At 38.7% G+C, this 286,932-nt stretch overlaps 1 protein-coding gene across 1 annotated transcript; it reads right to left on the reverse strand.

Annotated features, from left to right (window-relative positions):
• Nucleotides 1-116,325: 116,325 nt before the first annotated feature.
• LOC310940082 (protein unc-13 homolog B-like) lies at nucleotides 116,326-242,779 on the reverse strand (the record flags this gene model as incomplete). The annotated part of the gene is made up of 29 exons (XM_083905004.1): nucleotides 116,326-116,608; nucleotides 116,698-116,857; nucleotides 120,277-120,360; nucleotides 120,799-120,855; nucleotides 120,981-121,128; nucleotides 121,395-121,466; nucleotides 122,472-122,516; nucleotides 123,168-123,291; nucleotides 135,543-135,680; nucleotides 135,776-135,864; nucleotides 138,527-138,553; nucleotides 180,720-180,797; nucleotides 182,511-182,588; nucleotides 185,042-185,185; nucleotides 188,162-188,258; nucleotides 192,003-192,129; nucleotides 193,472-193,557; nucleotides 193,908-194,119; nucleotides 196,218-196,358; nucleotides 197,731-197,820; nucleotides 198,481-198,549; nucleotides 209,100-209,250; nucleotides 212,925-213,088; nucleotides 213,382-213,497; nucleotides 213,693-213,862; nucleotides 214,044-214,185; nucleotides 233,033-233,260; nucleotides 234,191-234,410; nucleotides 242,708-242,779. The coding sequence occupies 29 exons, from the start codon at nucleotides 242,777-242,779 to the stop codon at nucleotides 116,326-116,328; spliced, it is 3,612 nt and encodes a 1,203-aa protein (XP_083761130.1).
• Nucleotides 242,780-286,932: the final 44,153 nt, after the last annotated feature.

Below are 286,932 nucleotides of genomic sequence, written 5' to 3' on the forward strand. Positions count from 1 at the left end.
TAAAGATGTTACGTTCACTTTTTAAGGTTTATATCATGTGGCAGGAGAAAAAATAAAAAATCTCCAAATGAGCTTAACTCACTCTAATGTACACATAAACATAGAAAAACAGAAAACAAGTCCAAACAATGAAATAATTGCAACATTTAACACTGAGTGTCCAGAAGTAACATTGTAAAGATGTTATGTTCACTTTTTAAGGTTTATATCATGTGGCAGGAGAAAAAAATGGAAAATCTCCAAATGAGCTTAACTCACTGTAATGTACACATAAACATAGAAAAATGGAAAACAAGTCCAAACAAGGAAATAATTGCAATATTTTACACTGAGTGTCCAGAAGTAACATTGTAAAGATGTTATGTTCACTTTTTAAGGTTTATATCATGTGGCAGGAGAAAAAAATGGAAAATCTCCAAATGAGCTTAACTCACTCTAATGTACACATAAACATAGAAAAACAGAAAACAAGTCCAAACAAGGAAATAATTGCAACATTTTACACTGAGTGTCCAGAAGTAACATTGTAAAGATGTTTTGTTCACTTTTTAAGGTTTATATCATGTGGCAGGAGAAAAAATAAAAAATCTCCAAATGAGCTTAACTCACTCCAATGCGCAAGTAAACATAGAAAAACAGAAAACAAGTCCAAACAATGACATAATTGCAACATTTTAACTGAGTGTCCAGAAGTAACACTGTAAAGATGTTATGTTCACTTTTTAAAGTTTATATCATGTGGCAGGAGAAAAAAATGGAAAATCTCCAAATGAGCTTAACTCACTCTAAAGCGCAAGTAAACATAGAACAACAGAAAACAAGTCCAAACAATGACATAATTGCAACATTTTAACTGAGTGTCCAGAAGTAACACTGTAAAGATGTTATGTTCACTTTTTAAAGTTTATATCATGTGGCAGGAGAAAAAAATGGAAAATCTCCAAATGAGCTTAACTCACTCTAATGCGCAAGTAAACATAGAAAAACAGAAAACAAGTCCAAACAATGAAATAATTGCAACATTTTACACTGAATGTCCAGAAGTAACATTGTAAAGATGTTACGTTGACTTTTTAAGGTTTATATCATGTGGCAGGAGAAAAAATAAAAAATCTCCAAATGAGCTTAACTCACTCCAATGCGCAAGTAAACATAGAAAAACAGAAAACAAGTCCAAACAAGGAAATAATTGCAACATTTTAACTTAGTGTCCAGAAGTAACACTGTAAAGATGTTATGTTCACTTTATAAGGTTTATATCATGTGGCAGGAGAAAAAAATGGAAAATCTCCAAATGAGCTTAACTCACTCTAATGTACACATAAACATAGAAAAATAGAAAACAAGTCCAAACAAGGAAATAATTGCAACATTTTACACTGAGTGTCCAGAAGTAACATTGTAAAGATGTTACGTTCACTTTTTAAGGTTTATATCATGTGGCAGGAGAAAAAATAAAAATCTCCAAATGAGCTTAACTCACTCTAATGTACACATAAACATAGAAAAACAGAAAACAAGTCCAAACAATGAAATAATTGCAACATTTAACACTGAGTGTCCAGAAGTAACATTGTAAAGATGTTATGTTCACTTTTTAAGGTTCATATCATGTGGCAGGAGAAAAAAATGGAAAATCTCCAAATGAGCTTAACTCACTGTAATGTACACATAAACATAGAAAAATGGAAAACAAGTCCAAACAATGAAATAATTGCAATATTTTACACTGAGTGTCCAGAAGTAACATTGTAAAGATGTTATGCTCACTTTTTAAGGTTTATATCATGTGGCAGGAGAAAAAAATGGAAAATCTCCAAATGAGCTTAACTCACTCTAATGTACACATAAACATAGAAAAACAGAAAACAAGTCCAAACAAGGAAATAATTGCAACATTTTACACTGAGTGTCCAGAAGTAACATTGTAAAGATGTTATGTTCACTTTTTAAGGTTTATATCATGTGGCAGGAGAAAAAAATGGAAAATCTCCAAATGAGCTTAACTCACTCTAATTTACACATAAACATAGAAAAACAGAAAACAAGTCCAAACAAGGAAATAATTGCAACATTTAACACTGAGTGTCCAGAAGTAACATTGTAAAGATGTTATGTTCACTTTTTAAGGTTTATATCATGTGGCAGGAGAAAAAAATGGAAAATCTCCAAATGAGCTTAACTCACTGTAATGTACACAGAAACATAGAAAAATGGAAAACAAGTCCAAACAGGGAAATAATTGCAATATTTTACACTGAGTGTCCAGAAGTAACATTGTAAAGATGTTATGCTCACTTTTTAAGGTTTATATCATGTGGCAGGAGAAAAAAATGGAAAATCTCCAAATGAGCTTAACTCACTCTAATGTACACATAAACATAGAAAAACAGAAAACAAGTCCAAACAAGGAAATAATTGCAACATTTTACACTGAGTGTCCAGAAGTAACATTGTAAAGATGTTACGTTCACTTTTTAAGGTTTATATCATGTGGCAGGAGAAAAAAATGGAAAATCTCCAAATGAGCTTAACTCACTGTAATGTACACATAAACATAGAAAAATGGAAAACAAGTCCAAACAAGGAAATAATTGCAATATTTTACACTGAGTGTCCAGAAGTAACATTGTAAAGATATTATGTTCACTTTTTAAGGTTTATATCATGTGGCAGGAGAAAAAAATGGAAAATCTCCAAATGAGCTTAACTCACTCTAATTTATACATAAACATAGAAAAATAGAAAACAAGTCCAAACAAGGAAATAATTGCAATATTTTACACTGAGTGTCCAGAAGTAACATTGTAAAGATGTTATGTTCACTTTTTAAGGTTTATATCATGTGGCAGGAGAAAAAATAAAAAATCTCCAAATGAGCTTAACTCACTCTAATGTACACATAAACATAGAAAAACAGAAAACAAGTCCAAACAATGAAATAATTGCAACATTTTAACTGAGTGTCCAGATGTAACACTGTAAAGATGTTATGTTCACTTTTTAAGGTTTATATCATGTGGCAGGAGAAAAAAATGGAAAATCTCCAAATGAGCTTAACTCACTCTAATGTACACATAAACATAGAAAAACAGAAAACAAGTCCAAACAATGAAATAATTGCAACATTTAACACTGAGTGTTCAGAAGTAACATTGTAAAGATGTTATGTTCACTTTTTAAGGTTTATATCATGTGGCAGGAGAAAAAAATGGAAAATCTCCAAATGAGCTTAACTCACTGTAATGTACACATAAACATAGAAAAATGGAAAACAAGTCCAAACAAGGAAATAATTGCAATATTTTACACTGAGTGTCCAGAAGTAACATTGTAAAGATGTTATGCTCACTTTTTAAGGTTTATATCATGTGGCAGGAGAAAAAAATGGAAAATCTCCAAATGAGCTTAACTCACTCTAATGTACACATAAACATAGAAAAACAGAAAACAAGTCCAAACAAGGAAATAATTGCAACATTTTACACTGAGTGTCCAGAAGTAACATTGTAAAGATGTTATGTTCACTTTTTAAGGTTTATATCATGTGGCAGGAGAAAAAAATGGAAAATCTCCAAATGAGCTTAACTCACTCTAAAGCGCAAGTAAACATAGAACAACAGAAAACAAGTCCAAACAATGACATAATTGCAACATTTTAACTGAGTGTCCAGAAGTAACACTGTAAAGATGTTATGTTCACTTTTTAAGGTTTATATCATGTGGCAGGAGAAAAAAATGGAAAATCTCCAAATGAGCTTAACTCACTCTAATGCGCAAGTAAACATAGAAAAACAGAAAACAAGTCCAAACAATGAAATAATTGCAACATTTTACACTGAGTGTCCAGAAGTAACATTGTAAAGATGTTACGTTCACTTTTTAAGGTTTATATCATGTGGCAGGAGAAAAAATAAAAAATCTCCAAATGAGCTTAACTCACTCTAATGCGCAAGTAAACATAGAAAAACAGAAAACAAGTCCAAACAAGGAAATAATTGCAACATTTTAACTGAGTGTCCAGAAGTAACACTGTAAAGATGTTATGTTCACTTTTTAAGGTTTATATCATGTGGCAGGAGAAAAAAATGGAAAATCTCCAAATGAGCTTAACTCACTGTAATGTACAAATAAACATAGAAAAATGGAAAACAAGTCCAAACAAGGAAATAATTGCAATATTTTACACTGAGTGTCCAGAAGTAACATTGTAAAGATGTTATGCTCACTTTTTAAGGTTTATATCATGTGGCAGGAGAAAAAAATGGAAAATCTCCAAATGAGCTTAACTCACTGTAATGTACACATAAACATAGAAAAACAGAAAACAAGTCCAAACAAGGAAATAATTGCAACATTTTACACTGAGTGTCCAGAAGTAACATTGTAAAGATGTTATGTTCACTTTTTAAGGTTTATATCATGTGGCAGGAGAAAAAAATGGAAAATCTCCAAATGAGCTTAACTCACTCTAATGCGCAAGTAAACATAGAACAACAGAAAACAAGTCCAAACAATGACATAATTGCAAAATTTTACACTGAGTGTCCAGAAGTAACATTGTAAAGATGTTACGTTCACTTTTTTAAGGTTTATATCATGTGGCAGGAGAAAAAAATGGAAAATCTCCAAATGAGCTTAACTCACTCTAATGTACACATAAACATAGAAAAATGGAAAACAAGTCCAAACAAGGAAATAATTGCAATATTTTACACTGAGTGTCCAGAAGTAACATTGTAAAGATGTTATGCTCACTTTTTAAGGTTTATATCATGTGGCAGGAGAAAAAAATGGAAAATCTCAAAATGAGCTTAACTCACTCTAATGTACACATAAACATAGAAAAACAGAAAACAAGTCCAAACAAGGAAATAATTGCAACATTTTACACTGAGTGTCCAGAAGTAACATTGTAAAGATGTTATGTTCACTTTTTAAGGTTTATATCATGTTGCAGGAGAAAAAATAAAAAATCTCCAAATGAGCTTAACTCACTCTAATGTACACATAAACATAGAAAAACAGAAAACAAGTCCAAACAATGAAATAATTGCAACATTTAACACTGAGTGTCCAGAAGTAACATTGTAAAGATGTTATGTTCACTTTTTAAGGTTTATATCATGTGGCAGGAGAAAAAAATGGAAAATCTCCAAATGATCTTAACTCACTCTAATGTACACATAAACATAGAAAAATGGAAAACAAGTCCAAACAAGGAAATAATTGCAATATTTTACACTGAGTGTCCAGAAGTAACATTGTAAAGATGTTATGCTCACTTTTTAAGGTTTATATCATGTGGCAGGAGAAAAAAATGGAAAATCTCCAAATGAGACTCACTCTAATGTACACATAAACATAGAAAAACAGAAAACAAGTCCAAACAAGGAAATAATTGCAACATTTTACACTGAGTGTCCAGAAGTAACATTGTAAAGATGTTATGTTCACTTTTTAAGGTTTATATCATGTGGCAGGAGAAAAAAATGGAAAATCTCCAAATGAGCTTAACTCACTCTAATGCGCAAGTAAACATAGAACAACAGAAAACAAGTCCAAACAAGGAAATAATTGCAAAATTTTACACTGAGTGTCCAGAAGTAACATTGTAAAGATGTTACGTTCACTTTTTAAGGTCTATATCATGTGGCAGGAGAAAAAATAAAAAATCTCCAAATGAGCTTAACTCACTCTAATGTACACATAAACATAGAAAAACAGAAAACAAGTCCAAACAATGAAATAATTGCAACATTTAACACTGAGTGTCCAGAAGTAACATTGTAAAGATGTTATGTTCACTTTTTAAGGTTTATATCATGTGGCAGGAGAAAAAAATGGAAAATCTCCAAATGAGCTTAACTCACTGTAATGTACACATAAACATAGAAAAATGGAAAACAAGTCCAAACAAGGAAATAATTGCAATATTTTACACTGAGTGTCCAGAAGTAACATTGTAAAGATGTTATGCTCACTTTTTAAGGTTTATATCATGTGGCAGGAGAAAAAAATGGAAAATCTCCAAATGAGCTTAACTCACTGTAATGTACACATAAACATAGAAAAATGGAAAACAAGTCCAAACAAGGAAATAATTGCAATATTTTACACTGAGTGTCCAGAAGTAACATTGTAAAGATGTTATGCTCACTTTTTAAGGTTTATATCATGTGGCAGGAGAAAAAAATGGAAAATCTCCAAATGAGCTTAACTCACTCTAATGTACACATAAACATAGAAAAACAGAAAACAAGTCCAAACAATGAAATAATTGCAACATTTTACACTGAGTGTCCAGAAGTAACATTGTAAAGATGTTACGTTCACTTTTTAAGGTTTATATCATGTGGCAGGAGAAAAAATTAAAAATCTCCAAATGAGCTTAACTCACTCTAATGCGCAAGTAAACATAGAAAAACAGAAAACAAGTCCAAACAAGGAAATAATTGCAACATTTTAACTGAGTGTCCAGAAGTAACACTGTAAAGATGTTATGTTCACTTTTTAAGGTTTATATCATGTGGCAGGAGAAAAAAATGGAAAATCTCCAAATGAGCTTAACTCACTGTAATGTACACATAAACATAGAAAAATGGAAAACAAGTCCAAACAAGGAAATAATTGCAATATTTTACACTGAGTGTCCAGAAGAAACATTGTAAAGATGTTATGCTCACTTTTTAAGGTTTATATCATGTGGCAGGAGAAAAAAATGGAAAATCTCCAAATGAGCTTAACTCACTGTAATGTACACATAAACATAGAAAAACAGAAAACAAGTCCAAACAAGGAAATAATTGCAACATTTTACACTGAGTGTCCAGAAGTAACATTGTAAAGATGTTATGTTCACTTTTTAAGGTTTATATCATGTGGCAGGAGAAAAAAATGGAAAATCTCCAAATGAGCTTAACTCACTCTAATGCGCAAGTAAACATAGAACAACAGAAAACAAGTCCAAACAATGACATAATTGCAAAATTTTACACTGAGTGTCCAGAAGTAACATTGTAAAGATGTTACGTTCACTTTTTTAAGGTTTATATCATGTGGCAGGAGAAAAAAATGGAAAATCTCCAAATGAGCTTAACTCACTCTAATGTACACATAAACATAGAAAAATGGAAAACAAGTCCAAACAAGGAAATAATTGCAATATTTTACACTGAGTGTCCAGAAGTAACATTGTAAAGATGTTATGCTCACTTTTTAAGGTTTATATCATGTGGCAGGAGAAAAAAATGGAAAATCTCCAAATGAGCTTAACTCACTCTAATGTACACATAAACATAGAAAAACAGAAAACAAGTCCAAACAAGGAAATAATTGCAACATTTTACACTGAGTGTCCAGAAGTAACATTGTAAAGATGTTATGTTCACTTTTTAAGGTTTATATCATGTTGCAGGAGAAAAAATAAAAAATCTCCAAATGAGCTTAACTCACTCTAATGTACACATAAACATAGAAAAACAGAAAACAAGTCCAAACAATGAAATAATTGCAACATTTAACACTGAGTGTCCAGAAGTAACATTGTAAAGATGTTATGTTCACTTTTTAAGGTTTATATCATGTGGCAGGAGAAAAAAATGGAAAATCTCCAAATGAGCTTAACTCACTCTAATGTACACATAAACATAGAAAAATGGAAAACAAGTCCAAACAAGGAAATAATTGCAATATTTTACACTGAGTGTCCAGAAGTAACATTGTAAAGATGTTATGCTCACTTTTTAAGGTTTATATCATGTGGCAGGAGAAAAAAATGGAAAATCTCCAAATGAGACTCACTCTAATGTACACATAAACATAGAAAAACAGAAAACAAGTCCAAACAAGGAAATAATTGCAACATTTTACACTGAGTGTCCAGAAGTAACATTGTAAAGATGTTATGTTCACTTTTTAAGGTTTATATCATGTGGCAGGAGAAAAAAATGGAAAATCTCCAATGAGCTTAACTCACTCTAATGCGCAAGTAAACATAGAACAACAGAAAACAAGTCCAAACAAGGAAATAATTGCAAAATTTTACACTGAGTGTCCAGAAGTAACATTGTAAAGATGTTACGTTCACTTTTTAAGGTTTATATCATGTGGCAGGAGAAAAAATAAAAAATCTCCAAATGAGCTTAACTCACTCTAATGCGCAAGTAAACATAGAAAAACAGAAAACAAGTCCAAACAAGGAAATAATTGCAACATTTTAACTGAGTGTCCAGAAGTAACACTGTAAAGATGTTATGTTCACTTTTTAAGGTTTATATCATGTGGCAGGAGAAAAAAATGGAAAATCTCCAAATGAGCTTAACTCACTGTAATGTACACATAAACATAGAAAAATGGAAAACAAGTCCAAACAAGGAAATAATTGCAATATTTTACACTGAGTGTCCAGAAGTAACATTGTAAAGATGTTATGCTCACTTTTTAAGGTTTATATCATGTGGCAGGAGAAAAAAATGGAAAATCTCCAAATGAGCTTAACTCACTCTAATGTACACATAAACATAGAAAAACAGAAAACAAGTCCAAACAAGGAAATAATTGCAACATTTTACACTGAGTGTCCAGAAGTAACATTGTAAAGATGTTATGTTCACTTTTTAAGGTTTATATCATGTGGCAGGAGAAAAAAATGGAAAATCTCCAAATGAGCTTAACTCACTCTAATGCGCAAGTAAACATAGAACAACAGAAAACAAGTCCAAACAATGACATAATTGCAAAATTTTACACTGAGTGTCCAGAAGTAACATTGTAAAGATGTTACGTTCACTTTTTTAAGGTTTATATCATGTGGCAGGAGAAAAAAATGGAAAATCTCCAAATGAGCTTAACTCACTCTAATGTACACATAAACATAGAAAAATGGAAAACAAGTCCAAACAAGGAAATAATTGCAATATTTTACACTGAGTGTCCAGAAGTAACATTGTAAAGATGTTATGCTCACTTTTTAAGGTTTATATCATGTGGCAGGAGAAAAAAATGGAAAATCTCCAAATGAGCTTAACTCACTCTAATGTACACATAAACATAGAAAAACAGAAAACAAGTCCAAACAAGGAAATAATTGCAACATTTTACACTGAGTGTCCAGAAGTAACATTGTAAAGATGTTATGTTCACTTTTTAAGGTTTATATCATGTTGCAGGAGAAAAAATAAAAAATCTCCAAATGAGCTTAACTCACTCTAATGTACACATAAACATAGAAAAACAGAAAACAAGTCCAAACAATGAAATAATTGCAACATTTAACACTGAGTGTCCAGAAGTAACATTGTAAAGATGTTATGTTCACTTTTTAAGGTTTATATCATGTGGCAGGAGAAAAAAATGGAAAATCTCCAAATGAGCTTAACTCACTCTAATTTACACATAAACATAGAAAAACAGAAAACAAGTCCAAACAAGGAAATAATTGCAACATTTAACACTGAGTGTCCAGAAGTAACATTGTAAAGATGTTATGTTCACTTTTTAAGGTTTATATCATGTGGCAGGAGAAAAAAATGGAAAATCTCCAAATGAGCTTAACTCACTGTAATGTACACAGAAACATAGAAAAATGGAAAACAAGTCCAAACAGGGAAATAATTGCAATATTTTACACTGAGTGTCCAGAAGTAACATTGTAAAGATGTTATGCTCACTTTTTAAGGTTTATATCATGTGGCAGGAGAAAAAAATGGAAAATCTCCAAATGAGCTTAACTCACTCTAATGTACACATAAACATAGAAAAACAGAAAACAAGTCCAAACAAGGAAATAATTGCAACATTTTACACTGAGTGTCCAGAAGTAACATTGTAAAGATGTTACGTTCACTTTTTAAGGTTTATATCATGTGGCAGGAGAAAAAAATGGAAAATCTCCAAATGAGCTTAACTCACTGTAATGTACACATAAACATAGAAAAATGGAAAACAAGTCCAAACAAGGAAATAATTGCAATATTTTACACTGAGTGTCCAGAAGTAACATTGTAAAGATATTATGTTCACTTTTTAAGGTTTATATCATGTGGCAGGAGAAAAAAATGGAAAATCTCCAAATGAGCTTAACTCACTCTAATTTACACATAAACATAGAAAAATAGAAAACAAGTCCAAACAAGGAAATAATTGCAATATTTTACACTGAGTGTCCAGAAGTAACATTGTAAAGATGTTATGTTCACTTTTTAAGGTTTATATCATGTGGCAGGAGAAAAAATAAAAAATCTCCAAATGAGCTTAACTCACTCTAATGTACACATAAACATAGAAAAACAGAAAACAAGTCCAAACAATGAAATAATTGCAACATTTAACACTGAGTGTCCAGAAGTAACATTGTAAAGATGTTATGTTCACTTTTTAAAGTTTATATAATGTGGCAGGAGAAAAAAATGGAAAATCTCCAAATGAGCTTAACTCACTGTAATGTACACATAAACATAGAAAAATGGAAAACAAGTCCAAACAAGGAAATAATTGCAATATTTTACACTGAGTGTCCAGAAGTAACATTGTAAAGATGTTATGCTCACTTTTTAAGGTTTATATCATGTGGCAGGAGAAAAAAATGGAAAATCTCCAAATGAGCTTAACTCACTCTAATGTACACATAAACATAGAAAAACAGAAAACAAGTCCAAACAAGGAAATAATTGCAACATTTTACACTGAGTGTCCAGAAGTAACATTGTAAAGATGTTATGTTCACTTTTTAAGGTTTATATCATGTGGCAGGAGAAAAAAATGGAAAATCTCCAAATGAGCTTAACTCACTCTAATGTACACATAAACATAGAAAAATAGAAAACAAGTCCAAACAAGGAAATAATTGCAACATTTTACACTGAGTGTCCAGAAGTAACATTGTAAAGATGTTACGTTCACTTTTTAAGGTTTATATCATGTGGCAGGAGAAAAAAATGGAAAATCTCCAAATGAGCTTAACTCACTCTAATGTACACATAAACATAGAAAAATAGAAAACAAGTCCAAACAAGTAAATAATTGCAATATTTTACACTGAGTGTCCAGAAGTAACATTGTAAAGATGTTACGTTCACTTTTTAAGGTTTATATCATGTGGCAGGAGAAAAAAATGGAAAATCTCCAAATGAGCTTAACTCACTCTAATGCGCAAGTAAACATAGAAAAACAGAAAACAAGTCCAAACAAGGAAATAATTGCAACATTTTAACTGAGTGTCCAGAAGTAACACTGTAAAGATGTTATGTTCACTTTTTAAGGTTTATATCATGTGGCAGGAGAAAAAAATGGAAAATCTCCAAATGAGCTTAACTCACTCTAATGTACACATAAACATAGAAAAATAGAAAACAAGTCCAAACAAGGAAATAATTGCAACATTTTACACTGAGTGTCCAGAAGTAACATTGTAAAGATGTTACGTTCACTTTTTAAGGTTTATATCATGTGGCAGGAGAAAAAATAAAAAATCTCCAAATGAGCTTAACTCACTCTAATGTACACATAAACATAGAAAAACAGAAAACAAGTCCAAACAATGAAATAATTGCAACATTTAACACTGAGTGTTCAGAAGTAACATTGTAAAGATGTTATGTTCACTTTTTAAGGTTTATATCATGTGGCAGGAGAAAAAAATGGAAAATCTCCAAATGAGCTTAACTCACTGTAATGTACACATAAACATAGAAAAATGGAAAACAAGTCCAAACAAGGAAATAATTGCAATATTTTACACTGAGTGTCCAGAAGTAACATTGTAAAGATGTTATGCTCACTTTTTAAGGTTTATATCATGTGGCAGGAGAAAAAAATGGAAAATCTCCAAATGAGCTTAACTCACTCTAATGTACACATAAACATAGAAAAACAGAAAACAAGTCCAAACAAGGAAATAATTGCAACATTTTACACTGAGTGTCCAGAAGTAACATTGTAAAGATGTTATGTTCACTTTTTAAGGTTTATATCATGTGGCAGGAGAAAAAAATGGAAAATCTCCAAATGAGCTTAACTCACTCTAAAGCGCAAGTAAACATAGAACAACAGAAAACAAGTCCAAACAATGACATAATTGCAACATTTTAACTGAGTGTCCAGAAGTAACACTGTAAAGATGTTATGTTCACTTTTTAAGGTTTATATCATGTGGCAGGAGAAAAAAATGGAAAATCTCCAAATGAGCTTAACTCACTCTAATGCGCAAGTAAACATAGAAAAACAGAAAACAAGTCCAAACAATGAAATAATTGCAACATTTTACACTGAGTGTCCAGAAGTAACATTGTAAAGATGTTACGTTTACTTTTTAAGGTTTATATCATGTGGCAGGAGAAAAAATAAAAAATCTCCAAATGAGCTTAACTCACTCTAATGCGCAAGTAAACATAGAAAAACAGAAAACAAGTCCAAACAAGGAAATAATTGCAACATTTTAACTGAGTGTCCAGAAGTAACACTGTAAAGATGTTATGTTCACTTTTTAAGGTTTATATCATGTGGCAGGAGAAAAAAATGGAAAATCTCCAAATGAGCTTAACTCACTGTAATGTACACATAAACATAGAAAAATGGAAAACAAGTCCAAACAAGGAAATAATTGCAATATTTTACACTGAGTGTCCAGAAGTAACATTGTAAAGATGTTATGCTCACTTTTTAAGGTTTATATCATGTGGCAGGAGAAAAAAATGGAAAATCTCCAAATGAGCTTAACTCACTGTAATGTACACATAAACATAGAAAAACAGAAAACAAGTCCAAACAAGGAAATAATTGCAACATTTTACACTGAGTGTCCAGAAGTAACATTGTAAAGATGTTATGTTCACTTTTTAAGGTTTATATCATGTGGCAGGAGAAAAAAATGGAAAATCTCCAAATGAGCTTAACTCACTCTAATGCGCAAGTAAACATAGAACAACAGAAAACAAGTCCAAACAATGACATAATTGCAAAATTTTACACTGAGTGTCCAGAAGTAACATTGTAAAGATGTTACGTTCACTTTTTTAAGGTTTATATCATGTGGCAGGAGAAAAAAATGGAAAATCTCCAAATGAGCTTAACTCACTCTAATGTACACATAAACATAGAAAAATGGAAAACAAGTCCAAACAAGGAAATAATTGCAATATTTTACACTGAGTGTCCAGAAGTAACATTGTAAAGATGTTATGCTCACTTTTTAAGGTTTATATCATGTGGCAGGAGAAAAAAATGGAAAATCTCAAAATGAGCTTAACTCACTCTAATGTACACATAAACATAGAAAAACAGAAAACAAGTCCAAACAAGGAAATAATTGCAACATTTTACACTGAGTGTCCAGAAGTAACATTGTAAAGATGTTATGTTCACTTTTTAAGGTTTATATCATGTTGCAGGAGAAAAAATAAAAAATCTCCAAATGAGCTTAACTCACTCTAATGTACACATAAACATAGAAAAATGGAAAACAAGTCCAAACAAGGAAATAATTGCAATATTTTACACTGAGTGTCCAGAAGTAACATTGTAAAGATGTTACGTTCACTTTTTTAAGGTTTATATCATGTGGCAGGAGAAAAAAATGGAAAATCTCCAAATGAGCTTAACTCACTCTAATGTACACATAAACATAGAAAAATGGAAAACAAGTCCAAACAAGGAAATAATTGCAATATTTTACACTGAGTGTCCAGAAGTAACATTGTAAAGATGTTATGCTCACTTTTTAAGGTTTATATCATGTGGCAGGAGAAAAAAATGGAAAATCTCCAAATGAGCTTAACTCACTCTAATGTACACATAAACATAGAAAAACAGAAAACAAGTCCAAACAAGGAAATAATTGCAACATTTTACACTGAGTGTCCAGAAGTAACATTGTAAAGATGTTATGTTCACTTTTTAAGGTTTATATCATGTGGCAGGAGAAAAAAATGGAAAATCTCCAAATGAGCTTAACTCACTCTAATGTACACATAAACATAGAAAAATGGAAAACAAGTCCAAACAAGGAAATAATTGCAATATTTTACACTGAGTGTCCAGAAGTAACATTGTAAAGATGTTATGCTCACTTTTTAAGGTTTATATCATGTGGCAGGAGAAAAAAATGGAAAATCTCCAAATGAGACTCACTCTAATGTACACATAAACATAGAAAAACAGAAAACAAGTCCAAACAAGGAAATAATTGCAACATTTTACACTGAGTGTCCAGAAGTAACATTGTAAAGATGTTATGTTCACTTTTTAAGGTTTATATCATGTGGCAGGAGAAAAAAATGGAAAATCTCCAATGAGCTTAACTCACTCTAATGCGCAAGTAAACATAGAACAACAGAAAACAAGTCCAAACAAGGAAATAATTGCAAAATTTTACACTGAGTGTCCAGAAGTAACATTGTAAAGATGTTACGTTCACTTTTTAAGGTTTATATCATGTGGCAGGAGAAAAAATAAAAAATCTCCAAATGAGCTTAACTCACTCTAATGCGCAAGTAAACATAGAAAAACAGAAAACAAGTCCAAACAAGGAAATAATTGCAACATTTTAACTGAGTGTCCAGAAGTAACACTGTAAAGATGTTATGTTCACTTTTTAAGGTTTATATCATGTGGCAGGAGAAAAAAATGGAAAATCTCCAAATGAGCTTAACTCACTGTAATGTACACATAAACATAGAAAAATGGAAAACAAGTCCAAACAAGGAAATAATTGCAATATTTTACACTGAGTGTCCAGAAGTAACATTGTAAAGATGTTATGCTCACTTTTTAAGGTTTATATCATGTGGCAGGAGAAAAAAATGGAAAATCTCCAAATGAGCTTAACTCACTCTAATGTACACATAAACATAGAAAAACAGAAAACAAGTCCAAACAAGGAAATAATTGCAACATTTTACACTGAGTGTCCAGAAGTAACATTGTAAAGATGTTATGTTCACTTTTTAAGGTTTATATCATGTGGCAGGAGAAAAAAATGGAAAATCTCCAAATGAGCTTAACTCACTCTAATGCGCAAGTAAACATAGAACAACAGAAAACAAGTCCAAACAATGACATAATTGCAAAATTTTACACTGAGTGTCCAGAAGTAACATTGTAAAGATGTTACGTTCACTTTTTTAAGGTTTATATCATGTGGCAGGAGAAAAAAATGGAAAATCTCCAAATGAGCTTAACTCACTCTAATGTACACATAAACATAGAAAAACAGAAAACAAGTCCAAACAAGGAAATAATTGCAACATTTTACACTGAGTGTCCAGAAGTAACATTGTAAAGATGTTATGTTCACTTTTTAAGGTTTATATCATGTTGCAGGAGAAAAAATAAAAAATCTCCAAATGAGCTTAACTCACTCTAATGTACACATAAACATAGAAAAACAGAAAACAAGTCCAAACAATGAAATAATTGCAACATTTAACACTGAGTGTCCAGAAGTAACATTGTAAAGATGTTATGTTCACTTTTTAAGGTTTATATCATGTGGCAGGAGAAAAAAATGGAAAATCTCCAAATGAGCTTAACTCACTCTAATGTACACATAAACATAGAAAAATGGAAAACAAGTCCAAACAAGGAAATAATTGCAATATTTTACACTGAGTGTCCAGAAGTAACATTGTAAAGATGTTATGCTCACTTTTTAAGGTTTATATCATGTGGCAGGAGAAAAAAATGGAAAATCTCCAAATGAGACTCACTCTAATGTACACATAAACATAGAAAAACAGAAAACAAGTCCAAACAAGGAAATAATTGCAACATTTTACACTGAGTGTCCAGAAGTAACATTGTAAAGATGTTATGTTCACTTTTTAAGGTTTATATCATGTGGCAGGAGAAAAAAATGGAAAATCTCCAAATGAGCTTAACTCACTCTAATGCGCAAGTAAACATAGAACAACAGAAAACAAGTCCAAACAAGGAAATAATTGCAAAATTTTACACTGAGTGTCCAGAAGTAACATTGTAAAGATGTTACGTTCACTTTTTAAGGTTTATATCATGTGGCAGGAGAAAAAATAAAAAATCTCCAAATGAGCTTAACTCACTCTAATGTACACATAAACATAGAAAAACAGAAAACAAGTCCAAACAATGAAATAATTGCAACATTTAACACTGAGTGTCCAGAAGTAACATTGTAAAGATGTTATGCTCACTTTTTAAGGTTTATATCATGTGGCAGGAGAAAAAAATGGAAAATCTCCAAATGAGCTTAACTCACTCTAATGTACACATAAACATAGAAAAACAGAAAACAAGTCCAAACAAGGAAATAATTGCAACATTTTACACTGAGTGTCCAGAAGTAACATTGTAAAGATGTTATGCTCACTTTTTAAGGTTTATATCATGTGGCAGGAGAAAAAAATGGAAAATCTCCAAATGAGACTCACTCTAATGTACACATAAACATAGAAAAACAGAAAACAAGTCCAAACAAGGAAATAATTGCAACATTTTACACTGAGTGTCCAGAAGTAACATTGTAAAGATGTTATGTTCACTTTTTAAGGTTTATATCATGTGGCAGGAGAAAAAAATGGAAAATCTCCAAATGAGCTTAACTCACTCTAATGCGCAAGTAAACATAGAACAACAGAAAACAAGTCCAAACAAGGAAATAATTGCAAAATTTTACACTGAGTGTCCAGAAGTAACATTGTAAAGATGTTACGTTCACTTTTTAAGGTTTATATCATGTGGCAGGAGAAAAAATAAAAAATCTCCAAATGAGCTTAACTCACTCTAATGTACACATAAACATAGAAAAACAGAAAACAAGTCCAAACAATGAAATAATTGCAACATTTAACACTGAGTGTCCAGAAGTAACATTGTAAAGATGTTATGTTCACTTTTTAAGGTTTATATCATGTGGCAGGAGAAAAAAATGGAAAATCTCCAAATGAGCTTAACTCACTGTAATGTACACATAAACATAGAAAAATGGAAAACAAGTCCAAACAAGGAAATAATTGCAATATTTTACACTGAGTGTCCAGAAGTAACATTGTAAAGATGTTATGCTCACTTTTTAAGGTTTATATCATGTGGCAGGAGAAAAAAATGGAAAATCTCCAAATGAGCTTAACTCACTGTAATGTACACATAAACATAGAAAAATGGAAAACAAGTCCAAACAAGGAAATAATTGCAATATTTTACACTGAGTGTCCAGAAGTAACATTGTAAAGATGTTATGCTCACTTTTTAAGGTTTATATCATGTGGCAGGAGAAAAAAATGGAAAATCTCCAAATGAGCTTAACTCACTCTAATGTACACATAAACATAGAAAAACAGAAAACAAGTCCAAACAATGAAATAATTGCAACATTTTACACTGAGTGTCCAGAAGTAACATTGTAAAGATGTTACGTTCACTTTTTAAGGTTTATATCATGTGGCAGGAGAAAAAATAAAAAATCTCCAAATGAGCTTAACTCACTCTAATGCGCAAGTAAACATAGAAAAACAGAAAACAAGTCCAAACAAGGAAATAATTGCAACATTTTAACTGAGTGTCCAGAAGTAACACTGTAAAGATGTTATGTTCACTTTTTAAGGTTTATATCATGTGGCAGGAGAAAAAAATGGAAAATCTCCAAATGAGCTTAACTCACTGTAATGTACACATAAACATAGAAAAATGGAAAACAAGTCCAAACAAGGAAATAATTGCAATATTTTACACTGAGTGTCCAGAAGTAACATTGTAAAGATGTTATGCTCACTTTTTAAGGTTTATATCATGTGGCAGGAGAAAAAAATGGAAAATCTCCAAATGAGCTTAACTCACTCTAATGTACACATAAACATAGAAAAACAGAAAACAAGTCCAAACAAGGAAATAATTGCAACATTTTACACTGAGTGTCCAGAAGTAACATTGTAAAGATGTTATGTTCACTTTTTAAGGTTTATATCATGTGGCAGGAGAAAAAAATGGAAAATCTCCAAATGAGCTTAACTCACTCTAATGCGCAAGTAAACATAGAACAACAGAAAACAAGTCCAAACAATGACATAATTGCAAAATTTTACACTGAGTGTCCAGAAGTAACATTGTAAAGATGTTACGTTCACTTTTTTAAGGTTTATATCATGTGGCAGGAGAAAAAAATGGAAAATCTCCAAATGAGCTTAACTCACTCTAATGTACACATAAACATAGAAAAATGGAAAACAAGTCCAAACAAGGAAATAATTGCAATATTTTACACTGAGTGTCCAGAAGTAACATTGTAAAGATGTTATGCTCACTTTTTAAGGTTTATATCATGTGGCAGGAGAAAAAAATGGAAAATCTCCAAATGAGCTTAACTCCCTCTAATGTACACATAAACATAGAAAAACAGAAAACAAGTCCAAACAAGGAAATAATTGCAACATTTTACACTGAGTGTCCAGAAGTAACATTGTAAAGATGTTATGTTCACTTTTTAAGGTTTATATCATGTTGCAGGAGAAAAAATAAAAAATCTCCAAATGAGCTTAACTCACTCTAATGTACACATAAACATAGAAAAACAGAAAACAAGTCCAAACAATGAAATAATTGCAACATTTAACACTGAGTGTCCAGAAGTAACATTGTAAAGATGTTATGTTCACTTTTTAAGGTTTATATCATGTGGCAGGAGAAAAAAATGGAAAATCTCCAAATGAGCTTAACTCACTCTAATGTACACATAAACATAGAAAAATGGAAAACAAGTCCAAACAAGGAAATAATTGCAATATTTTACACTGAGTGTCCAGAAGTAACATTGTAAAGATGTTATGCTCACTTTTTAAGGTTTATATCATGTGGCAGGAGAAAAAAATGGAAAATCTCCAAATGAGACTCACTCTAATGTACACATAAACATAGAAAAACAGAAAACAAGTCCAAACAAGGAAATAATTGCAACATTTTACACTGAGTGTCCAGAAGTAACATTGTAAAGATGTTATGTTCACTTTTTAAGGTTTATATCATGTGGCAGGAGAAAAAAATGGAAAATCTCCAAATGAGCTTAACTCACTCTAATGCGCAAGTAAACATAGAACAACAGAAAACAAGTCCAAACAAGGAAATAATTGCAAAATTTTACACTGAGTGTCCAGAAGTAACATTGTAAAGATGTTACGTTCACTTTTTAAGGTTTATATCATGTGGCAGGAGAAAAAATAAAAAATCTCCAAATGAGCTTAACTCACTCTAATGTACACATAAACATAGAAAAACAGAAAACAAGTCCAAACAATGAAATAATTGCAACATTTAACACTGAGTGTCCAGAAGTAACATTGTAAAGATGTTATGTTCACTTTTTAAGGTTTATATCATGTGGCAGGAGAAAAAAATGGAAAATCTCCAAATGAGCTTAACTCACTGTAATGTACACATAAACAGAAAAATGGAAAACAAGTCCAAACAAGGAAATAATTGCAATATTTTACACTGAGTGTCCAGAAGTAACATTGTAAAGATGTTATGCTCACTTTTTAAGGTTTATATCATGTGGCAGGAGAAAAAAATGGAAAATCTCCAAATGAGCTTAACTCACTCTAATGTACACATAAACATAGAAAAACAGAAAACAAGTCCAAACAAGGAAATAATTGCAACATTTTACACTGAGTGTCCAGAAGTAACATTGTAAAGATGTTTTGTTCACTTTTTAAGGTTTATATCATGTGGCAGGAGAAAAAATAAAAAATCTCCAAATGAGCTTAACTCACTCCAATGCGCAAGTAAACATAGAACAACAGAAAACAAGTCCAAACAATGACATAATTGCAACATTTTAACTGAGTGTCCAGAAGTAACACTGTAAAGATGTTATGTTCACTTTTTAAAGTTTATATCATGTGGCAGGAGAAAAAAATGGAAAATCTCCAAATGAGCTTAACTCACTCTAATGCGCAAGTAAACATAGAAAAACAGAAAACAAGTCCAAACAATGAAATAATTGCAACATTTTACACTGAGTGTCCAGAAGTAACATTGTAAAGATGTTACGTTCACTTTTTAAGGTTTATATCATGTGGCAGGAGAAAAAATAAAAAATCTCCAAATGAGCTTAACTCACTCCAATGCGCAAGTAAACATAGAAAAACAGAAAACAAGTCCAAACAAGGAAATAATTGCAACATTTTAACTTAGTGTCCAGAAGTAACACTGTAAAGATGTTATGTTCACTTTATAAGGTTTATATCATGTGGCAGGAGAAAAAAATGGAAAATCTCCAAATGAGCTTAACTCACTCTAATGTACACATAAACATAGAAAAATAGAAAACAAGTCCAAACAAGGAAATAATTGCAACATTTTACACTGAGTGTCCAGAAGTAACATTGTAAAGATGTTACGTTCACTTTTTAAGGTTTATATCATGTGGCAGGAGAAAAAATAAAAAATCTCCAAATGAGCTTAACTCACTCTAATGTACACATAAACATAGAAAAACAGAAAACAAGTCCAAACAATGAAATAATTGCAACATTTAACACTGAGTGTCCAGAAGTAACATTGTAAAGATGTTATGTTCACTTTTTAAGGTTCATATCATGTGGCAGGAGAAAAAAATGGAAAATCTCCAAATGAGCTTAACTCACTGTAATGTACACATAAACATAGAAAAATGGAAAACAAGTCCAAACAATGAAATAATTGCAATATTTTACACTGAGTGTCCAGAAGTAACATTGTAAAGATGTTATGCTCACTTTTTAAGGTTTATATCATGTGGCAGGAGAAAAAAATGGAAAATCTCCAAATGAGCTTAACTCACTCTAATGTACACATAAACATAGAAAAACAGAAAACAAGTCCAAACAAGGAAATAATTGCAACATTTTACACTGAGTGTCCAGAAGTAACATTGTAAAGATGTTATGTTCACTTTTTAAGGTTTATATCATGTGGCAGCAGAAAAAAATGGAAAATCTCCAAATGAGCTTAACTCACTCTAATGCGCAAGTAAACATAGAAAAACAGAAAACAAGTCCAAACAAGGAAATAATTGCAACATTTTACACTGAGTGTCCAGAAGTAACATTGTAAAGATGTTACGTTCACTTTTTAAGGTTTATATCATGTGGCAGGAGAAAAAAATGGAAAATCTCCAAATGAGCTTAACTCACTCTAATGCGCAAGTAAACATAGAACAACAGAAAACAAGTCCAAACAAGGAAATAATTGCAACATTTTACACTGAGTGTCCAGAAGTAACATTGTAAAGATGTTACGTTCACTTTTTAAGGTTTATATCATGTGGCAGGAGAAAAAATAAAAAATCTCCAAATGAGCTTAACTCACTCTAATGTACACATAAACATAGAAAAACAGAAAACAAGTCCAAACAATGAAATAATTGCAACATTTAACACTGAGTGTCCAGAAGTAACATTGTAAAGATGTTATGTTCACTTTTTAAGGTTTATATCATGTGGCAGGAGAAAAAAATGGAAAATCTCCAAATGAGCTTAACTCACTGTAATGTACACATAAACATAGAAAAATGGAAAACAAGTCCAAACAAGGAAATAATTGCAATATTTTACACTGAGTGTCCAGAAGTAACATTGTAAAGATGTTATGCTCACTTTTTAAGGTTTATATCATGTGGCAGGAGAAAAAAATGGAAAATCTCCAAATGAGCTTAACTCACTCTAATGTACACATAAACATAGAAAAACAGAAAACAAGTCCAAACAAGGAAATAATTGCAACATTTTACACTGAGTGTCCAGAAGTAACATTGTAAAGATGTTTTGTTCACTTTTTAAGGTTTATATCATGTGGCAGGAGAAAAAATAAAAAATCTCCAAATGAGCTTAACTCACTCCAATGCGCAAGTAAACATAGAAAAACAGAAAACAAGTCCAAACAATGACATAATTGCAACATTTTAACTGAGTGTCCAGAAGTAACACTGTAAAGATGTTATGTTCACTTTTTAAAGTTTATATCATGTGGCAGGAGAAAAAAATGGAAAATCTCCAAATGAGCTTAACTCACTCTAAAGCGCAAGTAAACATAGAACAACAGAAAACAAGTCCAAACAATGACATAATTGCAACATTTTAACTGAGTGTCCAGAAGTAACACTGTAAAGATGTTATGTTCACTTTTTAAAGTTTATATCATGTGGCAGGAGAAAAAAATGGAAAATCTCCAAATGAGCTTAACTCACTCTAATGCGCAAGTAAACATAGAAAAACAGAAAACAAGTCCAAACAAGGAAATAATTGCAACATTTTACACTGAGTGTCCAGAAGTAACATTGTAAAGATGTTACGTTCACTTTTTAAGGTTTATATCATGTGGCAGGAGAAAAAATAAAAAATCTCCAAATGAGCTTAACTCACTCCAATGCGCAAGTAAACATAGAAAAACAGAAAACAAGTCCAAACAAGGAAATAATTGCAACATTTTAACTTAGTGTCCAGAAGTAACACTGTAAAGATGTTATGTTCACTTTATAAGGTTTATATCATGTGGCAGGAGAAAAAAATGGAAAATCTCCAAATGAGCTTAACTCACTCTAATGTACACATAAACATAGAAAAATAGAAAACAAGTCCAAACAAGGAAATAATTGCAACATTTTACACTGAGTGTCCAGAAGTAACATTGTAAAGATGTTACGTTCACTTTTTAAGGTTTATATCATGTGGCAGGAGAAAAAATAAAAAATCTCCAAATGAGCTTAACTCACTCTAATGTACACATAAACATAGAAAAACAGAAAACAAGTCCAAACAAGGAAATAATTGCAACATTTTACACTGAGTGTCCAGAAGTAACACTGTAAAGATGTTATGCTCACTTTTTAAGGTTTATATCATGTGGCAGGAGAAAAAAATGGAAAATCTCCAAATGAGCTTAACTCACTCTAATGTACACATAAACATAGAAAAACAGAAAACAAGTCCAAACAAGGAAATAATTGCAACATTTTACACTGAGTGTCCAGAAGTAACATTGTAAAGATGTTATGTTCACTTTTTAAGGTTTATATCATGTGGCAGGAGAAAAAAATGGAAAATCTCCAAATGAGCTTAACTCACTCTAATTTACACATAAACATAGAAAAACAGAAAACAAGTCCAAACAAGGAAATAATTGCAACATTTAACACTGAGTGTCCAGAAGTAACATTGTAAAGATGTTATGTTCACTTTTTAAGGTTTATATCATGTGGCAGGAGAAAAAAATGGAAAATCTCCAAATGAGCTTAACTCACTCTAAAGCGCAAGTAAACATAGAACAACAGAAAACAAGTCCAAACAATGACATAATTGCAACATTTTAACTGAGTGTCCAGAAGTAACACTGTAAAGATGTTATGTTCACTTTTTAAGGTTTATATCATGTGGCAGGAGAAAAAAATGGAAAATCTCCAAATGAGCTTAACTCACTCTAATGCGCAAGTAAACATAGAAAAACAGAAAACAAGTCCAAACAATGAAATAATTGCAACATTTTACACTGAGTGTCCAGAAGTAACATTGTAAAGATGTTACGTTCACTTTTTAAGGTTTATATCATGTGGCAGGAGAAAAAATTAAAAATCTCCAAATGAGCTTAACTCACTCTAATGCGCAAGTAAACATAGAAAAACAGAAAACAAGTCCAAACAAGGAAATAATTGCAACATTTTAACTGAGTGTCCAGAAGTAACACTGTAAAGATGTTACGTTCACTTTTTAAGGTTTATATCATGTGGCAGGAGAAAAAAATGGAAAATCTCCAAATGAGCTTAACTCACTGTAATGTACACATAAACATAGAAAAATGGAAAACAAGTCCAAACAAGGAAATAATTGCAATATTTTACACTGAGTGTCCAGAAGTAACATTGTAAAGATGTTATGCTCACTTTTTAAGGTTTATATCATGTGGCAGGAGAAAAAAATGGAAAATCTCCAAATGAGCTTAACTCACTCTAATGTACACATAAACATAGAAAAACAGAAAACAAGTCCAAACAAGGAAATAATTGCAACATTTTAACTTAGTGTCCAGAAGTAACACTGTAAAGATGTTATGTTCACTTTATAAGGTTTATATCATGTGGCAGGAGAAAAAAATGGAAAATCTCCAAATGAGCTTAACTCACTCTAATGTACACATAAACATAGAAAAATAGAAAACAAGTCCAAACAAGGAAATAATTGCAACATTTTACACTGAGTGTCCAGAAGTAACATTGTAAAGATGTTACGTTCACTTTTTAAGGTTTATATCATGTGGCAGGAGAAAAAATAAAAAATCTCCAAATGAGCTTAACTCACTCTAATGTACACATAAACATAGAAAAACAGAAAACAAGTCCAAACAATGACATAATTGCAACATTTTACACTGAGTGTCCAGAAGTAACATTGTAAAGATGTTACGTTCACTTTTTAAGGTTTATATCATGTGGCAGGAGAAAAAAATGGAAAATCTCCAAATGAGCTTAACTCACTCTAATGCGCAAGTAAACATAGAACAACAGAAAACAAGTCCAAACAAGGAAATAATTGCAACATTTTACACTGAGTGTCCAGAAGTAACATTGTAAAGATGTTACGTTCACTTTTTAAGGTTTATATCATGTGGCAGGAGAAAAAATAAAAAATCTCCAAATGAGCTTAACTCACTCTAATGTACACATAAACATAGAAAAACAGAAAACAAGTCCAAACAATGAAATAATTGCAACATTTAACACTGAGTGTCCAGAAGTAACATTGTAAAGATGTTATGTTCACTTTTTAAGGTTTATATCATGTGGCAGGAGAAAAAAATGGAAAATCTCCAAATGAGCTTAACTCACTGTAATGTACACATAAACATAGAAAAATGGAAAACAAGTCCAAACAAGGAAATAATTGCAATATTTTACACTGAGTGTCCAGAAGTAACATTGTAAAGATGTTATGCTCACTTTTTAAGGTTTATATCATGTGGCAGGAGAAAAAAATGGAAAATCTCCAAATGAGCTTAACTCACTCTAATGTACACATAAACATAGAAAAACAGAAAACAAGTCCAAACAAGGAAATAATTGCAACATTTTACACTGAGTGTCCAGAAGTAACATTGTAAAGATGTTTTGTTCACTTTTTAAGGTTTATATCATGTGGCAGGAGAAAAAATAAAAAATCTCCAAATGAGCTTAACTCACTCCAATGCGCAAGTAAACATAGAAAAACAGAAAACAAGTCCAAACAATGACATAATTGCAACATTTTAACTGAGTGTCCAGAAGTAACACTGTAAAGATGTTATGTTCACTTTTTAAAGTTTATATCATGTGGCAGGAGAAAAAAATGGAAAATCTCCAAATGAGCTTAACTCACTCTAAAGCGCAAGTAAACATAGAACAACAGAAAACAAGTCCAAACAATGACATAATTGCAACATTTTAACTGAGTGTCCAGAAGTAACACTGTAAAGATGTTATGTTCACTTTTTAAAGTTTATATCATGTGGCAGGAGAAAAAAATGGAAAATCTCCAAATGAGCTTAACTCACTCTAATGCGCAAGTAAACATAGAAAAACAGAAAACAAGTCCAAACAAGGAAATAATTGCAACATTTTACACTGAGTGTCCAGAAGTAACATTGTAAAGATGTTACGTTCACTTTTTAAGGTTTATATCATGTGGCAGGAGAAAAAATAAAAAATCTCCAAATGAGCTTAACTCACTCCAATGCGCAAGTAAACATAGAAAAACAGAAAACAAGTCCAAACAAGGAAATAATTGCAACATTTTAACTTAGTGTCCAGAAGTAACACTGTAAAGATGTTATGTTCACTTTATAAGGTTTATATCATGTGGCAGGAGAAAAAAATGGAAAATCTCCAAATGAGCTTAACTCACTCTAATGTACACATAAACATAGAAAAATAGAAAACAAGTCCAAACAAGGAAATAATTGCAACATTTTACACTGAGTGTCCAGAAGTAACATTGTAAAGATGTTACGTTCACTTTTTAAGGTTTATATCATGTGGCAGGAGAAAAAATAAAAAATCTCCAAATGAGCTTAACTCACTCTAATGTACACATAAACATAGAAAAACAGAAAACAAGTCCAAACAATGAAATAATTGCAACATTTAACACTGAGTGTCCAGAAGTAACATTGTAAAGATGTTATGTTCACTTTTTAAGGTTCATATCATGTGGCAGGAGAAAAAAATGGAAAATCTCCAAATGAGCTTAACTCACTGTAATGTACACATAAACATAGAAAAATGGAAAACAAGTCCAAACAATGAAATAATTGCAATATTTTACACTGAGTGTCCAGAAGTAACATTGTAAAGATGTTATGCTCACTTTTTAAGGTTTATATCATGTGGCAGGAGAAAAAAATGGAAAATCTCCAAATGAGCTTAACTCACTCTAATGTACACATAAACATAGAAAAACAGAAAACAAGTCCAAACAAGGAAATAATTGCAACATTTTACACTGAGTGTCCAGAAGTAACATTGTAAAGATGTTATGTTCACTTTTTAAGGTTTATATCATGTGGCAGGAGAAAAAAATGGAAAATCTCCAAATGAGCTTAACTCACTCTAATTTACACATAAACATAGAAAAACAGAAAACAAGTCCAAACAAGGAAATAATTGCAACATTTAACACTGAGTGTCCAGAAGTAACATTGTAAAGATGTTATGTTCACTTTTTAAGGTTTATATCATGTGGCAGGAGAAAAAAATGGAAAATCTCCAAATGAGCTTAACTCACTCTAAAGCGCAAGTAAACATAGAACAACAGAAAACAAGTCCAAACAATGACATAATTGCAACATTTTAACTGAGTGTCCAGAAGTAACACTGTAAAGATGTTATGTTCACTTTTTAAGGTTTATATCATGTGGCAGGAGAAAAAAATGGAAAATCTCCAAATGAGCTTAACTCACTCTAATGCGCAAGTAAACATAGAAAAACAGAAAACAAGTCCAAACAATGAAATAATTGCAACATTTTACACTGAGTGTCCAGAAGTAACATTGTAAAGATGTTACGTTCACTTTTTAAGGTTTATATCATGTGGCAGGAGAAAAAATTAAAAATCTCCAAATGAGCTTAACTCACTCTAATGCGCAAGTAAACATAGAAAAACAGAAAACAAGTCCAAACAAGGAAATAATTGCAACATTTTAACTGAGTGTCCAGAAGTAACACTGTAAAAATGTTATGTTCACTTTTTAAGGTTTATATCATGTGGCAGGAGAAAAAAATGGAAAATCTCCAAATGAGCTTAACTCACTGTAATGTACACATAAACATAGAAAAATGGAAAACAAGTCCAAACAAGGAAATAATTGCAATATTTTACACTGAGTGTCCAGAAGTAACATTGTAAAGATGTTACGTTCACTTTTTAAGGTTTATATCATGTGGCAGGAGAAAAAATAAAAAATCTCCAAATGAGCTTAACTCACTCCAATGCGCAAGTAAACATAGAAAAACAGAAAACAAGTCCAAACAAGGAAATAATTGCAACATTTTAACTTAGTGTCCAGAAGTAACACTGTAAAGATGTTATGTTCACTTTATAAGGTTTATATCATGTGGCAGGAGAAAAAAATGGAAAATCTCCAAATGAGCTTAACTCACTCTAATGTACACATAAACATAGAAAAATAGAAAACAAGTCCAAACAAGGAAATAATTGCAACATTTTACACTGAGTGTCCAGAAGTAACATTGTAAAGATGTTACGTTCACTTTTTAAGGTTTATATCATGTGGCAGGAGAAAAAATAAAAAATCTCCAAATGAGCTTAACTCACTCTAATGTACACATAAACATAGAAAAACAGAAAACAAGTCCAAACAATGAAATAATTGCAACATTTAACACTGAGTGTCCAGAAGTAACATTGTAAAGATGTTATGTTCACTTTTTAAGGTTCATATCATGTGGCAGGAGAAAAAAATGGAAAATCTCCAAATGAGCTTAACTCACTGTAATGTACACATAAACATAGAAAAATGGAAAACAAGTCCAAACAATGAAATAATTGCAATATTTTACACTGAGTGTCCAGAAGTAACATTGTAAAGATGTTATGCTCACTTTTTAAGGTTTATATCATGTGGCAGGAGAAAAAAATGGAAAATCTCCAAATGAGCTTAACTCACTCTAATGTACACATAAACATAGAAAAACAGAAAACAAGTCCAAACAAGGAAATAATTGCAACATTTTACACTGAGTGTCCAGAAGTAACATTGTAAAGATGTTATGTTCACTTTTTAAGGTTTATATCATGTGGCAGGAGAAAAAAATGGAAAATCTCCAAATGAGCTTAACTCACTCTAATTTACACATAAACATAGAAAAACAGAAAACAAGTCCAAACAAGGAAATAATTGCAACATTTAACACTGAGTGTCCAGAAGTAACATTGTAAAGATGTTATGTTCACTTTTTAAGGTTTATATCATGTGGCAGGAGAAAAAAATGGAAAATCTCCAAATGAGCTTAACTCACTCTAAAGCGCAAGTAAACATAGAACAACAGAAAACAAGTCCAAACAATGACATAATTGCAACATTTTAACTGAGTGTCCAGAAGTAACACTGTAAAGATGTTATGTTCACTTTTTAAGGTTTATATCATGTGGCAGGAGAAAAAAATGGAAAATCTCCAAATGAGCTTAACTCACTCTAATGCGCAAGTAAACATAGAAAAACAGAAAACAAGTCCAAACAATGAAATAATTGCAACATTTTACACTGAGTGTCCAGAAGTAACATTGTAAAGATGTTACGTTCACTTTTTAAGGTTTATATCATGTGGCAGGAGAAAAAATTAAAAATCTCCAAATGAGCTTAACTCACTCTAATGCGCAAGTAAACATAGAAAAACAGAAAACAAGTCCAAACAAGGAAATAATTGCAACATTTTAACTGAGTGTCCAGAAGTAACACTGTAAAGATGTTATGTTCACTTTTTAAGGTTTATATCATGTGGCAGGAGAAAAAAATGGAAAATCTCCAAATGAGCTTAACTCACTGTAATGTACACATAAACATAGAAAAATGGAAAACAAGTCCAAACAAGGAAATAATTGCAATATTTTACACTGAGTGTCCAGAAGTAACATTGTAAAGATGTTACGTTCACTTTTTAAGGTTTATATCATGTGGCAGGAGAAAAAATAAAAAATCTCCAAATGAGCTTAACTCACTCCAATGCGCAAGTAAACATAGAAAAACAGAAAACAAGTCCAAACAAGGAAATAATTGCAACATTTTAACTTAGTGTCCAGAAGTAACACTGTAAAGATGTTATGTTCACTTTATAAGGTTTATATCATGTGGCAGGAGAAAAAAATGGAAAATCTCCAAATGAGCTTAACTCACTCTAATGTACACATAAACATAGAAAAATAGAAAACAAGTCCAAACAAGGAAATAATTGCAACATTTTACACTGAGTGTCCAGAAGTAACATTGTAAAGATGTTACGTTCACTTTTTAAGGTTTATATCATGTGGCAGGAGAAAAAATAAAAAATCTCCAAATGAGCTTAACTCACTCTAATGTACACATAAACATAGAAAAACAGAAAACAAGTCCAAACAATGAAATAATTGCAACATTTAACACTGAGTGTCCAGAAGTAACATTGTAAAGATGTTATGTTCACTTTTTAAGGTTCATATCATGTGGCAGGAGAAAAAAATGGAAAATCTCCAAATGAGCTTAACTCACTGTAATGTACACATAAACATAGAAAAATGGAAAACAAGTCCAAACAATGAAATAATTGCAATATTTTACACTGAGTGTCCAGAAGTAACATTGTAAAGATGTTATGCTCACTTTTTAAGGTTTATATCATGTGGCAGGAGAAAAAAATGGAAAATCTCCAAATGAGCTTAACTCACTCTAATGTACACATAAACATAGAAAAACAGAAAACAAGTCCAAACAAGGAAATAATTGCAACATTTTACACTGAGTGTCCAGAAGTAACATTGTAAAGATGTTATGTTCACTTTTTAAGGTTTATATCATGTGGCAGGAGAAAAAAATGGAAAATCTCCAAATGAGCTTAACTCACTCTAATTTACACATAAACATAGAAAAACAGAAAACAAGTCCAAACAAGGAAATAATTGCAACATTTAACACTGAGTGTCCAGAAGTAACATTGTAAAGATGTTATGTTCACTTTTTAAGGTTTATATCATGTGGCAGGAGAAAAAAATGGAAAATCTCCAAATGAGCTTAACTCACTCTAAAGCGCAAGTAAACATAGAACAACAGAAAACAAGTCCAAACAATGACATAATTGCAACATTTTAACTGAGTGTCCAGAAGTAACACTGTAAAGATGTTATGTTCACTTTTTAAGGTTTATATCATGTGGCAGGAGAAAAAAATGGAAAATCTCCAAATGAGCTTAACTCACTCTAATGCGCAAGTAAACATAGAAAAACAGAAAACAAGTCCAAACAATGAAATAATTGCAACATTTTACACTGAGTGTCCAGAAGTAACATTGTAAAGATGTTACGTTCACTTTTTAAGGTTTATATCATGTGGCAGGAGAAAAAATTAAAAATCTCCAAATGAGCTTAACTCACTCTAATGCGCAAGTAAACATAGAAAAACAGAAAACAAGTCCAAACAAGGAAATAATTGCAACATTTTAACTGAGTGTCCAGAAGTAACACTGTAAAGATGTTATGTTCACTTTTTAAGGTTTATATCATGTGGCAGGAGAAAAAAATGGAAAATCTCCAAATGAGCTTAACTCACTGTAATGTACACATAAACATAGAAAAATGGAAAACAAGTCCAAACAAGGAAATAATTGCAATATTTTACACTGAGTGTCCAGAAGTAACATTGTAAAGATGTTATGCTCACTTTTTAAGGTTTATATCATGTGGCAGGAGAAAAAAATGGAAAATCTCCAAATGAGCTTAACTCACTCTAATGTACACATAAACGTAGAAAAACAGAAAACAAGTCCAAACAAGGAAATAATTGCAACATTTTAACTTAGTGTCCAGAAGTAACACTGTAAAGATGTTATGTTCACTTTATAAGGTTTATATCATGTGGCAGGAGAAAAAAATGGAAAATCTCCAAATGAGCTTAACTCACTCTAATGTACACATAAACATAGAAAAATAGAAAACAAGTCCAAACAAGGAAATAATTGCAACATTTTACACTGAGTGTCCAGAAGTAACATTGTAAAGATGTTACGTTCACTTTTTAAGGTTTATATCATGTGGCAGGAGAAAAAATAAAAAATCTCCAAATGAGCTTAACTCACTCTAATGTACACATAAACATAGAAAAACAGAAAACAAGTCCAAACAATGAAATAATTGCAACATTTAACACTGAGTGTCCAGAAGTAACATTGTAAAGATGTTATGTTCACTTTTTAAGGTTCATATCATGTGGCAGGAGAAAAAAATGGAAAATCTCCAAATGAGCTTAACTCACTGTAATGTACACATAAACATAGAAAAATGGAAAACAAGTCCAAACAATGAAATAATTGCAATATTTTACACTGAGTGTCCAGAAGTAACATTGTAAAGATGTTATGCTCACTTTTTAAGGTTTATATCATGTGGCAGGAGAAAAAAATGGAAAATCTCCAAATGAGCTTAACTCACTCTAATGTACACATAAACATAGAAAAACAGAAAACAAGTCCAAACAAGGAAATAATTGCAACATTTTACACTGAGTGTCCAGAAGTAACATTGTAAAGATGTTATGTTCACTTTTTAAGGTTTATATCATGTGGCAGGAGAAAAAAATGGAAAATCTCCAAATGAGCTTAACTCACTCTAATTTACACATAAACATAGAAAAACAGAAAACAAGTCCAAACAAGGAAATAATTGCAACATTTTACACTGAGTGTCCAGAAGTAACATTGTAAAGATGTTACGTTCACTTTTTAAGGTTTATATCATGTGGCAGGAGAAAAAATTAAAAATCTCCAAATGAGCTTAACTCACTCTAATGCGCAAGTAAACATAGAAAAACAGAAAACAAGTCCAAACAAGGAAATAATTGCAACATTTTAACTGAGTGTCCAGAAGTAACACTGTAAAGATGTTATGTTCACTTTTTAAGGTTTATATCATGTGGCAGGAGAAAAAAATGGAAAATCTCCAAATGAGCTTAACTCACTGTAATGTACACATAAACATAGAAAAATGGAAAACAAGTCCAAACAAGGAAATAATTGCAATATTTTACACTGAGTGTCCAGAAGTAACATTGTAAAGATGTTACGTTCACTTTTTAAGGTTTATATCATGTGGCAGGAGAAAAAATAAAAAATCTCCAAATGAGCTTAACTCACTCCAATGCGCAAGTAAACATAGAAAAACAGAAAACAAGTCCAAACAAGGAAATAATTGCAACATTTTAACTTAGTGTCCAGAAGTAACACTGTAAAGATGTTATGTTCACTTTATAAGGTTTATATCATGTGGCAGGAGAAAAAAATGGAAAATCTCCAAATGAGCTTAACTCACTCTAATGTACACATAAACATAGAAAAATAGAAAACAAGTCCAAACAAGGAAATAATTGCAACATTTTACACTGAGTGTCCAGAAGTAACATTGTAAAGATGTTACGTTCACTTTTTAAGGTTTATATCATGTGGCAGGAGAAAAAATAAAAAATCTCCAAATGAGCTTAACTCACTCTAATGTACACATAAACATAGAAAAACAGAAAACAAGTCCAAACAATGAAATAATTGCAACATTTAACACTGAGTGTCCAGAAGTAACATTGTAAAGATGTTATGTTCACTTTTTAAGGTTCATATCATGTGGCAGGAGAAAAAAATGGAAAATCTCCAAATGAGCTTAACTCACTGTAATGTACACATAAACATAGAAAAATGGAAAACAAGTCCAAACAATGAAATAATTGCAATATTTTACACTGAGTGTCCAGAAGTAACATTGTAAAGATGTTATGCTCACTTTTTAAGGTTTATATCATGTGGCAGGAGAAAAAAATGGAAAATCTCCAAATGAGCTTAACTCACTCTAATGTACACATAAACATAGAAAAACAGAAAACAAGTCCAAACAAGGAAATAATTGCAACATTTTACACTGAGTGTCCAGAAGTAACATTGTAAAGATGTTATGTTCACTTTTTAAGGTTTATATCATGTGGCAGGAGAAAAAAATGGAAAATCTCCAAATGAGCTTAACTCACTCTAATTTACACATAAACATAGAAAAACAGAAAACAAGTCCAAACAAGGAAATAATTGCAACATTTAACACTGAGTGTCCAGAAGTAACATTGTAAAGATGTTATGTTCACTTTTTAAGGTTTATATCATGTGGCAGGAGAAAAAAATGGAAAATCTCCAAATGAGCTTAACTCACTCTAAAGCGCAAGTAAACATAGAACAACAGAAAACAAGTCCAAACAATGACATAATTGCAACATTTTAACTGAGTGTCCAGAAGTAACACTGTAAAGATGTTATGTTCACTTTTTAAGGTTTATATCATGTGGCAGGAGAAAAAAATGGAAAATCTCCAAATGAGCTTAACTCACTCTAATGCGCAAGTAAACATAGAAAAACAGAAAACAAGTCCAAACAATGAAATAATTGCAACATTTTACACTGAGTGTCCAGAAGTAACATTGTAAAGATGTTACGTTCACTTTTTAAGGTTTATATCATGTGGCAGGAGAAAAAATTAAAAATCTCCAAATGAGCTTAACTCACTCTAATGCGCAAGTAAACATAGAAAAACAGAAAACAAGTCCAAACAAGGAAATAATTGCAACATTTTAACTGAGTGTCCAGAAGTAACACTGTAAAGATGTTATGTTCACTTTTTAAGGTTTATATCATGTGGCAGGAGAAAAAAATGGAAAATCTCCAAATGAGCTTAACTCACTGTAATGTACACATAAACATAGAAAAATGGAAAACAAGTCCAAACAAGGAAATAATTGCAATATTTTACACTGAGTGTCCAGAAGTAACATTGTAAAGATGTTATGCTCACTTTTTAAGGTTTATATCATGTGGCAGGAGAAAAAAATGGAAAATCTCCAAATGAGCTTAACTCACTCTAATGTACACATAAACGTAGAAAAACAGAAAACAAGTCCAAACAAGGAAATAATTGCAACATTTTAACTTAGTGTCCAGAAGTAACACTGTAAAGATGTTATGTTCACTTTATAAGGTTTATATCATGTGGCAGGAGAAAAAAATGGAAAATCTCCAAATGAGCTTAACTCACTCTAATGTACACATAAACATAGAAAAACAGAAAACAAGTCCAAACAAGGAAATAATTGCAACATTTTACACTGAGTGTCCAGAAGTAACATTGTAAAGATGTTACGTTCACTTTTTAAGGTTTATATCATGTGGCAGGAGAAAAAAATGGAAAATCTCCAAATGAGCTTAACTCACTCTAATGCGCAAGTAAACATAGAACAACAGAAAACAAGTCCAAACAAGGAAATAATTGCAAAATTTTACACTGAGTGTCCAGAAGTAACATTGTAAAGATGTTACGTTCACTTTTTAAGGTTTATATCATGTGGCAGGAGAAAAAATATAAAATCTCCAAATGAGCTTAACTCACTCTAATGTACACATAAACATAGAAAAACAGAAAACAAGTCCAAACAATGAAATAATTGCAACATTTAACACTGAGTGTCCAGAAGTAACATTGTAAAGATGTTATGTTCACTTTTTAAGGTTTATATCATGTGGCAGGAGAAAAAAATGGAAAATCTCCAAATGAGCTTTACTCACTGTAATGTACACATAAACATAGAAAAATGGAAAACAAGTCCAAACAAGGAAATAATTGCAATATTTTACACTGAGTGTCCAGAAGTAACATTGTAAAGATGTTATGCTCACTTTTTAAGGTTTATATCATGTGGCAGGAGAAAAAAATGGAAAATCTCCAAATGAGCTTAACTCACTCTAATGTACACATAAACATAGAAAAACAGAAAACAAGTCCAAACAAGGAAATAATTGCAACATTTTACACTGAGTGTCCAGAAGTAACATTGTAAAGATGTTACGTTCACTTTTTAAGGTTTATATCATGTGGCAGGAGAAAAAAATGGAAAATCTCCAAATGAGCTTAACTCACTCTAATGCGCAAGTAAACATAGAACAACAGAAAACAAGTCCAAACAAGGAAATAATTGCAAAATTTTACACTGAGTGTCCAGAAGTAACATTGTAAAGATGTTACGTTCACTTTTTAAGGTTTATATCATGTGGCAGGAGAAAAAATATAAAATCTCCAAATGAGCTTAACTCACTCTAATGTACACATAAACATAGAAAAACAGAAAACAAGTCCAAACAATGAAATAATTGCAACATTTAACACTGAGTGTCCAGAAGTAACATTGTAAAGATGTTATGTTCACTTTTTAAGGTTTATATCATGTGGCAGGAGAAAAAAATGGAAAATCTCCAAATGAGCTTTACTCACTGTAATGTACACATAAACATAGAAAAATGGAAAACAAGTCCAAACAAGGAAATAATTGCAATATTTTACACTGAGTGTCCAGAAGTAACATTGTAAAGATGTTATGCTCACTTTTTAAGGTTTATATCATGTGGCAGGAGAAAAAAATGGAAAATCTCCAAATGAGCTTAACTCACTCTAATGTACACATAAACATAGAAAAACAGAAAACAAGTCCAAACAAGGAAATAATTGCAACATTTTACACTGAGTGTCCAGAAGTAACATTGTAAAGATGTTTTGTTCACTTTTTAAGGTTTATATCATGTGGCAGGAGAAAAAATAAAAAATCTCCAAATGAGCTTAACTCACTCCAATGCGCAAGTAAACATAGAAAAACAGAAAACAAGTCCAAACAATGACATAATTGCAACATTTTAACTGAGTGTCCAGAAGTAACACTGTAAAGATGTTATGTTCACTTTTTAAAGTTTATATCATGTGGCAGGAGAAAAAAATGGAAAATCTCCAAATGAGCTTAACTCACTCTAAAGCGCAAGTAAACATAGAACAACAGAAAACAAGTCCAAACAATGACATAATTGCAACATTTTAACTGAGTGTCCAGAAGTAACACTGTAAAGATGTTATGTTCACTTTTTAAAGTTTATATCATGTGGCAGGAGAAAAAAATGGAAAATCTCCAAATGAGCTTAACTCACTCTAATGTACACATAAACATAGAAAAATAGAAAACAAGTCCAAACAAGGAAATAATTGCAACATTTTACACTGAGTGTCCAGAAGTAACATTGTAAAGATGTTACGTTCACTTTTGAAGGTTTATATCATGTGGCAGGAGAAAAAATAAAAAATCTCCAAATGAGCTTAACTCACTCTAATGTACACATAAACATAGAAAAACAGAAAACAAGTCCAAACAATGAAATAATTGCAACATTTAACACTGAGTGTCCAGAAGTAACATTGTAAAGATGTTATGTTCACTTTTTAAGGTTCATATCATGTGGCAGGAGAAAAAAATGGAAAATCTCCAAATGAGCTTAACTCACTGTAATGTACACATAAACATAGAAAAATGGAAAACAAGTCCAAACAATGAAATAATTGCAATATTTTACACTGAGTGTCCAGAAGTAACATTGTAAAGATGTTATGCTCACTTTTTAAGGTTTATATCATGTGGCAGGAGAAAAAAATGGAAAATCTCCAAATGAGCTTAACTCACTCTAATGTACACATAAACATAGAAAAACAGAAAACAAGTCCAAACAAGGAAATAATTGCAACATTTTACACTGAGTGTCCAGAAGTAACATTGTAAAGATGTTATGTTCACTTTTTAAGGTTTATATCATGTGGCAGGAGAAAAAAATGGAAAATCTCCAAATGAGCTTAACTCACTCTAATTTACACATAAACATAGAAAAACAGAAAACAAGTCCAAACAAGGAAATAATTGCAACATTTAACACTGAGTGTCCAGAAGTAACATTGTAAAGATGTTATGTTCACTTTTTAAGGTTTATATCATGTGGCAGGAGAAAAAAATGGAAAATCTCCAAATGAGCTTAACTCACTGTAATGTACACAGAAACATAGAAAAATGGAAAACAAGTCCAAACAGGGAAATAATTGCAATATTTTACACTGAGTGTCCAGAAGTAACATTGTAAAGATGTTATGCTCACTTTTTAAGGTTTATATCATGTGGCAGGAGAAAAAAATGGAAAATCTCCAAATGAGCTTAACTCACTCTAATGTACACATAAACATAGAAAAACAGAAAACAAGTCCAAACAAGGAAATAATTGCAACATTTTACACTGAGTGTCCAGAAGTAACATTGTAAAGATGTTACGTTCACTTTTTAAGGTTTATATCATGTGGCAGGAGAAAAAAATGGAAAATCTCCAAATGAGCTTAACTCACTCTAATGCGCAAGTAAACATAGAACAACAGAAAACAAGTCCAAACAAGGAAATAATTGCAAAATTTTACACTGAGTGTCCAGAAGTAACATTGTAAAGATGTTACGTTCACTTTTTAAGGTTTATATCATGTGGCAGGAGAAAAAATAAAAAATCTCCAAATGAGCTTAACTCACTCTAATGTACACATAAACATAGAAAAACAGAAAACAAGTCCAAACAATGAAATAATTGCAACATTTAACACTGAGTGTCCAGAAGTAACATTGTAAAGATGTTATGTTCACTTTTTAAGGTTTATATCATGTGGCAGGAGAAAAAAATGGAAAATCTCCAAATGAGCTTTACTCACTGTAATGTACACATAAACATAGAAAAATGGAAAACAAGTCCAAACAAGGAAATAATTGCAATATTTTACACTGAGTGTCCAGAAGTAACATTGTAAAGATGTTATGCTCACTTTTTAAGGTTTATATCATGTGGCAGGAGAAAAAAATGGAAAATCTCCAAATGAGCTTAACTCACTCTAATGTACACATAAACATAGAAAAACAGAAAACAAGTCCAAACAAGGAAATAATTGCAACATTTTACACTGAGTGTCCAGAAGTAACATTGTAAAGATGTTTTGTTCACTTTTTAAGGTTTATATCATGTGGCAGGAGAAAAAATAAAAAATCTCCAAATGAGCTTAACTCACTCCAATGCGCAAGTAAACATAGAAAAACAGAAAACAAGTCCAAACAATGACATAATTGCAACATTTTAACTGAGTGTCCAGAAGTAACACTGTAAAGATGTTATGTTCACTTTTTAAAGTTTATATCATGTGGCAGGAGAAAAAAATGGAAAATCTCCAAATGAGCTTAACTCACTCTAAAGCGCAAGTAAACATAGAACAACAGAAAACAAGTCCAAACAATGACATAATTGCAACATTTTAACTGAGTGTCCAGAAGTAACACTGTAAAGATGTTATGTTCACTTTTTAAAGTTTATATCATGTGGCAGGAGAAAAAAATGGAAAATCTCCAAATGAGCTTAACTCACTCTAATGTACACATAAACATAGAAAAATAGAAAACAAGTCCAAACAAGGAAATAATTGCAACATTTTACACTGAGTGTCCAGAAGTAACATTGTAAAGATGTTACGTTCACTTTTGAAGGTTTATATCATGTGGCAGGAGAAAAAATAAAAAATCTCCAAATGAGCTTAACTCACTCTAATGTACACATAAACATAGAAAAACAGAAAACAAGTCCAAACAATGAAATAATTGCAACATTTAACACTGAGTGTCCAGAAGTAACATTGTAAAGATGTTATGTTCACTTTTTAAGGTTCATATCATGTGGCAGGAGAAAAAAATGGAAAATCTCCAAATGAGCTTAACTCACTGTAATGTACACATAAACATAGAAAAATGGAAAACAAGTCCAAACAATGAAATAATTGCAATATTTTACACTGAGTGTCCAGAAGTAACATTGTAAAGATGTTATGCTCACTTTTTAAGGTTTATATCATGTGGCAGGAGAAAAAAATGGAAAATCTCCAAATGAGCTTAACTCACTCTAATGTACACATAAACATAGAAAAACAGAAAACAAGTCCAAACAAGGAAATAATTGCAACATTTTACACTGAGTGTCCAGAAGTAACATTGTAAAGATGTTATGTTCACTTTTTAAGGTTTATATCATGTGGCAGGAGAAAAAAATGGAAAATCTCCAAATGAGCTTAACTCACTCTAATTTACACATAAACATAGAAAAACAGAAAACAAGTCCAAACAAGGAAATAATTGCAACATTTAACACTGAGTGTCCAGAAGTAACATTGTAAAGATGTTATGTTCACTTTTTAAGGTTTATATCATGTGGCAGGAGAAAAAAATGGAAAATCTCCAAATGAGCTTAACTCACTCTAAAGCGCAAGTAAACATAGAACAACAGAAAACAAGTCCAAACAATGACATAATTGCAACATTTTAACTGAGTGTCCAGAAGTAACACTGTAAAGATGTTATGTTCACTTTTTAAGGTTTATATCATGTGGCAGGAGAAAAAAATGGAAAATCTCCAAATGAGCTTAACTCACTCTAATGCGCAAGTAAACATAGAAAAACAGAAAACAAGTCCAAACAATGAAATAATTGCAACATTTTACACTGAGTGTCCAGAAGTAACATTGTAAAGATGTTACGTTCACTTTTTAAGGTTTATATCATGTGGCAGGAGAAAAAATTAAAAATCTCCAAATGAGCTTAACTCACTCTAATGCGCAAGTAAACATAGAAAAACAGAAAACAAGTCCAAACAAGGAAATAATTGCAACATTTTAACTGAGTGTCCAGAAGTAACACTGTAAAGATGTTATGTTCACTTTTTAAGGTTTATATCATGTGGCAGGAGAAAAAAATGGAAAATCTCCAAATGAGCTTAACTCACTGTAATGTACACATAAACATAGAAAAATGGAAAACAAGTCCAAACAAGGAAATAATTGCAATATTTTACACTGAGTGTCCAGAAGTAACATTGTAAAGATGTTATGTTCACTTTTTAAGGTTTATATCATGTGGCAGGAGAAAAAAATGGAAAATCTCCAAATGAGCTTAACTCACTCTAATGTACACATAAACGTAGAAAAACAGAAAACAAGTCCAAACAAGGAAATAATTGCAACATTTTAACTTAGTGTCCAGAAGTAACACTGTAAAGATGTTATGTTCACTTTATAAGGTTTATATCATGTGGCAGGAGAAAAAAATGGAAAATCTCCAAATGAGCTTAACTCACTCTAATGTACACATAAACATAGAAAAATAGAAAACAAGTCCAAACAAGGAAATAATTGCAACATTTTACACTGAGTGTCCAGAAGTAACATTGTAAAGATGTTACGTTCACTTTTTAAGGTTTATATCATGTGGCAGGAGAAAAAATAAAAAATCTCCAAATGAGCTTAACTCACTCTAATGTACACATAAACATAGAAAAACAGAAAACAAGTCCAAACAATGAAATAATTGCAACATTTAACACTGAGTGTCCAGAAGTAACATTGTAAAGATGTTATGTTCACTTTTTAAGGTTCATATCATGTGGCAGGAGAAAAAAATGGAAAATCTCCAAATGAGCTTAACTCACTGTAATGTACACATAAACATAGAAAAATGGAAAACAAGTCCAAACAATGAAATAATTGCAATATTTTACACTGAGTGTCCAGAAGTAACATTGTAAAGATGTTATGCTCACTTTTTAAGGTTTATATCATGTGGCAGGAGAAAAAAATGGAAAATCTCCAAATGAGCTTAACTCACTCTAATGTACACATAAACATAGAAAAACAGAAAACAAGTCCAAACAAGGAAATAATTGCAACATTTTACACTGAGTGTCCAGAAGTAACATTGTAAAGATGTTATGTTCACTTTTTAAGGTTTATATCATGTGGCAGGAGAAAAAAATGGAAAATCTCCAAATGAGCTTAACTCACTCTAATTTACACATAAACATAGAAAAACAGAAAACAAGTCCAAACAAGGAAATAATTGCAACATTTAACACTGAGTGTCCAGAAGTAACATTGTAAAGATGTTATGTTCACTTTTTAAGGTTTATATCATGTGGCAGGAGAAAAAAATGGAAAATCTCCAAATGAGCTTAACTCACTGTAATGTACACAGAAACATAGAAAAATGGAAAACAAGTCCAAACAGGGAAATAATTGCAATATTTTACACTGAGTGTCCAGAAGTAACATTGTAAAGATGTTATGCTCACTTTTTAAGGTTTATATCATGTGGCAGGAGAAAAAAATGGAAAATCTCCAAATGAGCTTAACTCACTCTAATGTACACATAAACATAGAAAAGCAGAAAACAAGTCCAAACAAGGAAATAATTGCAACATTTTACACTGAGTGTCCAGAAGTAACATTGTAAAGATGTTACGTTCACTTTTTAAGGTTTATATCATGTGGCAGGAGAAAAAAATGGAAAATCTCCAAATGAGCTTAACTCACTCTAATGCGCAAGTAAACATAGAACAACAGAAAACAAGTCCAAACAAGGAAATAATTGCAAAATTTTACACTGAGTGTCCAGAAGTAACATTGTAAAGATGTTACGTTCACTTTTTAAGGTTTATATCATGTGGCAGGAGAAAAAATAAAAAATCTCCAAATGAGCTTAACTCACTCTAATGTACACATAAACATAGAAAAACAGAAAACAAGTCCAAACAATGAAATAATTGCAACATTTAACACTGAGTGTCCAGAAGTAACATTGTAAAGATGTTATGTTCACTTTTTAAGGTTTATATCATGTGGCAGGAGAAAAAAATGGAAAATCTCCAAATGAGCTTTACTCACTGTAATGTACACATAAACATAGAAAAATGGAAAACAAGTCCAAACAAGGAAATAATTGCAATATTTTACACTGAGTGTCCAGAAGTAACATTGTAAAGATGTTATGCTCACTTTTTAAGGTTTATATCATGTGGCAGGAGAAAAAAATGGAAAATCTCCAAATGAGCTTAACTCACTCTAATGTACACATAAACATAGAAAAACAGAAAACAAGTCCAAACAAGGAAATAATTGCAACATTTTACACTGAGTGTCCAGAAGTAACATTGTAAAGATGTTTTGTTCACTTTTTAAGGTTTATATCATGTGGCAGGAGAAAAAATAAAAAATCTCCAAATGAGCTTAACTCACTCCAATGCGCAAGTAAACATAGAAAAACAGAAAACAAGTCCAAACAATGACATAATTGCAACATTTTAACTGAGTGTCCAGAAGTAACACTGTAAAGATGTTATGTTCACTTTTTAAAGTTTATATCATGTGGCAGGAGAAAAAAATGGAAAATCTCCAAATGAGCTTAACTCACTCTAAAGCGCAAGTAAACATAGAACAACAGAAAACAAGTCCAAACAATGACATAATTGCAATATTTTAACTGAGTGTCCAGAAGTAACACTGTAAAGATGTTATGTTCACTTTTTAAAGTTTATATCATGTGGCAGGAGAAAAAAATGGAAAATCTCCAAATGAGCTTAACTCACTCTAATGCGCAAGTAAACATAGAAAAACAGAAAACAAGTCCAAACAAGGAAATAATTGCAACATTTTACACTGAGTGTCCAGAAGTAACATTGTAAAGATGTTACGTTCACTTTTTAAGGTTTATATCATGTGGCAGGAGAAAAAATAAAAAATCTCCAAATGAGCTTAACTCACTCCAATGCGCAAGTAAACATAGAAAAACAGAAAACAAGTCCAAACAAGGAAATAATTGCAACATTTTAACTTAGTGTCCAGAAGTAACACTGTAAAGATGTTATGTTCACTTTATAAGGTTTATATCATGTGGCAGGAGAAAAAAATGGAAAATCTCCAAATGAGCTTAACTCACTCTAATGTACACATAAACATAGAAAAATAGAAAACAAGTCCAAACAAGGAAATAATTGCAACATTTTACACTGAGTGTCCAGAAGTAACATTGTAAAGATGTTACGTTCACTTTTTAAGGTTTATATCATGTGGCAGGAGAAAAAATAAAAAATCTCCAAATGAGCTTAACTCACTCTAATGTACACATAAACATAGAAAAACAGAAAACAAGTCCAAACAATGAAATAATTGCAACATTTAACACTGAGTGTCCAGAAGTAACATTGTAAAGATGTTATGTTCACTTTTTAAGGTTCATATCATGTGGCAGGAGAAAAAAATGGAAAATCTCCAAATGAGCTTAACTCACTGTAATGTACACATAAACATAGAAAAATGGAAAACAAGTCCAAACAATGAAATAATTGCAATATTTTACACTGAGTGTCCAGAAGTAACATTGTAAAGATGTTATGCTCACTTTTTAAGGTTTATATCATGTGGCAGGAGAAAAAAATGGAAAATCTCCAAATGAGCTTAACTCACTCTAATGTACACATAAACATAGAAAAACAGAAAACAAGTCCAAACAAGGAAATAATTGCAACATTTTACACTGAGTGTCCAGAAGTAACATTGTAAAGATGTTATGTTCACTTTTTAAGGTTTATATCATGTGGCAGGAGAAAAAAATGGAAAATCTCCAAATGAGCTTAACTCACTCTAATTTACACATAAACATAGAAAAACAGAAAACAAGTCCAAACAAGGAAATAATTGCAACATTTAACACTGAGTGTCCAGAAGTAACATTGTAAAGATGTTATGTTCACTTTTTAAGGTTTATATCATGTGGCAGGAGAAAAAAATGGAAAATCTCCAAATGAGCTTAACTCACTGTAATGTACACAGAAACATAGAAAAATGGAAAACAAGTCCAAACAGGGAAATAATTGCAATATTTTACACTGAGTGTCCAGAAGTAACATTGTAAAGATGTTATGCTCACTTTTTAAGGTTTATATCATGTGGCAGGAGAAAAAAATGGAAAATCTCCAAATGAGCTTAACTCACTCTAATGTACACATAAACATAGAAAAACAGAAAACAAGTCCAAACAAGGAAATAATTGCAACATTTTACACTGAGTGTCCAGAAGTAACATTGTAAAGATGTTACGTTCACTTTTTAAGGTTTATATCATGTGGCAGGAGAAAAAAATGGAAAATCTCCAAATGAGCTTAACTCACTCTAATGCGCAAGTAAACATAGAACAACAGAAAACAAGTCCAAACAAGGAAATAATTGCAAAATTTTACACTGAGTGTCCAGAAGTAACATTGTAAAGATGTTACGTTCACTTTTTAAGGTTTATATCATGTGGCAGGAGAAAAAATAAAAAATCTCCAAATGAGCTTAACTCACTCTAATGTACACATAAACATAGAAAAACAGAAAACAAGTCCAAACAATGAAATAATTGCAACATTTAACACTGAGTGTCCAGAAGTAACATTGTAAAGATGTTATGTTCACTTTTTAAGGTTTATATCATGTGGCAGGAGAAAAAAATGGAAAATCTCCAAATGAGCTTTACTCACTGTAATGTACACATAAACATAGAAAAATGGAAAACAAGTCCAAACAAGGAAATAATTGCAATATTTTACACTGAGTGTCCAGAAGTAACATTGTAAAGATGTTATGCTCACTTTTTAAGGTTTATATCATGTGGCAGGAGAAAAAAATGGAAAATCTCCAAATGAGCTTAACTCACTCTAATGTACACATAAACATAGAAAAACAGAAAACAAGTCCAAACAAGGAAATAATTGCAACATTTTACACTGAGTGTCCAGAAGTAACATTGTAAAGATGTTTTGTTCACTTTTTAAGGTTTATATCATGTGGCAGGAGAAAAAATAAAAAATCTCCAAATGAGCTTAACTCACTCCAATGCGCAAGTAAACATAGAAAAACAGAAAACAAGTCCAAACAATGACATAATTGCAACATTTTAACTGAGTGTCCAGAAGTAACACTGTAAAGATGTTATGTTCACTTTTTAAAGTTTATATCATGTGGCAGGAGAAAAAAATGGAAAATCTCCAAATGAGCTTAACTCACTCTAAAGCGCAAGTAAACATAGAACAACAGAAAACAAGTCCAAACAATGACATAATTGCAACATTTTAACTGAGTGTCCAGAAGTAACACTGTAAAGATGTTATGTTCACTTTTTAAAGTTTATATCATGTGGCAGGAGAAAAAAATGGAAAATCTCCAAATGAGCTTAACTCACTCTAATGCGCAAGTAAACATAGAAAAACAGAAAACAAGTCCAAACAAGGAAATAATTGCAACATTTTACACTGAGTGTCCAGAAGTAACATTGTAAAGATGTTACGTTCACTTTTTAAGGTTTATATCATGTGGCAGGAGAAAAAATAAAAAATCTCCAAATGAGCTTAACTCACTCCAATGCGCAAGTAAACATAGAAAAACAGAAAACAAGTCCAAACAAGGAAATAATTGCAACATTTTAACTTAGTGTCCAGAAGTAACACTGTAAAGATGTTATGTTCACTTTATAAGGTTTATATCATGTGGCAGGAGAAAAAAATGGAAAATCTCCAAATGAGCTTAACTCACTCTAATGTACACATAAACATAGAAAAATAGAAAACAAGTCCAAACAAGGAAATAATTGCAACATTTTACACTGAGTGTCCAGAAGTAACATTGTAAAGATGTTACGTTCACTTTTTAAGGTTTATATCATGTGGCAGGAGAAAAAATAAAAAATCTCCAAATGAGCTTAACTCACTCTAATGTACACATAAACATAGAAAAACAGAAAACAAGTCCAAACAATGAAATAATTGCAACATTTAACACTGAGTGTCCAGAAGTAACATTGTAAAGATGTTATGTTCACTTTTTAAGGTTTATATCATGTGGCAGGAGAAAAAAATGGAAAATCTCCAAATGAGCTTAACTCACTGTAATGTACACATAAACATAGAAAAATGGAAAACAAGTCCAAACAATGAAATAATTGCAATATTTTACACTGAGTGTCCAGAAGTAACATTGTAAAGATGTTATGCTCACTTTTTAAGGTTTATATCATGTGGCAGGAGAAAAAAATGGAAAATCTCCAAATGAGCTTAACTCACTCTAATGTACACATAAACATAGAAAAACAGAAAACAAGTCCAAACAAGGAAATAATTGCAACATTTTACACTGAGTGTCCAGAAGTAACATTGTAAAGATGTTATGTTCACTTTTTAAGGTTTATATCATGTGGCAGGAGAAAAAAATGGAAAATCTCCAAATGAGCTTAACTCACTCTAATTTACACATAAACATAGAAAAACAGAAAACAAGTCCAAACAATGAAATAATTGCAACATTTAACACTGAGTGTCCAGAAGTAACATTGTAAAGATGTTATGTTCACTTTTTAAGGTTTATATCATGTGGCAGGAGAAAAAAATGGAAAATCTCCAAATGAGCTTAACTCACTGTAATGTACACAGAAACATAGAAAAATGGAAAACAAGTCCAAACAGGGAAATAATTGCAATATTTTACACTGAGTGTCCAGAAGTAACATTGTAAAGATGTTATGCTCACTTTTTAAGGTTTATATCATGTGGCAGGAGAAAAAAATGGAAAATCTCCAAATGAGCTTAACTCACTCTAATGCGCAAGTAAACATAGAAAAACAGAAAACAAGTCCAAACAATGAAATAATTGCAACATTTTACACTGAGTGTCCAGAAGTAACATTGTAAAGATGTTACGTTCACTTTTTAAGGTTTATATCATGTGGCAGGAGAAAAAATAAAAAATCTCCAAATGAGCTTAACTCACTCCAATGCGCAAGTAAACATAGAAAAACAGAAAACAAGTCCAAACAAGGAAATAATTGCAACATTTTAACTTAGTGTCCAGAAGTAACATTGTAAAGATGTTATGTTCACTTTTTAAGGTTCATATCATGTGGCAGGAGAAAAAAATGGAAAATCTCCAAATGAGCTTAACTCACTGTAATGTACACATAAACATAGAAAAACAGAAAACAAGTCCAAACAAGGAAATAATTGCAACATTTTACACTGAGTGTCCAGAAGTAACATTGTAAAGATGTTATGTTCACTTTTTAAGGTTTATATCATGTGGCAGGAGAAAAAAATAGAAAATCTCCAAATGAGCTTAACTCACTCTAATGTACACATAAACATAGAAAAACAGAAAACAAGTCCAAACAATGAAATAATTGCAACATTTAACACTGAGTGTCCAGAAGTAACATTGTAAAGATGTTACGTTCACTTTTTAAGGTTCATATCATGTGGCAGGAGAAAAAAATGGAAAATCTCCAAATGAGCTTAACTCACTGTAATGTACACATAAACATAGAAAAATGGAAAACAAGTCCAAACAAGGAAATAATTGCAATATTTTACACTGAGTGTCCAGAAGTAACATTGTAAAGATGTTATGCTCACTTTTTAAGGTTTATATCATGTGGCAGGAGAAAAAAATGGAAAATCTCCAAATGAGCTTAACTCACTCTAATGTACACATAAACATAGAAAAACAGAAAACAAGTCCAAACAAGGAAATAATTGCAACATTTTACACTGAGTGTCCAGAAGTAACATTGTAAAGATGTTATGTTCACTTTTTAAGGTTTATATCATGTGGCAGGAGAAAAAAATGGAAAATCTCCAAATGAGCTTAACTCACTCTAATGCGCAAGTAAACATAGAAAAACAGAAAACAAGTCCAAACAATGAAATAATTGCAACATTTTACACTGAGTGTCCAGAAGTAACACTGTAAAGATGTTATGTTCACTTTATAAGGTTTATATCATGTGGCAGGAGAAAAAAATGGAAAATCTCCAAATGAGCTTAACTCACTCTAATTTACACATAAACATAGAAAAACAGAAAACAAGTCCAAACAATGAAATAATTGCAATATTTAACACTGAGTGTCCAGAAGTAACATTGTAAAGATGTTATGTTCACTTTTTAAGGTTTATATCATGTGGCAGGAGAAAAAAATGGAAAATCTCCAAATGAGCTTAACTCACTGTAATGTACACATAAACATAGAAAAATGGAAAACAAGTCCAAACAATGAAATAATTGCAATATTTTACACTGAGTGTCCAGAAGTAACATTGTAAAGATGTTATGCTCACTTTTTAAGGTTTATATCATGTGGCAGGAGAAAAAAATGGAAAATCTCCAAATGAGCTTAACTCACTCTAATGTACACATAAACATAGAAAAACAGAAAACAAGTCCAAACAAGGAAATAATTGCAACATTTTACACTGAGTGTCCAGAAGTAACATTGTAAAGATGTTATGTTCACTTTTTAAGGTTTATATCATGTGGCAGGAGAAAAAAATGGAAAATCTCCAAATGAGCTTAACTCACTCTAATTTACACATAAACATAGAAAAACAGAAAACAAGTCCAAACAATGAAATAATTGCAACATTTAACACTGAGTGTCCAGAAGTAACATTGTAAAGATGTTATGTTCACTTTTTAAGGTTTATATCATGTGGCAGGAGAAAAAAATGGAAAATCTCCAAATGAGCTTAACTCACTGTAATGTACACAGAAACATAGAAAAATGGAAAACAAGTCCAAACAGGGAAATAATTGCAATATTTTACACTGAGTGTCCAGAAGTAACATTGTAAAGATGTTATGCTCACTTTTTAAGGTTTATATCATGTGGCAGGAGAAAAAAATGGAAAATCTCCAAATGAGCTTAACTCACTCTAATGCGCAAGTAAACATAGAAAAACAGAAAACAAGTCCAAACAATGAAATAATTGCAACATTTTACACTGAGTGTCCAGAAGTAACATTGTAAAGATGTTACGTTCACTTTTTAAGGTTTATATCATGTGGCAGGAGAAAAAATAAAAAATCTCCAAATGAGCTTAACTCACTCCAATGCGCAAGTAAACATAGAAAAACAGAAAACAAGTCCAAACAAGGAAATAATTGCAACATTTTAACTTAGTGTCCAGAAGTAACATTGTAAAGATGTTATGTTCACTTTTTAAGGTTCATATCATGTGGCAGGAGAAAAAAATGGAAAATCTCCAAATGAGCTTAACTCACTGTAATGTACACATAAACATAGAAAAACAGAAAACAAGTCCAAACAAGGAAATAATTGCAACATTTTACACTGAGTGTCCAGAAGTAACATTGTAAAGATGTTATGTTCACTTTTTAAGGTTTATATCATGTGGCAGGAGAAAAAAATAGAAAATCTCCAAATGAGCTTAACTCACTCTAATGTACACATAAACATAGAAAAACAGAAAACAAGTCCAAACAATGAAATAATTGCAACATTTAACACTGAGTGTCCAGAAGTAACATTGTAAAGATGTTACGTTCACTTTTTAAGGTTCATATCATGTGGCAGGAGAAAAAAATGGAAAATCTCCAAATGAGCTTAACTCACTGTAATGTACACATAAACATAGAAAAATGGAAAACAAGTCCAAACAAGGAAATAATTGCAATATTTTACACTGAGTGTCCAGAAGTAACATTGTAAAGATGTTATGCTCACTTTTTAAGGTTTATATCATGTGGCAGGAGAAAAAAATGGAAAATCTCCAAATGAGCTTAACTCACTCTAATGTACACATAAACATAGAAAAACAGAAAACAAGTCCAAACAAGGAAATAATTGCAACATTTTACACTGAGTGTCCAGAAGTAACATTGTAAAGATGTTATGTTCACTTTTTAAGGTTTATATCATGTGGCAGGAGAAAAAAATGGAAAATCTCCAAATGAGCTTAACTCACTCTAATGCGCAAGTAAACATAGAAAAACAGAAAACAAGTCCAAACAATGAAATAATTGCAACATTTTACACTGAGTGTCCAGAAGTAACACTGTAAAGATGTTATGTTCACTTTATAAGGTTTATATCATGTGGCAGGAGAAAAAAATGGAAAATCTCCAAATGAGCTTAACTCACTCTAATTTACACATAAACATAGAAAAACAGAAAACAAGTCCAAACAATGAAATAATTGCAATATTTTACACTGAGTGTCCAGAAGTAACATTGTAAAGATGTTATGCTCACTTTTTAAGGTTTATATCATGTGGCACGAGAAAAAAATGGAAAATCTCCAAATGAGCTTAACTCACTCTAATGTACACATAAACATAGAAAAACAGAAAACAAGTCCAAACAAGGAAATAATTGCAACATTTTACACTGAGTGTCCAGAAGTAACATTGTAAAGATGTTACGTTCACTTTTTAAGGTTTATATCATGTGGCAGGAGAAAAAAATGGAAAATCTCCAAATGAGCTTAACTCACTGTAATGTACACATAAACATAGAAAAATGGAAAACAAGTCCAAACAAGGAAATAATTGCAATATTTTACACTGAGTGTCCAGAAGTAACATTGTAAAGATGTTATGTTCACTTTTTAAGGTTTATATCATGTGGCAGGAGAAAAAAATGGAAAATCTCCAAATGAGCTTAACTCACTCTAATTTACACATAAACATAGAAAAATAGAAAACAAGTCCAAACAAGGAAATAATTGCAATATTTTACACTGAGTGTCCAGAAGTAACATTGTAAAGATGTTATGTTCACTTTTTAAGGTTTATATCATGTGGCAGGAGAAAAAAATGGAAAATCTCCAAATGAGCTTAACTCACTCTAATTTACACATAAACATAGAAAAACAGAAAACAAGTCCAAACAATGAAATAATTGCAACATTTAACACTGAGTGTCCAGAAGTAACATTGTAAAGATGTTATGTTCACTTTTTAAGGTTTATATCATGTGGCAGGAGAAAAAAATGGAAAATCTCCAAATGAGCTTAACTCACTGTAATGTACACAGAAACATAGAAAAATGGAAAACAAGTCCAAACAGGGAAATAATTGCAATATTTTACACTGAGTGTCCAGAAGTAACATTGTAAAGATGTTATGCTCACTTTTTAAGGTTTATATCATGTGGCAGGAGAAAAAAATGGAAAATCTCCAAATGAGCTTAACTCACTCTAATGTACACATAAACATAGAAAAACAGAAAACAAGTCCAAACAAGGAAATAATTGCAACATTTTACACTGAGTGTCCAGAAGTAACATTGTAAAGATGTTACGTTCACTTTTTAAGGTTTATATCATGTGGCAGGAGAAAAAAATGGAAAATCTCCAAATGAGCTTAACTCACTGTAATGTACACATAAACATAGAAAAATGGAAAACAAGTCCAAACAAGGAAATAATTGCAACATTTAACACTGAGTGTCCAGAAGTAACATTGTAAAGATGTTATGTTCACTTTTTAAGGTTTATATCATGTGGCAGGAGAAAAAAATGGAAAATCTCCAAATGAGCTTAACTCACTGTAATGTACACAGAAACATAGAAAAATGGAAAACAAGTCCAAACAAGGAAATAATTGCAATATTTTACACTGAGTGTCCAGAAGTAACATTGTAAAGATGTTATGCTCACTTTTTAAGGTTTATATCATGTGGCAGGAGAAAAAAATGGAAAATCTCCAAATGAGCTTAACTCACTCTAATGTACACATAAACATAGAAAAACAGAAAACAAGTCCAAACAAGGAAATAATTGCAACATTTTACACTGAGTGTCCAGAAGTAACATTGTAAAGATGTTATGTTCACTTTTTAAGGTTTATATCATGTGGCAGGAGAAAAAAATGGAAAATCTCCAAATGAGCTTAACTCACTCTAATGCGCAAGTAAACATAGAAAAACAGAAAACAAGTCCAAACAATGAAATAATTGCAACATTTTACACTGAGTGTCCAGAAGTAACATTGTAAAGATGTTACGTTCACTTTTTAAGGTTTATATCATGTGGCAGGAGAAAAAATAAAAAATCTCCAAATGAGCTTAACTCACTCTAATGCGCAAGTAAACATAGAAAAACAGAAAACAAGTCCAAACAATGAAATAATTGCAACATTTTACACTGAGTGTCCAGAAGTAACATTGTAAAGATGTTATGTTCACTTTTTAAGGTTTATATCATGTGGCAGAAGAAAAAAATGGAAAATCTCCAAATGAGCTTAACTCACTCTAATGTTCAAGTAAACATAGAAAAACAGAAAACAAGTCCAAACAAGGAAATAATTGCAACATTTTACACTGAGTGTCCAGAAGTAACATTGTAAAGATGTTATGTTCACTTTTTAAGGTTTATATCATGTGGCAGGAGAAAAAAATGGAAAATCTCCAAATGAGCTTAACTCACTGTAATGTACACATAAACATAGAAAAATGGAAAACAAGTCCAAACAAGGAAATAATTGCAATATTTTACACTGAGTGTCCAGAAGTAACATTGTAAAGATGTTAAATTCACTTTTTAAGGTTTATATCATGTGGCTGGAGAAAAAATAAAAAATCTCCAAATGAGCTTAACTCACTCTAATGTACACATAAACATAGAAAAACAGAAAACAAGTCCAAACAATGAAATAATTGCAACATTTAACACTGAGTGTCCAGAAGTAACATTGTAAAGATGTTATGTTCACTTTTTAAGGTTTATATCATGTGGCAGGAGAAAAAAATGGAAAATCTCCAAATGAGCTTAACTCACTCTAATGTACACATAAACATAGAAAAACAGAAAACAAGTCCAAACAAGGAAATAATTGCAAAATTGTACACTGAGTGTCCAGAAGTAACATTGTAAAGATGTTACGTTCACTTTTTAAGGTTTATATCATGTGGCAGGAGAAAAAATAAAAAATCTCCAAATGAGCTTAACTCACTCTAATGCGCAAGTAAACATAGAAAAATAGAAAACAAGTCCAAACAAGGAAATAATTGCAACATTTTACACTGAGTGTCCAGAAGTAACATTGTAAAGATGTTACGTTCACTTTTTAAGGTTTATATCATGTGGCAGGAGAAAAAATAAAAAATCTCCAAATGAGCTTAAGTCACTCTAATGTACACATAAACATAGAAAAACAGAAAACAAGTCCAAACAATGAAATAATTGCAACATTTAACACTGAGTGTCCAGAAGTAACATTGTAAAGATGTTATGTTCACTTTTTAAAGTTTATATCATGTGGCAGGAGAAAAAAATGGAAAATCTCCAAATGAGCTTAACTCACTGTAATGTACACATAAACATAGAAATACAGAAAACAAGTCCAAACAAGGAAATAATTGCAAAATTTTAACTGAGTGTCCAGAAGTAACACTGTAAAGATGTTATGTTCACTTTTTAAAGTTTATATCATGTGGCAGGAGAAAAAAATGGAAAATCTCCAAATGAGCTTAACTCACTCTAATGCGCAAGTAAACATAGAAAAACAGAAAACAAGTCCAAACAATGAAATAATTGCAACATTTTACACTAAGTGTCCAGAAGTAACATTGTAAAGATGTTACGTTCACTTTTTAAGGTTTATATCATGTGGCAGGAGAAAAAATAAAAAATCTCCAAATGAGCTTAACTCACTCTAATGCGCAAGTAAACATAGAAAAACAGAAAACAAGTCCAAACAAGGAAATAATTGCAACATTTTAACTTAGTGTCCAGAAGTAACACTGTAAAGATGTTATGTTCACTTTATAAGGTTTATATCATGTGGCAGGAGAAAAAAATGGAAAATCTCCAAATGAGCTTAACTCACTGTAATGTACACATAAACATAGAAAAATGGAAAACAAGTCCAAACAAGTAAATAATTGCAATATTTTACACTGAGTGTCCAGAAGTAACATTGTAAAGATGTTATGCTCACTTTTTAAGGTTTATATCATGTGGCAGGAGAAAAAAATGGAAAATCTCCAAATGAGCTTAACTCACTCTAATGTACACATAAACATAGAAAAACAGAAAACAAGTCCAAACAAGGAAATAATTGCAACATTTTACACTGAGTGTCCAGAAGTAACATTGTAAAGATGTTATGTTCACTTTTTAAGGTTTATATCATGTGGCAGGAGAAGAAAATGGAAAATCTCCAAATGAGCTTAACTCACTCTAATTTACACATAAACATAGAAAAACAGAAAACAAGTCCAAACAATGAAATAATTGCAACATTTAACACTGAGTGTCCAGAAGTAACATTGTAAAGATGTTATGTTCACTTTTTAAGGTTTATATCATGTGGCAGGAGAAAAAAATGGAAAATCTCCAAATGAGCTTAACTCACTCTAATGTACACAGAAACATAGAAAAATGGAAAACAAGTCCAAACAAGGAAATAATTGCAATATTTTACACTGAGTGTCCAGAAGTAACATTGTAAAGATGTTATGCTCACTTTTTAAGGTTTATATCATGTGGCAGGAGAAAAAAATGGAAAATCTCCAAATGAGCTTAACTCACTCTAATGTACACATAAACATAGAAAAACAGAAAACAAGTCCAAACAAGGAAATAATTGCAACATTTAACACTGAGTGTCCAGAAGTAACATTGTAAAGATGTTATGTTCACTTTTTAAGGTTTATATCATGTGGCAGAAGAAAAAAATGGAAAATCTCCAAATGAGCTTAACTCACTGTAATGTACACATAAACATAGAAAAATGGAAAACAAGTCCAAACAAGGAAATAATTGCAATATTTTACACTGAGTGTCCAGAAGTAACATTGTAAAGATGTTATGCTCACTTTTTAAGGTTTATATCATGTGGCAGGAGAAAAAAATGGAAAATCTCCAAATGAGCTTAACTCACTCTAATGTACACATAAACATAGAAAAACAGAAAACAAGTCCAAACAAGGAAATAATTGCAACATTTTACACTGTGTCCAGAAGTAACATTGTAAAGATGTTATGTTCACTTTTTAAGGTTTATATCATGTGGCAGAAGAAAAAAATGGAAAATCTCCAAATGAGCTTAACTCACTGTAATGTACACATAAACATAGAAAAATGGAAAACAAGTCCAAACAAGGAAATAATTGCAATATTTTACACTGAGTGTCCAGAAGTAACATTGTAAAGATGTTATGTTCACTTTTTAAGGTTTATATCATGTGGCAGGAGAAAAAAATGGAAAATCTCCAAATGAGCTTAACTCACTCTAATGCGCAAGTAAACATAGAAAAACAGAAAACAAGTCCAAACAATGAAATAATTGCAACATTTTACACTGAGTGTCCAGAAGTAACATTGTAAAGATGTTACGTTCACTTTTTAAGGTTTATATCATGTGGCAGGAGAAAAAATTAAAAATCTTCAAATGAGCTTAACTCACTCTAATGCGCAAGTAAACATAGAAAAACAGAAAACAAGTCCAAACAAGGAAATAATTGCAACATTTTAACTGAGTGTCCAGAAGTAACACTGTAAAGATGTTATGTTCACTTTTTAAGGTTTATATCATGTGGCAGGAGAAAAAAATGGAAAATCTCCAAATGAGCTTAACTCACTCTAAAGCGCAAGTAAACATAGAACAACAGAAAACAAGTCCAAACAATGACATAATTGCAACCTTTTACACTGAGTGTCCAGAAGTAACACTGTAAAGATGTTATGTTCACTTTTTAAGGTTTATATCATGTGGCAGGAGAAAAAAATGGAAAATCTCCAAATGAGCTTAACTCACTCTAATTTACACATAAACATAGAAAAATAGAAAACAAGTCCAAACAAGGAAATAATTGCAACATTTTACACTGAGTGTCCAGAAGTAACATTGTAAAGATGTTACGTTCACTTTTTAAGGTTTATATCATGTGGCAGGAGAAAAAAATGGAAAATCTCCAAATGAGCTTAACTCACTCTAATGTACACATAAACATAGAAAAACAGAAAACAAGTCCAAACAAGGAAATAATTGCAACATTTTACACTGAGTGTCCAGAAGTAACATTGTAAAGATGTTATGTTCACTTTTTAAGGTTTATATCATGTGGCAGGAGAAGAAAATGGAAAATCTCCAAATGAGCTTAACTCACTCTAATTTACACATAAACATAGAAAAACAGAAAACAAGTCCAAACAATGAAATAATTGCAACATTTAACACTGAGTGTCCAGAAGTAACATTGTAAAGATGTTATGTTCACTTTTTAAGGTTTATATCATGTGGCAGGAGAAAAAAATGGAAAATCTCCAAATGAGCTTAACTCACTCTAATGTACACAGAAACATAGAAAAATGGAAAACAAGTCCAAACAAGGAAATAATTGCAATATTTTACACTGAGTGTCCAGAAGTAACATTGTAAAGATGTTATGCTCACTTTTTAAGGTTTATATCATGTGGCAGGAGAAAAAAATGGAAAATCTCCAAATGAGCTTAACTCACTCTAATGTACACATAAACATAGAAAAACAGAAAACAAGTCCAAACAAGGAAATAATTGCAACATTTAACACTGAGTGTCCAGAAGTAACATTGTAAAGATGTTATGTTCACTTTTTAAGGTTTATATCATGTGGCAGGAGAAAAAAATGGAAAATCTCCAAATGAGCTTAACTCACTGTAATGTACACAGAAACATAGAAAAATGGAAAACAAGTCCAAACAAGGAAATAATTGCAATATTTTACACTGAGTGTCCAGAAGTAACATTGTAAAGATGTTATGCTCACTTTTTAAGGTTTATATCATGTGGCAGGAGAAAAAAATGGAAAATCTCCAAATGAGCTTAACTCACTCTAATGCGCCACTAAACATAGAAAAACAGAAAACAAGTCCAAACAATGAAATAATTGCAACATTTTACACTGAGTGTCCAGAAGTAACATTGTAAAGATGTTATGTTCACTTTTTAAGGTTTATATCATGTGGCAGAAGAAAAAAATGGAAAATCTCCAAATGAGCTTAACTCACTGTATTGTACACATAAACATAGAAAAATGGAAAACAAGTCCAAACAAGGAAATAATTGCAATATTTTACACTGAGTGTCCAGAAGTAACATTGTAAAGATGTTATGTTCACTTTTTAAGGTTTATATCATGTGGCAGGAGAAAAAAATGGAAAATCTCCAAATGAGCTTAACTCACTCTAATGCGCAAGTAAACATAGAAAAACAGAAAACAAGTCCAAACAATGAAATAATTGCAACATTTTACACTGAGTGTCCAGAAGTAACATTGTAAAGATGTTACGTTCACTTTTTAAGGTTTATATCATGTGGCAGGAGAAAAAATTAAAAATCTTCAAATGAGCTTAACTCACTCTAATGCGCAAGTAAACATAGAAAAACAGAAAACAAGTCCAAACAAGGAAATAATTGCAACATTTTAACTGAGTGTCCAGAAGTAACACTGTAAAGATGTTATGTTCACTTTTTAAGGTTTATATCATGTGGCAGGAGAAAAAAATGGAAAATCTCCAAATGAGCTTAACTCACTCTAATGTACACATAAACATAGAAAAATAGAAAACAAGTCCAAACAAGGAAATAATTGCAACATTTTACACTGAGTGTCCAGAAGTAACATTGTAAAGATGTTACGTTCACTTTTTAAGGTTTATATCATGTGGCAGAAGAAAAAATAAAAAATCTCCAAATGAGCTTAACTCACTGTAATGTACACATAAACATAGAACAACAGAAAACAAGTCCAAACAATGACATAATTGCAACATTTTAACTGAGTGTCCAGAAGTAACACTGTAAAGATGTTATGTTCACTTTTTAAGGTTTATATCATGTGGCAGGAGAAAAAAATGGAAAATCTCCAAATGAGCTTAACTCACTCTAATGCGCAAGTAAACATAGAAAAACAGAAAACAAGTCCAAACAATGAAATAATTGCAACATTTTACACTGAGTGTCCAGAAGTAACATTGTAAAGATGTTACGTTCACTTTTTAAGGTTTATATCATGTGGCAGGAGAAAAAATAAAAAATCTCCAAATGAGCTTAACTCACTCTAATGCGCAAGTAAACATAGAAAAACAGAAAACAAGTCCAAACAAGGAAATAATTGCAACATTTTAACTGAGTGTCCGAAGTAACACTGTAAAGATGTTATGTTCACTTTTTAAGGTTTATATCATGTGGCAGGAGAAAAAAATGGAAAATCTCCAAATGAGCTTAACTCACTCTAATGTACACATAAACATAGAAAAATAGAAAACTAGTCCAAACAAGGAAATAATTGAAACATTTTACACTGAGTGTACAGAAGTAACATTGTAAAGATGTTACGTTCACTTTTTAAGGTTTATATCATGTGGCAGGAGAAAAAATAAAAAATCTCCAAATGAGCTTAACTCACTCTAATGTACACATAAACATAGAAAAACAGAAAACAAGTCCAAACAATGAAATATTTGCAACATTTAACACTGAGTGTCCAGAAGTAACATTGTAAAGATGTTATGTTCACTTTTTAAGGTTTATATCATGTGGCAGGAGAAAAAAATTGGAAAATCTCCAAATGAGCTTAACTCACTCTAATGTACACATAAACATAGAAAAATAGAAAACTAGTCCAAACAAGGAAATAATTGAAACATTTTACACTGAGTGTACAGAAGTAACATTGTAAAGATGTTACGTTCACTTTTTAAGGTTTATATCATGTGGCAGGAGAAAAAATAAAAAATCTCCAAATGAGCTTAACTCACTCTAATGTACACATAAACATAGAAAAACAGAAAACAAGTCCAAACAATGAAATAATTGCAACATTTAACACTGAGTGTCCAGAAGTAACATTGTAAAGATGTTATGTTCACTTTTTAAGGTTTATATCATGTGGCAGGAGAAAAAAATGGAAAATCTCCAAATGAGCTTAACTCACTCTAAAGCGCAAGTAAACATAGAACAACAGAAAACAAGTCCAAACAATGACATAATTGCAACCTTTTACACTGAGTGTCCAGAAGTAACACTGTAAAGATGTTATGTTCACTTTTTAAGGTTTATATCATGTGGCAGGAGAAAAAAATGGAAAATCTCCAAATGAGCTTAACTCACTCTAATTTACACATAAACATAGAAAAATAGAAAACAAGTCCAAACAAGGAAATAATTGCAACATTTTACACTGAGTGTCCAGAAGTAACATTGTAAAGATGTTACGTTCACTTTTTAAGGTTTATATCATGTGGCAGGAGAAAAAATAAAAAATCTCCAAATGAGCTTAACTCACTCTAATGTACACATAAACATAGAAAAACAGAAAACAAGTCCAAACAATGAAATAATTGCAACATTTAACACTGAGTGTCCAGAAGTAACATTGTAAAGATGTTATGTTCACTTTTTAAGGTTTATATCATGTGGCAGGAGAAAAAAATTGGAAAATCTCCAAATGAGCTTAACTCACTGTAATGTACACATAAACATAGAAAAATGGAAAACAAGTCCAAACAAGGAAATAATTGCAATATTTTACACTGAGTGTCCAGAAGTAACATTGTAAAGATGTTATGCTCACTTTTTAAGGTTTATATCATGTGGCAGGAGAAAAAAATGGAAAATCTCCAAATGAGCTTAACTCACTCTAATGTACACATAAACATAGAAAAACAGAAAACAAGTCCAAACAAGGAAATAATTGCAACATTTTACACTGTGTCCAGAAGTAACATTGTAAAGATGTTATGTTCACTTTTTAAGGTTTATATCATGTGGCAGGAGAAAAAAATGGAAAATCTCCAAATGAGCTTAACTCACTCTAAAGCGCAAGTAAACATAGAACAACAGAAAACAAGTCCAAACAATGACATAATTGCAACATTTTAACTGAGTGTCCAGAAGTAACACTGTAAAGATGTTATGTTCACTTTTTAAGGTTTATATCATGTGGCAGTAGAAAAAAATGGAAAATCTTCAAATGAGCTTAACTCACTCTAATGCGCAAGTAAACATAGAAAAACAGAAAACAAGTCCAAACAATGAAATAATTGCAACATTTTACACTGAGTGTCCAGAAGTAACATTGTAAAGATGTTACGTTCACTTTTTAAGGTTTATATCATGTGGCAGGAGAAAAAATAAAAAATCTCCAAATGAGCTTAACTCACTCTAATGCGCAAGTAAACATAGAAAAACAGAAAACAAGTCCAAACAAGGAAATAATTGCAACATTTTAACTGAGTGTCCAGAAGTAACACTGTAAAGATGTTATGTTCACTTTTTAAGGTTTATATCATGTGGCAGGAGAAAAAAATGGAAAATCTCCAAATGAGCTTAACTCACTCTAATGTACACATAAACATAGAAAAATAGAAAACAAGTCCAAACAAGGAAATAATTGCAACATTTTACACTGAGTGTCCAGAAGTAACATTGTAAAGATGTTACGTTCACTTTTTAAGGTTTATATCATGTGGCAGGAGAAAAAATAAAAAATCTCCAAATGAGCTTAACTCACTCTAATGTACACATAAACATAGATAAAACAGAAAACAAGTCCAAACAATGAAATAATTGCAACATTTAACACTGAGTGTCCAGAAGTAACATTGTAAAGATGTTATGTTCACTTTTTAAAGTTTATATCATGTGGCAGGAGAAAAAAATGGAAAATCTCCAAATGAGCTTAACTCACTGTAATGTACACATAAACATAGAAAAATGGAAAACAAGTCCAAACAAGGAAATAATTGCAATATTTTACACTGAGTGTCCAGAAGTAACATTGTAAAGATGTTAAATTCACTTTTTAAGGTTTATATCATGTGGCTGGAGAAAAAATAAAAAATCTCCAAATGAGCTTAACTCACTGTAATGTACACATAAACATAGAAAAACAGAAAACAAGTCCAAACAATGAAATAATTGCAACATTTAACACTGAGTGTCCAGAAGTAACATTGTAAAGATGTTATGTTCACTTTTTAAGGTTTATATCATGTGGCAGGAGAAAAAAATGGAAAATCTCCAAATGAGCTTAACTCACTCTAAAGCGCAAGTAAACATAGAACAACAGAAAACAAGTCCAAACAATGACATAATTGCAACCTTTTACACTGAGTGTCCAGAAGTAACACTGTAAAGATGTTATGTTCACTTTTTAAGGTTTATATCATGTGGCAGGAGAAAAAAATGGAAAATCTCCAAATGAGCTTAACTCACTCTAATGCGCAAGTAAACATAGAAAAACAGAAAACAAGTCCAAACAAGGAAATAATTGCAACATTTTAACTGAGTGTCCAGAAGTAACACTGTAAAGATGTTATGTTCACTTTTTAAGGTTTATATCATGTGGCAGGAGAAAAAAATGGAAAATCTCCAAATGAGCTTAACTCACTCTAATTTACACATAAACATAGAAAAATAGAAAACAAGTCCAAACAAGGAAATAATTGCAACATTTTACACTGAGTGTCCAGAAGTAACATTGTAAAGATGTTACGTTCACTTTTTAAGGTTTATATCATGTGGCAGGAGAAAAAATAAAAAATCTCCAAATGAGCTTAACTCACTCTAATGTACACATAAACATAGAAAAACAGAAAACAAGTCCAAACAATGAAATAATTGCAACATTTAACACTGAGTGTCCAGAAGTAACATTGTAAAGATGTTATGTTCACTTTTTAAGGTTTATATCATGTGGCAGGAGAAAAAAATTGGAAAATCTCCAAATGAGCTTAACTCACTGTAATGTACACATAAACATAGAAAAATGGAAAACAAGTCCAAACAAGGAAATAATTGCAATATTTTACACTGAGTGTCCAGAAGTAACATTGTAAAGATGTTATGCTCACTTTTTAAGGTTTATATCATGTGGCAGGAGAAAAAAATGGAAAATCTCCAAATGAGCTTAACTCACTCTAATGTACACATAAACATAGAAAAACAGAAAACAAGTCCAAACAAGGAAATAATTGCAACATTTTACACTGTGTCCAGAAGTAACATTGTAAAGATGTTATGTTCACTTTTTAAGGTTTATATCATGTGGCAGGAGAAAAAAATGGAAAATCTCCAAATGAGCTTAACTCACTCTAAAGCGCAAGTAAACATAGAACAACAGAAAACAAGTCCAAACAATGACATAATTGCAACATTTTAACTGAGTGTCCAGAAGTAACACTGTAAAGATGTTATGTTCACTTTTTAAGGTTTATATCATGTGGCAGGAGAAAAAAATGGAAAATCTCCAAATGAGCTTAACTCACTCTAATGCGCAAGTAAACATAGAAAAACAGAAAACAAGTCCAAACAATGAAATAATTGCAACATTTTACACTGAGTGTCCAGAAGTAACATTGTAAAGATGTTACGTTCACTTTTTAAGGTTTATATCATGTGGCAGGAGAAAAAATAAAAAATCTCCAAATGAGCTTAACTCACTCTAATGCGCAAGTAAACATAGAAAAACAGAAAACAAGTCCAAACAAGGAAATAATTGCAACATTTTAACTGAGTGTCCAGAAGTAACACTGTAAAGATGTTATGTTCACTTTTTAAGGTTTATATCATGTGGCAGGAGAAAAAAATGGAAAATCTCCAAATGAGCTTAACTCACTCTAATGTACACATAAACATAGAAAAATAGAAAACTAGTCCAAACAAGGAAATAATTGAAACATTTTACACAGAGTGTACAGAAGTAACATTGTAAAGATGTTACGTTCACTTTTTAAGGTTTATATCATGTGGCAGGAGAAAAAATAAAAAATCTCCAAATGAGCTTAACTCACTCTAATGTACACATAAACATAGAAAAACAGAAAACAAGTCCAAACAATGAAATAATTGCAACATTTAACACTGAGTGTCCAGAAGTAACATTGTAAAGATGTTATGTTCACTTTTTAAGGTTTATATCATGTGGCAGGAGAAAAAAATGGAAAATCTCCAAATGAGCTTAACTCACTCTAAAGCGCAAGTAAACATAGAACAACAGAAAACAAGTCCAAACAATGACATAATTGCAACCTTTTACACTGAGTGTCCAGAAGTAACACTGTAAAGATGTTATGTTCACTTTTTAAGGTTTATATCATGTGGCAGGAGAAAAAAATGGAAAATCTCCAAATGAGCTTAACTCACTCTAATGCGCAAGTAAACATAGAAAAACAGAAAACAAGTCCAAACAATGAAATAATTGCAACATTTTACACTGAGTGTCCAGACGTAACATTGTAAAGATGTTACGTTCACTTTTTAAGGTTTATATCATGTGGCAGGAGAAAAAATAAAAAATCTCCAAATGAGCTTAACTCACTCTAATGCGCAAGTAAACATAGAAAAACAGAAAACAAGTCCAAACAAGGAAATAATTGCAAAAATTTACACTGAGTGTCCAGAAGTAACATTGTAAAGATGTTATGTTCACTTTTTAAGGTTTATATCATGTGGCAGGAGAAAAAAATGGAAATCTCCAAATGAGCTTAACTCACTCTAATGCGCAAGTAAACATAGAAAAACAGAAAACAAGTCCAAACAAGGAAATAATTGCAACATTTTACACTGAGTGTCCAGAAGTAACAATGTAAAGATGTTATGTTCACTTTTTAAGGTTTATATCATGTGGCAGGAGAAAAAAATGGAAATCTCCAAATACAAGTCCAAACAAGGAAATAATTGCAACATTTTACACTGAGTGTCCAGAAGTAACATTGTAAAGATGTTACGTTCACTTTTTAAGGTTTATATCATGTTGCAGGAGAAAAAATTTAAAATCTCCAAATGAGCTTAACTCACTCCAATGCGCAAGTAAACATAGAAAAACAGAAAACAAGTCCAAACAATAAAATAATTGCAAAAATTTACACTGAGTGTCCAGAAGTAACATTGTTAAGATCTTATGTTCACTTTTTAAGATTTATTTCATGTGGCAGAAGAAAAAAATGGAAAATCTCCAAATGAGCTTAACTCACTCTAATGCGCAAGTAAACATAGAAAAACAGACAACAAGTCCAAACAAGGAAATAATTGCAACATTTTACACTGAGTGTCCAGAAGTAACATTGTTAAGATCTTATGTTCACTTTTTAAGGTTTATATCATGTGGCAGGAGAAAGAAATGGAAAATCTCCAAATGAGCTTAACTCGCTCTAATGTACACATTAACATAGAAAAATAGAAAACAAGTCCAAACAAGGGAATAATTGCAATATTTTACACTGAGTGTCCAGAAGTAACATTGTAAAGATGTTACGTTGACTTTTTAAGGTTTATATCATGTGGCAGGAGAAAAAAAATGGAAAATCTCCAAATGAGCTTAACTCACTCTAATGTACACATAAACATAGAAAAACAGAAAACAAGTCCAAACAAGGAAATAATTGCAACATTTTACACTGAGTATCCAGAAGTAACATTGTAAAAATGTTATGTTCACTTTTTAAGGTTTATATCATGTGGCAGGAGAAAAAAATGGAAAATCTCCAAATGAGCTTAACTCACTCTAATGCGCAAGTAAACATAGAAAAACAGAAAACAAGTCCAAACAATGAAATAATTGCAACATTTTACACTGAGTGTCCAGAAGTAACATTGTTAAGATCTTTTGTTCACTTTTTAAGGTTTATATCATGTGGCAGAAGAAAAAAATGGAAAATCTCCAAATGAGCTTAACTCACTCTAATGTTCAAGTAAACATAGAAAAACAGAAAACAAGTCCAAACAAGGAAATAATTGCAACATTTTACACTGAGTGTCCAGAAGTAACATTGTAAAGATGTTACGTTTACTTTTTAAGGTTTATATCATGTGGCAGGATAAAAAAATGGAAAATCTCCAAATGAGCTTAACTCACTCTAATGTACACATAAACATAGAAAAATAGAAAACAAGTCCAAACAAGGAAATAATTGCTACATTTTACACTGAGTTTCCAGAAGTAACATTGTAAAGATGTTATGTTCACTTTTTAAGGTTTATATCATGTGGCAGGAGAAAAAAATGGAAAATCTCCAAATGAGCTTAACTCACTCTAATGTACACATAAACATAGAAAAACAGAAAACAACTCCAAACAAGGAAATAATTGCAACATTTTACACTGAGTGTCCAGAAGTAACATTGTAAAGATGTTATGTTCACTTTTTAAGGTTTATATCATGTGGCAGGAGAAAAAAATGGAAAATCTCCAAATGAGCTGAACTCACTCTAATGCGCAAGTAAACATAGAACAACAGAAAACAAGTCCAAACAAGGAAATAATTGCAACATTTTACACTGAGTGTCCAGAAGTAACACTGTAAAGATGTTATGTTCACTTTTTAAGGTTTATATCATGTGGCAGGAGAAAAAAATGGAAAATCTCCAAATGAGCTTAACTCACTCTAATGTCCACATAAACATAGAAAAATAGAAAACAAGTCCAAACAAGGAAATAATTGCAACATTTTATACTGAGTGTCCAGAAGTAACATTGTAAAGATGTTACGTTCACTTTTTAAGGTTTATATCATGTGGCAGGAGAAAAAAATTTAAAATCTCCAAATGAGCTTAACTCACTCTAATGTACACATGAACATAGAAAAACAGAAAACAAGTCCAAACAATGAAATAATTGCAACATTTTACACTGAGTGTCCAGAAGTAACATTGTAAAGATGTTATGTTCACTTTTTAAGGTTTATATCATGTGGCAGGAGAAAAAAATGCAAAATCTCCAAATGAGCTTTACTCACTCTAATGCGCAAGAAAACATAGAAAAACAGAAAACAAGTCCAAACAAGGAAATAATTGCAACATTTTACACTGAGTGTCCAGAAGTAACATTGTAAAGATGTTACGTTCACTTTTTAAGGTTTATATCATGTGGCAGGAGAAAAAAATTAAAAATCTCCAAATAAGCTTAACTCACTCTAATGTACACATAAACATAGAAAAACAGAAAACAAGTCCAAACAATGAAAGAATTGCAAAATTTTACACTGAGTGTCCAGAAGTAACATTGTAAAGATGTTATATGTTCACTTTTTAAGGTTTATATCATGTGGCAGGAGAACAAAATGGAAAATCTCCAAATGAGCTTTACTCACTCTAATGTACACATACACATAGAAAAACAGAAAACAAGTCCAAACAAGGAAATAATTGCAACATTTTACACTGAGTGTCCAGAAGTAACATTGTAAAGATGTTATGTTCACTTTTTAAGGTTTATATCATGTGGCAGGAGAAAAAAATGGAAAATCTCCAAATGAGCTTAACTCACTCTAATGTACACATAAACGTAGAGAAACAGAAAACAAGTCCAAACAATGAAATAATTGCAACATTTTACACTGAGTGTCCAGAAGTAACATTGTAAAAATGTTGTTCACTTTTTAAGGTTTATATCATGTGGCAGGAGAAAAAAATGGAAAATCTCCAAATGAGCTTAACTCACTCTAATGTACACATAAACATAGAAAAATAGAAAACAAGTCCAAACAAGGAAATAATTGCAACCTTTTACACTGAGTGTCCAGAAGTACCATTGTAAAGATGTTATGTTCACTTTTTAAGGTTTATATCATGTGGCAGGAGAAAGAAATGGAAAATCTCCAAATGAGCTTAACTCACTCTAATGTACACATGAACATAGAGAAACAGAAAACAAGTCCAAACAATGAAATAATTGCAACATTTTACACTGAGTGTCCAGAAGTAACATTGTAAAGATGTTACGTTCACTTTTCAAGGTTTATATCATGTGGCAGGAGAAAAAAATTAAAAATCTCCAAATAAGCTTAACTCACTCTAATGTACACATAAACATAGAAATACAGAAAACAAGTCCAAACAATGAAATTATTGCAACATTTTACACTGAGTGTCCAGATGTAACATTGTAAAGATGTTATGTTCACTTTTTAAGGTTTATATCATGTGGCAGGAGAAAGAAATGGAAAATCTCCAAATGAGCTTAACTCACTCTAATGTACACATGAACATAGAGAAACAGAAAACAAGTCCAAACAATGAAATAATTGCAACATTTTACACTGAGTGTCCAGAAGTAACATTGTAAAGATGTTACGTTCACTTTTCAAGGTTTATATCATGTGGCAGGAGAAAAAAATTAAAAATCTCCAAATAAGCTTAACTCACTCTAATGTACACATAAACATAGAAATACAGAAAACAAGTCCAAACAATGAAATTATTGCAACATTTTACACTGAGTGTCCAGATGTAACATTGTAAAGATGTTATGTTCACTTTTTAAGGTTTATATCATGTGGCAGGAGAAAGAAATGGAAAATCTCCAAATGAGCTTAACTCACTCTAATGTACACATAAACGTAGAGAAACAGAAAACAAGTCCAAACAATGAAATAATTGCAACATTTTACACTGAGTGTCCAGAAGTAACATTGTAAAAATGTTGTTCACTTTTTAAGGTTTATATCATGTGGCAGGAGAAAGAAATGGAAAATCTCCAAATGAGCTTAACTCACTCTAATGTACACATAAACATAGAAAAATAGAAAACAAGTCCAAACAAGGAAATAATTGCAACATTTTACACTGAGTGTCCAGAAGTAACATTGTAAAGATGTTATGTTTACTTTTTAAGGTTTATATCATGTGGCAGGAGAAAGAAATGGAAAATCTCCAAATGAGCTTAACTCACTCTAATGTACACATAAACATAGAAAAATAGAAAACAAGTCCAAACAAGGAAATAATTGCAACATTTTACACTGAGTGTCCAGAAGTAACATTGTAAAGATGTTATGTTCACTTTTTAAGGTTTATATCATGTGGCAGGAGAAAAAAATGCAAAATCTCCAAATGAGCTTAACTCACTCTAATGTACACATAAACATAGAAAAACAGAAAACAAGTCCAAACAAGGAAATAATTGCAACATTTTACACTGAGTGTCCAGAAGTAACATTGTAAAGATGTTACGTTCACTTTTCAAGGTTTATATCATGTGGCAGGAGAAAAAAATTAAAAATCTCCAAATGAGCTTAACTCACGCCAATGCTCAAGTAAACATAGAAAAACAGAAAACAAGTCCAAACAATGAAAAAATTGCAACATTTTTCACTGAGTGTCCAGAAGTAACATTGTTAAGAACTTATGTTCACTTTTTAAGGTTTATATCATGTGGCAGAAGAAAAAAATGGAAAATCTCCAAATGAGCTTAACTCACTCTAATGCGCAAGTAAACATAGAAAAACAGAAAACAAGTCCAAACAATGAAATAATTGCAACATTTTACACTGAGTGTCCAGAAGTAACACTGTAAAGATGTTATGTTCACTTTTTAAGGTTTATATCATGTGGCAGGAGAAAAAAATGGAAAATCTCCAAATGAGCTTAACTCACTCTAATTTACACATAAACATAGACATACAGAAAACAAGTCCAAACAATGAAATAATTGCAACATTTTACACTGAGTGTCCAGATGTAACACTGTAAAGATGTTATGTTCACTTTTTAAGGTTTATATCATGTGGCAGGAGAAAAAAATGGAAAATCTCCAAATGAGCTTAACTCACTCTAATTTACACATAAACATAGACATACAGAAAACAAGTCCAAACAATGAAATAATTGCAAAATTTTACACTGAGTGTCCAGATGTAACATTGTAAAGATGTTATGTTCACTTTTTAAGGTTTATATCATGTGGCAGGGGAAAAAAATGGAAAATCTCCAAATGAGCTTAACTCACTCCAATGCGCAAGTAAACATAGAAAAAGAGAAAACAAGTCCAAACAATGAAATAATTGCAAAATTTTACACTGAGTGTCCAGAAGTAACATTGTAAAGATGTTATGTTCATTTTTTCAGGTTTATATCATGTGGCAGGAGAAAAAAATAAAAAATCTCCAAATGAGCTTAACTCACTCTAATGCGCAAGTAAACATAGAAAAACAGAAAACAAGTTCAAACAATGAAATAATTGCAACATTTTACACTGAGTGTCCAGAAGTAAAATTGTAAAGATGTTATGTTCACTTTTTAAGGTTTATATCATGTGGCAGGAGAAAGAAATGGAAAATCTCCAAATGAGCTTAACTCACTCTAATGTACACATAAACATAGAAAAACAGAAAACAAGTCCAAACAATGAAATAATTGCAACATTTTACACTGAGTGTCCAGAAGTGACATTGTAAAGATGTTATGTTCACTTTTTAAGGTTTATATCATGTGGCAGGAGAAAGAAATGGAAAATCTCCAAATGAGCTTAACTCACTCTAATGTACACATGAACATAGAGAAACAGAAAACAAGTCCAAACAATGAAATAATTGCAACATTTTACACTGAGTGTCCAGAAGTAACATTGTAAAGATGTTACGTTCACTTTTCAAGGTTTATATCATGTGGCAGGAGAAAAAAATTAAAAATCTCCAAATAAGCTTAACTCACTCTAATGTACACATAAACATAGAAATACAGAAAACAAGTCCAAACAATGAAATTATTGCAACATTTTACACTGAGTGTCCAGATGTAACATTGTAAAGATGTTATGTTCACTTTTTAAGGTTTATATCATGTGGCAGGAGAAAGAAATGGAAAATCTCCAAATGAGCTTAACTCACTCTAATGTACACATAAACGTAGAGAAACAGAAAACAAGTCCAAACAATGAAATAATTGCAACATTTTACACTGAGTGTCCAGAAGTAACATTGTAAAAATGTTGTTCACTTTTTAAGGTTTATATCATGTGGCAGGAGAAAGAAATGGAAAATCTCCAAATGAGCTTAACTCACTCTAATGTACACATAAACATAGAAAAATAGAAAACAAGTCCAAACAAGGAAATAATTGCAACATTTTACACTGAGTGTCCAGAAGTAACATTGTAAAGATGTTATGTTTACTTTTTAAGGTTTATATCATGTGGCAGGAGAAAGAAATGGAAAATCTCCAAATGAGCTTAACTCACTCTAATGTACACATAAACATAGAAAAATAGAAAACAAGTCCAAACAAGGAAATAATTGCAACATTTTACACTGAGTGTCCAGAAGTAACATTGTAAAGATGTTATGTTCACTTTTTAAGGTTTATATCATGTGGCAGGAGAAAAAAATGCAAAATCTCCAAATGAGCTTAACTCACTCTAATGTACACATAAACATAGAAAAACAGAAAACAAGTCCAAACAAGGAAATAATTGCAACATTTTACACTGAGTGTCCAGAAGTAACATTGTAAAGATGTTACGTTCACTTTTCAAGGTTTATATCATGTGGCAGGAGAAAAAAATTAAAAATCTCCAAATGAGCTTAACTCACGCCAATGCTCAAGTAAACATAGAAAAACAGAAAACAAGTCCAAACAATGAAAAAATTGCAACATTTTTCACTGAGTGTCCAGAAGTAACATTGTTAAGAACTTATGTTCACTTTTTAAGGTTTATATCATGTGGCAGAAGAAAAAAATGGAAAATCTCCAAATGAGCTTAACTCACTCTAATGCGCAAGTAAACATAGAAAAACAGAAAACAAGTCCAAACAATGAAATAATTGCAACATTTTACACTGAGTGTCCAGAAGTAACACTGTAAAGATGTTATGTTCACTTTTTAAGGTTTATATCATGTGGCAGGAGAAAAAAATGGAAAATCTCCAAATGAGCTTAACTCACTCTAATTTACACATAAACATAGACATACAGAAAACAAGTCCAAACAATGAAATAATTGCAACATTTTACACTGAGTGTCCAGATGTAACACTGTAAAGATGTTATGTTCACTTTTTAAGGTTTATATCATGTGGCAGGAGAAAAAAATGGAAAATCTCCAAATGAGCTTAACTCACTCTAATTTACACATAAACATAGACATACAGAAAACAAGTCCAAACAATGAAATAATTGCAAAATTTTACACTGAGTGTCCAGATGTAACATTGTAAAGATGTTATGTTCACTTTTTAAGGTTTATATCATGTGGCAGGGGAAAAAAATGGAAAATCTCCAAATGAGCTTAACTCACTCCAATGCGCAAGTAAACATAGAAAAAGAGAAAACAAGTCCAAACAATGAAATAATTGCAAAATTTTACACTGAGTGTCCAGAAGTAACATTGTAAAGATGTTATGTTCATTTTTTCAGGTTTATATCATGTGGCAGGAGAAAAAAATAAAAAATCTCCAAATGAGCTTAACTCACTCTAATGCGCAAGTAAACATAGAAAAACAGAAAACAAGTTCAAACAATGAAATAATTGCAACATTTTACACTGAGTGTCCAGAAGTAAAATTGTAAAGATGTTATGTTCACTTTTTAAGGTTTATATCATGTGGCAGGAGAAAGAAATGGAAAATCTCCAAATGAGCTTAACTCACTCTAATGTACACATAAACATAGAAAAACAGAAAACAAGTCCAAACAATGAAATAATTGCAACATTTTACACTGAGTGTCCAGAAGTGACATTGTAAAGATGTTATGTTCACTTTTTAAGGTTTATATCATGTGGCAGGAGAAAGAAATGGAAAATCTCCAAATGAGCTTAACTCACTCTAATGTACACATGAACATAGAGAAACAGAAAACAAGTCCAAACAATGAAATAATTGCAACATTTTACACTGAGTGTCCAGAAGTAACATTGTAAAGATGTTACGTTCACTTTTCAAGGTTTATATCATGTGGCAGGAGAAAAAAATTAAAAATCTCCAAATAAGCTTAACTCACTCTAATGTACACATAAACATAGAAATACAGAAAACAAGTCCAAACAATGAAATTATTGCAACATTTTACACTGAGTGTCCAGATGTAACATTGTAAAGATGTTATGTTCACTTTTTAAGGTTTATATCATGTGGCAGGAGAAAGAAATGGAAAATCTCCAAATGAGCTTAACTCACTCTAATGTACACATAAACGTAGAGAAACAGAAAACAAGTCCAAACAATGAAATAATTGCAACATTTTACACTGAGTGTCCAGAAGTAACATTGTAAAAATGTTGTTCACTTTTTAAGGTTTATATCATGTGGCAGGAGAAAGAAATGGAAAATCTCCAAATGAGCTTAACTCACTCTAATGTACACATAAACATAGAAAAATAGAAAACAAGTCCAAACAAGGAAATAATTGCAACATTTTACACTGAGTGTCCAGAAGTAACATTGTAAAGATGTTATGTTTACTTTTTAAGGTTTATATCATGTGGCAGGAGAAAGAAATGGAAAATCTCCAAATGAGCTTAACTCACTCTAATGTACACATAAACATAGAAAAATAGAAAACAAGTCCAAACAAGGAAATAATTGCAACATTTTACACTGAGTGTCCAGAAGTAACATTGTAAAGATGTTATGTTCACTTTTTAAGGTTTATATCATGTGGCAGGAGAAAAAAATGCAAAATCTCCAAATGAGCTTAACTCACTCTAATGTACACATAAACATAGAAAAACAGAAAACAAGTCCAAACAAGGAAATAATTGCAACATTTTACACTGAGTGTCCAGAAGTAACATTGTAAAGATGTTACGTTCACTTTTCAAGGTTTATATCATGTGGCAGGAGAAAAAAATTAAAAATCTCCAAATGAGCTTAACTCACGCCAATGCTCAAGTAAACATAGAAAAACAGAAAACAAGTCCAAACAATGAAAAAATTGCAACATTTTTCACTGAGTGTCCAGAAGTAACATTGTTAAGAACTTATGTTCACTTTTTAAGGTTTATATCATGTGGCAGAAGAAAAAAATGGAAAATCTCCAAATGAGCTTAACTCACTCTAATGCGCAAGTAAACATAGAAAAACAGAAAACAAGTCCAAACAATGAAATAATTGCAACATTTTACACTGAGTGTCCAGAAGTAACACTGTAAAGATGTTATGTTCACTTTTTAAGGTTTATATCATGTGGCAGGAGAAAAAAATGGAAAATCTCCAAATGAGCTTAACTCACTCTAATTTACACATAAACATAGACATACAGAAAACAAGTCCAAACAATGAAATAATTGCAACATTTTACACTGAGTGTCCAGATGTAACACTGTAAAGATGTTATGTTCACTTTTTAAGGTTTATATCATGTGGCAGGAGAAAAAAATGGAAAATCTCCAAATGAGCTTAACTCACTCTAATTTACACATAAACATAGACATACAGAAAACAAGTCCAAACAATGAAATAATTGCAAAATTTTACACTGAGTGTCCAGATGTAACATTGTAAAGATGTTATGTTCACTTTTTAAGGTTTATATCATGTGGCAGGGGAAAAAAATGGAAAATCTCCAAATGAGCTTAACTCACTCCAATGCGCAAGTAAACATAGAAAAAGAGAAAACAAGTCCAAACAATGAAATAATTGCAAAATTTTACACTGAGTGTCCAGAAGTAACATTGTAAAGATGTTATGTTCATTTTTTCAGGTTTATATCATGTGGCAGGAGAAAAAAATAAAAAATCTCCAAATGAGCTTAACTCACTCTAATGCGCAAGTAAACATAGAAAAACAGAAAACAAGTTCAAACAATGAAATAATTGCAACATTTTACACTGAGTGTCCAGAAGTAAAATTGTAAAGATGTTATGTTCACTTTTTAAGGTTTATATCATGTGGCAGGAGAAAGAAATGGAAAATCTCCAAATGAGCTTAACTCACTCTAATGTACACATAAACATAGAAAAACAGAAAACAAGTCCAAACAATGAAATAATTGCAACATTTTACACTGAGTGTCCAGAAGTGACATTGTAAAGATGTTATGTTCACTTTTTAAGGTTTATATCATGTGGCAGGAGAAAAAAATAGAAAATCTCCAAATGAGCTTAACTCACTCTAATGCGCAAGTAAACATAGAAAAACAGAAAACAAGTTCAAACAATGAAATAATTGCAACATTTTACACTGAGTGTCCAGAAGTAAGATTGTAAAGATGTAATGGTGACTTTTTTAAGTTTATATCATGTGGCAGGAGAAAAAAATGGAAAATCTCCAAATGAGCTAACCTCCCTCTAATGTACACATAAACATAGAAAAACAGAAAACAAGTCCAAACAAGGAAATAATTGCAACATTTTACAGTGAGTGTCCAGAAGTAAGATTGTTAAGATGTTATGTTCACTTTTTAAGGTTAATATCATGTGGCAGGAGAAAAAAATGGAAAATCTCCAAATGAGCTTAACTCACTCTACTGTACACATAAACATAGAAAAACAGAAAACAAGTTCAAACAATGAAATAATTGCAACATTTTACACTGAGTGTACAGAAGTAACATTGTGAAGATGTTATGTTCACTTTTTAAGGTTTATATCATGTGGCAGGAGAAAAAAAATTAAAATCTCCAAATGAGCTAAACTCACTCTAATGTACACATAAACATGGAAAAACAGAAAAGAAGTTCAAACAATGAAATAATTGCAACATTTTACACTGAGTATACAGAAGTAACTTTGAGAAGATGTTATGTTCACTTTTTAAGGTTTATATCATGTGGCAGGAGAAAAAAATTAAAAATCTCCAAATGAGCTTAACTCACTCCATTGCGCAAGTAAACATAGAAAAACAGAAAACAAGTCCAAACAATGAAATAATTGCAAAATTTAACACTGAGTGTCCAGAAGTAAGATTGTAAAGATGTTATGTTCACTTTTTAAGGTTTATATCATGTGGCAGGAGAAAGAAATGGAAAATCTCCAAACTCACTCTAATGTACACATAAACATAGACAAACAGAAAACAAGTCCAAACAAGGAAATAATAACAACAATTTACACTGAGTGTCCAGAAGTAACATTGTAAAGATGTTATGTTCACTTTTTAAGGTTTATATCATGTGGCAGGAGAAAAAAATGGAAAATCTCCAAATGAGCTTAACTCATTCTAATGTACACATAAACATAGAAAAACAGAAAACAAGTCCAAACAAGGAAATAATTGCAAAATTTTACACTGAGTGTCCAGAAGTAAGATTGTAAAGATGTTATGTTCACTTTTTAAGGTTTAAATCATGTGGCAGGAGAAAAAAATGGAAAATCTCCAAATGAGCTAAACTCACTCTAATGTACACATAAACATAGAAAAACAGAAAACAAGTCCAAACAAGGAAATAATTGCAAAATTTTACACTGAGTGTCCAGAAGTAAGATTGTAAAGATGTTATGTTCACTTTTTAAGGTGTAAATCATGTGGCAGGAGAAAAAAATGGGAAATTTCCAAATGAGCTAAACTCACTCTAATGTACACATAAACATAGACAAACAGAAAACAAGTCCAAACAATGAAATAATTGCAACATTTTACACTGAGTGTTCAGAAGTAACATTGTAAAGATGTTATGTTCACTTTTTTAAGTTTATATCATGTGGCAGGATAAAAAAATGGAAAAATCTCCAAATGAGCTTAACTCACTTTAATGTGCAAGTAAACATAGAAAAAAAGAAAACAAGTCAAAACAATGAAATAATTGCAAAATTTTACACTGAGTGTCCAGAAGTAGGATTGTAAAGATGTAATGGTCACTTTTTTAAGTTTATATCATGTGGCAGGAGAAAAAAATGGAAAATCTCCAAATGAGCTTAACTCACTTTAATGTGCAAGTAAACATAGAAAAACAGAAAACAAGTCCAAACAAGGAAATAATTGCAAAATTTTACACTGAGTGTCCAGAAGTAAGATTGTAAAGATGTTATGTTCACTTTTTAAGGTTTAAATCATGTGGCAGGAGAAAAAAATGGGAAATTTCCAAATGAGCTAAACTCACTCTAATGTACACATAAACATAGACAAACAGAAAACAAGTCCAAACAATGAAATAATTGCAACATTTTACACTGAGTGTTCAGAAGTAACATTGTAAAGATGTTATGTTCACTTTTTTAAGTTTATATCATGTGGCAGGATAAAAAAATGGAAAAATCTCCAAATGAGCTTAACTCACTTTAATGTGCAAGTAAACATTGAAAAAAAGAAAACAAGTCAAAACAATGAAATAATTGCAAAATTTTACACTGAGTGTCCAGAAGTAGGATTGTAAAGATGTAATGGTCACTTTTTTAAGTTTATATCATGTGGCAGGAGAAAAAATGGAAAATCTCCAAATGAGCTAAACTCACTTTAATGTAAACATAAACATAGAAAAACAGAAAACAAGTCCAAACAAGGAAATAATTGCAAAATGTTACACTGAGTGTCCATAAGTAACATTGTAAAGATGTTGCGTTCACTTTTTAAGGTTTATATCATGTGGCAGGAGAAAGAAAATGGAAAATCTCCAAATGAGCTAAACTCACTCTAATGTACACATAAACATAGAAATACAGAAAACAAGTCCAAACAAGGAAATAATTGCAAAATGTTACACTGAGTGTCCAGAAGTAAGATTGTAAAGATGTTATGTTCACTTTTTAAGGTTTAAATCATGTGGCAGGAGAAAAAAATGGAAAATTTCCAAATGAGCTAAACTCACTCTAATGTACACATAAACATAGACAAACAGAAAACAAGTCCAAACAATGAAATAATTGCAAAATTTTACACTGAGTGTCCAGAAGTAACATTGTAAAGATGTTATGTTCACTTTTTGAGGTTTATATCATGTGGCAGGAGAAAAAAAATGAAAAATCTCCAAATGAGCTTGACTCACTCTAATGTACACATAAAAATAGAAAAACAGAAAACAAGTCCAAACAATGAAATAATTGAAAAATTTTACACTGAGTGTCCAGAAGTAAGATTGTAAAGGTGTACTGGTCACTTTTTTAAGTTTATATCATGTGGCAGGAGAAAAAAATGGAAATTCTCCAAATGAGCTAAACTCACTCTAATGTACACATAAACATAGAAATACAGAAAACAAGTCCAAACAAGGAAATAATTACAAAATTTTACACTGAGTGTCCAGAAGTAAGATTGTAAAGATGTTATGTTCACTTTTTAAGGTTTATATCATGTGGCAGGAGAAAAAAACGGAAAATCTCCAATTGAGCTGAACTCACTCCAATGCGCAAGTAAACATAGAAAAACAGAAAACAGGTCCAAACAATGAAATAATTGCAAAATTTTACACTGAGTGTCCAGAAGTAACATTGTAAAGATGTTATGTTCACTTTTTAAGGTTTATATCATGTGGCAGGAAAAAAAATGGAAAATCTCCAAATGAGCTAAACTCACTCTAATGTACACATAAACATAGAAAAACAGAAAACAAGTCCAAACAAGGAAATAATTGCAAAATGTTACACTGAGTGTCCAGAAGTAAGATTGTAAAGATGTTATGTTCACTTTTTAAGGTTTATATCATGTGGCAGGAGAAAAAAATGGAAAATCTCCAAATGAGCTTAACTCACTCCAATGTGCAAGTAAACATAGAAAAACAGAAAACAAGTCCAAACAATGAAATAATTGCAACATTTTACACTGAGTGTTCAGAAGTAACATTGTAAAGATGTTATGTTCACTTTTTTAAGTTTATATCATGTGGCAGGATAAAAAAATGGAAAATCTCCAAATGAGCTTAACTCACTCTAATGTACACATAAACATAGAAAAACAAGTCCAAACAATGAAATAATTGCAAACTTTTACACTGAGTGTCCAGAAGTAACATTGTAAAGATGTTATGTTCACTTTTATATCATGCGGCAGGAGAAAATAATGGAAAATCTCCAAATGAGCTTAACTCACTCTAATGTACACATAAACATAGAAAAACAAGTCAAAACAATGAAATAATTGCAAAATTTTACACTGAGTGTCCAGAAGTAACATTGTAAAGCTGTTATGTTCACTTTTTAAGGTTTATATCATGTGGCAGGAGAAAAAAATGGAAAATATCCAATTGAGCTTAACTCACTCTAATGTACACATGAACATAGAAAAACAGAAAACAAGTCCAAACAATGAAATAATTGCAACAGTTTACACTGAGTGTCCAGAAGCAACATTGTAAAGATGTTATGTTCACTTTTTAAGGTTTATATCATGTGGCAGGAGAAAAAAATGGAAAATCTCCAAATGAGCTCAACTCACTCTAATGTACACATAAACATAGAAAAACAGAAAACAAGTCCAAATAAGGAAATAATTGCAAAATTTTACACTGAGTGTCCAGAAGTAAGATTGTAAAGATGTTATTTTCACTTTTTAAGGTTTATATCATGTGGCAGGAGAAAAAAATGGAAAATCTCCAAATGAGCTTGACTCACTCTAATGTACACATAAACATAGAAAAACAGAAAACAAGTCCAAACAATGAAATAATTGCAAAATTTTACACTGAGTGTTCAGAAGTTACATTGTAAAGATGTTATGTTCACTTTTTTAAGTTTATATCTTGTGGCAGGCGAAAAAAATGGAAAATCTCCAAATGAGCTTAACTCACTCTAATGTACACATAAACATAGAAAAACAAAAAACAAGTCCAAACAATGAAATAATTGCACATTTTTACACTGAGTGTCCAGAAGTAACATTGTAAAGATGTAATTGTCACTTTTTTAAGTTTATATCATGTGGCAGGAGAAAAAAATGGAAAATCTCCAAATGAGCTAAACTCACTCTAATGTACACATAAACATAGACAAACAGAAAACAAGTCCAAACAATGAAATAATTGCAAAATTTTACACTGAGTGTTCAGAAGTAACATTGTAAAGATGTTATGTTCACTTTTTTAAGTTTATATCATGTGGCAGGATAAAAAAATGGAAAATCTCCAAATGAGCTTAACTCACTCTAATGTACACATATACATAGAAAAACAGAAAACAAGTCCAAACAATGAAATAATTCCAACATTTTACACTGAGTGTCCAGAAGTAACATTGTAAAGATGTTATGTTCACTTTTTAAGGTTTATATAATGTGGCAGGAGAAAAAAAAAGGAAAATCTCCAAATGAGCTTAACTCACTCTAATGTACACATAAACATAGACAAACAGAAAACAAGTCCAAACAATGAAATAATTGCAAAATTTTACACTGAGTGTTCAGAAGTAACATTGTAAAGATGTTATGTTCACTTTTTTAAGTTTATATCATGTGGCAGGATAAAAAAATGGAAAATCTCCAAATGAGCTTAACTCACTCTAATGCGCAAGTAAACATAGAAAAACAGAAAACAAGTTCAAACAATGAAATAATTGCAACATTTTACACTGAGTGTCCAGAAGTAACATTGTCAAGATGTTATGTTCACTTTTTAAGGTTTATATCATGTGGCAGAAGAAAAAAATGGAAAATCTCCAAATGAGCTTAACTCACTCCAATGCGCAAGTAAACATGGAAAAACAGTAAACAAGTCCAAACAATGAAGTAATTCCAACATTTTACACTGAGTGTCCAGAAGTAAGATTGTAAATATGTAATGGTCACTTTTTTAAGTTTATATCATGTGGCAGGAGAAAAAAATGGAAAATCTCCAAATGAGCTAAACTCACTCTAATGTACACATAAACATAGAAAAACAGAAAACAAGTCCAAACAAGGAAATAATTGCAAAATGTTACACCGAGTGTCCAGAAGTAAGATTGTAAAGATGTTATGTTCACTTTTTAAGGTTTATATCATGTGGCAGGAGAAAAAAATGGAAAATCTCCAAATGAGCTTAACTCACTCCAATGTGCAAGTAAACATAGAAAAACAGAAAACAAGTCCAAACAATGAAATAAATGCAACATTTTACACTGAGTGTTCAGAAGTAACATTGTAAAGATGTTATGTTCACTTTTATATCATGCGGCAGGAGAAAATAATGGAAAATCTCCAAATGAGCTTAACTCACTCTAATGTACACATAAACATAGAAAAACAAGTCAAAACAATGAAATATTTGCAAAATTTTACACTGAGTGTCCAGAAGTAACATTGTAAAGCTGTTATGTTCACTTTTTAAGGTTTATATCATGTGGCAGGAGAAAAAAATGGAAAATATCCAATTGAGCTTAACTCACTCTAATGTACACATGAACATAGAAAAACAGAAAACAAGTCCAAACAATGAAATAATTGCAACAGTTTACACTGAGTGTCCAGAAGCAACATTGTAAAGATGTTATGTTCACTTTTTAAGGTTTATATCATGTGGCAGGAGAAAAAAATGGAAAATCTCCAAATGAGCTCAACTCACTCTAATGTACACATAAACATAGAAAAACAGAAAACAAGTCCAAATAAGGAAATAATTGCAAAATTTTACACTGAGTGTCCAGAAGTAAGATTGTAAAGATGTTATTTTCACTTTTTAAGGTTTATATCATGTGGCAGGAGAAAAAAATGGAAAATCTCCAAATGAGCTTAACTCACTCTAATGTACACATAAACATAGAAAAACAGAAAACAAGTCCAAACAATGAAATAATTGCAAAATTTTACACTGAGTGTTCAGAAGTTACATTGTAAAGATGTTATGTTCACTTTTTTAAGTTTATATCTTGTGGCAGGCGAAAAAAATGGAAAATCTCCAAATGAGCTTAACTCACTCTAATGTACACATAAACATAGAAAAACAAAAAACAAGTCCAAACAATGAAATAATTGCACATTTTTACACTGAGTGTCCAGAAGTAACATTGTAAAGATGTAATTGTCACTTTTTTAAGTTTATATCATGTGGCAGGAGAAAAAAATGGAAAATCTCCAAATGAGCTAAACTCACTCTAATGTACACATAAACATAGACAAACAGAAAACAAGTCCAAACAATGAAATAATTGCAAAATTTTACACTGAGTGTTCAGAAGTAACATTGTAAAGATGTTATGTTCACTTTTTAAGGTTTATATAATGTGGCAGGAGAAAAAAAAAGGAAAATCTCCAAATGAGCTTAACTCACTCTAATGTACACATAAACATAGACAAACAGAAAACAAGTCCAAACAATGAAATAATTGCAAAATTTTACACTGAGTGTTCAGAAGTAACATTGTAAAGATGTTATGTTCACTTTTTTAAGTTTATATCATGTGGCAGGATAAAAAAATGGAAAATCTCCAAATGAGCTTAACTCACTCTAATGCGCAAGTAAACATAGAAAAACAGAAAACAAGTTCAAACAATGAAATAATTGCAACATTTTACACTGAGTGTCCAGAAGTAACATTGTCAAGATGTTATGTTCACTTTTTAAGGTTTATATCATGTGGCAGAAGAAAAAAATGGAAAATCTCCAAATGAGCTTAACTCACTCCAATGCGCAAGTAAACATGGAAAAACAGTAAACAAGTCCAAACAATGAAGTAATTCCAACATTTTACACTGAGTGTCCAGAAGTAAGATTGTAAATATGTAATGGTCACTTTTTTAAGTTTATATCATGTGGCAGGAGAAAAAAATGGAAAATCTCCAAATGAGCTAAACTCACTCTAATGTACACATAAACATAGAAAAACAGAAAACAAGTCCAAACAAGGAAATAATTGCAAAATTTTACACTGAGTGTCCAGAAGTAACATTGTAAAGATGTTATGTTCACTTTTTGAGGTTTATATCATGTGGCAGGAGAAAAAAAATAAAAAATCTCCAAATGAGCTTGACTAACTCTAATGTACACATAAACATAGAAAAACAGAAAACAAGTCCAAACAATGAAATAATTGAAAAATGTTACACTGAGTGTCCAGAAGTAAGATTGTAAAGGTGTACTGGTCACTTTTTTAAGTTTATATCATGTGGCAGGAGAAAAAAATGGAAATTCTCCAAATGAGCTAAACTCACTCTAATATACACATAAACATAGAAATACAGAAAACAAGTCCAAACAAGGAAATAATTGCAAAATTTTACACTGAGTGTCCAGAAGTAAGATTGTAAAGATGTTATGTTCACTTTTTAAGGTTTATATCATGTGGCAGGAGAAAAAAACGGAAAATCTCCAATTGAGCTTAACTCACTCCAATGCGCAAGTAAACATAGAAAAACAGAAAACAGGTCCAAACAATGAAATAATTGCAAAATTTTACACTGAGTGTCCAGAAGTAACATTGTAAAGATGTTATGTTCACTTTTTAAGGTTTATATCATGTGGCAGGAAAAAAAATGGAAAATCTCCAAATGAGCTAAACTCACTCTAATGTACACATAAACATAGAAAAACAGAAAACAAGTCCAAACAAGGAAATAATTGCAAAATGTTACACTGAGTGTCCAGAAGTAAGATTGTAAAGATGTTATGTTCACTTTTTAAGGTTTATATCATGTGGCAGGAGAAAAAAATTGAAAATCTCCAAATGAGCTTAACTCACTCCAATGTGCAAGTAAACATAGAACAACAGAAAACAAGTCCAAACAATGAAATAATTGCAACATTTTACACTGAGTGTTCAGAAGTAACATTGTAAAGATGTTATGTTCACTTTTTTAAGTTTATATCATGTGGCAGGATAAAAAAATGGAAAATCTCCAAATGAGCTTAACTCACTCTAATGTACACATAAACATAGAAAAACAAGTCCAAACAATGAAATAATTGCAAAATTTTACACTGAGTGTCCAGAAGTAACATTGTAAAGATGTTATGTTCACTTTTATATCATGCGGCAGGAGAAAATAATGGAAAATCTCCAAATGAGCTTAACTCACTCTAATGTACACATAAACATAGAAAAACAAGTCAAAACAATGAAATAATTGCAAAATTTTACACTGAGTGTCCAGAAGTAACATTGTAAAGCTGTTATGTTCACTTTTTAAGGTTTATATCATGTGGCAGGAGAAAAAAATGGAAAATTTCCAAATGAGCTAAACTCACTCTAATGTACACATAAACATAGACAAACAGAAAACAAGTCCAAACAATGAAATAATTGCAACATTTTACACTGAGTGTCCAGAAGTAACATTGTAAAGATGTTATGTTCACTTTTTGAGGTTTATATCATGTGGCAGGAGAAAAAAAATGAAAAATCTCCAAATGAGCTTAACTAACTCTAATGTACACATAAACATAGAAAAACAGAAAACAAGTCCAAACAATGAAATAATTGAAAAATTTTACACTGAGTGTCCAGAAGTAACATTGTAAAGATGTTATGTTCACTTTTTAAGGTTTATATCATGTGGCAGGAAAAAAAATGGAAAATCTCCAAATGAGCTAAACTCACTCTAATGTACACATAAACATAGAAAAACAGAAAACAAGTCCAAACAAGGAAATAATTGCAACATTTTACACTGAGTGTTCAGAAGTAACATTGTAAAGATGTTATGTTCACTTTTTTAAGTTTATATCATGTGGCAGGATAAAAAAATGGAAAATCTCCAAATGAGCTTAACTCACTCTAATGTACACATAAACATAGAAAAACAAGTCCAAACAATGAAATAATTGCAAAATTTTACACTGAGTGTCCAGAAGTAACATTGTAAAGATGTTATGTTCACTTTTATATCATGCGGCAGGAGAAAATAATGGAAAATCTCCAAATGAGCTTAACTCACTCTAATGTACACATAAACATAGAAAAACAAGTCAAAACAATGAAATAATTGCAAAATTTTACACTGAGTGTCCAGAAGTAACATTGTAAAGCTGTTATGTTCACTTTTTAAGGTTTATATCATGTGGCAGGAGAAAAAAATGGAAAATCTCCAAATGAGCTTAACTCACTCCAATGTGCACGTTAACATAGAAAAACAGAAAACAAGTCCAAACAATGAAATAATTGCAACATTTTACACTGAGTGTCCAGAAGTAACATTGTAAAGATGTTATGTTCCCTTTTTGAGGTTTATATCATGTGGCAGGAGAAAAAAAGTGAAAATCCGAAAAATAATGCTTAACTCACTGTAATGCACACATAAACATAAAAAAACTGAAAACAGATCCAAACAATGAAATCATTTGAAAATTTTACACTGAGTAGCCAGAAGTAAGTTGAAATAGATATTATGTTCACTTTTTAAGGTTTATATCATGTGGCAGGAGAAAAAAATGGAAAATCTAAAAAATGAGCTTAACTCACTCTAATGTACACATAAACATAGAAATACAGCAAACAGATCGAAACAATGAAATCATTTGAAAATCTTACACTGAGTAGCCAGAAGTAAGTTGAAATAGATATTATGTTCACTTTTTTAAGTTTATATCATGTGGCAGGAGAAAAAAATGGAAAATCTCCAAATGAGCTTATCTCACTCCAATGCGCACGTAAACATGGAAAAACAGAAAACAAGTCCAAACAATGAAATAATTGCAAAATGTTACACTGAGTGTCCAGAAGTAATATTGTAAAGATGTTATGTTCACTTTTAAAGGTTTATATCATGTGGCAGGAGAAAAAAATTGAAAATCTCAAAAACGAGCTTAACTCACTCTAATGTACACATAAACATAGAAATACAGCAAATAGATCTAAACAATGAAATCATTTGAAAATCTTACACTGAGTGGCCAGAAGTAAGTTTAAATAGATATTATGTTTATTGTTAAGGTTTATATCATGTGGAAGGAGAAAAAAAGTGAAAATCCAAAAATAAGCTTAACTCACTCTAATGCACACATAAACATAGAAAAACAGAAAGCAGATCCAAACAATGAAATAATTGCCACATTTTACACTGGGTGTCCATAAGTAACATTGTAAAGATGTTATGTTCACTTTTTAAGGTTCATATCATGTGGCAGGAGAAAAAAATGGAAAATCTCCAAATCAGCTTAACTCACTGTTATGTACCCATAAACATAGAAAAACAGATAACAGATCCAAATAATGAAATAATTACAAAATTTTACACTGAGTGGTCAGAATTAAGTTTAAATAGATATTATGTTCATTTTTGAGGTTTATATCATGTGGCAGGAGAAAAAAAGTAAAAATCCGAAAATAAGCTTAACTCACTCTAATGCACACATAAACATGGAAGAACAGAAAACAGGTCCAAACAATGAAATAATTACATTTTACACTGAGTGTCCAGAAGTAACATTGTACAGATGCTATGTTCATTTTTGAGGTTTATATCATGGGGCAGGAGAAAAAAAGTGAAAATCCAAAAATAAGCTTAACTCTCTGTAATGTACCCATAAACATAGAAAAACAGATAACAGATCCAAATAATGAAATATTTCCAACATTTTACACTGAGTGGTCAGAAGTAAGTTCAAATAGATATTATGTTCATTGTCAAGGTTTATATCATGTGGAAGGAGAAAAAAAGTGAAAATCCAAAAATAAGCTTAACTCACTCTAATGCACACATAAAACATAGAAAAACAGAAAACATATCCAAACAATGAAATAATCACACAATTTTACACTGAGTGGTCAGAAGTAAGTTTAAATAGATATTATGTTCATTGTTAAGGTTTATATCATGTGGCAGGAGAAAAAAAGTGATAATCCAAAAATAAGCTTAACTCACTCTAATGCACACATAAAACATAGAAAAACAGAAAACATATCCAAACAATGAAATAATTACAAAGTTTTACAGAGTGGCCAGAAGTAAGTTTAAATAGATATTATGTTCATTTTTGAAGTTTGCCGTGATGGACAGTAGCAATGCCCCCCAGTCCCCCCCGGCCGAGCGTAGGCGATCCGGTCCCCCCACATCCAGCGACACCCCCAAGCCGCCGTAGCCGTCCCCCACCCAAACAGCCAGCCCCCAACTCGACCGAGGAGTGAGCAGGGGTCAGGTAACCGGGAGAGAACTCATGCCCAACCCCCAGCCCCCGTCCACCAGGGATGGCTTGGTGGTGAGTGTGTGTGTGCATGTGTGTGTGATATGGGGTATGGAATATGAGGTATGTTGTAAACTAGTGTGAAATTAAAATAGAGGGGGAAGGCATGGCACGGACGCCCCACTGCTGGCGGACAGTGGACATCAACGTGCTCCCTCCCCCACCAGGCCCTGTTGTCTATGGTGCGATAAAATTAGGGGGGAGAGCGGCCGATCGTCAGGGGCCGTGGAGAGTGGTCCCACCATGTGGTGGTTCCAACTCCCCTCTGCCCCGCCATTCCTCCTCCCAGTGCCCTAAATGTATGTGGGGAGGTGTATGCATCCTGGAGGGATATTGAGGTGTGCCAGAGCAACCCTCCCGCAGGATGCCATCCACCCCCACCCGACCAGGGGGTTGGCTACCGATGGGCACAGCCCCCCCAGATGAGGCGGGGCCCCCATCCAGACCACCACGATGCCGCCCATGACTGCGCCCCCCAGCCCCCTGACCCCACCCATCGCCCAGGGACAGCCCAGTCCAGGCCCACACCCCACGCCGTCCCCGCCTCTGAGGACCCCAAAGCAAGCCGGTCCCCAGTCCCCCAAGGGACAGAGGACGCACAAGCCCGCCCCCAGGTGCAGCGGGGGTATCGCAGGGCCACAGCGTGCAGTGACCCAGAGCCCCTTACCCCCACCCGCGGTGCGAAGACAGTCCGGGCCCAAGCCCACAGCCCACCACCCCCCAGCCCCCAAGGGCCCCCCTCGCCAAGGCAGCAACCACCACACTACTCCCCCCCGCTCCCTACAGGACAGACCCACAGCCACCAGGGGACAGCAGACTCAGGGCCACCAAACCCCACAGACCACCAGACGGCCCAAAGCACCTCCGGCTACCGACTCACAGCATAGCAGACGGACCGTCCAAGGCACCGTCACCCACCTGCTCTAAGAGATATAGTCAATTAGTGGGGCCCAGGTTAAGTCAAAGTCAGCCGATTGGTTTTTTATAGAGGCAGACATTCTCTCCATGGAGATGTGATCTGATGTTAGATTTCTGAATTGGTCTAAGCTTAAATGTTTCTTATTTATCCAATTCAGGAGGATATTTTTTTTGGCGATGCTTAGGCTAGTGACTAGTATGTGTGGTTTATTCGTGTCTATATGTATCTGATTTAAATCACCCAATATGCATAGTGTTGGGGAAGGTGGTATGGTGCAACCAAAACATGCTGAGAGGTCCTCACATACCCTACACCAGAAGTTATAAACAGGTGTGCATAGTCATATAGCATGCATGTAGCTGTCTACTGTGTTCTCATTCTGAACATCCTTTGTCCTGTGTAGTATTTTGTTATTAGTTGTAGGCCTGGATTTTTTATCATTTTGAATGTATTAGAGGATATTTGTAGCCAGAAATGTTCATCTGGGCTGATTTATAGGTCTGCCTCCCATTTAGTGGTTGGTAGAGAAATTGTGCTATCGTTTTCTGTTAATAGTGTATATATTTTAGACATAATTTTTGGATATATATGTTTTAAGAATTGTTTGATCATTGGCGGTAATTCTAGGTCTAATTTACTAGTTTTAAACCTTGTCTGAATTACAGATTTAATTTGTATATATTCAAAAGACGTGTTGCTGTTGATGCCATATTGATCCACTAAATTCTGAAACGGTAAGAATTTGTTATCTTGGATAATTTGTTCTAGGTGTCTTATTCCCTTTTCTTGCCATGATTTTAGTTTTAATGTTGTTTTATTCCGCAGGATGTCTGGATTATTCCAGATTGGGGTAAATTTACATGGGACATGTGAGGACCCAGTGAGTTTAATAAATTCCCACCAGGCTGACAGGGAAGTATTTATATTTATGCTATTAAAGCACTGCTGCCATTTGATGGTTGTGCCTATAAATGGCAGATCAGAGATTTTAATTTCTTTGCAGAGTGTTTCTTCTATGTCGAGCCACAGGCTGTCTAGTGGGTTGGGTTTAATCCATTTTTGGACATACTGAAGCTTATTAGCTAGAAAGTAATTGTGGAAGTTTGGAAGTTCCAGACCCCCATAGGCTTTGGCTTTCTGGAGGGTTTTTAAGCTAATGCGTGCTGGTTTGTTTTTCCAGAGGAATTTAGTTGTGGCAGAGTCTAGTGATTTAAACCAACTTGGTGAAGGTTGGGTGGGGATCATTGAGAAGACGTAATTGATTTTTGGTAAAATCTTCATTTTTATAGTGGCAACTCTCCCCATAAGTGATATAGGTAGAGAATTCCATCGTAGGAGGTCATCCTCTATTGATTTAAGTAGTGGAGTATAGTTTAATTGTGTTAGATCTGGCAGCCTGGAGGAAAAATGAATACCCAGATATCTGATGTTTCCTGACTTCAGAGGGCTGGATGGTGATGGTTTGAAGCTATAATTGATAGGAAGAATAATTGATTTTGTCCAGTTAATTGAGTAATCTGATATGGCTGAAAATGTATTAATAAGTGAAATGGTTTCGGAGAGAGAGCTTTGTGAGTTTTGAAGGAAAAGCAATACATCATCAGCATAGAGGCTTATTTTGTGATGTATTTTTGTTGTTTGAATACCTTTAATGTTTTTGTTTACACGAATTGCTGCTGCGAGTGGTTCTATAAAAATGGCAAACAGTGACGGAGAGAGTGGGCAACCTTGTCTGGTGCCCCTCTGGAGGGTGAAACAGTGTGTCCAGAAGTAACATTGTATAGATGTTATGTTCATTTTTGAGGTTTATATCATGTGGCAGGAGAAAAAAAGTGAAAATCCGAAAATAAGCTTAACTCACTGTAATGCACCCATAAACATAGAAAAACAGATAACAGATCCAAACAATGAAATAATTACAACATTTTACACTGAGTGTCCAGAAGTAAGATTGTATAGATGTTATGTTCATTTCTGAGGTTTATATCATGTGGCAGGAAAAAAAGTTAAAATCCGAAAATAAGTTTAACTCACTGTAATGCACCCATAAACATTAAAACAGAAAACAGATCCCAACAATGAAATAATTACAAATATTTATACTGAGTGTCCAGAAGTAACATTGTATAGATGTTATGTTCATTTTTCAGGTTTATATCATGTGGCAGGAGAAGAAAAGTGGAAATCCGAAAATAAGCTTATCTCACTTTAATGCACACACAAACATAGAAATACAGAAAACAGATCCAAACAATGAAATAATTGCAAAATCTAATACTGAGTGGTCAGAAGTTAGTTTAAATAGATGTTATGTTCATTTTTGAGGTTTACATCATGTCACCATAACAGGTAACATTTGCGCCAAGATCTTGACTTGCCACAAACACTTGTGGGCCATCGCTTCTCTGCCTTTTGGCTAAGATCAAGTGTAGTATCGGTTCTTATCAGTTCAATATCTGATATATCCTCTATATTGGGGTTAACTATTAAATGTGTTTTTGGGAAGTGGGAGGTGAAAACTGGAGCTTGCTCTCTTCACTCCTTGCATTGACTTGGTATTGCAGCACCGTCAGGAATGGTGAGCAATTCTCTTTTTCTGTGGGAAAAAAAAGCAAAGTTGAAATTAGAAGGACATTAAACCCTCAGCTGATGGTTGAGCAGAGCTGAGCACCGATCCACCAATGGTTGAGCAGAGCTGAGCGCTAAACAGACCAATCTTTGAGCGAGGAATGGACACGTCATCTAATATATTCATATAGTCACAATCTCTACTCGCCTGCGTAAAATGTTATTCTCTTCATCCTTTGCTAGTCACTTAGACATTTGTATGGCATGTATTAAGCTGTATCAATTTGGTAGAAAGATAAAAGATTGTTGTTAGTGTGTAATGATATCGTATCGACAGTGGCTAACGGGACTGTTGACAGAGAGTTGAAAACGAACGAACATCCCATTAAAAGTTGTACTCTTAGAACGTTTTCTTAGGATTAATCCATAATTCGTTGCATTTGTTATTAGTCCCCCCCCCCCAGTATAGATATATACTGCACTATATCAAATCAAATAAATATATATCTATACTGTAGTAAATATTATTGTAAATGTAAATTAACTGCTTTTAGTTTTACTCATATTTATTCATGTTTTAATATACAAGATGAAACATGGACAAGCCCAGGCATCAATGCAACATCTGTGACAAGACTTTCACAGAAAAGTCCAACCTGACGAGGCATCTCAAGATTCATGCCTTCGCCAGGGATACCTTTACCTGTGATGTCTGCGGGAAGAGCTTGTCCACTAAACCATTGCTGGACAGCCATAAGCAGCAGCACCTGTACCCCAACATCATCTTGTACCGGTCAGGAGAGGCCACTCTGAAGTGTAGCGACTACATGTCATCTTTGTTCACTCAGATTCACAATTGCCCAGTGAGACAAAGAAGTCACAATCTTCTAGGTAAGATTTGAGCCAATTTAGCACTGTACCAGAAATGCCGACCCACTTCTCCAGTAAATCCAACATGTACCACACCTACACAAAATGTTATTATATCACTTTCAGTGACAGCAGTTCGTCCTTCTTAGAGAACCTGTTTGGTGACTGGGTGACGCAGGGTACCGTCATCAGGCTGGACATCCGCCACTAGCTGCACTGCTGGGACACCATCATCATTGAGCAGAGCCACGCCAAGTACGGGGCATTCATGAGTGCCATGGCAGGTGCTGTGCTTCTACAACAAGACAGACATGATTCTGCTGGTCCAGGCGGTCAGGTTGGGTAACCCAGAGCTCTACGACAAGTACACTGATGAGGAGATGATGACTTTCCTCAAGCCTCGTCAGGTCAGGTCGTATGTCAGGCGTATTACCCGTGGGGTTGCGTTAAGTGTGGTTTTGATATTCATACAAGGATTCATATCTAGCTTTGAAAATAAATGTATGTGTGAATGTAATGTAATTAAACACTTGACGCTGACAATATATCATATATCTTACAGGAGACTGCTATGGTGATGGAGTCCATCCTTGCCGAGTTCCGGGGACCAGCCAGCCTTGACATTGATGGTATCCACCTCTTCAAGTCGCCCGAGGCAGTCGTCGCACACTGGGCAGTTGCGAGCAAGCACCTCAGTTGCATGCAGGTAGGTAGTGTCTCTGCAGTCATCGCCCACCTGTTCAACGCCATCCCTTCACATCGATGTGGGACCTCCCTGGTGCGGAGGACTGGGGCCTCAGGACCTGCCTGGGCATGTGGTGGGTTGGTCTATGCCCGTGGTGTTGTCGCCTCTGGGCGGGGGCGGGCTCCGACCCTGCGGCTCCCTGCCATAGTCTCGTGCGGGGTGGACTTGCAGCTGGCCCTGGGTCTGGCGGCTGCGGGTCTCTCTTGGCCCGGGTGGCTGGTGGACGCTCCACGTGCTTGGGTTACTGGAGGTCTTCTCCCAGGGGGCCAAAGGGTGGCGACACGGTTTTCACCACGGATTCCCGACGACGCCAAGTGACAAAGTGACCAAGTGACAACATCCGCACATACATAACTATACATCAACTAAATCAAATAAAATAGTTTAATTTGACTATTAAATAGTTGACAGTTGACAAACTGGAGATTTAATACATCATTACTAGAGGATCCAAATGAGAGTGGTCAATATTTCTAGACACCAATGACATACCAGGAACACCACCAGGTTTCCTCTGGGAGGCTGCTAAAGCAGTAAGACGGTGTTGAATAATCTCCTACTCCTCATTTAAAAAGAAGAAAGAAAAATGACAGGAATCAGAACTAGAACATAACATAAAAGCACTAGAGACTGCTTATGCTACATCCAAAGATGAGCACCTTCTGAACAATATAAGAAAATTAAAACTTGAATTAAACAAAATAACAGAGAGAAAAACACAGTTCCAACTGGAGAGATTACGCTTGGAAAATTTTGAACATAGCAATAAATCCAGTAGATACCTAGCAAACCAACTTAAACTAAATAAAGAAAAAACAACTATTCATTCCATTAAAGACATAACCCATGCACCAGAAGAAATAAATAGCTTTTTTAGAGATTTCTATAAAAACTTATATTCATCAAACAATAACTCATCTAGTACAGACATAAACACATTTTAAACTCCATAGAGCTACCAAAACTTAATAATGAACAGGTCATGTCGATGGAATCCCATATCACAATAGCTGAATTAAGTGAAGCCCTACATCATATGCCAAACAGGAAAGCCCCAGGACCAGATGGATTCCCAGTGGAATTCTACAAAACATTTTGGCCTACACTAGCACCAACATTCTATAAAATGGTCAAATTAAGGAAAGTGACAGTCTTCCCCCACACATAAACACAGCACATATCTGTCTCCACCTCAAACCAGAGAAAGACCCCTCACTCCCATCCAACTATCGTCCAATCTCACTTATAAACGCAGATCTTAAAATCATCTGCAAAGCCCTAGCAAGGACATTGGAAAAAATCACCCCCTTCATAATCCACCCAGACCAGACAGGATTCATTAAGGATAGACATTCAACTACTAATACACGCAGACTAGTAAATATTATAGAATACTGCACAATCAATAAACTTCAAGCAACAGTGGTCTCACTAGATGCAGAAAAAACATTTGACAAAGTAAACTGGGAATTCCTTCTTGTTACAATGCAAAAATTTGGATTCAGAGAAAACTTTATCTCCTGGATCAAAATTCTGTACAGCTCACCCAGCGCCTCTGTCCGGACAAATGATCAAACTTCTCCAAGTTTCACCCTCCAGAGGGGCACCAGACAAGGTTGCCCACTCTCTCCGTCACTGTTTGCCATTTTTATAGAACCACTCGCAGCAGCAATTTGTGTAAACAAAAACATTAAAGGTATTCAAACAACAAAAATACATCACAAAATAAGCCTCTATGCTGATGATGTATTGCTTTTCCTTCAAAACTCACAAAGCTCTCTCTCCGAAACCATTTCACTTATTAATACTTTTTCAGCCATATCAGATTACTCAATAAACTGGACAAAATCAATTATTCTTCCTATCAATTATAGCTTCAAACCATCACCATCCAGCCCTCTGAAGTCAGGAAACATCAGATATCTGGGTATTCATTTTTCCTCCAGGCTGCCAGATCTAACACAATTAAACTATACTCCACTACTTAAATCAATAGAGGATGACCTCCTACGATGGAATTCTCTACCTATATCACTTATGGGGAGAGTTGCCACTATAAAAATGAAGATTTTACCAAAAATCAATTACGTCTTCTCAATGATCCCCACCCAACCTTCACCAAGTTGGTTTAAATCACTAGACTCTGCCACAACGAAATTCCTCTGGAAAAACAAACCAGCACGCATTAGCTTAAAAACCCTCCAAAAAGCCAAAGCTTATGGGGGTCTGGAACTTCCAAACTTCCACAATTACTTTCTAGCTAATAAGCTTCAGTATGTCCAAAAATGGATTAAACCCAACCCACTAGACAGCCTGTGGCTCGACATAGAAGAAACACTCTCCAAAGAAATTAAAATCTCTGATCTGCCATTTATAGGCACAACCATCAAATGGCAGCAGTGCTTTAATAGCATAAATATAAATACTTCCCTGTCAGCCTGGTGGGAATTTATTAAACTCACTGGGTCCTCACATGTCCCATGTAAATTTACCCCAATCTGGAATAATCCAGACATCCTGCGGAATAAAACAGCATTAAAACTAAAATCATGGCAAGAAAAGGGAATAAGACACCTAGAACAAATTATCCAAGATAACAAATTCTTACCGTTTCAGAATTTAGTGGATCAATATGGCATCAACAGCAACACGTCTTTTGAATATATACAAATTAAATCTGTAATTCAGACAAGGTTTAAAACTAGTAAATTAGACCTAGAATTACCGCCAATGATCAAACAATTCTTAAAACATATATATCCAAAAATTATGTCTAAAATATATACACTATTAACAGAAAACGATAGCACAATTTCTCTACCAACCACTAAATGGGAGGCAGACCTATCTATCAGCCCAGATGAAAATTTCTGGCTACAAATATCCTCTAATACATTCAAAATGATAAAAAATCCAGGCCTACAACTAATAACAAAATACTACACAGGACAAAGGATGTTCAGAATGGGGTTCTCACAATCAAATACCTGTACAAACTGCAATGAGAACACAGTAGACAGCTACATGCATGCTATATGGCTATGCACACCTGTGTATAACTTCTGGTGTAGGGTATGTGAGGACCTCTCAGCATGTTTTGGTTGCACCATACCACCTTCCCCAGCACTATGCATATTGGGTGATTTAAATCAGATACATATAGACACGAATAAACCACACATACTAGTCACTAGCCTAAGCATCGCCAAAAAAAATATCCTCCTGAATTGGATAAATAAGAAACATTTAAGCTTAGACCAATTCAGAAATCTAACATCAGATCACATCTCCATGGAGAGAATGTCTGCCTCTATAAAAAAAACAATCGGCTGACTTTGACTTAACCTGGGCCCCACTAATTGACTATATCTCTTAGAGCAGGTGGGTGACGGTGCCTTGGACGGTCCGTCTGCTATGCTGTGAGTCGGTAGCCGGAGGTGCTTTGGGCCGTCTGGTGGCCTGTGGGGTTTGGTGGCCCTGTGTCTGCTGTCCCCTGGTGGCTGTGGGTCTGTCCTGTTGGGATCGGGGGGGAGTTGTGTGGTGGTCGCCGCATTGGCGAGGGGGGCCCTTGGGGGCTGGGGGGTGGTGGGCTGTGGGCTTGGGCCCGGACTGTCTTCGCACCGCGGGTGGGGGTAAGGGGCTCTGGGTCACTGCACGCTGTGGCCCTGCGATACCCCCGCTGCACCTGGGGGCGGGCTTGTGCGTCCTCTGTCCCTTGGGGGACTGGGGACCAGCTTGCTTTGGGGTCCTCGGAGGCGGGGACGGCGTGGGGTGTGGGCCTGGACTGGGCTGTCCCTGGGCGATGGGTGGGGTCAGGGGGCTGGGGGGCGCAGTCATGGGCGGCATCGTGGTGGTCTGGGTGGGGGCCCCGCCTCATCTGGGGGGGCTGTGCCCATCGGTAGCCAACCCCCTGGTCGGGTGGGGGTGGATGGCATCCTGCGGGAGGGTTGCTCTGGCACACCTCAATATCCCTGCGTACACCTCCCCACATACATTTAGGGCACTGGGAGGAGGAATGGCGGGGCAGAGGGGAGTTGGAACCACCACATGGTGGGACCACTCTCCACGGCCCCTGACGATCGGCCGCTCTCCCCCCTAATTTTATCGCACCATAGACAACAGGGCCTGGTGGGGGAGGGAGCACGTTGATGTCCACTGTCTGCCAGCAGTGGGGCGTCCGTGCCATGCCTTCCCCCTCCATTTTAATTTCACACTAGTTTACAACATACCTCATATTCCATACCCCATATCACACACACATGCACACACACACTCACCACCAAGCCATCCCTGGTGGACGGGGGCTGGGGGTTGGGCATGAGTACTCTCCCGGTTACCTGACCCCTGCTCACTCCTCGGTCGAGTTGGGGGCTGGCTGTTTGGGTGGGGGACGGCTACGGCGGCTTGGGGGTGTCGCTGGATGTGGGGGGACCGGGTCGCCTACGCTCGGCCGGGGGGGACTGGGGGGCATTGCTACTGTCCATCACGGCTCACCTCCCGGAAGGTGCGGTGGTGGGCGGCAGACTGCTTACCCGGCGGGGGCTGGCGGCACTCTTGGATGTTTGGTGGGGACCCTGGCTGGGGCGCCGCGGGGTCGGACATGGCGGCTCCCCGGACCTCTTCCCCCGCCTATGCTTGGGAGCTCTGCCCTGGACTGGCTTGGGGGCCTTCCCGTCTTCCGTCTTTGGGGATCCCCTGGCTTGGGGCCCTTTGTGGGCCTCTACCTGCCCCTCCTGGGGATGGGGGACGTGCGGTCGGTCTCTGGTGGGTGGTGGGGGTGGTTGTGGCGGGCTCTGAGTGGGGGACTGAGCCAGGCCGCCCACAGGCTCTTTCCCGATGGGCGGCCTGGGGGGGGACATCAGATTTAGTTGATGTAAATACAACCATAGGTAAGAAAACATGGATTTTTTTCCCTTTATTTTTAATTGACATAGGAATAAACTAGATAAATGTGAATAATAATATAGATTAAACTCTTTTATATGACTTAGTTTATGCAAAAACATCCAAAGGAAAGAAAACATGGACTTTTTCCCATTTTTTCCTTCTTTTTTCCCTTCTTCCTCTCTCCCCCTCCTTCCCCCTTCCTTTCCCCTCTTTCCCCACCTCAGACAGTCCATTATGCCCCTCGCCGATGCCACACAATTATTCTATGACCTGCAATGGCAACGTTTCTCATATCAGTTGAACGCTCTATTTCAATTGATTGAGGTAATCTGTATTGTTGTGACTGTAATTATTGATCTGACGTCATCTATATGTCTGTTGTCTTGATGTGTGGTCCATCCATCCATTATCTACCGCTTTTTCCTCCACTGGAGGGTCACGGGGGGTGCTGTGCCTATCTCAGCTGACATAGGGGATAGGCGGGGTACACCCTGGACAGTTCACCAGTCCATCACAGGGCCAAATATAGAGACAAACAACCGTTCACTCACACTCTCACACCGATGGCCAAGTCACCTAATCCCCAAATCTGCATGTTTTTGAACATGTTTTTGAAAGTTATACAACTTTCTGTGCAGAATCAAGTGTTTCAGAGCTTTTGTATGACTTCATTCGTCAAAATATCCACTGTCCAACTGTGTTTGATTCAGATACCAGTGTTTCACATATCTACCTGGAAATAGGTAACAACTCCTTAGTGACGTAATCAGCAATAGTTTAGTTTATTGTTGATTTTGTAGAAAGCTTTGTTGAGTGATTTTGTAGTTGTACCTCATGGGAGTGTAAATACAGAACAAGTAGACTTTTATAGTTCTAATACTTTTTCTGTCAAACAGACTAATAAGACATTCAAAAAGTGGCCTATTAAACACACCTTTTTATAACCTACAGTTTGCTGTGATCATGAAAGTTTGCAAAAATAAATAAAATTACTCACAAACGTTACATTGTACAGAAGCTGTCACAGTGGAAATGTTTTTTGGGGATCAGTATCACGTTATAATGTGATACTGTAATTTATAAACGTGATCATTATATTTTATAAATGTTATAATTATATTTCATGAACGTAATACTTTATTTTGTAAACGTGATCATTATATCATAAACGTGATAATTATGTGTATTTGTATAATCTGCATTTATATATTTTAGCAGTTTGGCTATATTATTTAATAGTTTACAAAGTGGCTTTAATTATTCATAAATTGCATACAAAGTACACTTCTGTGTTCATAAATGTCAACGAGTATTTTATCCGTCTTTATTATTGTCGCACACCGTGGTAAAAAGTTTCTGTCAATGAGTTTGCATGAGATTTGCGTGTATAAATAAAGTTTCAACAAAAGTAAATGTCATCACGTCAGACGTGATCTCTCACCCAATCAGTGTTTGAGGAGGCGTGTCTGTAATGGGAGTGTCTGTAATAGGATAATAATCTATCTATCTGTCTCTCTGTCTGTCTGTCTGTCTGTTGACATTGCACTGAAGGCAAAGAGGTAGTACTTTTATTTTGAAGAGTACAGCGCAAACATATCCAATCAGAAGCAAGTGGGCACAGAAGACCCACTGTTGTGATTCAACTTGTAATTGGTCAGAAAATATTAATACAAAGGATTAATTATTTTTAATAATTAATTTTGTTATTAATTTTCTTTAAAACCCTTGCACGGGGCACCATTATGTTGTTGTTCAACAATAGTGGCAATCATTTGATTGATAAAAATAAAAGTAATAAACATTAATTAATTTGTTTAATAATGAATTAACTTTAGATCGGGGCACCACCCTGAAATCAGGGAAAAGACAATCAATCTATGCCTTTCAAAATCAGTCTAAATAATCACTGTAATTGACTATATCAAAGATATCCCAATTGAACAGTAGTGAAGGTATGAATCCGAGCACTGACCCTCGCAACCACCGTTTGTCACAACATTCATGTACAAAAGACACAGAGCGTTCCTTTAAGTGAACAAAAGTAACAATTTATTAAATCAAATAACAAGAATCAATCAAACAATTCGATTCACCAACATTAAATATCCGAGGTTAATGGAATGATCTAAGTCAATGAACATTAAAGCATAAATGATAATTTGGTACTTTGAATCAATAAATCCTACTTGCTAAAGCTAAAATCACACAAACTATGTACAACATAAACACCAGTATGTGTGTGTGTGTGTGTGTGTGTGTGTGTGTGTGTGCGTGTGTGTGTGAACAAGAAGAGATAAGATCAGAGAAGGGAGCGACGCGTTGATAGTCACTCCCCTTTTGACACCAACATAGTGGAACATGCGCAGTAGCTGTGACTGTAACGCACGCCTCCACCGAAGATGGCGCCAAAAACACATTAACATCAGGCTGCTGATCTTAGACCGAACATGCGACAGCATGGCTGTAGGAGCGCATGTTCGACTCAAGATGGCGCCTGTGAGACCTTTCATTCATGAATGAAAGAGAGTTAGTGAATGAGTGAGAGAGAAAGCGGGAGTACACGATTGATCTTGCGTGCAGACACAGAGGGTGGTTCGAGCCCAGCGTGTTCTGTGACTGAAAACAGCATCGCGTGTAAGTCAATGGCAGTAAAACACACATACAGACTTGACGTAGGCAACGCCAGGCCAGTCTGTGATTCGTAATGTTTAAACAGCCATCATCTCACCACGTGATCTCTCTGCTCGTTCACAGCAGGGGAGGATACCTGCGGAGCGCAGCGTTGCAGCGTATGCTCCGCATTCAACAGTAAAATCACAATAACAAACACCAAACGTGAACAAAGAAACATGTTCACGACTGCGAGCGTGTGGATGCGCAGTCCAACATGTTCAACACAAAGAAAAATTAACAAACATAGAAATATAACCTAACTCTGCCCAGAACACATTTGCCTCTTACTGTAAGCGGATCTCAGGTTTTGTGGTCAGTCCATGGATTCGGTTCAGTTTGTTGGAACCGTGGAGTGTGGACGGGCCGTTATTTGGCTCACAGCGGACAGCTGTTGATCCTTGTTGTCTCTGAGTGGAAGCAGAGCGGGCGTCAGGTATGGAGCGCTGTGCTGGCGGAGATGCTGGCGGCTTCTTCAAAAGGCGCATAGTTCGTGCTGCATGGGAGTGTGGCAGTCGGAGGGCACGGCCGGAGCCGCGTGGCCCAAGGGCCAGGAGCCCCCGAGCAGGAACCAGTGCAGCAGGCAAGAGCGAAGGAACAAGAGGAAGGAGAAAGAGAGGAGGAAGAAGGTTCTGTCTTCCAATTTATATGTGTTATCAGTCGGGGGATCATAAAACAGAGACGGCCAATGAGACAATGCTTTACATTCTGCCCCCCCCCCCCCCGGGGGGCTCGCCGGTCATAAACCCCATGTGGTGTTACAAAATGGAGCCTGCAGGCTTTGTTAACTCACAGTCAGGCTTCTATTGTTCTCTGACTAAGCAGAGAACAATAGATTTCAGCCATACTGTTAGGGCCCAACACCCACCCACCAAACAAAAGGAAATATTGGATGGTATATCTGTTTGTCAGTAAGACCAGAGAAACGAAAAAACAAACTGGATTTCCGTTTTTGTGTTTTTGTTTAAAATCTACCATATACAATTACTGCTAGGTAATTATTGGGTAAATGCCTGGTCGTAGTCAGGAAAATATCTAGTAAATACTGGGTAATTACCTGTAATTACCTGGTAATTACAATGTAATTGTTACGTTTCCCTTTAAAGGGAAACGGTGAGAATGTAAGAGGAGGACCCGGATGCAGACAGGACAAGGTAGGTATGTAAAAAGATGTTTTATTAACTACCAGGATACAAGCGCTAGCAGAAAAAGAGCGTATGACAATAAATGAAAGTGAACGGACAGCAGCTGAACCAGGATCCACAGCGACTTCTCCGTGGCAACACAGTTGTATTCGCGTTTCCGAAGGAATGAACTCACTCAGGGTGTAGTCGAGGAGTGTAGGTGTATCCAGAGAGTCTAGTGGTGAAGCGGCTGCTACGATGGTATGGAGAGAACGAGGAGCTGGAGAACGACAGGAGGAAGCGATCCCGGAAGTATGGAAATCCGCAGGAGACTCCTTGTCTTTCTCTTTAGCAGTAGACGTGGTTACCTGAGAGGAAATTCAGGTAAGTGTTTGTCTTGAGTCAAAGTTTCTAGGAGCGAGGTAAGTGAAGACTTTACCAGCTGAGCGAAACCAAGGAACTGACGTCGGTGAGGAGCGCAACTCCGCCTTAAGAGTCCTCGTGATCGCTGATCAGGAGCAGCTGGGGACGAGTTGCGCAGGTGGAAGCAATCACCGACGTCATCATGGAAAGTGGGTCAACCACGCCCCTTGCTGGGAGAGAGAGAAGAGAACACGGAGCAGCAGAGAAAAATAACAACATAGGAAGACAGAAATGTGGAATGTAGATCATGACAGTACCTCCCCCTCAACGGGCGCCACCTGGCGCCAAGACAGGAGCATCGGGATGGTCACGGCGAAAGTCCTGGATCAGGGTCTGGTACAGGATGACGCGGCGGGGAATCCATGACCTTTATTCCGGGCCGTATCCCTCCCAATCCACCAGGTATTGGTATCCATGGCCCCGGCAGCGATTGTTCAGAATACGGCTGACCGTATAGGCTGGTCCGCCCTCGATGATCCTGGGAGGAGGAGGGGGATCGGCGGGAGGGACCAGATCAGATTCGACCACAGGCTTGATGAGGGAGACATGGAAGGTGGGATGGATTTTGAGGGATAGAGGTAGCTTGAGGCGTACTGAGGTGGTATTGAGGATTTTGTCTATGGGGAATGGTCCGATGAATCTTGGAGCCAGCTTGCGAGATTCGACTTGGAGAGGGAGGTCCTTAGTTGAGAGTCAAACCTTTTGGCCAGGTAGGTACTCAGGGGCGGGAGTTCGATGACGATTGGCTTGTCGCTGAGACTGTAAGGAGGTTTTTGGAGAGCCGTTCGGACCTGTAGCCACACCGCCTGGCAATGTTCTAGATTGGCTTGTACCGACGGGACTGCAATCTCTCTCTCCTGGAAGTTGAATAGCGGGGGTTGGTAGCTCAGGGATGCCATGAATGGGGAGACGCCGGTTGAAGCAGAGGTGAGGGAATTATGGGCATATTCGATCCATGGCAAAAAGGAACTCCATTCCTCTGGATGGTGGGCGGAGATGTATCGGAGAGCCACCTCCATGTTCTAATTGGCCGTTAGATTGGGGGTGATAGCCGGAAGACAGGCTGGCAGAGGCCCCCAAAGCTGAGCAGAATGCTTTCCATACCTGTGAGGCGAATTGTGGTCCACGGTCTGACACAATGTCTGTAGGAAAGCCGTGGATGCGAAAAACGTGCTGGACCAAAAGTTCGGCTGTCTCCATGGCAGAGGGAAGTCCAGGCAGGGGAATGTAATGGACGGACTTGGAAAAACGATCAATCACAGTTAGGACAGTTGGATTATTATTGGAGGGGGGAAGTCCAGTGACGAAGTCCACTGCGATGTGCGACCAGGGACGGTGGGGGATGGGTAGGGGGTGTAGGAGACCAGAAGGAGGACAATTGGAGGTCTTGCCTCTGGAGCAGGTGGGACAGACAGAGACGAAGGTCGCTGTGTCTTGGGACATGGTGGGCCACCAGAAACGCTGTTTGAGGAACTGGAGAGTACGAGCGGTCCCAGGGTGACATGCCAACTTGGAGGAGTGGCCCCATTGGAGAACCTCGGAGCCTACAGCCGCAGGGACGAACAGGCGGTCGGGTGATCCCCCTCCAGGGTCTGGGTCGGTTAATTGGCCATGTAGCTTTGCCAAGGATGCAGGAAGACGGCAGGATGGTTCCGGGTTCCGGCTCTGGGGGGTCGGGAGAGTAGAATCGGGAGAGGGCATCAGGCTTCACGTTCCGAGTCGAAACGTCAGGGTGAATTTAAAACGTCCCAGGAAGAGAGCCACCGCGCCTGCCTTGAGTTGAGCGGCTGGGCGGTCCCCTCTAGCCAGTGTCTCCATTCCTGGAGGGCCAAGTCGACAGCCAGGAGCTCCTTATTACCGACGTTGTAATTTCTTTCAGCAGGAGAGAGACGACAGCTGAAGAAGGCGCAGGGATGGAGTTTCTGGTCGTCAAGGCTGCGCTGAGAGAGGACCGCCCCCACCCCAGTGTCTGAAGCGTTGTTCTCAACCACAAACTGCAGTTCGGGGATCAGGATGGGACAGGATTGGCGCAGAGGTGAACATCTCTTTGAGTCGAAGGAATGAAGACTCGGCGTCGCTGGACCACAGGAACGTCTGTTTTGGAGAGGTAAGTTTGGTGAGCGGTTCAACAATACGACTATAGTTCTTAATGAATCTGTCAGATTCATTAACACAGACAAGACGAAGGAGATGATAGTGGACATGAGGAAGGAGAAGAGACCTCACCAACCACTGTTTATCCGGGATCTTGAAGTGGAGCGGGTGAGCAGCTTTAAGTACCTCGGGGTCCACATCACTGAGGACTTCACGTGGACCACCAACACAACACAGCTGGTCAAGAAAGCACAGCAACGGCTGTATTTTCTGAGGAGGCTGAGGAAGTTTGGCATGTCGACAAAGATCCTCAGCAACTTCTACAGCTGTGTCGTGGAGAGCAGTCTGACCAACTGCATCACCGCGTGGTACGGCAACACTACGGCCATGGACCGCAAACGCCTGCAGAGAGTGGTAAAGACAGCTGAGAGGATCACCAGGTCTCCACTGCCCTCTCTGCACAGCATCTACCACCGCAGAGTCCACAGGAGAGCTGCCACCATCATAAAGGACAGCACCCACCCACAACATGGACTGTTTACACTCCTGCCCTCAGGACGGAGGTACAGGAGTGCCAAATGCAGGACAACCCGTCTAAAGAACTCTTTTTACCCCACTGCCATCAGAATCCTGAACAGCTGAGCAGGACTACAATTGACACTTTAAACCTGACACATGTCACTTTAAATCTGTTGCACAACATCTTGCACAACCAGTGTGCACTTTATGTACAGTTTTTCTTACTCATGCACATGTTTATACTTATTTCATGCATATATATTATTTTAGTTTTTTTTGGTAATATTTATTTACTATTTTTTCTTATGTATATTATACTTTTTAAAACATTTCTTTCTACTTTATGCTGGTATTTTTGAGTGGACAGCAAAGTAAGAATTTCATTGTACAGGGAAACGTGTTTCTTTACTGTGCATATGACAATAAACACTTTGAATCTTGAATCTTGAGAATCAGAATGAAAAAGTTTGCGAAACCCAAGAAGCGCTGTAGTTGCTTCCGGGTGGTAGGAGTAGGCCCGTCTTTTACAGCGGGAATCTTAGAAGAGTCAGGAGCGAGACTCCCCTGTTCGACAATAAATCCCAGGAAGGGAACAGACTGAGTGTGGAAGGAGCACTTCTCAGCTTTAACAAAAAGTTTGTTCTCTAAAAGTCTTTGTAACACCAGACGGACATGCTGGACATGTTCGTCCTCGGTCTCGGAAAATATGAGAATATCGTATATATAAGTACATGAAGAGGAACCTGTCCAGCATGTCACATAGAACGTCATTCGCCAAGTGCTGGAAGACAGCAGGGGCGTTAGTGAGGCCGAAGGGCATGACCAAGTATTCAAAGTGGCCTATGGGTGTGTTAAACGCCATCTTCCACTCATCCCCCTCCTTTATGCGGACCAGGTGATAGGCGTTACGTAGATCCAGTTTGGAGAAGATCCAAGCCTTGCTGAGGGGATTGAAAGCAGCATCTAGGAGAGGTAAGGCGTACCGGTTCTTCACTGTAATATTGTTAAGACCCCGATAGTCAATACAAGGTCGCAGAGACCCGTCCTTCTTAGCCACAAAGAAGAAGCCGGCTCCGACTGGAGAAGAGGAGGGACGGATGAGGCCAGCCGCCAGAGACTGGGTTATGTAGTCCTCCATAAAAAGTAAAGTCTCCTTGATGGTAGAGTGGCCCCCAGAAGCAGAGCTATACAACGGTCATAGGGGCGATGAGGTGGAAGAGAGAGAGCACGCCCTTTAGAAAAAACCTCTGCGAGGTCGTGGTACACCAAGGGAACGCCAGTGAGGTCCGGAGGTTCGCGGTTGACGTCGGGGGACTACGATGGAGAAGGTCTAGCAGATCTGAGGCAGCGAGAGTGGCAGTGGACACTCCAACTGGAGAGTTGATCCGTGGACCAATTGAAAACCGGGTTGTGACGAGCCAGCCAGGGGAGACCCAGAACGATCAACGCGGAGGAGGCAGGAATGAGGAACAGCTCCACGTGGTTGCCCGACAGGATCATGGTGATGGGGACGGTACGATGAGTAACCTCAGCTAGAAGGTTCCCGTTGAGGTCGGAGATGGTCTTGGTTGGGCCAACGGGGTTGTAGTATCCCTGTCTGTTCAGCCAGATGAGAGTCAATGAAGTTGTCGTCGGCCCCCGAGTCGACGAGACAGGTGAGGGAGATCTTCTCTTGTCCCCATTGAAGTTGGCCTGTGAGCATGACTCTGGTGGGTGCAGGACAGGAAACCGCTCTACTCACCAGCACTCCTGCATGAGCTGGTGAGCTTAGGCTTTTGTACGGTTAGGATATGAAGCGATGGTGTGACCAGCCTGTCCACAATAAATACAGGCCCCAGATTGCAGTCGGCGTCATCTCTCTGTGGGTGAAAGACAGGTATGGCCCAGCTGCATAGGTTCACCACTATTAATGCTACTGATGGGAGGGGTTAACAACGGTCGCGAAGAGACGGAGGGATGAAGAGAGTCGACGGAGCGAGAAGCAGGAAGACGTCGCCTATTGCGTCGTCTCTCCCTGAGTCTACAATCAAGGCGAATAGCGAGTTCTATCAGAGAGTCAAGATTAGGTGTAACGTCTCGAGTGGCTAATTCGTCCCTTAACTCTTCATTCAAACCGCGTAAAAATATGGCACATAGTGCAGTATCGTTCCAACCCACTCTCAGAGGCGTGGATGCGAAAGTCTATTGAAAAATCTGCCGCTGATGAAATCCCTTGTCTTAACGCGAGTAGCTGGTTAGCTATGTTGATGTCTTGAAAAGAATGATCGAAAACCCGGTTTAGCTCTATGGCGAATGCAGCATAGGAAGCAGGGCGAGAGTGGACGTTACAAAAAACGGTGCCATGCCCCCTGCTGGGAGAGAGAGAAGAGAACACGGAGCAGCAGAGAACAATAACAACATAGGAAGACAGAAATGTGTAATGTAGATCGTGACAGTAATTATATTTAATTACACTGTTAATACTTAGTAAATACAGCTTATTACCAGGTAATTATCTGTTAATTACCGGACTGTAAAGGAAGGGTTACCAATGATTTTGTTGGTCATAGACCGTATACATATAATGATTATAATCTCGGTACATTAGCAACATGTTTGCAGAATAAAATTCTTGAAATAAGAACAGTTCTGTCTGAAAAATCACAAAAAAGGCTTTAATCATTGTAATCATTGTTTCCACACTTTTAGGCTAAATTATTACAAGTTGTAGCCTAGGCCTAGATATGATATATGATATGATATGCTACCACCAGTAGTTCAACAAAGTGATCAGTGAGGGGCAGGGCAAAATCTGTGTTGCAATGGCTGAAGGCTGTGATTTTTTTTTTGCACAGTGAACTAGCATATACCTAGACTACATATACCTTCAAATGAAATGGTACCTTTTATTTGTCAATTATGATAATACAATCTGTTCTGTATCTCGTTCAGGTTTGAGTTCCCAATTCTGTTCTCTTTTCTCAACAGATCATCTGTCATCTTACAAACCCTTTCCTGTTTTATTGAAAACAAAACGACCCAAAGGCACTTTTTAGAGCCACGTATTTCTTGTTAACCTGTCCTTGCTGTGTTTTATGTTTCAACCGTTCTCTCCCTCTTTCTCACTCCCTCTAACACTCTCTCTCCATCACTGTCACTGTACTTACATTTGTCTTATTTGTCCAACTTTCTGTTGTCTGTCTGTCTTGTATATCTATTTGTCGTCATCATGAGCGATTCAGAGCTCCAGGATCTGCTCAAGAGTGCAGATAATCTGGTTGAAAATCTTAGCGATGACCTGCAAGGGGTGGGTGACTTGCTATGACTAACTATACAAAACAGCAAGAAACAAAAAAAAAACAAAAAAACAGGACAATTCATTAGTATGTTTAGTGGTGATTAGGGGTGGGAAAAATAATCAATTCTTCAATGCATCGTGATTCTCTCTAGAACGATTCCGAATCGATGCAGATAAGTTAATAATGGGAATTAAAAAAAAATAAATTACTTCGCGTGCTGCAACATTCTGTTCGCTTCGCTCGCTGCAGAGCCAGGGTTTCCCCCTGTGTATTATAAGCCTAGCGGGCCGCCAGGCTTTACTTGCCCCCCCGCCAGGCTTTGCGTTGCTTGTTTATTTATTTAAAATATATTTTTTTTATGCACCTCGGCTTTTTCTATACCGGGGAACAAGAGCGCACGTTCCCCCATGTAATCCGCGCAGCGCACGCTTGTCCAGGTGCCGATAGAAACCCAAGTCACACTATCAAGTGCGTCATTATTACGGTTACATCGTTATTGTCAATAAAGATGTTATATTTAGGGATGCACCGATAATTTGGCGGTCGAAACACAGCTACAACACGGTGGAACATCACCTGTTAAACGCTGGAAAGTCTCTGCGCAAAAGCGAAACTTGGCTGCGTGCGGCACAGATTATAAACTCCCCGCAACATTCAATTCGCACCAGAGAACATTCTCTCTCTTTGAGCAGTTAACTAAAGACATCAGCTCATCTGATGCATCTGTTATTCCCGTAATTGCATCGTTAAAGCGGCTTCTTTCACAAAGATTAAGACCACGGAGTGAAAACGATGAAAAGTTCGCTCTGCTCTTCAGAGTCTGTCACCACGTTTCACTCAGATCACCTGCACTTCATTGTGACTGCATAAAGATCATTATTTTTACGCGCGGATAAAACACGTAGAGAAATGATCCAGTCTGCTTTAGATATGAAATGTGCGCTTGGAGACGCAGAAGTGCAGAGCGACGAACGGCGCAGTCGAGGGAGAAGAGAACAGCGCCGGGGCGGTGCGCAGAAATAAAAGGGCCGTTTGTCACCAGATGAGGCAGATGAGGGGGCACTACCACTTTTATATTTATGTTGCTTTATCTTACTTTTAAATGAGCAGCAAAGTATTAAAGTAAGAAATTGTTGCATCGAGATGCATCGATAATCGGTTTAGAATCGAATCGTTGACCTCTGAATCGTAATGGAATCGTGAGGTGCCAAGAGATTCACACCCCTAGTGGTGATTGCATGTTTGGTTAGTTCTAAGCCACGCTTTAACGTGGCCCTTGAAATTGGCCAGAGTGGGACATTCCCTTATAGTTGATGGTATTGTATTCCATAGTGCACTACCTTTAATAGATAGTACACTATGGCTGAAGGAGGTTTTCCTAAATGATTCCCTAGATGTCTGTACCACTGTGGGAACATGAGCCATGACATCCACAGAGAGATATGCAAGGCTGCCTCTGATGCACCGACTGATCAGCCGGTGACCAGAATTGGCCAATTTTCACGTGATTGGCCATGAACCGTGACCGGCTGCCAGACAGAGATATGGTGTGATCAACAGCGTGCCACAACATCAACACATGTTGAGACATGAGCTGGTGCAGGTGGAGAGGCTAACGGGGTTAGCAGTTAGCAGAGGCTCCAGATAGCAAGTTAGCTCAGAGAAGTTAAAGTCGGTATCGGCAGGTCAAATTCCCTGAATAACTGGAAATTGCAATTGGCCCAAAAAATGGCAATAGGTGCATCCTAGTTAACACTAATGAAGACCTGAGCTTTGCCACTAGTTTAGATGCCACTTTTAGTAAGAGCTGTGGTTCACCCACTGTCATCTAGTCAGTCACCAGACACACTCCACAGCATCTTCTCGGTATGCATTGGCCCCAATATTACCAGAAAGGAATCCTCGCCAAGCTCTGTCTGGGGAAACTTCCACTGAAGTTACTTGGCCAGTATGAGGAGTGGTTGATCAGCTACCATTACTGGTGTCTGATTTGGATTAAGGTAGCTGATTGTTTGGCTGAGGACTTTTATTGCATGCTAAGCAAGGGGCTGAAGTAGCCTCTGTGATGCTGGCATAATATGCAGCCCATGAGATCCATTCTCCAGCTTCTTCAGGTTCTTGAAGGTGTAATGTACAGAAGTAGCTGCACTGCTTAAATACACAATTCATGTTTTTGAAGGAAAAGATAATTAAAAGTCCTACTTGAGGAGCCAGGCCAATAGCTGCTCATTTGCATCACATTTACATGGTCACAACCCCCCACCCGGTCTAGCTGTCAGTGACATCTGATATCTGTTAGCCCACAGGACAGAAACAGTGTAGCAGTTTGAAAAAAAAGGAATGAATGTAGTTCATGTCAATGTAGTGTTATTTGCCTTAAGTACTTCAGTGGACTGATAAGAATCAGAATTTACTTTATTGATCCCCAGAGGGAAATTATTCTGTTACAAAAAGCACTTGAATAAAAATGAGAAACAAGAAAGGGAAAAGCTAAGATACATACTTCAAATATCAAATAAAATATATCTAAGTGTGTGAAGGAGAGTTCAATATTTTCTTGTTCTTGTGGTTACCAACCTCCACTGTTTCCTGAGCAAGAGCGTGAAGCCAGCGACAGAGAACCCATCTGTCCAGGCGTTCATCTGCTGCTGTTGCCGTACCTGGGTGCTGGCCCATTCTGCTCTCCATCGTGCATCCAACCGACACCAGAAAAGTGCCGACCAACATCGGATCCCTGCACCCTGTTACACACCTGGACAGAAGGTGTGGTTGTCCAGGAGGAGAGACATTTGATACAGATCTAACAAGCAACAATATTCTCCATCTACGTGCTGAAAAAAATCTGTGGATTTAAATAAATTATGGGCAAAAAGTTGCACACATGACAGTGATGTTTACATGATATATTCATGTTCTACATATTAAATTATTATGTGTGAAACCAACATGACTTTTATATGCATTTAAAACTTGTATTTGATGTTAAGTGTATTCAATTAATATCTGCTAAACTAACATATTTTTTTTAGGTTGTGTTAATTTCTTTAATGTTCATATTTACTTGTCTTCAGTTTTCCCAACATAACTTTTTTGTAAAGTCAGCATAACTTCCACAGGTAAAGCAAAATATTGGCATACTTCAAATGTCCATATTTAAGTTATTTCAATGAATTTGAGCCTATTTTTTTCCTGCATTTAGCGAAACTGAAAAGCACATGGGCAATAGACAAACAACCTTCACTTACTATTTATAGACAGAGCATTAGAAACATCCATAACTTCTGAAACTACTTACATTACACCACATTATATTGATCTTAGTGGAATTGAGTCAAAACAGTTTGATTAAACGTTTCCATTCAAATGAATGAGCACATAATTTGCATTGCACATAAATCAGGGCTAATCAAAAATTCACATTGAAGAAATTTAGCTGAGCTGGACAAAAAGTAAAATAACTTGATTTGAAATAAAAAGAGGCAGATTTGAGTCACGGCTGCTAAATTGTTTAAACTGCCCTCTCGTGGACAAACATGACATTACGTGTAGAGCAAGGGTGTCCAAACTTTTTTAACACGTGCCAGATTTGATAATGTGAAGATGTCCAGTGGCCAATGGTCACTTCAGACCTTTTTTAAATTATTTTAACAGCTATTTAAACTGCTTTTATGGCCCAGGAGGTATTTTTTGTTGGAGTACCCAAAGTGGCCACCATGACTAAATTGTCTTCAAGACAGAGGTTGGTGCTCTATCCATTTCTTATGAGATTCCATCTTTTCTTCTTCAAGTTTTAATAGTGGTTCACAAACCAGCTTATAGGTTGCATCACTGCCACTGACAGGAGTGGAGTGTGGAACAGTAGCTGGGCAGAAAAACATGTATTGTGTTGTTGCTGTTAAATAACCAATAATATTGATAATCTTATATTATAAGATTGTACTTCCTATGGCTTATTTCTGAGCAGATTCTCCAATGGAATACTGTCATCATGAATCAGTCAATCATGAACTTTATGAAATTCATACAGGTTGTTTTGCAGGTTTTGTTCCTCAGAAAGAAAAAAACTGACACCCTTGGGCAGAAAAATCCAACTGAGGACATTTGTATGTATTATCAAGAACTGGCTGAGCTCCACTGGGCTATAAAAAAAATATTACATGAATCAGTTGATCTAAGGCGGCGTAACAGTAACAAGCCAGCAAGAATGACAAGGCAAAAACGGAAACCTTGAGCAGAGGTATAGAGAAGATAAATACAGTCTGTTATTTTAAGGAAGGGTCAAAGTTGCTCTAACTGTCACCCTGCATAAGCAACACATCCAAAAAAGAGGGGGCCCAACAGCCTTGATTCATAAATATTTTATATACAAAATATTGTTACAAGTATATTCAACATATGTCACATTGGAATATTTATATTATTAATTAGTACTTTACATACATTTGATCAATCTTCATATTTCACAGCACATACATGAAAAAGAACACAATCATAGTTGAAGTTGATTGTATACGATAAATACATGCTCTGTTAATAGGCTTCTGAGTTAGTTTTTTCTTTTACAGACTTACAGTTGTTTCTAACCAAAGTGCGAGAGCTCCGTTGTCACTGCAGCTGGCAATCACTCTGAAATGTCTCCTTTCACGCACTTGTGGACAAACATTTATTCATTATGATATGACAACCAAATATTCTACGTTACTGTCCACCTATCTCATCTAAGCTGCACCGAATTAATTTCTTTGAACTTTTGAACCTTAAGTGCAGCAGAAAGTTAAATAATCTACAGTGGTCGAATGTGTATCTTCAAACAAGACAGAAATCATTAAGAGAGCTATTCAAACAAGGCTTGCTGAACAATTAAGTTTCTTGGCACGTTGTAAACAGTGTGGATCAACACTTATGCAGTGCTGGGGTAGTAACTCAAAAAAAGTAATTAGCTACTAGTTACTTCTGTAAATTGAAATGAGATTACTTTACTAGTTACTGGATTTGAAAAGTAACTTCTCTAATTATTACTTAACTTTACCGTCTCTTAATTTACCGTGTAGATATATGGACAAACATCATTTAGCCTGCCCACAGTGTTTATTGTATAATGTATACATAATGGCATGTAAAACCATATGATCCAAAGCAGACTGGATAATTTCTCCATGCGCAGTTATATCCCCACATCCATATATGACACATACATAATGATTTTTATGACGACGATTGAGTACAGTCGTGATGAAATACAGGGGATCCAAGTAGATCTTAGTAAAACGTGTTGAATAGGTGCTGTTCCACTGTGTACTCACATCTTGTTGGAATCGTTTTATTGGTGTTCCAAACTGATCTTGGACAGATTCTCAAGAGCGCACTTTTCACCCTGTGGTCTCAATCTTTGTGTAATAGACCTTTTGCGCTGTAATCAAGGGAATAACAGATGCATCAGATGAGCTGATCTCTAGTTAACTGCTCAAAGGGGGAGAGAAGAGAGTTCTGGTCGCAGGGAGTTCATAAGCTGCGCTCTTTGCAGCCAAGTTTTTCGCTTTTGCGCAAAGAGACTCACTGAAAGGGAAAAACATTATTTGGCCTACTATAAAGTTATCAGCTCCCATTCCTCAGCACAAGCCTTAACAATTCAGGATGGAGCCTGCTGCAACTGTTGTAATCACAGCAACCTCGGTATAGCACTGGCTCCAGTCTGTTGTCTAGAGAATTCGTCTCTTCATATTTTCGCTGAGCCTGACCGGAATGGGGCAAACGACTGATGACGCTGCTGCACAGTCCTCCCCAAGGTCAGCTTCATGTATCAGCAGAGAAAGCACCTTTAAATATCCTAACTCTGGGACTCACAGGCAGACTGACAGAGGATGCCCAACTGTTAACATACTTGTTTTATGTTCGGCATTGTCTCAGTTCTCCTCAGATCTGAGTTGCTTCCAATAAAGCTTTTAACTTAACTCATCTCTGACTCCAGGAAACTCCATCTTTGGTCGACTCACTAAATAATCAAATCTCCGCAACACTCACATTGTGTTGGAATCATTTATTGGTGTTCCAAACTGATCTTGGACAGACTCTAAGCGGGTATAGACAGGCGCGTGCTGGCTGCAGTTTTTGCATGCATCATCACAACATTGTTTCCGGTGGTTACAGGGGGAAAAAAATAGGGCATCTTTATGAAGTCCTGGCTAAAAGTAGGTTATCTAATTTCTTCTTATTTTCAATACAGGGGGTCCCCAGGACGCCCGGACACCCTAAAAGCCTGTTCTCCGGTATCTCCATATCCATCTCCATTTCCCTCCTTCGCACCAGCAGCTACATCACTCAAATCGAGCTACATGCCAACAGTACCCAGGCAACCACACACACAACAACACGCATGCACACACATCACTTAAACAGATCAGAACTTTACACACAGGCAAACACGGCATGGGTAACGCAGAAAAGCGAGTTACTATAGTCAGGTAAAGTAGTGTAGTTACCGATATTTTTAGTGTAAAGCATTACTTTATTTTGTTACCAAAAAAAGTAATATCGTTACTGTAATCTGTTACTTTGTAACTTGTTACCCCCAACACTGCACTTAAGTCAAAGTGTTCGTAGTGTGCCTGCTGTAAAAACATGTGATGCATGCATTGCAAGTCTGTGATATCTCACTTCATATTATTATTATGTTTTTTTTGTTTTTTTTTAATAAATAAAAACTTCAAAAACTACTCAAGTCCTCCATGAGAGTGTTTGCACTATTTAACCCTGAAAACCAGGTTTACAGCTTTTGGTAGTTTGCACTCAGAACAGGTCTAGTGTCCTCACAGTCACAGTTAAACACTTGGCAATAACATGAGCTCATTTAAAACCTTTGACTTATTATTTCTTATGACAGAGCGGAGAAGCTGCATTTCAATCAACACGCCACAGTCCAGTGGTCTGTCATAAACTTTAAATGACTATACCCACAATTCTTTGCTTTTGAAAAAATAACCTCACAGCCTTTTTTACTTGAAATGTCAATTCACATTTAGGGGCAACTTATACAGACGCAATCATTGTTGAAACAAACACATGAAAGGACATTTCAAGACTCAATAGTGCATTCCAGTGTTGTTCTCAGAGGTCAATATCCCAGTAAGTAGTTACTCATGTCCCAAGTTCACAAGTCAAGATGGCTATTCTCAACATCAGTGAAAAGTTGTAATTGGTTGCTGTATTTTAAAGCACTTTTGTCTTTTTTGTGTCCAATCATAAATCATGTACATCTTTGTACTTGATGCTGCAGTATTTTTTTTAAACAGCATGTATTGTGTTCATCAAAAGACTAGGTTAGCTTGCTAGTTAACAAACCTTGCCAACACGTGCCAGTCATGTTTCAGTGGAAACTGGATTAACTAAACATGGGTATGACGCAGGGGTGGACTGGGACAAAAAATTTGGCCCTGGACTTTTTGGTCCAGACCGGCCCACTACAATCCACGCGCAGATATTGTGCCAATTCGCCCTGTTGTTGTACATACAAACACATAAGCTCTTAATGACACCACCATACTAAACAATATCCCTTTATATTCGAATGCTAAAGTGGAATTAATCAGGATAGTTTATGAATATGGTTATTGTTTTCCAACTAGATTTAGTTGTAACACACCACACCATCCAGAGTTTGCTATTTATTATGTCAAATAAAGTTCATAGACAGTTAAGCAACCGTTCTGAACCATTTATTTTAATGAATGTTTATACACACCATTCTAGAAGGCACATACCTGCTTAACATCGTATCACTGCCTCCTTCACATGGTCAGTGTTCTTTAGCACTTATTTCAACCTCCTGCACCATAATGGCAGTGGTCATGGGAGTCTCACCCTCTTCAGACTCCGTGAAGGACCCCTTGCTGAAGCTGCAGCCTCGGTGCTGCTCGCCCCGGTCAGGCTGGCCCCAGCAGCAAACATCGGTGTACTTTTTGTTTTACTTTTAGCAGCCTGTGCTGCTGGAGACTTTCTTTTACTTTCCCTCAATTTTTCCGCACCGCCTTTGCGTTTTCTACTCTCCGTTTTTGTTTTTCATGTGCTGGTGTGTTCATCATTAAAAGTGATCGGAAAAGGGGCGGTCTAGAACATGCGTGGGTGGGACTTCTGGGCCTCTGTAGCCTCTCATAGGACCATTGGGCCAGGTATTTTTTAGACAGACAAGCCACTGGGCCAATCATCACCTCTGTGCTGTGTCTGCAGCTGAGCACTGTGGGCCGCCGAGCCGATGCATGTCTCTCTCGCCGGGAGAGTTACAGTAGTTACCAAGGCAAGAAAAAGTTAAATAAATACATTTTAAAAAACGGCCGTCACCAGCCCTTAAGTGATCATTTGACCGGAAAAGTCCCGGTACTCCCGATGGCCAATCCACCCCTGGTATGACGTCATTCTCAGTTCTGACTTCCTGAGGCAAAGGGGAATTCACTATAATTATTTAAAGCGGACCTAGACCGGAAGTTCCAATCAACGCTGTTTTTTAGTGTGTATCTGCGTTCTTACCTTGTTTAAGAAGCCCTGAAGGTCTAAACAAACAGTTCAGCCACTGCTGAGAACGCTGTGTTGTATTGTAATCTCTGGATCAGCGAGATCGCTGAAAAAACCCGGTCCGGTTACGTGAACACCAGGTCTCCCGAACAGCAGATCGCCCTGCTCCGGGCACTAGTCGTACGTCATGCATACATTGAACCGCAGAAGAAGAAAAACGTCCGTTGTGTCGGTGTTTCACGAGTGAAACGGTGTTTCAGTGTCTTCTGACTCTGGGTCTGACTCCGAGTCAAAGTCATAAAAGGGACTGCGGTGGGGAGTCGTGAAGAATCTATTTTTAAACATTGTTAAAACAATGTTTTGATAATGAGTAGCAGTGCCACCGTTCCAGAGGGGGGAGCTGCGCTTCTGAGAGCGGGTGTGCTGATCAGGTACTGGCCAATCACAAGACTCTGTCTTCTGGGTGTGAGAGTTGAGTCTGAAATATCGCGGCTGGGCAACAACGTCAGAAAAGAGGATTTCTATCGGCTCGTTAACAGCAACTAGGAGGTTTTGACCATAAAAACAAGTTAATGTATGTAAGTAGACCTCCATAACTAACATATATATGCAACAGGACCACTCTATGTGAGCTTTAAGAACAATGACTTAGCTATATTTGCTAGCTAGCATTTTTAAGGCTGCGTAATTTATATTAACTAACAACACATCCCATGCAGTACATCATGTTGTCTTCCTTTTCTAAAATTTTAGGCACAGATATTCACTGTGGATCATTTTGAGAAAAGATTATCGGCATTTAACGGCGACACACATGCTTCGTCTTCTTGGCTCAGTGCATCATAATCTATCTGTTTTGGTTGCTTTAAAGGACCAGTGTGTAACACTTAGGAGAGTAGAAATAGAATATTTTGTATATATTTGGCTAAGAGTATAATCCTGTTAAAATAAAAATCATAGTTTTCATAGCTAATTACTCAAAAGTAATTAGCTATGAAAACTATGACAAACAACATAATTTCTGATATGCCAAGGCCACTGTAGTTCCCTGGCCCACTTGGGTAATGGAGGGATGAGCAGAGGAACTCTTATACAGTCTCACAATTTGCTGCTGACAATTCTTACACACTGGACCTTTACCCTACTAAGTCAGTGGTTCTCAAACTTTTTCTACCAAGTACCACCAAGAAAATATTGAGCTCTCAAAGTAACGCCCTTATCACCATCATTAAAAACAAAGTCAGCTACGGACTTTTCACAGGAGGCAGATTTATTCCCAATAAGATAATTTGGTCTCATCATCCTCGTCTTCCTCCCATATACTTAGCACACTGGTATAGTGGAATTAGATTAAGATGGAGCGAAAGACAAGATGACTCCAATTATTATTATGTAATTTATGATTATATTTTGTTAATTGTTTCACTTTTTATGCACTCATACCTCAGTTCCACTCTGATCACATACCCTGGTACCACCAGAGGAAGCTCACGTACCACAGTTTGTGAACCGTGGTCCTAATGCATCTGGTGCTAGAAGTGTCACTTGCCTTGGATCAAATAATGGTTTGGCTGATGAATGTTGCATTAATATCACAGTAATATTTTATTGTTTTGTTTGTGTTCCTTGTCTTCAAGTCGGAGACTTGTTGCCTACAATTCTGACAGAAAATATTGGAGAAAATCATCAAGTATCCCACATAACTTTATCTATTCAGGAGCCACCAGTGACGGTCATCTCTGCTTGTGAGGATAGGTTGTTTGTTTGTTAATAATAAAATAGTAAAAAAAAAAATAATAGTAAAGCACATGAATGTATGTATTATCTCATCCAACTCAATCCCATCTCATAACAAAGTTACTCAGTCTCTCAACAGAGAGAACCAATGCCACATTATCTTCATACTGTCTCACTAAGATGCAAATCCATAACAGTCACAGATTTGTTATGATTTATCCAGATTCAACTAGTTATTTTCAGTTTCTCTCAGACAAACCAATGCTTGAGAGTTGATAATTCAAATCCACATTTTCCTTTATAGCTATTCCTTTAGTGCATATTTTCATTGTGTACATCCTTCTCTTTACAATATTGAGAGATAATCTCTGTCTACTGTATATCAACTGCATGTTTCTCCTCCATATTGTTTGATGAAGATGACACTTCTCATTAACAAAGTTGTAAATGAAAATCAGCCATTACTCCATTTTGAAAACTTGATCCATGTCAGTTTTCACTGCTTCCACTAATCAATTCTGATCCTGGGTCAGTACCTGTCCTCATCTTCCCTCCTCTACTGGACGGATTTCAGACTTGAGCTTGACAAACTCCTTAGCCACCTCATCAGTGGGTCTCTGGGACAGGATACGCATCACTGTCATGCCTGTCTCATTGGTGTGAATGCGCTGTCCTAGTGGACACCAGCACACACAGGTCTTGCGGTCAGCAACATCGCGCAGCTGGATCACAGCCATGCCTACGACCCGGTCTGCTCGGCCAAAGCAATAGTCCTTTACGGTCACCTGGAGTTCGTAACAGTCAGTGGATTCCTTACCTAGGATGCTATAGTAGCAGAAAAGAAAGACTCAGCCACTGGTTTACAACATGTAATGTGTTGAAATACATTTTTTTAATCTGGATTTCAAACTCACAACTGGAAAGACTCGTTGAACTTTGCCGTCCAGCTGTTGTTCTTGGACTTTGTGGTGAACTTCCGTTTCTTGTCAGACAGGAAAGGCCCGACCATGGAGACTTCAACAAAAGGTCGGAACATACCTGACGTCTGCCACTTAATGTCGTTCACTGCAATGACTGAAGCGAACAGGAGAGAGGTTTAATGTTGAAGATATGTTTGTGCCTTTATTTTGGTGTTATTTAAAACTATACAGGCAGTATTATACCGTATGTCATCACTGTGGTCTGTTTCATAACACTTTAGTATGTTGTTTAAATGAACTAACAAAGCACTGATATGGTAATATATCACACATTATTTAATCACAGTGAACTTTATTTTATGATGTTTCATTTAAAGTGGACCTAGACCGGAAGTTCTAATTTACGCTGTTTTTTTGTGTGTATCTGCATCATTACCTTGTTTAAGAAGCCCTGAAGGTTCTAAACAAACAGTTCAGCCATTGCTGAGAACGCTGTGTTTTATTATAATCTCGGGCTCAGCGAGATCTCTGAAAAAACCTGGTCCGGTTTACGTAAACACCGGTTCTCCTGAACAGCCGATCGTCCTGCTCTGGGCACTAGTCCGGGCACATCCGGTTGCGTACATTGAACCGCAGAAGAAGAATAACGTCCGTTGTGGAGGTGTTTCACGAACGACAGTGTCTTCTGACTCCGGGTCAAAGTCATAAAAGAGACTGCGGCGAGGAGTCGTGAAGAAGCTATTTTTAAACATGAGTAGCAGTGCAGCCACCGTTCGAGAGGGGGGAGCTGCGCCTCTGAGAGCTGGTGTGCTGAATATGTCACTCTTTGATTGAAATTTTTTTTTGATTGAAGTGATCTTTTTGTGTTTGGGCCACATTACGGGTAGGACATTTGTGTCTTAATTATTCAATCGCAAAAAAAGTTGCTTCAATCAAAAAAAATATTTTCAATCAAAGAAAAAAAATTAAGTGTGGTTGTTTTTTATTGAAAATGGGTTTTTTATCGATTTGAAGTGAAAAAAAGTTTTGAAGTCGTTTTTTTTTTTGATTGAAGTGAAAAAAGTTTTGAAGTCGTTTTTTTTTTTTTGATTGAATCATTTTGACACAAACGTTCCGCAGTGGGCGGGTGCTTCCCCATTGGTCAGACATGTTTGAGTGACAAGTGTTTACACCAACGATGTCTTTCTGACAAGCAAGTCATGGTCGCCAGCAAGTCGGGTCGCAGTGCACCAGTGCAGGCAAAACAGTATTAAAATGATTTGTGTCATGTTATTATTCCACTCTGTTTGATATTTTGGTTAAACATAAAGCTTGGTGTCAGATATCTCACACCGTCATATTGTCAGGCAGGCTAGCACGGTGCACGAACGGCTAGCTGATAACGTTAGCCCATGGCTCTGCACACTAAATGAATTGTTTATTTTACTTAAGTACAGAGGCTTGCTATGTGCTTAGTGCTATGTTATGTTATAATTATGCTGCATTCCAGAGTCCCATCCAAACAAATGGGATGTGGGACATATCCTACCTGAATTGTACTAGCTCCTACTACAAAGTGTTCCAGCAATTGAAGTCGAATGTTAGAAAACATGGACGATCACTGCGCCTGCCACCTTCGCACCGAGCCTTTCCAAGCCGACCTAGAGCGGGTCGCGGCGCACCACCAACGGAGGAAATGTGCAAGGCGGGCGGCCAGCCGACAGCCAGGGGCGAAGAAGCCCTCTCCGCACACTGGACCCTAACCCTACAGGCAAGACAGCGGGCAACAGTTGGCCTGTGGACATCGTTGGTGTAGACACTTGTCACTCAAACATGTCTGACCAATGGGGAAGCACCCGCCCACTGCGGAACGTTTGTGTCAAAAATGATTCAGTAAAAAAAAAACGACTTCAAAACTTTTTTCACTTCAATCAAAAAGTGAAAAAATTGAAGCAGCTGTTTTTGTGATTGAATAATTAAGACACAAATGTCCTACCCATAATGTGGCCCAAACACAAAAAGATCACTTCAATCAAAAAAAAAAATTCAAACAAAGAAAATAAGTGTTCAAATGACATTTTTTGAGTCTCAAATATTTTTTGCATTCAAACACTTTTTTTCTTTGATTGAAAGGGATTTTTTTGATTGAAGTGATTTTTTTTTTATTGAAAATATTTGTTTTTGTTTGAATCAACTTCTTCTTTGATTGAGTTATAAAGACACAAATGTCCTACCCATAATATGGCCCAAACGCAAAACAGCATTACTTCAATCATAAACTTACTTCAAACCAAAAAAAACCTTCACTTTGATCAAAGAAAACATTTTCAATCAAAGAAAGTCTCTTTTTTTGAGTCTCAAATATATTTTTGCATTCAAACAATTTTTTTCTTTGATTGAAAAGGTTTTTTTGATTGAAGTAAAGGTTTTTTTGATTGAAAATATATTTTTTATTGAAGCAAACTTTTTTTTGATTGAATAATAAAGACACAAATCTCCATAGTTTTTTGACCATAAATACAAGTTGTATGTATGTATGTAAGTAGACCTCCATACTTAAAGACGGTGGGCCCACGGTTGGTGTAGTGGTTAGCACTCTCGCCTTTACAGCAAGAAGGCCCGAGTTCTTGGGTTCATACCCCGGTTGGAACAACTTCGAGCCCCAGTTGGAACAAGGGCTTTTCTGCAAGGAGTTTGCATGTTCTCCCCGTGTGTGCGTGGGTTTTTTCCGGGTTCTCCAACTTCCTCCCACAGTTCGAAAAAACATGCAATGAATGTATGTATGAATGATAGTAGTGGTCGGAGGGGCCGTTTGGCGCACATTGGCAGCCACTCTTCCGTCAGTCTGCTCCAGAGCAGCTGTGGCTACACGTAGCTTACCACCACCAGTGAGAATGTGTTAATTGATAATAGCCAATTTGTAAAGCGCTTTGGGTGTCTAGAAAAGCGCTCTAGAAATGTAATGAATAAAAATAATAATAATAATAATAAAGGTACACTGTGTAGTATTTATGGGTTTATATGACCCAAAATCCACAGTGCTCCTGCATTGTCTAGTCGCTGTATAATATTCTTTGTTTAATTTCCGTAGTCTTTCAAAAAGTCATGTAAAATAAGATGGTCGCGGGCCGCTACTGCATTGCCACTATGCCGCTACTGCATTGCCACTACGCCATGTCTCTACGGGAGCCTGTATAGACAAACGCGAGAGAACAAATCAAGCGTCGCTTTACTTGTAGCGGAAGTCCCGCCTCCACTCTCTCCACTTCGTCTGCTACGGCCGCGGTAGCTCGCCCTCTCCCTCGCCTCACGAACCTCATCTGCTTACACGGCGAAAGACGACGAGGACAACATTTGACCGGCTGAGGATACCGTAGCGCTCAGGGAAGGGAGGTGGTGAGCAGAGGAGCAGTTCTTTGTTGTAAATTTCAGCCTCTCCTCTAGATGGCACTATAAACTACTTACTTCACCTTTAACATATATGTGCAACAGGTCCCCTCTATGTGAGCTTTAACATGTGGAAGTTTGCTTTAATGTCATTTATTAAATTGAGGGGTATAATATAAACATTGTAAATATTTGTATTTATCTCACCTCTGATGTTGACCTTGCGTTCTTTCCCAGACATCATGTTGATCTGCAGGACTCCCTCTCCAATTTGCTTCTCTACCCCTGAACCTGTACAACACAGCAACACATTAATAAACACAATTAGCTTCTCAGACAAGCACTAATTATTGGCTCAATTTCACTGTTGCTGCAGTAATTTACTATTATTTACAAGCTTAGAACAAAGTTGTAAAACCTTTCTTCCATTTCAGTTAAAGCTGATAATGATACACTGGGAAACAATAGAACCACCATCATTTATGCTTTCATCTTTAAGAGATAATTTCTAATTTACAGAATTCAAATGCCAAATAAACTTTGCAATGATCTACGCTTAGGTCACTGCAACAAGTAATGTTTCATGTACATTAGTTCCCCATTTTGTGTCTCCCTTTTTGGTGACAGGTGACCAACCAATGAGCTCTCAGAAAGACAGTGTTCCTCCATATTTCGCTTGATGTATACAGTATAGAAGTCACAGTCCTGTCAAATGTCTTATAGACTTACCCCGATCAGGTAGAATCTTTTCATTGCCAGTGATTCTGATGCCGATCCCGTTATGCACTGAGAGGACAGGAACATAGGTTTTGTGAACTTCTTCATCAATTTGAACAACTCAATAGACATGTGACATATACACACACACCCACACACACACACACACAGTGTACTTGTGTATATGTGATCACCTTGGGAGAGTTGTGTGGTGACAAAGGTCTTGATGAGAGCGTCTGTGCTCTGGGAGTAGAGTGAGAGTGCGTAACGCAGTGATGCCAGCTCAGGACTTTTCTCAACAAATGCCTTCTTTAGCCCATTTCCTCCTGCATGGAAATATTGCTGAAAGGAAACAGAACACCAGGGTGAAGGTGAGAAAACTAACAATTTTAATGAGGGCGGTAGATCTTCAATATATAGCATGATGTTATCTGAAACTATTTTGTAATTCAAAATGTTTGATATAGTTCTGAGTCTGAATGTAACTACAAAAGCTGCAACCAAAGTGTTGTCAAGCAATTATGCTCAGCAACTAGGTTCAAATTATTGTCTTCCCTTCTTTAAGGAACTATAACCTTACCTCTGCGAGTACGCAGGTATCCACCTACCTTGATGGTCTCGAGCCCTGCGTCGATAATTATGCACTGTTTGGGTGTCAAGGTTTTGGCTTCACCTCCTCCCTGCAGCAGTTTACAGACATTAGGCAAACTTTAGACAACAGTCAAAGTAAATGAATAAAACAAATTGACATACAGTTGTCCCTCGCTTCACCTTTCATGGATTTTATTTTTTTTAGTGCAATTTTGCATGCTTTTTTTTTGACTGTGAAATACGCATGAGTCACCATTAATTATTTCTTATGTGTTTAACCTTGTAGGTTCATCATTCAAATTAGATTTGTAATTTCTTAAAGCTATCATATTTATTTATAGTAAAATGTTTATATTTTTATTTCTCAAACAAATGTTTGAGCCTGAAAACAGGTTTTGATCTTTGGTTTTTTCTATAATACTGTACTTATGTTTTAAAATCTACAAAGGTTTGAACTTTGAGTGTGTTTAAACGAGAGAAATGTGAGAAAATGTTAATTCCTGTCCGAGAAAACAATATAAAGTGCGTGGTGAGGGGTTTTACAGCCTTAAAACCCTGTAAAATATATAGCTTACTACTTAGCGGATTTCGCCTATTGCGGGTTATTTTTAGAACGTAATCCCCGCAATAAACGAGGGACCACTGTAAGGTCAGGAAACTGGGCCTACAGGGGGTCTTAATATTTATATTATTCACCTCACTTTTTAGAATTACTTATAAGGATAAAATGCACACATTATTGGCTGTTTTTTTAACTGATTGACGAATAAATATGGACACAGATTTCTGGTTTAGCACCTGATGAGCTACCTCATCATTCAATTTATTCAAGTAACAGTCAGCCAATTTGATATTTAAACCACCAACTTTATGCAACATATTGCATGATATGTTGACAAGCAGCATCCTCAAGAAAGACACTGTTAAAGTTTTCACTGACATTTTAAAACGTGTTTAAAAGAGTTTGTTTGTCATTAAGGTCTTTGATATTGAGTGAATGATTGACAGCAGTATCCCAGCTTTTTGTCTCTGCTTTGGCTTTAGTATGTGTTATGTGATGAATGGTTAAGTATCATTAGGCTTTACGGTGTCACCTTGAGATTGGAGAGTCCTTTAGCTGCGGTGAGGAGTTGGGCTCCCTTCAGAGAGAAAAAAGAGGGTGGGGTGATGATTACACTTAGTAATTCTGTCTCACAGACAAAACCCAATCATTCAACTTTAATTTGTAAAACAAGTGTGCATTTATCCAGCATCAACCAGTAGATGGTAGCATTGCTCTGGCACACAAACTTCATATAGAGTACTGAATACACTATAAAATTATAGAACGGCTGCATTCCTTCCATTCAACATCACGTTTAACATGGAGACACTTAAAGTTATATTTTATTTTTATATATAAATGAAGTCATAAAGCGGTTCCAGTGAATCTGTAGAGACTGCTGCAGTCAACAACGGTTATTTTAACTTTGCTAGGAACTCACATAAATGTCAGAAACAAGACATAAAACAGAATTGTGCATTTCCCCTTCTCATTGACCGTCACTTCAGTTTCTCTCTCTATCAGTATGTAAACAAACCTGCAATGTTCATAAACTCATTTGTCAAAATGAAAAAAAATGAAAGAAACAAGGAACATGGATCACACGCTGTTGTTCTTCTAACTTTGTGAGGCCCAGTTTTACACTAAATTACTTGAATTTCATTGATTTAACTCAAACAGTGGTGTCTAGATGAGAGTTAGAGTTATTTGAATAGTTATACTAAAGGTTAACATTTCGGTTGCTCACCAGGCTGTCGTTACTTTGGGGGAGGATGATGGTTTTCTCGAGGCTACTGAGAACAATTTTCCACAAATCCTTCAGGATCCTCTTCAACACTGTCTTCTCACAGATGTCAGCAAAGATACTGAGCCTGAGTCACAAACACAAACACACCACACGTGTTGGTTAAAGTTTCAGTGTCAGTGCAGTCCCATGTCTTTATACGTTTTGAATAAATAGATAAATACATTTGGAATGTGAAATCCATTGTTTATTTTTGGAGATATGTTGCTGACAAACAGACCAACTACCAAAAAAAATTACCTCCTCAGAGAAGCTAATTATAAACAAATAAACCATATTGGTTAGGTCAAGGTAAACTTTATTATCCCCTAGGGGAAATTCAAGTGGTCAGCGTTACACAACTCACAAGACATATAATATTCAAACAAGTAACAAGACAGACAGACACTAAACATACCACATTACATACATCACAAAGACATATCATAAAAGAGCTGTATAATAAATTAAGAATAAATAGAAAGATAAAAGTTAAAGAACTATGCAATACATGGGAAGGAATTGCATGAATGTGCAGAGGGGTGAACTAAAGTGCAACAGATATTTTTGATCTGTTATTGTGCAGTCTAATTGCTGTAGGCACAAAGGACTTCTGGTACCTTGCTGTTCTGATTGCTCTCTGCAGGATTCTGCCATTTGACCTACTACTTCTAACCAACTTTGGGAATAGAGGATGTGTTGGATCAGCTAGGATTTGCTCCATCTTTCCTAAAATGAGCTCATTATACAGCTGGATTGCGGATACCTGTGTCCAGCCATGGCAAAAGCGTTCACAAGTCTACTTCGGGACATTTGGAGTTACTTACAGATTCTGAAAGTGTGATTTCTAAGCTTTCCAACAATGTCAAACACATGTCCATCTGATCATTTTTGAAGAAGATGTGGCAATTTGAATGTAGGCACTCTTCAAACTGCTTTACGGAGAATTTTAGCCTCAAAGATTTACACCTTCTGAGAGCCAAGTGATAGAATCATCACATTTACATAGCACAGCCCCCCCCCCCCCCCCCGGTCTAAGCTGTCAGTGAAACCACACCCTGCTCTGTATGAGAACAGATACTATTGTTGTGAGCTACACTGCTACACAGAACAATATATATACACAATACATGAAACAACCTGACATAATATCCTCTTAAGATTTGAACTGAAATAACCTAAAAAAAATGGGGGGGGGGGGGTTAGCTTATTCTGTTATCATTTGTGTAGTCATACAGTGGTATGCAAAACCCTGCAAATCTTCATGATTTTCCTTTATAAATCATTGGTTGTTTGAAAAAGACATTTCAGTTAAATATCTCATATAGGAAACAAACACAGTGATAATTGAGACGTGAAATAAAGTTTATATGATTTACAGAAAGTGTGCAAGAGTTATTCAAACAAAATGTATGATTTATAAAGGGAAATCATGAACATTTTGTGGGACTCATGGTAATGTGGGCAATATAAGCGGACACCCCCTCATTATTTTGTTGTCATTATTTTGATTGATTTATTTGTTATTTGTTAACTGACATTTGTGCACGAGACCAACTTATATAGGCAGTAGGTTAAAATGTGGATATAATGAGTGAAACTCTCACAGGCACTTTGAGGCAGCTACAGGGTCCTTCAAGTCCAGTGCAAGGTAATAATAAATCATTACAAGGACCCCACAGCCAGACTGCATGTCACGATGTGATTACGCTGATGTGCTTGTGTTTCTTTGTTTTACAGGTGAGCTAAAAGTATGGGAATATGTTGAATATAAAGTTATGACATGAGCATATAGAGTGTGGAATAATGTGACTGTGATGCAAATGTGTTGTATGTAAACGGAGAGGAAGTCCGATGAAAATGCGTGTCACCCGGCAGGAGTTAATCGCGAAATTACAATACCAAAAGAATAACCTACTGAGTTATAAGTTGTGTGAATGTGCTAAATGTCGCCAGTGTGTTAACTAAGTGTGAGAGCACAAGCTCATGTTTTGTTTAGCGTCGTTTGGCAGGAAACGGGACTGGTTAGTTTAATTAATGATAAATCAGTACAAGGACCCCACAGCCAGCCTGCATGTCACTATGTGATTACGCTGATGTGCTTGTGTTTCTGTGTTTTACAGAAGTAAAGGATTTTAAACTTATGCACGCCTGAGAATCTTCCTTTGTGCTCAAGTGTGCAACAATTTACAGCGGTGCCACTACCATACCACCATACAACTGTATATCCATCATCTGTTTTTGTTGTTACATGAAAACTAAATACACTGCAAAATGTGATATCTAAGTAAGATAAAATATCTTAGATCAAGGAAATATATGCTTATTTTTTGTCAGGTAAGATAGTTCTTCTTAGTAAGCAGTTTTTGTGTTAGACTGTTTCACTTGTTTTAAGTGTTTCGGTCCTTAATTATCTTAATAAGATATTACAGCTTGTTACTGAGATTTTATGACCTATTTTGAGTAAATACATGCTTGAAGCTAGAATATCAAGACTTTCAAAGATGTTTCATCGGGACTTACAAGAATAAAACTGCTTTTTCAAAGTAATAATTTCTTATTTCAAGCATAACTAAGAAATCATAAGTTTGACATAATTTTATCTCTTCACATACTTAAAACAAGCAGCCAGATGGCATCAATTGTTTTATTATCAATGAAACAATAGAAGTGTATTGCAGTTTAGTATGTATGTACACTGGTACATTGGCACAGAACTGTAAATTGACACTTGATATTCAAACATTCAAAATGTAACATTTAAAACATTTTCAAACATGAAATGATTAACAACAGAAATAGTTAATCATTATACATTCACTGTATTGTACGTTTTCATCTGCTACAGACTTTCCATAATTTGATCTCCCAAGGTCAAATTACAAGGCTACTTTAATAGCTGGTTATACCATATCTAGGGAACACACCATGACTTATTTTTCACTGTACAATTGTATTACATCCCCAAGATAGTATTTTATCTGTACAAAAGTTTGGCCTTTGCTGCTAGTTGTGTAATAAGGGGTGAAATCCACCAGGTTTTCAGCATTGACTAACTCAGTAGCCTACGCAAGGTCTGGGACCTCAACTTGATATGCCATGACATTTCTATCAAAGTGTATAGTTTCATATGGTTGGTATTCCAAACAATCAAGCCTAGAATCAACAAGATATATGTTTTTGACCAGTCCAAATTCTGGCATATTACCATTTACTACTTTGGCAAGGATCATTGACTTCTGTGTTATGTATTTATTGCCATTTATCATAAGCCACTTGACTGACACAGCGTGGTTGACTTCATCATAACCTAGGAAGTCTCTCAGTTTTCCTTGTAAATACTGTAGGTCTTGAATCTCAGATACAGGTCCCATCTCTCTTTCATTTGAAAAGATTGGGTGAAATGAAGGGTCAACATTTTGGCAGCTTTCATAAATTTGGTTCTGACTGATCAAAGACTTGCAAATATTTTTAAAATTGACCTTTGAAGCCCATTGTTTAAAGACGCAATGTTTAGATTCAAACCGCATACACATATGTCTAACCATTGGACCCAGAGATTTAATTTGTGATGGCAAATGTATCAGATAATGCTGTTTAGGTGTAATATTGCGTTCTGGGAAAAGCTCCTTCCAATGCTTCATATGAATTTCAATCAGTGACCTCAATCTAGAAGCAGTTGTAACGGTAAGAACAGGAGCGAACACTATCTGCACAATCTCTATTAGCTCATTTATTAGATGCACATATGCATTGTCCTCTGAGCTCCCCAAAACAAATGGTAATATCCTTAACAGGACAAGCATTTGGCCAGACGACTGTTTTAATTTACCATCAGTTGACATTTATGTAATCTGTGAAATTGGGGATGGCCTATCTCTCACATCCAGGGGGGAATAAGGGAAACCCAAAATAGCAGAATTCACAGAGTCCAGATCCATCACTCCTGACTGAACAAGATGATGCAACACACACTTGATTTCCAAAGGAGCTGTACCCTCCAGAATTACATGCATAATGTCTTGAGGAGTTTGTTGTATAATGTCAAAGGCAGGGAATTCAACTAATTTGCTCTTTCGATTGATCCCATATGTTGTTCTCAAGTTGTTGCGAAGCAAGTCTGTATCTGCCTTTTCTATTTCATCGGTCTGTCTGATATGCCTCTTCAAAGTTCTTTTAGTAAATGCATCCTCGTTGAAGTGTGACTGCATGTCCTCAAAAGAACACTCACAGTGTCTACATTTACTGTAAGCAAAGCCAACACCCTCCTTGAACCCTGCCAGTTCATGCTGTGCCAGCGTGTCACCACAGACAGAGACCATGGCACCAAAAATCGTTTTCTGTCCATTAATTGTTTGCATTTTAACACCATTGTACAATGCATCCATGTCTTCTTTGATTCTGTTCAATATTACATCTACACCACATTGACGGAGGTCTACGGATCTAGCCATGGCAAGTAACCTAATAGCAGCAAGTTTAGACCTGTATTTTGGATTTATGTTTGCTAGAGTGTAATACACCATCAACAGCTTATTTTTTGATGTAAAGGATCCTAGTGGATTACAAATCTGTATTTCATCTGTGTACAGAATAATTTGCAATGCATTTGGTTTCTCTGAAAAGAAGGGATGTGATTTTAAAAGGACGCCATCAACTATGTCCTGAAAAAAACCCTCTTTGCACCTTTGTGGTCCTTTCTCAATCATAGAGAATATCTTCGGGTGTGATAAGAATTGTTCTAGACTTTTCACCAATGGTATGTAATGAAAGACTTTGTCTTTAATGAAAAAGTATTTTGATGCACCACGTTTCCTCTTGCATATAGTTTGAGAAATTGGAATTTCGTCTGCATCCAAAATGCTTAACTGCTTCCTCATAACACTGTTCTGTCGAAATGTTGTTGTGACACTTGTGAATGGGTCAGCAAAACTGTCAAATACATCCATCACTTCTTTTTGAAGGTGTCCTGATGCGTTTTCCGAATGCTTCTTTAGCACCTGCTCTATCTGGCTCCTGAGGTTGATCACCAGTGATGATTGGTACTGCTGCACTCCAGCAACAATGTCATTCATGCCTCTCTGAAAATGACAAGAGTAACACAACTTCATGATACTTGTAACAAACAGTTTCGCTTATGACATGGACATTATCATAGGCAAATGACTGTAGTGAATTGGAGAACACGGCAGGCAGATTGACCACCAACTATAACAGGACCTTTTCAACAACAAGCTCTACTTTACTAACTGTAAACGAGCAAATATAAACATTTTACCTGTGAGAGACGGTGCTTGGCCCGAGCATTTATCACAAAGGCAGTGGCCTGGGTGGTCAGATCCTAAAAAAGTTTAAATTATATTAAGTATCCTGATGTAATTTGAACTGACATTCATAGTTACATGTCAAGCACAATGTTAATCACAGAATAAATAGTCTGTCCTTTAAATGTTAAATTATCTTTTCTCATTTTAGCTTCAACAGGTGGTCAGGTGGGGTGTCAAATAATATGCTGATACAATACAGACAACAATGTGTGGGATCTCAAACTGATATGCAATGGCTGAGAATTTATTGGACTCAATATAATAATAATAATAATAATAATAATAATAGTACAATTTAATTAGAAGCGCTTTTCCAAAAGCTCAAAGACACTTTACATTTTAAAAAATAAATTCAGTTCAACACAAATAATAAACATATAATATCCATTGTGATTCTTTGATGATCAATTTCAGTAGAGTGTCACCAGAAGAGTAACTTACTGGTTGTACTATGGCAGCTCTGTCTTGGTTAATGTCCATCTGCCCTTCATCCGTGTCAGTTGTACAGAGCAGTTGAGAGGTGGTGATGCTGCAATCCTGTGAAAGTTAATCAGGTTAAATGTTGTGCTGTATCACACATAAAAGAAACAAATGACTTGACATTTTACTTAATTTCACAGGTATATTTCATTCATTTTTATATTTAAATATTTTCACACAAACCAAGCAGAACATTTTCATAAAAGTCAATTATACTCATTTTTTCTTCGTTCATGACGTCCTGTTACCTGTAGGACTCTGACTGATTGACGATGGTAGTTTGTGCCAGCACGTGAAACTAATATTGACAAAGTGATGATCTACAATCCTAAGTTTTTCTGTTGTGTTTTATTTTGAAAATGCTCTGTGCGTTTGACTTCTTGTGCGGTCTGTTTTGCCCAGATCACATGGTCAAGGTCAATCCACATCGCACAATCATCCGGTAAATTTCAAAATAAAACGCAACAGCAAACTTCCTATCGTAAATCATCTCTGTGTCAGCATTAGTTTCACCCACTGGAACAAGCAACAAATGATATGTCAGTCAGACGGTCCTAAAGCTAACAGAACTTCATGGATGAAAAAAAATGGAGCAACAGTAGCAGTTACTCACCGGTTCCTGCAGCGGTTCTTGGATTCCCTCCTGTGGCCGTTCATTTGCGTGGTTGTCATCTCCTGGACTGGTGCTCTGAAGAAGATGTTTGGGGGCTCTTCGACAGGTTCTGCGTAGCACAGAGGACTCTGCGTAGCCTACGCAGTGAGGCTAATTTGAGGCATTGCCTTTTTGGTGTTGTTGTTTCTATTGTACTGCTATTGACTTATGATAAATGCTTGTCTTTTTCAGGATGAAGAGTCAGACCAGCTCCAACCAGGCACCTCCTCTGGGACTTGTGAGCTTGCCAGCTCCCGCTACATCACTACCTCATCCCCGTTGTCCACCCCTTCTTCCTCCCCCACTTCTCTCCCGCCTTCAAACCGAGGGGACCAACATGTTACCAGCAGAACTGTCCAGCTTGTAAACCCGCAATATGTTGTATACACAGACACAGAGCTGGAGCAGGTAAGAACCACCTTTTTTGAAAAACAACGTACTGGACAAGAAGAGGACTATACACTTTCCAAAGAGCTTCGCTGTCGCTTAATAAGAAATACAGTAACAAGCATGATTGCCATCAAGAGAGCTGCAGGGGATGATTTCCAGTATCCATGCAGCCGTGAGCTAACTGTGATGGCTAAGCGTCTCATTGAGTACTACCCAATGCTGCGGGACAGGTCTGCAGTCGATGGAGCTGAGTGGGTAGGAGGATGTGCTTTATTTAGGATCAAGTATAGTTTCATTTCATTTTGATTAATGTGATTTTTACACACTCTGTTTTGTCAGGAATCTGTGAAGAAGCATCTTTTAAAAAGGGTCCAGAATGTGACACCCGCCAAAAAGAAGCAGGGAGCAACTCCTTCGAGGAAGAGGCGACGGGACATTAGCTTTGAGAGCAGCCTGGAGTCATCCGCTGATGACAATGAGTCCAGTGCTTCAACTATAATCTTGGAAAGATCACCACAGTCGACAAACAGTTCCCCAGAGGGTGAACAGGTGGCTGGTAAGAGCACATATTGAGATTGTGTTTTAGTATTTAAACTACTACTAGTATTGACAACGGGGAATGCTTTAGTTTAGTTTTATGTTTAAAAAATATTGAAATGATTGTGAGTTATCATTAATTATTAATTCATTATACTTTGGGTACTTGTTATTTGTTATATTTCTTAAAACTGTAATGGTAATGATAGTAAATTAATTTCAACAGGAGGACCTGAAACTACTGACAGCCCACAGAACCAGGCAAGACACTACAAAGTTCTGCAGGAGCTATACAAATCCAGGCCCAGACCCAACAAGAAGGATGTTGCCCAGCTCTTGGACCTTGAATACCAAGCAAGACGGGCTTACATTGACTCTGATGTGATGAAAGAGCAGGACAGACCTACCAAAATTCTTCAAGCATATCCCTGCTTCAGAGAAGTGGATCATGTAAGCATATTCAATCATTTTAAGCTTATGTTTGATAAGATTGTTGTAGTAGTAGTAGTAGTAAGACATTAGTTTACACACTGATATTTTATTTTTTAACATATTTTTCTACCTGTCTTTCTGTCAGATAATGGATGAACTGCAGAGGATCCTCAATCAAGGAAACTCCCACTTCATACCTGAGCTGAAGAACCGCTGGGGGACCTTTTGTGAGAAGGTCCAGTTTTATGGAGTTTTCAAAAAAGTCATGAGGCCTCCGTTGTCAAATAAAGGTAATTACAGACCTAATTGGTGATCATATTTGTGTAATTTTGTTTTGTTTTCAATAACTGACTGCAGTAGATAAAATTAGACTGTTTTGTTTTTCACAGTAAAGCAAACCATTGCCATGATGAAGGCTTTGCCGGACATGTTTCCATCACCTATTGCTCCACCCAAGAAGTTGGGACATGCAAGTGAGGGTATGCTTCACATCCTTGAGGTAAGCAATTCATGCATGTGTTAGACAGTATACAGTGTTCTTGTGTTCCACTACTTGACCATAGTCTCTCAACAGTTAATTGTTTTGTGATTGTTTTTCTTTTTGTTATTCAGTCTGTGAAAGACCCCAACACCTTCCTCCAGGCAAGACCACTCATCAGCCCTGTCGTCATTGTGTGCGAGACCAACTGCATCCTGGCCATTGGTGCAATGCCTGTGTTCATCTTTCCAAAAGAGGACATCGCTGACAGTGTGATGTACATAATGGCATGCTACTACACTTTTCACCTCACCTACCCAAAATGCATAGCCACACTCCTGTCTATCCTGCAGACAGAGGTACTGATGGACGCCATACACGAAAGAGATATGACATCCTCGTACAAAAAAGCTATCGCTGACTGGAAAAGATTCATCACAGAGTAGTACATGAACAGTACAGTACATAAAGTTGATGCCCTGTTCCATAGTTGTTTGCCCTGGGTGTCTCACAATAAAATGGCACTTTATCAGATGTTTATTGTTATGTATATTATTATACAGTTTACCTTTCAGTTTAGGCTCCACCCACACTCCCACCACCTGCACACACACAGACACACGCTCTGCTGTGCACTAGTTAAAATTTCTGTTTGGTGACTTTAAGCAGGAAATAATTTGTTGCCACTCTGTTGCATTTTGGGGATGTAACTCTGCACCGGGATGGGGAGGAGAAGGGGTTGGGAGGAGGGAAATAGCAGAGGAACTCAGTGTGTGAATGAAAACTTTTGTCCTAACCTGTTCATCTGATATGTAGCTGCATGCACACTACTTTGTGTGTGTATTTTTGATACTAAAAGTATTGTTCTAGCTTTTAACTTTGAATACAATAAAGAAGCATTGCATTTAACTAGTTTGTGTCATTTCCTGTTAATATGATATGAAATGATTCACAGCTTTTGCCTTATTTCAAGAATTTTAAGAAAAATATTCTACATACAGAGGAAAATATTCTTAGCTGTATCTAGAAAAGTACACTAGTTTTCAGTATGACTTTGCTGGTTTCAAGAAATATAATGCCTTGTGCATGCTATTATTTCAAGATAATGCCTCTAGCATTTACTTAATTCAAGAATATTTTTCAACAAATTGAGAAAATAGGTCTCATGTATTTCACTAAAATCAAGAAAAATGCACTTGTTATTAGTTAGAATACACTAATTCTAAGGTATTTGTGGGTTCATTGAGATTAGATAATTTTACTTGTTTTGAAAAGTCTTGACAAGCAAAATTGTCTTGTTCCATTGGCAGATAATTTTGCTAGTTTTAAGCAAAATACACCTAATTTTTGTACTTTTTTTTCTTGTTATTGAAAGCTGGCTTTTTGCAGTGTATACTATATATACTTAAGAGAGAAGGATCAAAGACAGACACATATTTCTAATATCAAATCGGACACTAGTGAAATACATTGAAGTGTCTATGTGGTTTAGTGTGGTCTGTTACTGAATGAGCTGATAATGTCCTAACTCACAACTCAAAGAATTAGCATCACAGTCAATACTTCACACACAAAGCTGTGTCATTCACACATGATTCAAGCACTTCAGCACATGTTTGTGCCGGAGCTAGAGAAACAATAACAAGAAAAAACGTCCCTGTATGTGACTGAACACTAACGTTACGTATATAAAAACTCGGCGTCACCATCTCAGACAACTACTGTGTCTGTCCTGTTCTCTTTCAGCCGCTGAATAATCCATCTGTTTGTTGTTTTTGTGACGATGAAGTCTGCTAACACGTTAGCATAAAGATCGCTAGCTTAAAATGCTAACAGTCCACACACCAGCAGTCTGTGCTTTCTCTGTCCATGTGAAGATGTTCAGCCACAGTTCAGATATTGTCCTGTTCTCCTTGCCTTCCTTTGTTCAACAAAGCTTTGATGATGACTGCTTTGATGATAATCACGCTTTAATTTCGCACTGCACACACACACACACTCACACACACACTGCACACATACAAGCAGCCCAGGCACTCTATCTCTCCCCCTCCCCTCCCTCTCTCTCTCTGTGTGTGCGTGCATATTAATTAGCCATGTGTATTCTCCGTGATCGTCAGCTGATAGGCTGAAAAAGCAACAAAAGCTCTGTAATGTGAGATCGCCACACCCAAACTAGGAGTGATTCACAGCGATAAAACAACCTTAATTCAACACAAAGTTTATGGTTTTAAGACCCACAATACTGTGATTTGAAGCATGTAGTGGCTTCTTCAAAACTTCAACTTGTGTAATTTTGAAAAAAAACGCAAATCCCTAATTTTGAAAAAAAAAACTTTTTCCTGTTTTTTCTCGTTTTGCGCTTTGCCGACTTGTTCCCGATTGGTCCGTGGAGGGTCACATGGTCCACTCCAATGAACATGCTAGCTGATTTGATAATGCGCTGGAATTTCTTCTGATTCTGTACATACATATTTCCAAAAGTGCAAATTAACCCAAAGGACAGGATACTCTGCAAAAGGGATTTATAAAATAGTTGGAGGATGCTGCTATCTAATCTAAAATCTTTTAGTTTCCTGAGAAAGAACATCCTCTGTTTCCTACACTTGGTCTTGGCACAATGGTTAAAACACAGTTTATCATCTATCTCAATTCCCAAATATTGAGATATCTGTTCACCATTAATCTCAGATGGAGAGACAAGTATCGCTTTCTTGCTAAAATCTATCAGCATTTCTTTTGTTTTTACATTGACCTGTAGAAAGTTATCTGTGCACCACTTAATACAACCTTGAACCTCCATTTCAAAGCCTCCAACAGATGGGGTGTCAGGATGTAAGAAGCCCACCAATGCTGTGTCATCAGCGTACTTAAAATAGGTTAGAGCTGAGGAGGATGCTTGGCAATCGTTTGTGTATAGTGTGTCGAGAATGGGTGATAGTACGCATCCCTGCGGTGCTCCAGTATTAATCATCTTAAGGGAGGAAATGTGTGAGTTTAATCTTACTTGCTGCCTACAGTCAGTCAAGAAATCATGAATCCATAGTATTAATCTAGGATTTACTCCAAGATTAAGTAATTTCCTCACCATCAAATGTGGTTGGATTGTGTTAAAAGGAATGCTAAAATCAATAAACACAATTTTAACCAGGCTCCTTGGATGTTCAAGATGCTCATAAACATTATTTATCAAAGTAAGAAGCGCATCTTCGACTCCCCTCTTTGCACGGTAAGCAAATTGGTTAGGGTCTAGTGAGTGTGATACCTCAGAAAGAAGCTGTTTTAAACACAAGTCATTAAGCTCTCTAGGTCTGTTGTTTTTAGGCACTGGAACAATTAATGATTGTTTCCATAGGCTAGGGACCACACCAGTGTCCAAGGACATCTGGAACAGCCTTTGGAAAGGCTGTGCCAGCTCATTGGTACACATTTTAGTGTTCTGTTACTAATACCGTCAGGCTCACTAGCTCTACGTGGATTTGTGCGTCTAAAAACTGATTTGACGTCATCAATGGAAATTTCCATACCTGCACCCCCCATACCTCTCACTTCCATGCTAACCAAGTGCTGCTCTGTTTTAAAATCATGTGTATCAAACCTACAATAAAAATTGTTTAGCTCATTAGCCATATCAAGCTCATTACCCACTGCCATCAGGTGATTCTTAGGCTTGTACCCCTTGCCATGCTCTTCTGGGATTACTGTTGAAAAAACCTTCATATTATCCCCAAAACTTATATTTACAAAAAAGAACAATAATCACTGAACTGAAACAACCACTTGTCTTGAGTGGTTTTCCACCTATAATATGATCGCTGAGCAAAAAAATCTGGCTTCCTGACCCAAACCCTATCAATTTTGACTTTTAGCATGTTGATAATTTGATTTTGAAAGCAGATCTCGTCACCCAGGTCCACGGTCAAACAGCAGAATCATTAATAACAGTCAAAGCATACCATTTCTGAGAGACACACTCGTTGCAGTCATCTGACTGCAGCTTACAACAGGAGCAAAATGTGTGCATCATGTCAGCCTCCACTTACTTTCCATCCAAGAACTCCATGAGAGGTCTCAGCATGACGTCAGCATCTGCTTCTGCAGAGTCATGCTTGGAAAGACCTTTGATTTGGTAGAGGATCTCAGCCACCTGACGCATGCAGCCAATGATATGAGCCTGGAAACTTGAGAGGAGACAGAGGTAAAGTTCATTAAAGACACTGTGCGTGTGCGTGTGTGTGTGTGTGTGTGTGTGTGTGTGTGTGTGTGTGTGTTTTACCTCTTGGCGAAAATGGTGCTGAGGTTGTCCAGGACAGTGTTCAGCTTCACTTGTAGCTCATTGAGGATATTCGCTGCCTCTGTATCCATCTATGACACACACACACACAGAGGGAGAGGGATAAAGACATAGCTGGTTATTTCACAGCTTTATTTTGAAAATTGGTGCCTATGAAAGATTTGTGGGCACAGAGTTGACCACAGCAAAATGAAGTAGATGTTAAATGTTTTTGAAAAGGCGCCTGCATGTAAAATAGAGTCAAGGTGCTGTCAATTTTAGTAACTCATTCTCAGACTTAGCAGATAACACAATATTACTGAAGTGAGTATGACTTATGATGCGTGCGATATTGCTGTGACGTGTGTGACGATCATATGCAGATTTGTACATGTGAATTCAAAAGTAACTGTAAAGATCCTGACGAAACACCTCTTCTTTTGAGTAGGTACTCAGAGATGTCTAAAGGGCGCACTACAAGCTATAAACAGCACATCAGGCAGCTCAGGGACAGTTTCAGTTCACATGAATCCCGGGGGAGGGGGGGAGGGCTTATTCATCTTATACATGAATGTGCTTATTCATCATGGTTTGAAATATGCTATTCCTAGGTGAATGGGGGAGCACCAGGAGTGCACACAACACAACACAAATTACAGTATGTAGCAGTACCTGATACAATCATATTGAAAAAAAAAAACAATCCCTTCAGTTGTGATTGTTGTGTTGACAGGACTGCTAAAGCGATGATATAACAATCCAGTTTTAGGTCGGTATAAAAAGTGGCAGACCTATTTATAGGTGTAAGGCTCCATGAGATCTAATTGGATCACGAGTGCCATATCACCTCTAAAGCTACACTGTGCGATTTTGGGATAAGTCTGAATTTCATCTTAATCGTGCATCGTGTACACATTGAGTAACAAGCACAGATTAACCCCTCACGACCAGCTCCTGACCGGCAATCATGCGGTCAGATGAAAATCAAACCCTAAAGGGTATCGCACTGTTGAAGCAGAACCATGAGCCGACTCACCTGAACCGTGTAGTGTTCAGCTCACATAAATTGTGAGCGTTGGACGATTGAAACAAATTGCTCAGTGTATGTCCAGCTTTACAGCGTGACAAAATCCCGTATAGCCAGACTCAGTTTCACGGCACCATTTGGATCCAGCAAGTATTTGATGACCTGCTTACATGAGCACCTGGCTGGATTGGACATAAACTGGCTAAAACTTTTACATTTTCATCATCCCTAATCTTCTAATCCCTAATCTAATTCCTATCCACTAAGGATAGGAATTTGTGCTTATTCATGGTTTGTTTTTCAATTTTTTTTATTGAGACTCAAGCAAATGCAAAAAGTACAAAGACATGACAACAACACTTTGGGGTCATCAAGGCAAAATAAAGTAAAAATATTGAACTAAAATTGGAAAAGTGCAGCTTTCTTCTTCAAAAGTTTGCAATGAAAACATAAAAGTACTCTGACAGGTAAACACATTCATTTCCCATGATTAGACCTCTCTGCTTGACTGTGTAAGTGTCTGTAGGCAACGTTTGAAACTACACATCTTTCATCTAATGAGATTTTTACGGCGGGTCAACTAAAACATTTATCTTGCTGATGGGCTCTTATGCAATTGCCAACGTACAGTCACACTGCCAAATGCAAACTAAGCATATCTCTATTCAGTCAGAATAATTGAAAAAAATACTTTGGTGGATCAACATAACTGAACTTAGGAAGACTCAATCCACTTTTCAAACGCCAGTTTCCACAAAAAAGCGGAAGCTACAAAGTACAGTTTTCTGTTGCTCATGTGGACTGTTGGATGACCTGATGATTCTGGTAACAGACCTCAAATGAACCCAAGTCCAATGGATAGACGATTGCATGGTAAGACCTGCCAAAGAGTCTGCATAAAGTGTGCCATCGATAATTGAGAAACTAAATTATATACATCGGACGAATGCCATAGAATTTAATTTAATTAAACGGAGGCTTGTGACTTTCAAGTGACAATGTTTTAGTGTCTTGCATTTTAATTGAAAAGTGTTTCATTGAGTAAAGTGAACGGTTGGACTGTCCACCCCGTGTCTTCAGAAGAAGTGCGTTTTTGGTCTGAATCCAAAAATAAAATATGCAGCGGTGTTAGCTGCAAGTGTCAAGCAGTCAGACATATTTATAAGTACTTCAAGGTGACCTTCATAGATGACATGTATCTTCGGAAGAGTAATGAAAGCACATAGCAACAGTTCTTTCCTCCACATATACTGTATATACACACTGGAGTAGTAGGATAATCGAGTGAATTCACTTCTTAATAAATTCTGTGTGTGTGTGTGTGTGTGTGTGTGTGTGTGTGTGTGTGTGTGTGTGTGCGTGTGCGTGCGTGTGTGCATGTGTGTGTGTGATTGACTTCATTAGATAACAGATGTACGGGGTTGCTTTAATCATCTCATCCTACAGTTATGAAAAGTTACAGTATATGTGCTACAGTATTTTTTGGGGCTGTTTCAGATGCAAACATAATACACTATGATTTTTTTTATATACAAACTTCCCCAACACCTTTGCTTCCTTTTGGAACTGTGTGTCTGCCACTTCAATGCAGCTTATTTTATTTGCTTTAAAAGTTTGCTTTTACCACGTACAAAATACCTCTCTTATTCAAAAGGCTGCACATACACATTTGCCTGAAATGAAAAGATAGAGTCAGTTCGACTGTTCTCTCCAACACCCAACTGTACCTGCTTTGTGGCGGCTGTGGCTTCAGTCTTCCCGGAAACACAGAAAGGAAAAAACAAGAAAAGACACAAAAGTAAAAAGTAAAAGAAAAGTCACACAATACTAAAGGGTACAGATGATTAAAACAAACAATAACAATCATCACACAGACACAGGGATGTACTTTAAAGGTACACAGCAGGGAAAATAGTATTTAAGGGTGGGTGATTGTCTGGTGGATTGGGTAATGAAGAGTGGGCGATTTAATCACAGTTTTTTGATTTAGTGCCTCTGGAATGAGATTCTTCAATCAAAGCAGCAGTGGAAGTTAAAGCTGCACTGAATGTCTGGAAAAAGGTCAAATTTGTTGACAGCTAAGTAAATGAATGATCAGACAACCAGCTTAGACATAGATATCCTCTCAAAATTTGACTGTACTGATCAAGCTTAGACAGTACATATTTGGTATGGTCTGAGTACAAATGTAAAAAATTACCTAAAACTAAGGTTAGGAGCATACAAAAACTGGCACTGGCTCAGATTACTCACTTACTTACGCCTCAGACTTAAAAGACAGTATATATAAGTATATATCTGCATCTGGAAGTCAGGAGTGATAGATCAGAGGTAAACGATCTACAGAGGAAAAAGGAAAAACTAACCTTGTTTACCTCTTCCTTACCCCGGATTTCCACTGGACGCAGAACGGACGCGGAACGGCCGCGGAACGGCAGCGGCGCGGTTCTGCTTCGTCCTCTGCCCAGCGGCAATCCCCACCGGGCGCGTTACAGCAGCGGTGCAGAGCCTTGGGAGCCGGCGGTATTCACGGAAGATCGCGCGATAATCTTGAACGGACGCGAGTTCGCGAGATCCAGAGATAGACTGTGTGTATAAAGTAAACAACAACAACACAGCTTCTTTTCATTCTCCGACGTGGAAGAACTGTTGATCTGGTGTCATAAATTATTTTATGTTTCTCCACTTCAACAATCAGTCTCTCGTCGTACATTATGACTCTCCGAGACGCTCTGATTAATTGACTGTTTACCTGTCAATTAAACAGTCAATTACGTCAGCAGCGGTCACGACGTAATGTTGATGTTAAGTTGTGACAGGCTATATGACCTGCGTATTGTGTTTTATTTTGAAAGGGGGGCGGAAATGTTTTACTTTGATTCTGTGTCGGACTTCCTGTCTTGTGCGATCTGCTTCGTTGAAATTTACGAGGTTCAGCAGCGGCAACGGAAAAAATAGAAGCTTCTGGGCCGCTGCTGAGACGCGGCGCAGCGCGGCCGGTGGGAATGCTCACATTGATTAGAATGGAAGCGATTTGCAACGGCGACCGCGCCGCTGCTGTCCGCGGCCGTCCGCGTCCAGTGGAAATCCAGGGTTAGACTGGTGAGAAATAAACAAAAAACACTTTAGACAACTGCTGTCTTCATTGGAGCCCCCAAAGTGACAAGAGAAAGAAACTTTTTTTTTTTTTTGGAAAGTCAAGATCTCGACTTTCCAAAAAAAAAAAAGTTTCTGCGAGGTTCAGCAGCGGCAACGGCAAAAATAGAACTGCTACCTAACGATGGTGCAATTGAAAATGTTTGAGCGGCTGGCAGTCAAAAGAAACTCGAGATCTCGAGTTTCTAAAAATTGTAGATTTAAAAAAAAAATGTTTTTTTTTTTTTTTTTTCAAATGTATTATTATTTTTTTCATAATTTCTTTGGAAACTCAAGATCTCAACTTTGAAACTCGAGATTTCACATTACCTGCAGGGTAAACAGGCGGTGTGGAGGGGATGATGACATCAAGCAATGTGAAGTATCAACTGCTAAATGTCGTATCTGTGGTGGAAGCAACTTGGCTTCCTTTAAAGAATGTGGTCACTTTGTAAAAGCAAAGCTAGTTCGAAAGGTCAGAGATAAACATAAAATCTCTTATGCAGAAGCAGTAGAGAGAGTGGAAGGGCACAAGGATCCAGGCAATGTCGAGAGTACTCCTACGGGCGGGTCCTTAATGTCTTGTCTTCCATCCCCTGATATGCCTAAACAAAGCATATTTAACAAGGAGTCTCTTCTGGCATTCATGTTGATGTGATATATGGAGCTCGTGAGAAGAAATCAAGATCAGACATTATAAAGTCTGTAACTGAATCAGAAGTTAGGTATTTGGGTATTAAGGAATTCTCCCCTTAGTCTCTGCATGAGTTTATGAAGGCAGGCAAGTGTTTTCTAGTCAGGAGTCAAAAAGCCCCTCTGAGTCCCGGGATGAGGAGCGAGAAGAAATGGAGGGATCAGTGATCTGTGAAAATGTTGGTAATGTTTACATTTTTTCTGATGGTTTGCATACTCAAATGCAAGAAGTCTTATTGCTAATGGTCAAGAATTTGCGAAATGTATCCAGGACCAAGAGAATAAATCAGATTTTTTAGGTATCCAGGAAACCTGGCTAAAGCCTTGTCTGGACTTTGTAATCCCAGGGTATACATGCCTGTATACTATATTCTATATTCTACTGGATTAAGGCTTTCCTAAATAATTGAACCATTCAGGTCAGAATTGGGGGAGATGCGTCAGAAACAATTTACTCCTCAAGGTTCAGTCATCAGTCCTGTACTTTTTAATATAATGATCAAAGGCATCTTCCGGGAAATCCCTCTAAGCTTTGGAAAGTCGCTAAGACTGTTCTATGGGCAAATAAGTGGGGCTTTAGGATTTCTATTTCTAAAAGTAAATTTATGTTATTTGGAAAGAAGATGATTATTCCTGCTTTTAGTATCTTTAGTGTTAAATGTGAAAAATTTATCAACATTCTTCGAAGCTTGGCTGGAAGTGACTGGGGGGCTGAAAGAGACACCTTATTAATGATCTATACAGCCATGATAAGATCTGTATTAGACAATGGGTGTGTGATATTTGGTGTAGCAGCTAAATCAGTTCTTTGCAAATTGGATCGGCAAGCGCCTTAAGAGTCTGTTGTCTAGCCTTTAGGTCCACCCCAATTCTTGCTCTACTGGTTGAAATGGGAGAATTTCCCCTAAGAATCAGGAGATATAAAATGGGGCTCCACTACTAGAATAAACTCGGGGGGGGGGGGGGGGGGGGGTTGAGTCTCAACTCCTGGGTTGAGTTTGTAGGTAAAGACAGGAAATCAAACGTCTTATTTCTCACTAAGCAGCTGGCAATAAAAATAGGACTGGACAAAGATTCAATGAGTGAAACTATTTGGTCTCCGATACCCTTCTGGCTTCTTCCTGACCCTGAGGTGTATTTACACCTACTAGAGAGGGGGAAAAAGTCTAAGGATTAACCAGTCTAATGAATATATCCAGATTTTTACAGATGGTTCTAAGGACCCAGAGTCTGGGAAGACTGGGTTAGGAGTATATGTGGAGTCAGAGTGTCCGTACGTCAGCTCACGTCACGTCAGTTTTCTCTGTAGAGTTGCTGGCAATTTTAAGGGCACTATATTGGGTAGCGGAAAACAAGCCCCCCAAAAGTATTATCTGCTCTGACTCAGCTGCAGCTTTGGTGGCTCTAAAGGAGGGGGCATCAAGGGCCTGTCCTGATCTGATCTGGGAATCTTCTCTAGCATAGTTAGAATTGAAAGATCGGGGTACTTTGTGTGTGTTTTGTGTGTACCAGGGCATTCAGGAGTGGAGGGTAATGAAATCGCTGATTCCTTGGCAAAGCAAGCTTTTTCAATGAATCTGTAGAGTTTAATGTCCCCCTGGGGAAAAGTGAATGTAACAGCAGACCTAAAGAAAGTCTGGAACATCAGTGGCAGGAAGAGTGGACTGTGGAGAAGAGGGGCAGGCATTTCTTCGCTATTCAGCCCAGAAACAAAATCTGGGCGGAGAGACAAGGTAACCCTTACCACGATGAGATTAGGTCACTGTTGCCTAGCAGGGTGTAGGTAGTAGGGAAGCAACCAGATGATTTGTGTGAGTGTGGAAGAAAATAGCAGTCAACAAAAAATACGGTGACCCAGCCCCCTCTCTCTCACACACAAACAAAAGGACATGAACAGGTGTACAAATTACGTTAATATATGCCCCGGTGCACGTGACCTACTATTCCCCTACTACGTATGACCACATAAAACAAACAACACCAAAGACCAATACCACCAATACACCTTCACCTTATTACAAATAGAAAAAACACTAAAAATAGATTCCTGTCTCCTACACACCAGCCCCTAATTATTAGGCTATCATATTATTACCCATTAATTACCCACATCATTCATATTAATAGGAGACAAACCATCAAAAGCATTCATATTCATATTCAAAGTCCATAATTCATATGTTGTCTTCTTTCTTCTGAGTCTCAGTCAGTAAAGCCACATGTCGCTGACACCCAGGCAAAGTCAGATTTCAGTCATCATTCAGTAGCAAGTTTGTCAGTCAAAATCTGAGTCAAGTTGGAGGTCAAAGTGTCACAGTGTCAATGTATAACAGCCACTCTTCATCCAACTTCAGCTTCCTGTAGTAGGCAGATCTTTGTTATTGGTCGTTCCAGGCAGCTTCTTTTTGTTTTAATCCGCACCTGACGCACAAATCCTCTTCTGTTCGGAAATGTTTCCAGAACTCTTCCCATGACCCAGGAATTTCAAGGTGCTGTGTTGTCCACAATTAGCACTATATCTCCTGCGATAATGTTCCGCTTTACTCCAGGTCATTTCTGACTCTCCTGCAGTTGAGGCAAGTATTCTTTCACCCATCTTTTCCAGAATGATTCCGACATGTATTGCACCTGCTTCCATCGCCATCGAGTATATACATCGGCCTCCTGGCAGTCTCCTGGTGGTAAAGATGGGACAGTTTTCAACAGCAGCAGGTGGTTCGGCGTTAATGCTTCCAGATCATTAGGATCTGTGGATGCTTTGGGCGGCTGTTGATGATGGATTCCACTTCACAGAGGACTGACTAAAGACCTTATTCATCCAAATTTTGAATATTCAAAGTGGAGTTCAGGACCTTTCCTGGAATTAACCTCTCCCAAGGTCCTCCATGATGTGAGCCAGCTGGGGGGTTGAAGCTCTATTTGATTCCCTTCTGAAGAAGTACATCGTTAATCTGTGACTGATTCCACTGTTCAATGGCTGTTCTTAATTCACGCTCTGCTCCCACAAGTTTGTTCCATTATCAGAGCGCAACTCCAGTACTTGACCACGTCTTGCTATGAAGCGTCTGAGTGCATTTATAAAAGCGTCCGTGTCCAGTGAGGGTGCCACCTCGATGTGAACTGCACGTATAGCCAGGCAGGTAAAAATTACACCATACCGCTTTACTATACTCCTCCTGCTCTTCACTTCAAACGGTCCAAAATAGCTGGGACACTGGCTGAGCATTCAGTCTGACAGATGACGCACTTGGATAGAACTCTCCTTATGGCTGTGCTGGCACCAGTGATCCAATACCTCGCTCTCAGTTTGGATAACGTGGTTACGACCACCATGTCCCACTTCCTGATGAATGTGTCTGAGAAGAATGTCTGAGATATGGAAATCATTTGCCAATATTATGGGATGTTTAGCCTGCGGAGGCATAGATGACCTGCCCAGTCGACCACCAACTCTCAGAACACCATCTTTGATGAGCGGACAGAGTTTATAAATGTGGCTGCAACCTTTCACCAATTTGCTCTTTTGCAGCCTGGAGAGCTCCTCTGGAAACCTCTTCCTTTGGCAAAGCCTGATGATTTCCAGCTCGGCCTTCTCGAACTCCTCCACTGACGGACAATTTGGTGCCGTCTCTCCTTTGAAAGTCTCCATAACCTTCTCAAATTAACATCTTTGCTGTACATCTAGACCAGACTGTGTTAAATCCATCCTTATGTCTCTTCTCTTCTGGCAGCAAGCCAAGAGCCACTTCTTAAATCTCAAGATCCAAGCAACAGCTTTTTCCAAACCAGACCAAGATGATAAGTAATTGATCATGCGAGTCACAGCATCAACCTCCTCTACAGCATGTACAGCATTCACTGCCACAGCCTTCTTGACCTCCGGGTCTAACAGGCCATACACTCTCAGGTTGAATGAGAAACTGTGGACCTGATACCCAAGTCACATTCTTCAGAAATGCATCCACTTTCAACCCCTTGGAGGCCACATCAGCTGGATTCCGTGCAGTATCTACATACCTCCATTGAGAAGATTGTGAAACCTTGAGAATTTCTGAGACTCGGTTGGCAACAAAAACTTTAAACCTGGAGGTCTCATTCCTGATGTATTTGAGTACAGATGCACTGTCTGTCCAAAACACAGAATCCTGAAGGTCCATGAGCAACTCTCTCCTCCACAAGACATCAATACGACTTGCCATGGTGGCAGCGATGAGCTCCATTCAAGGGATTGTAACAGCCACCCTAGCCTTTCCCATGATAAAGGCACTGTGCACTTGTGAGTGTGCATTGTGTGACAGCAGGTAAGTCACCACTCCATAGCCATCTTCGCTTGTATCACAGAAATGGTGCAGCTGTGCCGTGGTTGTTTCTCCAAAGTCTGAGGGTTTCAGACATCTCCTGATTTTAAAGTCCTCCAAATGACACAGCTCCTGCAGCCAACTTATCCACTTTGCAGCCACTGAATCAGGTATGATGTCATCCCAGCTGAGTGCCCTCCTATATAGATCCCTTAATAATTTCTTGGCCGACAACACAACTGGGCTCAGGATTCCAAGAGGATCATAGAAGGAGCTTACAGTTGAGAGTATTGCTCTTCTGGTCAGTGGTCTGTCCCTGATCCCAATCTTAAACTGGAAAGCATCTGACTGAATGCACCATTCCAGACCAAGTACTCTCTCCACAGGTAGCTGACCCTGATCCAACTTTTTTTTTCCGGTATTGCGACCATGACACCACGTCTGTTGCTTATCCATTTAGTAAGCTGGAAACCACCTTTTGCACAGATGTAGACGAGGTCATGATAAAGAGATATTGCTTTCTCCTCTGAAGCCACTGATACCAAGCAATCATCAACGTAGAAGCAATGTAGAACCTTGTTCAACACTTCTTGGCTTAGATCCCCATCCTGTCACCATAGAAACCTCAACAAAACAGTATCTTCAGCTGGAACTCTTACCTGGTGAAACATGGATTCCACATTTGCCATGATCACCACTGATTCTTTTCTGAATCTGGTCACCACTCCAATCAACAAGCTGGTAAGATCAGGTCCTTGTAGAAGCTGAGCATTAAGAGATGTTCCTTGGAAACTTGCTCCACAATCAAAGACAACTCTGATTTTTCTTTTCGTTGGATGGTAAATGCCATGGTGCAGGATATATCAGAGGTTACCATCATAGCGTTCCAACTCTTCTTTCGTCACCTTTTCTGTTGGACGTCATTCGGACCTCAGTAATTGAAGACATCTACATGTCAACTTGACCCCCTCCCTACTGCCTTAGTCACTGCCTGTCTCCCCTCCTTGTTAGCTCTGATAACTGCCATCCTCCCTCATCTCTGGTTCTGTATCTTCCAATATTAAATCTACTGCTGTTACACGTATTCTCAAGAAACCCGGTTTAGACCCCAGTGACTTCAACAACCTACAACCGATCTCCAACCATTCTCTCCAAGATTCTGAAAAAAAGCAATGGCTTTACAGGTACATGCACATCTCCATAACAATAACCTTTAGGAACAGTTCCAGTCTGGATTACGCCCACGTCACAGCACAAAAACAGCCCTCCTCAAAATCACTAATGACCTCCTGTTGGCAGCTGACTCCAGACTATTATCCATCCTCATCCTCCTCAATCCGAGTGCGGCCTTCGACACAATCTCCCATACCACTCTCCTCGACACACAAGCATCAATTGGCATCTCCGACACACCCCTGAAGTGGTTTAAATCGTATCTCTCTGGCCGCACTCAGTTCATCCAGTTGAAAACCTTCACATCCCAACCATCTCCCCTCTCCTCTGGTGTTCCCCAAGGGTCTGTAATTGGCCCCATCCAGTTCATCATCTATCTCCTCCCCCTTGGTCAGATCTTCCGTAAATTCAATATCCACTTCCACTGTTATGCGAACGACACCCAGCTCTACTTTTCCTCCAAACCCACCTCCACTTTCCCGCCCTCCTCCCTCTGTAACTGTTTACAAGAAATCAACACCTGGTTCTCTTCCAATTTCCTGAAACTCAACAGAGACAAAACCGAGGTTCTCCTCATAGGTTCCAAATCCACTTTCACCAACACTCCAAGTTTCACCATCCCCATCTATAACTCCTCTGTTTGCCCCTCCCTACAGGTAAAGAGTCTGGGTGTCGTCCTTGACAGCACTCTCTCATTCCAAACCCACATCAATAACACTACTCCGTCAGCCTATTACTATCTACGCAACATCAACCGTCTCCACCCATCCCTTAATCCCAACTCCACTGCCATCCTGGTCCACACCCTGGTCACATCTTGCCTTGAATATTGTAACTCCCTTCTCATTTGTCTTCCCCACAAGTCCATCTATTAACTCCAATTGGTTCAGAACTCTGCCGCCCGCATCATCACCAGGATCCCATCTATCAATCACATCGCACCTGTTCTGCAACAGCTTCACTGGCTTCCGGTTAAATCGATTTCAAAATTCTGTTTCACACCTTCAAGGCCATCCATTACATCTCTCCCCCATACCTCTCTGACCTCCTTCACATCAACACCCCTTCCGGGACACTCAGATCTGGGTCATCTATCAGCCTCATTGCGCCTCCTGCCCGTCTGACCACCATGGGGGCCAGAGCCTTCCTCTCCCCCCGCTACACAGACCCCTGCCCCCTTCCTGTCGTTGTTAGCAATAACTGATAAGGACAATCATAAATAGGCACATACCAACGTCTGGCCCCGCATAGAGTGCGCATCTGATATGCAGTGCTCTCTGTGTTCTCCATTGTTACATGTTTGTGTTTTGTTTGCTGTTTGTGTCACTTTCAATCACTCTTTCTCATACACACACACACATTCCACTCACTCAGCATAATGACTCTCTCTCCTTTTGATAAAAGTCACTCAACATGTCAGCTATAAAATTTGTGTCTTGGAACATCCGTGGCATTGGTACTCAAAGAAAAAGAAAAAGAATAGGAGTTTGTATTTTAATCAGTAAATCAATATAATTTATACACAATACCACCATCATAGACCTGGAAGGACGTTTTTTTATCATTAACATAACAATCGACAATAGCCCACTGACAATTGGTAATATATATGGCCCAAACACAGATGACCTGTCATGAATTATTTTCATCCATATCCAACTTTTCTGACTCCCCAATAATAGTTGGCGGGGATTTTCAATACAGTATAATACAGTAATAAACCCGTCAATAGACAGATCTAACACATCAAGCAATACACGCATCTGGCAATGCACACAAACAATAATCCAGTTCATGAGTGATTTTGGTCTTGGCGACTGAACTGTCAGAGAATTCTCATTTTTTTCATCAGTTCATCATTCATATTCATGCATCCATCTCTTCCTTACCAGTAATAAAATCATCTCATATATCTCTGATCATCAAATCCACCCCATCATCATTAGTGACCATACCCCAGTATCATTCAAATGGAACCTGCCAAGACCATACAAACCAGACACCAGATGGCGCTTCAACACATACCGTCTGAAAGATAATGAATTTAACGACCTCATCAAAAGAGAGTGGGTATCCTTCCTGAATATAAATGATTAATAAGTTAATAAAATTAAATAGCTAGAAACTGTCAATGCAACTAACCCAACAGAAGAAAATTAGAATAAATTAAGAAAATATAAACTAGAAATAAATAAAATCCTGAACAAGAAAACTAACTTCATGATTAGACTCAGACAGGAAACCTTCCGTCACAATAACAAATCTGGTAAATATCTCGCTAACCAAATAAGAGTTAATAAAAAGGAAATAAAGACAAATCCACAATCTCCACTAATAGGGAAGTCAACAAACTCACTTGATGAAATAAATCAAATATCCGAGCGGAGGACACCCGTCGTTGAAGAACAGCGCCACAACGGAGGAGCCGAGGACAAGAGCTAACAGGGCCGTTAAGGGCCGCAAGAAGTACCGTAGCCGAGAGTAAAGTGGAGCTGTGTGGACTGCTGGTAAAGAGACCAACGGTCATTAGAGAGGCCACTAAAGTCAACGCTGAGCTACTGAAGGGAGACTAGCAGCTAGTTGCTGAGACTCGACATCGTTGGCTAAGGGCGTGTGATGCTGCTGAGACGTGTCGTCGTGGGCTGAGAACTCGACATCGCAAGGTGAGAAAGTATTGCCACCACAACACCACATCACACACTATGTCGCTGACTGTGGACGTGTCATCACCCAACACTACTAGATTTGATCCTTTCAATCAAGCATTCCCTTCCTAGAGTGAATTAGGAATTTAGAGGGAAGTATAATGGCCGACAAATAGCCAGAATTAGAAAACCTGGAGCAAGAATGGTCTAGCGCACATCTCACCCTTATTATGCGCGTACCAGCTTAATGCCATGGCTAGCCTACTAAATGAGAATGATCCCTCAAAAATTAGGGAAATATTGAGCACTGATTGTCCTCCTGGTCTGCTACGCCGCCAAGAAGTACAGGAGCCTGCTCGTGCTCAGCACCGTGCACGCCCCCCCCAAGCAGGGGGGGCCAACAGGAAGACCACCTCCCACTGCGTCGCTTGCCGAGTCGGCCTGTGCAGGGCCTGCTCCGTGCTTCGCTGCCCCGACTGCGACAGGGCTCTTCGACGCGCTCGGCCCGGGGGACCGTGAGGGTTTAAGGGAAAAAACATAGCGTAAAGGCTGGAGTTAGTATTCGCCTCACACACCCTCTAATTTTGTGAACAAAGTGGCCGGGGTTTACGAGCTTAGAGGGGGAAACCATGAGGGTGCGGTCACGTAAGTCAGGTAAATGTGAGTTATGTGCTGTCCTTAGTGGTGAGGCGGAGGTGCAGCATCCTGACGCTGCTGGGGGGGGGGGGCACAGATAGCCCCATGGAAGATTTTCCACTCGCGCAGTCTCGGGATGAGACCCTCCGCCACGCCTTTGACCAAGTGATGGAAAATGATGGTTGTCCGGTTCACCCTAACGCAGCACTGACTCACCCCTACTTTGTGGTCATTAAAGACCGATTATACAGAGTGAGTCGTGACGCTCAAACAGGGGAAGAGCTCTCCCAGTTGTTAGTCCCAAAAAGCCGCCGAGAAACGATTTTCCAGGTGGCTCACCACAACCCCATGGCGGGTCACCTAGGACATATCCTAGCCAAACCACTTCTCGATAAAACACTGAACCGGATCATGGCCCGATTTTACTGGCCGGGCATTCAGGCGGATGTAAGTCGGTGGTGTGCATCCTGCCGCGAATGTCAATTTGTCAACCCTCCGGCCACCCCAAAAGCGCCCTTGCGCCCATTACCATTAAAGGAGGTCCCTTTTGATAGACTTGCCATGGACCTCATCAGGCCATTAGACCGGAGCGCACGAGGATATCGCTTTGTATTAGTTCTAGTGGACTATGCAACGCGCTATCCCGAGGCAGTACCCCTGCGCAGCATCTCGGCGAAGAGTGTTGCACAGGCACTGTTTCAGGTTATCTCCCGAATTGGGATCCCGAAAGAGATTCTGACTGACCAGGGCACATTCATTTATGTCACGTACAATACGCGAGCTATGCAAATTACTGGGTGTCCGCTCAATTTGGACTAGTGTGTACCATCCCCAAACCGACGGCCTGGTGGAGCGGTTTAACAAAACACTAAAGAACATGATTCGTAAATTTGTGCACGAGGATAGCCGTAATAGGGATAAATGGTTGGACCCTCTGTTGTTTGCAGTGCGGGAGGTGCCCCAGGCTCCACAGGTTTTTCGCCCTTTGAACTCCTGTTCAGCAGAAAACCTCGGGGTGTCTTGGACCTGGTTAAGGAAAACTGGGAGGCGGGTCCAAGCACCAGTAAAAACGAGGTACAGCACGTACTGGACCTGCGAGCAAAATTCCATTCACTGGGTCAGTTATCACAGGAGAATTTGCTCCAGGCCCAGGAACGTCAACAGAGGGGCTAAACTTAGACAGTTTTCACCGGGAGATAAAGTGCTTCTATTGCTACTATCGTCTAGCTCCAAATTACTCGCCAAGTGGCAAGGGCCCTTTGTGGTCACACGGCGAGTGGGGGATGTTGACTATGAGGTTGTGCGTTCTGACGGGGTGGAGCAACACAGATTTACCACCTCAACCTCCTCAAAGCCTGGAGGGAGGTGGCGTCTGTTTCTTTGGCCACCACGGTGATTGAGAGACATGAGCTGGGACCGGAGGTGACTCAAACAGGTCGGCGCCGGTCCCCGTTGACGACCATCTCTTGCCGGGCCAGAGAGCAGACGTGGCCTCGTTGCAGCGGCAGTTTGCTGACGTGTTCTCTCCCCTGCCAGGGCGCACAAACCTCATACACCACCACATAGAAACTTCCCCGGGTGTGACCCTACCGGCTGCCAGAACACAAGAGGAAAACTGTTCAGGCAGAACTTCAGGCCATGTTAGAGATGGGGGTAATAAAAGAGTCCAACAGTGACTGGTGTTGCCCCATTGTGCTGGTTCGCAAGTCCGATGGGTCAATACGGTTCTGTGTGGACTACCGTAGAGTCAACGAGGTGTCCAAAATTCGATGCCTATCCAATGCCCCGGGTTGACAAACTCCTGGATCGGCTGGGCACGGCTTGCTTTTTTAAGACACTGGATTTGACCAAGGGCTACTGGCAGATTCCCTTGTCGCCAGAGTCCAGGGAGAAAACGGCCTTCTCCACTCCGTATGGTTTGTACCAATTTGTCACGCTTCCGTTTGGATTGTTTGGGGCCCCAGCTACGTTCCAGCGCCTCATGGACTGGGTGCTGCGACCTCACTCTGCATATGCTGCGGCCTACTTGGATGATGTCATCATTCATAGTGAGACCTGGGAGCAGCATATGCAGCAGGTGGGAGCAGTGCTGGAGTCCCTGAGGAAGGCGGGGCTCACGGCCAATCCAGGGAAGTGTGCAGTTGGACGGAGGGAGGTACGGTATTTGGGGTACCACTTGGGGGGAGGGCAGGTGCGGCCACAGATACAAAAGACCGCAGCGGTTGCAGCCTGCCCAAGACCCAAGACCAAAAAAGAGGTTATGTGGTTTCTGGGGCTGGCCGGTTACTATAGGAGGTTCATTCCTGAAAAGGTGCCTCAGATCCTGTCCAGTGGACGGAGCCGTGTCAGCTGGCGTTTGAGAGGGTAAAGCAAGCCCTCTGTGGGGAGCCACTTATATATACACCTAACTTTTCTCTCCCTTTCATCCTGCAGACCGACGCCTCGAACAGCGGACTGGGGGCCGTTTTGTCCCAGGAGGTGGAGGGGGTCGACCGCCCCGTACTGTACATCAGCCGGAAGCTAGTTCAGCGGGAGGTGAGCTACAGTACGGTGGTGGAGTGTTTCGGTCAAGGATCAAGAGGACATTAATTAACATGTAATCAATATGTATCAGTATGTATGTTGTTTATGGAACAAACCTTTAATTATGCACGTGTGAAATGTGTAGTGCCTCGATATAGGTAGTGTGTTCCTGTTTAAGGACATGACTTTATGTACTTTAGGTAGTTACGTCTGCTTAAATCTTATTATCATCGATAGATTAACTGCAATCATTACAAATGTTTGAATTAGTTGCTGTGGCTTACTTGGGTTCAAGAACCAGGAAGCCAAGGGGGAGGTGTAGACATTTCTAGCAGTTCTTAAGCGTGTGCAGTGCGAAATCAAAGTGCGATTGTCATCAAAGCAGTTGTCATCAAAGCTTTGATGACCAAAGTGCTTCTTGTATATAGCTAATCCTTTATTTGTTTGTCATCATCTGTAACTGATCATCACAACCCGTATGCTTTGCCGGTTTACAACCTATTAAGTAGTGTATTAAGTTGTGTGTAGAATAAAACCTCTTAAAGACACTCGAGTTGTCCACCATACTTGTTCTGACCGCCCTTCCCAGAGGGTAGTTTATTGAGCTGTAAGAAGCAGCTGGTAAAAAATCTGGACACTATCCCTAGATCATGTTTCTACATTCAGTGCTGACAATGCAAATGTCAATTATGGCAGCCACAACTCGGTCTTAAAAAAAATTGAGAGGCCAACAGTGCGATCCTTCGTGGCAACTGCCATGCACATATTGTCCATAACACAGAAAAGGCCCTGGACAAGCTCTGAGTGGATGTGGAAAATATTATCCTCAAGATATACAGTTTCTTTTCCAACTCTGCCAAAAGGAGAGAGTCCCCGAAGGAGTTTTGTGAATACTGTGATGTTGAATTCCATGAAATCCTGCGTCATGTGGTGACACGATGGCTGTCACTCAACCCTGCAATCACCCGCCTGCTGCAGAACTGGTTCCAGTTGAAGTCCTATTTCATCAGCATTGGTGAAGAATGTCCAAAGCGCCTGAAAGATTTACTGAGGTTGACAGAAGATGCTGCTGGAGTTGACGAAGAGGCAGACATTGTCGAAGTGTACATCCTCTTCTGTAATAATGTCCTGTCCCTGTTTGGAGAGGTGGTGAAAAAGCTGGAGAAGAATGTAACCACGTCCGTTGACCTCTTCCCCATCATGGACTCTTTCAGGAGAAGACTAATTCAGAGAAGAGATGATGGGTTCTATGGGTACCTAACCAAACAAAAGCTGCAGCATCTCTAACCATTTGATGCTGATGTTGCCAGGTAGGAATTTACAGCCTTCTTAAACCATGCTATCCATTATATCGAGAAGTGGTTTGGCTTCTCAGAGGAAAACTGGCTCTTCTGGAGCGCCTCACCCAGGAGAAGGAAACCTGGCAGTCCAAAGGAACAGCAGAGAGGTGGATGGAGGTTCTTCAGGCAGCTGACCTTCCCAACATCCAAGCTGCTGTATCCTTTGTCCTCAGCAACCCATCTGCCACTGGGTTTGTGGAGAGGATTTTCTCTTTTATGAAGAACAAATGGACTGATGTGCGGAACAAATGTTCCACTGAATTAATTAAATGTGAGCTCATTGTCAGCCTCAATTATCAACTGTCTTGCTCAGAGTTCTACTCTGTAGCACTCAAAGACAAACAACTCCTCATCGCAGCAAGAGCTCAGAAGAAAAACAAGTGGAAAAAGTAGTTTAAAGTAGACTCTTCTCCACATAATGTGGCATTGAGTTGTTGAGTTCATAAGTTTTTTTTTTTCTGTTTGACCTCAACTGTAGCCTTTGAGGCACAAATATGTTTACAAGTTTGCACTTTTGTTATTGCCCTAAAAATGTGCACTATTGCTGTACAGGATGAAGGTATCTGTTTAAGAAAGGGGCTTAAACAGTTAATTTTGTTATTTTGTATTAACGTGAATTACTGGATGATAATTTGTTTTCCATGTGTTCATGTCACTCAAAAGTATGCATCCAATTTAATGGGGCAGTGTTTAGCTCATATGGTACCTGACCTGCCCCATATGCTGAGGCTATAGTCCTCGCTGCAGGCGACCCTGGTTCGAATCCCGCACCAATCGATCTTTCCTACATGTCATCCCTCACCTCTCTGCCTCCTTTTTCCTGTCTGTCTCCACTATCCTATCCATTAAAGGCAAAAAGGCCCAAAAAATATATATAAAAAAAAAGTATGCATCTAATTCAGGTTCGAGTCAAATAGTTAAAAAATCATAACCCTACGTGGTTATCATTCATCACTTTTCTACAATCATATTCTTCCACAAACCAGTCACAACATCATCCACCTCAGTTCTTTGATGCCTCCATTTTTTTTTAATACAACCATCATTATTACTACAACTATTATGATTAATATTATTGTCATTACAATTTTTTATTCTTATGTATACTAATTTATTTATTTATGACTTATTATTTATTACTATTTACCATTCGGGTCCCTGCTGGGTCACGCTTGTTGGGCCATGACCTGTGATTTCCTTTAGTATTGTGTTGGTCATGAGCGATTCGTTCGAAAGAACAAATAATTTGAGTGAACGAACTGACTGGTATCAATTCATGAACTGACTCGTTCCTTTCTTAGTTAAGTTGAGCTCAGCAGCGAGCGTGGCCGACGGGAGTGGAACTGCGGTGTTCTGTGAGTCACTCGTAAAGTCGTTCGCCGACGCTGTCACTCACTCGTGAATCTTCAGCAAACTACGGCAGCCAACGTGTGCTGGGCGGGGAGTGACTAGTAAGAAGAACTGTGTCTGCCGTGCTGCTGTGATTCGTTCACACTGTCAGTCACTGATTCGCAAACAAACTGAGACAGAGAGAACTGGTGTACTCTGGCTGTGGACGTGAATCTCGCGAACGAACTGACACACAGAGAACTGGAGAGAACTGTGACTGTGGACGTGAAACTCGCGAACGAACTCACACACAGAGAACTGGAGAGAACTGTGGCTGTGGACGTGAATCTCGCGAACAAACTGACACACAGAGAACTGGAGAACTGTGGCTGAGGACATGAATCTCGTTCGCGCTGTCGCTCACTCGATGACCCGCATCGCAAACGTACTGCACTCAGGGAGGAGGTGAGTCACGTAGCAGGGCACTGGGCTCCTGCTAAGCACTGAACGATTCGGTGAACAAATCTTTTGAATGAATCATTTTAATGAACTGATTCAAGTGATTCAGTACACTCAAATGAACTGCCGATCCCATCACTAATTGCCTTCCTCCTCCTGGCCTTCCTCCCTTCCCCAATTCTTTGCCCAGGTCTGTCTTCAGATGGCACATCAACTTTTTTAATGCACATCACACTAGTTTAGGAAGAGGAAAGGGTTTTTGGTAATATTGAATATTATTGTTGTTGTTGTTATTATTATTGATATTATTCTTATTATTATATTGCAAAAGTATAATAACAAAAAAGTTTGCATTGTGGTATTTCTTTTTTGCTCTCTTGCTTCTACTTTCTTTAATTTTCTTTTTTGTTTCCTGCTGTTTACTCACTTCTGTTGTTATTATGATTTCCATTTACCTGTCTGACAACTATAATATTTATTAAGACAGACCGAGTGAAGCTGCTCTGTGCCGGCTCACAGTGCGCACCGAGCGTCCACAGAGGTGGAGCTGTTAACCACCGACAACGTTGCTGCCAAACTATAAATACGCAATAACACACACAGAACATGTTTAGACTCTAAATGGCCTATTTCTCGCCTCAAATTATCTTAAAACTGCGTTCCGTGACACAGAAAAGTGAGAAACGGCCACTGTTTCAACAACAACAGTCTTTCTCTTTTGGGCGCCATTGCTCACTGTAGCCAGAAGCATAGCAACCTTGCGCAGCGACCCCTACTGATCGGGCCGGAAATTGCAGCGCGTATCCGTCACCACGACGCAGAAGTATAAAGGCTCGAGTGGTCTCCGTGGTTACGCAGTCGGATAACGCATTACGCAGTGAGAGAAGTATAATGTGGCCTTAACCCTGAACTCTGAGTTGATCTACTCTGAGATAGGAAACTCTGAGTTTTCGGTTTCAGAACAGCTGATTTGAATTAGTTTGTTCAACTCGGAGAAGTTTCACCTGGAGTTAAGCGCGTGCACCACAAGTATAAAAAGACAGCATCAATGGATCCCCGTTTCAACGAGTCACCATGGCAACGGGGAAGCGGAGGGCGACGTTCTTCACCCCACTAGAGTTGAAAATATTAATGCGTTCATACGGTGAGTTTGAGTGTGTTTTTAGAGGGAAGTGTAACACCACTGCAGCAGCAAAAGAGAGGGAGACGGCGTCGGAGAACACTGCTGCTGATGCGTAAGTTTAGATGTCGTCCTTTGCACAATCACAATTATATTACAGGGGGAAACTACTTGAGTGGTAGACTAATAATTTATTTCATTAAGGTGTAATCCCGAGGGGGAGAAGCACAATTGGCAGCAGTTTAAAATGAAACATGAAAACATTGTTCAAACAGGTAAGACCTCGGGATAATCTCATGGGATTACCTCATTTTGTTCACGTTTTACATTGTAAAGTAAATATGAAGTGGCTGTTTGACTGTACAGCTGTTTTATCCCCAACATAATGATGTTTTCACACATAAATTACTTCTCATTTATATCATGTTCCAGTGCTCTGCATCTCCGATGTTCTATAAAAAAATCCCATTTGTGAAGAAAAAAAAAAAAAAAAATGCAGCACAACACACAATATCTGCTGGGATGTGAGAGCATGACTTTAGTTGGTAATGTTGGAAATGTAAGGACGGATTAGGTTGTGTAAGTAAATGATGGACTGTGACGTGAAACGGTACCGCTCAAAAAGATAAGTGTCTGGAAATGTAAGAACATCTATGCGCGGTCCGATAATCATCTCCCGACGAATATTGAATTATCTGCGCAGTAATCAATCTTTATTTGTATAGCCCACAGTTTACAAAGCATAGTTTGTCTCACGGGACTTCACAGGGTTAGTAACATCCTCTGTCCTTAGACCTTCGACCAGGGTAAAGAAAAACTACCAGGGAAAAAACCCTTATAACAGGGAAAAGGGTAGAAACCTTAGGGAGAACCACAGGTGAGGGATCCACTCCCTGGACGGACAGACGTGCAGTAGATGTTACCCAATGCTGCACCTTCATCCACGGGATCACTGTCAAAAGGACATGGTAGTGAAAATAGTCTCCACCTAATATAACTTCTGAAGTAGACGGCAGAACAGACTTCAAAACTCGCCTGCTGACTGAATGAATGAGGAAATCAAATAACGTGTGTGGCTGAAAGAGAGTGGAGACGGAGAGAAACTCTAGGTTTATTGAGAAAAAATCCCGACCAGGTTAGGTTCATAGAGCATGTTACCATGGTAACTGACCGGGAGCTTAAGTTACCTCTCTCTGTGAAACAGGCTAGAGTTACTCCTCCTTCTCTGGTTTGACTTACCTTCCTTTGTGAAACGGAAAACTCAGTTTCCCTCATTTCAGGGTTAACAGACTCAGTTTTCACTAAACCTGCTTTGTGAAACGGACCCCAGGTTTGTTATCCATGTTTGCTTCTCACTCCTCCAGGCAATGACTCATATATAAATAAAGCCTGTTGTTTGCAGTTGAAACCCTCACGGGTCTAGTTTTGCTGATTATCAGCTGATTTCTTATTCAACTTGGACATTCACGCCTACCTCTCTGAGGCGCGATCAAAAAACTTGGCTAAAAAAACAAGCCTTGGTTTCTTGGAGTTTGTAGCTTCATTAAATCAAAGTGAGATGGTAGACGACCCTCAAAGAGCTCCATCCAGAGTTTGAAGGTGTGCTCACGTAAATATACTCTAGCTGAAAGTAATACCGGCATATCCCCAATTCTTTATGGCTCATCAATGAACTCCACAACTGTTGAGTAACTCAATGAAAGTTTTTTCACATCTTTCTCTGTCTGAAAATGAAGATGTGAGAGCGATTGGAGTGAAACGAAACAGTACAGTTTCATAATCAGATGACAATTCTGATAATGATCAGCATTTACAAGTACACCGACTCAGGAAAAAAAAAGACAAAATTACAAAAATGTTATGAAAATACAAAGAAACACTTTTCACTAAAAATTAAACATGACTTTTTCATGTCTCACCTTTTCACTGCTGATCTTTATGACACATTAAAAGGGAAAGAAAATCAAAAGAAAAATCAAACTCAATAGTAATGATGATGGAATTACAAAGTTTGGTAGATGAGCACAAATGCCTGTGTCACAATCCACACTCTCACTCATTCCGATCCCGTCACATCCCGATCCAGAGCAGCAGTTCACCGTGGAGGTCGATGCATCGGACACCGGAGTGGGGGCGGTTCTCTCCCAGCGCCTTCTTCAGCCGCCGTCTATCTCCAGCGGAGAAGAACTACGATGTGGGGAACAAAGAGCTCTTGGCGGTGGTCCTGGCCCTACAGGAGTGGCGACACTGGCTAGAGGGGACCTCCCAACCCTTTGTGGTCTGAACTGACCACAAGAACCTGTCCTACCTCCGGAACACCAAACGACTCAACTCCCGGCAGGCACGGTGGGCGCTCTTCTTGGCCCGGTTCAACTTCACGCTGACTTTCGGTCCTGGGACCCGGAACATCAAGCCTGACGCCCTATCTCGCCTCTACTCCCCTGATCCTCCAGACCAGCAACCGGACCCGGTCCTCTCTCCCTCCTGCATCCTGGGCGCAGCGTCCTGGCCGGTGGAGAATAGAGTGCGGAGAGCCCAACAAGTGGAACCTGATCCTGGTGGGGGCCCTTCTGATCGGCTGTTCGTTCCATCCACCATGCGATCCGAGGTCCTGCAATGGGGACATTCCTCCAAGCTGGCCTGTCATCCTGGAACGGCTCGCACGATCCAGTTCATCAGGCAGCGTTTCTGGTGGCCTACCTTACCCCAAGACATGGCGACATTTGTCTCGGCTTGTCCCATCTGTGCCCGAGGAAAGACTTCAAACCGCCCTCCTGCAGGTCTCCTCAACCCCCTCTCCATCCCTCATCGTCCGTGGTCCCACATCGCTGTCAACTTCGTCACTGGTCTCCCTCCCTCGGAGAACAACACCACGGTCTTGACAGTGGTCGACCGATTTTCTAAGACTGTCCATTATATCCCTCTCCCCAAACTACCTTCTGCCACTGAGTCTGGTGACCTGCTGGTGCAACATGTCTTCCGCATCCATGGCATCCCCACAGACATTGTCTCCGACAGGGGCCCTCAATTCTCATCTCAGGTGTGGAAGGCATTTTGCTCGGCTTTGGGGACCACCACCAGCCTATCGTCTGGATACCACCCCCAGTCGAATGGCCAGACCGAACGCTCCAACCAGAGCATGGAGGTCGCTCTACGGTGTGTCTCCGCCCGTCATCCTGCTGCCTGGAGCTCTTTCCTCCCCTGGATCGAGTACGCTCATAATTCCCCCACATCAGCATCTACCGGAGTCTCCCCCTTCATGGCTTCCCTGGGTTACCAACCGCCACTATTCAACTGCCAAGAGAGAACTGGCTGTCCCATCCGTCCAGGCCAACATGGAGTGTTGTCGGGCGGTGTGGCAGGAGGTTCGAGCCACTCTTCTCCGTGCCTCTCAGACAACCCAGAAGCAGGCCAATCGTCATCGGAGACCAGCCCCCGAATACCTACCAGGCCAGAAGGTGTGGCTCTCAACCAAAGACCTTCCTCTCCAGGTGGAGTCGAAATAGTTGGCGCCCAGGTTCATTGGTCCCTTCCCCGTCGACAGGGTCATCAATCCCACGTCTGTACGCCTGAAACTGCCTCAATCCCTCAATATCCATCCCACGTTCCATGTGTCCCTGCTCAAGCCAGTGGTGGAGTCCGATCTGGTCCCTCCCGCCGAACCCCCTCCTCCACCTAGGGTAATTGACGGGGGCACGGCCTACACGGTAAACAAGATCCTCAACATCTGTCATGGCGCCAGGAGGCGCCCGTTGAGGGGGAGGTACTGTCACAATCCACACTCTCACTCATTCCTTTAAGTTTCTGTTGTTTCCCTGCTACTCCTTGTCTTTCCTCTCTCTCTGCAGGAGGCGTGGTTGACCCACTTTCCCGGGGACGCTGGTGATCACTGCACCTGCGCGATTCCACCCAGCTGCTCCTGATCACCAATCAGGAGTGCTCTTAAACCAGGCTCTGCCGTGACACCAGCGTCAGAGTGTAGTTTCGCAACCGCCGGTAACTACTGTGTTTACTAGCTCTAAGAAACGTTTGACTCTAGCCACTTACCTTCGTGTCCTCTCAGGTCTCCACGTCTCCTGCCGGCTGCTATTGACACGTCTACTCACCTGGTACTCCTTCGTCTTCCGCCTGCTTCCTCCTCGTCACCTCCTCATTCCACAGCAGCCGCTGTTTGCCCACGGACCTTCCCGTCCTCTGTGTTCTCCCGCCGCCGTCGTCATCGTCTCGGCTAAGACGTCTTCTCCCCGCCGCTTCCCTCCGTGGAAGCGCCATTCTCCGCTTCCTGTCTTCATCTCCAGACTACGGACGGATACCAGAGTGAGTCCGTTCCATGAGAACGATCCCACAAACTTTAATACCTGCCACGAAGGAACGGCTGTTCCTCCGACTTCCATCTGCAGACTGACTCACATACACATACATACTCACCGTATCTCCAGTTGTTGTCTACTTACCTTTTTATAATAAAACCCGTAAAACTCTCTTTGTGTCCCGTCTGCATACGAGTCCTGAGCTTAAGTACAGTTTCTCCTTTAATAGAGGAGAAACGTAACAGCCTGCTTTGACTCATTCAGATGACTACAGACACAAGGAGTCAATTCAGTTGGTGAGACCTCAGCCAGCAGGAGAGAAGAGGTTTGGTATGGAAATATTGGAGAAATCAACGTAATGAAAAGAAACTAAATTCTTCCTCCTCACTATCATCACACAAAGAGGACTCAGTGACGGCACAACGCCTTTCACCACAACATAGACTTTAAAAGCTTATTCAAAAACCTCTCCTCAACACAGAAAAACTGAGCTCTAATATATATATATATATATACATATATGTATATATACAGTGGTATGCAAGAGTTTGGGGAGCCCTGTACATTTTTCATAATTTTCCTTAAATAAATAAATCATTGGTTGTTTGGATTAGAAATGTCAGTATATCATATAGGAGACAAACACAGTAATATGTGTCCAGCCATGGCAAAAGCGTTCACAAGTCTACTTTGGGACATTTGGAGTTATTTACAGTTTCCGAAAGTGTGATTTCTAAGCTTTCCAACAATGTCAAACACATGTAAATCTAATATTTTTTTAAGAAGATATGGCCATTTGAATGTAGGCACTCCTAAAACTGCTTTAGGGAGAATTTCAGCCTCAAAGATTTACATCTTCTGAGAGCAAAGAGACAGAATCATCACATTTACATAGCACAACCCCCTCCTGGTCTAATCTGTCAGTGAAACCACACCCTGCTCTGTAGGAGCACAGATACTATTGTTGTGAGCTACACAGAACAATACATATACAATACAATAAAAACTGGACATAATATCCTCTTAAGATTTGAAATGAAATAACCTAAAAAAAATATGGGGGGGGGCGTGGCTTATTCTGTTATCATTTGTGTAGTCATACAGTGGTATGCAAAACCCTGTAAATCTTCATGCTTTTCCTTTATAAATCATTGTTTATTTGAAAAAGACATTTTAGTTAAATATATCATATAGGAGACAAACACAGTGATAATTGAGATGTGAAATAAAGTTTATATGATTTACAGAAAGTGTGCAAGAATTATTCAAAGAAAATGTATGATTTATAAAGGAAAATCATGAACATTTACAGGGGTGCCACTACCATACCACGCATACCACTGTATTTCCATCATCTGTTTTTGTTGTTACATGAAATCAAAATATACCATATACTTAGGAGAGAAGGATCAAAGACAGACACATATTTCTAATATCAAATCAGACACTAATGAAATACATTGTGGCTCTGTGGTGGAGTTTGGTCTGTTACTGAATGAGCTGATAATGTCCTAACTCACAACTCAAATCGTTAGCATCACAGTCAATACTTCACACACAAAGCTGTGTCATTCACACATGATTCAAGCACTTCAGCACATGTTTGTGCTAGAGCTAGTGAAACAATAACAAGAAAAAACGTCCCTGTATGTGACTGAACACTAACATTATGTATATAAAAACTCACCCATAAAACTATAGCGCGGTGCTGGCGTCAAGTCATCATCTCAGACAACTACCGTGTGTGTCCTGCTCTCTTTCAGCCGCTGAATAATCCATCTGTTTGTTGTTTTTGTGACGATGAAGTTTGCTAACACGTTAGCATAAAGATCGCTAGCTTAAAATGCTAACAGTCCACACACCAGCAGTCTCTTTGCTTTCGCTGTCCTTGTGAAGATGTTCAGCCACAGACAATTATTGTCCTGTTCTCCTTGTCTTCCTTTGTCAAACAAAGCTTTGATGATGACTGCTTTGATGATAATCACGCTTTAATTTCGCACTGCACACGCACACACTCACACACTGCACACATACGCGCAGCCCAGGCACTCTATCTCTCCCCCTGCCCTGCATATTAATTAGCCATGTGTATTCTCCGTGATCGTCAGCTGATTGGCTGAAAAAGCAACAAAAGCTCTGGAATGTGAGATCGCTACACCCAAACTAGGAGCATTCACAGCGATAAAACAACCTTAATTCAAACACAAAGTTTATGGTTTTAAGACCCACAATACTGCGATAAAGCAGTTGAAGTTTGTAGTGGCTTCTTCAAAACTTCAACTTGTGTAATTTTGAAAAAACGGAAATCCCTAATTAAAAAAAAAAACAAACGTTTTCCTCTTTTTTTTCGCGCTCCGCGGGTCACATATTTTAGAAATTAAATAAAGTACATGATTTACAGAAACAGAAAATTAGGAATGTGCATAAATTTAGGCACCCTTGTCATTTTATTGATTTCAATGCCTTTGGCATTAATTATTCGAACTCGAAAATGGTTTGGTAACCTCAGTGACCCTTGACCTCCATACACAGGTCAATCCAATCATGAGAAAGGGTATTTAAGGAGGCCAATTGTAAGTGTTTCTCCTCTTTGCATCTTCTCTGAAGAATTGGCAACATGGGAGCATCAAAACAACTCTGAAAACAACAATTGTTCAACATCATGGTTTAGGGGAAGGATACAGAAAGTTATCTCAGAGATTTAAGCTCTCAGTTTCAACTGTGAGGAACATTGTGAGGAATTGGAAGAGCACAGGTACAGTTCTAGTTAAGGCCTGAAGTGGTAGACCACTCAGCATTCCAAGAAACACTTGCTACCTAAAGTAACATTTGGTAGCGGTTCCATCAGGCTGTGGGGCTGTGTGGCCAGTGCAGGGACTGGGAATCTTGTTAAAGTTGAGGGTCGCATGGATTCCACTCAATATCAGCGGATTCTGGAGAACAATGTCCAGGAATCAGTGACAAAGTTGAAGTTGTGCCGGGGGTGGATTTTCAACAAGACAACGACACTAAACACTTCTCAAAATCTACTCAGGCATTCATGCAGAGGAACAAATACAACGTTCTGGAATGGCTATCTCAGTCCCCAGACCTTATTGAAAATTTGTGGTGTGATTTAAAGCGGACTGTCCATGCTCTGAAACCATCAAACCTGATTGAACTGGAAATGTTTTGTAAAGAAGAATATGTTGCGGAGATTTGATTATTTGGTGAGTCGAACAAGGATGGTTTTCTGGAGTCAGAGATGAGTTAAGTTGAACAAGGCTTTATTGGAAGCAGCTCAGATCTGAGGAGAACTGAGACAAACAAGTATGTTGACAGCTGGGCATCCTCTGTCAGTCTGCCTGTGAGTCCCAGATTTAGGATACTTCTCTGCTGATACATGGAGCTGACCTTGGGGAGGAATGTGCAGTAGCATCATCAGTCGTCTGCCCCAGTCCGGCTAGGCTAGGTGAAAATATGATGAGACGAATTCTGTAGACAACAGACTGGTGCCAGTGCTATACCGAGGCTGCTGTGATTAGATTGTTGTGGCAGGCACCGTCCTGAATTATTTAGGCTTGTGCTTAGGAATGGGAGCTGATAACTTTTTTCCCTTACAGAATGGTCCAAAAAACCCTTTCGCCAGAATCCAGACCCTAATTGGAAGCTATAGGAAGCGTTTAGAGGCTGTTATTTGCATTTTTTTCTTTTGTGGTGCCTAAATTTATGCACATGCCTAATTTTGTTTAAATAATTCTTGCCCACTTTCTGTAAATCATATAAACTTTATTTCACTTCTCAATTATCACTGTGCTTGTCTTCTATATGATATATTTAACTGAAATTTCTTATTCAAACAACCAATGATTTATAAAGGAAAATCATGAACATTTACAGGGGTGCCCAAACTTTTGCATACCACTGTATATAATTTAATCTTACTGTTAATTCTACTGTAATTCTACAGGATTTTTATCTGTCTCAGTGTAATATAACCATAGCCATGTAGCCACCAGCAACTAATGCTGAAAATGTAATATTTCTTTAACTGAGAAGGAAGAGGAATAGTTGAGCTGGTGTATACAAAATAATGGAATGGATTTCTTTAGAACCGTTTACTTTTGCTGACATTTGGACCTGATAATGTACTTTATGGTTTGACGAGACATTACAATTCACACAGAATGCCACAAAATAACACATAGAAGTCAATGTTCTGATTAAATGAAGGTGTTCAAAACTGACCAACAACCTTTTGCTCTGTCTGCTTATTGTCAAGCTGAGTAGGGACAGGATGGGTCAGAAAAGGACAGGAGTCCATTGTTTTGTTTTTTTGTAGAGCATTAAGGTGCTACCTTGAAATCTCATTCACATGTGCATATATTTTCAACTGAATATACAACCTACCACACAACAGCGTTACCATCTTTGGGTGAAATATTATCAGTTTATTCCTACTGCATTGACAAACAGGCAGACTGGTCTGTATCGACTCAAGGTCAGGGTCTGATAAACATGTGTAAGCTGTTATTCAAAACATAAGACTGCTGGGATGTTACTTGTTGTACCTGCACCTGTTGGATCAGCTTGAGTCATACAGCAGCCCTCCCCCTTTGTAAAAATACTTTTAAATAACTTGCCAAATGTTAAGAGAACACTTTAGAGACAAGACACGTCACTGAACCGCCAACAATATTTTACATAGCACACTGGCTCGACAAGAGGCAGACTCACTCTGGAAGCAGACGTCTGCAGTTTATTTTTAGAACAGATGTTTTGAGATCACGACTTCTGCTGAACAGTCGTGACACACGCTCACAAACGTTTGTACAGCTATCTTAGTGAGGACACTTCCCTAACCCTGACATACACCTACTTCTAACCCTAACATCCTTTCTTAGGTCAGTTGAGCTCAGCAGCGAGCATGGCGGCCTGGAGTGGAACTGCCGCGTTCTGTGAATCACTTGTGAATTCGTTAGCAGACGCCGTCCCTCACTCGTGAATCTTCGGCAAATGACGCCAGCCAACGTGCGTCGAGCGGGGAGTGATAGTAAGAAGAAATGTCTGCCGCTCTCACTCACTCCCATGGATGTACAATATGAACTGGATAGAGAACCACCCCCTCTGCCTTGAAGACAATTTTTACATGGCCACTGTGGGTACTGCAACAAAAAATCCCATGGGGCCCAAAAAGAAAGAAAAACATTTCCCATTGACCGCAATAGGAAAAGAGACGCCTATAAAGTGTCCACAGGTCACCTGGAGACGTGGACACAGGCTTTTATAGATCTTTATATTCTATATTTTAATATATTTTAATTCAATTCATGGTGTTTCATATTTGAAAAAACATTCCTAAAGGCCATAAAAAGCCCAGACATATCTTATATCCCAGAGTGATGTCACAGCTGTGTACGAGCACATCCAAGCGCGGTCATGTGGCGACTCGGGAACGGCGCTGCTGTCAGTGAACCGTACAACATGAAAACTTTATGAGAAATGTGAATAAATGAAGATAATGATGGGGTTTCATTTACAATTGTTTAAATATTATGACAAAGCAGGTTTTAGTTATTTATTCGTCGCTCATTAACATTTATTTTCAAACGTATTATCGATGGTTTAACAAGCTGCTGTGTGGATTCATTGAGGAGAGGAGACTGACATGCTGCACTTTATCACTGTGTTCAGTCCTGGATAGGGCTGGGCGATATGGCCTCAAATCAATATCATGATAGATTGAGCAGCTCAACTCGATCGTCATCGCCTAATTTGCATAATTGACCATTTGACTGATATAATCATGTGCACTGACACATATCAGACATTTTATATATATATATATATATATGTATATATATACGTGTGTATATATGTGTATATCTTTATGTTTATATGTATGTATATATATATATAATATATACATATAAACATATAGATCGTATGTGTGTGTGTGTGTGTGTGTGTGTGTGTTTTCTGTCTGATATGTATCAAATGCAGTGATTTTTTTTGTGTGAGACTGAGTGAAGAAACATTGACACCGCGCTCTGTAAGCCAGATGTCAGAGACTGACTGTCTGAGCACTTGATCAAGCATTTGTGTTCTTTCTCCCTTGCGTGTTCGCGTGGTATGATATAGCACATCGTATTGTGTGAAGGTGTAAAAACCTGCGGCCGTGAACACATCATTTAAAAACCAAGAAGCGTTGTTGTAAATAAGACTGTGGCAGCAGGTACAACAAGCTCCCGCTGTGGGGAGGACGTACGTGTACATTTACGGCTCACGTATTAAAAAATGGTCGGGTTTAAATCGGGCTCGGACTCGCAATTACAGTCAATGTGCTTTCACATGAAACACCACAAAAGTCTCCAATTACACCAAGAGTTGGGAGATGGAAAATTGAAAATTTAAAGTCTACAAGTTGGCAAAACTGCCGCAGTTGCCGCTTCGTCTTTCCTCGCCGTTTCTTTCGCTTGTTACAGAGGGCGTTGAGTCACATGACTACACACGCTGTACACAGCCGAGTGTCTTAAAGGGACATGAACATGCCGGTAGCCTGCCTACATACACACACGGCCAAAAACGACTTTTCATTTCATTTTTTTTAAATTATCGAACATATCGACATGGGCAAAATGACGTTGATTATTGTCGTAAATTTCGATAACGATACATTTTCAATATATCGCCCAGCTCTAGTCCTGGACATCGTGACACTGATGATGGTGTGGACTGTGGAGCTGTGACCATGTGATGATGTCATCGTGACACTGATGACGGTGTGGACTGTGGAGCTGTGGCCGTGTGATGCACTGAGACCTGCGGTCACTTCACCACTGATTCCCAGGGAGGCTGTCTTATCGTCACTATCGGTTCATGACGTTACTGTTAAATGTGATGAACACATGAATTAAAGTTGAATGTAAACAGGTTGAGTGAAAGAATCGGGAGTTATAAAACTACTTTAACACGTTGTTATTATAATAATAATAATGATAATATACAACCATATAAGGGAAATTAGACAAAAACAACATTATTCCTGTGACACATATAAACTAAAGCCGAAGTTAACGTGACGTCGGTATTCATGAAATCCACGAGCGCACGTCATTAGCGTACTGCCATCATGCCTTTCGCTATTCATGTATGCGACGAGCAAGTCGATAACGCGACGGCTCGTTCATATAGCCGCGAAGCATTATGGTAGTGACACTACTGCGCATGCTCCATGGGCCCCATAACCCAGAAATAAACGCTGAAGTCAAAAACTTTTTGGGCATATGCGCTGGGTGAGCAACTTCATAGGAATGAACGGAAGCAAAGGGGCGGTGCTCTATCCAGTTCATATAATACATCCATGCTCAATCCTGGAGGATGTGATTTGTTTGCGCTATCACTCACTGACTCACTCATGATTCGCGAACGTACTGACACTGAACTGTTCACGGAGGAGGATGTGAATCATCTTCACAGCTCGCGCTGTGACTCACTCATCATGATTCGTGAACACAGAACTGTCACAGATTCACGTCCTCAGCGAAACAGTTGCTGCGGCACGCTGCTGTATGTCTATTGTAGAAGACTTTTACAGAAGCGGGTGACAATTTGGCATCTTTTTCTCCAAGCTAACGGCTAATGTTGAGTCAAGATAAGCCACTTGAAAACATGCACACACACACTAACAGACTTAGGTACACATAAAGTAACGAGAGGAGAGACACAGAAAACTCACCTACAGCTTCAAGATTTAAAATAATAATAACAAATGTATATGTGCATATTATTACCCTCTATGTGCCTCTATAATAATACGAATACTAAAAATAATAATAATACTTTTATTTCTATTTAAGTATTATTGTTTTGTAATATTATTAGGGCTGTCAAAAGATTAACATTTTTAATCAGATTAATCACAGGGTAGCTGTGGATTAATCACGAATAATCAGGATTAATAACCATTCGTAAATATGCCAGAAAAATTCAAATTTTCTCTTTATATTGTTGTAGGAACGGAGAGATAAATAACGTATGTGAAAATATAAATGTAAAGAACAATAAAATACTGTAAATAACTTAAAAAAAACTTTAAAAAAAGTATACATTGCACTGTAAATAACTCACGTTATAAACAAAATATAAAGTGTAGAAGATACATAGTTTTCTTGGGGGTACTAAACCCACAGCAGGAAATTCCTCATCAGCACCTTTGAAGCACTGCTTCTACTAGTAAGCGTTAGCGTCAGCTAGCATTCTGACGCTAATGTTAGCTGCTGGTCAAGTCTGTGTTAGTTAGACAAAGTAACTGTTCAGTAACAGCAGTCCTTTACTGTTAATGTTATGATTATATCATTATCTGTGCCAGTAGCGCCACTTACAACTGTCTTTCTTTCTTTTTTCTTCATCCTCTTTTTTTTCTTCCTCTTCTAACTACCTGATTGATAACTCCTCTTCATTTTCCTTCAGCTTCATTTACAACTTGCAGAACGATAACTTCACACAGGTTAACGTGAGGTGACGCGGGGCCCCTTTAGGGAGGTTTCCTACTGAGATGTCATTGCAAATCAACCATTGTTGTTTAAGGGGGACGGGGATGCGGCTGGTCACTGATGCATTTAGGCAGCAGCCCTCAGCCTCTGAGTGTCGGGTGCCCCCATATCGGCTCGGGGCCCCAAGCAGTTGCCTGCCTTGCCTGTTCATAAACTGCACGTCTACCCTTAACGCAATGAAAGTGAGAAAGTGCATTAATGCGTTAAAAAAAATGAAATGAAAATTCATTTTGACTGCCCTATATTATTATCATCATTATTATCATTATTATAATGATGTTTTGCAATTAAACTGTACATGTACATCAAAACTTGGAAGAAAGGAGGAGTCTGTCAGGGCAGGCGAGTGTAGTCACTCACTCACTGACCCGCCAACGTACTGACACAAACTGTGGCTGAGGACGTGAATCTCGTTTGCGCTGTCACTCACTCACTGACCCGCGAACGTACTGCACTGACGTGAGTCACGTAGCAGGGCACTGGGCTCCTAAGCACTGAACAATTTGGTAAACGAATCTTTTGAACGAATCATTTTAATGAATGGATTCTAGGGATTCAGTACACTCAAATGAACTGCCGATCCCATCACTGCCTCATACTGTGACAAATACGTAATAGGCCTGAGGCTAAAACATAGATTTGTACTTTTGACGGCTCTCACTGACATACCTAACCACAAAAATGCACATCACCAAACTTTAACAGACCCACATCGTCTCTAAATCCAACTCAGTCCTCAGACCTCTCTCTGTGATTAAAACACACAATAATGATGAGGATGCGCTCACAGGCCATTAAAACATTCCTTCATTAATTATTTGACTGTAAATTAAATACTATTATGGCAAAGTAAATATGAGTAATGGAATAAACAGCTCTTTAAAAGCCGTGCTCGGAGAGCATCAAGTGTTCTTCAGGCATTCACCATAGGAACTCTTTACATAAATAATTTCCCATTTTCGCTGCAGTCAAAACAATATGTGATTTCAATAAACCTTTCGGGGCAACCACACAAGAACAACTGCAATTAGTGCAAATTACCCTCCCCACGTTAACATCACAGACATTTTATGTTTATGTGCTCAGACATCACTGCTTTTTTTAATTATTATTTTTAAAATAACATTAATTTATCTGACAAAAAACATCTTCCTTAAAACACTAAACAAATATAGCACAAACATTCAGTATAATGCATGTGCCTCTTCACCACAACATCCCATCTAACATCTGTTGGGAAAGCAATAACTTTAAGCCATTAAGCAACACAACTGAAACTCTGCTGCGCTTTGTATTTCTTCACCTCTGTTGCTCCCTTGTATGCCAAAGACTCCCCACAGTCAGCTGTGACAAACACAGTCATTTCAATAAACCATTTAGTGGAAGCGAAATACAACTGCTTTATACACAATCAAATTCTATTAAGAGTCTATTAAGCTCTCACTCAAGGGGGGAGGCTGAAAACACTTTCAAATATTTGTTAGTATTTGGTATTAGAGGTATTATTTCTGGACTTTTTCAACATCAGGTTCATGACGAGATTTATCAACTGCGAGAAGCAGACAAGGAACTCAAATGTAAACGTAAAAATTAATGTTTAAACTTGGCTTTTCAGCATTATGACATTATGAATTTGTACATCATGGTAACTTAAATTTAAAGTATAAACCTACACTCCCAGTACAGACAGATCACACCGACTGAAACCTCATTGTGACATGACGTAGGGTCACGTAATATCACGTAACGTTTAAAAAGATCAGCGGAATAATTCTGCTGTTGTCCACTTCCCATGTGTCTGCTCTAGTTTTGAAACAGAATTTCTGACAAACACAGAGAGCATTTATCACACTGAATAAACACATAATAAATATTAAAACTGCTGTCACTGCTGCTCAAATAACATCAGATATTAAAACTACATCCTCCAAGTTTGTTTAATACCAGAAAAAAGACTAAAACTACTCAATCAATAATAAGTGAGAAACCCTAAACCCTATATTTACTCATTAAAAACGATTTATGGTGCCTTGCTTTTCTCCTGCAGTGATCATAGCTTTAATAATTTCACCTGTAGGTATGAGTTTCTTCTCATATCATCTTCAATTAACTTTATTCAATGTTGCTTATTAATATTACATACACGTACATTATATTACTTTTCTATTAGTTTGTTGTCACCAATATCTACTTATTATTTTATTTTTCAGTCTCTAAATAGGTTTTAAAGATCCATGACAAATAATACCTGACATGCCCTTAAGTGCAGGAACAAATGAAGGTCCAGGGATAATGACATTATGTGATCAGTTTGCAGATATACTGTAAATGTGCTTTACTTCATATTTTGACTTAGTAGAAAAAAACTAAAGCAACATGTAGCTTAAATTTAATGTATGATTAAAGGTGTGACATCACCATACAAATACTAAGATACGGCACAGTAAAATTTAACTTTCTTGCTGTGATTGTATTTCATTCTACGATTCTGTCTTACCTCAGAGCCTTCTGAGTCTGAGCAGCGAGACTAGAGTTAAAATGGACAAAACATTAAGAAAAGAAGAGAAAACATGGGGGGGATAAGTATGAGATTATATTTGAGGACAATGAAAAATGAAAACTCATCAGGAATGAGCTCAAATCCCCCTCTCACCTTGGATTCCTCTGACTGGTGGCCATAAAGTAAGCAACCACCACCAAAAACGAAACAAAACAGAGACAGTTGATGAATTAACAAAACATGGAGTGAGTCTTTTTTTGTGATAATGCAGCCCACCCACCGTGTCACCCACCTGTTCATTGTCAGAGATGACCTGGTATAGAGATGCAGGTGAAGGTACAGGAATAAAAACACACAAATGTAAGACAGTCATTATAACAAAATAAAACAAAATGTATGTGTGACAGTCTTGTAGGAAGCAACAGGTTTCACGGTTGGATTGTCTAATCGCCATAAGATAACGCTGACTTATTATGACAGTTATTATGAATTAATTTGGTTAAGTTAAGCAACATGACGCTCCCTAACCCCACCACCTCTGACACGTAAGATGGTGAACTATTTGATCTTATTTTATTTAATTAATTGGAAACACTTTATAGTTTTTCTGCATTGAATGAGAGCAAACGGTCTGCAGACAGATTCAAGAATACTAAAAGTTTTCTCCAAGCAGGTCGTCATAGCAACAATAATAAGGACAGTTTTAGAATGCTTGTAGAAGATCAAGAATCAAATGATAAAATGGGAAATCCATATACTATTTACTACATAGTGTGCGCAATTAAAAAAAAGAAAGAAAAAATAATCCAAATTGTGTGTTGATTTCACTCAATCTTAAAATAGCAACTCTGTGTCAGACACTCTAATCTCCCTCAAGGAATCTGTGATGCCACAATAACAACACATGTGGTATTGCGTTTGGGATTGTGTGTTTTTGTTTTTTAAATTGTCGACACTTTGTACAACTCTGCCGTTTTACACTAAATTCTGAGGTAGCAGCTTATAACAAAATGACCCACCTCTTCATCACACTCCTCAGGTTCCTCCTCATTCTCAAGCTTTTAGAAAGAAGCACCATCATACACAAACACACACACACAAACACACACACACACACACACACACACACACACACACACACACACACACACACACACACACACACACACACACACACAAACAAACAAAAAAATAACAGTATTTCTTCCATGTTCTATCAGTTAGAAAGACAACAAACCAGGAGTCAAGGAGAAAAGAAGGTTATATTTGATACCTTACAAGTAAACTGGGATCAACCTAAAAATAAATACACAGACTGATGTGGAAGATGGAGTTTGACAGTTGTGTTCAAGGAGCAACAAGGAAGCAGGGGGAAAAATTGCCTGAACATACCCTCTCCTCCTCAGCAGTTAACTGTGGACAGAAACACACACATACAAACACATGCAGTCAAACAAGGCCAATGAATATACACTCTGAACACCTGCTACTCTGTTTACAACTTAATCCTCCACCTTCCAAACAAGTATTTTTTTTATTTGTAAAAACTGTATCCGTTTTTTTTGATATTACATCAATTTATTTAAATTCAAGCAAAGTTTCACAAACTGTCCTTAATGCTCTTATTGTACAAATTTCCTTCACGTCAATCTTTCAAATCTTAGATTTCAGTCATTTAAAGGATATGTTACAACTTTGCTCCAGAATGAGAATCAGAATACTTATATTATCCCGAAGGAAATTGTTTTCGTTACAGTGCTGTCTACTTCAAATAATGCTTTAAACACAGGTCCAAGCACTTTCAGCTGTTATCCAGTGATATGAGTTATCCAATGCATATCCAATGATCACCCTTAAACCACCATATGCCACTTCACAATATTAGCCCTCCGCCACTATTATCAAGGCCACATCAGGGATCTCCAATGGGCTGCTATTTATAGAACTCCATTGCTATATATCGCTCACGTTGCAGAGGTCAAAATCAACATTAAGAGTCTGCTTGGTTTCTTGTCTGCACATGAAGAAAAGTTTGCTGGTTAGAGCCTCTGGCACAAATACACTCAACAAAAATATAAACGCACAAAGAAATACTTGTAGTTATTGCTATCTGACAAAACAAAGTAACTATCCAAAAATCAAAAATAACAGTACAACTTTATCGAGCATTAGGATCAATTTCAAAACAAAAGTCCTGGAGTAATGGCAGGAAGAACACAATGGGGGTCGATGAGCCAAGTTCACAAACTTCAAAAACGTGTGTGTTCACCATTAGCCTCACGCAGAGCGGTACACCGGCTACGCATGGACATCACCAGGTTGTCGATTGTGGGCTGAAATGATCGTGGAATGATGCACATTCAGTTGTGTTGCCACAGCTGTAACGCTCAACCCAGCACTCAGCATGCCAATGTCACGCTCCCTCATGATTTATGACATCTGTGGCATATTGACAAGTGACAGAAGTCCACATTTTGGTGTGCCCTTTTATTGACCAGACCATAAGGAGTGTCACAGGAGTGACTGGGTTTTAGCAAAACAAATCACTCCATAAACAAATGCATCAAGAATCTGAGCAAATGTCATGACATTCTATTTTGTTAACCATTTCTGTCATATCTAGGAAGTTGTGTTAAGTTATGTTTAGTTCATGTCTGTCTTGTGACTTCCTGCTTTATTTTGACATCTCCCTTCCCTCTTGTTTCAAATAACTTGCCCTTCACTTGTGAGTTTCCCGCCAGTCTGATTGTCTTCCCCGCCCTGATTGTTTCCACCTGTTCCCCATTACCTTGTGTGTGTGTGAGTCTACATATAGTCTGTGCTTCCCTTTGTCCTGTGCCTATAGGACGGCAGGTGCTTCTATTGCGGACGGCTAGGACATCTGCTAGCAGCGTGTCCGGCAAAAGAAGTAGGCTCACCAATGGACAGGGGGGTACTAGGGAGACGTTTCTCCTCCACGGAATTCCCTCCTCGAGCTTTAACTCAGACTAAGGTAAGGCATCACAACACCACACTTAGTCTGGAAACTCTCATTGACTCAGGGGCTGATGAAAGTCTTATGGACTGGGATTTTGCCAGAAGACTCAAGCTAAAGACTGAACGATTATCTCAGCCTATAGAGGCCAGTGCTCTCGATGGGAGTCGGATTTCTCAAGTGACACATAAGACTGAACTGCTCACAGTTATCATTGAAAAACATTATGAACTTATGCAATTTCATTTATATAATTCTACCCAGTATCCTCTCATTTTGGGTTTTCCCTGGCTGAAGAGACATAACCCACACATTGACTGGAGTACTGGGAGGGTTTTGAACTGGGCAGAAGAATGCAAAATCAAGTGTTTAAAGTCGTGTCATGATGAAAATGTGAAAACTGGTAACATTGTCTCTGTTCATGTCACAGACTCTGAACCTCCTGACCTGACTTCAGTTCCAGGATGTTACCATGATTTGAGTGAGGTTTTTAGTAAAAAGAAGGCAACTTCCCTTCCTCCCTACAGGCCCTACGATTGCCCCATTGATTTAATCCCAGGGTCCCCTATCACTAAGGGTAGATTGTATTCCATCTCTGGTCCTGAAAGTAAGGCTATGACCGAGTATATTGAGTCCTCCTTAAAGGCTGGTCTTATCCGCCCCTCTTCGTCTCCAGCTGGGGCAGGGTTCTTTTTTGTGGGAAAAAAAGATGGGACACTTCGAACATGTATAGACTATGCACCGCTTAACGACATAACTGTTAAGAATCGGTACCCTCTGCCACTAATGTCATCAGCTTTTGACCAGCTTCAGCAGGCTCTGGTTTTCACAAAACTAGACCTCAGAAACGCATATCATCTGGTTAGGATCAGAGAGGGGGATGAATGGAAGACAACACTCCTATTGGTCATTACGAGTACCTAGTTATGCCGTTTGGGTTGACCAATGCTCCTGCTGTTTTCCAAGCAATGATCAATGATGTACTGAGGGACTTCCTGAACCACTTTGTGTGTGTATTTAGATGACATCTTGATATTCTCCCCAGATTTAGACTCTCACGTGCATCATGTGTGGCAGGTTCTCCAGCGATTGCTGGAGAACCAATTATATGTAAAAACAGAAAAGGGCGAATTCCATGCCGACACTTTCCTTGGCTTCATCATAGTCCCTGGAAAGGTGCAAATGGATCCGGCTAAAGTTAGCGCTGTGGCTCAGTGGCCAACACCTGATAGCCATAAAAGGCTTCAGCAATTCTTGGGATTTGCTAACTTTTACAGGCGTTTTATCAGAAACTTCAGCACCATCGCTGCACCCATCCATGCACTCACTTCTCCTCAGTCTCCTTTTTATGGTCCCCTCAAGCAGAAGAGGCTTTCCAACAGCTCAAGGTGCGGTTCACCACTGCCCCCATTCTCACAGTTCCTGATCCCAGCCGGCAGTTCGTGGTGGAGGTGGACGCCTCCAATAATGGAGTGGGAGCAGTACTCTCCCAGCACTCGGAGATGGACAACAAGCTTCATCCCTGCGCCTTCCTGTCTCGTAAACTCTCGCCAGCTGAGAGAAACTATGATGTTGGGAACCGTGAGTTATTAGCGGTGAAAATAGCTTTGGAAGAGTGGAGGCATTGGTTAGACGGGGCGCAGCACCCATTTGTTGTATGGACAGATCATGAGAATCTGGAATATATTCGCAAAGCAAAAAGACTGAACTCTCGCCAAGCCAGATGGACACTTTTTTTAACAGATTAACTTTGTCTTGTCTTATAGGCCGGGGTCCCAGAACACCAAGCCCGATGCCTTGTCCCGTCTGTTCGACCCCGAGCCTACTGCCAAGGAACCAGAGCCCATCCTACCACTGTACCGTGTGCTAGGAGCGGTGAGTTGGCAGATAGAATCTGAGGTGAAGCAGGCTAATGGTGGGAATACGACACCTAGTGGTTGTCCGGAGAATCGCTTGTTTGTCCCTGTTGATATATGTCCACAGGTGATCCATTGGGCTCACACCGGACTGCTCACCTGCCATCCAGGAGTCAAGAGGACCATGCATGTGATCTCCCAGAGGTTTTGGTGGCCCTCCATGGAGAGGGAGGTTCGGGAGTATGTGGAGGCGTGTTCCATCTGTGCCTGCAACAAGACCTCTTCTAGAGTGCAGATGGGGTTGCTGCAGCCACTCCCTGTTCCCACGCGTCCGTGGGCTGAGATTTCACTCGACTTCGTCACGGGGCTCCCGGTCTCTGAAGGAAACACCACTGTGCTCACAGTGGTAGACAGGTTTTCAAAAATGACTCATTTCATAGCATTACCCAAGCTTCCATCTGCCAAAGAGACAGCAGAAATTATGATGACTCACGTTTTTCGTATTCATGGTTTTCCCAAAGACATTGTCTCAGACAGGGGGCCCCAGTTCATATCCAGGTTCTGGAAAGAGTTCTGCAAGCTCATCGGTGCCACCGTCAGCCTCACCTCTGGTTATCACCCAGAAGCTAATGGCCAGATGGAACGACTCAACCAGGAGTTAGACATGTCTTCGGTGCCTGGTATCGCAGAATCCGGCTTCCTGGAGCAAGAAGCTGGTGTGTGTGGAATATGCCCACAACTCTCTTCTCACCTCAGCCACTGGCATGTCCCCGTTCCACTGCGTCTTCGGCTACCAGCCTCCTGTCTTCTCGGAAACCGAAAAGGAGATCATCGTCCCGTCGGCCCATGCCATGGTCCGGCGATGCCACCGCATCTGGGCAGCCGCCCGTAAAGCCCTCCTACGCAGTGTGGACCGAATGAAGAGGGCTGCTGACCAGAGGCGCCGACCTGCTCCAGCTTACAGGCCTGGCCAGAAGGTCTGGCTCTCTACGCGGGACTTGCCTCTCCAAGTCGCCTCCAGGAAGTTGGCTCCACGGTTCGTGGGGCCTTTCCCAGTGTCCAAGGTCATTGGTCCTTCCTCTGTTCGTCTGCGTCTGGCCCGGTCTATGAGAGTCCACCCCACCTTCCACGTCAGCCGGGTGAAACTGGTTAAGGAAAGCCTCATGATTCCCGCGGCTGTACCCCCTCCACCCCCCCAGATGGTCGACGGCGGTCCTGTCTACTCGGTCAAGGCTCTGCTGGCGGTGCGCAACAGGGCCCGGGGCAGGCAGTTCTTGGTGGACTGGGAGGGCTACGGTCCAGAGGAACAGTCATGGGTCCCTGCAAGCTTTATTGTGGATCCTGACCTCATCGCAGACTTTTACAGGCGCCAGCATCAGTTATCTGGGCCGTCAGGAGCCGTCCCTAGAGGGGGGGGGGTGCTGTCATATCTAGGAAGTTGTGTTAAGTTATGTTTAGTTCATGTCTGTCTTGTGACTTCCTGCTTTATTTTGACATCTCCCTTCCCTCTTGTTTCAGATAACTTGCCCTTCCCCTGTGGGTTTCCCACCAGTCTGATTGTCTTCCCCGCCCTGATTGTTTCCACCTGTTCCCCATTACCTTGTGTGTGTGTGTGAGTCTACATATAGTCTGTGCTTCCCTTTGTCCTGTGCCAGTTCGTCTTGTTTTGTGAAGACAGTCCATGTCAAGCAGTTTAATTTTAAGGTTTTGTAAATCTTATTTGATACCTTGTTTTGCTTTTTGCTTATCTAGTTATTCCTCCAAAGAGTGATTTTTTGTTGTTACTTTTCCTCCATTGAGAGTGATTTTATTTGATACTTTGTTCAATAAATCTCGTTACTTTTTGAACTTGTCTGAGTCATGCATTTGGGTTCAAATCCTTGTTCAGTCGTGACAATTTCAAGTTTGTGCGTTTATATTTTTGTTAAGTATACATATAAAATAGATCCATCACTATAATAAGTTCACATGTGAAGGATGACAAGGTGACCCACATTCATGGCTGTGTGTAACAAAAATTTCCCTTGTCTCCAGTGCATGATTTCTCTGGCTCATACGCCGATGTAGGTGAGAAAACCATCTAATTTCCCTTATCTCGTTATTTAAATTTTTTATATCTAATATAGGAACTCTGGTATCATTGAAGTGAAGCAATTTCGTGGAATCTCCTGCAGCATGATCTAAAAACTTGATCACATTGTCTGTTTTATTCTCGTTTGTCTGTTTTATGTTTTTATTAGGGTTTGTCAATAGTTTTGTTAATAGATGATAAATAGATGTTTTATTTGAAATGTCTTTATCTAGATTAATCACAATTAAAAGTTTGCTTTTCTTGCATTGACTAAATTAATGAGTAATCGGAGTGTGCATTTCAGACACCATTGTTTAATTGTATATTTCTTTTTAAAGGGGATATATTATGCAAATTCAACTTTTTAATCATTTAAATCCTTATATTTGGGATTCTGGAGGCCCTATCAGTCGGCAAAGTGTGAAAAAAATGACTCACTCATGTTTTTGTGGTCCTCCTCAGTCTAAGTACAGGAGATAAAACATGTGATGTTGACACAATGGAATTGTTGTCTCGTGGAGCTCCGCTTTGTCCGTAAAAAACGCGAGAGTGCTGGGGAGGGCAACGGTTTCTGAAAACCGGAAGTCTGTGAAGTCGGCAAAAAGTTATATTGTTGGCTCCACAGTACTCTACACAAACTTCCAGCCTCAGAGGATTTATGTATCCAGTGGATACATGTTATATATGACGTCAATGTGCCTATTGGAGCCTGCAAATGATAACTTTTCCAAAAGCTAACTGCCGTTACCTCCCAGTAGCCTCTGTGGCTGATGTCATTTCCTGTCCCTTAAGTTTTGTTTTACTTTTTTTTAAGGTGGACCTAAAGAGATACGACTAAACAGAACGTTCTGAACAGGGCTGTTTTGGCAGGTGATTAAACTGCTGTGGTGCTTCATCCTTACGGTATTTTGACCAAAGCATGTCACAGACACGTTCATTAGGACACGAGGGAATTAGTTTAACTTGGCGAAATAGGGTATAATATGACTCCTTTAAACACAGAACTACACATAGAAATGTGTGATTTCAAAGAGACTGAGGCCTTGGTCATCTTAAAGTGGTTAGTTTGCGACTTACTTTCCACTCGTTAGCGATGTGGAGGAATTCCTCTGCGCACTTTGGCACACCCTGCTGTTTTTAAAAGTGCTTCATAAATAAAATTGGATTGGACTTTGGACTTGTAAGAAATGTACGGCTGTGCCATTAGTGATAAACTGAATTAACGGTTTCACTGTACAGTACATTCACAAATAAATGACAAATAGATCATTAAATTGTGGGTTGCAAAGTAGGTTTATGTTTTAGTTTGCTGTTTTGGTCTATTGCGCCACCAACTGCCAACCACCTAGTAATGCAGTTTTTAGCATTTCAACACACTAGATGCCAACAGAGTGGGCAGAGAGCAGTTAAGTGTCAAGTATCAGAAACACTTAACACTACTGAAACTAAAAAAGCCTTGGTACCGCTCTCAAAAAGTCTCGACCAGAGGAAAACTGAGAGTCTGCAGTGGAGACACATAGAAATAAAGACGACTGAACGAGGATAGAAAGTAGATGAAGACATGCCAGTGCGGATACTTTTCTCCTTGATTCAACCAAGTTTAGTTGACACTTTCTCTCTCATACATTTTGGGTGGATATTGTACTATTTAATATTACATCCACACTGACAAGAACAATGTACGACAACATTAAAAGACACATTTCAAGCTTATTTATATGCCGTTACTCCTTCATTTCAATAAAACTGGCGAGTATGAAGTCCAACAGTTGACACTGTCACTACTATTACAAACTGTATCATAAAGGCTGAAATATAATATTATATATTTTAATGCTTTTAATATAAAACAGATGTCTTATAATTTGCATCCGGTTTAATGGAGATGTTTTTTCTGCTGCAGACGATGAGCAACAGTCATAAACTGTAAACAAACTTTTATCTCTCTGTTTTCATCTTCTGCTGCCAGCAGCCCTTTGTCCCCCATGAAGATACAACTGAAGACAAATATTTGAAAATGCAATATAACTTCTAGATAATAATGAATAATACATGAGGGGGATTATTTGCCTAATAAATGAAATATATTGAATAAAATACACTGGTGTTAACTTACTTATTTTCTTTAACTCGGACTTTCATTGATGAATGATGGATGGATGGTTATTTCACTGCTGCTCACTGTATTGATGATACTCAGTCACTCAATAATTGATTGCTCCACTGGATTCAGTCACTGAGTCATGTCTCATTCACCGACCCAAATAGAATTTTACCACAGAGCTGATTAATAAACTTTAAGTGAACAGCAACTGTTTCCCCACCTGTTTTGCTCCCATTGACTCAAACATCTTCTCCAAAAGAACCCTCATCTGCTGGATGTTGTTCATCAGCACGCATGGCTGGAGGAAGTTAGAGGAGGAAAGAGAAAGAGAGTTACAAAGTACAGTCAATAAGGAAAAAGTCAAAGACTGTCAGTCACACAACACAATGTATAAGTGTTGTGTTAAAAGTGTTGTGTTAAAATTGCAAATCACCCAACATTTTCTTTTTTTTAAGCTTTTCAGATTTCAGTCTGAAAAGCTTAAAGCTCCCATAGAACGGAAGTACCGATTAGCGGCGTTTTTTTGGTGTGTATCTGCGCCATTTCCTGGTTTATGAAGCCCTGAAGGTTCAAAACAAACAGTTCAGCCAGTGCTGAGAACGCTGTGTTGTATTGTAATCTCGGGCTCAGCGAGATCTCTGAAAAAACCTGTTCTGGTTACGTAAACAGCATTTCTCCTGAACAGCGGATCCTCCCTTTCGCTTGCGACAGTGTCTTCTGACACTGGGTCCCACTCCGGATCAAAGGCGTAAAGGGACTGCGGCGGGGAGTCATTTTTAAACATTGTTAAAACAATGTTTTGATAATGAGTAGCAGTGCATCCACCGTTCCAGAGGGGGAGCTGCGCTTCTAAGAGCTGGTGTGATATTTCCGTCACTTCCAGGTACTTGGCCAATCACAAGACAGTTGGGAAGGCTCTTGTTGGCTGGCCAATCACAACAGAGTTCTGTCTTCTGGGTGTGATGATTTCAGTCTGAAACAGCGCGACTGAGGAGAGCTTCAGTGAGGAGAGATTTCTATCGGCTCATTTACAGCAACTAGGAGGTTTTTGACCATAAAAACAAGTTAATGTATGTAAGTAGACATCCATAACTCACATATATGTGCCATAGGACCACTCTATGGGAGCTTTAAAAGAAAAATCTGGAGTTACAGACTCTCAGGTCTATTTTTCAGATAACAAGTTCATATTTTCACGTCAATGTCAATCAGATAATTTTTGAGAAATTTCTTGTTTTGTGGTTTCCACTGAAAGAGCTAAAAGAGCAGTGCACAGGGCATAGCATTGTGTCAAGACAAATCGCTATTTCTAAAACCACTGTAAGGCTCAAAACAACAAGAAACTTTCACTGAGGACGCTGGTGATCAACTACATATGCGGCGGCTCCTCCCCACCTGCTCCTGATTAGCAATCAGGAGGCTTGTTAAGCCTGAGCTGCCCATTCACCAGCGTCAGATCTTGCATCTCCTAGTGATTCTCTCGTGATTGCTCTAATCATACTTTCTGGTTCTTAACTCGCTATTTGCTCTGCCTCAGGTCGCCATGTCTCCTGCCTCCTGAGAGCTAAGGACACCACAGATTCCTCGGATAACCCAAGAGCTCACGCTCTTCCCGGCTCAGCTGCATCTGTGTCTGCCCTTGGCCCACATGCTAGCTTTCCGCGTAGCCTGACATCATTCTCTGTAAGCTTCAATAAATATTGTTCAAACTATTTCTCCTGTGTCCTCTGCATCTCCGGGTCCAACTCGTCTTAAACCGTTCTGTTAATCAGAACGTAACACTAGTATTGAAGTCTAAATTGAAAGGGAGCTGCATAGAACAGCATATTATGCCCTAGCAGTAGCATAATGAAATGTCACATGATGCATTCTGCAATCAACTGTTCTGGACTTGGAAGAAAAATTATAGAGAAGGCAATTGCAGGAAGTTAAAATATTTAAAAAGTAAACGACAGAGAAGTTGAAGTGTGTTTGATAGTAAGAAGATGTTTGGTGAGACAGCATTACTCACTATCTTCTCCTTGTCGCAGTAGGAGGGGAAGCTCTTGGACAGCAGAGCACAGTAATGCAGCAGCACTTTGGTGATCGTCTGGAAACAAAACGGACACATGGGACATTGAAGATGGTGAATCTGACAATTTCGTTGTTTTGGCCAAAACTGAAGAAACATCAAATATTCATGTTAGAATGAGAAACATTTCATTAAAAAAACAGCAGCATTTTGTTAAAAGTGTTGTGTTAAAATTGCAAATCACACAACATTTTCTTTTCATAATTAAAGATACAGGCTCCACATGGTACAGTATGTCTTTCTACATGAAAATCATAGTGACCCTAATCCAGTATCAGAAAACTTGGCTTTTCACTTCTGGTGCAATGGTAGTTCCTGATTCATCCTGCACTCAGGGGTGTTTACTACTTTTGTGTTCAATGACACAAAGCTTTCCTGAATTTAATTCCCCCCAGTGATTTTCATTTTGCCAACCAGTGTAGAGGGACCGGTGGTCTGTGAATACTTGGCTACATTCAGAGGTGTAGGCGACTGTCTTGGCAAGACATCCCCACCAACAGCCTGTTATCATTCCTGTTCCTGCTCAGCTGTTATAGTCACTGTCAACTCTGCTGCAGGAGCATGACACACAATCAGCACTAATGACAGCCGCAATGGCCAATACAAATCAACGACACCACTGTGCGATACACACCTCAAGTCCTTAAGTCTCACAGACTACAGCCTCATGCACACTGAGTTCTGATGCTTCCTCAGACTATTCAGTAATTAAAAGAACAAAAACAAGGGAGTCTAAAGCCCAATTTATACTTCTGCGTAAAGTGCTCTGCATAGGTTACGCAGAGTCCTCTGCGTCGACGTAGGGACAAGGGACAACGGAGACAACAAGAGCTGCGATTGGTCCTCAGGACAGGCTGAGCGAAGCTGCTTTGTGCCAGCTCACGGTGAGCACCGACACAGACACGGAGCTGATCCCCGCCGATAACGCCGCTGCCAAACTATAAATACGTCATATCTTAACACACACAGCACATGTTTAGACTCTAAATGGCCAATTTCTCGCCTCAAATTATCTTAAAACTGCGTTCCGTCACACGGAAAAGTGAGAAACGGCGACTGTTTCAACAACAACAGTCTTTCTCTCTCTTTCTTTCTCGGACGCTATTGCTCACTGTAGCCAGAAGCACAACAACCTTGCGCAGCGACCCCTACCGATCGGGCGGGAAATTGCAGCGCGTGTCCGTCATAACACATTACGCAGTCGGAGAAGTATAATGTGGCCTTAAAGGATGTCAGAGCTGAAACTGTGTGTCTTATGTGTTTATTGATCTGACAATAAATCTTAGGTGTTAATAATTGCATATACGAATGCATCTGCTATTTCTGTTCACAAAGACTGTGTGTGGCACACATGGGACATGTTCTTCTTCGGAAAAGACAGAATAGAGACGTTTAAAGAGGAATGAGGCAAACGACAGCTGAGAGGGGGAGGGAGGGAGAGGGAGAGAGGGATATTACCATGAGTGAAGTAAAGTGGACAGGGAGGGAGGGTTGGGGACAGAGCTGGAGAGTGATGGCTTACATTAGCCATTCTTTATTTAATGAGTCCTACATTGATTGAGCCATAGCACCTCAAACGAACACACACACGGAGAAAAATATATATGCACACAATTCTTCTGCAGTGAAAGGTTTAATAAATTTAATGCAAAAGCAACTGCCTTAAATTACATTTGAAGGTTCAGTTCCTACAAGAACAACACAGTGCAAACAGAAAGCCACTGGTCAGTGTTTCAGAGGACGACATGGTTCAAGAAGGTCAGAAGTGACAGTTTAAATCTGTAGGCCAGGAACATAGGCTAACAAATTATAATTTGATACCAAATTTGTAGCATGTTGGTACACAAATGGACAAAGACTTGAAAGTGTACTCGTTTTTTGTAAATGATGATGCTATAGGAGCTCAGACTCACAAGTTCTTTAACAAAAAGTTATCTCATTTTTAACTCCTCAGTTATCTCCTTTTAACAGATGGTTAAACTACACTCGTGGGAGTAGGTCACAACCATGCAAAATGCGCATACTTGGCAACTTTGCTTGAACATATACTTTAATTATTAATTTTAATTATTAAGACCAATCGCAGCTATGGCACCTGTCAAGACTGTAGAGTGTAGCTTATAAATATAAATACCTGTTCTTTAGATTCTAACTATTGTCAAATGAATTCACACAATGCTGATTAACAGCAGTTTAAAGGGATACATACTTGTCTGATAGTATTTCTTGACAAAGCCAGTTTTCAGATGAAAAACACAGCACACAAATAATGTTACAATGTTTCTATTTAGAAAGACCAAACAGAGGCAGGATAACAAAATAAGAATCAGGTGCAGCTCTGTTGTCTGAATAAATGTTTAATGGTTACATTTTGTTTTTTGAGTTTTTAATGATAGTGGTTAAAGTGTTTCATTGAGCAAAGTGACAGCTGCATTCATTCAAATGTGTGTCTAACCCTACACATGCAGTACCTTGGCAAAGCGTCTGTTATACTGGGCCACCACGGTGGGGTCAGGACAGTCTAGTTTCTTAATGATCTCAAAGCTCTGGTTGAGCTGTGTAAAGATGTCCACCACCGAGCTGGAGAAGAGAGCGTGCTCAGATGTCTGCTGGAACTGCAAGTGACAACACAGACATTGTTTTAGTCAGTATTTAAAAGCAGCATTCGTATTTCTTGTAATCAAAACTGTCACATCCTTTCTGACTCATACATTATATCCTTCTCTGCTTTCTTGCAATCAAATAAATATTAGTACAATGATTTTCTTATTTCTTTCACCCAGCTACTGTGTTAATCACTCCACAGAGTTCAGGACATTCTGACCATGACTACATTATCATTCACTCGTGACATTGCTGCTGAAGGAATAGAGGACATATCATCTGTTGCCACAGATGCTGTGTGCTGATGTGCTTGAATCATATATGTGAATGACACAGCTTTGTGTGTGAAGTATTGACTGTGATGCTAATGATTTGATTTCATTCAGGAACAGACTGATCCATCCACACAGGATCAAAGATAGACACATATTTCTAATATCAAATCAAATGAAATACATTGAAGTGGCATTTGATTTGATATTAGAAATATGTGTCTATCTTTAATCCTTCTCTCTTAAGTATATATAGTATATTTTGTTTTCATGAAACAACAAAACCAGATGATGGAAATACAGTGTTATGCAAAAGTTTGGGCACCCCTGTAAATGTTCATGATTTTCCTTTATAAATCATTGGTTATTTGGATAGGAAGTATTTTTACAATGCAATATTGCCTTTGCTAGTCTGAGCACTTTTACATTAAGATATCAAAACCGTATCGTTACCGTGGCCAAAAAACCATGATGCATACCGAACCGTGGGAAAACTGTTCCGTTGCATCCCTAGTTGTAATTATGATTTAAAAATAGTAAACACAGTCGTTTGACAATAACTGTTTTCAGCCAACCACTGAAACCAAGTGAAAGAAAGATTTTTGTTATCATTCATATTCATCAAGATCCTACACTGCAAGCTAAAAGAAAATGTACATGACTATAGTAGTGTTTGTGAGAGAGTATGATAGTAAATGTACGTGACTATAGTACTATTTGTGAGAGAGTATGATAGTAAACATACGTGACTATAGTCGTTTGTGAGAGAGTATGATAGTAAATGTACATGACTATAGTAATGGTAACAGATTTATGCTTGTTGGGCCCTAACAGTATGGCTGAAATCTATTGTTCTCTGACTAAGGCCTGTATGCAGGATTCGAAGCCTGACTGTGAGTTAACAAATCCTGCAGGCTCCAACTCCACACGGGGTTTATGACTGGAGGGCCCCCTAGGGGGGGCAGAATCCTTTAAGTCTCATTGGCCGTCTCTGTTTTATGATCCCCCGACTGATAAAAAATATAAATTGGAAGACAACTTTCTCCTCTCTTGTTCCTTCGCTCTTGCCTGCTGCACTGGTTCCTGCTCGGGGCCCCTGGCCCTTGGACCACGCAGCTCCGGCCGTGCCCTCCGACATGCGACACTCCCATGTAGCACGAACTATGCGCCTTTTGAAGAAGCCGCATGCATCTCCGCCGGCGCATCGCTCCATACCTGACGCCCGCTCTGCTTCCACTCAGAGACAATGAGGATCAACAGCTGTCCGCGGTGAGCCATCCACACTCCACGGTTCCAACAAACTGAACCGAATCCATGGACTGACCACAAAACCTGAGATCCGCTTACAGTAAGAGGCAAATGTGTTCTGGGCAGAGTTAGGTTATATTTCTGTGCTTGTTAACTTTTCTTTGTATTGAACGTGTTGGACTGCGCATCCATACGCTCGCATTTGGGTCATCGTCATAACCACATGCTTCTTTGTTTACGTTTGGTGTTCGTTATTGTGATTTTACTGTTGAATGCGGAGCATACGCTGCAGCCGCACTCCGCAGGTATCCTCTCATGCTGTGAACGAGCAGGCAGATCACGTGGTGAGACAATGGCTGTTTAAACGTCACGACTCACAGACTGGCCTGGCTCCGCCTCCGTCAAGTCTGTGTGGTTTAGACTGCCAACTTACACGCGATGCTGTTTTTTAGTCACAGAACACGCTGGGCTTGAACCATCCTCTGTGTCTGCACGCAAAATCAATCGTGTACTCACGCTTTCTCTCCTTCGCTCGTTCGCTAACTCTCTCTCTTTCATTCATGAATGAAAGGTCTCACAGGCGCCATCTTGAGTCGAACACGCGCTCCTACAGCCATGCTGTCGTGTGTTCGGTCTAAGATCAGCAGCCTGATGTTAATGTGTTTTGGCGCCATCTTTGGTGGAGGCATGCGTTACAGTCACAGCTACTGCGCATGCTCCACTATGTTGGTGTCAAAAGGGTGAGTGACTATCAACCGCGTCACTCCCTTCTCTTATCTCTTCTTGTTCACACACACACACACACACACCCACACACACGTACTGGTGTTTATGTTGTACATAGTTTGTGTGATTTTAGCTCTAGCAAGTAGGATTTATTGATTCAAAGTACCAAATTATCATTTATGCTTTAATGTTCATTGACTTAGATCATTCCATTAACCTTGGATATTTAATGTTGGTGAATCAAATTGTTTAATTGATTCTTGTTATTTGATTTAATAAATTGTTACTTTTGTTCACTTAAAGGAATGGTCTGTGTCTTTTGTACATGAATCTTGTGACAAACGGTGGTTGCGAGGGTCAGTGCTCGGATTCATACCTTCATTACTGTTCAATTGGGATATCTTTGATATAGTCAATTACAGTGATTATTTAGACTGATTTTGAAAGGCATAGATTGATTGTCTTTTTTCCTGATCTCACGGTGGTGCCCCGATCGACAGTTAATTAATTATTAAACAAATTAATTAATGTTTATTACTTTTATTTTTATCAATCAAATTATTGCCACTATTGTTGAACCACAACATAATGGTGCCCCGTGCAAAGGTTTTTAAGAAAATTAATGACTGAAATTAATTATTACAATTAATTAATCATTTGTATTCATATTTCTGACCTATTACAAGTTGAATCACAACATGCTGATGGGAAACAGTTCTAACCACAGTCTTTTCATCTCACCCCTTCTCTCTTGTCTCGCTCCAGCGCTCCATGCATGAACTCCATGGACACGTCCTCGTTCTCACCCAGCCAGGCCAGGACAAACTGGAGGAACCACCTGGATCAACAACAAGACTAAGATGAACAACCTTGGTGATAGACAGCACATGAGAAAAGACTATTATAAGAATTATTAGAAAGCTGCAGTGAGTAACTTGTTCAATGTTCAATGTTAGGTGTTTGTTAGCTGACTGACACAGGCATTTCTTCATGTTTTCAGTCATAATACAAACTGTTTGCAGCCGTTTAACCTTACTAGCACAAACTAGCACAGTGTTGCTGTTGCCTTCATTTGTCTTGACATAAAATTAATCACTTGAAACACTGCTACACTTAATATATGTATATGTGACCCACCACGGCCAAAGTGGGTGCAAGTCGGTGGAACTTTCCAGCAGTTATTGAGCGTGTGCAGTGCGAAGAGATTGCGAGATTGTCATCAAAGCAGTCGTCATCAAAGCTTTGTTGACCAAAGGAAGGCAAGGAGAACCGGACAATAATTAAACTGTGGCTTAACTTCTTAACAAAGACAGACACAGATCTCACTTCTGCTCAGTGACTGGACTCGTTAGCATTTTATGCTAGCGATCTTTATGCTAACATGTTAGCAGACTTCATCGTCACACAAACAACAAACAGATGGATTATTCAGCGGCCGAAAGAGAGCAGGACAGACACAGTAGTTGTCTGAGATGATGATGTGACGCCAGCACCGCTCTATCTCCTTATGGGTGAGTTTTCATGAACATGGTTAATCTACGTAACGTTAGTGTTCAGTCACATACAGGGACTTTTTTTTCTTTTAATAATAATCCACAGTGCGTTTCAGAGCGTTATGTGGCTGAATTGTTGTTCACTAGCTCCACATGTGCTGATGTGCTTGAATCATGTGTGAATGACACAGCTTTGTGTATGACTGTGATGCTAATGATTTACCAATGAGCTGAGAGGTATTAGCACATCATCAGCTCATTCAGTAACAAACTGATCCATCCACACTACACCTTGGGTTGCCACGCGTCCTGTAAAATACTGAATCGTCCTTTATTTGATTTGTTCATGATTTTTCTTTATAAATCATTGGTTAGCATATGTGACCCGCCACGGACCAAGCGGGAACAAGTCGGCCGAGCGCAAAACGAGAAAAACAAGAAAACGTTTTTTTTTTTCAAAATTAGAGATTTCCGTTTTTTTCAAAATTACACAAGTTGAAGTTTTGAAGAAGCCACTACATGCTTCAAATCACAGTATTGTGGGTCTTAAAACCATAAACTTTGTGTTTGAATTAAGGTTGTTTTATCACTGTGAATCGCTCCTAGTTTGGGTGTGGCGATCTCACACTCCAGAGCCTTTATTGCTTTTTCAGCCAATCAGCTGACGATCACAGAGAAAACACATGGCTAATTTATATATAGCTCTCACTCAGAGAGAGCGAGGAGGGGAGAGAGAGTGTCTGGATCTTTCCAGCGTATGTGTGCAGTGTGTGTATGTGTGCACTGCGAAATTAAAGCGTGATTATCATCAAAGCAGTCATCATCAAAGCTTTGTTTGATAAAGGAAGGCAAAGAGAACAGGACAATAAGTCAGCTGTGGCTGAGCAGCTTCTTCACATGGACAGCGAAAGCACAGAGACTGCTGTGTGTGGACTGTTAGCATTTTAAGCTAGCGATCTTTATGCTAACGTGTTAGCAGACTTCATCGTCACAAAAACAACAAACAGATGGATTATTCCGCTGCTGAAAGAGAGCAGGACACACACGGTAGTTGTCTGAGATGATGACATGACGCCAGCACCGCGCTATCTCCTATCTAATTGGACTTTTGGAGGCGAACAGACGTAAAACTGCGACGAAAAGGAAGCACGCCCGGACCTCTTATCTGATCGGAGGCACTGAAGTCTGCCGGAATACCTTTCAGTTTCTTATTGGGTGAGTTTTCATTAACGTTGTTAATCTATGTTATGTTAGTGTTCATTCAAAGTCACATACAGACGCACATAGGGACGCTGTCTTTTAATAATCCACTGTGCGTTTCATAACGCCGTTTGGCTACATTGTTATTAGCTCGCTAGCTCGGTACTGTATTATTACAATGAGAATGATGCGCACATCGAAACTTTTGTTCGGTCAGATTAGCGTATTATAAGTCGTAAGAGGAGCATGTCACGGCCCTCTTTGAGATTTTGTACACCCGCAGGTTCAGTTTGATAATTCAAATGCTTTGAGACGAAACTCCCGTGTTCGAAACCTAACATTGCATTGAATGATGTGTGAATGCCACATCTTTGCATGCATGAATCACACGTGATTAACAGACATGTGATTAACACAATGCGTGATGAACGTGTTAATTACACGTGCAATTCATGCACATAAAGGTGTGGCATTCACACATAATTCAAGCAATACTACTGATCAATCTATACTGATTCAGTGATTAAATGCCTGTTAACATGAACCATGATCTGAAACAAGTATTTTTTATTTTTTTTCAGAATCCTGGGCATAAGGATTGGCATGTGAAGTTGCTGCCAACCCATGTGTCCAAGGCCTCAGTGTGGCGTCAATACATGAGGTCGGCTAAGGCTCTTTGTATGTGTATAAATTGATTTCTATACAATAGCCAAATGCTTATATAGACTGCAATATGTAATGTGTGAAATGTCTTTTTTTTTGGGGAAAAGTTAAATAGTTATTTTCATTGTGGTTCTTGCTGTCAACAGGTAGTGGAACACAGCTCTCCTGAAAGTCGCCTCAACATTCCGCAGCTTGTTGGAACGGCAGATGGCAGAGTGATAGTAAAGACCATCGACTGGCAGACACATCCAAGTCCCTACTTTCAAAAGTTAAAAGTTAAAACTTTATTTCACATCTCAATTATCACTGTGTTTGTCCCCTATATGATATATTTAACTGAAATGTCTTATTCAAACAACTAATGATTTATAAGGGAAAATCATGAAAATTTACAGGGGTGTCCAAACTTGCATACCACTATATGACTACACAAGTGTAAGGACAAGAAATCATAACAGAATAAGCCACCCCCTTCCTATATTTTTTAAGTTATTTCATTTTAAAGAGGATATTATGTCCTCTTTGAATGATTATATTATGTATTATGTTTTTTAATGTTTTTTTTTATGTTTTGTATACGTATTGTAGCAGTGTAGCTCACAATATTATCAGTGCTCATACAGAGCAGGGTGTGGTTTCACTGACAGCTTAGACCAGGAGGGGGTTGTGCTATGTAAATGTGATGATTCTGTCTCTTGGCTCTCAGAAGGTGCAAATCTTTGAGGTTAAAATTCTCCCTAAAGTAGTTTGAGGAGTGCCTACATTGAAATGGCCATATCTTATTCAACTATTGGACATTGTTGGAAAGCTTAGAAAACACACTTTCAGAATCTGTAAATAACTCAAAATATCCCTCGTTAGACTTGTGACCGGTTTGGCCACATATGTGTGTATAAATATATATATATGTGTATGTATAGATAGATAGATACAGTATGTAGAAGCATAGAAAAATAAAGGGAGTCATGTGGAGCTGATAGGCTTGATTCATTTGACAATGGTTTGAATACAACAGACATTGGTTCATATTTACATGCTACAGCGCTAAATCCTCACCTTTATTATTTATGATTGATTTTTTATATATATTTTAATTGACTGGTTTTATTCATCTCTTTTTTTTACCACTGTTAGAAATGTGTGAATGAAAATCACAGAGTAACCTGTGTGTGTGTGTGTGTGTGTGTGTGTGTGTGTGTGTGTGTGTGTGTGTGTGTGTGTCTTACGCTGGGTACTCAGGCACAGTGCCTGTGAAGGCAGGCAGGTCCTTCACATACTCGTTGTAAAGCCACTTGACCTTAAAGTGCAGATTCATGTAGTCGGCAGTCTTGCAGAGCTTATGTTTCTCATGTTCTGTAAACATGACAGTGACACACACACACACACACATATTTACACAGCTATAACGCAGAAGCCCAAGCCAAAACCTTAACCACAGTCTCTATTGTAACATAATTCATGTGTAACCTGAACCTAACCAGAATATTAACAACATTTTGTCTCATTAGGGGCTTTAAAACCACACGCACGCGCGCGCGCACACACGCACACACACACACACACACACACACACACACACACACACACACACACACACACACACACACACACACACACACTTACCAGCATAGAAATCAACTCTGCGGATGCGAAATTTGACAGGAGCTGAGATGGCAACAGAGTTGTGAGAAAAACCAATAAGAAGTCAGAAAAAAAACAATAACGCGATACATAAAGCAGTGATGAAAAGGGAAATAATATTAAATAACAAAAAAATACATACTCTAGAGGAGATGGGAAGAAGACACAGACAGAAGAGTCTAAAGAAGTCTCCTGGAGGGATCAAACTATGATTTTAACTGAGACTATGAACTCCATAAACGAGCTTCTAAGCAGGTTTTTGTTTTCTGTTGTATAAGCAGTCTCAACTATTTATTTTCCAAACATTTAATCTAAAATCTAAAATATTTTTTTATCTAAGAGCTATAAAAGGATCTGGGACACAGGGGTTTCAAGTCTTACATGAGACACATGAGACTCAAACAGACATTGTACTCATATATAATATTGATTAATTGTACAAATTGCTTTGAGGAATAATACATACTTGCTTTAATAATAAGAGCCTGTTTTCCCCTTGGAATTTGGAATTAAACAGCTGGAGAAATGAGAAGACACTAATTTAATTCAACAGCCTAAAACAGGGAGATTTATTCTCCTTCAACATTTGCTTTTGATCAAAGCTTTAAATTCCACTTTTGCTGCAGCTGAGCAGCTCAGGTACACACTGACTGTGTCTGTGCAGCTCAGAGGCAGACGATCCAGAAAACAGGCTCAATGCCTTTCAACCAGTACATCTTAGACTTATTTAACATTTTTCTAGTTTGAGTCTCATATGATGTCAGTCCCTCTGACGCTCTAACCCTTATTTGTGACTCAACATGGATAAACAACCAGAAAGTACACCAACTCTAGCACTCTAGCAGTACTGGCTCTTCTGGTTCGATCTTATCAGCTACAATCTATCTCACCATCGTTCCAGCGGTAGTGATCGATTTGATCCAGAACTAGAAGAGAGTCGCCGGAGTGAAGAAAACAGAGTGAGGATGACGAGGGGGAAAAGCAGAGGTCTCGTGATAGCTCTTACTTTTTCTCACAGATGCACCTACACACACAGAGACATACAAAGTCTCACCCTCCAGAGCGTACTTCATGTCCTGAGCGAACAGCATCCACATGACCTCAGCGCTGACTTTACCAACATTGAGTTCCTGAGGAAACCTGAAAGAGAGGAACTAATAGTTTTTCTGCTAGAGCAAAACATGCCTGTGCCAATTAAGTTAAGCTAATTAAGCACTGGAGTGATGTTGTACTGGAAATCAACAAGGCTTTGATTGAGCATGAGGCCATAGATATCAAACAAAAACATTACCATAACTGTTGCCTGGCAACCCTAACTAAATGAGTATTTCCTGCATGCTACACCTGTTATGTGCACTACTTTGATTCATGTCATGTATGTCTGTAAATAAGATTTTAGTTACTATTGCATTTTTAGAACATTTTCCAAACCTTTTAGGGAATAAAAAAAAAAAAACAAGGTAAAAATAAGAGTGAAACTAAATACTGACTGGTTAATGATGGGCGTGTATGTGTTTTTGTCCTCTTCAATGATGGAGACGATGAGTGTGATGAGTTTGGGCCAGAATTCCAGATTCTGAATACTTGGTCCCTGCTCTTCTGGCTGGCTCTCCTCTTTCTTCTCCTCTTCCTCCTCATCACTGTCTTCCTCCTCATCTCCATCAGCTTTTTCCTTCTTCTTTTTTTTCTTCTCTGGCTCAGGCTGCACAAAGAATAACTCTGGTGAAGCTTTTGAATAACTAAAAATGCTCGGCAAGTTAACTTTACCTTCCTGAAAGATAACACACTCATAGAGAGTGCACTGTACGGTTATGGAAGCAAATGTGTGCCATTATCCAAATTAAAATGCATTAACAGAAATGCTTTTTCATTTTCAAAATGGAGCTGCATTTTGTGACTCATAAATAAAATGAATAATCAATATTTCAAAATGAATTTTCATTTTCAAAACGCGCCGGTGCACCCACTGCGGTTGGGCACCGGGGCTCTGGCTCCAACCGCACACGACACCCCCGCAGCCTCGCAGCCCCGCAGGCCAGCTCCAGGCGCCGCTGGACCTACATCGGCCGGGCAAGAGCCCCGCTGCCCCGACCGCACACAACGCCGCACACAACGGCCGCATGGTTATAAAGTGAGTATTTTGTTTTTATTATATATTTATTTTTACCACCACATTTGTCCTTGTTTATATGTAATGCCAGCTGAGCTAACGTTAGCATCTCTATATAGAAATAGTTCATTTACATATATTCATTTACATATATGCTACTGTAAGAACAGATACTTCGATTCCCTAACGTTGTGCTCGTTTTGCAGACAGTAATATCAACGATGAGCTATAGTAAGCCTGATTTTTCTTTTTATGATTATTAATATTAAACATTAAAATTAATATATGTTGTGGTATATTTTCTAGCCCTTTGTGTTCCTGTATTCCTGTTGATTACAACTGCATCATTTATATTGTATAAATCTGACTTATGTAGTATAGAAATATAACAAAATCAGTAACTATTCATCCTCCTTCCACCAACTACCTACCACTACTGTTGAACTGTGTACATAATTATGCATACAGTGTAAGGTGAAAAAAATAACTTTATAATTCACAAAGGAAAACGTTTTACCATTATATTCAAGAGTACAAATTAAAATAAACAAGGAGCCAAATCTAAAAGCATGTCTAACACAATATGCAAACAAAAAATAAATAATGAAATGTGGTGCAGTGTCAGAATCTGATGTGGGATAGCTGATGATGTGAAGATTTTCCCCAAGACTTGATTAAACTTGTTTCTTCTGTAATGGACAAGGAATACAATTACACATAAAATATGAACGAAGATTTTACTATTTTCCAGTTGAACAAACCTTTCAGAAAAACATCAACTGAGTGAGCTGGGAATATTCTAATGTGGTCTATATAGGCTATGAATAACATTAGATGAAAATGACAACATTGTCTGTGACTTCTTGAACAAACATCAATAACATTAAAACATTTGAATAACTGACATTGTTCTCCATCGAAAGCAGGATGACTTTACTTTGCTAACAGATTACGTGTATATAACGTATGTGTAATTGTCTATCAAACAATACTTTGACAACGTTGTCGATTTACTGCCGACAATATCACATTGTATACTATGAGCAGAAATGGAGGGGAGTATTAGCGTCAGTCTTACCTCTCAGTGACGTCTTCCTGCTGGAAATGTAGCCCCTGAACCCCGCTAGTTTCCAGGTTTGTTTTCGGTGTCTTCTACAACACTCCAAACAAGCTTAGCTTAGCTTTCAAGCTTCAGCACCGCTCTCTGACCGGCAAATAATGGGAACTTACTGCTAGTAAGTGGTTGGTTTTACTGCATGTCCCGGTATAATTTAGCACCATAGAAAACAACCCTGTGTAACTTGCAGGTCCATAATGTATCCGCCAACTAATTCCCCTCTGGGATTTGTGTCTTCAGACAAGTCACGCTGTCTGCTCATGGACAGTCTCTCTCTGACTGACAATGGCGGTACGTTTTTCTGCCTTTCTAGTTTTAATAGACATTAAGCTTTCTTTTTTCTCTCCCAAAAAATTATAACTTTGGGATAATAAGGTGGTTGCATCTGTTTCACTGTGCAAAATGATTCACAGGTAGTTATGGTGAGACTGTCACCACCAAAAAACCTGTTAGAACTATAAAACTTCTCAACCTCAACATTAATGTAATAGGATTGAATAATGAAGCAGATTGTTGAATGAAAATGACATTATTAACACTGTGAAGGATTGTGAGCTGTCTTTGGAAACTCACCAGTTGTACGGCAGTCTGGAACTGACGGCTGAAGAGCTCCAGACAGTTGTTGAAGATGTACTCGTAGGTGGAGTTCAGGCAGGCTTTCACGCAATCTCGCACCACATTCGCTGCCCTGGGAGGACTCTGCAGCTCCAAGACCTGGACAGTACATAGGAGGAAAATCACCACTGAGAAACGCAGATATTCATGCAGTCATGGATGGAATCAGATCTGGCTCAAAAATTCCACACACAAAACAATGACTCATGAGTGATGTTTGTGACTTCACACACACAGATATTAAGATTTTAATCTTTGAATTTCAGTGGAAACTACCTCCTGCACAAGTGTATAACGTTCACCGCGAGCTCAGAAATAACCCTCGCACAGCAAAGCTGCCTTTTCCGCGAGCGAGAGCAGATCCTGTTGAGTTCAAATGATTCAAATTTGCGTGCGGTACTTAATAACTGTGTGTGTGAAATCACATACAAATCACATCTTTTTCATAATGCGTTAATGGGTACATTTCATATCAATTTCCATTGCTATGCTGATGACACCCAGCTCTACCTGTCCACCCTCTCCAATTGCCGTTGTGAAATCAAATGCTGGTTCTTTTACAACGTTCTCAAATTAAACTGTGATAAAACCAAGGTTCTCCTCATTGGTACCATCTTTGATAGCATGCTATCATTGGAAGCACATGCCAGTTATGTCACTTGGTCTACATACTTCCATCTACATTATGACCAGGGCATGAAATTAACACCCGAATACACAAAAAATGCGGGTAAATTTAAGATTGGCGGGTGAAACTGTCAATCTCCCTACGAACACCAATGATTACAGATCAACTGTTGTGTTGTTGACATATCTGCTGTGTGTGTGTATGTGTGTGTGTTGCTTTTTAACTTGTGTAACACAATAAGCAAAATGTGGCGGCATATTGCTGTGGTGAAGAGGTCAGAAGAAGACGTTTTAACACAAAGTGGCCAAAAGGTTTGTGACTGGCTTGTTTATGATGTTATTTCAGAAGAAATGTACTGTCGTATGTATGGCTCAGAAAAGATAAGTCAAATCCATTTCTTAAAGTTAGAGGCAATTTGGGACAATGAGTCTCCAAGAAAATGTTGAACTTGGTTGAATGACCTATGTGAGTGCTGTGGCAAAAAAACAATGACGAATGAATTGCTTAGTGCTCAGTTGAGCGAGACCATCAGTGAGAGGATTGCCTGTTTCTTTTTCTGTTATTTTCCATTAACTAGGCTTAGTCATTAGTTATATTAAATTGGTAAATAACTCAACTAATTTGTATTCTGAGTTCAAGACAAAAAATGTGGCCAAAAAAGTTAACTTCAGGCCCTGATTATAACTTTACACACTATAAAAATTGTTATACATGTATTGTTACACAGCTTGATCCTGTAAATATGCTCTCTTAAAGAAAACTCATTCTGTTTCCATCATAGTTGAGGAAATCCAGGCTGTAGTGAAATCAGTGAGTGATTAGTGAGCTGCTTTCTGTTTCTACCTTCATTCTGAAGAAGGTGATGCTAGTGAGAAGATCCACTGTTGACTTGAGGTCATGGAGGCGATCCTTGCTGCTGGCTGGGAAGTTATTCTGCAGGTAAAACACACACATGCAAATGGTTGCTTAATATTTCAGTAAACAATAGCAAAGTGCATTTTCCCTTTTCAATGATGTCAATGGTTTTTAATTTTATGATCTTGGGTTCCTAATTTCCTCAGCTTTTACATTTTTATGCAAATCATTATTATATTAGGCATACTTTATAACTACTACACTCTCATAATTAATGAAATAATAAGAGAGGAGCAAGGTTTTGACAAAAAGAAAGGATGGAAACTGTGAAAGAAAGGAAAACCCAAGTAACTGAGAAGGCAGTGTAGAAAACATCAAGAGCATGTTGGAGGAAATAAAGATGGTTAAATAATTAGTACATTGTTGGAAACATGACACAAAATAAAAAGAATGAAGTCTGCTACTTTATCCTCCACCTGAGGATTGTGACTCTGACACAGTCCATCACAGGGCCATCACACACAGAGATGAACAACCATTCACACTCACACCTATGGGCCGTTTAGAGTGTTCAAATAACCATGGCATGTTTTGGACTGTGGGAGGAAACAGGAGAACCTGAAGAAGGGAGAACACAAGGCCTGCATTTGGACCGGGTCATGAACCCGGCTCATTTTGCTGCTCACAACTAACCTTTTTTTAAATGCCTGTATGTGGTAAAGAAAAGTGGAGACTCACTCTGTACATGGAGAGGTCTATACGCAGGGAGTTATGAAGTTGATCCAGAAGCTTCACAAAACGATCTCTCTGTTTGAGGGGAAAAAAGCAAAGAGACTTAAAATTCTTGCTATTCATTTGTCTAGCCAAAAGGGAAAACAAAGACAAGGCAATTTGCAGTGTCTATATTTCAATGTGATGCCGTTTTTCGTTGAACACATTTTCTGTAGCCTGGAGAAGAAAAGGACACAACATATTTGTATAGTGCTTAAAAATATATATCTTGCCTGTCCCTATTTGCTGCTGAATTTATTTGAGTATTTGAGCAACACAGCAATGGAAAGCACCAGCAAAGACAATGAAAAACTTTTTTTTATACATGATGCACCACAAATTTGAACAACTGGTAGAAACATGCACAACTAGACACGTTGATGTGATGTATTGTCTCAATTCAACACTCTTAATAATCATGGATTATCATGGAGCACAGTGAATGTACAGTGCGTGTTTGTCAGGTTTATACAAACGGCAGACGTGAACCCAATTGCACGACAGACCAGGTGGAGATAGAGCACTTCAGGTATAATAAGTCGAGCTTATTCGACAGTGTTCAAACCAGGAAGTTGGTACGCATGGCAAACAAATCAGGCAAGGAGCAGGCAGGCAGGAAATAATACCAGGAAGACAGTCAGCAAGGCAAACAAATCAGGCAAGGAGCAGGCACACTGGAAACTGGCTTTCTTTGACTGCTTTTATTTTGGAGACAGGAAATGTATGATGAATCCTCATGGACCGGGGATGACGGAGACGGACTGCAGCAGCGTTGATGACCTTATTTATGGGAAATGGCCCCACGAACTTGGGAGCCAGCTTCCTCGACTCCACCTGGAGGGGAAGGTCACGGGTGGATAACTACACCTTTTGTCCATGTGTGTAGCGGGGTGCAGTCCGACGTTTGTTGGCGCTTTTTTGGTATTGGTTGGATGTTTTCAGGAGAGCAGAGCTGGCCTGTATCCATGTGCGGCGACAGCGGCGGATGAAAGTCTGGACAGACGGAACGATGGCTTCTCTCTCCTGTTCAGGAAACAATGATGGTTGATATCCAATTGAGCATTGAAAAGGTGACAGACCTGTAGCAGAGCTTAGGAACAGTTTCCATTTCTTGGTTAATTTGTTACGTTTGGCCGTTTGAATGAGGATGGTATCCCGAGGATAGGCTGACTTTGGCCCCCAGCAACTGGCAAAATTCTGTCCAAAAATGAAAAGTGAATTGTGGCCCACTATCTGAGACTATGTCGCAGGGGAGGCTTTGCAGGCGGAAAACATGATGGAGCATTAATTCAGCAGTTTCCTTGGCTGAAGGTAACTTCTGTAGTGGAACGAAATGTGCTGTTTTAGAGAATCTGTCCACAATGGTGAGTATTGTTGTGTTACCTTCAGACAGGGGCAGACCGGTGACAAAGTCCAGAGAGACGTGGGACCAGGGGCGATGAGGAACGGGAAGAGGATGTAGCAGACTGGACGGAGCATAGTGAGAAGATTTGTTCTGGAAGCAGACAGGACAGACAGCAATGAACTCCTTGAGGTCCTCCTCCATAGAGGACCACCAGAAGAGTTGTTTGAGCAGGGCGAGACAAGAAGAGTGTCCCCAATGGAGGACCTCGGAACGAAGGTTAGCGGGGACATACAGGTGATTGTCAGGACAAGCACTGGGAGCAAATTGATTTATCTGGGACTGTTTGACCTTCTCTACGATATCCCAGGTAACGGCGCCAATGACCATGTTGGAGGGAACGATCTCCTCAGGCGCACTGGGACTGCTGTCGGACTGGAACTGGCGGGAGAGAGCGTCTGGCTTGACGTTTCTGGATCCAGGACGATATGACAGAGTAAACTCGAACCGGTTGAAGAACAGTGCCCATCTGGCTTGTCTGGAATTCAGTCGCTTAGCAGATCGGCTGTACTCCAGATTTTTGTGGTCTGTCCACACCACAAACAGTTGTTTAGCCCCCTCTAGCCAGTGCCTTCACTCTTCGAGCGCTAACTTCACGGCCAGCAGCTCCCGATTTCTGACTTCGTAGTTCCGCTCAGCAGGTGATAACTTCCATGGGAAGAAGGCGCAGGGGTGAACCTTTTGGTCCTCCGGGGAACGCAGCGACAGGACAGCTCCCACCCCAGAGTCAGATGCATGGACCTCCACGATGAACTGGTATTCAGGATCTGAAATGGTAAGTATTGGAGCAGCAGAAAATTGTGACTTCAATTCAATGAATGCCTTTTCTGCTGCAGGTGACCACTGGAAGACCGTCTTCCAGGATGTGAGAGCTGTCAATGGAGCTGCAGTTCCTTATGAACCGTTGGCGGGTCCATACGGATGCAGTTGGCTGAGATGATGTTCCCTAGGAAGGATGTTCCCTGACATGTGGAATTCGGATTGTTCAGGTTTTACAAACAGTTGGTTCTCTAAGAGTCTCTGGAGGACACTACGTACATGTAACACATGTTCTTGTTTTGAGCGTGAGAAGATCAGAATGTCATCCAATTAGACAAACACTAACACATTCAAGAAGTCTCTTAGAACGTCATTAACTAACGCCTGGAAAACAGCAGGGGCATTAGTAAGTCCAAACGGCATAACGAGATATTCATAATGTCCTCTAGTCCTCCCTAATGCGAACGAGGTGGTAATCGTTTCTGAGATCTAACTTTGTGTAGATAGCGGCTCTTTGCAATAATTCAAATGCTGACGAGATAAGTGGAAGAGGGTATCTGTTCTTGACCGTGACGTCATTGAGTCCACGGTAGTCGAAGGGAACCGTCCTTCTTGCCCACGAAAAAGAACCTTGCTCCAGCAGGAGACAAGGACGCGCGTATAATTCCTGCTGCCAGTGAATTATTGATGTAGTTCTCCATGACCTTTGTTTCCAGGGCAGACGAGGAGAATAACCTCCCTCTAGGAGGTGAGGAGCCAGGAAGAAAGTTGATGGCGCAGTCATAAGGCCAGTGCGGTGGAAACGTCGTAGCCCGGACATTATTGAAGACCTGCTTTAGATCGCTTTACTCGGGTGGAATGCCAGATAAGTCAGGAAACTGACTAGGAACAGGTATGTTACAGGTAGGAAGGACAGCTGATTTCAGACAGACACGATGGCAGTGTTCGCTCCACTGTAAAAAAGCTCCTGTCTCCCAGTCTATGTGTGGATTGTGTCTTTTAAGCCATCGTACCTAGTACGACGGGTTGCTGAGGAGCATCAATCAGGTGGAGTTCTCTGTGGTTACCTGAGATGCCCAGCTGAACTGGAGCCGTGCGGTGAGTCACCGTACACAGGAGACGACCATCTAGAGCTGTAACCTTGACAGGAGTGTCCAAACGTTCGCGCAGCACTCCTAGCTGCGTAGTGAGTCTCATGTCCATCAGGTTCATGTCTGCTCCAGAGTCGAGAAATACTGCCACTGTGTGAGTCTGTTCGTTGCAGCTGAGCTGAGCCTGAAGTAACGGGCGAGAAGGCATGTCAATGTTCATAATACGACTCACCAGTGCCCTCTGAATTCCTTGTGAGCCCTGCCTTTTTAACGGACAGGAGGAAACAAGTGTCCGCCGCCTCCGCAATACATGCAGCAGTTCTCCCTCAAGCACCTCTGCCGCTCCGCCGCTGACAGATTGGTCCTGCCCAGCTGCATGGGCTCAAAAGTCAATGAACATGGAGTCAAAAACGATCGACAGGTACCTTGCGCTCCAGAGAATCGTTCCGGAGCACTGAGGCGAGGTTCGTGACCAGCACCGGAGGAAGCAGGCGGGTGAGCTGTTGGAGAAACCGCAGGTGGTTGCTGGACCTGAACGAGCTGTTGGAGCTGCCCGTTCAGAGACTCCAACTGTTGGCTGTGATGTTCTGATGACTGCTGGAGTGCTACAGCCATGGCATTGTCGCTCCTGATGGTGAGTAGCAGCGACTTCATGTTGCAACTTCTCCATGTCGGCTGGGTTCATTGTTGGCCAGATTGTACTGTCAGGTTTATACAAACGGCAGACATGAACCCAATTGCACGGCAGACCAGATGGAGACAGAGCAGTTCAGGTATAATAAGTTGAGTTTTTCAACAGTGTTCAAACCAGGAAGTCGGTCCGCGTGGCAAACAAATCCGACAAGGAGCAGGCAGGCAGGAATCAATACCAGGAAGACAGTCAGCAAGGCAAACAAATCAGGCAAGGAGCAGGCAAACGGGAAGGTCTCAGGTAAGGCCTCAGGTTCAGGCAATGATCAGGCAGAGAGAATATAACTGACAGGTTCTGAAATGACATGAGAGTTAGTTAACAGCAGGAAACAGATATTGAAAAATGTACTGATTCAGGTTGAAACCATGACAGTGTTGTCTGTGAATGTATACTTTTTCCTTGACAGTTTCCTGTCTGCTTGGTATTTTTTGTATTTGCTGTGCTTTGATTATTCTGTATCATCTGTGATTTTTCTTCAGATTTCAAATGCAACTTATATATGTTTTTAATGTAATTAATGCTTCAGAGGAGGAGGAGGAAGAGAAGAAAGAGGAGAGCCAGCCAGAAGAGCTGGGACCAAGTATTCAGAATTTGGAGTTCTGGCCCAAACTCATTGCAATCACTGTTTAACCCTTTGTAACCCTAACCCACAAGTGAACTTGTACTTTCTAATCACATTTGCAGTGTTTTTTTCCCCTCAAAATAACCGTATTCTATTTGGTAACATAAAGAATTTGTTAATGTGTTGCATGGTGACCTTGAAAAGTTTCCGTTTTAAATAAACATTGATGATTTATTATGAATGTGTCAAATTAATACAGAGTGGATCAAGTATTGGACCATTTTTACATCAGACATAGTACTTAGTTCCTGTAACAAATAAGTGAAATGAAATGAAAAAAGCTACTGCATTTTGTTCAGTGTGTCCCAAAGCCTTTGCTCTGCACACGAACTGTAGGCAAAGACACATGCTGCTGAAACATGATTTGTCAAACTAGAAACAGAAACCAAAAAGCTTCTTGGAAGTATTCCAATGAATGACATGAAGAGTCCGATTACACCACATATTTTATACAACCCCAATCTATCACTGTAAAGTCACCTTCTATCCATTTACTATCAAGAAAGACGTGACTCACAATTAACGGTCAATGTCTCTTACTTAAATTTGTATATAAAAAACTATTTATTGCATTCTCATTGTGTAATTGCTGTTCTACAGTGTACTCGTCACAGATTTTAATTTACTAATTCAAATAGCCTTGCCTAAAAACAAGGGATTAGCAGGAAACATACATATCCATATCAGCAAAAGAACCATAGAGCAGATTCTTGCAAAGTCTGGCCAGTCAGAGAGAGTTGGGCTCAGTGTCTTGCTCAAACTCATGGGGACAAATGGAGAGGAGGAGCCACGGATGAAGCCAACAAGCTCTACCAAGTAAAGTGATATCCCTGTTCTTTTTCATGCATTTCTCACATATACACTCAACAAAAATATAAACGGCTTTAACTTGCGAGCATTATGATCAATTTCAAAACAAAAGTCCTGGAGTAATGGCAAGAAGAACACAATGGGGGTCGATGATCCAAGTTCACAAACTTCAATAACGTGCCTCACGCCAGCAACACATGGACATCAACAGGTTGTCGATCGTGGCCCGGGGGATGTTGCCACATTCCTCCTGCAGAGCCAAGTTGGCGGCCGTTCTGGGGAACTGGAAATGGAACCCACTGGCGGACACGCCTATCCAGAACTCCCAAAGGTGTTCGATAGGTGACAGGTCTGGTGAATACAGCGTCATTCAGCTGCGTTGCCACAGCTGTAACGCTCAGCACTCAGCATGCCATTGGCACGCTCCCTCATGATTTGTGACATCTGTGGCATACATATCGGGCAGCTGTGGCCTAGTGGTTAGGGCTTCGAGCTCGAGACTGGAAGGTAGCCGGTTCAATCCCCGACCAGTCCACAGCTGAAGTGCTGTTGAGCAAGGCACCTACATCCTCACTGCTCCCCGAGCGCCGCTCACTGGCATGGCAGCTCACTGCGCTGGGTTAGCATGTTCTCCACCTCACTGTGTGCTGTGTGTGTTCACTAACTCACTGCAGAATTAATTGCAGAATTGCAGAATTTCCCCTTGCGGGACTTAAAGGATTCTTAATTCTTAAAAAAAATTCTATTGACAAGTGACAAAATTCCACATGTTGGTGTGCCATTTTATTGACCCGACCATAAGGAGTGTCTGTGTACTGGTCACGCATATTGACAACCACTCTGCCATGCTCCATGACTCTTGTGAGTTCAAATACTCAATCTGAGATTGTAGTCAATAGGAGTGGCCAAGTGACACTGGACTACTGGGTTTGAGCAAAACAAATAATTCCATAAACAAATACATCAAGAATCTGAGCAAATGTCATGACATTCTATTTTTGTTCACCATTTCAAGTTTGTGCGTTTATATTTTTGTTGAGTATTTGTCATGTCAATAAAGCAACTTGAAATCAGGAGACTGAGGAGAAGTGAGAGTCAAAAATAACAGAGAAAATGAGAGGGGGAAGAAGAAAGATGAGCAAAGTTTCCAGCCTCATTGAAAACTTTGCTTTATCTAAAAGCTAATGACAACACAACAGTGAAATGGTTTTCGTTGATTACATAACATTGGAAAAGTTTATTTTGATATCCGTCTTTCGCTTCTTTAGCAAAGCAGCTTGTGCATGTTAGTCGGGTTTCCCTTTGTTTTTTATCTGTGGATCGAGCAATAAATAACGGCCAACATTATAACTGGTGCCAAAGCCCAATGAAAAAAGAGCGAAATTTAACTTAAAAGTTTGTTTTGTTTGTGTTGGTTGTGTGAGTCCCATGGTGGCAGGAACACTGCAAACAGACAGCAGTTATGTAACACAAAGTAAAGACACTGAAGTGTCTTATAGCTTTCCAAGTCACGACAGAGCAGAATGGAGAAATCCCCCTCAATCTAATACCAGAGGTGAATTCTAACATTAAATACATTATAATATTATAATTGGTTGCCTATATTCTATTTAATCGTTCACTGTGAGCAAACCCTCTAAAAAAGTCATAACCTTTATTGAAGACACTGGAATTAATTTAGGGAGGCCATAATTTTTAATGATGCTGAACAGCAACAGGATTATTGAAAACACTGGCATGCAGAAAATTACACTTGTTAAGAAAACACTTACTTAAATGATCACGATTAAAGTTTCAAGTTAAGTTGGGATTGATTTTTGGAATTGCCAAGACTCTGCTGCACCCATAACTACAGAATACAACTAATGTATTTGACTAACACATTTATCTGTAATTTTTACATTTTTTTGCAAATCAATCTCAATATACCGGTGAGTCACACTGCTACGTGGGATGACGCATCCCTTCGAGTTTATGCAAAGAAAATAACTAAACACTGAATTTCACAATGACATGCATTAAGAATGTGGATTTCTAGCATCTCTCCAAAACCTGATCCAGTCTTCAAGGTCCTTTTTGTGCTGGTTTACGATGCCACCATATTTATATTCAATCCCATTTTTATTTATTCAGCCGTATGCCAATGGCTTGTGGTGCTAACAAACTCGACACACTGCTGTGAGTGTGAATGATTATAAACTCAAACCTCTAATGTGTAAATATGTGTAAAAGTGAAGGGGCATTGCCAAAAGGAAGCAAACTGTACGCACCTAGTAAATGTTACCCTGGAGACTGTTTAGTGTTAAAAAAAACAACCGAAAAACATAAAGTTTGCTCCCACTGGCATTTTTTCCACTGATGCTGAAGCTTCTCCTCTCAGAAACAGGAGGGAGGTGTGAGATGCAGGGATGACGAGTGGAGGAGACAAAGACAGACGATGAGATGGGAGGGAAAGAGATGCATTTCTACACTTCCACAAACCCCCTTCTCACCATTGTTACAGGTACATTAAAACTGGCTCATTATTTACAGGAAAACAAAACTGACAAACGAAGCAAAGGAGAAGGATGGATTTTCCAACACCTTCCCGAGCAGTTAAACAGAAAAAGTCAAGCAAATGGACAGAGATGGACACAATCGACAAAGCAGACAATTAACAAACAACTCCCTGGTGTATGTGTCGTTCCTTCTAAAACCAAAATTATTAAAAAGAAGAACTTTAATTATAAGATACTGAATTTGTTTTTCTTTGTGAAAGAAAACATGAATAAAAGGTGGTTATTAAAATCTTCATAGTATTAAAATAGATAAACAGTGAGTTAATGCTAAAAAGTAAAAAAAATACTCACCCCTATATGACTTGAAGGAAGATTTGTGGTTACTTAATTATGAAAAATATGTTGACTAGTATGGTTTTCACCTATTTCATAGGTGCTTTGACTTTGGACTCTGATTTTTACCTCAACACTCACACAATATCAGCTGGGACTGAACTTTAACCCCTAAAGACAACAAAACAACTCACTTTTTTCTTTTGTTTTACTGTCTTTTAATATCTTTAATATCTATCTGTAGATGTATGAGTTGTTCTTGGATGTGCTTTCCCACATTTCATTAGTGAGAAAAAAACCCATGGAGCTCCATCTGTCAGAAATATATTTAGTTTAGGGTAATTTGTGTTTAGTCAACGCGTTCTTTCAGGACTATTTCACTCGATAACTCCTGATTGATAGGGGATTTAATAAAACATTTGATTCTCTCACTCATATACCTACATCAAAAATGACTAAATTCAGTCAAATTTAATGACCAAATCAAGCAGAGCTTATTACCAAGCTTGCAATCCATTAAGGAGCCACATGCACTGTTGTGGAGTCGCCCATAGTGACAGTAAGTCTGTCTCCATCCCCTGACCATTAAAGTAAGAGCATGCTGCCTGCAGTCAGTCGTTTATCACTGGACAATGAGTGCGACCAGTAGCAGAAATGGACACAGTTGGCATAGATCCCAGGAGTCATTAAGCTCAGCCTCAAGCTGTCATTGTCCCACCCACCTGTGGGCTGAATTTAGGCCAGCGCTAAGTTCATAGAGGCTCCAACGGTCTGACAGTGATAAAACATTACCTTTTAATGAGGAAGATGATTAGCAGCAGAATACAACAACATGCACTGGCTGCGTAAAAGAGGTTGGTTATCAACGATGCTGATGTGAATCTACTGTTACAACCTGAGCCACTGTGTGTAGGATGAAATGTCTTCATGAGTTCATTTATCCATCTTCATCAGTTTAGACTGGACAAATAGCAAGTCTAGTTGCCTTTGTCTAAACTGCTGAAGACACAATGACCCTGATGACGGAACCTTCAGAGGTTCATCCATCCATCATCATATTCACTCTTGCTATGAAGATCATTGGGAGAGCTGGAGCCAATCTCAGACGACATGCAATAAATGCATATCTACGGGTCATTTAGATTCTCCAATTAGCCAAAACCCACTCTGCATTTCTCTGTGGGAGGAGTGTAATCATAGAACGAGGGAGGCTATTTATATCACCACTTCCACACTGTCATAATGTCAACTCGTATTTTGTTAGTTTACTTTTTTGTACTTTTCTGGTAAAACTGAACAATAGGTCTGTAAAACGAATATTTTTTGATAACTGTATTGTGTTATCATTGGTGAAGTAATATAACTACAATTATAGATTAGATGGTGTAGGGACATGTGTTTTCTCTCTATCTGCAGGTTTAAGAAACTCAAATTTATGACCTTTAAATACTTTTTAATACCGGGTTGACTATTCTTATCCTGAAGTGAAAGCCAAGGAGAAGGGCTGAAGCCCAATTTATACTCCTGCGTAAACTGCTCTACGTAGGTTACGCAGAACCCTCTGCGTCGACACAGAGCCTGTCGCAGAGTCTCTGCATCGTCTCCGACTGCACAAAATATTTTTCAAGTGTCCGTCACTCCGTCAAGGGACAACGAAGATGGCAAGAGCTGCGATTGGTCCTCAGAACAAGCTGGTCCGTGGCGGGTCACAGTGCGCACCGAGCGTCCACAGAGGCGGAGCTGATCACCGCCGACAACGTCGCTGCTAACCTCTAAATACGTCATAATTATTGATTAATCATTAATACACAAACCACATGTTCAGACTCTAAATGGTCAATTTCTCACCTCAAATTATCTTAAAACTGCGTTCCGTGACACAGGAAAGTGAGAAACAGCCACTGTTTCACAGCGACCCCTACTGATCGGGCGGGAAATTGCAGCGCATATCCGTCCATAATGCAGAAGTATGAAGGTTCGAGGGGTCTCCGTGGTTACGCAGTCGGATAACGCATTACACAGTCGGAAGTATAATGTGGCCTTGAGTCTTTAAAAGTGATTCAAAATGTTTAATGGTGGGGGATTTTATTTCCATGGGTAAATCGTACCAAAGTTTGGGGGTAGCTACAGAAAAGGCCAGATCTGAAAACAACCTGTTATTAGACTTCAGAGTTCAGGATGGGGTGTGAAGAAGATTAAAAAGTAAATCAATCCTAAAACAAATAGGAACCCAATGGAAGGAGTGCAACACAGGTGTCATGTGGTCCCTTTTCTTTTTTCCAGTGTATCAAAAAGTGACTCTTAAAACACATGTCTAAATACTCTGAATGGTGACATTGTATTGACGATACCTGTGTTTATTTTATTGACTCTCACTTACCCCAAAGTTGGAGGCGGCAAATCTGGTTGGAGCACAGACATTGTTGGAGGCAGTAGGGTGGGCATAGAAGGCATTGATGTTAGCCAACAAGGTACTCATCACTGCTGGAACCCCCGACAGCATGTACTTAGAGGACAGGCAGGAGAAATGGCTGAGGAGCAACAAAAAGAAAATCCTTTACAGAAGGAAGAAAAACAGAAGCAGCTGAGCTGAGGTGTGGGAGAGGAGAGTGGATTGAGATGGGTGGAAACAGGAAAAGTGAGAAAGGTGAAGAAGGAAACAAAGAGGTCAAGAAGAAGGAGAAAGAGAGAACGATCAGAGAGTGGCAGAGGAAATAAATTACAAAGAACTTGAATGAGTGGAGAGAAAATGGTCAGACAAAACAGACATATGTGACCCGCCACGGACCAAGCGGGAACAAGTCGGCCGAGCACAAAACGAGAAAAACAGGAAAAGGTTTTTTTTTTCAAAATTAGGGATTTCCTTTTTTTCAAAATTACACAAGTTGAAGTTTTGAAGAAGCCACTACATGCTTCAAATCACAGTATTGTGGGTCTTAAAACCATAAACTTTGTGTTTGAATTAAGGTTGTTTTACCGCTGTGAATCACTCCTAGCATGGGTGTGGCGATCTCACATTCCAGAGCTTTTGTTGCTTTTTCAGCCAATCAGCTGACGATCACAGAGAATACACATGGCTAATTAATATCGACTCTAAAAATGTGTGAAATTCCCATCCCTAATTATCAGCTCATTCAGGAACAGACTGATCCATTCACACTACACCACAGAGCCACTTCAATGTATTTCATAAGTGTCTGATTTGATATTAGAAATATGTGTCTTTGATCCTTCTCTCTTAAGTATATATAGTATATTTTGTTTTCAAGAAACAACAAAAACAGATGATGGAATACAGTAGTACGCAAAAGTTTGGGCACCCCTGTAAATTTTCCTGATTTTCCTTTATAAATCATTGGTTGTTTGGATAAGAAATTTCAGTTAAATATATCATATAGGAGACAAACACAGTGATATTTGAGAAGTGAAATAAAGTTTATATGATTTACAGAACGTCTGCAATATCAGCAGATTCTGGAGAACAATGTCCATGTTCTGTGTAGTAGTGTAGCTCACAACAATAGTATCTGTGCTCATACAGAGCAGGGTGAGGTTTCACTGACAGATTAGACCAGGAGGGGGTTGTGCTATGTAAATGTGATGATTCTGTCTCTTTGCTCTCAGAAGGTGTAAATCTTTGAGGCTGAAATTCTCCCTCAAGCAGTTTGAGGAGTGCCTACATTCAAATGGCCACATCTTCTTAAAAAAATATCAGATTCACATAATAATTATAAAGAACTGAGTGTACAATGCTCTGATCTGTCATGAGTAAATATTACACACAAGTAGGCAACTTTTGTACCACAAATGTGAGACTACCTGTTTCAATGGTGGGTGATGGGTTTATATAATATATAACCTAACCCTGTAATGCAGTGAAAGTTAAGAGGCTACTGACAATATCCTGTCTGGGTTTCCTAATGATGATCTTTGACATTTCTTAAATCTACTGTCAGTAAATAAAAGTCAAAATATGTGCTAAATAGCTCTATCTACATTCCAACAGCTACCACTGGGCTTGCATGTTTGTTTCTCAGTATGCATTTGTTTTTTGGTGTCTAACAGTAGATCTAGGAGAAACTTTTGGATATCGGTATTTAATCAAGAACCAGAAGTCCATAAAAAGGTGGTTTTCTCCATTACAGGGCCACATCAGGGTCATCAACATTCACTGTTCCACTCACATCTTTGGTCAATTTAGAGTGTTCAATTTGCCTAATCCACATATCTGCATGCTTTTGGACTGTCGGAGGCTATACCCAGCCTTTCTATGTGAGCTGGGATTGGCACCAGTGCCCCCCTGCAACCCTCATGTGAAGGATAAAGGGGTAAAATATTAATGAATGAGGTGACACAACAGAGAGAGTGGGATATCAATGGCAGCAATGGACAGGAAGTTGGCCAATTTCAGCCAAAAGACAACATTACAGACAATTTGAAACATAGTGCTTATCATTTAATTATAAACAAATCTCTGCTACATTCAAACCAATTAATGATTTCACAAAATGCTGATTAAGCCTATCAGCTTCACTTGGCTCTTTCTGCACTTCTCACTAAAGAAGTTTTTTTGGTTGCATTTCCACATTAGACTACACTCAGAGTGACAAATTTTACAACACAACTGAGGAGTCTGCTCTACTACTACTAAAAATAAATATGTAGCAGTTCATAATCAAACGTGATCATCCAAAAAATGCATGCTCGGCCAACAGCAACCAAGCTGCCCGACTAATGAATAATACAGTTCCTGGATGTAGTCTGGACAAGTAACGCTGCGTAAAAACACAGCACTCAGTCATTCTCTTATCTCTGTCTCTTTCTCAAACTCACAGTGGGCGGGAAAGCGGGTCAGCAATATATGTTAAAGCTCAAATAGAGTGGTCCTGTTGCACATATACTGTATGTGAGTTATGGAGGTCTACTTACATACATTAACTTGTTTTTATGGTCAAAAACCTCCTAGTTGCTGTAAACGAGCCGATAGGAATCCTCTTTTCTGACAGTGTTTCACAGCCGCGAGACTTGAGACTCAACTCTCTCACCCAGAAGACAGGTCATGTTATCAAAACATTGTTTTAACAATGTTAAAAAATAGCTTCTTCACGACTCCCTGCCACAGTCCCTTTTATGACTTGGACCCCGGAGTCAGACCCATAGTCAGAAGACACTGTTGCTCGTGAAACACCTCCAAAAGGGACGTTATTCTTCTTCTGCGGTTCCATGTACGCAACCGGATGTGCCCGGACTAGTGCCCGGAGCAGGACGATCTGCTGTTCAGGAGAACCAGTGTTTACGTAACCGGACCGGGTTTTTTCAGAGATCTCGCTGAGCCCGAGATTACAATACATCACAGCGTTCTCAGCAGTGGCTGAACTGTTTGTTTAGAACCTTCAGGGCTTCTTAAACAAGGTAATGACGCAGTCTAGGTCCGCTTTGAATAATAATAATATTATGTTCATAAACACTACACTGTAACTATACCCAGAAATCACATGGGTCCATAGAGGTTCCCCCACAGGAGCTTTCAATGGCAAACGCTTTCTTTCTATATTGTGTACAGAATTATAAAAAAAAGTTTTGATTTTAAAAACAATTAACATTAGATGACAAGTTGCTATTGCAGGAGAATAAAATACTGACAGGCTCCATAAAAACATAAACTTTGCCAGAAGTTTGTTATAGTTAAAAAGCCAAATGTAAGTGAACTTCAGGACCCTTTCAGTGAGATGTGAGAGAACTGGCTATAGTGCATGCATTTTCATTTGGCTGTGATTGGTTAATTTCATTATTGATTGGCGATTGGAGTCTGAACCATTACTGCCTACAGCTTTAATTTACTCAATGCTTTCCAGTATGATTATGTTATGTGATTGTGTTTTGTCTTCCAACACACACAAACAAATAAACATAGCCTGTCTTGATACTTTGAGGTTAAATTACAACATTATTGATGCAATTAAAACAGTGCGTGTTTGTGTGCAAGCACTCCACCTGCGTACAAAGATCCAATCAGACAGTTGAAAAATGCACACAATCACACTAATATGAAACATTTCCTGATTGGATTTAGTCACACATGCACACTCGTGGCTGATGTCACCACGACCCTCTTGAATTAACAGATTCCTGGAACACATGCAGACTTGAACTTAACACATACAGAACAGATTCATTCACAGATAAAAACACAAAACAAACTCACGTCATGGCCTGGTATATGGACTCGATGCCGTAGCGCATGGCAAATTCGTCCACGATTTCCTGCTGCACTTCGTCAAAATATACCTTCCACCCATCGTCTCCCTGAGCCCCGGGGAGCTTCACCGCACCACCCCTTTCCACATCCGTGAAGTAGTGAAACATATTCTGTCAAGAAAAAGGCTTCAATATGTCAACATGCTCTCAAGCATGGAAACAAGGAGTTCAAATATGTGACATTTACAGAAACATCTAATATTGTTGAAAATAATTTGACAACAGACAATCAGTCAGTGAGTTAACGGACAGATAATAAAAGTACATGAAATGAATCAATTACTTATCTTGCTTTATTATTTTATTCATTAATCAATGACAAAAACAGTCTTGGCCTTGACTCATGCTCAACTGTCCAGATACTCACTGATGTGTGATGTTCGATCTTTACTGTGTGTACTTACCTCATGAAGGCATGTGTACTGTACATGGTAGGGTGCCACTTTTTCCTCTCCCTCGATTTCCACGCTGATCTGAAGACGAATTGCACCAGACACTGCAGACTTGTCTGTTCTCTTCTCTGCAAGTGGTGACAGGCGCACACACACACACACACACACACACACACACACACACACACACACACACACACACACACACACACACAAAATGACTTGATACAGCTCTCAGAATTCATCTTGAGTTGAACTTTGAATCTATGATAACAGCTAAAAGAGTGAGTGTGTATACACACACACATCAACAGGTTACATACCCAGGTTGTACCAGACGTCCATCTCTCCACTCAGCGTTCGGACCTCGATGATGCTCTGACCCAAGAAGTCATCAGACTCCCTTTTCAGGCGCTGCTTCATTCGTGACTTGATGTCATCATCCTCGTCCCAAACACGCAGCTTGATACGGTCTGATGAGTTGTGGCACTCGCTATAGTGGAAGGAGAGAGGAAAGTAAGTGATGTAGCAGCATGTGTACCTATGTCTGAAGCAAGAAAAAAAGCATATACATTACATATGAATGGTGACTGTGACAGAGACACATTTTTTCTTTGTAATATCTCTGAAAGCTCAAAATGTTAATCTAAAAATAGAGAAGATGAAGCACTTACAAGCTAAACTTCTCCTCCCAAACTGGGTTCAGGTTGCCATAGATGGTCTTAGTTCTCTTCTTGGTTTTGCCAACTTGGATGGTGACGTATGGGTCACTGGAGCCGGTCCTGTCCTTGGCCTGAAGACCCTGAGCACTGACCACTGACAAAAACACACACAGAAAATTACACAAGAACAACAAACCAAAAACCAAACCCACTCTCAACTATTGTCTCACACACACACACACACACACACACGCACACACACACCAAAATAATATGAAATATCACCCACGCAGTGATGAAAACATCGCAACACTACTCCTGACTCACTGGAAGATGTGGACAAGCTCAATTTCTCATCAAAAAACAAACAAAAATCTTCTAATTCCATGTTTTACTGTTGCTGCCACCATCATGTAAGTGATGAATACATACTGTACATCTACACTGCAGTGTTCATGTCAATGAAGTTTAAACTAAAATAAGCAAAGGTAAAACTGTCTAGTATATTTTTGTTTTGTAGAAGTTCAATAATAATAAGAAGAAGCAGCAGCAGCATTGTTTAAGTGAGTCCCATGGTGGGTATTTTACTCAGACTCATTAATGGTTAATATAACATCCTCTGCCAAATGCCCTACATGTAAATCCTACAACATTGCCTCTTATTTAAGGCTATGTATTGCTCTATTTGTGCATAGTTGTATACTCACTTCACTACAATCATATATTGTGTCATATGTTGGGGTGAAATGTATGGTGTATGGAAATATGTGTGTGAGGTTTTATTACACATATGAAATTCCTAGCATAATGTAAATGTATACTCAACAAAACTATAAACGCACAAATTGAAATGGTCAACAAAAATAGAATGTCATGACATTTGCTCAGATTCTTGATGTATTTGTTTATGGAATGATTTGTTTTGCTCAAACCCAGTAGTCCAGTGTCACTTGGCCACTCCTATTGACTACAATCTCAGATTGAGTATTTGAACTCACAAGAGTCATGGAGCATGGCAGAGTGGTGGTCAATATGCATGACCAGTACACAGACACTCCTTATGGTCTGGTCAATAAAAAGGCACACCAAAATGTGGACTTTTGTCACTTGTCAATATGCCACAGATGTCACAAATCATGAGGGAGCGTGCCATTGGAATGCTGAGTGCTCGGTTGAGCGTTAGAGCTGTGGCAACACAACTGAATGTGCATCATTCCACGATCATTCCAGGCCACAATCGACAACCTGGTGATGTCCATGCGTCCCCGGTGTACCGCTCTGCATGAGGATAATGGTGGACACACACGTTATTGAAGTTTGTGAACTTGGATCATCGACCCCCATTGTGTTCTTCCTGCCATTACTCCAGGACTTTTGTTTTGAAATTGATCCTAATGCTTGATAAAGTTGTACTGTTATTTTTGGATAGTTACTCTGCTTTGTCACATAACAATAATTACAAGTTTTTCTTCGTGCATTTATATTTTTTTGAGTGTATTTGAATTAAACAGACCTTAAAATAGTCTTTGTGGGAAAAATATTTTTTGTTAATCAGTTGGAGTTTGATGTTATTTTAATGGCTATGGCTTGGTTGTGCATGCACAGATGTCTTATTTTTCTTTATTATTCCCTTACTCTTATCATTGTAATCATCAATGATGAAGATTGGTGAGAAAAAATTACTTGAATTTGAAAATGATTTGTGATAATGTGGGTATAGGGTACAGTATGGAAGTGTTTACAATGTGTATGCTCTGGATAATATAATAATAATCTGGATAAACACCACAAGGGGACTGAAGTTGCCATCTGATTTTTTATTTAATTAAAGGGACACTGTGCAGTATTTATGGGTTTATGACCCAAAATCCACTTTTGTATACATATTATCTGCTCCTGCATTGTCTAGTCGCTGACTCACTGTATAATATTCTTTGTTTCATTTTCGTAGTGTTTCAAAAAGTCATGTAAAATAACATGGTCGCGGGCCGCTACTGCATTGCCATGACGCCATGTTTCTACGGGAGCCTGTATAGACAAACGCGAGAGAACAAATCAAGCGGCGCTTTACTTAGCGGAAGTCCCGCCTCCACTCTCTCCGCTTCGTCTGCTACGGCTGCGGTAGCTCGCCCTCTCCCTCGCCTCGCGAAACTCATCTGCTGACACGGAGAAAGATGACGAGGACGACATTTGACCGGCTGAGGATACCGTAGCGCTCAGGGAAAGGGAGGGGGTGAGCAGAGGAGCAGTTCTTTGTTGTAAATTTCAGCCTCTCCTCTAGATGGCACTATAAACTACTTACTTCACCTTTAATACATGCAACAATTTAGAGATGATTTGTTGTTTACTTTTATACCATGTGCTGCCAAACCAAGCTGACATCTAGGTTTTTAGTTGTTCCAGTTGCACTGGAAGGTGGAGTCAAACTATGAGATTTAAAGAAAATATAATAATAGCCTCTGACTCGTTGTATTGCACTCAAATATTTGCAAATGAAAAAGCAGCGAGGTCGAGAGCATAAGACCTGTATTATAATAATAATAATAATAATAATACATTTTATTTGAAGCGCTTTTCTAGGTACTCAAAGACACTTTACAATACATGATAAAAGCAGTAAAAACAGCATCAAATAAGAAAAACACTAAAAACACATCAGACTAAACAAAACATTAAAAGCAATTTTAAAAAGGTGAGATTTTGTCATTGATTTAAAAGTTGAGAGGTCGGTGGAGTCACGGATTTGTGTGGGGAGAGAGTTCCAGATGGAGGGGACAGCGACAGAGAAGGCTCTGTCGCCCAAGGTTAGGTGCTTGGTCCTGGGTGGTGGAGACAGGAGGTTTGCGTTAGATGAGCGGAGGCTACGGGATGGGTTGTGGCGGTGGAGCAGGTCAGTGAGGTAGGAAGGGGCCTGGTTATGGAGGGCTTTGTGTGTGAGGAGGAGGATTTTGAATTGTATTCGTTGTGGGACCGGGAGCCAGTGGAGGTTCTGGAGGACAGGGGTAATGTGGTCACGGGAGCAGGTGTGGGTGAGCAGACGAGCAGCAGAGTTCTGGATGTACTGGAGTTTATTTAAGGTTTTGGATGGTATGCCATAGAGGATGATGTTGCAGTAATCAAGTCTGGAGGTGATGAAGGTGTGGATGAGGGTTTCAGCAGCGGAGAAAGAGAGTGATGGGCGGAGTCGGGCGATGTTTTTGAGGTGAAAAAAGGCAGTTCTGATTATTTGTTTTATTGATGTTCGAAGGAGAGGTTATTGTCAAAGATGACTCTGAGGTTGCGACTGTGAAGGGATGGAGACAGGGTGGAGGTGTCGACAGTGAGGGAGAAGCTGGGAATGTTTTTTGTGACGGATTTGGGACCGATGATGATCATGTCTGTTTTGTCGCAGTTCAGCTTGAGGAAGTTGGTGTGCATCCAGGATTTAATGTCAGTGAGGCAGTTGGAGAGAGTGGAGTGAGTGGCAGAGGTGATGGATTTGGTGGAGATGTAGAGCTGGACATCATCGGCATAACAGTGGAAGTTAAGACCATGGTGGTGGATGATGTTGCCAAGGGGAAGGAGGTAAAGTATGAAGAGGAGAGGACCAAGCAACAATCCCTGGGGGACACCTTGGGACAGTGGAGCAGTGGAGGAGGTGCAGTTGTTGATGTGGATGAACTGTTGTCTGTCGGTGAGATATGATTGCAGCCAGGAGAGGGCGGTGCCGGTGATGCTGAGGGACGATTTGAGGCGAGAGAGAAGAATGGTGTGGTTGATGTTGTCAAAAGCTGCAGTGAGGTCCAGGAGGATGAGGATGCTGAGGTGACCAGAGTCTGCAGAGAGGAGGATGTCGTTGGTGACTTTGATGAGGGCTATGTTGTGAACGGAAGCCGGATTGGAATGGTTCGAACAGGTCATTTGAGCAGAGGTGGGCTTTGAGTTGTTTGGCGTTCCAGTATTTTAGACAGAAAAGGGAGATTGGAAATGGGCCGAAAGTTTGACATAATGTCGGGGTCTAGTCCAGGTTTTTTTTAGGATGGGGGTGACAGCAGCTAGTTTGAGTGAACGGGGATTGAGCCAGAGCTGAGAGAGGTGTTCATGATTGCTGTGAGTGTGGAGATTGCTGGTAGACAGTCCTTGATGAGGTGGGATGGGATGGGGTCCAGGACACATGTTGATGTTTTCATCCCTGTTAAGATTTTGGACAGCTCCCCTGACGACACAGGGGAGAACTGAGATAGGGGCTAAGAGGTGTAAGGGGGAGGAACAAATGATGGAGTGGGAGTGCAGACAGTGGTGGCAGAAGAAGAGGACAGGTTGTTGTAAATGGTGTCAATTTTGGTCTGAAAGAATGAAAGAAAGGAGTTGCATTTGTCGGTTGTGAATGAGTTGGTGATATTGTCACTTGGTTTAAGGAGTTTATTTACTGTGGAGAAAAGAGCCCTGTGGTTGGTGGAACCAGAGTGTATAAAGTGTGAGTAGTAGGTGGACCGGGTAGTGTTGAGAGCTTCCTTATACTGCTGAAGGTAATCTGTGTAGGCTTGAAGATGAACGGTTAAACCAGATTTGTTATGGAGTCTTTCAAGCTGACGCTTACAGGATTTAATTTTGTGCAGATCAGGAGTGTACCAGGGAGCAGAGTGAGTGAATGAGACAGTTTTAGTTTTGATGGGAGCCAGCTGATCGAGACAGGAGGAGAGTGTTTCGTTGTAGTAGTTGGTGACGGCGGAGGGGTTGTCATTCAGCGGTGGGGGGATATTTTGCTGGCAAGAGAGGCTGAAAGGGCCGAGGTGGAGATGGATTTAAGATTTCTGAAAGAAATTGTCCGTTTGTCCTTGGTGGTAGGAATGGGGAGATCAATGTTCATGGTGATTGCCAGGTGGTCAGAGATGTTGAGGTTGAGGCTGGAGAGATGGGGTATGGTGAAACCAGTAGAGCAGACCAGATCCAGGATGTGACCACGGCTGTGGGTGGGAAAGTTGAAGTGTTGGGTGAAGTTGAAGCAGTGTAGCAGTTCAAGGAATTCAGTGGCATATTTGCAGTTAGTGTCGATGTGGATGTTGAAATCTCCCAGGAGCAGAACAGAAGGTGAGATGGCAGATAGCTGAGTTAAAAAGTCAGAAATGTCGGAGAGAAAAGAAGGATTTGGTTTGGGGGGGGCGGTAGATTATGGCAGTGACCAGAGGAGTGGGACCAGAAAGTTTGAAAGTGATGTGTTCAAAGGACTGAGCAGCAGGGATGGAGATGGTGGATGTTTTAATGTCCTTTCTGAACACTGCAGCGACACCACCTCCCCACCCCTCAGGTGAGGTAAGTATATCCTGTGGGTGTGGTCTGGTTGAGTGAGAAATAGTCCAGAGGTTTGTGCCATGTTTCAGTAATACAGCTTATTGTCAGTTATGAATTCATTTAAAATGAGGCTTTTATTGTTTAGTGAACGGGTGTCAAAACCAGTTTCAGGTGATGTTGTTTCGTGATGGGTTGGGAGGGCCGAGGAAGATTAGATAGGTGCACGAGTCGTTTGTTGTGATGACGTGGTGAGTAAGTTGCGGTGCGTGATCCAGACCAGAGGGATGAAATAGAGTTTGGGGTTGAAAAGTTGTAATTGAACATATGACCAGAGCCTCTGTGTGGAGGAGGACGACGAAATAGTCCAGTTTCTCGGAGGATGTCAATGCAGTCCGGACGGAGGTGGTTGTTGAGTGAGTGGAGGTCGGCGGTGGAGTAGAGTGGTGGCATGATCCATGTGCGGAGTGCTAGCTCCATGCTAGCGCTAGGCACATGGACCCACTTGTACCCAGAGAGCGGGTGTCTGTGGATGAAAAGATGACGTGTACCCCAGGAGTATCCAGGCAATAATCCACAGCATAACCGCAGCAAGTAGCCGATAATGGGCACCCTGATGGCAGGGCGACGAGGCTACACCGAAGTCCCGGGAAACCTGGAGCTAGTAGGAGCTAGCAGGACGGTGGGTGACTTCAGAGGTACGAAGCAGATACATAGCAGTGAGTTTGTTTATTCTCCAACTTCATAGGACTTCCAAACCAGACAGTCTGGTGTGGTGTGGTGTGAAAACACAAACACTTTGTCGTAGACTATAGTGAGAGACGGAGAGAGAGAAAAGCGGCAGCCAGGTGCGCCAGCATGCTCTCTCCCCTCTCAAATTATATAATTAGTATATTATTATTATATTATTATATATCAAATGTATCTGTACTTATTTAACCAGGAAAATCTGATTAAAAATCTCTTCTACGAGAGGATCATCTTCACGACAGATAAAAGGTCACTGACAGATGAAGATAAAATCAAAAACTAATCTGTATTTATTTATTTTTTAAGGTAATTAGAAAAAATTTATATTTTGAAAAAAACATAAAACAAGTAGATGTTTTTTATCCTGTGCACACTAGGCTGGCACAACTCAACATCAGCCCAGTCCATGTTGTAGATTAGAGTTGACAGCATATTCTCTCATGAGTCAATAGATTTTGAATAGAATTCTCAGTAAACTTCCTCCTGTCAGTCCATCATCAAGTTCAATCACAACTTGATTCACATAAAAAGCTGTGAGCTTGAGATAAAAGTACGTCGTATTGTATTTCACAAAAAGGGACATGACTGATTTATGCAGTATGAAAAAGTAAAGTAAAAGTTTCTCCTACAAATGTTCCATCGCAAACTTTTACAATGAAATGTTGAAGGTTTTTAGCTCCATGGCTTCATCCTGAGTCTATACTGTCACATTATGAATTTTATTACACATCAAAATGTCCCTGACAATTTGACTGTGATCAGCAGAAAAATGAAAATAAACACCTGAGTGTGAATTCATTTCAGCTCAACACCAGCTGAGCGCCTGAGCCTGAGCCCATATCTCCTCTTTAATTGAGCTCATCACTGATGATTGAGGAGACAGTGTGTCAAAGCTGCTATGGCAACAATGCTGCCACTATATGGAGTGAGGTGCCTGGTTGCTTTGGTAACAGCAGTTTTCACAGTTGTTGACAAACAACTCGATGGGTGTTCTTGAGATTTAAAGAAACTTTTTTTGCCGATAACTGCGACTATGTAGCCGAGGATGTCCTCACAACTGACCATCTCATCAGTTCTATTTAGAACTCGTTCCTTGTAAAAATTATAAATGAGAGACTACTAAACCAGAGGACCTGGGGCCTCATTTACAAAGACTTGCATGGATTTCCAACTGAAACTTGTTGTACGCCAAAATTCAAAAACTGTCGTACGCACAAATAAATTCAGATGTATCAAAGTGTGCGTATGCATGGATCCAAGCACGTTTCTTTTGTACATCCAAAATCAAAGTGGAACTGAGCGCCCCCATTTACATATGCAAATCAATTTAAATAGGCCCTGAGATTCACCTCTTTGATCAAATAATGTAATGAACAAAGGAAAGGAAAGTCTGAGCAAGAGATTATAGTGAATGAAGTGGAGACGCACAGGAAGATTTCGTTTGGTACCCTGTCAACAGGGATAAATATGACTCACGTAAAAACTGTGCGTACCCACAAAAAGACGGCGTACACTTGCTTTCACGCACACGATTGCATTGATAAAAATATACGTGGCGTGGAACCTTGCGGACCGCAGCGCAAACTCTCGAGCTGCCGTGAGAATTTGTGGAGCGCTCCGCAAACTCATGTCAGGTGGAGACGCTACAATATTAAGCTCTGAAACTTATCAGAGTGTTTCAAAAATAATATTATTAATGTGTCTATAGTGACAAACATGAATTATTATGTGACAAACAACAATGATACACCACGTACTTGTGTGTGTGTATCATTGTGTGGATAAGATCAGAGGACACTGAAGACAAAACTCATCCCGTGCGCAAACACACTTCAAACGTGTGCGTGTGTGGGTGCGTGGATGAGTCTAAGTCTTACTTTGAGCAAATGAATGAAATTGATTTAACACACATTAATCTTTTCATTATAGAAATAGACACACAGCTGCTGACGTGAAGACACACGTCACACGTCAGTCTACAATGTTTTAAATGCTCCAAAATAGGTTTACGTACTAATTTGTTGTAAGAAAATGGGACTTTAACGTTGAGTAGAACATTTCCTTATCTCATGTTAATCCGTATGATAATGAAACAACTGCAAAAAAGTAGAGACAGAAGAGACAGCTGATGCAGGTGCGCGCTCATCAGCTGCTGGACACACCGGCACACCTGAGACACTGGCACACTAGCATCTTCTTCATCCTTCTTCCTCCCTCCCCAGTTTACACAACATAATCAGTGACAGTAATTAATCATTATACAGTGTTATGGAAAAGTTTGGGCACCCCTGTACATTTTCATGATTTTCCTTTGTAAATCATTTATTGTTTGAATAAGAAATGTCAGTTAAATATATCATATAGGAGACAAACACAGTGATATTTGAGAAGTGAAATAAAGTTTATATGATTTACAGAAAGTGTGCAATAATTATTTAAACAAAATAAGACACATGAAACATTTTGTGCATCCTCCTTTTGCAGAAATAACAGCCTCTAAACGCTTCCTTTAACTTCCAAATAGAGTCTGGATTCTGGCGGAAGGTATTTAGGACAATTCTTCTTTACAAAACATCTCTAGTTCAGTCAGGTTTGATGGTTTCTGAGCATGGACAGTCTGCTTTAAATCACACCACAAATTTTCAATAAGGTCTGGGGACTGAGATGGCCATTCCAGAACGTTGTATTTGTTCCTCTGCATGAATGCCTTAGTAGATTTTGAGCAGTGTTTAGGCTGGTTGTCTTGTTGAAAGATCCATTCCCGGCACAACTTCAACTTTGACACTGATTCCTGGACATTGTTCTCCAGAATCTACACAAGAAAGTACACAATCTTCAATATCAATATCAATATAGCAGCAATATGTATTTATATGGGTGGTCGAGAGTTCAGCATCCTGATGGCCTGAGGTAAGAAGCTCGACCTCAGCCTCTCTGTTTCGGCCATGCACGAGTGGAGACGTTTGCCAGACGGCAGCCACTGGAACAGTCTGTTGAATGGGTGATGAGTGTCTTTCATAATCCTCCTGGCTCTGCTGGTGCAGCGCCGGGTGTAAATGTCCTGCAGAGTGGGCAGTGCTGTCCTGGTGGAGCGTTCAGCGCAGCGGATCACTCTGTGGAGAGCTGACCTGTCTCTGGCAGTGCAGCTGCCCTACCACGCAGTGATGCTGCCAGTGAGCACATACTCCACTGCTGCAGTATAAAAGCTTCTCTGCAGCACTGGGTAGATCTTGAATTTCCTCAGCCATCTGAGGTGGTACAGGCGCTGCCTTGCTCTCTTTACCAGGGTGGAGATGTGTGTGGTCCAGGTTAGGTCCTCAGAGATGTGGAAACCGAGGTACCTGTAGCTGCTGACTCTCTCCACCGTGGTCCCGTAGATCCTGAGGGGGGTGTAATGGCTACTCTGCTTCTCTCTCCTGAAATCCACAACTATCTCCTTGGTCTTAGAGACGTTCAGGTCCAGGTTGTTTTCCTGGCACCATGTCGACAGTACATCCACCTCCTCCAGATAGGTCGTCTCCCTGTTGTTCCAGATCAGGCCAACCACCACCGTGTCATCTGTATATTTCACGATGATGTTGGAGGGGTGAGTGGCTCTGCAGTCATGGTTGTAGAGAGAGTAGAGCAGAGGACTCAGGACGCAGCCTTGGGGGGCTCCGATGCTGAGAGTGCATGGGCTGGAGGTGTGGTTCCCTATCCTCACCACCTGTGGTCTGTCCGTCAGGAAGCTCTGGACCCAGGAGCAGAGTGAGGAGTTCAGCCCCAGGTCCTTAAGTCTTGACACCAGTCTGTGGGGAACTATGGTGTTGAATGCAGAGCTGTAGTCGATAAACAGCAGCTGCACATAGTTACCCTTTCCACTGTCCAGGTGGGTGAGGGTGGAGTGGAGGATATGTGTGATGGCATCATCAGTGCTCCTATTTGGGCATCACCACGGAGGTGAGTGCTACTGGGCGGTAATCATTGTTGCAGGAAGGGCTGGGCTTCTTTGGAACAGGGATGATGGTGGACCTCTTGAAGCAGGCAGGGACCACGGAGTGAGCCAAGGACAGGTTGAAAATAGAGGTGAAGACAGGGGCTAGCTGCCAAGCACATGATTTCAGCACCAGGCCGGGAAGCTCTCCTCACGTCATGCTCTGAGACGGACAGTGCGAGACAATCACCAATGTTTAAGCTGGGCTCCTCCGCATTAGCTCTAGTTGCGACGCTAGAGATCTCAAAGCGAGCAAAAAGGAGTTTATTTCCTCTGCTAGCGAAGTATCCACAGCCGGCGATGATTCTTTACGTCCTCTATAGTCCGTGATATTCCGAAGTCCCTGCCCCATACGCCTGCTGTCACGATCGCTCAGCGATGCCTCCACTTTATCTTTGTACCGCAGTTTAGCAGCCCTCACCTTCCTCCGGAGCTCGTAGGATGCCGCTCTGTAAGTCCAGCATGTCACATGCTGGAAAAGGTTCGGCATAACTTTTGTGAGATTGGCTTTGTTAAAGTCACCTGTCACTATGAGGGCAGTGTCCGGGTGCTTGTTTATTGTGTCGTGAAGTGAAGCCAAAGCAGTGTCCGTATCCGCATGTGGTGGGATGTAAACAGCAACAATGGTGACCGACGTGAGTTCCCTGGGCAGGTAAATGGGTCTGCAAAGAATCGCTAGATCTTCCAGATGTGGCTAGCAGGAACGTGAAAGGACTGAGATATTCCTCGGATCACACCAGTTGTTATGGTGAATGTGCTTTAGCATACCTCAAGCGACACTTTTTCTGCATTACTCATTCATACAGCATCTCCTTGTGTAAAGAATAATTTAACGATGCACAGTGAAACCATCTGCAGCAAGATGATGTTGTAGGTCTTTGGAGCTGGTCTGTGGGTTGACTGTGACTGTTCTCACCATCCTTCGCCTCTGCTAATCTGAGATTTTCCTTGGTCTGCCACTTCGGGCTTTAACTAGAACTGTGCCTATGGTCTTCCAATTCCTCACAATGTTCCTCAGAGTTGAAACTGAGAGCTTAAATATCTGAGATAGCTTTCGGTATCCTTCCCCTAAACCATGATGTTGAACAATCATTGTTTTCAGGTCATTTGACAGAATATCAATAATATGCTCATGCCCCCGATGATGAGTGCACTCCTCCTGCACAATCTGCTGTTTTCGAGCAATTTGAGATTATTTCTTTGCCATCTCTCACTAAGGTGGTTAGTGGCTTAAAACCCACTAACTGTCCGTTAGACATCATTCCAGCCAAGTTTCTGAAGGAGGTTTTTAGTTCTGTTGGATCAAGTTTGCTGGTTTTTATAAACACCTGTCTTCACTCAGGGTCTGTCCCAGCTGCCTTCAAACACGCTGTGGTAAGGCCCCTCCTTAAAAAAAACACATCTTGACCCCTCTGTGCTGTCTAATTTTAGGCCTGTCTCCCACGTGTCTTTTCTTTCTAAGGTATTAGAAAAAGTTGTTTTTATTCAATTACAATCATTTTTAGAGATAAACTCTGTCCTTGACAAATTCCAGTCTGGTTTCAAATCCAGACATAGCGCAGAGTCAGCACTGCTAAAGGTGCATAATGACATTGCCATGTCTGTAGATGCTGGAGACCCCACTGCTGGACCTCACAGCGGCTATTGATACAGTCGACCATCCAATCATTGTATCTCGCCTAGAGCAGTACGTAGGCCTCCGTGGCACCGTTCTCCAATGGTTTAGGTCGTACCTGGTGTTGGGCCCTAACAGTGTGGCTGTAATCTATTGTTCTCTGACTAAGGCCTGTATTCAGGATTTGAAGCCTGAATTTGAGTTTCACACCTGAAAACCGCGCACCTCCGCCGGCGCAACCCTCCATACCTGCCGCCCGAACTGCTTCCACTCAGAGACAAAGAGGATCAACAGCTGTCCACTGTGAGCTAAATAATGCCCCGTCCACACTCGCGACTCCATCAAACTCGACCAGACCCATGGACAGACCACAAAACCTGAGATCCGCTTACAGTAAGAGGCATTGATGTTCTGGGCAGAGTTAGGTTATTTCTGTGTTTGTTAACTTTTCTTTCTGTTGAACGTGTTGGATCACGCACCCACACGCTCGCATTTGTGTTATCGCCATGACCACATGTTTCTTGCCTCCAGCCTCCGCTGCAGACCACCGCTGTAGCGCTCCACAGGTATCCTCCCCTGCTGTGAACGGGCAGGCAGATCATGTGGTGAGATAATGGCTGTTTAATAGTCACGACTCACTGACTGGCTGGCTTCGCCTGCGTCAAGTCTGTGTGGTTTACACTGCCATCAACTTACACGCGATCCTGTTTTTCAGTCACAGAACACGCTGGGCTCGAACCACCGTCTGTGTCTGCACTAGATCAATCGTTTACTCCCGCTTTCTCTCTCGCTCATTCACTAACTCTCTCTCTTTCATTCATGAATGAAATGTCTCACAGGCGCCATCTTGAGTCGAACACGCGCTCCTACAGCCATGCTGTCGCGTGTTCGGTCTAAGATCAGCAGCCTGATGTTAATGTGTTTTGGCGCCATCTTCGGTGGAGGCGTGCGTTACAGTCACAGCTACTGCGCAAGCTCCACCATGTTGGCCTCAAAAGGGGTGTGACCGTGTCACTTATCTCTTCCTGTTCACTCACACTCACACACACACACCCCCACACACTGGTGTTTATGTTTTATGTGTGATTTTAGCTTTAGCAAGTAGAATTTATTGATTCAGATCACTAAGTTATCATTATGCTTTAATGTTCATTGACTTAGATCATTCAATTAACCTTGGATACTTAATGTTGATGAATCAAATTGTTTAATTGATTCTTTTTATTTGATTAAATAAATTGTTACTTTTGTTCACTTAAAGGAACGGTCTTGTCTTTTGATACGTGAATGTTGTGTGACAAACGGTGGTTGCGAGGGTCAGTGCTCGGATTCATACCTTCATTACTCAATTGGGATATCTTTGATATAGTCAATTACAGTCATTATTTAGACTGATTTTGAAAGGCATAGATTGGTTGTCTTTTCCCTGATTTCAGGGTGGTGCCTCGATCTAAAGTTAATTAATTATTAAACAAATTAATTAATGTTTATTACTTTTATTTTTATTAATCAATTTATTGCCACTATTGTTAAAGCCAACATAATGGCTCTGACTAGGGTAGTCCTTCTCTTAGGTGTACTTATTTTACCTGTTTTTTTATTTTATGCACTTTTAGAAGGCCGCTAACACCCTGCAGCACTAGTAGCACTTTCTGTTATTATGTATTGTTTTTACGTATTGTTTTTTTGTATAATTTTATTATTATTATTATTATTTATTGATTTTATGTAAAGCAATTTGGGTACCGTTTGGTTATTGTAAAATGCTATACAAACTTGATTGACTGATTGATTTGAGAGTTGTTTTGAGGCTCTCATGTTGCCACTCTTCAGAGATGATGCAAAGAGAAGAAACACTTAAAATTGGCTTCTATAAATACTAGGGCTGTCAAAAGATTAAAATTTTTAATCAGATTAATCACAGGGTAGCTGTGGATTAATCACGATTAATTACCATTCTTAAATATTCCAGAAAATTCTAATTTTCTCTTTAAATTGTTGTAGGAACGGAAAGATAAATGACAGAATGCAGATGTATACATTGCACATTTGTTTTTTTATTGACAATCCAGATGGTGGTGTAATGACAAATAAAATAATTAATAAATAAATCAAACCTAAACATACTACACCATAATTCCATTTGAAGTTTTTTAAAGCACATTTAGGATGGTTGAAAAAAAACCAAAACATTTTCTTTTTTAAATAAACAAACTACTACACCTTCACACAATAAAGTGTGGCTCTCTTGGCTATTATTCTTTTAGCCAGTTGCTGAGGCAAACTAACTGGTTGACATTTTCTGAAAGTAAGGCTGACCGTTTCTTTTGTACAATGTGTCCTGCGACTGAGAACAGTCTTTCACACGGAACCGTGGATGCAGGAGTGGCTAGATATTTGCGAGCCAGCAGGGCCAGCTTTTCATGGGCTCCAGAATGAGCAGACCACCACTGCAAGGGGCAGTCCTCCATACTAATGCTCGGCTCTGCCCTGTACCTGTGTATGTCTCTGTCAGGCTGCACCTCTTCATCAGAATCTGAATCTGAGCCCATTTGTAGTAGCAGGCTCATTTTCTTTTTGGGTGGCCCATTTTCAGAAGTCTGTGGAGAACTTCTTGGTGATTGTTCAAGCAACATGCCTCCAAGTGTGGTCCACACCTCTTCTCTTTCACTCTTGGGCAGGCTCTTCAAATCTTTAAAGCGCGGATCCAGTGCTGCCGCAAGCTTGAGCCATGTGTTGTTGGTCTTTTCTTGGCGGGATGCTAGGTCTTCCTTGAATGCAGTCTTAAATCTCACCACATATGCAGGGTCCTCATCAGAGACTTCCATTACATGACGCAAGTGGCAGAGGGCAGGCAGCACCACAGAGCAGGAGACATAGGCCTCCCCACCCAGGAGCTCAGTTATATACCTGCAGTGGAATAAAAGAGAGAGAGAGAGAGAGTTATCAGTAAGTTATTAGAACACAAGTTGGTATGTTTACAAAAAGGTAACATATCATTTCAATGTAATGAATTAAATATTATTGAAACTTATAGGCCTACTAAAAATTAAATGTGGAGCAGACGACAGATGTAAGTTGTAGGTATGTATATACTGTATGTTATATCGGATGTGAATATCTGACTCTGAATGTCAATAAAAAATCAATTACAAAAAAAAAAATAATAATTAAATGTGGATTACTTACCTACAGGGCTCTAGGAGAGTTTCCAGTCTCTGCAGCTTATCCCATTCTGGTGGTGTCAGCATAACAAGTTTGTGATGCTGTTGGTCCAGGGTTGCTTGTACTGCTGCTTGGTTGCGTTTCAGACGCTTGACCATTTCCACCGTCGAATTCCAGCGTGTTGGAACGTCCTGGATCAGCGGCTCCTGCTGCTGTCCAAGTGCCACTTGCTGTGCTTGAAGCTCCGCGGCGTTTGCCGGGCTGTGTTTAAAGTGACTGACAATTTTGCGACACTTGGCCAGTGCATTCACAAATCCGCTGTCTGTGAGGCTCACTGTGATGCTTCTCTGTAAAATGTGAGCTATGCAAGGCATGTGCTCAAAAGGCAATAGTCTAGCCGCAGCTGTCATGTTGCGTGCGCTGTCGGTCCCTATCGTTGTGACTTTTCCTTCAATATCCCACTTGCGCGCTACTATTAGGAACTGTTCTGCACATGCCTCTGCAAAGTGACGCTCTTCTGTTTTCATTGTCGTTAACGCGAATGACTTCAGTTCCCATGTTTTAGTGATATGATGTGCAGTTACACCAGGTAATTGTTGTTACTCACAGAGGTCCAGTGGTCTCCTGTTAGAGCGACATATTCCACTGCAGCCAACTCCTCTGCTTTCTTTTTCTTTTCAGTTTCATAGAGCTCGTGGATTTTAGTCATCACAGTGCCTCTCGACGGTGGCTTGTAGAATGTGTCGCGGGACGCAACTTTTAACACTTACACAAAGCCATTGTCCTCGACAATATTAATCGGCCGACAGTCTCTTGCAATCCATTTGGCAATTGTGTTAGTCAAGTTGTCAGAGTGAGACTTACTTATTCCCCTGCGTTCGGTGAGCGTAGTCTGAAGCAAGCCTGGACTTGCACCGGAACTTGAAGCCCCAACAAACGCATGCTTAGCGTTAAGATGGTACATTAGGCTCGAAGTGCTTCGGTGAAATGAAAACTCCATCTTGCAGTGTGTGCAAATCACTGCGTGTTTTTTTGTTTTGTTTATACTCGAACTTTCCATCCAGAGGGCCAACAGCATCATCGTGTACATTCTCCATCTTCCGATCTCAGCCATTAGCGACAAGTAGTGGAGAGCGGGTAGAATTGTGTATGAATTGTGGGAAATATGGGGCGGGTCATTCTGCGCATGCGTTAATGCGTTAAAAAAATTACCGCGTTAATTCCAAAAATTAATCACCCTGCGTTAACGCGTTAATTTTGACAGCCCTAATAAATACCTTTCCTCATGATTGGATTCACCTGTGTATGGATGGGTCAAGGGTCACTGGGGTTACCAAACAAATTTTGAGTTACAATAATTATTGCTAAAGGTATTGAAATCATTAAAATGGGTGCCTAAATGCACATGCCTAATTTTGTTTAAATAATTCTTGCACACGTTCTGTAAATTATATAAACTTTATTTCACTTCTCAAATATCACTGTGTTTGTCTCCTATATGATATATTTAACTGAAATGTATTATGCAAACAACCAATGATTTATAAAGGAAAGTCATGAAAATTTAAAGGGGTACCCAAACTTTTGCTGTATGCTGTAAGTCAGTGAGCTCTGTAATGGTAAAGTTCAATTTCTCTGTCTCAGAGCTACATTTGCCCAACACCGATACCCACCCAGTACAAAATACCAGGTCCTTTGTGTATAGTGTATTGTATATTGTGTATTGTGCCTAGCCTGCACCTTCCTGCAACACCAGCAGGGAGCCAGCCCCCGATGCCTACAGTAGACAAAGAGGTGTGAAAGCACCGTTTGAAGGTAGAGTCTTTGTCTATTGGAGGCAAGCGAAGGGGGAGCTGCTCAGGCATAACAGAACCCCGCCTATCGCCTAATTTCAGCTGAGATGGGCACAGCACCCCCAGCGACCCTCTGGAACAAAAAATGAGAAGGAAAAATATGATTTCTGTAAGAAAGTTAGAAAATATGAAGGTGAAAGAAGAATGTGCTCAGCGGTAAAAAGGGGAAACAGAACCAACTCCCTTTGAAAAGCAAATATAACACACACAAAGAACACCAGACAGATTTCTTCTTAGTTTTCACAGTTGGTGGTTTTGAGCTGGACCCAGACCTGGACGGCAACCCACCTATTCATCCTTTATCTCCACCAACATACAACACAGAGACAAAGTAAGCAAAAGAAGGGATGTCGGAGAGGTTGGACTCCTGCTCACAAGCCAAACCAACTTCTGAGATTGAAGGAAGGTACTGCACCACACCCACCCACACATACTGAGTCCTTTTGTCTGATCTCAACCCCAGAAGGTGTCAAAGCTGGGGGAAGATGAAAAGTGAAGCAGGTCAGAAAGGTATGGAGGGACAAGATTGTGAATGGACTTGCAAGTGTATATGAGGATTTTGTACTGAATTCTGAAGTTGATGGGAGCCAGTAAAGTTGTTGATGGAGAACCAGTAAGTTGTTGATGGAGAACCAGTAAATTGTTGATGGAGAACCAGTAAGTTGTTGATGGAGAACCAGTAAATTGTTGATGGAGAACCAGTAAGTTGTTGATGGGAAGCCAGTGAAGTTGTTGAAGGACTGGGGTGATGTGGTGAAAATTGGGAAGATTTGGGCCCATGTCAATCATGTCAGTCTGCAGCCGATTGGCAAGAAACTTCTGATCGATCCATTTTTTTTTTTTTTTTTTTTATTTTCTTTCACTCTAAGGGCCTGATTTACTAAGATTCCAAATAGAGCGCGCTCAATGGCGTGCACAAGCTTAAAGACTGCGCCTGCTACTGGATTCCGTTTTGCGGGTGACCTACTAAGATTGCGACCGCAATTGACTACAGGCGCAGAAGTGGTTAAGACCGCCCTATTTAAATGAGGATTTTGTGCTAGTCAAGGGCTGTCAACATGGAGAAAGAGAAGACTCAACAGAAGCGCAGAATGAAATTTGAAGCCACTGAACAGAAAGTACAGCTGACGTTCTGCGATGAGCAGATGACTGGGATCGAGGAATATTACATCCTTGTTCCTCGGGTCCATAGGACCTTTTTATATTATTATTATTTTAATCCTGCGTCGGTATTTTGGACAGCTCGATCATTACCTGACGTATCAAACAAAGAAAACTATGGACTATGGATGTTGCCGTAAAAAAAAAAAAGGTGTGCACTCTCCTCCTGACTCACCTGCAGCTCACTGACAGCTGCCAGGGAGCGCTCTGCTGTTTCTCTCAAGATTACACATAGGTCTACTTTCAATAGATGTTTGACTTTTTTGTCAATAAGTAAATAAATAAATAAAGCGGATCATCACAATGGCTTTTTAGTCCCAGTCTGTCCCTGGTTTTATCTGTTCATTCAGTCAGGCCGAGTTTCCATTACGCGTACCAACAGCCTTTGATCTGACGTCAGATGGGACGGGACAATCGATATAGATATAAATCTAAAATGTGCTGATTCAGATAGTTACATTAAATAGTGATTGTTGTGATTATTTATTGTATTTAAATGTGCCTGGAACTGTGGAATCCTGCCTGCGAGGTTTTGGTGACATTTGCGCACTGTGCCGTCTGCGCTTCGCCGTGCACCGAGAGTAGACCAGGTTGAATCTGGACCCGTTAACGTAAAGCGGGGTTCCAGGTTTCTCCGGTCTTAACAGGGAAACATAGGTACTTGAACCACAAACTGCAGACCAAAGTAAGCCCATACCAGTACAAACATTTCTCCTCTGGATATCTATTTTTAATGTATTCAGATATACCAAATAAGAAATGAATGTGCGTCATCTGTGAACGCGTAGTTGAACATGCTCTGGTAAAGTGTAATTTCCTGATTTACAAAAAGTATTTTTGTTCATAGATTTCTCAGAGGATTATGCTTCAGCAGGGGTGTAGAAGTATGTGCGTAACCACAGCCATTTGTGCGCACCGCTGTGCCAGTTGAGACCTGCCTTTCAAACGTGCTAATTATTGACACAAAATTAATGTTCCAAATATCTTTAGCTTCATGCTCGCCATCCAAATGTTTATGAGAAATTATGGTAGCCTTCAGGTAGTATAAAATCATTAAAAAAAAGTCCTTCATACAGTCCATTCTAGGCTACTGTACAAACATGGCAGTACATCATGGTGAACTCTGTGGAAGAGCACACACTTCCTGTGCAAACTAATGTGCTCAACATGACAGTTCTTGAATGAATAAAAATAATAAAAGAAAAATTCTACATACCATTGATGGTGATCTTTGCTGACCACTTGGAGGTGCCGTCCAGAACGTTCTGCTTGATGAACTTCATGTGCTGGGCGTGGATCATCTTGGAGATGTCAAACACCTTCCGGATCTCCTCGAAGATCTCCGGCTTGTTCCGCTCACATATCTTCATCCTGTCCTTCATAGCCATGATGATGTGCTGCGTTCGGTTTTCAGCACCTGTCTTGGAGCTCTTCTCAGCTGCTCCTGAAGAGCAGCCAGTACAAAACCCAGCAAAGTAGTCCCTTATTAAATCTCACACAATATTCTTTTGTCAGATTTTCCTTTTATTTTGGTGCAACTGTGTCTCTGTCTTTCATCATTTATACTAAACAAAAATATAAACGAACAAATTTGATATGGTGAACAAAAATAGAATGTCATGACATTCTATTATTCAAACCCAGTAGTCCAGTGTCACTTGGCCACTCCTATTGACTACAATCTCAGATTGAGTATTTCAACTCACGAGAGTCATGGAGCATGGCAGAGTAGTGGTCAATATGTGTGACCAGTACACAGACACTCCTTATTGTCTGGTCAATAATAGGGCATACCAAAATGTGGACCTTTGTCACTTGTCAATATGCCACAGATGTCACAAATCATGAGGGAGCGTGCCATTTGCATGCTGAGTGCTGGGTTGAGCATTACAGCTGTGGCAACACAATACAACTTGTTTCAGAGAGACTGGAACGACAGCGAACCGGGTTCCAGTACCCCAGAACGGCCGCCAACTTCAAGCGGATCTGCAGGAATGGGACAACATCCCCCAGGCCACGATCAACAACCTGTTGATGTCCATGCATCGCCGGTCTACCACTCTGTGTAAGGCTAATGGTGGACACACACGTTATCGAAGTTTGTGAACTTGGATCATCGACCCCCATTGTGTTTTTTCCTGCCATTACTCCAGGACTTTTGTTTTGAAAATGATCCTAATGCTTGCAAATTAAAGCCAATTTATTGATAAAGTTGATAAAGTACTGTTATTTTTGGATCGTTACTCTGTTTTGTCACAATAACTACACGTTTTTCTTTGTGCATTTATATTTTTGTTGAGTGTACTTGAATCCTGAAATGATAACTATTGTGGATATTTGAAGAATATTTGGTCATGCTTTCAAGTTTACTCACTCTGGAGGCAGTCAGCATTCAGCAGCTCTTGGCATTTCTCGTGCACTTTGACCCCACACTCGGCACAGCGCATGCCCTGTCGAGCAATTCCCCAAAGCAAACCCTCACACTCATAGCAGTAGGTGGGTGTGGTGGCAGTCCAGACCTCAAAGTTGTGGGGCGTGGTACAGGAGATGGGGTAGATCAGAGCCTGAAGGGACTTTTTGTACACATGGTTTTTCTGTTGGAGGAAAGAGTAAGTATAGGTGTAACAGCAGCAGATTTAAGAGTGGGCGGTACAGAACCAGAGGTGAGGGAGGAGTGAATGATGGCAGTTATCAGAGGTAGCAAGAAGGTTAGACAGGAAGTGACTAAGGAGGTAGGGAGGGGGTCAAGTTGACAGGTAGATGTTTTAGATTTCAGGATGAGATCCGAAATGTCAGCAGCAGAGGGCAGTTGGAAGCTAGAGAATGCTTGGGATTATCTAGCTTCCGGAGGAGAAGGAATGCAGGGGATTTGAGGGGTCAGTTGCTGGTGGATCCTGTGTATTTTTTCATTGAAAAATAACATTAGGGAGTTGCAGTGATCTGAGGAGTAGAGCTGTACAGGAAGTGAGGTCGGAGGGCGTAGTGTGTTGTTGAGGACTGAGAACAGGGCTTGAGTATTCCCATTACCAGCACTGATTAAACCTGCAAAGTATTGAGATTTGACTGAGGAGATGGTGTCTTTGTAGAGAAGGAATCACTGTGAAGCATCCTTTTACTTTATAGGTAATAAGATTTCCACAACAGTTGCTACAAGTGTTAACACAAAAAAAACAGTTCTTCTTTTATTTTTAGTAACATTCAGTGACCTACTTCAAGAACTTTGAGTTTCTAATGTAATGCAATCACCATCATAATTTTACAAAGTAGGGTAGGAAGCAAAATAAAAAGAAACCATAAAGAAACCACAATCAGTCAGATACATTATGTATTGCAGTTACTGCCTCAAAATCCTGAAGCTGCCTCAGCAGAATTCTGGCCCTGCACTACTTTGGACATGACATATTAAAAAATGGCTGCAGAATTATGACAGAACGGCTATATTTAACAGGAAAAGTGTGAAAGATGAGTAAGCGTGCGTGTGTAACAGTGTTGTTTTCGTCAACGATGACGATGACGAAATCTTTTCGTTGACGCCACTTTTTTCCATGACGATAACGAGACGGTGACGAGATAAACATGACTCTTTGATGACGAAAACATGACGAGACGTGTGTGAGTTTTCGTTGACGAGACGAGAATGGACGAAAATGTCAGTGGGTGGTCTGTCAGACGTTTAAAACGCATGACATTTAGTTTTTTCGGCCAATCACCTGACGGTCACGGAAAAAGCACATGGCTACTTAATATGCACGTCCCCCGCTACTGCTTCTGCAGTGTGTGTGTGTGTGTGTGTGTTCACCGTTGAATGAGGATGGATGAGGAATCCCACAGAGGGACTGAACTGCGGCTGTACTTCTTCTAACCCGACACTTATGTAAGTGGAGTCGTTAGCATTTTAAGCTAGCGATCTTTATGCTAACGTGTTAGCAAACAACAGACAGATGGATTATTTAGGGACATGACAATAACTGGACACAGTTGTTAGTAGTAGTGGCTAAACTTAGCTTTTGTTACGCTAACGTCAATTAATTATGTGTGCGTGTTTCTTTAGCAGCATGTTTAGCCATGTTTACATTCAGTGACAGTGTGGTGATCTCTTTGTGTGTAATAATAGCCAATCTGCAAGCTCACAGTGTGTTGAACTTATAGATCTGCTGCTATTTTCACAACTTATGTGTGACACTGCCCAACAACAATCTCCAATACTTATTGACCTAAATACATTTGTTAAAAGACTATACTTCTTTTTTTGACTAAAACTAGACTAAATCCTTTTTGAGTTTTCGTCGACTAAAACTACACTAAAACCCTTTTGAGTTTTCGTCGACTAAAACTCGACTGAAACTATCACATATAGAAGTGACTAAAATGTGACTAAAACTAATAAGCATTTTCGTCCAAAAGACTAAGACTAAGACTAAATCTAAGATGGTTGTCAAAAACAACACTGGTGTGTAAATGTAAATTTGGGTTTGGTTGCACCCAATTAGCTGGAATCGAAGTTTTCCAGCAAGTAAAAAGTCACACATTTAGTGTGTGTGTGTGTGTGTGACAGACAGAACTTGTGAACTCGCTGCCCCCTGACCATCTGAAGGTGAAGTCATTATCCCCAGGTGAAGTTTGACCACACCAATTTAACTTAACGTTACATTTATAATGGTGTAGTGGTTAGCACTCTTGCCTTTGCAGCAAAAAGACCCGGGTTCCTGGGTTCGAGGCCCGTTTGGGACAACTTCGGAACAAAGGCCTTTCTGCGAGGAGTTTGCATGTTCTCCCCATGTGTGCGTGGGTTTTCTCCGGGTTCTCCGGCTTCCTCCCACAGTCCAAAAACATGCGATATGGGGATTAGGTGAATTGGTCACTCTAAACTGACCGTAGGTGTGAGAGTGTGAGTGAATGGTTGTTTGTCTCTATGTGGGCCTGCGATGGACTGGCGAACTGTCCAGGGTGTACCCCGCCTATCGCCCAATGTCAGCTGAGATAGGCACAGCACCCCCGCGACCCTCTGGTGGAGGATAAATCGGTAGATAATGGATGGAGGGTATTAGCTACATAGTGATACAAGGATAACCAGAGCTTCTCACAATGAAAAGGAAAGCAAAACGTGAGACATTGAAAGGGTTTTTAGTAAGAAAAGTGCACAGCAGAAGAGGAGGGAAATGAAGGAGAACGTAGTGAACTGGAGAGACCAGGAGGCTCAAAGCAGAAGAAGACCACAGAAGGAGATGAACAAATAAGTGAAGGAGAAGAGGATGTGAGGGATGAAGAGGAGGAGGCTGCTGCAGATTTACAAAGTGAGACAGAGGCAGGGAGGAAAAGGGTCCTCAGCCTTTTATTATTATTATTAGAGTTCGAGCACGACTGTGCAAGAACCCTATTGTAATCGTAAGAGTTATTATTATTCTTCTTCACCAAAAAAAAGTGCCTTTTTGAAGGCCTAAACGTATCCGAAACCTCACGAATTTTCGGGACAACATCAGACCTAAAAATTTTGTAAAAAAGTGGTTCGGTGAATGTGCGTCAAAAAATGGAAGTGGGCGGGGCTTCAGACTGACGCAAAAAAGTGCTACTAGGTCAACTCCTGTCGGGAATAACGTACATGAACGAAACTTGGTACACACGTTCATTAGGTTGTGCCATGGGCAAAAGTCAATCACAAGTTTTCTGTGAAACCTACAGGAAGGCCGCCATCTTGGATTGAAGGCGAAAACGGAGGCGTTTTTGGCGAATTTACAGCATAACTTGCCGTAGATACCAAAATCTACAGTTTTTGAGCAATCACCTTCAAACTTGGCGAGGTCGATGTGGACCAGTTGAGGTACGATCTAATCTGAAAAGTTTTTTGAAATCTTGCATGGCGCACGAGATAGGTGGCGCCAAAGTTGGCGAAAATTCCAAATTTTCCCAACACGCAACGAAACGCTTATAACTTTGCGATGGAAGGTCAAGTCGGAGCCAAACTTGCCATGATTGATGATGGGTAGTTGCTGATGACACCTATGCAAAAATGATCACATTTGAAACCATCGCCTCCTGGTGGTGGAAGAGAATATACAAAAAAAAAGTTAATTTACGATTTCGGTAATAACTTTTACAGAGATTGTCGTATCCGACTCAAAATGACACTGAAACATTGAAAACACATGGTAGATGATGCGTGTTGAATATGATTGCACATTCTTTAACGGTGTAGCGAGGTGCGAGGTGCAAAGTCGGATTTTTGCGACAAAAAAACAAACTCTTATAACTTTGCGAGTCCTGGTCCAAACTGAACCAAACTTCCTTGGATTGATGTTCCTCCAGCCCTGACAATGTCTATATGAAAATATTTAATTTCGAAAACAGCGCCCCCTGGTGGCAACAGAAAGAATTTTATTTGCTATAAAATCTATCTTGTCCTAGAGCTTTTGTGCTATCACCTTCAAACTTGGCGAGGTCAATGTGGACGAGTTTTGGATCAAATGTTATTGAAACTGTTTTAAAATGTCGCACGGCGTACGAGATAGGGGGCGCTAAATTTGGCGATCATTATGATGTTGACCAAATCTCTTATATCTTTGCGATGGAAGGTCAGATATGAACCAAACTTGCCGTGGTTCATGATCGATAGTTCTTAAAGACGAATATGAAAAAACGGTCACGTTCGAAAACAGCGCCTCTAGTGGTGAAAGGAATATTACCCAAAAAAAGTACATTTATGATGATAACTTTGTGAATCCTGTTCCGATTTGAACCAAACTTCCTTGGATCGATGACAGTCCGACCCTGAACAAGTCTACATGAAAATATTTGGTAACGCTTTCTTTTACAGTCCCCTAATTACCTGGTATTTAGCTGGTAAATTCATGGTAACACTAAAGTGTTGCTAGGTAATTACCAAGGGTAATAAGATAAGTAAATACAGTGAAACCGTTGCCAAAATACTGGGTAATGCACGGTAATGTACTCGGTAAGTAAAGTAAAACTGTACTGTAAAAGAAAGCCAAGCTTGTTTCCATGTAATTACACACATTTTTAGGGTTAGGTTTGTTAGATTACCCCTTGGGTAAATAGCTAGTAATTAGGGGACTGTAGGTACCTGCTTATTACCAGTTTATAACCCAATAATACACTTACATTTACCATAGTTTTGCCATAGTTTAGCTGTACATACCTTCTTATTAACAGCAGTAATAACACGCTATAATTAACTATATAGTTACCAGGTAAATGCCCAGTATTTTGGCAACAGTTTCACTGTATTTACTTTCTTATTACCATTGGTAATTACCTAGTAACACTTTGGTGTTACCATGAATTTACCAGGTAAATACCTGGTAATTAGGGGACTGTAAAAGAAAGCGTTACCAAATATTTAATTTCGAAAACAGCGCCCCCTGGTGGCAACAGAAAGAATTTTATTTGCTATTAAATCTATCTTTATTATTATTATTGCACTTTTTATTTTAGATTTTAATTTTGCAATTAATAATTAAATGGTTATGGTTTAGGTTAAAGGAATACTTCACTGATTAGCATGTGGCTTTGTATTGCTAGAATAGCATTATTATTTTTTAGAAAGTGTGCTTCCCTCCCTCATTTTTCCCCTGATTTCTAAAAAATTGTATTTGTGCTCACCTCCAATGACGTAAAATGACGCGTAACCAGTGTTGGGGAGTAACGAATTACATGTAACGACGTTACGTAATTTAATTACAAAATGTACGTAATTGTAATCAGTTACATTACTGGGAGAAAATATGTAATTAAATTGCAGTTGCTTTTGGAAATTTCAATGATTACAAATTACGTTACATTTGGAAAAAAAAATCGCCACAAAAGCTCGGATTTATCATTTTTTTCCTCCCCATGGTTTCATGTTTGTTTTTATTTTTTTTCAAATCAACATCCTCCTTCCAAAACTGACGCTTGTGATTGGCTCTCTCTGGTCATGTGCCATTCGACTCAACCGACAAAGCGTACGGCGGCAGTCAGACTCAGCAGCGATAATGTCGGCAGCGCACAAGATTTTCCTGGACTGGAAATACAAAAAACACTTCATACAGACAGAGCAGAACCTGGTCCCGACCAGTTTAATCCTCAATTTACTCCGTCATCCTCAAGTCTCTGACCACAACAGTCTTCACTACAGGCTGTGATAAACCCAGTGATCCAGATGATCCTGGCATTTAAAGACTTTTTTCTTTTTTTTTCACTTTTTATTCTTGTCATTGTGTATTGTATGTTTTGGGTAACATCCACTGCACGTCTGTCCGTCCAGGGAGTGGATCCCTCACCTGTGGTTCTCCCTAAGGTTTCTACCCTTTTTCCCTTTTACAAGGGTTTTTTTTTTTTCCCTGGTAGTTTTTCCTTACCCTGGTCGAAGGTCTAAGGACAGAGGATGTTACCAACCCTGTGAAGTCCCGTGAGACAAACTATGTTTTGTAAACTGTGGGCTATATAAATAAAGATTGATTGATTGATTTAATCATAACATCGGCTATAAAAGTGCCGCTGTTTCACTATTTAATGCATTTACAGCTGGCGTCACCAAAGTCCAGTGGAGCTGGATCAGAACGGAGCATTTGTACGGAGGGAGAGATCGCGCTGATCCGCTGCTGTTTACTTTCTCTGTGAGCGTGTCCGCCTACAGATGTTCAGCTGCTCAGCTTCAGGAGGTCATTTATTAGGCTATAGCCTATGTACCTTTATATACAGTCACCACTGAAAGAAGTTGTGCGCTCGCAGCAGGACAGATAATTTAACTTAATGTGGCCATGAATAAATTAATTGTTTCGCCTGTTATGTGTTGCCCAAACACAAATCTTGAGTAGGTCTACTCTGTTTTCTCACATTTAAAAAGGTCTGAGATTTGCTTGTAGCTACAGCACCTAAAAACCCACCGTAACCCATTTTCATACGCACACCCAGCCACGCTTTCAATAAAACACACACTGGAATTTTATAATTATGATCAGTGAAATATATAAAACAATATAAAACACAGTTTAAAACAACATTTGTTGCTCTAAAGGTTCATATTTAAAAGCAGCTCAATGAAGAGCTGTCAGAAATTAAAATCAGCCTCTTTTCATATTTGCAGCAACACTGTTGCTTCAGGCTGTGATCAGGCTTTTTTGTATCGCTTATATTCTCTCCATTAAAACAACCTGCTCCTCTTGGCTGAAATCAGCCCATTGTCGCTCCATTTAGTGAGGAAGTGATCCTCCTTCACAGTACAGGCCTAAGGTCAGACTCATAATATATGGTTAAAAAAAGGGTCTTCTTTTATGTTGTTTTAATATAGTCTGTATAGTACTGCTGAAAGGTTTATCACACTATAGGTCTTAAAATGTGAAAATGGTCAACAGTTGAGAGATTTCATTCAAAATTAAGAAAAGTAATCAAAATGTAATCAAATGTAATTAGTTACATTACTTTGAGAAAGTAATTGAAATAATTACACTACTATTACATTTTCAACAGGGTAACTTGTAATTGTAACCAACTACATTTCCAAAGTTATCTTCCCAACACTGCGCGTAACGTGTAACAAGTTACTTTGTTTACTGATGACAACTGCATCATTTTTATTATGTAACTCTAACTTATCTAGTAATATAACAATATAATATAATAAAACAAAATCAGTAACTATTCAGCCTCCTTCCACAAGTCTTTACTTTACACAAGTGTACAAATGCATGCAGGGTGAGAAGCATGTCTAACACAATATGCAAACAAAAAATAAATAATGAAACATGTAGAGCTGTGTCAGAATCTGATGTGGGACAGTTCGAGGAGTCACAGTGGTGAAGAGGAGCAGAGCTGGATGCTGTGAAGTGTGTCTCCAAGACTTGATTAAACCATGCTTCAACTGTAAAGGACAAGGAATATAATTACACATAAAATATGAACGAAGATTTTACTTTTTTCATAAAAACAAACTTTTCAGCAAAATATACCAACTGGGTGAGCTCTGAACATTATAATGTTGTCTAAATAAAACATTTGAATTACACCGACATTATTCTCCAGCTTAAGCAAATTAACTTTACTTTGCCAACAGATTACGTGTATATAACGTGTGTGTAATTGCCTATCAAACGTTACTTTGACAACGTTGTCACTTCATTGCCGACAACTATATCACAACGTATACTATGAGCAGAAATAGAGTGGAATATTAGTCTTACCTCTCAGTGACGTCTTCTTGCTCGAAATGGAGCGTTAACCTCTTCTCAAAAACGCCAAAGAAGCTTAGCATAGCTTAGCATAGCCGACTTGAAGCTTTCACCGCTCCGAATCTCTGACTGGCAAATAATGGGAACTTACTGCTTGTCCTTTCGTTGTTTTTACTGCACGTCCCGGTACAATTTAGCACCATAGAAAACAAACCTGTGTAATTTGCAGGTCCGTAATGTATTCGCCAACTAATTCATGAAGACATGAGTTGTATCCGCTTCACTGTGATAACGGAGGGGAGGCAGAGCTGCCTGCGAGATTTACAGCCGGAAGTGAGCGCGGTGCGCAGAGCATTCTGGGAGTTGTTGTCGTTTGTGTACATGAGCGATAAATACATTTTTATGCCTTTCTCGTCCAAGAAGGCACTTTCTTCAAATATTATTTCACATTTCTACTCCATAGATGACCCATTTTTAATAGACATTCAACTTCCCAGTGGTGAAATATCTCTTTAACTTATCCAAATAAAGAATCAATGCAGATTCCTTAAAAGAATAGCTGTGCAGACCTGTGTGTGTGTGTGTGTGTGTGTGTGTGTGTGTGTGTGTGTGTGTGTGTGTGTGTTCGTGTGTGTGTGTGTGTGTGTGTGTGTGTGTGTGTGTGTGTGTGTGTGTGTGTGTGTGTGTGTGTGTGTGTGTGTGTGTGTGTGTGTTACTGGGCGACTCACAAGCTCATCATCTTTCAGCGAGGTCCGTGTGGCCAGGGTGTGCGCGAGTCCAGCTTTCCTGGACTGTATCATAGACTTGAGAGCAGAGAAGGAATTAGAAATACATCAAAGATCCAAACAGCCACAGAAAAAAAACAAAGTGAATGTGTAAAAAAAAAAAAAAAGAAGAAGAGTGAAGGCAATAAAAAATTCAGGGAAAAATGCTCTGTATAAAGTTGTGCTGTTTCAACTTTGAACGTCAAGGAAACTTGAACTTCCAACACCACACACTTGAAATTACTGAGTAGAACATCAAACCTGACACAAGCATCTAGAAATGGTCATGAAATATGAGTACGGACTCTTGCAGTCTATCCAATGCAGTTTGTTGAATACGCCGCTGCAACAACAACAGTCTTTCTCTCTCTGACGCCATTGCTCACTGTAGCCATAAGCACAACAACCTTGCGTAGCGACCCCTACTGATCGGGCGGGAAATTGCAGTGCATATCCGGCACCACGGCTGAGAACAACGAAGGCTCGCGGTGTCTCCGTGGTTACGCAGTCGGATAATGCATTACGCAGTCGGAGAAGTATAATGTGGCCTTAACCTTGTCTAAATTCATAGATTTTAGTATGCAAACCACCTGGGTGTATTTTCACCCAGACATGCTGTTGAAAGTGACATTTACTGTGGGAGAAGCTCCCAAATCAGAGGAGAATCCAGTACCGATGACAGAGCTTTTTGCAGCTCAGCCCCTCTCAAGTACTTCAAAGTAGATGAGAGACTAAAGAGAGTTAAAAAAAAAAACTCTAACATTCATCAGCATTTGTTTGTTTGTAGAGGCAGGTGTGGTGTCTTATTTAAAAAGAATAGAACAGTTGACTTAATCACAGCAACACAAGTTTGTTAATTAAAGGACTCGTTGCTAAAACATCAATCACAGATAAAGTCTCTCGCTATCACTAATCAACTCGCCAAGGAGAAAGAGAACACTTTCAAAATAAGGAAGTGAACAATGAGCCAGCGCGCACGGCCCTCAGACAGCGGGGTTTTCGAACAGTGCTCCCTTTCACGGATCTGCAGCTCTGTGTTTTACTGAAACCTGGCTCAGTGATTACATCCCGGACACAGGATTACATCTGCAGGACTTTCAAGTTCTCAGAGCGGACCATGTAACGGAGCTCTCGGGGAAGAGGAGGGGAGGCGAAATTTGCTTCTATATTAATAAAGGCTGGTGTACAGATGTCACAGTGTTGAACAAATCATGCAGCCCCGACTTGGAGTCATTTTTTATAAACTGTAAGCCGTTTTATTCACTGCAGGAGTTCTCCTCGTCTATTCTGGTTGGTGTTTACATCCCACCGCAGGCCTGTGATACGGAGGCTTTACAACACTTGGCTGACCAGATAACAGACATGGAGAGGAAACTTCCAGATTCCCTGCTCATTGTTCTTGGGGATTTTAACAGAGCAAACCTGAGCCGTGAACTGCCAAAATATATAGACAATTTGTGTCCCACCAGGGACAAAAACACTCTGGATCATTGCTATACTGTTTTAAAGGACGCTTAACGCTTTGTCCCCCTGGGGATCTCTGATCATTGCATGGTTCATCTTCTCCCAAACTACAGGCAGAAATTCAAATATGCTAAACCTATAGTAAAGACTGTGAAGAGATGGACCACAGAATCAAAGCTTGAGTTACAGACCTGCTTTGACTGCACAGATTGGAGTGTTTTTGAGGCTGCTGCTACAGATGTGGACAAACTCACTGACACTGTGACATGCTTCACCAGCTTTTGTGAGGACATGTGTGTGCCAACCAAAACCTTCTGCACATACAACAACAATAAACCACAGTTCACTGCCAAACTCAGGATGCTTCATCAGGCCAAGGAGGAGGCCTACAGAAGTGGGGAAAGAGTCCTGTACAACTCAACCAGGAACGCACTGACGAAGGAGATCAAAGTGGCAAAGAGGTGTTACACTGAGAAGCTGAAAACAGTTTCTCAGCTAACAAGCCTGCATCAGTGTGGAGAGGTATACAGGAAATCACCAACTACAGGAGACCATCCTCCCACATCGCAGTGAACTGTGAACTGGCTGATGATCTGAATGTCTTCTACTGCTGGTTTGAGAAGCCATCATTCACACCCATCACCCGCTCCATCAAACAACCCTCATCTCCCCCTACACCACTGTCACCCCTCCCTCCTGAAAGCTCCAGGCCTAGAAGGTGTGTCACCCTCCTGTCTGAAGGTCTGTGCTGACCAGCTGGCTCCCATCTTCACCCAGATCTACAACAGATCACTGGAGCTGTGTGAAGTCCCTCCTGCTTCAAATGCTCCACAATAGTCCCGGTCCCCAAGAAACCAGCAATCTCAGGACTTAATGACTACAGGCCCGTGGCTCTGACATCTGTGGTCATGTAGTCGTTTGAGAGACTGGTGTTGAGCCACCTGAAGGACATCACGGGCCCCCTGCTGGACCCCCTGCAGTTTGCATATCGAGCAAACAGGTCAGTGGATGATGCAATCAACATGGGACTGCATTATATCCTGCATCACCTCGACTCCACAGGGACATATGCTAGGATCCTGTTTGTGGACTTCAGCTAGGTGTTCAACACCATCATTCCGGACATCCTGCACTCCAAACTCACCCAGCTCACCGTCCCAGCCTCCACCTGCCAGTGGATTACAAACTTCCTCATCAAATCACATCCAGCACACGGACAATCAGCACTGGCGCCCCCCGACTGCTCTTCTCCCTTTACACCAACGACTGCACCTCGAGTGACACCATCTGTTACACTCCTGAAGTTCACAGACGACACAACGGTCATCAGCCTCATCCGAGACGGTGACAAGTCTGCAAACAGACAGGAGGTGGAACAGCTGGTTCTCTGGTGTGGTCAGAACAACCTAGAGCTGAACACGCTAAAAACTGTGGAGATGACAGTGGACTTCAGGAGTAGCCCCCCTGCTCTGCTCCCCCTCAACATTCTCAATAACTCTGTGTCTGCTGTAGAAACCTTCAGGTTTTTGGTATCTACCATATCCCAGGATCTAAAGTGGAGACACAACATCGACTCAATAGTCAAAAAGGCTCAGCAGAGCAGGTTGTACTTGCTGCGCTGATGCAGCAAGTACAACCTGCCCCAGGAGCTGCTGATCCAGTTCTACACAGCAATAGTCCAGTCTGTTCTCTGCACCTCCATCGTCGTTTGGTTTGGATCAGCCATCAACCAGGACAGGAACAGACTGAAACGGACCATCAGGACTGCAGAGTCTGTCCAGGACTGTCCTTGTCAAATTTCTTGTATGTGTCCTCATACTTGGCCAATAAAGCTGATTCTGATTCTGACACATATTTGTTTGACAGAAAATGTGTACTTGCTGTAACCGCAAATAAGAACCCTTCACACTGATCAAAGTGTTTTGCAACAAACAGGACCATTGGAGAGACAAATACAAAGTATGTCAAAAAAATGCTGAAACACAGCAGGTAAACACTCATGTCTCTGTTACTCACCATAGCCTGAAGGCCAACGAGGAGATAAAGAAAATGTGTGCAAGGAAAGAGAAGACAAGAAGGCAGAAAATGTTAGAGACAACAAACCTAGGAGAGGATGAGCAGCTTTCAGGAGACAAAGAAATGCATGAGAGTTATTACACAGTCATTTATCTTGTATGTAGCCTGCAAGTAATAAATAGTGAAGGATCAAATTAGCTCAATGTTAGAATCTCATCATGTAGATTTGTATTAATATGTCAAACAAAATAGGAAAAAAAAGTAAAAATTGGATCTTTTCATTGATATAATGATCTGTTTCAATCCACACATTTGCTTTATAGGTAATATATATATGATATGTGATGATGAATATTACATAAATACTCAACAAAGGTGGATTTTGATTTAAGAAGTAGATTTTAAGAAGTTTGATTTGCTTTGATTTTTTAACTTGCATTTTTTTATTTATTTCATATGGTTGACACCATCAACCTAGTTCTATATGCTGGTCATTAGATCTAATCCTCTAAATGTAACACATGCATCCACAAACAAAGCTATTTTAATCATGTGAAGGTTAATTTATCACATACGGCAGAGGCGGATTTAGTGTGATGAATACTCACCAGATCACTGACAAGGGGAATGGGCCTCCTCTTGCGGAGGTCTGGCATGCTGTCAATGCCAAATGGTGTATTTCCCCTGTGCGCACACACACACACCAAATCCAAATATGATATCACACAATACGCAATAATGACTACTATTAATTGTTAATACACAGCCTTCTCTTGCTTGTCTTAAACACACTCACGCATCCTTAAGTGTTTACTGACCCTGGCTTGGCCCATGTGTGTTTGATGTGGTCACCATCTTGATCTTTGCCCTGAAATAGAATTGTCACAGGTCACACATTTAGCCATATGAAATCTAACAGCCTTTTAGTTGTATGATACTAGCTACTATGATACTAGCATACACAGCTAGAGAGAGAGAGAGAGAGAGAGAGAGAGAGAGAGAGAGAGAGAGAGAGAGAAGAACAGTGGACATGACATGGGTTGGTTGAGTTTCAGCACTGCATGCCAAAGACAGCATTTCAATCAATTATATTATCTTCATATGAGTATGAGCCTCATAAATCTGGTTTCACCTTGTAAACACCTGCCAAACCAAACATCCTTGCAGTAAACACCCCAGGTTGACTTGTGCTTCGTCACAGTGGAGTGAAGGAAACAGCTAGTAAATAAAAGTGACTGTCATAACAGTGACAGCAGCACAAAACACAATAGTCTTAACATTTATATTAAGTCAGTTCTTTGTCCTAATCCACAATGATCAATTCTTGTAAGGTATTTTTATATTTATGACTGGAACAAGGATGTAATGGGTCACAGATGCTTTGAAGCTCAAAAAATTTAATTGAATTGAAAAGCAGCGTTTGGGGAGACTTTTGCCAAGTAAAAACCAATGAACACAGTTAAACTAAAAGAAAATGAAGAGAAACAAAGGACGAAAATATGTTTAAAGAATATACATTGCACAAAAGGGGCAACATGAAATGTTTATAATGTTAACATGAGAGACACCACAAGAGTGGTAACCTGATCTCCTTCTTGGCTTCCATCTGTAAAACAGCACAAGAGAAAAAAAAAAAACGTCATCGGCTATTTTGACTCATCATGACGAATAACAAGACATACTAGATTATTAATTTTGCTATGCATGCCTGGGTAATGCTAAAAGCAGCGGTGGCTTTGCCTTTTCAGATAGATAGGGTCATAAATGTGTCATTAACATGTATAATTTATCATGACAATGGGAAAGGGAAACCTTGTCCTTCCTCTTTAATGTCAGGCTTGCTTTCCATGGAGGCAATTAATGTTTTCTAATTTAGCAAATGGTTAGTGCCTCAGAATGGAGTAAGAGACTCACGAGTGGCATGTGATACATTTCTCTCCAGGGTGGCATAAAATTACAGCATCGTCAGTGAACATTTGGTACAGAAAATACTCATGGGACCTTTTTGGTAGGGGGCCTTATTCATAATTGTTTGGTTAATGTACTTAAAAATACCAACACTCAACCCTTATATCAGTTTACAAATCACACGACTGTGACTGTGACATGTCAAAGACTTTCAACAACATTGAGAGACATAGAGTTGGCTTGTTTTCGCACATTTTTGAGAAAACAGTCCACATCTTTTGTTTTCCCAGATATAATCATAGAACAAACAAGAAGAGAAATCTGAATAAATAATGAGAATAATAATGCGCGCTATTAGATTGAAGGCTGTTTAAAACACAGGGTGGAGGAATTAACAGACATAAAATAAATATTAATTCATTCAATAGTTATTCAAAATTAATGAACTTTACTAAAAACAAAACAAAAGACAAACTGCATTCCGTGAGCTAAAAGATGATTTAAAAATGACTACCTGGTCCAAAGTATTCCTGAGAGAAGGTGGACATAGTCATACTGGTCAGGTTGCGCCTGGTCTCCCTCTTCTCCCTCAGAATTTGCTGGAAGCTCCTCAGGCACTTAAGCCTGTGTTCATCTATTTGACTTAAGTCCACAGGTGGCTCTACAGAATCTTCATCTGCTTTCTCCTCGGAGGCCACGGCTAACAGCTTTATTGTGGGCACCTTCATTTCTCCCAGTTCCTCTGGTGCTGAGATGGAGTATGAGAGTGAATCTGCAGTGGTATATTGTGAAATCTGGGCTTTTCCACTCAGATCTGCAGGACCATCTGCTCGACCTTCAGCAGGTTGTTCTGCAAGGCCATCAGGTGGAGCCATTGCTGCAGCACCAGTGGAATATGGGTCAAAACAGACTGTCTCTTCTAAGCACTGGGGAAGGTGTTTGGAGGTGTCGATGGACTCTAAGTTAAGGCCATTGGTGGCTTCTTCCAAAAGGAGAGCCATGGAGAAATTATCTGTTTTGTCTCGAGTTTTATTTCTGCTCAATCCCCCAGCAGCATGACTAATATCAACCACATGACGTTTTTGGGGTTTGCCGGATGTTTGCTCATAAGGGGTTTTATCAAACTCCCAGGTAGAAGGCTTTGTGGGCAACCCGGCTGCAGGTAGGTCTGAGGGCATTGATAATTCAAAATCTGTTTCATCATCAAGATTCTGAGCTCCAGGTACATCAATTTTCCGGAGTGCACCCCGCAAGGCAGAACTAAAATCAAGTACAGCTCGTCCTATGCGCTTGGCACTGAGACCACCAGCTTCTGCACTGTCAGGGGGAAGGAGCCAATTTTCCAAACTCTGGTCACCTGTGGCATACTCTTGAATGAATGGTACATTCACACCATCTACAGTGGTACATAGGTATGAATCAGCCCATGTAACTCCTGAAGACTCCTCAAAAGCTAGATACATCTCCTCATCATTTTGACAGTCTGTTGTGAAGCTCAGATTATTTGATTGCTTATAGATAAAACTATCTGCCTCTCCATCATGTCCATCAACTGAATGGTAACCAGCACTTTGGGGGTAGGAATAATCAGCAGCGCACTCATATCCTGAACTGTGTTTTTTACGGTTGGTGTCTGTTGGAACATGAATCCCAGACTGGGTATGAGACCTTCGCCGTGGTGGCCACTCCACCCTGCTAGAAGTGCTGGCGGTTGAGTTGAATTGTTTACTTGAGCGAACAGAGGGGTGTTCAGAGCTTCCCATTGAGCTTTTCCCTGAATTTCCATATCCTCTCAGTCTACTGTCCTGATCCCAGCTACTGGCTCCTCCACAACAGGGAGGGTTCTGATGTTCATGACCCCCCATCTGTCTATCCCTGAGATAAGCTTCCCTATGCCAGACAGATTCCCCTGTGGCACTGTGTGGTGGTCCACTTTTTGTCCAATGTTCCTCCCTGTCAACAGGTCCTTGCTGTTTTTTTTCAGTACAAGGTAATGGTCTATCTAAATCAGACTCAGACTTTGAACTATGACCTGAAGACAAGGAGCTGGTGCTTTGACAGTCATTGCCATCCTGTCTTTCAAGGTAGCCAAAGCTGAGGTTTGCTGCCATAGTACTTACTGGGATATCTGAACTGTGCTCAGAAGTATCCTCGGGGTCCTCCAGTTCCCGATTATCCACTGATTCAGCATTTGGAGAAACAGCAGATTCTTCAGCCCTTGGTAGCATTAATTCTCCATGGATGCTATGGCGCTCCTTGCAGACTTGGGGGCAAAAACTAACATCAGACTTTGGTATTGCACTCCCTAAACTGCCATTGGCACTAACAGGTCTTCTGGGAGAGGATGATCTATCTTTGCACCCTGCCCCTGACCAGGTATCTGCATGTACCCCTGAGCCAGCCTTGTTACGAATACCCTCAATTTCCAACAATACAGCATCTACACAGGATGATACTTCCTCAACTGATCCTCGAACTGAGGTTAGGTAATCCCTGAGGTCAGAGATTTCCTCCTGGATCTTATTGATCCCCCTCAACTCTTTGAGAATGTGGTCAATGATGGCACTTGACCCCTCTTCTTTGTCTTCATCCTCTTCTAACAGTGTACCTGGGTGAGCTCTGCTGAAGTTATAGTCCACACAGTCACCAGTAGAATACGGTCTCCTTGGTCGAATTTGTGATGAACCATAATCACTACCAACTGCTTCTGCAAATTTAGTACCATTCATATCTGGACCACTTCGACTATAGTGCAGGGGTCGTCTCATCTGCTCAGGACTTGCTGGAATTTCACCCTCAAATGAGATCCGTTTCCTGTTTCCTGGGGCTCTGCGACTTTTATGTTGCAAAGTGCAGGGTATTCTTATACATCCTTCTCTATTCAGCTCCACCTCTCCAACACATGGTGTGGATGCCACTCTATGTTCTTTACCATTTGATACTTTGGGAGAGTCGGCTCCAACTTTGGGACTGACTTTTTCATATGTCCTTCTGTGGTCCTTTCTGTCCTCTATTTTAGCCTGCTCCTTATCCTCAATACCTGCATAACAGTGGTGGGCCTCAGGGACATTGTGGTCTGCAGAACCTTGCAATAGACGATGTATTTTACCTCGAATCACTAGTGCTACCCTGGGGTTTGAAGACCTCTTTCTGGGAGGACTGGCTTTTGCGCCTCCTTTTGGAGAAACACCTGCTCCATGTTGTCCATTGAAACGATTCCGGGAGAACATATTCTCAAGAAAGCAGACTGTCCTTATCTAGCTGCCCACATGGTTGGTGGGAGTTGCCATCAAAATGCTCCTGGTATCATTTAAACAAACCAGTTGGAACCTTATTTATTCCAATGATTCAACGTAAGGAGTCCATGACTAAAATGGAAAGACAAAGATAACAAAGATAACTTGTCAACACCAAAAATGACGTAACAAATTAAAAAATAGACAGTGAAGAGTTTATGTTCCTTCGTGGATGAAGATGCTGCTCACCAAATAACATTGTTTTCATATTCAGATCTAATGTGTAAAAATTTGGGCCACAAAGGGGAGTAAGTGCTGTTTCTAAACACATTTACTCTACTTAACATATTAATGTTTTAAATGAAAGTGTAACATGCTTGTAACCAAAACTAAACTATAGAGTTTGCAGCTAGCGTTCTGTATGAAAATATACAATTTGCATATTTTGAATGTCATTTGACATTGAACATTTGAGTTACCATTTAAATTATCTTCATCATATTGGGATTTATTATTCAGCCTTACATATCAAACTAACAATTTCACAACAGACAGCCCATATCACTTGCATATGAATGGCAAGGTTCCCCAGCTGAACACTAAAGTATGCAATGCAAAGGAATTAACTAAAGTTCTTTTAGTTTTGGCAGAAATGCAAAATAAAAATAATATCCAGATGAGCATGATCATGTCTCCGTGTTCCAGATTATATTAAGTAAAATGCAATGTTGCTCATTAATTTATTTTCTTAATATTTTGGGGACACAGATTACACATTGCATGATAAATAAACCATCCTTTCCCAATTGTTTCAGTCAATAAATTGTCAATAGCAGCTCTCACATAATCCTTCTCAATTCAATCTGCGGTAATAAAATGTTTTACTCAGCAGTGGACATGTGCCCACATGGTTTGTGGATTTCTACAGAGACCTTTTAGTTTTATTTCTAAACAATATGTACAGTATGAATTGAATTAAATGAAACACTGCATATACATAGTAAAAATGGACTTAAGGAGGCATTCAGACTTAACTAGAAAGTATTTTAGGGGAATAATGGAAAAGTTGGTCTCAATAAAACTGCCTCTCATCAGGGAGAGAATCTAATCTACTAGAGTCACAACTTGATTTAAAATATGCCAACTAACAAATACCCGTTCCTTTATATTTCGTGAGACTGCTACATACATAAAACTATTATATAAAATCCTGCATGATCCAGAATGGCTTAAGTGAAACCCAAACTTGATGATGGGGAAAAGTCACTGAGGCTTTAAGCTGCATGCTGTACCATTTTTCCCCATCTGTTAATATATATTATTTATTGATTATGTATTGCTTGATTCACTGATCAATCTGACAAACATCGTGAAATGTTTGTTTGACATGTTGTTTATGTTCAGAAAAGCAGCATACTCACTAATGAGTAGCTGGAACAATAGAATTATTTGTAGTTTCACTTTATAAATTAAGCTAAATGTTTCAATGCTCCAATCGTACTGTTACTATCTTTATGTGCTGAGATATAAAGGTATGGTAGTGCAGTGTAAAAAATATATATATATTTTTTTTCATGATCAATTAACTCGGATTCCCCAAGATTATTTACATTCTGTTTTAGATTGGGTTCATGTAAAACTCAATGACACAGCCATTAATCAGTTTAAATCCATTCACTTTCAGAATCTCCTTTAGGTACATTGTGGAACAGTATGTCAAATGTGGGTTGTTGCAAAGTGCAAATATAAGACCTACAAATTGTCAAAGGGTTCTGTCAAAGAAATTCGACCAAACCACAGCCAGACATACTACATAGGGCTTCTCCATGCTCTTCTTCCTGTGAACCTGATGGAGAGCAGCTGGCTGATGGCAGGTTAGGAGATATAAAGGTATGGTGGTACAGTGTAATAAAATAATATTTTTGTTTTTTTTCATGGTCAATTAACGAGGATTCCCCAAGATTATTTACATTGTTTTAGATTGGGTTCATGCGAAACTCAATGACACAGCCATTAATCAGTCTAAATCCATTCACTTTCAGATTCTCCTTTAGGTACATTGTGGAACAGTCTGGCAGATGTGGGTTGTTGCAAAGTGCAAATATAAAACCTACAAATTGTCAAAGGGTTCTGACAAAGAAATCCGACCAAACCACAGCCACACATACTACATAGGGCTTCTCCATGCTCTTCTTCCTGTGAGCCTGATGGAGAGCAGCTGGCTGATGGCAGGTTCGGAGGTACCATCATCCTCTTGCAGCCCAACTGATTAGTGAGCTGGAGGGAGAATGAGAGGAAGCTCTGGGCAGGTGCAAGGACATCTTAACCATGTCAAGACTCCAGGCCTTCTATAAATGTGATGCTTGTTGTGTTTCACTGTGGAGCACATTCATTCTCAAAGCCCGTATTAGCAAAACCTAGTACCTAAGCAAGCTCATTCATACTATTTGCATTGTTTTTTCCATCTTCTTCTCCTCCTCTTTATTATACTTATAATTTATGTCCTCTTGTTGGCAACACTCACTTGCTTTCTTACTCTCATTTCACATTGGATATGACCCAAAGGGGAAACTCAAACCAAAAAGGGAAATTTTCTGAGTGTATGTGTCAGTGCCAAAGAAATGACAAGAATTACTTTGGAGATTTACATCTTCATCTCTAGTGAATAATACTGCAGCTTACATTTGTGTCACCATGAATAAACATGGAAGAACAGAACATCAACTTGTTTTGACAATTCTGTCCATAAGTTAGTGGAATGGTGACATTCAAAATTATAATGCCCAAGGCAAATTACTCTTTGTTTTTGGTAAATATTGTACAATCAATCATTGTCATTACGGTTTCCTGGAAGAGGAACAGAATTTGGCCAACGTCTGTGTCTCCTGTCTGTCTTCACAGTTTGCGAAAGATTTACATCAACAGAACAACAACAACAAAAAAGACTTTGAAAGAAGTGCATTACATGAAGGCCATGTGATAGGCTGGTGACCCTGTCTCTTGTCCAGTATCAGCTGGAATTAGCTCCCTTTACCCCTATGACTCCAAAAGATTAAGCAGTATGGAAAATTATGGACAGATCCCAGCTGTCTATCAACTCTTCATATTTGATGCCAAAAAGCAATTAATGTAAATTGCACTTTCGCTTCAGATTTAATCTCTATACCTTCTGACTCAAAAGGCAAGTTTATGATTTGGAGCTTGTGACAGTAAATCTAAAGTCATCTATCCATCCATCCATCCATCCATTTTCTACTGCTTTATCTTCCACAGAGGAGGGTCGCAGGAGTGCTGTGCCAAACTCAACTGACATAGAGCAATAGGCCGGGTACACCCTGGACAGACTGCCAGTACATCGCAGGATTTAAAATTATATCAAAATTAAATAATAACCAAGGTTCTGTAGCCTTCTGTCTCCTACTGGTGACTGTAGTTACTCGGTTATGGTTATACTCCTAATGACTAATATCCCCATTGATTAAGCAGAAATGCAACTTTAGACTGACTAATAGGCAGAGCTGGACAGTAACGGAGTACATTTACTTGAGTACAGTACTTAAATACAATTTTGAGGGATCTGTAATCATTTTTGAGCAGTACTCATGACTTTACTCAAGTACATTTGAGAGGCAAATATTGCACACTTTACTCCACTACATTTCTATCCATAACCGTGAGTACCTGTTACTTCTTCTATTAAAAAAAAAAAAAAAAACAACTCCATGGTCAGATTTAGTTGAGAGACGAAACCATGGACAAAACAATGGATGAAGACGCAGTAGGTCCATCCCAGGAATGTGCCAAGCTTTTTGTTGCTGTGATATCTGATCAATGTTTAACCTGAAATGGTGAGAGCTGGGCGGTGTGTCAAGTCACAAATGGCCTTTGGGTAGGATGGGGGGTAGGATATGTATTCTTTGACCTCGTAAAATAGAGGACGTTTCCTCTGATTGGAGGAATACGATTTGGGTTTTTGCATGCTGAATGAAGTGGAAAAGTACTGAGACTGTTTGAGGACGGGGTTTGGAGGTATATATATTGGATAGATGGAGAGAAGAGTTAGACTCCTCTCGGCTTAGGTGGCGAGTAGACATTCGGTCAAGCTCCCAGAGAGGGTCTCCAGATATATCTGTTTTTTGTTATAATAAAGGTGTTACACTAAGGGAACGTCTCCTGATCATCTCTCCTCATCAACAAACTCGGGGAAGTCGGCGTACTTCAACATTGCCCAAAGCCTTTCTCTAAAATATGAATGCCATGCTAATTCCACCATTATAATACAGGGCTGTCATTATTCTAGGAGCTGCAACAGTTCACTAGGCAGGAATGCACAAATAGTTAATTTTCATGTTCTTTTGTCAACAAATAATTAAGCAGCTGTATTCCTAGTGAGGACACTTTTCTCATGCCAGGCTTTTCTCAGCAGATAAATACTCGACCACAAAAAAACACCTAAACAGCACTCACACAGCATTCTAATAAAACACCCAGTGCATTTTAATGATACAGAGCAATACTTTTGCAACAACCTCCTTAGAACATGCACCAAAACACAAATCTTGAATTGTATGTGAGCTTTTACATTTAGTGGAGATCTAAGAGAAAGGGTTCATCCCTGCTGTTACATGGTGTGAAAGCAATCTTTGCTTTCATATAATTCTTTTACCAAAGTTCACACGTTTAATGGTAAACTGATTAATTGAATCATGGTGTATGAACGTGTACGTTCCGTAAAGATTTGGACAGCTAGATTTGGTAAACCCGTCGTGGTTTATTACATAATTCTTCAAAGGTATAGTTTCCTTTTCAGAGATTGCAAGGTTACTGATCAGCATCTTAATTGATCTCCTCTAACCAGGCAAACAAATCACATTCACCACATTTATTATTTATAGAGAAGTAGTAATTTCCATGACAGAAAAAAGTCCAAACGAGAAATAGAACTAAGAGCACAAACCACCGCCCACATCACTCAAATTCCCACTGTCAATATAATCCCCTTACGTGCAAGGTGAATATTTGTTGAATTCATAACCAAATCACTACCACGAAGCAACTGGTTCTGACACCCATAAGAATTTGAACTCAAAATGTATATCAAATACTATTGAAAAAGACTGTGACTCATCAGAGAATCAAGTGACTAACTTCCTATAAACTTTTTTTTTTTCTTTCTAGGGCCATAACCTACATCCCCAGTAAATGTCATGATCATCACTCCATTACTTCCTAGATGTATGGATCTGTGTTTGCTGGTTATAATTAGTGTGCTTGCTGAAAGGCAGCACACTATTGTCCTTCTTAAGTTTTCTTATTCCTGTCAGGCAGATGTTTGGTCAGCTCCTGCTCCTAGACCTTTTGAGATATCTTCACCGGTCCAACTCTGGAACGTCTGGCCCGGAACCAGCGTAGTGTGGAAATTGAAGATAGTGTTACTGACCCTTGTCGTCCTTCCGCCATATTGGATTGAATAGAAAGCTAAACTAAACTTTCACAGATCACAAATTTTCACGAAACTTGACGTACATGATCCTTGGACCAAGCCTCACAAAAGTAGATCCATAGACATCCTTTCCTGTCGGGCAACAGTTGAGATTACATGTTGAATCTGCCAGTAACGAAAAAAATCGCACACTTTTAATGTTGATGCATTTATACACTAGGTGGCAATGTTGTGTTATATTTTACATCTAAATATGGTTAAATCATTACAATTACTGTAGATATGATGGTATACAAATATGTTCTGTGTGTCTGTAAATTGAGAAACAGCTGTTACGAGAATGAATCGGTAAGTTTAGTCTCTCATTGAATTAAAATATCTAATGGACACCCAGAAGTACCGGAAGTAAATCACACCAAATACACGGGTGTATTTTTAAACTGGAGACGCCATTTTTTGGTTGTCATTCTGAGAGAGCGCTTCTCAAGATTTCTGACGATTCACATTTTTCTACAGTACCTACGCCAAACGCTAACATGCACATAACTTTTGAGCTGTATGCCCAATGTTGAATATGATAAATGAAGTATTGATGAAATTCTCAGCTGAAGTATCAACACACCCTATACCACGAGCTGCTCGCATTCGTGAAATGTACCCTGAAATGCATTACAGTTCCTTCTTTCCACTTAACGACAAACAACAACATCATTTGACAGAAAAAAGACAGTTTGAGGCAGCACTGATTAGGGTTAGGGTTGGGTTTTGCTGAGAGATCGAATCTACCATACATGAATGAAATTCTGTATGAGTGCAAATTAGTGATGGGTCGGTCGCGAATGAAACGGCTCTTAGAGCCGGCTCTTTGAAGTGAATGACGGGAGCACTCACTCTCACTCACTCTCTCTCTCTCTCTCTCTCTCTCTCTCTCTCTCGCTCTCTCTCTCTCTCTCTCTCTCACTTTTTTTTCTCTTCGCACCGCACGTGATTGGTCAATATGCATGAGTGCCTTGTGTTTGCGCTGAGCAGCGGGGGGAGGGGCGGTAGTTACACTCGCAGCAGTAACACACGAACAGAGCAGGAGGGAGAAAGAAGAGACAACATCGACACATTAGAAAAGGTATAGTAGATACCTTTACCATAGTAAGAAAATGAGTGACACCAGGAAAAGAAGCAAAATCTGGAACCATTTCAATTTTGTTGACAACACAGTGGCAGAGTGTAGAGTCTGCAAGAAAAGAATATCCTACAGAGCCGGCTCCACAAACAACCTGCACAGCTGAGGCACTTGGTATTTCTTAATGCCAACCTCGACCTTAATTAAAGATCTGGGTGTTCATTTTTTTTCTTTTTGTTTTGCATATTTTAATCTATATTTTATTATGTTGTGGTTTGCAGTGTTTTGTGTTTCACTTTAAATTTGTTTAAAAGGAAAAAGTTGAAAATTGAAATAGTTAAAAGTTGAATTGTAAATAGTTGTTTTTGTATTTTATAATTTATTTTTTACATTTTATGTGGAGTGTATAAATAAAAGCATATTTATATAATAAACATATATAAATAAAAATACACGTTTTTTTACTTTAGTAATTAATTTTGTGCATAATTTTATATCGTTGTTGATAAATTAATGAAAGCAATAAAACAACCTTAAGAGCCGCTTGGGAGCCGAAAGAGCCGGTTCTTTTTAGTGAGCCGAGCCGAAAGAGCCGGTTCTCTAAAAAGAGCCGGAATTTCCATCACTAGTGCAAATGAACATTACAATGAGACCATGAGATGAGCCAATAGTGTAAATGGTTGGAGCAACTTTTGTGAATTGTGTGTCAAAGGTCTATAATCTTGATGGTACTTTTTATATTCTATTTCATTTGGAGATTATAGCAAACTTTAAAACATATTATATATTATACAGCATTTACCTCCCCTGAGATTTCCCCCCCCCCCCCATTTTGAAAACAAGATAAGGAAAGGATCAGGTTGTAATGTTAGACCGCCTTCTTGTTGAGCTGGAAATGTATTTTAATTTAAATAGAAGAGCAGCCACTTATCTAGAGACAAGACAAATACTCAATACAGAACCAGTAAAGTACATAACTACAGAGAGGATGTGTGTCTCTATGCAAGAAGCTTATGCTGAAAAATATCTTGTAAATGTGCGCATAATGAGCATACTATTCTGTCTGCGACAAAGAGTGCCTGACAGAAATAAATACCACTATTATGTGAGGGTGCGAATCTTGAAGAAAAGAATTACAGCTAGAATAGAAGAATAGTGGGCAGCTTGTTCAGAAGGAGAGACAGAAAGAAAGAGAAAGAGCCAAGAATCAAAAGAGACAATAGCAGTTTTTAAAATATAGAAGGTTATTTTATAAATGAAGTGATTACTGGAAGAAAATAGTGGTATAACCATCTGTTTAGTGTTCATGATATTATATATATCTATATATATATATATATAGATATATATACATTATACATACATGATGTTTTCACTTATCAATAATTCTATCCATACTGTGGCCAACTTAAAGGCTTAAACACAGTACAACAAGAAGATTTGCTTGGTGCTAAGTATTAATAATAACTGTTAAAGAACTGCTATACTTCAGTGTCCTTTACAGACAGGAATGTAATCTTCTTAAAAAATGTTTTTTACAAGACAAACAATTTGTATTTTATATAAATATTATATGAATATTATTTATATTATTATTTATTTAAGCATAATTTCTAACAATAAACCCTCCTAAATGTTACACACTGGACATCTGAACTAACTGGTTAGAGTTGCACACTTTCCAAATCCCACATTAGGGGCATATTATATATATACATGTGAATGTAACTGTGTAAAACTGGCATAAAAGCATGACATACTGACTGAAGGCTTTTGAAGCATATTAATAAAATCTGTTAGGGTAAATAACAATAAAACCATACTCATTTTGTGATATCTAAAAATATCATTAAGTTGTTCCAAGAACTGATATCATATCACATTATGATGAAATTGAGGATTTAAACATTTACTTCCACAACATTAGACTGAAGTGCTCAGTCAGCCCATCCCAAATTTAGAACACTGAAAGGAACTTCGATATGCTTTTGAAAACATTATGTTCAGTTAAATGCACTTTTGTTTTCTGTCTGCTGTGATGCATTCTGAGTGGGATCCTCTGAGAACACATACATGTACACGTACACTCCCACCTTTGGGGCTGAGTCATGGCTCAGTGGGACAACTGCAAACTGCATTAGCCTAATTCTCCTGCACACGGTAATTGAATTATCATTTACTACTCCACCTGCATCCAAATGCATCAGTCATTTTATAAATACTCACTATCCTCCATGTATACAAGGGATATCTCTATCTCTCTCACACGCACGCACACACAAATACAGTGTATCATTTGCAGAAAGACTTGAGTGGCCGTAGTTTCCATTAATCTCGCATGGACAGTTAGGCACGAACACGGGCTAGTGGTAGTAGAAGAAAATTTGTAGAATAAACAAATTGCTATAAAAGGTAAAGTGTTCGCACTTGAAGGCTCTGGTGGGCTCTTAAGCTGAGCTATAATAGCAGCCAGGAGGAGCAAACCTCATTCAGCCTCTAACAAACAGAGAAGGAGGCTGGGTTGTTAAAAGGCAAGAGGTAAAATCACTTTTCTGCACAAATCCAATGAGCTGGACCAGCTCCCTCTTTCCTTCCCTTGGATATTTTTCCTTGCTGTTTTCATGAGTGAGCATCTGCTTCATGAACCTTTGCTGGCCATGCTCCATCAGTAACCTGATGTGAATGACAATGGCCAGCCTCCTGGCTAATTGATTTAGCTATCTCTCAGCCATTTCAGAGATGCCAAACAATGATGCCACTTGTTGCCCCTGCCAATTCAGGATAAAAACCCTGTTCTGAACAGAGAGCTTTTTCCTTTGGCTGGTTGTGATAAATTGAAGGTTGTGGAGGATGCTGCCTGGTGATTCAGTCGCTGCCAGGTCAATGTTTAAAACCTGTTCCACATGGCTTTGTCTTTTTGCTCTTTGTTATCGTTTTCTGTGAGAGAAATGGCGCTGCGGGCGCTGAGCCAAGTAGACACTATATGCATAGTAATAATAAGAAGAATAATACATTTTATTTGTAGAGCACTTTTCATAAAATAATCTCAAAGTGCTACAGAAACCAAAAGGAAACAAAAACACAAAAGGCAAGAACATATTAAAAATCAGCAACAAAAAGAAGTAAAAGTGATAAAATACATAGGTAAAAAATGTGTAGTATTTATGGGTTTATATAACCCAAAATCCACTTTTTTATACATATTATGTGCTCCTGCATTGTCTAGTCGCTGTATAATAGTTTTTGTTTCATTTTCGTAGTGTTTCAAAAAGTCATGTAAAATAACATGGTCGCGGGCCGCGGTTGCATAGCCAGTGTTAGCAGCGAGACGCCATGTTTCTACCGGAGCCTGTAAGGACAAACGCAAGAGAACAAATCAATCGTCTCTTTACTTGTAGCGGAAGTCCCGCCTCCACTCTCTCCGCTTCGTCTGCTACGGCCGCGGTAGCTCGCCCTCTCCCCCGCCTCACGAACCTCATCTGCTGACACGGAGAAAGACAACGAGGACGACATTTGACCAGCTGCGGATACCGTAGCGCTCAGGGAAGGGAGGGGGTGAGCAGAGCAGCAGTTCTTTGTTGTAAATTTCAGCCTCTCCTCTAGATAGCACTATAAACTACTTACTTCACCTTTAAGAACGGAGTGAAATTTGGTAAATTTATGAGCAATTTAAGAACGCTGCCGGAACAAAAAAGTAAAACACAATTACAATAATCAGAGTCAAACTGAAATTGTTCACAGAATAATAAAAGCACTAAACATTTGTTGATTTTCTGAAATCTCCTTTTGACAGTGGAATTGGGGTAAACTAAATACAGCTATTTCTGCATCTTTCCCCCCTTTTTACACTCAAAAAAGGGCAACATCACACATTTTCTGTTGTGACAAAATATATTTGTATGATTCATCATGCTGAGGCACAGAGGGTTTTGGAGAGAGATTATAAAGGCATAGAGCAAGCAGGCTTGACTATTTAGAGTATGTAGAACAAAGGGACATGGTGTAATTTGTATCGTGAGAGTTAGCTTTAATTCCAGCATGAAACCTGTTCAAAGGACTGTGACAGCTCAGACCAAAAATCAAACAATTGTACCCATGAGGATGAGTTTCAAGACACTAAGCAAATGTATTGTATTGTATCTGCTTTTTATTTACACAAAACTACCACTGGCTTATATACTTCAGCAGCGTGCGAAATACCCCAATAAAAAACAAAAAATAACCAATCTACAATTTTTGCACAACTTGCAAAAATTTACAACATGCATAACACACTAATAGCCTCCATTCTCTCTTGATGTCTGCGGGACGTGGTGGGATATGGGACGGCATTGTAAAGAGTGTCCTTAATAGAGGACTGTGTTGTGGTGGCGCTGACTGATGAGCTTTATCGCCTAAACATAGACCACTTTATGGCTGAGCTTTTCCCTTTTTGTCCGACCCACTTCCGGTTTGAAATGTTTGTGCCGGTGTGTGTTCATTCATGCATGCAGTAAATGGCTATCGCTATTTCACTCAGGTTCCCTAAAAGCAGGTCCCCCTCTTCTAGACGTGTATCTTTTACAGATCGCGCTTGGTAGGTCTTTTGATATCCTCCATCCATCCATCCATTATCTACCGCTCCAACCTCCACCAGAGGGTCACGGGGGTGCTGTGCCCATCCCAGCCGACACCGGGCGACAGGCGGGGTTCACCCTGGACAGTTCGCCAGTCCAACACAGGGCCACACACAGAGACAAACAACCAGTCACTCACACTCTCACACCTACGGCCAATTTAGAGTGACCAATTCACCTAATCCCCATATCGCATGTTTTTGGACTGTGGGAGGAAGCCGGAGAACCTGGAGAAAACCCATGCACACACGGGGAGAACATGCAAACTCCTTGCAGAAAGGCCCTTGTTCCGAAGTTGTTCCAAACGGGGCTCGAACCCGGGAACCCATGTCTTCTTGCTGCAAAGGCAAGAGTGCTAACCACTACACCAACCATGGGCCCCTTTTGCCTCTGATAGTGGCTGTGTGCGCACAGGGGGTTCACTCCCCTATGCGCTTCAGTGAATACAATTGCATCTACCCTGGAAAAAGCAGATGCATTTGAGTGTTATAGCACATTTCATAAGTGCCCTGCCTAATGTAATGCACAAGCATACATGATTTTAACTACAGGATGTCTACAAACACATTATTTGTGCTGTCCTTCAGTGTGTCCTGTCTGAGGAAGGAGAGGGCTTCCAGAGTGCCATCACACATGGACTGGGAAAATCCTGCCATCTATTTCAGTTAATATGCCTTCATATTTGGCCTCGTATGATGTTTGTGTTGTATACTGTATCCTTTCATTATTGTTGTTGTTTCTGCTGCTCCGTGTTTCTCTCTCTCTCTTTCCCTGCAGGGGGCGTAGTTGACCTACATTCTGGTGATGACGCCAGTGATTGCTGCCACCTGCACAACTCCTCTCCAGCTGTTCCTGATCAGCGATCACGTGGGCTCATAAGGAGGGGTTGCGCTTCTCTCTGGCGTCAGTTCCTCGTTTTCGCTCAGTAATCCAGTACCTGGCCTGTAGACCCGTTCGCAATTTGGTGTTGGGGGATTTTCTCACCTGAACTGAGTTAGTGGGTCCCTAGAGATGAAAAATTACAGAGGTGCTCGTCTGCCATAGTGCCACGAATTACGTAATGGTCAAATCAAATATGGCCGTTATCAGCTATGATGAAAATCCAACTTTTTTGTTTCTGAATGTATATATACATGTAATAAATCAATTTAGATGTGTTATGGTATGTGGAATTTATTTATGATATTCTTATGACCATATTGAGTGATTTTGACCTAGAAAGGTCATGGTCAAGGTCATTTCCCTATTTTGAAGACCTTGGTCATTTAACTTGGCCATTGTTAGGAATAAAAAACAGATGTAAGTCTAATTCTACTAAATCTGACATTTAACATTCATTGTTAATATTGTTTTTAACATAAAGGATCATCATGTCATTGAAATGTCAATGTCAACATCATATTTCAATAACTCCATTAAGATTTATTTATTTATAGTCCCCTTTTTATTGTATTTTTTTCCACAATAATTTGTTTGAATTGTAACAAGACATGAAGAGAGGAAACATAACAATTATAAACATCCCCTTTGAACTTTTATTTCAAAGAACTTTTATTTCTTTTATTTTAATATTAGTACAATAATATAAAATAAAACAATTGGGTGCAAATACAACTATATAGCAATAAAAGTGATACATATTACATCATATCAAATTAACTAAAAGTGCACCATATAGTGTCATTTCTCTCAAAGTATACTGTATGTGTGCATGCATGTTAGTGGGATGGGTTTTTACAGGATGATTTTTAAATTTTTCCATGGCAGAATACGGTGCATGAAACTTCAGCAGCACGACAGCCACATCGGCGATTTTCACACTTGCCTGCACACTTACATACTGTGAGCAGACTTGGTGGTAAGGGCCTCAGACATTTTGATGGCAGGAGTGTGCCAAAGTGCTCTGTCCATCCATGTTCCATTGGCTCCAGTCTTGCTTTGGGGTCTTTGGCTGTTGCTAGCAATTGGCAAGCCGTATGAACCAGAAAAGCCCCTCGTTGGATGTGGCCTCTGATCCCACTACTTGTGGGAGGGAGAGCATCAATTCCAGCACTTCCACTGGTGTAGATCTCTACCCTGAGGTCATCAAATGTCTGAGCTGTTGTAGTTGACCTGGCCCCAGCCCAGACATGCACCAAGTACTTCTCAGCCAACCCTGCATCTTGCTCTGTCAAGGTGTCTGCCTCGCCAAAGTTGGCTAGGTATTGGACTGGGTCGGAAGCCATAGCAGCATGTTTAGTCCCCACCTTGCTCATACAGTCATCTCCAGTCAGGATATGTGCTTTAATCACTGTTTTTGACAGTGATGCTCCAAGACGAGAGACTGCTTGATGGAGTGGAAGCATTTGCCACCTCTCACCAGTACCATACTGCTGCCAGATCTCCTTCATCCCAAGTTCTTGGAAGTATGGGCTGTAGTGAAGTAGCAATGCAAAGGTGTCAGTGTCATTGGAGACTATGACAACTCTCTTGCACTGCTTCACACGAACAGCCCACTCAACATGCACCAGCAACCTGGCATCAGCCTCCTCAATCCAATTCAAGAGGTCTGGGATCTCTTCGCCACCAGTTGTCTTTGCTGGTAGCACCTCATCATCAATGATGACAGAGCTGACAATGACAGTAGGACTGCCACCAGCTCGAAGGCACACCATATCCCGAGCTAACAGTTGAAGATTCCGCTTGTTCTCCTCAGATGCCCAGAACTTGTCAAGTTGCTGAGGGATGGGTGTGTGTCTTGTCATGCCAATGATGTCAATGCCTGTTGTTAAGTCTGTACACCGCATGCGCTCCCCTTCCTTCAGAGACATCTCAATGTAGGAATCTAGTACAAGATGGATGACCGCCGGCTCTTGGCAGAGGGATGATGTTGAGCTGATGATGGCATTGATGACGGCACCTAAAGTAAGGAATTGTGCTAGAGGCATCTGTCACATCTTCGACATGAAGTCTACCACAACATGAGTGACATAAGTAGACTCAGGACTCCATTAGGTGAGATCAAGTCGAGTCTTAATCTCACTGACAAGTTTTGACTTGTTGACATGAGCTGGAAGGTCACCATCAAACAGGGGAGATGATGAAAGCACATCATGAAAAAGTATCTGCCGGATACTCATGCCCCGCTTCTGTGGTTGTTCGTTGAACTGAGGTAGTTTTCTCTTTGATATAGTTGTGCTAATTTTCTTGGTCTTCTCAACGAACCTCTCCTGCCTGTATGAGCCATAGACATGCTTCCCATTTTGCAAACAGTTGAGGAAGCGCGGTGCGAAACCTCGGTCAACAGCCTGCTTGGTGAGCAGATTGTGCAGTGGAACAGGCACATTGACTGTCACTGAATATGGATTCTGCCGCTCTAGCACAAAGTCCAGCAGCTTTGAAACATTTTGGTTGAAGGTAAGGCGGCGAGTGGAGCCAATGTATGCTGGAGAGGGCATTCTGTCTGTTTCAAAGTGTGATTGTTGGTGAGAAAGTTTAGGATGTCAGAGATCATCCCAATCTAATGGAACAAGAGCTCAAACTCTGCTACAGCATTTGCATTGTGTGTGGCTCCTACTACATAGTGACCTCCAGGACCCTTTGCCACTCGCTGAATGGTCTGCTCAACCTTCATGTCACCTCCCACACCACAGAACCAGCCAGGGCGATCCTGCACAACCCACTGGCCTATAGAGAAGCGTCGGTAGAGCTCAGGATGTGTGAACTCTAGCACCTTGATTTGTTCAAGATACCATGAGCCATGACGAAGGTAGTTTATGCAGTCACATTATGCAAAGATTGGCATAGAATCCTCTATAGTAGCCACGTGTAGGTTCCAGTTTCCTTCTCTTTCGGAGACGACAGCATTTTTGATGACTGCCACCAATTTCAGCCAAACTCCAAAGAATTGGCAGAGCTCTGACTTCGCTTCACACTCCGCTTCACACTCCTTCTCAAACTCCAGAAAGTCCTGATGCAACTTCTGCACTTGTTCAATCAAGGCCTCAAACTGTTCTGGGCAATGTTGATTTGCAGCCAGTGTAGTGCGCAGTGCCTCTACCTGTGCTAGCACTGGATACTGTGCTTTGTCGTTGTGTTGCCAGAACATCATCCACTGTAGTGACCTGATCACATCCTCCACAATCAGCATCCCAGTGAGGGCCCGGACATAATGACTGCCATTTAACACCAACTCTATAACGCCAGGTCCAAACACTTCACATTCCACCAATGCATCATCATGGGCCAGAACCTCAAATCAGTTTTCCCTGGCATCTGAGCAGAACACGGGTCCAATGGAAGGGACCCATGCAGAGGAACATATCCTTGAACTGTTCTGTCTCATGCAGGTAAATATCTACAGCCATGGCAAACACGCCTTCATCACACCAAATCGCCATTGACGCCTTATTCAGTTGTCTGCGAACACTTTGGAAGTTGGTGAGGCAATGTCTGACGGTGGCACGCTCAGTAATGGGTCTCGGTATGACAGGGAGGAAGCCAACACGCATCATTGACACCACAGCAGCTGAGACAAGTGTGTGCACAGCAGCCCATATCAGAGGGTCTCCTGCTAATGCATCGCAGCGGATCAGACTGATCAAGAATTCTCGCTTTCCAGATACACTTTGGGCAGTTGCAACATCAAGTAATGTTGCTTGCTTGTTTTCAGGATACAGAAGCATGTCTGGTGGCAGGGCAGGTCGAACCACTGGCTTTATATGGTGAGGTACCTCTTGGCATGGCAACTTTGTCAGCAGGATTGGATCAGCAAGGCTTAATCCTGTGCTTGACACTGGAGGCTTATGAAGGGGTCTGTTCACTGTGGCGTCTTGAAACAGAACTAATGCTGCATAGTGTGAACCCTTGGTACCAGACAGTGATGATTTATCAGCATAATCAGAGTTGTCCATGCCTGCCATAGTATAATCTTCTCTTGTAAAACTACTTGGTATGGGTGTCTCGCCATCTTCTGAGCATTTCACAGCATAGCTAGCGAGAAGACTGCGAGCAGATCTGATTGTCTGGTAGCTCGAGCATGAACCAATCCTGTTGAAAGTTGTGAGAAGGCTCTTGCTGCGATCTCTTGTATAAATGGCATGGCCAAGCATAATATGCAACGGTGTTCTCTTTACTCCACTGTGAATGTTATACACAAGTATTTGGAAGAGACAGTGCAGTTGTATACTCTTGTGATCTCTTACCCATTTCCCCTCTTCTTCTAGTAGAGACTGTTCGCTCAGTAGAGGCTCTTCTCCATGTGTGGGCTCTTGCTTTTGTGGCTGTTCCTCTGCGAGCTGGCTGCCCTTCACTTGCCCCTGTGTGGACTGTACATTATCCTCTCCATCTGTGGGATTTTGCTGCTCTGATAGCAGTACCTCTGCTGCTGGCTGATTGTCCTCATCCCGTAGAGGCTGGAGAAGCTCCCAAGGTCTCTAGCACTACTTCTAAAGAGCTTGTGCTTGGGGACCTTGAACAGAGCAGCTAAGAACGTAAGAAGAGGCGCTGGCATCATTGTTGTCTCCCATGATACTTTCAAGTCAGTACTGTCACAGAAGCTGTCTTGAAGACCAAAATCAACATCCAGGAGCACTTCTCTCAACTTGGTGCCTGCTTCTCTCATTATGTCTTGATTCTTCAGCTTGATGGCCAAGTCAGTAGCGTTAATGTCAGATGAGAAAAAAATGTCAGATTCATTCATCCTACTGTTGGGAGCAATTGTGACCAATTCTCCGTAGTGATTAAGGATCAGCTGTTTCATATCACGAGTCTGGAAGGTTCTTCCAACAGCCTCAATGCAAACTCCACAATATCGCTCACAGTGCAACACTCTCCATTCGCCAAAAGCTTGTCAATATATGAAATGGCACGAGCAAACAGCACTTGCTTGATGTTGGTAATGGCCGGCTTGTCTAGTGCTTTGACTTTGATGTTACGTTCATATTTCCGCATGTAGTTCTGGCGACAGAGATTGTGGCAAAATAAATCAGCTGATATGACTGATTTAATAGAGCTATCTTCATCATCCCTCAGTCGATCTGCAATTCGGGTGAAAACTACATCTTGGTTATGCTTTGCTGCAGCAATGAGTTTCTGCGCACTATCATACTCACAAATTATGTACTTGTGTTCCATATATCCACATATAACACAGGGCAATGTTCTTGCATCCTTGTCAGAACTTGGAGGTGCACAAGATGTAACACTTCTCGGTAAGGTTGTTGTGAATTTAACACTTGTAGAAGCCTCATCTTCTGTCTCACACACTTCTTCAATTCTTTTCTTCTCAATGGATGTCAGTTTGCCAGAATGAGTGTATGACTTGTAGCATTTGTTGGTATTGTGGTAAACAAACATGCTACTATCATTATCCTCATCATCATCCCCGATCAGAGTTTTAATACGATTTGTAACCACATCATTACGGATTTTAGCAGCTTGTTTGATTCTCTCACGTCCTGTCTTTTCACTTGTTAAATGCAATTTATTATCTTCTTGACAGATGATGCATAGCTTTTGATTAAGATTGTCCTGACCTGTCATTGAAGCAACCAAATTCAAGCTTTTGGGTCCAGATATTTTAGAATGCTCCATGTTGATTATGTTTGATGCTCAATAGTGAGACGAAAACTTAAGAAACCTTGGAAATCTTTGACTACTTCTGGTAAAATACAAGAAAAGTTAAACTTTCTCCTCTTATTTTATGTGACCTCTGTCTCGTGTTGTACAACTACACAGTATAAGGGCAAATTGTAAATTTGAGTTAGTTCCATGACCATGACCTTTCAAGGTCAAAATCACCCAATATGGTCATAAAAATATCAGAAATTAATTCCACACACCATAATAAATTTGAATAGATGTATTAAATGTGTATAAACATTCAGGAACAAAAAAGATAGATTTTCGCCATAACCGATGGCGGCCATATTTGATTTGACCATTGCACAATTCGTGGCACTATGGTGGACAAGCACCTCTGGGATTTTTCATGTCTAGGGACCCACTAACTCAGTTCAAGTGAGAAATTCCCCCAACACCAAATTGCGAACGGGTCTACAGGCCATGTCCAGGATTACAGCTGGTAAAGTCGCTACTTACCTCGCTACTAGGAACATTGACTCTCATGATCGTTACTTACCTTAGCCTCCGTCTTCAGGTCACCACGTCTCCTGCTCCCGAGAGAAACACGGAGTCTCCGCGGATCCCAACACCTCCGGAATCGCTTCCTCCTGTGACTCTCCAGATCCTCTTCACCTCCGCTCCAACGAAGCAGCCGCTTCCCTCCTCGATCCTCGTGGACACCTGCGCTCCTCTCTGTTACACCTCAAGTGAGTCCGTTCCTTGGGAACGTCCATACGAACTCTGTTGCCACGAAGGAGTCGCTGTTTGGGACCTGGCCCAGCTGCTGTCCGTTCTCCCGTTCAGTTGTTATCACATTATTCACGCTAGCGCGTTGTACCTGGTAGCTAATAAAACCATACTTTTACATACTTACCTTTGTCCTGTCTGCATCCGAGTCCTCCTCTTCGTTTCCCTTTAAAGGGAAACATAACAGAGACATCCATTCATTTGTTTTTTCATTTGTGTATGGATTTGTCCTGTATTCATTTGAATGTGCATTTATTCTTATGTTCTATAATATGCTTTGAATTGGCTCTTTCTGTCTTGTGGAGACAGAGCTCAGTTTAGAAAGGAGCTGATTTACTTTCTTTGATTTATCCTTATTCAATAAAGCAACATCGTGTTACTCTTTGTTGCGTTTTATATTTCTATTGTGTATATAAATATACAATTATTATTAATATTTTTAAATAAATAAATTAATTAATTATTGTAATCAATGATCACAAATGTTAAGATCATGGCAGTGGGTATAGTTGAATGCAGTGGTGGAAGAAGTACTGAATCTCAGTACTTAAGTAAAAGTACAAATAACCAAATAAATATTTACTTTAATAAAAGTAGAAGTACCAAAATGACAACCCTACTTAAGTAAAAGTAAAAAGTACCTGATTTTAAACGTACTTTAAGTATTAAAAGTAAAAGTACTTGCATAATGATTCATTCTCTTAATGTCTGTATTCAAAACAATAACAGACTGTGGCATTAATTAAGTTTTAGGTTAATGTAATGTGTTAATGTGTTAAATATCAACAATGGCAAAACCAAAAAAGAAGTCTGGTTATACATCTTTAAAAGTTTTTTTTAACTGCAACACAAATATTTGCAGTACATTAACTATTTTAACATTGTAACAACAACACTGTTAATTACCATATGTTTAAGGCTGTAAACGTTTTCGATTCAGTGCATGAGTTTTAATCTGACAGGAACGGGCGAGGGTCATAAGCTCGCGTTGAACCTTGTTTATACTCGTGCGTGTGATGTGGCGCGGGGCCCCGCAGACAGCGCGCCCTGCGCCCACACACGCAGGCGTTTTATACTTACCATGTTGTTCGTTGCAGTATTCGCCGCAACGACAGGGGGTGTACAACCAAAAATAGTCAACTTGTGCTGCCGGATAAACGTCCGCTGCCTTGCAAAAGTAGTAAACAACAACTTTCCGCATATCGCTTACATTGGTCTCAAAATGACTGTCCGTCTCTGTCCGGTGTTTCACGTATTGGGACAAACATCCCATAATCCACCAGGATCTTTTTTCATGTCCTATGGTAAAAATCATCGTCTTTCTGTAACGTGGTAAAAATCTCCTTCCGTGAATATAAAGCTATGTGAGAGTCTCGGACAGAAGAGTCATACAAATGCTGAGATGGGTGGAAGAGGAGGCTCCTCGCGGGTCTCCTCCGCACTCCGGCTTCCCATCGCTCTGGCGGCGCTCTCTCCCCTGACTCTCGTCTGGGTCACTACGTCCGCACACGGAGGCTTATGGCACTTTTCTACTAGCTCAACGCGACACGTAGTGCTTCCCCGGGCCCCTCTCTGCCCGTCCGGAGCTCAGCGTCCCCATCGTATTCTCTCCCAGGGCTGACGGACACGACGGCGGGGCACTGTGCGAGGGTGGAGAAAGAACGGGTCCGGGGTCCAGAACTTATCAGAAAATGTAATGAAGCGTATTGTGAAAATGTAGCGGAGTAGAAGTATAGATAATTGCTGCAAAATGTTACGAAGTAAAAGTAAAAAGTATGCACTATTTATTCTACTCAAGTAAATTTTTCAAGTATCTGTACTTTACTTAAGTACAGTAACGAAGTATTTGTACATTCCACCACTGGTTGAATGTGAAAACATAGTGTAGTGGGCAGTGGAATAACTATTAGTTTCAATTTGTGGTGACTGCTGCTGAGATGAGGGATGAGAATGAATAAATATTGGAACTTAGCCTGCTCCAGACCAGGCTAATGCTACAGGATAAATCTCCATGGTAACTCTTGTCATAACATATACTGCTTTTGAGAAACCGGATCACGGATTAATTAAGCCAGGATAAGCAACATAGCCCGGCTTAATCCCTTATCCTACTTTTGTGAAACGGGCCCCAGGTGGATGAAGTAGGAAAACAAATACCATTTCCACAGCAAATTTTACAAGGGTGAAACTATGAGCCTGTTGAAATGATAACTGTGGAGGCCTGAGAGCACAACTGTTATACGTGTTGTTAATCAATATTCAGATTACAAGAGTAACTTCTGGTGCTTGGTCTTCATGAACAGGTATAAAACAAAATTTTTTGTATACTTTCAGACATTATTGAGAGAGCATTTGTATGCATCCATCCCTGCAACACAGGGACGGGGGTGGTGCCAAGTGTTTATCCATTTGAAACTTTTTGAGCAATAGTATTCACTTCTGAAACTTTTCATGAGTGCTTCGCATTCACACTCCAACCTGTCAGCCATCGTAATTTACTAGTTTAATACTGCTATTGCCTCAATTTGTCTTGTTAATCACTTTCTGTGTGTAGCGTGGGAATGTTGCTCGGCAACAAAAGACTGAAACACTGCTATACTGAGAACTACAGAGAGAGAGAGAGAAATGTGGAGCTGATAGACTTTATCACTAAAAAGTTAGGCATATTCAGTTTCTAACAACACAAATGAAAATGTCAAGCTACACCAATAAATGGGATATATAATTGGATATATTAAGTGTACTGCAGACATAACCAAACTTGAAAAATGCAGAACATCAAAATTAGCCATTTTTTGGTTACTGGTGTTTATATTTATTAATCTCATTTATCTATGTCATGATCTTGAATAATTAACTTCAGAGTTGGTAGAGACCTGCAAGTAAATTCAGACTTTGGCTGCCATGGTTATTCAAATCACCTATTTATTAAATTTAGACAAATCTAATCATATTATATTTAGGAAGGATTACAAGAATCCATCAGTCACTGCAGATGTGCAGTGACTGATGTCAATCCAAGGAACATTCCTATGGGGCATGTTTTCTCCTTGCTCTTCATCTTGTTTCTCATATTCTTGAAACCAGAAGCAATAATTTGGTTAAAATGCCCCATAAGGCAACTAAAAGGCTGACGAATATGACTGAAACGGCCAGCCCTTCTGTTGCTGCAAGCCATTTAATCACTTACTGGAAGCCCAGCAGCTTGACTGCCTGATGTGGACATTTAAGGACAGACAGATCATTACTCATTCTCTCCTTGTTGCATTTTTCCTTACTTTTGTTTTTGTTATTGACAAATTCTTACAAGCTTTTTCAGCATCCTGCATGAAAAATGCATTTACAGCAAAACAATTATTTAAATTGTATCATCAGTTATAAAACATATTCCTATTCTGTCACAGAGAGATTCTGTATAAGTTTATGACAGCTTCTTTCAGACATAAGTTTGAAGCAGCAGCAGCTTCTGAAAAAGCTCAGGAGCTCAGAAACGTTGATGTGCTCACACAACACAAGTCCAGATCATGACTAATGTACCCACACACATTGTTGGTTTACTGACACCGCAGAGAACAGTGGATAAGATACTTTATTCTCTAAATAAATATGAGAGTCATATTGGGAGGGCTGGGTAACACCTGGTATATAAGTTACACATGTTTTTCAAAAAAGAAAAAATGTGCATTATTAATTGTTTTTTGTTTTTTCAGCCTCAGTTAAAAATAGAAAATCTGACACAACTGTAATGTGGGAGAGCAGAGGAAATGTGTTTTTATTTCTAGCACTTACTCTAACACTTTGGATCACTGTTAGATCTGACTCCCTGAACATAAAAGCTTCATTACCAGGAGCCTTTGAAGCTCATATCTGGACAATAAAGACACAAGTTATTCACTTAGAGAATAAAACGCACCCTTAAAGCAGTTTACTTCAACATGATGATCTTGTCATGCACTCTCTAATCCCTCCTCAAGTGAAAAATTAAGACCTACCTCTCCCAAAAAGATGATGAGCCGAGTTGGTGAAAGAAAAATGAGCACAAAGTTTGACGATCCAAGCATCCACAGAAACAGAGAATCTAAAATCCCCTGTGAATGTAAACAGGCTGATTGTACCACCGTTTTTAAAGACATGTACAATACAAGGCTCTGTAGAAACAAGCTGAAGCTGGAGAACTAATCAACCTCTCTTGTAGTCGTGTGATGATCCACTCAGACCCAGAATAACACAGGAAAATATGTGGGTCAAACGAGTGAAAAAAGGAAAAATACTTGCATGGTTCTCCTTTGCATTGATGGTGACAGCGTGTCAGAGAAGGCCAGAGAGTTACTCTCTGTCACGCTCTGTCACTTTCCCTGTATTTGCTGTACTCCTCTCCGCCTTCACTGCCTTCTGTCTCTGTCTGTGCACACAGTTCTATCTCCGCCTCACCCTATCACTGAGATTCACTTCATCTCTCTCTCTCTCTCTTCCTCACATCTCTTGGTTGATCTTTCCTCGTTCTCATTCTTCTCCCATTAGCTTCATTCATCACAGCTTGTTGCACAAATGCACCACATTTTGTCAGTCTCTCTCTGGCTACGTTTACACTAGCACGGGTATTTTTATAAACGGACTGCGTTTGTGCCTTTTCGTTTTGGGCAGCTGTGGCCTAGTGGTTAGGGCTTCAAGCTTGAGACCGGAGGGTAGCTGGTTTGAACCCCGACCTGTCCGCAGCTGAATGCAGGCAGTTCACTGCTCTGGGTTAGCATGTACTTCACCTCGCTGTGTGTGTTCACTAACTCACGGATGGTTAAAATGCAGAGATTGGAAATTTCCCCACTGCGGGACTAATAAGGGAATCTTAATCTTAACAAACAAACTGACAACAATTCTTTCTAAAAACTCTGTTGTTGTCGATGAGGATTCTGATGGCTTGTATGGCTTTCTCCTTCTACCTACCCACAGGCCACAGGCTTGGTGTAGTTATGATGGCTCTTGACAGCATATTTATGCAGGTTAATATAAATGGAAACTTTTTTGAAAACGATGATGTGTGCACAAACTTGTTTTGGAAAACGGAGGAAAGAAAATACCGTTTATAAAAATATCCAGCTAGTGTAAACGTAGCCTCTGTCTACTTCTTATTTCTCCCTCTCTACCTTTCAACCTCTCTCTTTCCTCCTCAGCCACCACCACCATCACTCTCTTTCTCATATTATTTCACTTTTTCACACCTGCCAGCAAAATCACAGCTACAAATATGCTCCTCAGCCTCAGAATAGCACTGTTGCATATGCATAATATACCCTTAACATATAAAATATGAAACAAGGCCAGGGTGCAGCTAATACTGAATGTATTGTTAATGGCAAAAGTATATAAACAATTCTATGTTAATTTCCATCTCCACACGTTTCTCTTGCTCAGCCAATGGCCTAATGTTCACCATAGACTATATTTGAAAGACAGTTCATGTTATTGTCTGGGAGTAGTGAGGTTGATGTGCAGATGATCAGAACAGCTGCATCTAATAAAAACTTCCCTTGGCAATCAATTTAAAGTTCCAGAGCACCACTGTGTCACCCACTGTGGATATATTTAACACTACAGTTCTGACTTGACAAAAGAGTGGGTTGGAACTTCTGCTCGTAGTAAGGAGAGGTTAGTGAATAACGAGCAGCAGTATCATGTTATGTCTACATAGGGAGGGGAGGGACACTGCTTTGCTTTGCTCCAGCCAATCCTGGTGGAATACAACAGGAGCTTGTGATGAGGTCACGCCAGAGGCCTTCCACAAAGTCAGACATGATCTATTTGATGCAGCTCTTATGAGGGATAAGGGAACGCATTAAAGACAACACCCTGTGGGAGAGCAGTGCCAGTGAAGCATTAACATTTATTATTTTATAACACACATTTCCACACTGCTATCAGACAGTTAAATGAAGGCCCAGTGTGTTAAATTGTTTCAAATGTATATATATTTATAATATATAATTATATAATATATATCTAATAATTTAATACTAACAGACCTTTAATTAGAGAGTCAGAATCTGTTTGCTGAGCGATGTGTGCAAAGTTTTTCAGCCCAATTATTGGAACACTTAGAATTAAAAGTGCTATAGGCTTTCTCCCACTGCCACTTCAGTCCTCCGCAACCTACAAAACATAAGCAAAATGATTACAGCAAAGGTTCAACTTTCTATCGCAGGGTCTTATGTTTGAATTTATCAAAAGATCATTTCAGTCACTCATGGCACATATTTAGTAAACCTGTAACTGTGAAACCATGAAACCATATTGTACATTGATCATTTTAAGTAATTATCGTGGACAGAAGAAATGGCTCCATAATATCTTATTTTGTCATTTGCAGTGATTCTCGTCTCGTTTTGAACGAGTCAATGGCCAAAAACACGATGCTAAATAACCTCTTTAAATTATTTAAGTAATTAAAGTGCATTCTCACCTTTAAAGGAAGCATTTTCTGAAACTAAATTCCAAATAATTACTAAACGTGTCAGATTCAATTGCTTGTGGCACTTCTGGAATTTTGAGGAAATGTTTTTTGCTAACTGTGGCAGTGGGGCTTGGTTAGAGCGGCGGCTGCTGGAGGGAAAGGAGGAGTGGCTCAGCCGGTGATCAGACAGCTGAACAGAATCAGGTAATCAGTCAGCTATATAAGCACATTTGTAACCTGGTCCTGGTGTCTTGCAGTAGGCTGGGTCCACACACAGATGGAGAGAGGGAGACAGAGAAAAGTCACGGAGTGAGAGCGCAGCAGAGCGCTGACACAACAGCAAAAGCTGTGTCCCTTTGTTTGTTTCTGTCTCACACACTACTAACCATATGGTGGCATCATTCTCTCCATTTACACAGAAAACAGTTTAGGATGTCCTCATCATTCTCAAAAGATGCCGTGTCACACACAGAGACATAATGTTTGGTCTTTAGCTGTGGTCTGCTGATTGGCAGATATCTTTGGTATGCCACCACTCTTGCTATTATGATATGTCAAAAACAAACCATCTACACTGCTCAGGAGAATGTTATAATTGTCTACAGGTTGACACCAAGACAGCAACATGTGTTATTCAGAAGATAAATCACAACGACACCCTCCAACTCAAAACACTGTAAAAGCTCTCCAGTCAATTTATGTCACACACAAAACTTGTCGTTAGCAGGAGAGGAATCTGTCTGTCAACACACAAATGACATTTTCAAATAGAAAAGACAGTGATGGTTATCTGCTCCATGGCGGGCAAAGCATGATGCTGTTTTCTGTTAACCCTGAACATTGAAGACGTAATGCAATATATGTAATATAATCATAAATTAAATGACTGAAATTAGCTGAATTTCTTTGAAACACAATTTAGACTTCAATGGAAAGTCCAATTTCAATTTTTGTTTGTTCCCCTTCTGCTGGTGTACTGTGTGAATTTTAAAAACTGTGAGTCGTAGCTGAGAGAGAAGTTGTATACCAGGCTCAGTAATATAAGGTCTGTGTGTGTGCTTTTCAACTACCATGTTTAAGGATGTTCAGTCACTGCAGTTAACACAGAGCTATCAGTGAAACTGAAAGACTGACAAATATCTGATTAAATACTGGCATCTTAGGGTGGGTGTAAATGAGGACCCCTGCAATCTCTGTAACACACACACACCATGGTGCATTTCAGCCAATGTCTCTTCACAGTGTTCAGACTCCGATCCCTCCTCCAAGGGGCTGTGTCATTAGCATACTGACTAGAGTCAACATGGCTAAGAAACTGTCTTTTACCGATACTTTCTTTCTTCCCCTCTTAATCCCTGTTTCATGTTTCTTTGTTCACAAGTGTCACATTCTTTCTGCCCTTGTTCATTTACTCTAAAGCTAAGCACCAAGTGAACAACCTGAAACATGACATCAGTGAAACAGCCTTTGAGAAATGAAGATAGTAAATCAATAATCTGGCTTGTTATCATTTGATGATGTGTTTAAAGAAAGAAAGAAAAGAACTAAAAATATATAACAGATTATTTGTCAATATATTTCAATCTCCACAACAAGATTATAATTGTTTATTTCTACTTCTTAATCCAGATTTTCTGTTGGACTCTTTGTTTATATTCAATTTCTGCCACCATACCAACTTCTTGTTTGGTTTAATAAGGTTATATTTTCCTCATGCAGAGCATAATCTTGATCAACGTCCAATAAACAGAGACATTGGTGCTCGTTTCTGCACAGGTAATCGGTGGCAGTAAGGTTCATTTTCAACTTGTCATTATCAAATCTGACTGGGTCAGATTTAATGGGGTTAAATGTCCAATAATATAACTAAAGAACTTCCATTACTGTTCATTGTCATTAAAGAGGAATAGAAAAGTTTAAGTTGCCCAGAAAAATCTCAACACATACAGAAGAAGGCAGCCAATCACAGTTAAAGGTTCAGAGGGAAAACTCCTCCCATGTTAATATTTTCACATTTAATATAACATTTCTTATCCAAGAGAGTGAGATAATAGCTTGTCATTGATAGCAGCCTCAGTCAATCGGGAAGAAGTGAAGCAACAAGACTAGCTGGGTGACTATTTTTTATGTATCGCTGCAATCACAATCACAAAATATAACTGCCTAATAAACCCTCTGTATTTTTTACAGCAAATTAAAATATTTATTTTCTTCTCTGAACTGCAACAGATATTTGATTGCAGAATTAATGAAACGCTGATATTGACATTTAGACTGTATTTTATTTCTTCACAAGCTGTTTTTTCTTGTGCAGCTTCACCTGGACCTCCTGACAGGCGGCTGGAAGGTGTGTCAATTATCTCTGCAGGTGGATAATGTGTTAATTCTACTCCACCCCATTTCACTGTCTCTCATTCATTCATTTATAACTGCTGTTATTCTAACTCAAGAGCATGAGATACATGAATAAAGTTCATGCAAATAAAGCAACTTGAGGCCTGGTTTACAGGTACACAGAGGGGATTTCATTGTGAAAAAAGAGGTGTGCATAATATGGGTCTATAAGACCATCTCCGAGCGAGGCCACTCATGTTAAGATCTAGGTGAGTTTTACTTGCACTGGTATGTCATTCAATTTCTAAGAATTACTATGGTGCAGGTATGTTTTAAAACATTAGCCAGGCAAAGGACAACATTCATGTTCCCAGCATTTTCCTGTTTGGTCATAAAGGTGCGGCAGTAGCGGCAATATTACCAGTAAGGGCAAAGGTATTTTCCCTCAAAGCAGGTATTGAGTTGTGACATAAAAAGCATCAAAGCATGAAAAATATAGTATAATTATGGTTACAGCACACATTCAGCAAATCCTTTTAATTTGTATTAATTTTCCCCTGCAAGCCAGACACACAAACACTCCAGACTCAACATAGATGAAATAATAGCCCTTCCCCAATCACAGTAAAAAACACATTATCAAGAGGTTGTGGTGTAAAACAAGAGGGAAAAGTTACAGTAAAGAAGTTAAATATGCCAGAAAAACACAGGAAATACTACAAAGAAAATGAAAAACAAATGTCCATCAATGCAGAGCTGGTCATGAAAATACCGCCCTGTAAAGCCATGAAAAATAAATGCATATAATCATAATATTTAACCAAAAAAATTGGATATGGTACAAATATATTCCGAATTTGAGCCTGTCATCATCCACAATGACTGATCCGTGCCCCAGTGTCATATCAGTCCTAAATAGATTAACATTCAGCAGATTTGGATTTCTACCAATACTAATTTTATGGATTTTTAAATTATATAATGAGCCCTGCTGTGGCAGCCAGAGTGATGGTTGCTATGAGAATAAAGTGTCACAATATTTGTGTGCTGTAAAACTCCAACTCTGGGGTTTCAGAATCTCCTTTTGAAAAGCTGCATGTATTGTGACAATAACAAACCCTTAAGGAGTTATGGACTGTTGTGAGTCAGTGCTACTCCTCCTCCTCCTCTTTACGTCCTCCCTCTGCTCTCCTCATTTTCCCTCCCACAATCCTCTCTGGCTGCCCCGCCTGTCCTCTGGTGCTGCACCGTGCAGCAATCTCATCTCTTAAGAGTCTTTCATTGGTTTGCCATGTGAATATGAATGTATGTATGTGTGTGTGTGTGTGTGTGTGTGTGTGCGTGCGTGTGCGTGCATGAGGGACACTGTTGAAGTATTTCCAAGGACACAGGATGAATTGCCCATGGACACAATTATTATTATTATTACAGTGACTCCATCAAACTAAAACCTGAATCCTGGAAGTTGTTTGTCATTCCAAATGATAGTGTATGGTCATTTTCGTATAGGACAAAATCATATATCAGTGCCTTCAAAACTTTGTCCTCCAATATCTCTGTAAACACAAGTCAATTAATGCCCCATGAGTTAAAACAAGATGCTCTCTCAGAAGGATGAATTACAGCGTAATTACAGCACACATGCACACGTTGATATCAAATATAAAAAAGTGTGTTGCTGTTGCTAAACACATCAGGTCAGGTTTCTGTCAAAATAACAGCCTGCAGGACAAGCTCTGAATTTTTGAGAACTAGGTCTGTAGTTTATTCCTAAAAGCGTCAACATGTACAGTGGTATGCAGAAGTTTGGGCACCCCTTTACATTTTCATGATTTTTCTTTATAAATCATTGGTTGTTTGGAGTAGAAATGTCAGTTAAATATATCATATTTGAGAAGTGAAATTAAGTTTATATGACTTACAGAAAGTTTGCAAGAATTATTTAAACAAAATTAGGCATGTGCATAAGTTTAAGCACCACAAAAGAAATATTTTGTGCATCCTTCTTTTGCAGAAATAACAGCCTCTCAACGCATCCTATAGCTTCCAATTCGACTCTAGATTCTGGCTTTTTGGACCATTCTTCTTTACAAAACATCTCCAGTTCAGTCAGGTTTGATGGTTTCCGAGCATGGACAGTCCGCTTTAAATCACACCACAAATGTTCAATAATATTCAGGTCTTGGGACTGAGATGGCCATTCCAGAATGTTGTATTTGTTCCTCTGCATGAATGCCTCAGTAGATTTTGAGCAGTGTTTAGGGTTGTGTTTAGGTGCCCCGGCACAACTTAAACTTTGTCACTGATTCCTGGACATTGTTCTCCAGAATCTGCTGATATTGAGTGGAATCTATGCGACCCCAACTTTAACAAGATTCCCAGTCCCTGCACTGGCCACACAGCCCCACAGCATGATGGAACTGCCACCAAATTTTACTTTTCCACCATGCATAATGCCCCTTGTTTTGCCCAAATATCTCGCTTGTCCAAATGTGCTTTAGCATACCTCAAGCGACTCTGTTTGTGGCGAGTGTAGAGAAATTATTTTTCTGCATTACTTTTCCCAACAGCATCTCCTTGTAAAGTGCGCTGAATAGTTGAACGATGCACAGTGACACCATCTGCAGCAAGATGATGTTGTAGGTCTTTGGAGCTGGTCTGTGGGTTGACTCTGACTGTTCTCACCATCCTTCACCTCTGCTTATCTAAGATTTTTCTTGGTCTGCCACTTCAGGCCTTAACTAGAACTGTGCCTGTGGCCTTCCAATTCCTCACAATGTTCCTCACAGTTGAAACTGAGAGCTTAAATCTATTGAGATAGCTTTCTGTATCCTTCCCCTAAACCATGATGTTGAACAATCATTGTTTTCAGGTCAGGTCGAGAGTTGTTTTGAGGCTCCCATGTTGCCACTCTTCAGAGAAGATGCAAAGAGGAGAAACACTTACAATTGGCCTCCTTAAATACCCTATCTCATGATTGGATTCACCTGTGTATGGAGGTCAAGGGTCACTGAGGTTACCAAACCAATTTTGAGTTCCAATAATTAGTGCTAAAGGTATTGAAATCAATAAAATGACAAGGGTGCCTACATTATTGCACATGCCTAATTTTGTTTAAATTATTCTCGCACACTTTTTGTAAATCATATAAACTTTATTTCACTTCTCAAATATCACTGTGTTTGTCTCCTATATGATATATTTAACTTATCCAAACAACCAATGATTTATAAAGGAAAATCATGAAAATATACGGGGTGCCCAAACTTTTGCATACCACTGTAGCTGCTGGAATTTTCATACTGATAATATATTGACAACTTTATAATCAAATAGCTCTTTAAGTAAACCATAAAAATAGAGTAAGGGCCAATTCCAATTCCTATCTTAAACCTCAATCTTTACCCTCAAGCTCAACCCTTAATCTTAACTGGCCCTCAAAACCAAGAGTTGAGTGTTATTTTGTCACTTGGTAATGGGACACCCCTTAAATGCAGATATACGTCTTCAGACTGTGGGGGGCAGAATAACGCGAAAGCTGCGTCCAGCATGTCAACTCCAATAAAGAAGAAGAACACATTTACGTCACAATTATTTATTACGATCCGTTTGTCAGTCAAGTTATTAGGTTGTCAGTTAGTTATAAGATGATACTCATACAAATACTACAACCACGGACATATTCAGCTGACAGTTACCGCACACCACGGCTTATTGAAAAGTAAACGATAGCAAACGATCGATTGTCCGCACCGGCCGGCTATTGACAAAAGATCGTAAATAAAAATAAATGTTACGCAACAATGACGCAAGTAATCCATAATATGGTCCTAAACTAAGATAATACAATGCTTTTCATAATTTTTATATCTCTATTAACAAAGAAAATACCTAATTTGTAGCTTACTCGTTTCACTGCTTTCGGCGCCATCTTTGTTATGTGAAAACACGCAATGCATTCTGGGTAGCCCTTGCTCCCAAGGGTGGTCTCGGAAAATCTCAATATTGAGGGCGTTACAGCCCTTAAACTTGCCCCTCAACTTTATTTTTCTGAGAATCAGGACAGCACTTGCACTAGCGGGAGCGCGCATTTTTGAGATTGAGGGTTACGATTGAGGGTTAAGCAAGGAAATGGAATTCACACTAACAATCCTTGTATTACTAATTTGGCCTGTTGAATGTTTAATTAAAGGTTTTTGTCATTGCAGAGTAATGTTAAAATAATATGAACACATAAAAACACAAAGATCTCTGAATAACTGAAAGACAAGAGTAAAATCAGCTCGACTCATTTTATATATTTAATGCATGCCATTTCTGCAAACAGTGCATTAACTGATGTAACGTATTTACTTTCTTGTGTTAGTGTTAGTTCTGTGCAGCAGTTACAGTGCAGTGGTGAGTGTCTGCTTGAGACAAGAGATACGTCAACAGATACACTCACTATGCCTGTCAGTTTATAGAAAGCAACCAAGAAAGAAAGAAAGATCAATCTACACATTGATTTAATTTACTATCACTGATTAAGTTGCCTCCTTTGTTTAAACTCATGCATGTTATGAATTAGAACCTTTAGTCAGACAAACAGCATTTTAAGAAAACTAATGACTAATGAATAATGAAAATACACACACACACAACACAGCAGGGCATGCCACACACCGCAACAGTGACAGCACCTTAATCACGAATAAATGATGGGTTGTGTTTCCATAGAAATGTGACTTTGTTGCCATGGTACAATGCTTGCTCAGCAGACAAATTACTATTTTTGTCTTTGTGGGGATGAATGCTGACCGGTAGTTTCATCCTCCTCCAAACATCAGTAAGACGATGGCAGCTATGTTGACCTTTGTGTTTCTGTCAAATTAAAACAGACCAACAGCATCAGGGAACTGTGTATGGATTGATTCTTTGAAATGGAGGAAGCACACCCTGTATTCCTCATGGTGAATTTTTCATATTAGAGTAGATCTTCAGATGACTCCAGATATCTACTCTAGCAAACCTAGTGGTGAAATGAATAAGTACAAGAGACTCAGGTGCCCTGATGTTCAACTCTGGAGTTGTTTAGACACAAGGATTGGATTCATGACAGACGGCCCAGAAGTTTAATTTTTTAAGCAGACAGGGAGTTGGCAGCTGAGTCATAAATAGTTACTTCAAAACTATACTACTGAAAAACAGGAATGGTGTGTCTTGCTCAAGGACACTTCAGATTGGTTAATACCCATCTCTAGAATGTTAATAATAATTATGAATAACATTTTTATTCATTGTATTTGTAGATTTGTACGGAGCCCCCGAAGTGACATGAGAAAAAAAAATTTCAAAGTCGAGATCTCGAGTTTCAAAGTCGAGATCTCGAGTTTCCCAAAATAATCTGAAAAAAAATATATATATATTTTTGAGCACTGTCCATACGGCTGTGACAATCACGAGTGGGCACTATCCCACAAACGTAATACATTTTCAAGAAACGTATTAGCCACTGCCTACTGCAAAACGAAACACGCGTTCAACTTTCAATATTGTATAAAACGAGATCTCGAGTTTCCCAAAAAAATCCGCTCAAACATTTTCAATTGCACCATGTTCATGGCTTCTTTGTTTCAGCACCGTGCACAGTGGTGAGAGCGAGAGAGAGAGCTGCTCCTCATTTTGCTTATGCAAAGAAATTAATCTGTTTATGTTTAAACACAAAATAATTTTGTGAACTGAAAAGGAATGACAATGCTGCTTGCTTGCGTATGTGCGGGGTCCTCCGTTGTGATAGCGGCGTGGAGAGCCAGCAGCTGGATTTACAGCCGAGGTCAGTGTTAGTGTGTGTATAGGCAAACAAACAACAACCACAACGACCGTGACTCATTGCGTTATCACAAAATGACAATATTGAAAGTTGAACGCGTGTTTCGTTTGCAGTAGGCAGTGGCTATTACGTCTGTTGAAAATGTATTACGTTTGTGGGATAGTGCCCACTCGTGATTGTCACAGCCGTATGGACAGTGCTCAAAGTTTTTCTTTGTTTTGTCCTGATACACGGCGAGTGATGCGCTTTTCAGCACCTGTGTTGTGAACAGCGGCATTTGCGCCTTAGCGCTCGGGGAAAGCTCTTCTTATTGTATCCACTGTGCCAACCTGGCTTGTAACTTTTTTGCAAACTCAAGTGAAGTAAACAACTTATCTGTGGTGATGTTCCCGCCCTATACTTTGATTGTGATTTTGATTGACTGTTGTTTACTAATGAATCTGAATCGCTGTCAGAACTGACGTCCGACGATCCCACGGACCACTCACTCCACGAAGCCGCATCTCCGCTGGGTGCCGTTTACAGTTTAGCAGGATACTTTTTACAACTGTACTAGTGTGTTTATCCGTTTGTGTGTTTACAGATACGTGAGTTGCAATAATCCCACACACGTAATACATTTTCAAGAAACGTAATAGCCACTGCCTACAAACGAAACGCGCTTTCAACTTTCAATATTGTAATTTTGTGATAACGGCTGCCAGTCAAAAGAAACTTTCAAAGTCGAGATTTCGAGTTTCCAAAATATTGTGAAAAAATAAAAAATAAAATGAAAAAATAATAATAAAAAAAAAAAAATTCATCATTTTTTGGAAACTCGAAATCTCGAGTTTCCCAAAAAAAAAAAAAAATCTATATTGTTTTTTTTTTTCAGATTTTTTTGGGAAACTCGAGATCTCGAGTTTCAAAGTCGAAATCTCGAGTTTCCCAAAAAAAAAAAAAAAAAATCTATATTATTTTTTTTTTTCAGATTTTTAAAAAAAAAAAAAATGTCTTGAACTCCAAGGAAACCAGAAAGACATGGTCATGTAATCAGACATAAATAGTCAGAACTCATTAAACAAGAGAAGCAAACAGGAAGTGCAGGTTAATTTGTGATGTGCTTATCTAAGTGACTGGGTAAAAAACTCATGGGAATTTATTGCCATCAGACAAAGTCATCACACTTACTACAGGTCTGTTGTTATGTTGATCTTTGAAAATGATGATGCAGTTACACACACACACATATAATCCCTGCTTGGTCACAAGAGACTATCAGATGGATGTGAATGAAAAGCTGTTAACAGTTTCATTGTCAATCTAATTATTTAAATTCCTGCTCTTACTTTACACCATTGTTTCCATTGTTTCTCATTAGATCAGGGATGCCAGGGTTACATCTCATCCAGCCCACGGGGTGATAAGGGGAGAATATATATATAATTTTTATTTCATCTAATTTGAAAATATATATACTGTAATTTCCGGACTTTAAATATATACTTTTTTTCTCACACTTCGAACCCTTCGCTTGGATGACCAGCGGCAAGAAGTCATTCACTGGGGCTGGCCGCATGTGAGGAGCCCCTTTTGCTCGGGTCTGCCAGTGGCTCCGCGGTGGATCCTGACAGCGTGGGGCAGTGTGGAAAAGTCCACGAACACCGGCGGGTTTTGGGGGGCTGGACCGCTGCGTGAAGAAGAGAACGGCACACGCACAGATTCACCTGGGGACGAGGGTGGCGGCGGGAGCAGCGGTGAGGGAGAGACTGTGACTGACGAGTCGTTCTGGGGTTGTTCGGGTCCATTACTCAAGAAGATGACTTCAGTGGTTTTAGTGTGCGGCTTATATTCAGGTGACCTCAATTACGGTAGATATTTAATTTTCAGTGGAATCCTCAGCTGCAGCTGCGCTGGTAGTGCTGACGGTAGAAGAGTCATCTTTTAAGTGGCCTAATGGTGCGTTCCAGAGCCCATCAAAACCAGTTGGACGTGGGACTTTTCCTACCTCCAACTAAAAAAAGTGCACTGGAATGCCTGTCGAAGTGGGACCCCCTACCTATGAAGTCGGGGCTGATCGACCTACCCCCACTTCACCAAAATTAAGTCAGCGAATAATGGCGGCGCCCATGGAGTCACATGAATAGGCTATAAACTTTACTTTTCTGCGCATAGAGTTGTTTTAGACACAGCAATTTTAATCACAACTTGTTTTTCATGTTATGGCTTGAAATTATGTCGTCATTGTTATCTGTTAGCATGAAGATATGTAGGGCTACGGTAAAAATATACTCATGACGTTGCAAATCAATATGTATCGCTTTTACATATACGGCCCGCTTGTGTATGTCAGTAGACTGAATTGCTGACTTATAAAATGCCTCTTCAAGCATAAAGCGAAAGCTCAATGTGCTCTAACATTCTACTTCAATTGCTCGAATGCTTTGAAGTAGGACCTAGTGAACATAATTG

Source organism: Microchirus variegatus, assembly GCF_963457635.1.
Source record: "Microchirus variegatus genome assembly, chromosome: 18".
Classification (NCBI taxonomy): domain Eukaryota; kingdom Metazoa; phylum Chordata; class Actinopteri; order Pleuronectiformes; family Soleidae; genus Microchirus; species Microchirus variegatus.